We start from the raw sequence: 288,358 nt of genomic DNA on the forward strand, positions 1-288,358 counted from the left end.
TCCAACAACCACTACAGCTGCTCCAACGACTACAACAGCTGTACCTACAACTACGACAGCTGCACCTACAACCACAACAGCTACTCCAACGACTACGACAGCAGCTCCAACAACCACTACTGCTACTCCAACGACAACAACAGCTGCACCTACAACTACGAAAGCTATACCTACAACCACTACAGCTGCTCCAACAACAACAGCTGCACCTACAACTACGACAGCTGCACCTACAACTACAACAGCTGCACCTACAACCACGACAGCTGCTCCAACGACTACAACAGCTGCACCAACAACCACTACAGCTGCCCCAACAACCACAACAGCTACTCCAACGACTACAACAGCTGCACCCACAACCACTACAGCTGCTCCAACAACAACAGCTGCACCTACAACTACAACAGCTGCACCTACAACCATGACAGCTGCTCCAACGACTACAACAGCTGCACCTACAACCACTACAGCTGCTCCAACGACTACAACAGCTGCACCTACAACCACGACAGCTGACCCAACGACTACAACAGTTGCACCTACAACCACTACATTTGCTCCAACAACAACAGCTGCACCTACAACTACGACAGCTGCACCTACAACCACTACAGCTTCTCCAACAACAACAGCTGCACCTACAACTATGACAGCTGCACCTACAACTACGACAGCTGCACCTACAACCACTACAGCTGCTCTAACAACAACAGCTGCACCTACAACTACGACACCTGCACCTACAACTATGACAGCTGCACCTACAACTACGACAGCTGCACCTACAACCACGACAGCTTCCCCAACAACTACAACAGCTGCACCTACAACAACGACAGCTTCCCCAACGACTACAACAGCTGCACCTACAACCACTACAGCTGCTCCAACGACTACAACAGCTACACCTACAACCACTACAGCTGCTCCAACAACAACAGCTGCACCTACAACTACGACAACTGCACCTACAACTACGACAGCTGCACTTACAACCACGACAGCTGCTCCAACGACTACAACAGCTGCACCAACAACCACTACAGCTGCCCCAACAACCACAACAGCTACTCCAACGACTACAACAGCTGCACCCACAACCACTACAGCTGCTCCAACAACAACAGCTGCACCTACAACCACGACAGCTGCTCCAACGACTACAACAGCTGCACCTACAACCACTAAAGCTGTTCCAACGACTACAACAGTTGCACCTACGACCACGACAGCTGACCCAACGACTACAACAGTTGCACCTACAACTACTACATTTGCTCCAACAACAACTGCTGCACCTACAACTACGACAGGTGCACCTACAACCACTACAGCTTCTCCAACAACAACAGCTGCACCTACAACTACAACAGCTGCACCTACAACCACTAGAGCTGCTCCAACAACAACAGCTGCACCTACAACTATGACACCTGCACCTACAACTACGACAGCTGCACCTACAACTACGACAGCTGCACCTACAACCACAACAGCTTCCCCAACGACTACAACAGATGCACCTACAACCACTACAGCTGCTCCAACGACTACAACAGCTACACCTACAACCACTACAGCTGCTCCAACAACAGCTGCACCTACAACTACGACAGCTGCTCTAACAACAGCTGCACCTACAACTACGACAGCTGCACCTACAACCACTACAGCTGCTCCAACAACAGCTGCACCTACAACTACAACAGCTGCACCTACAACTAGTACAGCTGCTCCAACAACAACAGCTGCACCTACAACTACGACAGCTGCACCTACAACTACGACAGCTGCACCTACAACCACTACAGCTGCTCCAACAACAGCTGCACCTACAACTACGACACCTGCACCTACAACTACGACAGCTGCACCTACAACTACGACAGCTGCACCTACAACCACTACAGCTGCTCCAACGACTACAACAGCTACACCTACAACCACTACAGCTGCTCCAACAACAACAGCTGCACCTACAACTACGACAGCTGCACCTACAACCACTACTGCTGCTCCAACAACAACAGCTGCACCTACAACTACGACAGCTGCACCTACAACCACTACTGCTGCTCCAACAACAACAACAGCTGCACCTACAACTACGACAGCTGCACCTACAACCACATCAGCTACTCCAACGACTATGACAGCGGCTCCAACAACCACTACAGCTGCTCCAACGACTACAACAGCTGCACATACAACTACGACAGCTGCACCTACAACCACAACAGCTACTCCAACGACTATGACAGCAGCTCCAACAACCACTACTTCTACTCCAACGACAACAACAGCTGCACCTTCAACTACGACAGCTGCACCTACAACCACTACAGCTGCTCCAACAACAACAACTGCACCTACAACTACGACAGCTGCACCTACAACTACAAAAGCTGCACCTACAACCACGACAGCTGCTCCAACGACTACAACAGCTGCACCAACAACCACTACAGCTGCCCCAACAACAACAGCTGCACCTACAACTACAACAGCTGCACCTACAACCACGACAGCTGCTCCAACGACTACAACAGCTGCACCTACAACCACTACAGCTGCTCCAACGACTACGACAGCTCCACCTACAACCACGACAGCTGACCCAACGACTACAAAAGTTGCACCTACAACCACTACATTTGCTCCAACAACAACAGCTGCACCTACAACTACGACAGCTGCACCTACAACCACTACAGCTTCTCCAACAACACCAGCTGCACCTATAACTATGACAGCTGCACCTACAACTACGACAGCTGCACCTACAACTTTGACAGCTGCACCTACAACCACTACAGCTGCTCCAACAACAACACCTGCATCTACAACTACGACACCTGCACCTACAACTATGACAGCTGCACCTACAACTACGACAGCTGCACCTACAACCACGACAGCTTCCCCAACGACTACAACAGCTGCACCTACAACCACGACACCTTCCCCAACGACTACAACAGCTGCACCTACAACCACTACAGCTGCTCCAACAACTACAACAGCTACACCTACAACCACTACAGCTGCTCCAACAACAACAGCTGCACCTACAACTACGACAGCTGCACCTACAACTACGACAGCTGCACTTACAACCACGACAGCTGCTCCAACGACTACAACAGCTGCACCCACAACCACTACAGCTAGTCCAACAACAACAGCTGCACCTACAACCACGACAGCTGCTCCAACGACTACAACAGCTGCACCTACAACCACTACAGCTGTTCCAACGACTACAACAGCTGCACCTACGACCACGACAGCTGACCCAACGACTACAACAGTTGCACCTACAACTACTACATTTGCTCCAACAACAACTGCTGCACCTACAACTACGACAGGTGCACCTACAACCACTACAGCTTCTCCAACAACAACAGCTGCACCTACAACTACGACAGCTGCACCTACAACTACGACAGCTGCACCTACAACTACAACAGCTGCACCTACAACCACTACAGCTGCTCCAACAACAACAGCTGCACCTACAACTACGACACCTGCACCTACAACTACGACAGCTGCACCTACAACTACGACAGCTGCACCTACAACCACGACAGCTTCCCCAACGACTACAACAGATGCACCTACAACCACTACAGCTGCTCCAACGACTACAACAGCTACACCTACAACCACTACAGCTGCTCCAACAACAACAGCTGCACCTACAACTACGACAGCTGCACCTACAACCACGACAGCTGCTCAAATGACTACAACAGCTGCACCAACAACCACTACAGCTGCCCCAACAACCACAACAGCTAATCCAACGACTACAACAGCTGCACCCACAACCACTACAGCTGCTCCAACAACAACAGCTGCACCTACAACTACAACAGCTGCACCTACAACCACGACAGCTTCCCCAACGACTACAACAGATGCACCTACAACCACTACAGCTGCTCCAACGACTACAACAGCTACACCTACAACCACTACAGCTGCTCCAACAACAACAGCTGCACCTACAACTATGACAGCTGCACCTACAACCACGACAGCTGCTCCAATGACTACAACAGCTGCACCAACAACCACTACAGCTGCCCCAACAACCACAACAGCTACTCCAACGACTACAACAGCTGCACCCACAACCACTACAGCTGCTCCAACAACAACAGCTGCACCTACAACTACAACAGCTGCACCTACAACCACGACAGCTGCTCCAACGACTACAACAGCTGCACCTACAACCACTACAGCTGCTCCAACGACTACAACAGCTGCACCTACAATCACTACAGCTGCTCCAACAACAGCTGCACCTACAACTACGACAGGTGCACCTACAACCATGACAGCTGCTCCAAAGCCTACAACAGCTGCACCTACAACCACTACAGCTGCTCCAACAACTACAACAGCTGCACCTACAACCACGACAGCTGACCCAATGACTACAACAGCTGCACCTACAACCACTACAGCTGCTCCAACAACAGCTGCACCTACAACTATGACAGCTAAACCTACAACCACTACAGCTGCTCCAACAACCACTACAGCTGCTCCAACAACAACAGCTGCACCTACAACTACGACAGCTACACCTACAACCATGACAGCTGCTCCAACGACTACAACAGCTGCACCTACAACCACTACAGCTGCTCCAGCGACTACAACAGCTGCACCTACAACCACGACAGCTGCTCCAACAACAGCTGCACCTACAACTACAACAGCTGCACCTACAACCACTACAGCTGCTCCAACAACAGCTGCACCTACAACTACAACAGCTGCACCTACAACCACTACAGCTGCTCCAACGACTACAACAGCTGCACCTACAACCACTACAGCTGCTCCAACAACAACAGCTGCACCTACAACTACGACAGCTGCACCTACAACCACTACAGCTGCTCCAACAACAACAGCTGCACCTGCAACTACAACAGCTTCACCTACAACCACAATAGTTACTCCAACAACTTTGACAGTGGCTCCAACAACCACTACAGCTGCTCCAACAACAGCTGCACCTACAACTACAACAGCTGCACCTACAACTACAACAGCTGCACCTACAACTACTACAGCTGCTCCATTAACTACAACAGCTGCACCTACAACCACTACAGCTGCTCCAACAACAACAGCTGCACCTACAACTAAGACAGCTGCACCTACAACTACGACAGCTGCATCTACAACCACTACAGCTGCTCCAACAACAACAGCTGCACCTACAACTACGACAGCTGCACCTACAACTACGACAGCTGCACCTATAACCACGACAGCTGCTGCAACGACTACAACAGCTGCACCAACAACCACAACAGCTACTCCAACGACTACAACAGCTGCACCCACAACCACTACAGCTGCACCTACAACTACGACAGCTGCACCTACAACCACTACAACTGCTCCAACAACAACAGCTGCACCTACGACTATGACAGCTGCACCTACAACCACTACAGCTGCTCCAACAACAACAGCTGCACCTACAACCACTACAGCTGCTCCAATGACTACAACAGCTGCACGTACAACCACTACAGCTGCTCCAACAACATCAGCTGCACCTACAACTGCGACAGCTGCTCCAACGACTACAACAGCTGCACCTACAACCACTACAGCTGCTCCAACAACAACAGTTGCACCTACAACTACGACAGCTGCACCTACAACCACTATAGCTGCTCCAACGACAACACTAGTTGCACCTACAACTACGACCGCTGCACCTACAACCACAATAACTACTCCAACGACTACGACAGCGGCTCCAACAACCACTACAGCTGCAATGACTACAACAGCTGCACCTACAACTACGACAGCTGCACCTACAACTATGACAGCTGCACCTACAACCACGACAGCTGCTCCAACGACTACAACAGCTGCACCTACAACTATGACAGCTGCACCTACAACTACGACAGCGACTCCAACGACTACAACAGCTGCACCTACAACCACTAAAGCTGCTTCAATGACTACAACAGCTGCACCTACAACTACTAAAGCTGCTCCAACAACAACAGCTGCACCTACAACTACGACAGCTGCGCCTACAACCACTACAGCTGCTCCAACAACAATAGCTGAACCTACAACTATGACAGCTGCAGCTACAACCACTACAGCTGCTCCAACAACAACAGCTGCACCTACAACTGCGACAGCTGCACCTACAACTACGACAGCTGCACCTACAACCACTACAGCTGCACTTACAACTACGACAGCTGCACCTACAACTACGACAGCTGCAGCTACAACCACTACTGCTGCTCCAACGACAACGACAGCTGCACCTACAACTACGACAGCTGCACCTACAACTACGACACCTGCACCTACAACCACAACAGCTGCTCCAACGACTACAACACCTGCACCAACAACCACTACCGCTGCCCCAACAGCCACAACAGCTGCACCTACAACCATTACAGCTGCTCCAACAACAACAGCTGCACCTACAACTACGACAGCTGCACCTACAACCACGACAGCTGCCCCAACGACTACAACAGCTGCACCTACAACCACTACAGCTGCTCCAACGACTACAACAGCGTCTCCAACAACCACTACAGCTGCTCCAACAACAACAGCTGCACATACAACCACTACAGCTGCCCCAACGACTACAACAGCTTCATCTACAACCACTACAGCTGCTCCAACGACTACAACAGCGGCTCCAACAACCACTACAGCTGCTCCAAGAACAACAGCTGCACCTACAACTACGACAGCTGCACCTACAACCACTACAGCTGCTCCAACAATAGGTGTACCTACAACTACGACAGCTCCACCTACACCCACTACAGCTGCTCCAACAACAACAGCTGCACCTACAACTACGACAGCTGCTCCATCAACTACAACAGCTGTACCTACAACTACGACAGCTGCACCTACAACCACTACAGCTGCTCCAACAACAACAGCTGCACCTACAACTACGACAGCTGCACCTACAACCACGACAGCAGCCCCAACGACTACAACAGCTGCACCTACAACCACTAGAGCTGCTCCAACAACAACAGCTGCACCTACAACCACTACAGCTGCTCCAAAGACTACAACAGCTGCACCTACAACCACTACAGCTGCTCCAACAACAACAGCTGCACCTACAACTCCGACAGCTGCACCTACAACTACGACAGCTGCATCTACAACCACTACAGCTGCTCCAACAACAACAGCTGCACCTACAACTATGACAGCTGCTCCAACAACTACAATAGCTGCACCTACAACCACTACAGCTGCTCCAACAACAGCTGCACCTACAACCATGACAGCTGCTCCAACGACTACAACAGCTGCACCTACAACTACGACAGCTGCCTCATCAACTACAACAGCTGTACCTACAACTACGACAGCTGCACCTACAACCACTACATCTGCTCCAACAACAACAGCTGCACCTACAACTATGACAGCTGCTCCAACGACTACAACAGCTGCACCTACAACTATGATAGCTGCTCCATCAACTACAACAGCTGTACCTAAAACCACAACAGCTATTACAACGACAGCGGCTCCAACAACCACTACAGCTGCTCCAACGACTACAACAGCTGCACCTACAACCACTACAGCTGTTCCAACAACAACAGCTGCACCTACAACTACGACAGCTTCACCTACAACCATTACAGCTGCTCCAACAGCAACAGCTGCACCTACAACTATGACAGCTGCACCTACAACTACAACAGCTGCACCTACAACTACTACAGCATCTCCAACAACAACTGCTGCATCTACAACTACAACAGCTGCACCCACAACTACAACAGCTGCACGTACAACCATTACAGCTGCTCCAACGACTACAACAGCTGCACCTACAACCACTACAGCTGCTCCGACTACAACAGCTGCACCTACAACCACTACAGCTGCTCCAAGAACAGCAGCTGCACCTACAACTACGACAGCTGCACCTACAACCACGACAGCTGCTCCAACGACTACAACAGATACACCTACAACCACGACAGCTGCTCCAACGACTACAACAGCTGCACCTACAACCACTACAGCTGCTCCAACAACAACAGCTGCACCTACAACTACGACAGCTGCACCTACAACCACGACAGCTGCTCCAACAACTACAACAGCTGCACCTACAACCACTACAGCTGCTCCAACGACTACAACAGCTGCACCTACAACCACTACAGCTGCTCCAACAACAACAGCTGCACCTACAACTACGACAGCTGCACGTACAACTACGACAGCTGCACCTACAACTACTACAGCTGCTCCAACAACAACAGCTGCGCCTACAACTACGACAGCTGCACCTACAACCACTACAGCTGCTCCAACAACAGTTGCACCTACAACTACGACAGCTGCACCTACAACCACAATAGCTACTCCAACGACTACGACAGCGGCTCCAACAACCACTACAGCTGCTCCAACAACAACAGCTTCACCTTCAACTATGACAGCTGCTCCAACGACTACAACAGCTGCACCTACAACCACTACAGCTGCTCCAACAACAATACCTGCACCTACAGCCACTACAGCTGCTCCAACGACTACAACAGCTGCACCTACAACCACGACAGCTGCTCCATCAACTACAACAGCTGTACCTACAACTACGACAGCTGCACCTAAAACCACAACAGCTATTACAACGACAGCGGCTCCAACAACCACTACAGCTGCTCCAACGACTACAACAGCTGCACCTACAACCACTACAGCTGTTCCAACAACAACAGCTGCACCTACAACTACGACAGCTTCACCTACAACCATTACAGCTGCTCCAACAGCAACAGCTGCACCTACAACTATGACAGCTGCACCTACAACTACAACAGCTGCACCTACAACTACTACAGCATCTCCAACAACAACTGCTGCATCTACAACTACAACAGCTGCACCCACAACTACAACAGCTGCACGTACAACCATTACAGCTGCTCCAACGACTACAACAGCTGCACCTACAACCACTACAGCTGCTCCGACTACAACAGCTGCACCTACAACCACTACAGCTGCTCCAAGAACAACAGCTGCACCTACAACTACGACAGCTGCACCTACAACCACGACAGCTGCTCCAACGACTACAACAGATACACCTACAACCACGACAGCTGCTCCAACGACTACAACAGCTGCACCTACAACCACTACAGCTGCTCCAACAACAACAGCTGCACCTACAACTACGACAGCTGCACCTACAACCACGACAGCTGCTCCAACAACTACAACAGCTGCACCTACAACCACTACAGCTGCTCCAACGACTACAACAGCTGCACCTACAACCACTACAGCTGCTCCAACAACAACAGCTGCACCTACAACTACGACAGCTGCACGTACAACTACGACAGCTGCACCTACAACTACTACAGCTGCTCCAACAACAACAGCTGCGCCTACAACTACGACAGCTGCACCTACAACCACTACAGCTTCTCCAACAACAGTTGCACCTACAACTACGACAGCTGCACCTACAACCACAATAGCTACTCCAACGACTACGACAGCGGCTCCAACAACCACTACAGCTGCTCCAACAACAACAGCTTCACCTTCAACTATGACAGCTGCTCCAACGACTACAACAGCTGCACCTACAACCACTACAGCTGCTCCAACAACAATACCTGCACCTACAGCCACTACAGCTGCTCCAACGACTACAACAGCTGCACCTACAACCACGACAGCTGCTCCATCAACAACAGCTGAGCCTACAACTACGACAGCTGCACCTACAACCACTACAGCTGCTCCAATAACAGCTGCACCTACAGCTATGACAGCTGCACCTACAACTACAATAGCTGCACCTACAACCACTACAGCTGCTCCAACAACAACAGCTGCACCTAAAACCACTACAGCTGCTCCAACAACAACAGCTGCACCTACAACTACGACAGCTGCACCTACAACCACTACAGCTGCTCCAACAACAACAGCTGCACCTACAACTACGACAGCTGCTCCAACGACTACAACAGCTGAACCTACAACCACTACAGCTGCTCCAACAACATCTGCACCTACAACCACAACAGCTTCCCCTACAACCACAACAGCTGCTCCAACAACCACGACCGGTGCGCCTACAACCACAACAGCTGCCCCTACAACCAGTACAGCTGCCCCTACAACTACGACAGTCGCCCCTACAATCACGACAGCTGCCCCTACAACCACAACAGTTGCTCCTACAACTATAACAGCTGCCCCAACAACAACAACAACAGCTGCCCCTACAGCCACACCATCAACGTATGAAACGCAAACCACTTTGAAATTTGAACCCTATCGTGCCACTTATGCAGACAGTACCAGTGAAGATTATAAAAATCTCAAAACCAAAGTAGAGAAAAATGTAAGTACATCTGTTTTTTTTGTTTTTTTTAAATGTGGCTCCTAATTTTAACATATTGATGAAATATTTTTGTTTTAGTGCAAAGAAAAACTTGACGAAGCCTATGGAGTTCCAGGTTCTGTATGCAGTGTAAACAGATTTAGGTAAGAGCTAAGCCAATGGTTTACTTTTTACTTATTTTTAATTATGGGTGAATGTTCAAAAGCCTTTCACCATTTATCCTATTCTAAACATGGATCAATCTGCTCAATATTTACACTACATTTACACATTGGTGTTGCTCCACACATGATGTTGGCTCATAATAATTAGTTCATGTGAGTTAATATTCAATGTTTGTGTTTTATTTGATGTTTTTCAACACAGGGAATCTGCGCAACAAATTAGAGTCAGTGCCACTGATGTAGATATGACAATTAGATTTCCGTCTTCGGTGCCTGCTGCCAATCTTCCATCAAGATCCAATCTTGTTCAGGCTCTCGAGAGAGGGAATAGCACTTTTGGTAACACTCGTGTGACCGGTATGTAAAACAAAACAATGTAAAGCAACAATCTCACAAATAAATTTCTTAATTTTAATTCATGTTTTCTATTCCTGCTTTACCTGCGACCACAACAACAGCTGCTCCAGTACCCACAACAGCTGCTCCAACTACAACAGCTGCTCCAACAACAACAACAGCTGCTCCAACAACAACAACAGCTGCTCCAACAACAACAACAACAACAGCTGCTCCAACAACAACAACAACAACAACAACAGCTTTTCCAACAACAACAACAACCACAACAACTGCAGGTAATTTATTAATTATTTTATAACCGGATACATTGAAAATATTGAATAAATCTTAAAATATGAACTGTGTTGCAGCATCAAGTGGAACAACCGCAAAGATCAGCGTTGGAAATACATTTTTCATCATATTTTTTTCTTATCTACTGTCGTGTCTATAGACTCTAGCACGATCCACACATTTATCATCACACCTCACACAGCTACTGCAGTGTGTACACTAGGTATGTAGTTTCTGTAATCCATAGAACATAGTAATATTTATTTTAAACGTAGTGTTTTTGTTGTATTCCTCTTAAATATGGGTTTTTGTTTAGCTTGATGGTTGATGCAAAGATAGCACTAGTACTATTCATCTCCAACCTTTTTTCGTAACTTACGAGTTCAGGCATGAAGAACGTGGTGTAACCACAAAGCATCTCACTGACAGCAAACAGTAGCCATATTAAATTATAAATATATTTAATGTATAAATTATTATATATATTATTCTGTGGTGTTTTGACAGATTTGTGAAATTGTTTGTTATTTATATTTACATTTTGTTTAACTTTGCATGATCAGAATACAGTTATTTAAGATTATTTCTGTGTGTTTTGTGTTTTATTCATCAAGTGTGACCTGAACAACATAATAAGGTGTCTGAGTCCTCTGATCTTTTGGATATAGACCCAAGTGATAACTACAAAAATCAATAGAATATAATAAAAGGAATCTCAGATATTCTAGAAACTGCTCAAAAAATATCCAATAGGCTATGTTAATGAGTAAAAAAAAGTCAATACAAAGATATCAGTTAATAAATAGAATTATTGGATCTTGTTGTTGGACCAGAGAAGAAATAAAATAAAATGAAATAAATTGCTCATTTAGATGAGCTTATTTACGTTCATCATGACCCAGGTAAAAGATAAGATAAACAGTAAAAAGTCAAATGGTTTACTATAGTCACATGCAGTGTCACAGTTATGAAGACTGGATCAAGGAATACTAACATGAAAATGGTGATATAACCTCATTGCTTGGGTTTAGAATGACATCACAACATTCTATATGTCATTAACATGTCTTACGGATGGGGTGCAGCTAACATTTTGTATTTTTATAATGCAGTTTCCTGTTAATAATAATAATAATAATAATAATAATAATAATACATTTTATTTGTTAGGCGCCTTTCAAGGCTCTCAAGGTCGCCGTATATCAAGACACCAAAATAGTACAATACAAAATGAAACAGTGTAAAAAGAGTAAAAATACATTTAAAAAACAAGTATAGATTAAAGCAAATATAGATTAAAAGACAGTTCAGTTATGGTCAGAGAGGTCAGGGTGAGAAGGCCTTTCTAAACAGATGAGTTTTGAGTTTAGATTTGAAGTGTGGGAGTGAGTATGTGTTGCGGAGGTCATGGGGGAGGGAGTTCCAGAGCTGGGCAGACAAGATGGGCAGGAGGGACAGTGAGGTGCAGGGAAGAGGAGGAGCGGAGGGAGCGAGCAGGTGTGGAGATGTGAATGAGGTCGGACAGGTATGGAGGGGCCAGGCTGTGGAGAGCGTTGTATGTGAGGAGTATGATTTTGTAGTGTATACAGTGCGTGATGGAACCAGTGGAGCTGGTGCAGGTGTGATGTGGTGATGGGAGGGTGTGTATGTGATAGTGCGGGCGGCTGAGTTTGGACCAGTTGGAGTTTATGGAGTGATTTTTGTGTGAGTCCGAACAGAAGAGAATTGCAGTAGTCTATACGAGAAGTGACCAGGCTATGGATGAGGATGGCGGTGGTGTGTGGGGTGAGTGAGGGACGGAGGCGATGGATGCTTCTGAGGTGGAAGTAGGCAGACGGGGTGATGTTGTTGATGTGGGAGGTGAAGGAAAGTGTTGAGGATGACACCCAGACTCTTTACCTGAGGGGAGGGGGAGATAGGGGAGCCGTCAATGGATATGGAAAAAGGATTTATTTTGCTTAGGGTGGATTTAGTGCCGACGAGTAGAAGCTTTGTTTTATTGCCATCAAGTTTGAGGAACTTTGAGGTGAACCAGGTTTGTATTTCTGTGAGGCAGTCTGTCAGGGAGGAGGGTGGAAGTGTAGAGTTGGGTTTGCTGGAAATGTAGAGCTGGGTGTCGTCCGCGTAACAGTGACAGTGAATGTGGTGTTTTCTAAAGATGGAACCAAGGGGGAGAAGATAGATTAAAAAGAGCAGAGGACCGAGGACAGAACCCTGAGGAACACCTGACGTGACAGGGAAGGGGTGTGAGGTGAATGACTTAAGCTGAATAAACTGAGAGCGATCTGAGAGGTAGGAGTGGAACCAGGAGAGGGGAGTACCAGAGACACCAATGGAGGAAAGTCTGGGACAGGGACAAAGACCTTCATTTTTGGAGACATGTCCTGTGGTCTGACCAAACTAAAGTTGAAAAGTTTGGCCATAATGAGCATTGTTACATTTGAGGGGGAAACTTGCAGGCTTGAGAACACCATCGCAACTGTGAAATACGGGGGTGGCAGTATCATGTTGTCAGTTGCTGCAGGAGAGACTGGTGCACTTTACAAAATAGATGCATCATGAGGAAAGAACATCGTGTGGAAATGCTGAGGCAACATCTCAAGGCATCGCCCAGGAAGTTCAAACTTGGGGATAAATGGGTCTTTCAAATGGACAATGACCCGAAGAATACTGCCAAACTGGTTACAAAGTGGCTTAAGGATAACAAAGTCAATGTTTTGGAATGGGCTGTCACAAAGCCCTGATCTCAATCCTATAGAAAATGTATGTGCAGACATGAAAAGGCATTTGCGAGTAAGGCGGCCTATAAACTTGGCTCAGTTACACCAGTTTTATTGCCATTGTCAGGAAACAAAATTCACAAATTATGGTGCAACACTGAACAAAGAATAATATAAACTATTATTCCTGGTGCTTTCTTGGCACAAAACCTAAAAGGTCAAGTCAGTGGATTGGGAGTGTTATGTGTGTATTTATTTATCCATTATTAAAACACCTGACTTTTCCCTTGCACTTGGTTACAGATTACAAATTGTGCATTTCGGGCTGCTTAAAATTATTTTTCAGTTATTTGGATAAGAGATAAATATGAAACTCCTTAAAACATTACTCTTAACACATTAAGGCAATTTAATTTGTATGACACAATTTGTACAGAATTAAAAAGACATCACAATACAACAAATCAAAACATAAATAATCATTATAAAATTAACATTAAAAGAGGCAGAATAAAAACCTTTCAGTTATTCATTGCTTCCCAATGTTTAGTCCTGGTTTAGTCCTGGTTTAGCCCTGGTTTAGCCCTGGTTTAGTCCTGGTTTAGTCCTGGTTTAGCCCTGGTTTAGCCCTGGTCTGGTCTCTGAAGTCCTCAGAGTGTGAGATGGTTCATATGGCACTAACATGTTGGAGATGTACTTTGGTGCTGGTCCATGGAGAGACTTGTTCACAAGCAGAGCTGCTTTAAGGTCTCTGAGCCACAGGAGCCAGTGCTGTGCACTGAGCCACAGGACACATGTGTGAAGTACTTCCTGGTTCTAGTCAGGACACAAGCAGCAGTGTTCTGGGTGCACTGCAGTTGTCTTGCAGTGAGCAGGACGTTACAGTAGTCTGTATCTACTGGAGACAAATGCATGGATAAGTCTCTGCAAGTCTGGTTTATACAGTGTACCTTTGACTTTTGCAATATATTTTATTACATTATTACATTTTTACATCCTAGCTTTCTGGCCTGAATTGAAGGTTTTAGAGAGACAGACTGGAGGAGGCTGTTGACACTTTCTCTCTGTTTCTGTCAGCCAAAGACTATGACTTCAGATCCAACAGGATCAAGACTAAGACTTTGCCTGTATCAGTGTTCAAGCGGATGTTATTTGTCACTTTGATAAGAGCAGTGTCAGTGCTGTGGTGGGGTCCAAAATGGGGTCCATTCCTGCTCTGTCCTCTGTCATTCCCTTTTCTGTGCCTTGATAATCATTCATCCTCTTTATTTTTATCTTTAACCATTTAATCTTCATCTGAGCAATGGTCTCCAGAACATTCAAAAAACTCGAAGTCACAGAGTTCAAGAGATCATCAACATTAGAACATGAGGCTTGAGTGTATCACTTCCACAAACAGTGCACCTGTGTTATCATTTATGTGTCTCCTTTGAACAACTGTAGGACCTGGTTTGTGAATAACAGACATGTCAAAGAAGACACAGCAATGATCAGACAGAGCAACATCCACCACACTGACATTTTAAATATTTATTCCTTTTGTGATGAGCAGGTCCAGAGTGTGTCCTCTGTTGTGGGTGGGCTCGCTGACGTGCTGAGTCAGACCAAAGATTTCAAGGACAGAACTGAGCTCTTTAGCGTTTCTGTCAAACACATTATCCACATGGACATTAATATCACCTGTAGTGACTAAACCAAAGCCTGTGCATACAAACAGGCACTCAGATCAAGTTAAATCATTGCAAAGACAACTATTTGCTCTTTCTTGTGAGTATTATTTAATACTATATCTTACACGTGATTGAAAAAACTTAAACTTAAATAATTTTAAAAGTATGATTTTGTGTCTTTTTTAACAAAGGTTTACAATTGATATGAGAAGTAGATGAGTCACAATAGTGCTATTATTTGTATTGTATTTTGTATATGTTTAATTATGCCTTTTGTCACAGGTTCTGTTCATTGTATTTATGGACAGAATTTCTAGGTGCAGCCAGGGGTCGGAGGGGTTCTGGTTCAAGAACAACAGGATCTCATCTCTGCTGTTATGTATCTATTTTATGTGCCAACTTGTTCAAAACACAAAGATCATAATATTTGTAGAATCATGGAATTGAGAAAAACACATGATAGGGTTAGGGCTACTTCTGAATAAATCTTGCACATATGATGATTATTTATAAAGGTTTTCATACAGTGAAGTTATCTGTACGATGGCAGTTGAGTCCCCGTTGAACTGCCATCATACAGAAAACTTCAGCCACCACCACATCAGCTGCTTATACAAACACAACTGCTGCTCCAACGACTACAACTGTTTCTCCAATGACAACAACAGATGCTCCAACTACAACAGCAGCTTCTCCAACCACAACAGCTGCCTGGACCACAATAACAGCTGCTGCAACAACTACAACAATTGCCGCAATGACAGTTTCTCCTACAACCACGACATCTGCCCTGACGACAAAAACAGCTGCGCCAACATCCACAACAGCTGCTCCCACAAGTACAACTACTACAGGTAATTTATTAATTATTTTATCACTGGTTACATTGAAAATATTGAATTGTCTCATAAATGTTCTATTATTTAATACTAAATGTGTCGCAGCATCAAGTGGAACAACCCTCAAGATCAGCTTTGGCAATACATTTTTCTTCATATTTTTTTCTTATCTCCTGTTGCATCTATGGACTCTAGCACGATCCACACCTTCATCATCACACCTCCATCACATGCTAGTACAATGTGTACTCTACGTACACAACTTGTGTTTTGGGTGTGTAGAAAAGCTTGTAATCTGTAGAACAATGTAAACAAAACTAAATATAATTTGTTAACAATCTGCTGCATTTTTAATCAAATGGGGATTTTGTTGTACTGCTATGAATAGTAGTACAACTAAATGTATGTTTTTAGCTTGAAAAGATCTAACAATAATTCTGCATCAGTCTTATGTAACACTTTTCCAAACACTTGTACTTTATTCATTCCATACTCGTAAGTGGAAAGCTACTTCTATATCCACAGCTGTCCTAGGGTAGTCAAAGGGAAGCGAGGCTGCCCATCTGCACCACCTCAGACCACCACCAATCACTGACTTCTGGTCCACACTCGAAGGCAAGGACAACTGCTGCCCCAGTGTGGCACCTGGTATTCCCCATGATTTCCAATCCAAGTTCAAACCAGGCCCAACCTTGCTTCGTAGTTTACGAGATCTGACAAGATCAGGCACTGATGTATTTTGTAATGTTTTGCAGGTTTGTTAATTATAATTTTATTGCTGTTGCATTACTGTTTTTTTAAATTAGGTAGTTTTTTTGTTCTTATTTGTGTATAATGTGACTTATTTTAACAAGACTCGCATGAACAAAATTTCATACAGAAACTGTAAACAATCGCTGCTTACAGTTTCTGTGTCATTAGCTCCTCCTTCAGGCAGATATAAGGCAGAGTCCATCAGCAATCTGACCAGAACTGACGAAGCGGCTTGACGGACTCTCACCGTGGTTCGCTGGAGTCTCAAAGATTTAAAAACGCTTTGTAACCATTTCCAGACTGACACATGTCAATTGCTTTTCTTCTTATCAGCTCCTGAATTTCTTTGGATCGCGGCACAATGTCTTGGGTTCAATATGGCCTACTCCACCTCGTCAGACAGGTTCTATTTAAGTGATCTCTTGATTTAAAAGGTCTGGCAGCAATCAGACCTGGGTGTGGCTATGGAATTGAACTCAGCTTTCCACAATAATATGATTAATCACAGTTACCTCATCATTTAACGACGGGGGGGGGGGGGGGGTTAATACTTTTTCACATAGGATCATGTCGCTTTCTATAACTGGTTTGCCCAAAACCACTAGAGCAAATTTCAATTGTTTTAACTGACAGAAAGTTTGAAAATCAACAATGAAAGAAAAACAGACAAGCAAATTAATCAACAGAAAACAAGCAAATGGAGAACGGTTTCAGAACATGCCCTGCCATTGGACCCTCCTTCTCGGCAAGGAAAACCTCCACAAAACCCAGTGGGAGAGAGAGAAACCTCGAGGAGAACCGCAGTGAAGGAGAGATCCCCTCACATGGACGGACGCTGTAGATGTGTCCAGGACTAATGCACTTCCATCTGCAGACAGAGTTCAAGACTGTAGGGCTAGAGCCCACTCCACTAAGGGACAGAGGGAGGCTTATCCATGGCAGGACAGGAGCTATCCCAGCCAGGCACGGGGCCATCCAGCCAGGCGACAGAAGGGAGGGTCCAGGTCAATGGAACAGGATCAGGGGACAGTGGGGGGATCTAGGGTCCAGCCATCACCGGGCAGTCAGTGGCCAGGCGTCTCAAACTCCTCAAAAGGGAATGGGACAGGGAACATACAAAGAGCAATGATCAAACTCCAGGTGAACTGAAAAGTGAATGCTGTTGATGGGGAAATTTCTAGTTTGTAAAATTAATTTACTGACAATGGCAACAATGCTTTACTTGATTTTGATGTTCAAAATATAAAATCAAAATGTATAGCTTTTTTCACAAGTATAAAATGATCAAGCTACAAGATGTAGCTAGATTAGATGTAGTTATGGTTCTTTAATTAAAATCAGCTGAAACAAATGCCAAGTCTGGTCTCTCTCTCTCTCTGGCACTGTATGGCAGAATAGTGTTATATATACAAATTTTGATTTTTATGTTGATGTACATTGTATTATATCATTGTAATTTTAATTTCTGTACTTTAACAAAAGGTTTAAAATAATCACTTAGTTCCTCTTAAATTTTGATGTCAGAAAAAATAAATAACTGAACTGTGTGAGTAGACTTGAGAGAAGGTGTCAGATTGCAAACCCAGGTGAACACAGCCCTCGTATAGCAGCAGAGACGGTTCAGAGGGGCCCCAGAGCAGCACACAGTTCAGAAACAGAAGACTTAAAACATGAAACCACACTGAATAAATACAAATACAAATAAGGGCATGCACACAGTTAAAAGATATGCTTAAAAAATAAAATACTTAGAGGTAGAAAATATATACAACAGCAGCATCAGAACAACAGTGCAAACATGACGTATTAAAGTGACCGGTGTTATAAAGTGCCCAGTTTTGTGCAAATATTATAAAGTGTTCATAAGACAAATGGCAGAGGGGAAGAAATTGTTCTTATGACGAGAGGTTCTGGTCCTAAGCCGTAGTCTCCTGCCAGAGGGAAGTGGCTCAAATAGTCCATGTCCAGGGTGAGAAGTGTCAGCTGCTATACGGCCTGCTCCCCCCCCCCCCCCCCCCCCGAGTCCTGGAGACGTGCAGGTCCTGTAGAGATGGAAGGCTGCAGCCAATCACCTTCTCAGCAGAGGCACAATGCGCTGCAGTCTCTGTCTGTCCCTGGCAGTGGCCCCAGTGAACCACACAGTGATGGAGGAGGTGAGGATGGACTCAATGATGGAAGTGTAAAACTGCACCATCATCTGGACCAGCAGCTTGAGTTTCCTCAGCTGCCGCAGGTGAAACATCCTGTGATGGGCTTTCTTGATGAGGGAGCTGATGGTCGGCTCCCACTTGAGATCCTGGGTGATGCAGGTGCCCAGGAAGTGGAAAGAGTCCACAGTGGTGATGGGGGAGTCCGTCAGGTTGAGGGAGGCAGGGGGGCTGTGACTTTCCTGAAGCTCCAGGTTATTGCTGCTGCACCAGGACACCGGTCCACCTCCCTCCTGTAGGCAGACTCAACGCCGTGCGAGATGAGTCCGATGAGGGTGGTGTCATCCGCAAACTTGACCAGTTTGACAGATTCATGCCTGGAAGTGCAGCAGTTGGTGTACAGGGAGAAGAGGGCTCTGAGAGCAGTAGGCCCTCAGAGCAGCAGCAGAGACAGTTCAGTGGGCCCTGAGAGCAGTGGGCCCTGAGAGCAGTGGGCCCTGAGAGCAGTGGGCCCTCAGAGCAGCAGCAGAGACGAAAAGGAATGGCTTGTAATTTAAAATACAAGACATATTGTTTAGTCCATGTGATATCTTCATAATGATTACCCAATAAGGAAAATAAAAATCCACTTCTGAGCACTCCCCATGAAGATAGATGGCTTTATGCCATATTGTGGAATATAATTACCAAAGGAACAACACCTACATAGAAACAAGCAGGAGGAGGCCTCCTCCAGGCCAAATATGAAAGTTACACATTGTGGTTTCAAATAAGAGAACTCTACATCACAGCACAAATCTGTATTTTAATAATAAATTACTTGCTCTCAAATCAGTTACATTAAATGTAATTTTTTATTTAATTCAGTTAAGTTTGTGTGTGTGTGTGTGTGTGTATATATATATATATATATATATATATATACACATATATACACACACACACACACACACACACACACACACCTAAAGGCTCAGGTGGTGCAAAACATGTTTATGGACTTTTGATCTGGTGCTGTTAAGGCCAAAGTGTCGCCAGAGTTTTTTGTTTGGAGGAGCCAAGGGGGGTGATAAATTTAGTCAATGTGGGTGCTCTTTTAAAAGTTATTTTAGAGCCTTTTAATAATGGAGAGTTTCCCCATTGCCCAAACAGTTTGCGTCACTGTTTTAAACAAATTTAAATGTAGTTAGCCCCTGTAGTGATTTATAAAACCTAAAATGGAATTCTCTATTTTATTGTTGTCTTTTGAACACTCTTGTTTAAATGTCCCTGCACCGCGGACTGCATAGGTTGACCCAAGGTCGGCCGTATTCATACCACACCTGCCATGCTCAGTGGTGGTCTCGGAGCGGGCCTCCAAGTGGTCACGGAGCGGGCTCTTACTGCAGTCCAGAATGTGACTGTTGGGTTCACATTGTCCCAAGTGCAGTGCTCTCAGAGCAGTGTTAAACAGCCTTATATATAATGTTCACAGCATGATTTTGGAGGGTCTTCACTGTGGAAACTGAGCATTTGTTTACATTGTCATAGATATTCAAGAAATAATTACCTCAGAGCACAAATTCGATTAAATACAAGGAGCTCAGAATGGAACATAGTTCACTATTTGTGATCTTTGGAGAATGGAATTTAATTAAAATTTGACTGTAGTTTAAGAAAATGTAACTGATGACCACTGGCCGAGAGCTGCACTTTTATACTTTTATATGTGATTCTCTGTCTGAAGTCTGTCTCTCACTCACACCTATCAGTTCAATTCAAGTTGATTATATAGCACATTTAAAACGACTTAAGATAAACAGAGTGCTTCTAATAGGAACAACATAATAACAAGACAAGACAAATGCAACACCATACATCAGAGGAGTGGATTAAAACGCATAGAATAAAATTAAAAATACCAATATAGCTTGTCGCTAGCTAGTATTAAATGCCAGGGGGAATAGGTGTGTTTTTAGTCTAGACTAAAGCTGTGGATACAGACAGCAGGACCTTAGGGCTGTGGGTGTATAACTCTCTCAAATAAAGTGCAGGTATTTATAAAACAATCAATACTATTTTAAACTGCACCTGAACTGTAATGTTGACCAGTGCAGGTTGCACAGAGCAGGCATAATGTGCACTGCTCTCAGAATATTAGTCAGCAGACAAACTGGAGCGTTCTACATTCTCACACACTTCAGGGAACCTTAGTCCAACTCTACATACAAAGAATTACAGTCATCCAGACACAGTGTTACAAATGAATGCACTGCACTGCCACCCAATGAAGGTAGGGCTTTATTCCAATATCAATAGACACGATGCCTGTATTAATGAAAAGAATACCTGAAACAATTTAGAGGGAGTGTCATGATGACTGTAACAAGATAATGAGGTTGAAATTATTAAGGTTATAAGTGTAGCCCGCCCCCACATGCAGTGAAGATATAAAAAGGCATGCATTCTAACTTTATTTGCATTTTATAATAAACAGCGCAAAAGGGAATTTGGAATAACTTTCTCACTTGTGAGTATGATCATTTATATCTGCTATATGACTTGAAAAAAAAAACTATAATATAATAACTATAATATTTCCCAAACAGTTCCGTAAAGTTGTATTTTAATAAATATTAAAATGTATGTAGTATTGACAGAAAAAACTCATTTCATGATGATGAATAATATTTTTTGTGTCTTCCATAAAAAGGAATACAGAAAATATGGGTTTTGGAAGCGTCATGACAATACGATGGATTTTAATATGTAAGTGTTAAAAATGTGATATATATGTCATATGTGTATATGTGTATCTGTGTGTGTGTGTGTGTGTATATATATATATATATATATATATATATATATATATATATATATATATATATATATATATATATATAGTTGTTTAGCATTTAAAACTGAATGAATCATTATTGATCCAAGATTGTGACAAGTTGTACGTGCTTATACAGTGAGTAAAACATTTTTTTAAGTAAATACACAGGTGTAAGAATTCAAATTCAAATCTGAACCTCAGTGTTAAGTTTATTACTTAACACTGACCTCAGTGTTAAGTAATAAAAATCTTCACTTTATTACCTTAAGGGGAAAAAAAATAGAAAAAAAAAAGAAAAGAGTTAACCTGTATGTTTTACTAAATAATGTATCATTATGTTATGTTTCACTATGAAAGGGGTAGTAATGGCACACGGAATGGTCACTGCGCAAAACACCACGACAGTTGCTCCAACGACAACAACAGCTGCGCCAACAACCACGACAGGTGATCCAACAACCACTACAGCTGCCCCAACAACCACGACAGTTGCTCCAACGACAACAACAGCTGACCCAACGACCACGACACCTATTCCAACAACCACAACAGCTGCCTCAACAACGACAACAGCTACCCCATCAACCACAACGGCTGCTCCAACCACAACAACAGCTGACCCAACGACCACGACACCTATTCCAACAACCACGACAGTTGCTCCAACAACCACAACAGCTGCTCCAACTACAACAACAGCTGCCCCAATGACCACGACACCTGTTCCAACAACCACTACAGCTGCCCCAACAACCACGACAGTTGCTCCAACCACAACAACAGCTGACCCAACAACCACGACAGCTGCCCCAACAACAACAGCTGCGCCAACAACCACGACAGCTGTTCCAACAACCACTATAGCTGCCCCAACAACCACAACGGTTGCTCCAACGACAACAACAGCTGCCCCAACAACCACGACAGTTGCTCCAACCACAACAACAGCTGACCCAACGACCACGACACCTGTTCCAACAACCACAACAGCTGCCCCAACAACCACAACAGTTGCTCCAACCACAACAACAGCTGCCCCAACAACCACGACAGCTGCTCCAACAACCACAACAGCTGCTCCAACAACAACAGCTGCCCCAACAACCACAACAGCTGCCCCAACAACAACAACAGCTGCCCCAACAACCACAACAGCTGCCCCAACAACCACGACAGTTGCTCCAACCACAACAACAGCTGACCCAACGACCACGACACCTGTTCCAACAACCACAACAGCTGCCCCAACAACCACAACAGTTGCTCTAACCACAACAACAGCTGACCCAACAACCACAACAGCTGCTCTAACTACAACAACAGCTGCCCCAACGACCACGACACCTGTTCCAACAACCACTACAGCTGCCCCAACAACCACAACAGCTGCCCCAACAACAACAACAGCTGCCCCAACAACCACAACAACAGCTGCCTCAACAACCACGACAGCTGCTCCAACGACAACAACAGCTGCACCAATAACCACGACAGGTGTTCCAACAACCACTACAGCTGCCCCAACAACCACGACAGTTGCTCCAACCACAACAACAGCTGACCCAACAACCACGACAGCTGCCCCAACAACAACAGCTGCGCCAACAACCACGACAGCTGTTCCAACAACCACTATAGCTGCCCCAACAACCACAACGGTTGCTCCAACGACAACAACAGCTGCCCCAACAACCACGACAGTTGCTCCAACCACAACAACAGCTGACCCAACGACCACGACACCTGTTCCAACAACCACAACAGCTGCCCCAACAACCACAACAGTTGCTCAAACCACAACAACAGCTGACCCAACAACCACGACAGCTGCTCTAACTACAACAACAGCTGCCCCAACGACCACGACACCTGTTCCAACAACAACAACAGCTGCTCCAACAACAACAGCTGCCCCAACAACCACAACAGCTGCCCCAACAACAACAACAGCTGCCCCAACAACCACAACAGCTGCTCCAACTACAACAACAGCTGCCTCAACAACCACAACAGCTGCTCCAACAACCACGACAGCTGTTCCAACAACCACTACAGCTGCCCCAACAACCACGACAGTTGCTCCAACGACAACAACAGCTGCGCCAACAACCACGACAGTTGCTCCAACGACAACAACAGCTCCACCAACAACCACAACAGCTGCCCCAACAACCACAACAGTTGCCCCAACAACCACGACAGTTGCCCTAACCACAACAGCTGCTCCAACAACCACGACAGCTGTTCCAACAACCACAACAGCTGCCCCAACAACAACAGCTGCCCCAACAACCACAACAGTTGCTCCAACCACAACAACAGCTGACCCAACGACCACGACACCTGTTCCAACAACCACAACAGCTGCCCCAACAACAACAGCTGCCCCAACAACAACAACAGCTGCCCCAACAACCACAACAGTTGCTCCAACCACAACAGCTGCCCCAACAACCACGACAGTTGCTCCAACCACAACAACAGCTGATCCAACAACCACAACAGTTGCTCCAACAACCACAACAGCCGCCCCAACAACCACGACAGTTGCTCCAACCACAACAACAGCTGGGCCAACAACCACGACAGCTGTTCCAACAACCACTACAACTTCCCCAACAACCACTACAGATGCTCCAACAACCACAACAGCTCTTCCAACAACCACGACAGTTGCTCCAACGACAACAACAGCTGCCCCAACAACCACGACAGTTGCTCCAACGACAACAACAGCTGCACCAACAACCACGACAGTTGCTCCAACGACAACAACAGCTGCACCAACAACCACAACAGCTGCCCCAACAACAACAGCTGCCCCAACAACCACAACAGCTCTTCCAACAACCACGACAGTTGCTCCAACGACAACAACAGCTAAGCCAACAACCACGACAGTTGCTCCAACGACAACAACAGCTGCACCAACAACCACAACAGCTGCCCCAACAACAACAGCTGCCCCAACAACCACAACAGCTGCCCCAACAACCACAACAGCTGCTCCAACCACAACAGCTGCGCCAACACCCACGACAGCTGTTCCAACAACCACTACAGCTGCCCCAACAACCACAACGGTTGCTCCAACAACAACAGCTGCCCCAACAACCACGACAGTTGCTCCAACGACAACAACAGCTGCCCCAACAAGCATGACAGTTGCTCCAACGACAACAACAGCTGCCCCAACAACAACAGTTGCTCAAACGACAACAACAGCTGCGTCAACAACCACGACAATTGCTCCAACCACAACAACAGCTGACCCAACGACCACGACACCTGTTCCAACAACCACAACAGCTGCCCCAACAACAACAGCTGCCCCAACAACAACAACAGCTACCCCAACAACCACAACAGCTGCTCCAACCACAACAGGTGCGCCAACAACCACAACAGTTGCTCCAACGACAACAACAGCTGCCCCAACAACCACGACAGTTACTCCAATGACAACAACAGCTGCCCCAACAACAACAGCTGCCCCAACAACCACAACAGCTGCCCCAACAACCACAACAGCTGCCCCAACAACCACGACAGCTGCTCCAACAACCACGACAGTTGCTCCAACCACAACAACAGCTGATCCAACGACCACAACAGTTGCTCCAACAACCACAACAGCTGCCCCAACAACCACGACAGTTGCTCCAACCACAACAACAGCTGGGCCAACAACCACTACAACTTCCCCAACAACCACTACAGATGCTCCAACAACCACAACAGCTCTTCCAACAACCACGACAGCTGCTCCAACGACAACAACAGCTGCCCCAACAACCACGACAGGTGTTCCAACAACCACTACAGCTGCCCTAACAACCACAACAGCTGTTCCAACCACAACTGGTGCCCCAACAACCACAACAGTTGCTCCAACCACAACAACAGGTGCCTCAACAACCACAACAGTTGCTCCAATGACAACACCTTCCCCAACAACCATGACAGCTGTTCCAACAACAACAGCTGCCCCAACAACCACGACCGTTGCTCCAACCACAACAACAGCTGCTCCAACAACCACTACAGCTGTGCCAACCACCACAACAGCTGCTCCAACCACAACAACAGCTGCCCCAACAACCACGACAGCTGCCCCAACAACCACGACAGCTGTTCCAACAACCACTACAGTTTCTCCTACGACAACAGCTGCTCCAACAACCACTACAGCTGCGCCAACCACAACAACAATGGCCCCAACAACCACGACAGCTGTTCCAACAACCACTACATCTGCCCCAACAACCACAACAGCTGCTCCAACAACCACAACAGCTGCTCCAACCACAACAACAGCAGCCCCAACAACCACTACAGCTGCGCCAACCACAACAACAATGGCCCCAACAACCACGACAGGTGCCCCAACAACCACGACAGCTGTTCCAACAACCACTACATCTGCCCAAACAACCACAACAGCTGCTCCAACCACAACAACAGCAGCCCCAACAACCACGACAGCTGTTCCAACAACCACTACAGCTGCCCCAACAACCACAACAGCTGCCCCAACAACCACAACAGCTGCCCCAACCACCACAACAGCTGCTCCAACCACAACAACAGGTGCCCCAACAACCACGACAGCTGTTCCAACAACCACTACAGCTGCCCCAACAACCACAACAGCTGCTCCAACCACAACAACAGCTGCCCCAACAACCACGACAGCTGCCCCAACAACCACAACAGCTGCTCCAACAACCACGACAGCTGCCTCAACAACCACGACAGTTGTTCCAACCACAACAACAGCTGGGCCAACGACAACGACAGCTGTTCCAACCACCACTACAGCTGCCCCAACAACAACAGTTGCTCCAACAACAACAACAACAGGTGCCCCAACAACCACGACAGTTGCTCCAACCACAACAGCTGCCCCAACAACCACGACAGCTGCCCCAACAACCACAACAGCTGCTCCAACGACAACAACAGGTGCCGCAACAACCACGACAGCTGTTCAAACAACCACTACAGCAGCCCCAACAACCACAACAGCTGCTCCAACAACAACAGTTGCTCCAACAACAACAACAACAGGTGCCCCAACAACCACAACAGTTGCTCCAACCACAACAGCTGCCCCAACAACCACGACAGCTGCCCCAACAACCACAACAGCTGCTCCAACGACAACAACAGGTGCCGCAACAACCACGACAGCTGTTCAAACAACCACTACAGCTGCTCCAACAACCACTACAGCTGCGCCAACCACAACAACAATTGCCCCAACAACCACGACAGCTGTTCCAACAACCACTACAGCTGTTCCAACAACCACAACAGCTGCTCCAACAACCACAACAGCTGCTCCAACGACAACAACAGCTGCCCCAACAACCACGACAGCTGTTCCAACAACCACTACAGCTGCCTCAACAACCACAACAGTTGTTCCAACCACAACAACAGCTGCTCCAACCACAACAACAGCTGCCCCAACAACCACGACTGCTGCCCCAACAATCACGACAGCTGCCTCAACAACCACGACAGTTGTTCCAACCACAACAACAGCTGGGCCAACGACAACGACAGCTGTTCCAACCACCACTACAGCTGCCCCAACAACAACAGTTGCTCCAACAACAACAGGTGCCCCAACAACCACGACAGTTGCTCCAACCACAACAGCTGCCCCAACAACCACGACAGCTGCCCCAACAACCACAACAGCTGCTCCAACGACAACAACAGGTGCCGCAACAACCACGACAGCTGTTCAAACAACCACTACAGCAGCCCCAACAACCACAACAGCTGCTCCAACAACAACAGCTGCCCCAACAACCCCGACAGCGGTTCCAACAACCACTACAGCTGCTCCAACCACAACAACAGCTGCTCCAACCACAACAACAGCAGCCCCAACAACCACGACAGCTGTTCCAACAACCACTACAGCTGCCCCAACAACCACAACAGCTGCTCCAACCACAACAACAGCTGCCCCAACAACCACGACAGCTGCCCCAACAACCACAACAGCTGCTCCAACAACCACGACAGCTGCCTCAACAACCACGACAGTTGTTCCAACCACAACAACAGCTGGGCCAACGACAACGACAGCTGTTCCAACCACCACTACAGCTGCCCCAACAACAACAGTTGCTCCAACAACAACAACAACAGGTGCCCCAACAACCACGACAGTTGCTCCAACCACAACAGCTGCCCCAACAACCACGACAGCTGCCCCAACAACCACAACAGCTGCTCCAACGACAACAACAGGTGCCGCAACAACCACGACAGCTGTTCAAACAACCACTACAGCAGCCCCAACAACCACAACAGCTGCTCCAACAACAACAGTTGCTCCAACAACAACAACAACAGGTGCCCCAACAACCACAACAGTTGCTCCAACCACAACAGCTGCCCCAACAACCACGACAGCTGCCCCAACAACCACAACAGCTGCTCCAACGACAACAACAGGTGCCGCAACAACCACGACAGCTGTTCAAACAACCACTACAGCTGCTCCAACAACCACTACAGCTGCGCCAACCACAACAACAATTGCCCCAACAACCACGACAGCTGTTCCAACAACCACTACAGCTGTTCCAACAACCACAACAGCTGCTCCAACAACCACAACAGCTGCTCCAACGACAACAACAGCTGCCCCAACAACCACGACAGCTGTTCCAACAACCACTACAGCTGCCTCAACAACCACAACAGTTGTTCCAACCACAACAACAGCTGCTCCAACCACAACAACAGCTGCCCCAACAACCACGACTGCTGCCCCAACAATCACGACAGCTGCCTCAACAACCACGACAGTTGTTCCAACCACAACAACAGCTGGGCCAACGACAACGACAGCTGTTCCAACCACCACTACAGCTGCCCCAACAACAACAGTTGCTCCAACAACAACAGGTGCCCCAACAACCACGACAGTTGCTCCAACCACAACAGCTGCCCCAACAACCACGACAGCTGCCCCAACAACCACAACAGCTGCTCCAACGACAACAACAGGTGCCGCAACAACCACGACAGCTGTTCAAACAACCACTACAGCAGCCCCAACAACCACAACAGCTGCTCCAACAACAACAGCTGCCCCAACAACCCCGACAGCGGTTCCAACAACCACTACAGCTGCTCCAACCACAACAACAGCTGCCCTAACAACAACGACAGCGGTTCCAACAACCACTACAGCTGCCCCAACAACCACAACAGCTGCTCCAACCACAACAACAGCTGCCACAACAACCACGACAGCTGCCCCAACAACCACAACAGCTGCCCCAACAACCACAACAGCTGCCCCAACAACCACGACAGCTGTTCCAACAACCACGACAGCTGCCCCAACAACCACGACAGCTGCCCCAACAATTACAACAGCTGCTCCAATGACAACAACAGGTGCCCCAACAACCACAACAGCTGTTCCAACAACCACTACAGCTGCCCCAACAACCACGACAGCTGTTCCAACAACCACGACAGCTGCTCCAACCACAACAACAGCTGCCCTAAGAACCACGACAGCGGTTCCAACAACCACTACAGCTGCCCCAACAACCACAACAGCTGCTCCAACCACAACAACAGCTGCCACAACAACCACGACAGCTGCCCCAACAACCACAACAGCTGCCCCAACAACCACGACAGCTGTTCCAACAAACACTACAGATGTACCAACAACCACTACAGCTGCCACAACAACCACAACAGCTGCTCCAACCACAACAACAGCTGCCCCAACACCCACGACAGCTTCTCCAACAACACCTGCTCCAACGACAACAACAGGTGCCCCAACAACCACGACAGCTGCCCCAACAACTACAACAACTGCTCCAACGACAACAACAGCTGCCCCAACAACCACGACAGCTGCCCCAACAACTACAACAGCTGCTCCAACGACAACAACAGGTGCCCCAACAACCACAACAGCTGTTCCAACAACCACTACAGCTGCCCCAACAACCACGACAGCTGCCCCAACAACTACAACAGCTGCTCCAACGACAACAACAGGTGCCTCAACAACCACAACAGCTGTTCCAACAACCACTACAGCTGCCCCAACAACCACAACAGCTGCTCCAACCACAACAGCTGCCCCAACAACCACGACAGCTGCCCCAACAACCACAACAGCTGCCCCAACAACCACGACAGCTGTTCCAACAACCACGACAGCTGCTCCAACCACAACAACAGCTGCCCTAACAACCACGACAGCTGCCCCAACAACCACAACAGCTGCTCCAACCACAACAACAGCTGCCACAACAACCACGACAGCTGCCCCAACAACCACAACAGCTGCCCCAACAACCACGACAGCTGTTCCAACAACCACTACAGATGTACCAACAACCACTACAGCTGCCCCAACAACCACAACAGCTGCTCCAACCTTAACAACAGCTGCCCCAACAACTACGACAGCTGCTCCAACAACAACACCTGCTCCAACGACAACAACAGGTGCCCCAACAACTACAACAGCTGCTCCAACGACAACAACAGGTGCCCCAACAACCACGACAGCTGCCCCAACAACTACAACAGCTGCCCCAACAACCACGACAGCTGCCCCAACAACCACAACAGCTGCCCCAACAACCACGACAGCTCTTCTAACAACCACGACAGCTGCTCCAACCACAACAACAGCTGCCCTAACAACCACGACAGCGGTTCCAACAACCACTACAGCTGCCCCAACAACCACAACAGCTGCTCCAACCACAACAACAGCTGCCACAACAACCACGACAGCTGCCCCAACAACCACAACAGCTGCCCCAACAACCACAACAGCTGCTCCAACCACAACAACAGCTGCCCCAACAACCACGACAGCTGCTCCAACGACAACAACAGGTGCCTCAACAACCACAACAGCTGTTCCAACAACCACTGCAGCTGCCCCAACAACCACAACAGCTGCTCCAACCACAACAACAGCTGCCCCAACAACCACGACAGCTGCCCCAACAACTACAACAGCTGCTCCAACGACAACAACAGGTGCCCCAACAACCACAACACCTGTTCCAACAACCACTACAGCTGCCCCAACAACCACAACAGCTGCTCCAACCACAACAACAGCTGCCCCAACAACCACGACAGCTGCCCCAACAACCACTACAGCTGCCCCAACAACCACGACAGCTGCTCCAACCACAACAACAGCTGCCACAACAACCACGACAGCTGCCCCAACAACCACAACAGCTGCCCCAACAACCACGACAGCTGTTCCAACAACCACGACAGCTGTTCCAACAACCACTACAGCTGCCCCAACAACCACAACAGCTGCTCCAACCACAACAACAGCTGCCCCAACAACCACAACAGATGCCCCAACAACCACTACAGCTTCCCCAACAACCACGACAATTGCTCCAACCACAACAACAGCTGCCACAACAACCACAACAGCTGCCCCAACAACCACAACAGCTGCCCCAACAACCACGACAGCTGTTCCAACAACCACTACAGATGTACCAACAACCACTACAGCTGCCCCAACAACCACAACAGCTGCTCCAACCACAACAACAGCTGCCCCAACAACCACGACAGCTGCTCCAACAACAACACCTGCTCCAACGACAACAACAGGTGCCACAACAACTACAATAGCTGCTCCAACGACAACAACAGGTGCCTCAACAACCACAACAGCTGTTCCAACAACCACTACAGCTGCCCCAACAACCACAACAGCTGCTCCAACCACAACAACAGCTGCCCCAACAACCACGACAGCTGCCCCAACAACCACAACAGCTGCTCCAACCACAACAACAGCTGCCCCAACAACCACGACAGCTGCTCCAACGACAACAACAGGTGCCTCAACAACCATAACAGCTGTTCCAACCACAACAACAGCTGCCCCAACAACCACGACAGCTGCCCCAACAACTACAACAGCTGCTCCAACGACAACAACAGGTGCCCCAACAACCACAACAGCTGTTCCAACAACCACTACAGCTGCTCCAACCACAACAACAGCTGCCCCAACAACCACGACAGCTGCCCCAACAACCACTACAGCTGCCACAACAACCACGACAGCTGCCCCAACAACCACGACAGCTGCCCCAACAACCACAACAGCTGCCCCAACAACCACGACAGCTGTTCCAACAACCACTACAGCTGCCCCAACAACCACAACAGCTGCTCCAACCACAACAACAGCTGCCCCAACAACCACAACAGCTGCCCCAACAACCACTACAGCTGCCCCAACAACCACGACAATTGCTCCAACCACAACAACAGCTGCCACAACAACCACGACAGCTGCCCCAACAACCACAACAGCTGCCCCAACAACCACGACAGCTGTTCCAACAACCACTACAGATGTACCAACAACCACAACATCTTTTCCAACAACCACGACAGTTGCTCCAACAACCACGACAGCTGCTCCAACAACCACGACAGCTGCTCCAACAACAACACCTGCTCCAACGACAACAACAGGTGCCCCAACAACCACGACAGCTGTTCCAACAACCACGACAGCTGCTCCAACAACAACACCTGCTCCAACGACAACAACAGGTGCCCCAACAACCACGACAGCTGTTCCAACAACCACTACAGCTGCCCCAACAACCACAACAGCTACTCCAACCACAACAACAGCTGCCCCAACAACCACGACAGCTGCTCCAACAACAACAGCTGCTCCAACTACAACAATAGGTGCCCCAACAACCACGACAGCTGTTCCAACAACCACTACAGCTGCCCCAACAACCACAACAGCTGCTCCAACCACAACAACAGCTGCCCCAACAACCACGACAGCTGCCCCAACAACCACAACAGCTGCCCCAACAACCACGACAGCTGTTCCAACAACCACGACAGCTGCTCCAACCACAACAACAGCTGCCCTAACAACCACGACAGCGGTTCCAACAACCACTACAGCTGCCCCAACAACCACAACAGCTGCTCCAACCACAACAACAGCTGCCACAACAACCACGACAGCTGCCCCAACAACCACAACAGCTGCTCCAACCACAACAACAGCTGCCCCAACAACCACGACAGCTGCTCCAACGACAACAACAGGTGCCTCAACAACCACAACAGCTGTTCCAACCACAACAACAGCTGCCCCAACAACCACGACAGCTGCCCCAACAACTACAACAGCTGCTCCAACGACAACAACAGGTGCCCCAACAACCACAACAGCTGTTCCAACAACCACTACAGCTGCCCCAACAACCACAACAGCTGCTCCAACCACAACAACAGCTGCCCCAACAACCACGACAGCTGCCCCAACAACCACTACAGCTGCCACAACAACCACGACAGCTGCCCCAACAACCACAACAGCTGCTCCAACCACAACAACAGCTGCCCCAACAACCACAACAGCTGCCCCAACAACCACTACAGCTGCCCCAACAACCACGACAATTGCTCCAACCACAACAACAGCTGCCACAACAACCACGACAGCTGCCCCAACAACCACAACAGCTGCCCCAACAACCACGACAGCTGTTCCAACAACCACTACAGATGTACCAACAACCACAACATCTTTTCCAACAACCACGACAGTTGCTCCAACAACCACGACAGCTGCTCCAACAACCACGACAGCTGCTCCAACAACAACACCTGCTCCAACGACAACAACAGGTGCCCCAACAACCACGACAGCTGTTCCAACAACCACGACAGCTGCTCCAACAACAACACCTGCTCCAACGACAACAACAGGTGCCCCAACAACCACGACAGCTGTTCCAACAACCACTACAGCTGCCTCAACAACCACAACAGCTACTCCAACCACAACAACAGCTGCCCCAACAACCACGACAGCTGCTCCAACAACAACAGCTGCTCCAACTACAACAATAGGTGCCCCAACAACCACGACAGCTGTTCCAACAACCACTACAGCTGCCCCAACAACCACAACAGCTGCTCCAACCACAACAACAGCTGCCCCAATAACCACGACAGCTGCCCCAACAACTACAACAGCTGCTCCAACGACAACAACAGGTGCTCCAACAACCACAACAGCTGTTCCAACAACCACTACAGCTGCCCCAACCACAACAACAGCTGCCCCAACAACCACGACAGCTGCCCCAACAACCACGACAGCTGCCCCAACAACCACAACAGCTGCCCCAACAACCACAACAACTGCCCCAACAACCACAACAGCTGCTCCAACCACAACAACAGCTGCCCCAACAAGCATGACAGCTGCTCCAACAACAACAGCTGCTCCATCGACAACGACAGGTGCCCCAACAACCACGACAGCTGTTTCAACAACCACTACAGCTGCCCCAACAACCACAACAACAGCTGCCCCAACAACCACAACAGCTGCCCCAACAACCACGACAGCTGCGCCAACAACCACAACAGCTACTCCAACGACAACAACAGGTGTCCCAACAACCACGACAGCTGCTCCAACCACAACAACAGCTGCCCCAACAACCACGACAACTGCTCCAACAACCACAACAGCTGCTCCAACGACAACAACAGGTGCCCCAACAACCACAACAGCTGTTCCAACAACCACTACAGCTGCCCCAACAACCACAACAGCTGCTCCAACCACAACAACAGCTGCCCCAACAACCACGACAGCTGCCCCAACAACCACAACAGCTGCTCCAACAACCACAACAGCTGCTCAAACCACAACAACAGCTGCCCCAATAACCACGACAGCTGTTCCAACAACCACTACAGTTGCTCCTACGACAACAACAGCTGCTCCAACAACCACTACAGCTGCGCCAACCACAACAACAATTGCCCCAACAACCACTACAGCTGTTTCAACAACCACGACAGCTGCTCCAACAACAACAGTTGCTCCAACAACAACAGGTGCCCCAACAACCACGACAGCTGCTCAAACCACAACAACAGCTGCCCCACTAACCACGACAGTTGCTCCAACCACAACACCTGCTCCAACAACTACAACAGTTTCTCCAACCACAACTGGTGCCCCAACAACCACAACAGTTGCTCCAACCACAACAACAACTGCCCCAACAACCACGACAATTGCTGCAACCACAACAACAGCTGTTCCAACAACCACTACAGCTGCCCCAACAACCACGACAGTGTCTCCAACGACAACAACAGCTTCCCCAACAACCACAACATCTGCTCCAACGACCACAACAAGTGCCCCAACCACCACGACAATTGCTCCAACCACAACAACAGCTGCCCCAACAACCACGACAGCTGCCCTAACAACCACAACAGCTGCCCCAACAACCACTACAGCTGCCCCAACAACCACGACAGTTTCTCCAACGACAACAACAGCTGCCCCAACAACTACAACAGCTGCTCCAGCAACAACAACAGCTGTGCAAACAACCACGACAGCTGCCCCAACAACCACAACAGCTGCTCCAACAACCACAACAGCTGCTCAAACCACAACAACAGCTGCCCCAACAACCACGACAGCTGTTCCAACAACCACTACAGTTGCTCCTACGACAACAACAGCTGCTCCAACAACCACTACAGCTGCGCCAACCACAACAACAATTGCCCCAACAACCACTACAGCTGTTTCAACAACCACGACAGCTGCTACAACCACAACAACAGCTGCCCCACTAACCACGACAGTTGCTCCAACCACAACACCTGCTCCAACAACTACAACAGTTTCTCCAACCACAACTGGTGCCCCAACAACCACAACAGTTGCTCCAACCACAACAACAACTGCCCCAACAACCACGACAATTGCTGCAACCACACCAACAGCTGTTCCAACAACCACTACAGCTGCCCCAACAACCACGACAGTGTCTCCAACGACAACAACAGCTGCCCCAACAACCACAACATCTGCTCCAACGACCACAACAAGTGCCCCAACCACCACGACAATTGCTCCAACCACAACAACAGCTGCCCCAACAACCACGACAGCTGCCCTAACAACCACAACAGCTGCCCCAACAACCACTACAGCTGCCCCAACAACCACGACAGTTTCTCCAACGACAACAACAGCTGCCCCAACAACTACAACAGCTGCTCCAGCAACAACAACAGCTGTGCAAACAACCACGACAGCTGCCCCAACAACCACAACAGCTGCTCCAACGACAACAACAGGTGCCCCAACAACCACGACAATTGCTCCAACCACAAGAACAGCTGCCCCAACAACCACAACAACTTTTCCAACAACCACAACAGTTGCTCCAACGACAACAGCTGCTCCATCAACCACTACAGCTGCGCCAACCACAACAACAATTGCCCCAACAACCACGACAGTTGCTGCAACCACAACAACAGCTGCCCCACTAACCACGACAGTTGCTCCAGTGACAACAACAGCTGCTCCAACAACTACAACAGCTGCTCCAGCAACCACTACAGCTGCCCCAACAACCACGACAGCTGCTCCAGCAACAACAACAGCTGTGCAAACAACCACGACAGCTGCCCCAACAACCACAACAGCTGCTCCAACCACAACAACAGCTGCCCCAACAACCATGACAGTTGCTCCAACCACAACAACAGCTGCCCCAACAACCACAACAACTTTTCCAACAACCACAACAGTTGCTCTAACAACCACTACAACTGCGCCAACCACAACAATTGCCCCAACAACCACGACAATTGCTCCAACGACAACAACAGCTGCCCCAACAACCACAACAGTTGCTCCAACCACAACAACAGCTGCCCCAACAACCACGACAGCTGCCCCAACAACCACTACAGTTACTCCAACGACAACAACAGCTGCCCCAACAACCGCTGCGCCCCCAGCCGCAACATCAAATTATGAAGTCTCAGGAACTTTGTCTTCTGAACCCTACATAGACGATTATTCAGACTCTAACAGCGAAGCATTTAAAAATCTTAAAGGCAGAACAGAACGAAATGTAAGTAAATTGTGTATTCTGAAAATGTGACAGTTAATTTGAAGAAATTAATGAAATATTTTTGTTTTAGTGTAAAGAAAGACTCGATGAGTCCTATGGAGTTCCAGGTTCCTCATGCAGTGTAAACAGATTTAGGTAAGAGATATGCCAGCTGTTTTCTTTATTTATTTTTAATTACTGGTGTCCACAGCCATTCACCATTTGTCCTGTCCTAAACATGAGGCAATCTACTCAATATTCATGCAGTTCCTCATTTCACAGTTGATGTTGGCTCATAATTCAAATTAAATTCATTCATGTGACTTACAATTTAATGTTTTAATTGTTGTGTTTTAATTTAATTTGTTTTTTTCATACAGATCCTCTGCACAACAAGCCAGAGCCAATGCCACTGATGTAGATCTGACAATTAGATTTCCCTCTTCGGTGCCTGCTGCCCGTCTTCCATCACCAGCCAATCTTTCTCAGTCTCTCGAGAGCGGAAATACTGTTTTTAGTAATGTCGCTGTGACCGGTATGTGTAATAAAACAATGTAAAGCAACAATCTCACAAATTAATTATTTTATTTTGATTAATGTTTTCTTTTCCAGCTTTTAGACCTGCGCCAACCCAGACCCCAACATTTGCTCCAACAACAGCTGCCCCTACAAACACAACAGCTGCCCCTACAAACACAACAGCTGCCCCTACAAACACAACAGCTGCCCCTACAAACACAACAGCTGCCCCTACAAACACAACAGCTGCCCCTACAAACACAACAGTTTCCCCAGCCACAACATCAAATTATGAAGTAGAAGGAACTTTGAAGTTTGAACCCTATCGTGCTGCTTATGCAGACAGTAACAGTGAAGAATTTAAAAATCTTAAAATCCGAGTAGACAGAAATGTAAGTACATCTGTTTATTCTTAAAATGTTTCAGAATAACATATGAAATATGTTAAAATAATGCAATATTTTTGTTTTAGTGTAAAGAAAAACTCGACGAAGTCTATGGAGTTCCAGGGTCCACATGCAGTGCAAACAGATTTAAGTAAGAGTTAAGCCAACTGTTTTTATTTTTTATTTATTACTGGTGAATATTCCAAAGCCATTGACCATTTATCCGATCCTAAACATTGAGCTTAATATTTACACTACAGTTCCACATTGATGTTATTCCACACATGACGTTGGCTCATAATAATTAGTTCATGCGACTTCATATTCTAATATATTCAGTGTTTGTTTTTGTTTGATGTTTTTGAACACAGGGAATCTGCACAACAAATCAGAGTCAGTGCCACTGATGTAGAAATGACAATTACATTTCCATCTTCGGTGCCTCTTGCCAATCTTCCATCAAGAGCCAATCTTGCTCAGGCTCTCGAGAGTGGAAACAGCACTTTTGGCAGCATTGTTGTGACCTGTACGTATAACAAAACAATGTAAAGCAACAATCTCACAAATAAATGTGTTTATTTTAATTCATGTTTTTTTTTTCCAGCTTTTACACCTGCTGCAAATTTGACCACAACAGCTCCCCCAACAACAACAACAGCTCCCCCAACAACAACAACAGCTCCCCCAACAACAACAGCAGCTCCCCCGACAACAACAACAACAACAACTCCCCCAACAACAACAACAACTCCCCCGACAACAACAACAGCTCCCCCGACAACGGGTAATTTATTAATTATTTTATTTCTGGTTACAAAGAAAATATTGGACCATTGAATAAATCTTAAAATATTAAATGTGTTGCAGGATCAAGTGGAGCAACCCTCAAGATCAGCTTTTTCAATACATTTTTCATCACATTTGTCTCTTTTCTACTGTTCCGTGTATAGACTCTAGCACCATCCACACATTTATCATCACACCTCATAAAGCTGCTACCCACTCCAACTATAAACTTATTTCTGTATCATTGTTATTATTATTTAAGGTATGTGAAAAGGCCTGTTATCTCTTTGAATAATAAAGGAAAAAAATATTATTAACAACTTGTTGCAATATTTATTCATGTTTTTTTTGAGTTACTCATGGCACTGTCAGTTTTGTATGGGTTTTTGTTTAGCTTAGAAATAAATACAAGCATAAATAATAATAATAATAATAATAATAATAATAATAATAGTCATTGTTATTATTTTTATTATTATTATTATTAGGCCCAAGCTTGGGACAACGTCCCGGCGAGGGACTCATTAAAACCGCATCCGAAACCCGGAAAATGGCAAAAAACAAGTAGTAAACACGCCCCGACGTGGCAGTGAGTGGTGTCAAAAATTTGAACTCGACGAGCTCTAATTGTCACAAAAGACGCCGAGAAAAAATAACAAAAGATGACTCGGTAGCGCCACCTCAAACTTTGATTTTCATGGGGCCAATGGGAGCCCGACTCGGAAAAAAGTCAACGTAAAAATCTGAAACTCACATCAAAAAATAGAACATGTCAGGACAAGACAAAAATGATATTATGGCCCCGCCCTAAAATGTTCCCGGGTTTGATCCATATTGGATCAAACCCGGGAATGACAAAAGTGCACACCCTCGCATTCAGTTTTCATCACAAACACTTCAAATTTGGTCAAATCCCACTAAATGTGTGATTAAAAATTATCAATTACATTTTGATTATGACTTTGGGTGTGGTCAGGGTGAATTTTCAACAAAATCACAAATTTTGGAATATTTCAAAAAAATATTTTTCTTTCACACATTTTTTGTTGGGAAAACGCTAATACAGCGTTTATGTACATTTGTGAGCTGAACGCAATGGTATGCAAATCAAGGCACTCTCTCACAAAATGACTCTCTAGCGCCCTCTTCAAATTTCATTTTCAAAAATTCATAGAAGACAATCGATTTGTCGTGGACGTGTGAAAAAATTCACAGGGCCCTTATTTGTGACGGGGCACAATGTGAGAAAGTCACATGACTGTAGCTGTTATGGTTTAGGAGAAAAATAATGGGTGGAAAATGCGTTTCCATTATTATTATTATACTTACCGCTTAGAAGTCATTTTTGACCCCCTGAACGTTAACGAAAACTCAATTCCCATGTGGGATTATAGGGAGCTGTCTTGGATTTTTCTACATCATAAAATGTGGGTGTGTCCAGCCTGCAAAGAAAAAAGACTTTTTTTGAAGTTTTAAATGGCCCGTAACTCAAACATGCAGTTTCATATTTTCCGGCATTAATATACGTTTTGTTCAAAATCTTGATCTGAGTGCATAGACATGCAATTTACAAATATCAAACATTACATTGCTCCACAGCGCCCCCTTGAACCTTTTAATGGTATGCAAAAAATTACTATCACAAACATTTGAAACTTGGCATGGACATCCCTATTGACATACTGAACAAAAAAGCCAACGACACCATACCTCTATTTTCAAAGGTGTTGCCATGGCAAATCTGACATTTCTCATTGAAATACATGGGTTTTGGTTAACTGGGATGAAAAATAATTACTTGGTCATAGACCATTGAAATATGGTACACATATTCCTCTCATCATGCTGAGCAAGAAAGCCAATGAAAACATACCTCTATTTTCAACCGTGCAGGGGTGACAATGTCATAAATGGTCTAATTGGAATGAATATTGGAATCAGAGGGACCGCCCTCAAATGGTTTAAATCCTATCTATCAGATAGGTACCAGTTTGTTAGTATAAACCAGAGCACCTCTCCCTGTTCTAAAGTAGCCTGTGGTGTTCCACAAGGATCTGTGCTTGGTCCAATCCTATTTACTCTGTATATGTTGCCATTGGGTAACATTATCAGAAAACATGGCATTAATTTTCACTGCTACGCTGATGACACTCAGCTGTACTTATCAATGAAACCAAATCAGACTGATCAAATAGATAAACTCAGTGCCTGTGTGAAGGACATCAAAACCTGGATGACCTTGAATTACCTGCTCTTAAATCCTGAAAAAACAGAGGTCATTGTCGTTGGTCCCAAAGGTCAAAGAGATTCTCTGTCGGACCAGATAATCTCACTCAACAATGTGAGTATAGCTTCTAGCCCTACTGTAAAAAATCTTGGAGTCCTATTTGATCAAAATCTCTCACTCACAGCCCAGAAATATTTGACCTAAAAACGATGCTGAAAAACTCATCCATGCATTTGTTACTTCCAGACTTGATTACTGTAATTCCCTGCTCGCCGCCTGCCCCAAAAGTACTATAAAGTACTATAAAGTACTATAAAGTACTATAAGGAGCCTCCAGTTGGTCCAAAATGCAGCGGCCAGAGTCCTAACAGGAACTAAAAGAAGAGACCACATCAGTCCTGTACTAAAATATCTGCACTGGCTTCCTGTCGAGCTTAGAATCAAATTCAAAGTCCTCCTCCTGACATACAAAGCCCTAAACGGTATGGCCCCATCCTATCTGCAAGATGCTATTGTCCCGTACCAGCCAAACAGAGCACTCCACTCTCAGAATGCAGGACTATTAGTGGTTCCTAGAGTGTCCAAAAGTACAGTGGGAGGGAGAGCATTCAGTTACCAAGCTCCTGTGCTATGGAATCAACTCCCTGCTGATGTTAAACAGGCCCCCACAGTCTCTGTATTTAAGACCAGGCTTAAAACCTTCCTCTTCGGTATAGACCAGGTTACATAGTGAGGGAGTTAGGGACATTAAAACCCGGGATAAGACAGGCTGCAGTAGGAGTAACTAGCTGGGGGAAGTATGGCAACCTGAGCACTATCCTCTGCTTTGCCCTATTTTCTCATCAGCAATGCTATTCACATGTTGTCCCCTGTCCCACTCCCCCTGTGGAGTGTATCTCTTTCAGATGCCCCGATGACAGCTGGACCCTCCCCTCCTCCTTGCCTGCCTCTCCTCCTCCTTGCCTGCCTCTCCTCCTCCTCGCCTGCCTCTCCTCCTCCTCGCCTGCCTCTCCTCCTCCTCGTCTGGTCTTCCTCCTCCTCGTCTGGTCTTCCTCCTCCTCGTCTGGCCAATTTTTCTTGTTTTGTCTGATTTTTCCTGTTGTTTTGTTTTTGTGTGTATATCTCGGTGGCTGAGTGGCTCATGTCTCACAGCAGAAGGTTTGGTTGGATCCCCGGGTCGCCCAGGCCTTTCTGTGTGGAGTTTTTCATGTTTCTCCTCGTGTCTGGATGGGTTTCCTCCGGGTACTCCGGTTTCCCCCATCAACCAAAACATGAACGCCCTTCGAGACAACTGTTGTTGTGATTTTGGGCGTTACAAAAATAAATGAATTGAAAATTGATTTGAATTGAATAGAGTAGTATTACTGAGACGCTGATTTTGGGGGGAGGGGCAATGTAAGCGAGAACGAAATGCAGGAGCGTGTTCCCCGCGGTCCCAAGGGGTGGCGAGGGCCTTTATCACTGCTTGCAGTTTTAATTATGATTATTATTATTATTATTATCTGCACTTAAAGTAAATGTCACTGATGACCAAGTTTGGGCCGTTTCTCAGTCCTTTGTGTGATCATTATCATGTCTATTTTCCAAAAACGTCCCATATTCCCAGACTAATCCCGTACTCACAAACGCAAAAGTCATTTGATTACCAACTACTGATTAGGCTCCTGGCTCCTTTTGAAAGTTATTTACTTATTATTACTTTAATTTACTTTGAAAAAAGGAAACAAACAGCTCAGGAACTAACTCATAACTCATGAACTCTTCACACGAATGAAACTCTGTGAACCTCATTTCAAGCGTCGCTCAGGGCTCCATAAATCAATCAATCATTTGTGATGTTTTAGTTCAGAATCAGAGTAGTTTTTACTGCCATTGTCAGTGAATAAACTTCACAAAGTAGGAACCTGCTTTGGCAACATAAAACAAAGACTAATAATAATCTAACATCAAATAAAAATAAGCACATGCACTAAAATAAGGTAAATAAAATACACTTAAAACAAAGACGGCACACGGCTCCTGCTGATCTGCGTCCGACACCAGAGGATGACACGTCGTGATACTCGTTTATCTGCTCTACTGTTCCACGACACAGATCTGTGGATTACCCCACACATTTGGTGGTGACTAAAGGTCATTGGGACAAATAACTGTAATTTAATAATTAATACATTTTCAATATTCACTTACATTATTGTGTTACTTAAAAAGTAATCTGATTACAGTAATCCCTTACTTTGTAATATCAGCCTAGTTACACACTGCTAGTGGAGGCCACCAGGTGTTCAGTGAAGTAGGAGTATTGCACTCGGCCCTAGGCCGCCTCCTTTCAGTCTTTTCTGTGCATGTTTGTGAGGCTCAACACCTCAGACACCTCCTGTGGTCTAAGCCCTGTAGCCCTGACCCTTTGGGCGCCGTAGGGGAGATTTCTGATGGTGACCCCAGACCCCACTCATGGTAATGGTAAATAGTTGAAAAATTAGGTACTTTTGCATTAGTCCATTAATTAGGGGGCTGATTAAATTCTTAATTATAGCTCTCCAAGGTTCAGAGAGGGGCATTCGTTATGATAATGACACTTGTGGCACAGTTGGGGTTAACCTGTTTTAAGACCACACATTCTGCATGTCCCTTGTGTCAAAATCCTGTTAGTGGTCCCCAGTGGGGCCCCGGCCCCCCTCTTGCTCCCCTCTTGCCCCCCCTCTGCCCCCCTCTTCCCCCCTCTGCCCCGCGCCTGCGCACTGAGCACATGTGGTCTAGTCTCACACTGGGTCAGACTCTGGACTCACGTGTTGTGTTTTTGTTGTAAGAATTCAGCTGAAATAAAGAGAGAAACGCGTTTCCTTTTGTTATTCATGACATTATTCATGTCCATGTTTTATTCACATGTGTGTTCATCATCTGTTTGTTCAGGAGCTGATGCCACAGGCTCTGCTCTTTTCTCCACACATTAGACTCTTTGATTTGTTTTTGAAAAAATGACACTGAAATGGCTTTTATGTTAAAGGAACCGGAAAAGGAAAAAGCAGGGATTAGTGTTCAGCTCGATGGAAGTGGCTAAAGGAAGCGTCCACAGAGCAGTTTAGAAACATAAAGAACAGACTAAACAGGACAGGGCGAACACAAACTGAAACAGTCACTTCTCCTTCGTGTTGTGCTGCTGCACAGACGAAGCGGCGCATCTGCTGAAGCTGAGCTTCATCTGTGGAAGTGGGACACGGGGACAGATGGTCCCGGAGCCGCGGGGCTTAAGCGCGCGCTGCAGGTCCGTGGAGGCTGTGGAGTGTTATTTGTGTCAGGTCCGAGTGTTTTTACCTGCGTGTCTGACCATGACAAAGCGACTGTGAGGATTTAGCCTTGGAAACACAGGCTCTGTTTAGCACAATACTGAGACTCGATTCCTGCTCTCGTTCAGTCCGTTAGACGGTGGATTGATGAATCATGGTTGACAACCGCTTCGCCACGGCCCTGGTGATCGCCTGTGTGCTCAGCCTCCTGGCCTCCGTGTACCTGTGCGTGGCCCTCGGGACGCAGCACTGGTACCTGTACAGCAGCCCCGCGGCGCGCGAGGCCAACGCGTCCGACCTGCGCGCGCTCTACGAAGAGTTTATGGACGGAGAGTTTGACGAGAAAACCTACAGTGACACTCTGTTCAGGCTCAACGGGACCGTGGGCCTGTGGTGGCGCTGCGTGTCCGTCCCGTCCAGCGCGCACTGGTTCAAGGATCCAGGTGAGACTGTCACACTCCAGGCACACTCAGGGCTCTACAGTAGGCCTACAGTGAGGCTAGGCCCTACTTCAAATAGAAGTAACCTCCAAAGAAGGAAAGACATTTCTCAAACTAAACTGTAAAAGAAAAGAAAACAAACATGAACAGGCTCCTCACAGGAGACAAAAGGACAAAACACTGACTCCCCAAACCCTCCACAAAATGATAAACACTCAGAGTCAACACAAAGCCTGTCCTACCAGAGGAACAAGAACGTGTAAGTAGGACACTGTGACACTACAGGACCCTACGGACTGGGCTCATTTACAGTCGCTCATGTAAATGTAGCCTACATAGGCCTACTTGAGAAGTCTAAATATAGGTTTAACTGTAGGCTCTCCTCTGTCTGCAGTAGGCCTCTCTGTAAAATCCTGTCTACAGTAGGCCTGCTTAGGTAGGCAGAGCTGACATGGAGGCCTGAGTTAACTTTGTTTTCTTGAACATTTTTTGTGAAGTAACAAATGAACTGTTTAAAGGTTCTCCATTCAAAACAGCAAGGTTCAAACCGTAAAACTATACTTCAGATGAGTTTATGCCACATGGGGAATATTACAGCCAAAGGAACAAGCAGGAGGAAGACGAGGATGAAGTAACAGTCAGGTTTGTGGAGATGCAAGCCCACTCACAGTAAAGAGTCAAGGACTTGTGTTTATCTTCACATATTCACAATAAAAACATGATTTAGATGTGTCATTTTACGTGGGATCTTGGACTCTGCGTCGTGCGTTATAAGCTGCATAGCACTTAGCTCCTCCTTGTTTAGTGCATATATGTGTTTGACATGTGTCCTTGACGTGATCTCTTTCAGATACCAAGTTTGTCCTGGAGTGCCGAAGCTTCACTCTGCCTCAGCAGTTTATACCCAAGTACAAAGAACCGGGCAATCACAACAGTGGAGAGGACCTGCTGCGCACCTGTGCGTCTCATCAGATCATGTGCCTCTTAAAGATACAGTCAAGTGTTTAACTGAGTGGCAGACATGTAACGTCTATGTAACGTATTGTGTTTGTGCAGATCTGTGGAGGTGCCAGTTCCTTCTACCTCTGGTGTCTTTGGGTCTGATCGTTTTAGCAGCGCTCATTGGGTTCTGTGCCTGTCTGTGCCGAAGCCTCACCCCAACCTTGGCCATAGGAGTGTTTCACTTAATTGCTGGTAAGACCAAAGCATTTAGCTTTGTTTTTGTTTATGAAGCAGATATGTGAGCAAAATGTGTTTTTATTTGTGGACTACTCTGAACAAGAAATAGAAATCTGCACTAAATCGATATTCAAATTCAAATGGAAAAGCCAAATATGATGAAACCTGATTTCCATATCATTTTGTTCGGAATAAGAAATTTATTCCTGCCAATGGGATAAACACATTTTTTCCTACTGACAAACTAGAAGAAATTCAATAAAACCACTGAGAAACACTTTGAAACAAGTCAAATCTAAGTTTGAGCAGTTTGTCGTAGTTTGGGATGGAAGTCTAAGACCTTTTCTGCATCATAGTGTTTTATTTTTTCTTTCTTCCGATTTGAACATTGACCTTTTATACTAATAATTATTATGATTTCCAGTCTAATCTCATATTCTTCTTGTTCCTCAGGTCTGTGCACTTTGGCCACAGTGTGCTGCTATCTGGCCGGAATGGATCTACTTCACCGAGTATCAATGCTTCCAGATAAGGTGGATGGCTCCTTGGGCTGGTCCCTGTATTTGGCCCTGATTTCCTCCCCTCTCCACATGATGTCTGCTGCTCTGCTGGTGTGGGCCGCACGAAGCCACAGTCAAAACTACTACCGCATGACGGCGTACAGGGTGGCATAGACTCACACGGCTTCCCTTCTGTTATTTAATGCCCCGCTTTCATACCAAGATGCAGTGGAAACAACGTCACGGCAGCGGGATGTGGGTTAATCTCTGTGTTGTGCCCCTTAATGGATTAAAGTGCACGTTGAGCACTCGGAACAACTATGCCACCATAATAAGTGTACTAAAGCATACGTCTGCATCAGTAAAGCCTTAATCATTTCATTACACGTCCAGTTTAGTTCGATTCGATGCTGTAGTTTATAGGAAAAGCACACAGCAGTCAGACATAAAGGTACGGCCACTGACGAGAGCCTGGGTTACAGTGTGGTATAAAACAAACAGCTCAAAAATGAAATGTTGGCGGTAGTAAGTATTTTGAGTAAAAGTTTGACTGGCACAACATCTTCTAAACCATGTATGTTGTTCCCAGTCAATCTTTTTTGCCGTTTCAGTCCAAACAAAGTCAGTTTACAGTTTCAAACACTAAGTAAAGACATTCAGAAATGACAAAAATGGTTAAAAGCCTTTATTACCACACGGAAAATTAGGATAAAAAGGCACTAATGCTGTTGGCCCTCATCCCCAAACTGAAGAGCACCAAAAGGATCATTTTTGCACAGTCCCTACACGTCCACGTCGTGCTCCTGCTTTCTGAAGTTTAGCTTCATTTACAGCTCGTCTAAAACTGAGCGTGTCTCTACATTCAGCCCTGTGATATTTGGTTGGTCAAACCCCGCTCCTCCTAACTCTCCCCTTTAGCCCTCCTCTCCTCCTCACTCTCCCCTTTAGCCCTCCTCTCCTCCTCACTCTCCCCTTTAGCCCTCCTCTCCTCCTCACTCTCCCCTTTAGCCCTCCTTTCCTCCTCACTCTCCCCTTTAGCCCTCCTCTCCTCCTCACTCTCCCCTTTAGCCCTCCTCTCCTCCTCACTCTTCCCTTTAGCCCTCCTCTCCTCCTCACTCTCCCCTTTAGCCCTCCTCTCCTCCTCACTCTTCCCTTTAGCCCTCCTCTCCTCCCAACTCTGACCTTTAGCCCTCCTCTCCTCCCAACTCTGACCTTTAGCCCTCCTCTCCTCCCAACTCTTCCCTTTAGCCCTCCTCTCCTCCTCACTCTGACCTTTAGCCCTCCTCTCCTCCTCACTCTGACCTTTAGCCCTCCAAATACCTCTCCTCCTCACTCTCCTCTTTAGCCCTTCTCCTCCTCACTCTCCTCTTTAGCCCTTCTCCTCCTCACTCTCCTCTTTAGCCCTTCTCCTCCTCACTCTCCTCTTTAGCCCTTCTCCTCCTCACTCTCCTCTTTAGCCCTTCTCCTCCTCACTCTCCTCTTTAGCCCTTCTCCTCCTCACTCTCCTCTTTAGCCCTTCTCCTCCTCACTCTCCTCTTTAGCCCTTCTCCTCCTCACTCTCCTCTTTAGCCCTTCTCCTCCTCACTCTCCTCTTTAGCCCTTCTCCTCCTCACTCTCCTCTTTAGCCCTTCTCCTCCTCACTCTCCTCTTTAACCCTTCTCCTCCTCACTCTCCTCACTCTCCCCTTTAACCCTCCAGATTCAGCAGCTCTTTAGTGTCGTAGCTCAGACTTTATTCAAACTGTTTTTCTTGTGGTTTGCGTCTGATCCAAACTGGTCCTACAGGAGGAAGCGGTGTTGGATCGGTGCCACTTTAAACATTCGAGTGTCACTTTTCCGTCTTTAGAACATTGTATTCTACTGTGAAATATGCAAAAAAAAGGGTCAAATTCACAAACGTTGAACCTGATGTTTACTGTCGCGCGACCAAACCAAAGCCCTCGCGCTGTACCGACACTGCGGACCTATTGACGAGAGATCAGCTTCCTGTTACGCGTGACGACATTGTATCGCTATGGCAACCGTCCTAATTTATCATCGATCCGAAACCCCGCGGTGAGAATAATCCTAGAATGTGATGACGAGCGCCAGGTTTTCTTATGTCATAAAGATAACGTCGAACCTGATTGTTTCTATTTTGGAATTAACCCAAAAAACTCTCAGTATTTTAACAAAAATCTGCATTTTAGCTTTTTATTTTAGCTGTTCTCCATCTGTTTTACAAATTGTTGGCTGGTAGAATGTTGTGACACTTGAAACCCAGTAATGGAGCTGAAATGTGAGCGCTCCACCCACGGCTCCAGAACAAAACTTCTCCTTCATTTTTGTCATAGACTTACCAAGAAAAAATCTTATCAAAAGTTTAAAATCTTACTCGGAGATCGGCAGCTACGCGGTAATTAACCCTATAACTTAAAATCTGTTCTGAAACCGTTAGTATTGAGCAGAATCTTGCATTTTAAACGTCATTTTCGCGCTTAAACCCACCGCGTTATGAGTCACAGTTAGCACGTAGCCGGTTAGCCTCCGCGATATCACTGAACTCTTAATATCTGAATTATGCCAAATGGTAAAATTAATAATAAATTTGCTTCCGGAACCTGAGCAGGCGTCACTAAGGAATTGAAATCAGTAGCTGGTGCGTATCCAAGCCCAACAATGTAATGTGTGTGTCACGGTTCGACGACTGAGCAGTTCACTTTGCAAAAAAAAACCCCAACAAAACAAAAAAAAACAATAAATAAATGCCTGTGTGAATGCTCGATGGAACCTGTATCGGCCACACCCGGCGCTCGCGTTTGTTTTGACAATCTGGAAAGGCGGAGTCAGATATTTATACCCGAAAAAAGGTCGTGTTGTGTAAGACGTCTTTTGTGAGATAATGGAGCTCTCCGCGGAATCTGGGAGTGTCTGATACGTCAATGATATCTGTGCGGTGTCGCTTTGTTTGTTTTTGTTATTGTTCTGTCTTTACTTTGTTTTTTATATTTACCTTAACTTTCGTAACGTTTTATATTCATTGAGTGGGCGTATGCTGGGTTTTTTTGTTGCTTATTTCGCTTTTGTCACTGTACTCTATGGGAATTGTGTTATCGACTGACTTTATTTATTTATTTATTTATTATTTCAAAAGATCAGTGTTCATGTTTTAGCAGGATTTAAAACAAACTGTCACGAATGTACTTCCAAGGCCATACTGCGAAACGCTTCCTTTGCACTTAAATCTTTCTTGACTACACCGTTTTGAGTATTCGTGTAGTTGCCGATCGTGAATTTCTATTTTTGACCCCCAGTGAAGTATATTTATATGAATGACCTCCAAATAGTACTCCATAGAATGTTATTTTAAATACTACGAATATGTATTTGAAGCCATCGTGTGTGACAATCCAACGCTTTTTTGTGAATGCTTGTGAATATATGAAAACAACAAGGATTAAAAATTTAAAAAATGCCATGAGACTTGTTCGCTTCGTGTTTACTAAAAATTTATTGCAATCTTTGGCTTTTCACCTTTGCGTCAGGTCGGTTCTGATGTTTTTTTTTTTGTTTGTTGGCGTCCCGTCAGCGGCTCTGGTCCCGATTCGCCCGGAGACTGGGGACATTTACTCGACTCTTTCTTGACAAAGAGAAAGCAATGCCCTTTTCATAGTAGGCACATTCGTTTATGAAGAAAGGATAGAGAGACTCGCTCCCGTTGTAAGTTATAGTTTCACCTGAGAAAGTCTGGAAAACGGGGTCCCCAGGATTCAGAAGGCAGAAGTCCTTATCCTTAAAGGCAAAAGGTATAATTAGTTACGTCATAGAAAATTATAGTGTTTTATCAAGGGTATTCAGGTCAGTTATTCAGGTCAGTTAATCAGGTCAGTTCAGGTTCGTTTATGTAGGACATTTAGCATTTTTAGCTAAAATGTAAAATGCCAGGGGGAAGACAGAGAGGATCGAACAGGGAGAGGGTAAAAAAAACCCCGACAAACCAACGTAACCAAACAGAACAAATCAAATCCACTATGTAATGATTACTGCAGATGCCACATGCAAACAGGATCTACCAGTTCTCTCTGACAAATGTTTTAATACAGTATAATAAAGGCTCCAACACCAAATCTCACTCAAAAGAAGAAGCAACAAAAGACTTCACTCTCAGTTTGATGTTTGTTCTTACTTCGATAAAAAAAAAAAAAAAAGACTTAAAACCTGCACTTTTGTTTGTTTTATTTCCTCCACATCTGTATGAACATCATGGATCGGCTTCCTTGTTACACATTTCCCCGCTCAAAAGATTCACTATTTTATTATCAATCGCTATGGCAACCGTCCCAATTCGTCCTCGATCCGAAATCCGCGGTTTCGATTGTCGCCCGTGACGTCTGACGCCCAGGAATTTGCGGTTTTCAGATTGTATAATGAGATAATTTCACAGTCCCAGATGAGGGTCAAGAGGTTTACTATTGATTAATTATATTTTGCCATGAAATATCATAAAAACAAACTCACAAATGTTGAACTTGATCGTTTATATTTCCGAATTAACCCGAGGACTCGCTGCGTTACGACAAAAAACAGCATTTCAGCGCTTTTTATTTTATAGAACAGTTGAAACTTTTGATCGTTGGCGAAGTGCATCAGCCTAAACCTGCACGTTTGTGTTTTTAAATACAACACGAACTGAATCTCGTGTGATATCGAGAACAATCTGTGCAGGAGCGTGACATTTGTCGGGTCATACATGTACTGCAAACCTGTTTAATGTCTAGATAAAACGCCGCCTTTGCTTGTACGAAATGCAAAGTATATAATGTGCTGGTGTTGTTCCCTACGTCTGTGTCACACCTTTTCACGGAGAATAAAAAATAGACTTCATACCGACACAGAACGAGACCTGGCAAAACGTCAAACAAGGATAAATGTTCTCCCATCATTAAACTGATTAAACAGCCACAGCGCAGCACGGGCTCTATTGGCTTTTCAGCGAGGAACTTTTTTTTCAAATCGCTATTAATAGAATTTGACGTTTGAAGATGCTCCCGTGCTACGTCAGAAGCTCTTACCACAGCCTGAAAGTGTTTAAATCATTATGCAAGTAGTAAATAGTAAATAAATACAAGAAATTTAACCAGAAAGTAAGAAATTATCAAGCTAATATCATCTCTGGGTTTGATACTTCCTTAACTTTCAAATACAATCGTCACGCTGAATATGATTATAATTATAGTGTACGTTTGAGTTATGAAAACCCTGTTGACCCTGTTGGACTGTGGACTTACAGAGATCACAAATATTTAATAATAATAGTCCTGGAACCAGATAGAAATGTGTTATTCTATTAGATTAAAGGTATTTAAAGTTTATGTTTAAGCCGGTCCTGATAACACATCTTGAAATTTGATGTATCGCTGAAGTAAACACAGACAATATTGGAATTTAAACCATAAAAACTGTTCTAAATCTACAATATTATTAAAAAAATCATGAGTTGCGATGTGTAAACAGCAGAATGAAACACTTGAGTTGTTAGTTTGAGTCTGTAACGAGTCAGACGAGTTATTTATTCAAACTTTTACGGATTAAATTTGATCATAGAGTCAGAAAATAATCAAAAATGTCCTAGTAGTGCAAAGAAAAAGTGCACACAATAAATATTGACCCCAAAAACAGTTCTAGTTCGTACTTATGTTGCTGTTAGGATTGTAAAAAGTACTATAATAATTAAAACCGAAACATGAAGCAGAATTATTCACAAAAAAATCTTCTAAATATTGTTGCGTTGTGTAAATGAACTTTCAAGTCATTAGTTTGTGTCATTTTAACAATAATTCAAACTTCTACAGCTCAGACCTTATATTGTAGAAAAAAATAAATAAATAAAAAATATTCCTCTACAACAAAGAAAAAGTCTCCAGGATAAATACTGACCATAAAAATTTAAAAATAGCTAACAGACGGTAAGATAATTTAGTCATTATTTTGACACGCCTTGTGACAGTCTAATTTATTTTATTTATGTAGAACAAAGAAAATACAACTTAAGCTGCCTGAGAGCACACACACGCATACACGCACACACACACACACACACACACACACACACACACACACACACTCTGGTTGTCCCTGTGTTTTGTCTCCAAAACACAGGGACACCTTTACCATAATAACAACGCACCAATCTAAACCCAATCTAACCCTTATTTAAATATACTCATAATACATGTTTACGTTTCCTCGAAGTTTTTGAGAAACACCAAAATAAACACAGCGTTTACAGTAAGCGCTGTGCTCGTTTGGTGACTAACTGGAGAATAAACGTCAAAATGCTCTTGTGTTTATTTGTATTGTTGCTGTGGGTTTAAAGGATTATTTGAAATCCTTTATATGTGTGTTCCTCACCTGAAGTAGTGGATGAATGGCTGCTACTATATCATGAGTACTGCAGTCGCGCGGGTAATCCACGTGTTTTACCAGAGTGAACACATCCACAGGTCCGCCTTCAAAAACTGTTCCTGAAGCAGACAAGAAAAGAAAAAGTTAGAAGCTAGAAATTAGAATATTTATTTCAAACCTGCACATATACTTCACAAGCCCCGGGGCCTAAAAATGGCCGCCCATTGAGTTGTCCGCCGTGTGTCAATGATGCATGTCGAGAGTTTAGCCTTTAGCAGCTACGTGCCCAAGCTAACGATTAAAAAGCGTTTTTAAGACCACAGAGGGATTTCAAGCTGAGAAAAAGTTTATTATTATAAAAAAAGGTAAAAATGGACATAAAATTCAACCTTCGTGAAAGCTGTAGGTGCCCTGTCAGTCCCTGTCAGTCCCTGTCAGTCCTTTGTTTGTCCCTGTCAGTCCCTGTCAGTCCTTTGTTTGTCCCTGTCAGTCCCTGTCAGTCCCTGTCAGTCCAGTATGAGCAGTTTGTGTTTACATTGCTCTGTTGAAAATCCTTTCTGGTCAGGAGGGATTTGTCATTGTAGTACCAGTGAGTGGCCACTAGGCAGCACTAAGCAGCAGGACCCTCCAAATATGATAATAGATCCATGATAATAGATCCATGATAATAGATCCATGATAACCGTACAGACACAGACACGTGGTTTGAAAAGGTCAAAGGTCAAAGCAGGAAATCAAACTTGTATAATGTTTCTATAATGCTTTTTACTTACCGCAGTTAAACAAACGGATCCAGTGCAGCACGAGCTCAAGGGCAGTTTTCATTGTTGTGTAGACGTTGGACCTCACTACACCATGAGGCTGAGGGCCGACTTCCATCGCTGTAAAAACACATCGAGGAAAAGTCACGAAACACCAGCGAACGAAACGGAAAATGGAAAAAAAGGCACTGAAAGAGACAAATGTGGGTCCAATATGACACAAAACTGACTCTGGTGAGGTTTAAGTCAGGTTTTAATGTCATTTCCTCCTCAAAAACAGACCTGGAGTTGTGTTTTGTTTCATTCACACATGTTTGAGTCACACTTTATTATTAGTCTGTAACATCTACAAAGATCAAAATGCGACGTTCCACCTTGTGATGTCATGAAGTGGTAGTTTTCAATTTAACAGCAACTTTTACCTTTAGTTCTGCAGAAGATTAGGAATGAGAGAGATGAAATGATCCACATGAGTCTGGAGAAGAAAGAGAGGAAAGAAAGTGATTGTCACTCTTATGAGAGAGGGAGAGAGAGAGAGAGAGAAGGAAAGATAGAGAAAGAAAGAGGGAGAGAGAAAGAGAGAGAGAAAGAAAAAGTGAGGGGGATAAAGAAAGAGAGAGGGGAAAAGAGAGGGAGAGAGAGAGAAGGAAAGATAGAGAAAGAAAGAGGGAGGGAGAAAGAGAAAGTGGGAGATAAAGAAAGAGGGGAAAAAGAGAGAGGAGAGAGAGTGAGCGAAAGAGAAAGGGAGAAAGAGAGGGAGAAAAAAATGAGGGAGAAAGAGAGAGAAAGATAGAGAGAGAGGAAGAGAAAGATAGACCTTTAGTTCAGTAGAGATTGGCAATTTCCGGGGCTGAAATGATCCAAATGATTCTATAAATGAAGGTGTGTGGAGTTTAAAAACACAGTGGAGCACTTCCTGTATCACCACATGATGACATCACAAGGTGGAACAGAGTGTTTTCAGTTTGAGAGAAGAACTCAGCCTAAATCTGCAGGTTTGTGTTAAACATGTGAGAATGAAACAAAAAAACAAAACACAACTCCAGGTCTGTGTGTGACGAGGAAATGAAATTAGAACAGATCAGAGAAGAGCGTAACATGGGCCTTTAAATAATCAATACTGTAGATCAAACACACACAAAAACTCATCTTTAATATCGTCTCTGCTCCACTGCTTTTCCAGTTAATGACAAAATAAGGACTTAACAGTAATCTGCATCACAAAAAGTCAACTTTGTCTGTTTTATACTAAGTCGACCTATTGTTTTTAGGTCGTATTTTGCAGTTGTATGAAGTATTTAAAAAAAAGAAAATAAAACAACACAAACCGAAACCATGTTTGCCAACTGAATCCAGAGAGTAAGCTTCATCATGGGACAGATCGAAATGAAGGTATCGCATTGGAATATCAGGAATACACAGCTGTAACAGAGACACAAGAGACATGAGACAAAAGAGTCAAAAGAGACACAAGAGTCAAAAAAGGTCACGGTCAACTCGTCTCAACACTGAGGTCATTAATTCTCTCTACAATTTTAAACTAACTACAAAGGCAAGTGATCAGTTATTAATTATACTTGTTCTACTCTACTCAGTGATTATAAAAGTTCACGTTGCATTTTGGTATTTCAGGCATCCTGTTGATTAAAGAGGCGTCTTTTTAAACGTCTCCTCCTTAAGAGAAGACACAGTGTGTTACATGGTTTTGTTTTTTTAATGATTATATATAATATATATAATAATAATGATGGGGAGACAGTGGCTCAGTGGTTAGAGTGTTGGTCCCAACCTGAAGGTCAGAGGATCGAGTCCCGCTCGGACCAAGTTCTGTCGTTGTGTCCTTAGGCAAGACACTTCTCCCACATTGCCTAGTATGAAAGTGGTGTGTGTGTGCGAATGATAGGTGGTGGTAATAATAAAAGAAATAAATAAATAATAAAAGAAAAGAAAAGAAAAAAAAAAAGAAAAATAGAAAAAGGGGGCGGGTTCAGATAACATATTCTATACTTGCATATTCACCTGTTTGTCAAAGTTCTCCAGAAACATCCCAAGTGAAAAGTGGTTTATTGAGACAAAATGGGATGCGCAAACTCAACGAAACTACAGAACAAAGTACGGAAAACAAGGAATGTGTGGAGACAGGGACAGTGCTGCAGAGAAAGAGAAGTGGGCCTCAAAGAACATCTGAGGTGCCCGTGTAGAGTGAAAATGAGGTGAAACACTTTAGAAACCACTGAGGACAATAGAACAAGTCTGATTAAAATGTCTCATCAATTTCCTTTGTAACACATTTTGAAACTGTAGAGACTTAATGGACACCCTGTATTTCTGCTCTTTCTGCTTTAACTTACCTGTAGATGTTTAAATATGTGCAAGGAGATCCAGTCTGAGTCTGAGCATGAGATAAAACACAGCCCCATGTTGGCCGTGGTGTTGTGGAGGTCACATATAAAGTCCACAGAGTCTGCGCTGCCTTTGGGGCCGAGCACGGCGTTGATTTCCCGGGACCTGATCACTTCATACGGAGCGCTGTCGGATAACGGAGCGCTGGAGGAAAAACAACAGAGAGAGTTAGTGTTTTAGTCAGTGGTGGGTGAAGGAATCAGGATTGTTACTTAAGTAAAAGTACAGATACAGAGGTAAAAAGTCTCTCAAATATTTGGGTATCACAATGACTAAAGACCTTTCAGATCTGTTTCAAATAAATTATGAACCGCTGTCATTAGCGATCAAAGAGGATTTGTACAGATGGAGTCTCATCCCTTTTTTAAGTTTGACCTCTAGAGTGAACTCCATCAAAATGTCCGTACTCCCTAAACTGCTACACTTGTTCAGAACACTCCCAGTGGAAGTACTGGACAATTATTTCAGAGAGTGGGACAAACAGATATCATGTTTTATCTGGGAAGGTAAGAAACCTAGGGTGCGGTACAGTACAATGCAATTAAGAGAAAAAGGAGGCATGGCCCTTCCCTGCTTTAGACATTATTATTATGCGTCTCAGGTGGTTCCGCTTCTCTATTGGTGCAATGAAGATTATAAAGCAAAATGGAAGGAAATGGAGTTTAAAATGATTAAAAAAAAGGCCTTTGTAGGTGATAAAAATCTATGGTTGAACTGTTGGATGATTTTAACTTTGAAGATCTGGCAAAAGGTGGTAAATTTAACTCAAATTCAGAAAATGAAAACTCTATTTAGATGGTGTGCTTATGACACAGAGTTTCCCCCAAACAGAAGCGATTGTGTTTTTAAATCTTGGATAGACAGGGGTTTGATCACCTACTTGTCAGACACAGAGAATGACTTTTACAGATACTTACAAATCAGACATTATTTTAACTCAAACTGCAGTATAACAAACTTTACTCAATCTGAAGAAGCTTTTTTAAAAATATTGAAATCGGCATATGGGCTATCTACCCAAAAAATGATTTCTAAAGTAAACAATGCACTTTATGTGACAAGTGTAATACGTTATATGTGAAACAGAAATGGGAAAAGGAGGCAACAATTAAAATGACTGAGGAGGATTGGGACAGCATCTGGTCATTCCAGTGGACATCGACGGCATCCCTGTCCTGGTCTTAGAACTCCAGCCCAGAGGAGCAGTCAGTTGACATCCTGGAGACAGTGTGGTTCTGAAGAGGGGAATCACTACCACATATTTTGGGCTTGCTCCAAATTAAAACTGTATTGGAGTGAGATCCATGCGCGGTTAAAAGTTTTTGGAGTGAACATGCCATTCAACTTTGAAACTTTGTACTTAGGTAGGGTTGCTCTTTTGGAACGGAGAAGTGATAAAAAGCTGTTGCAAACCCTCCTGGCAGCAAGTACAAAGAACATCACTAAAAAATGGCTAAATTCTGCTCCGCCTTCAGTGGATGGATGGATTGATATAGTAAATGAAATATTTAGGATGGAAAGGCTAACGTACACAATAAACATTCAAAGGAACACATTTTATTGTATTTGGAACAAGTGGATTAAGTATATCGCTCCAATTAGAACAGACTTTTTGTGACTTCTCCATTTTGGGTGAAGATTTATATTTTATGGTATAATGTATATAAATGTTTGACTACACTTTATTTTTCCATGTAAGCTCCCGGTTCTTGTAAATAGTTTTTGGGTTTTTTCTTTTGTTTTTTTCCTTTCTACTCCTTTAATATATTAAAACAGGATGGGACTAATTGACCATGGTATTTTTATTTTTATTTTGACAAGCACTTTTCTTAGGGGCTTTGATCAATAATGTTTCATACAATACTTGTACTGGGAAAATATAATAATATGTGCTCTTCCCGAAATAAAATATTCATTAAAAAAAAAAAAGTTTCTCAAGTAAAAGAAAAAAATCAACTCAAGTACCCTTTTAAAAATGTAAAGAGTAAAAAGTAAAAGTATTTCACACAAGTTTTGTTCATTTGTTATAGAGGAAGTGTGGACATATTGATTCAAAATGACACATATTTTGTTCAACAGCAACAACACAAATCAATTTCTTCATTTTTCTTATGAATTTTGCGTATTTATTTTAGTTTTACTCAAAGCCGAAGGTACTTTTTACTTTTCAGTCTAGTTCAAAAATGTAGTGGGAGTAGAAAGTAGAAACAGATACTGCTCTCAAATGTACTCAACTAAAAGTAAAAAGTATCCACTGCAAAATGTACTTAAGTAAAGTACAGATAAATAAAACATTTACTTGAGTACAGTACTTTATAGTTGTACTTGAATTGGGTTTTTTAAATGTAAAAGGTTGTGCTTCAAAAGTTTAATAATATTCTGAGTAAACGTTTGATTTTGGCTCGTCTGTAAAACCGTCGTCTTACTTCAGGGCGTCGTGTGAGAAGCAGCGATTCAGATCCACCTCTATGTATCTGAGGCACTGCTGCGCGGCTCTGGGGTTGGACAACACCAGGATGGGCTGCTCTTCATCGTCCGCCTCCCGTCTCCTCTTCATCAGCTCTTTGATTAAATAGACCCCCGACAGTTCGTTCCCGTGGGTCCCTCCGCACACGGCCACGCGGGACAGTTTGGGTAGACACGCCCCCTCCTGAGTGTCCATCTGAGGCAGAGGGAGGCACGAGTTTAACAGTGTGTTTACATTTACAAGTGAAACTGAGCGCCTTGAAGGTCACAAAGTAATGTTGAGTTGGTTTGGTTCTGCTGAAATCTGGTCCAGCTTTAGGTCCTGCTTTAGATCAGGGTTTAGTCCTGCTTCAGATCAGGGTTTAGTCCGGCTTTAGTCCGGCTTTAGTCCGGCTTTAGTCCGGCTTTAGTCCGGCTTTAGTCCGGCTTTAGTCCGGCTTTTAGTCCGGCTTTTAGTCCGGCTTTTAGTCCGGCTTTTAGTCCGGCTTTTAGTCCGGCTTTTAGTCCGGCTTTTAGTCCGGCTTTTAGTCCGGCTTTTAGTCCGGCTTTTAGTCCGGCTTTTAGTCCGGCTTTTAGTCCGGCTTTTAGTCCGGCTTTTAGTCCGGCTTTTAGTCCGGCTTTTAGTCCGGCTTTAGGTTCTACGTTAGTCCTAGTTTAGTCCTAGTTTAGTCCTGCTTTAGGTCCCGAGTTTAGTCCCGAGTTTAGTCCCGAGTTTAGTCCCGAGTTTAGTCCCGAGTTTAGTCCCGAGTTTAGTCCCGAGTTTAGTCCCGAGTTTAGTCCCGAGTTTAGTCCCGAGTTTAGTCCCGAGTTTAGTCCCGAGTTTCATCTGGGTTTAGTCTGGGTTTAGTCTGGGTTTAGTCTGGGTTTAGTCTGGGTTTAGTCCTGGGTTTAGTCCTGGGTTTAGTCCTGGGTTTAGTCCTGGGTTTAGTCCTGGGTTTAGTCCTGGGTTTAGTCCTGGGTTTAGTCCTGGGTTTAGTCCTGGGTTTAGTCCTGGGTTTAGTCCTGGGTTTAGTCCTGGGTTTAGTCCTGAGTTTAGTCCTGAGTTTAGTCCTGAGTTTAGTCCTGAGTTTAGTCCTGAGTTTAGTCCTGAGTTTAGTCCTGAGTTTAGTCCGAGTTTAGTCCGGGTTTAGTCCGGGTTTAGTCCGGGTTTAGTCCGGGTTTAGTCCGGGTTTAGTCCGGGTTTAGTCCGAGTTTAGTCCGAGTTTAGTCCGGGTTTAGTCCGGGTTTAGTCCGAGTTTGCTCCTGGATTAATCTCAGACCTGATGTTGTTTAAACATATACGACCAATCAAAAGTTTGGACACACCCTCTTTCAATGCTTTCTTTTTTAAATTTTTTTTTAAATTTTTACTACTTTCTACATTTTTATACACACAAAAGACATCAAATATATGACGTAAGATATATGGCATAACGCAGTAAAGAAAAAAGTTAAATAAATCCATCTATAAAAAATCCATACATCTTACTTCGTATATTTGATATCTTCTGTGTGTATAAAAAATGTAGAAAGTAGTAAAAATAAAGGAAAAAAAATGACTCAGAGGGTGTGTCCAAACTTTTTCATGTTGTCTTATTGTTGTGCAGTAAAAACATCCTGTCTCCTTGTTCTTGGCGCACACTTTGAGGGCCATGTTGAGCCCAATCAGGTCAATCAGGTCTCTGAGTCGACTTAGGTGAGTTTTTTGACACCAGATGAAACAGAACCTTTACGTTTGGATGTACACGACCTGGAACAACACTCGCCTACTTACAGAAACTCATTTGTAGAAGGATGTAGCCAACACTGCAACAATAAGCGGTTTATTGATCTGAAACCTTACCTCCGGCTCTTGGCTCGCTCTGCAGGTTTTTAACGCTGTCCAGATGTTTCACTGGGAATATTAAAGCCTCTAAAAGGAAAACATACATATTTACATTTGTAGAATCACAAAATTATTAGGAAAAAATGATAAAGTTGAGCAGATTTACCTCGTCTGCTGGATTTTCTTCCCGTGGTTTTAACTTCTACCGTATCAGCACTTCTTGTCTCCACCTCGGGACCCTCCAGTCCTCCACTGCACTGCGCTACACAGTGGTTTGCAGAAGAGGAAGGGAGTGTCCCAACTTCAAAAACGGACTCCCAGGTCAATCCCCCTCCCCTTCCCCTGCCCGCCCGGCCTCATATCCATCCCTCCATCTCTCCATCTCTCCATCTCTATCCCGCCTCTCCAACGCCGCTGTGTATGGGGATGGTAGGTTCCAGCGTCGCCTTTTGAAATTTGACTAAAAATACATTTGCTGGCATGACACAGCAAGAGGGGCGCCTGTTATGTGGCAGAGAAAGAGCTCACGTGGCAGCGGGTTTAGAGCAAAGCGAGTGTAGTTTTTACTTTTTTTGTTCAATTGTGTTGGAGTTAATATAGGACTCATAATACAAATAATTAAAGCACTAATGTATAAACTACTTTGGACATTACCTTTATGATGCTAAGCTATATAATAATAATAATTTTGGTTTAAATAGATAATTACCTTGTGCTACGTGTCTGCGAACTCACCCTACTTTTTTCTTTTGTGTTTGCAAAGCTGGCGTTAAAATGACAATACTACTATTACTCAAAGCTTCAGACAACAACCGCTTTTATTATAATCAAGTTGATACTGCATGTCCCTTTGTAACTCAACGAATGACCTGAGAGTGAAAAATTGTACACGTTTCTACGCATAACCCATACATATCTAGAATGTTCTTAATATTTTTTATTTATTCTTCATTTTAAGTACACTTACAAACAAAACTCCGACACACGCACACGCACACGCTCATCCACGCCTCCTATTTGGTGTCAAAATGTACTTGCATAACTCAAAAGTTTCTGTGGTGTGACAATCGTTTTGCATGTTAGTGGACAGCAAAAATCACGCCCCCAAACTGTAAAAGCCAGAGCGATTATTTCACAAAAAGTGTAACCTCTCCCATCGGTTCATGAGTAGCATCTAAAAATTGCACTAATGTGAGTTTTTTCCTATCTTTTTCTTCACAATGTACACGTGTGATGTCAGATAAAACTGCCTTTTGTGTCAATCTCGTTGCTAAGGCAAAGAAAAGGCTTGATAAAACAAGTTATAACGTAGTAAAACACAAACGAGTGAAGGTCAACCAGCTGGAAAATAGATTTAAAAAAAACACAACCAACTCCGACGGTAAAGTTACGGAAGCTCGGATATGCTCCAAACGAACTTGTCCAACCTTCAGGTCATCAAGTTAAGACACAAAATCAAAAGATCAACATTACGGCTTTGCTAACGTCTCGAAGGCCACTGGTTGACAATTCCATGTGTTGTTATAATAGCGTCCCACGTCAACAAAGAGATTAATCTGGGGAGCTGTGTCTCGGAAACGTTGATATAAAGTGGAGAAGTTCAGTCGCTAATGGAACGTGTAGCCTTTTTGGATCCCATATTATAAAGGTTTAGCACACACACGGAAATATTTAAGTTAATTTTGTATTTAGTTTAGCCAAAATTCACCTTCCAAATAAAACATAATTAATTTGTAACTTGATTAGAACTTTAAAAACGCTTATAATTTCATTCTGTTTGCACGTTTATGTGTTGTTTTTTTTAAACAGAAATGACTTGAACCATAATCTCTTTTACTGAAGTGGGACTCTATACTCCAGATAGAATTACAATATAAATCCATTTGTCATAATTATTATCAACATAAGAACAAACAAAACGAACACGGTGAGGGTCGATACACGGACTCACAACAGCGAAGAAACACACAGTTCTGCTCTTCATCTGGGAAAAGTGAGCAAAGATCAAGAGAGAATTTGAAACCGCGTTCTCGCCATAGTTCCAGAAAAAAAAAAAAAAAAGATCAGTTTGACAGGTTCTCTGATGTGCAGCAGCAAAAAGGAGGAGGAGATAAGACACTGTGGAAGAAGTATGCAGGAGATGAGAGGCTCGCAGTTAAAACAGCCTATAGGTTTATCCCAAGATGGCCGCCCCGGGGAGCTGTATCGTAGCCTCGATGTCCAGTCTCTCGTGGGCACTTAAAGCGACTAAGGTCAAAATATATCGGGGCATCCCTCCCAGCTCCCGCGCTCCTTCGACTCCCAGTATCCTCCTTTGTAGATGTGAACCGGCTCTCCGTTAATCGGATCGTTGCATCGGTCAAACCAAAGTGCGTTGTAGTTGTCGTGAGGGGCGTCTGGAGGGAGAAGGAAGTTCGGTTACGGGACACGGTCGGAGCGGGTGATTTCGGAAAAAAACGTGAATTGATGAGTGAAAGTGAGAGATACTTGCATTTTAAAGATGAATCATTTAATAAGTCCTCATCGATAGCTTTAGGAGAGAAAGGGACCAGAGACAATTTTTTTTACCCCTTAGATTAAAATGCACCCCATGAAAGTGAAGAGCTGCACAACACTGAGGGTGGGAGTCTAACTTTGTAGATTTGGTGTGGAAGTAACACAATAACACATTCGTAAAGTAAAGGGTGTTGCTCAAGGGCACGACTAGACATGGGACAATACTGAAGTTTAGTCTCACGATTATTATGGCCAAAATAATTGCGATTAACGATTAAATCACAATAATTATTACAGTTCTGGACAGTTTTAACATGTTATAAATAAGTTCCATGTTTAAAGAACTATTATAGTGCGTTGTCATCAGTGAAAACAACTACGATCTAGCGGAGAATATTCTGGATGAGCAGGGCCGTCAATTGAAATTTGGGGGCCCGGGGCAGGAAGTCTCACATAGGCCCCCCTCTAATACAAATTAATAGGCAGAGAGTCCAATTCTGGGCCCATAAACCCCGGGACAACAACCTCTTTTATCCACAGGGAAGTCAACGGAGGGACAGTCGTTTATTTCTGCAAATTCTGGTGATAAAATGGTGATTATCAAAACAAAACTCCGACACACGCACACGCTCATCCACGCCTCCTATTTGGTGTCAAAATGTACTTGCATAACTCAAAATTTTCTGTGGTGTGACAATCGTTTTGCATGTTAGTGGACAGCAAAAATCACGCCCCCAAACTGTAAAAGCCAGAGCGATTATTTCACAAAAGGTGTAACGTCTCCCATCGGTTCATGAGTAGCGTAAAAGTAGTAAAATGGTGATTATCTTTGTTGTCGATTATCATAATTATATAAAATCTCCCACAAACGATTATTGTCGAGGCTTTTTATCTTGATAAATTATATTATTGTTTATTGTCCCATTCCTAGACACAACAGTATAGAGTCGATGCCAATTCGAACTGAACTGCTGCTCCCTCGATTCGATCCATTATTACGTTCAACAGCAAAACAATGGGTTTATATTGTGTTGTGCAGCCCTGTCAGAAAAAAGAGCAAATCTGAAGCGTCTTGACAGTACTTACGCTCCCCCTCGTCTGATTGGCTGGCTGTGCGCTGGCTCACCGCCTCCCTCTCTCTTTCACGGCGGGCGCTGCGCTGTTTTTCCTCCAGCCTCTGTTTCTCGGCGTTGGCTTCGTCCCAGCGGCCGTCCTCCATCAGGCGCTGGTCAGGGCGGCGGCGGCTGTCGGTGGGAGCCACTCCGTCCTCCATCTCGTTCAGTGTGAGCGCCAGAGAGGTGAAGTAGTACATGGTCTCTGCTCCCTCACTGCCGACAAGCCACAAGAGCAGATAAGAACACAACCGCAGGAACAAATACGATATAATTAAAATATTGTAATAATGAAGTGAAACTGGTTTATCAGGGTGATACTGGAAAAAGCCCAGTGCAAAGGGAACATGTTGGGTTTCAGTCGATATCAAAACATTGTATCTGCCAATAATATTTAATACAGACGGAAGCATCCAAAATAAATAGTTACAATGCTGATTTCTGCTGTAATCATAGACTGTTTATATAAATGGACGTAGCTAACCTGCTAGCCAAACAGGAAGTGATCATGAGCGCACTTCCTGCTCCATCGATTCTGGCTTTAGATTAAAAAACTGTGTCCTCTCTCTGTACCTGCTGCTGTCAGACTCGTCATTTTGGTCTTAAATGTTCGTATCAACCCTCTACATGACCCTGGTGTTTTTATTTTTCGTTATTATGTCCATGAATCAAGATATGAACGTTAATAACAGACAAATCAACTCGAAGCTCGATGAGGTTCATTTGACTGAACCGAACGCCGCACTGCCTTAGTCCACTTCTTTATACAGTCTATGGTTATAAAACAGGGAGTTCTTGGGTCTAGTCATTAATAGAAATGATCAGGTTCAAGGTTCTTTAATTTACTTTTCAGATATTTCACGGCAAAATAGAACGTAATCGACAGGGAAAACCAACTGCAGCCTCCTCATCTGAGAGCACGACGTCGTCACATTACACAATCTGAAAGTTTTCATATCTTTCATTGATATTTTTGTATGTACCACTTCACACTTTTATTCCTGCTCATCGTACCTTAAGTAATGAGGTTTAACTGGGATTAATTTGCATGTTTCAGCTGAAAGTTCTGATATTTCCTTCTAAAATCAGTTGTGGTTAATACTTTGCATGCTATGAACGCGGTAGGAAATGAAGAAGAACTGCAAGTAAAACAAACTAGTTCACAGCTCACACATAACTCAAAGATCATTACAATCCGGGATGTCGTTAATTTGCTTATTTATTTGATGAATCAGTCGCTTGGCATGAGAAACTTGAGCTGCCAGTTTGTTCACTAATCCCCGTCACGCTGGCATGCATTGTTCAAGGTGACTCACAGTTTTAATGAACACAATGAGATTAGATTATTAATGGTGTAAAAATAATCTTACGGCAAAGGGTTCCTCCTCCAAATTTCTCGTGCTTTCAGAGTTTGATAGACAGTTTTCTGTTTGCCCTCGGCTCCGTTCTCTCCCCCGCGGCTGCTCTGCATCACTCTGGAGAGCTCCATCTTCTCATCCCAGGTCCCGGACAGAACGTAGTGAGCCTTTCCGTCTTTGTCCATCACCACCCCTGTTACCTGAACACAATGAATGTAACGTCTTAAAAAAAATGAATAAATTATGTCCTTCTTCGATAGAAACATGACTAATTTAAGGGCAGGAATCTCGAGGATTATGTGATGCATCAATCCTGGTTTAGTACTGTCTGTGAATGAACACATCTGTGGTTGAGTAAGACAACGTTTTCTGCAAATGTGTTTGGATTTTACAGTTTGGTTTTGCAAACGGTGTAAAATGGGCTGGGTTCTGTCCTTTCTCTGGTGATGAGTAATCTGTTTTAAATCGACTATTCTTATGTGTTTTATTGCTTTTTGTTTGTATTTTTGTATTTCTGGAATGTACTTAATTAGTAGTTAGAAGTAAAATATTGAGTAAGACTGTATTTAATAGTGAGGCCAAAATGTTTGACCTGGTTAACTATGGTACAAAGTTACTCCATTGGATTTCATGCTCTGGCCAAACCTGGAATGCATTTAATTAGCAGTTAGAAGTAAAATACAGTAAGATCGTATATACCAGTGAAGCCAAAACGGTTGACCTAATTGTGACATGATGAGGGCAGTATTTCTATGATCGGGGCGATAGAGCAGTAAAAAGACAACAAGGTTAGAGAGTGAACGCAAAAACAAGAGCAAGTAAACAGCGTATTTGCAAGTAAAAGGGAAGAAGACACCGGCAAATCTAAGTAGCTCCCAGCCTTTTTCTACTGTGGCCCATGTAATTCCAAATAATAATAATAATAATAATAATAATAATAATAATGATGATAGTGATAATAAATCGGATCTGTGTAGCGCTTTTCTTTATTTATATATAATGCTTTTTTGGACACTCAGAGTATTATTCTTTCCTTACTATTCCTATTGTAGCCACAGCTGCCCTGGGACGAAGCGATCACAGACAGAAATGTATCACTCTATTAATAAAAATTAAATAAAACTTAATGACTGGCACTGTATTACACACAGTTTCATGTGATTCATAAGGAAGTTACATTAATGTTGTAAGTGATGACTGACAAAAAGGAATGCTGTGGTGTTTTCTGTGTTTATTCTTTAGTTTGGTTTTGCAAACGGTGTAAAACGGGCTGGGTACTGTCCGTCCTCCGGTGATGAGTAATCTGGCAACAAACAAAACATTTTTTCCCACACCTTTATCTATTTCTAATGTTTTAAATTGACTTGTATTCTTATGTGTTTTGTTGTTTTTTTGTTTGTATTTTTCTATATTTTGCGCGTCTTTGGGCGCCCCCCGTGTAAACAAAAATAAATGAAATTGAAATATATCTGGGTAAACGGTCAGATTTTTATAAACAAACTCAAAACGCTTTACATCAAGGAACATGCATTTATACGAATTGAAGCGCCAACCTTCAGATCAGAGGGAAAACGCTCGACTAACTGAGCTACTGATGATAAATATGAGAGAATCATTAACATCTGGAACGTCATAATAAAAAAACTGAGTTGCGAGCGGAGGGAGGCAGCTAATTGCTAATTGCTAATTGCTGTCAGTAAACCACTGACCGACTAACACTGACTCAGGATAGAAACTGTAACAATAATTGAGAGAGGAAGCCTATAATTATAACTAAAGTAGCGAGAATGCAAGTGCCAATATAACATAAGCTACGACTAAACAGCCCCGGGCACAGACATAATTGTATGACTGACGCAAATGAGATCTTTGATTAGAATTTTAGGTCATAACGCCCGGTCTAATTAAAAGCATGTTGTCTAACGAGCTTCTTTGTGATGGGAATTACGGTAAATAAATTGTAGAGGTAATTAGTAAAACAGCCTGGATCATGCATTTAAAAAAAGACACAGAGGTAAACAATGGGGCGTGCTCACCTTTCGAGCCACATCTCTGGAGAAGTAGCTGTAAGGAGCAAACTTAAGATGGCACCGGTCTCCAGTTGTGTGATTTACTACATCGATTTCTCCGGACTGTGAGAAATCATGAAAGGTTACGACAAAAGAAAACCCTCAGAGTGAATTCAGAAGGGCGTTTCGAGCTGCTGTTTACCTGGTCGATCCATAGTTTTCCTACGATAATGTTATGCACGGTCGTGGTCACTTTTTTCCACGTGTAGTGACTCTGTCCCTTTTCGAAAATGGCGTGGATGGTTCCTATAAACAGAACACGTATGTAAGAAACAACAGAACAGACTGCGCCTTTTAGTTGTTTTAGTGATGTGAGCACTTAAGCCATGGCTAAAAAAAACAGACCTAGAATAGACCTAGACTAGACCTGTCCTGATAACAAATTGTGAAGCTCTATATGTCGCTAACGATAATATTGAAACGACTTTAAGCCTTTAAGTAAGATTTATACCACGCGAGATTACCCCAGTGAACTATTTTTAGATAGTTTCATTTAAAGACATGAGCTGCAACAGATAAACAGCAAAATGTACCTGTAATTAGCCATAAAAGCGACTTATTTATCTTTCTACACGTCAAATCGTATCATATTACAACAAAAACAGCCCAATTCTCCACACTTTTGCAAAGAAAAGGTCCTCACAACTAATTGATGTCACCGACACAAAACAAGAACAGATTTAAACCACAGAAACTATTCTAAATCTACAATATTGTTAGCAGAATGAAACACTTTAGTCGTTAATTTGAGTCTGTAATGAGTCAGATAAGTTAGTAATTCAACCTTTTGCGGCTTAAATCTGATCATACAACCAAAAAAATAATCAAAAATGTCCCAGTGGTGCAAAGAAAAAGTAACACAAGAAACCCTGACCCTGTAAAAAATATTGTTCCAGCTTTTAAAAGTTGATTTAGTGATTGTCATGACAGGCCTAATTTAAACCCTCATTTATTGACACGTTCAGAACCTTTATGTCACAGGTCACAGAACTGTTGAGCTTTGGTGACGTACCTAGAGGCATAATGGACAGGTATTTGCCCCTGAACTTGCTGGCCACTGTGATCTCCTGCCTCAGTGTCCAGCCGCGGTCAGAAATGGCGTGGTGAGCGGCTGCAGGCGGGTGGTGGCTCACCTGGTTACAAAAAAAAACAAAACATAAGAGATTTAACTGTCAAAGCAGAACAATGACTCAAATCTACAGAACAGGAAAAACTCCCACTCGTTTTTTTTTACTTTGTCGTTTTGAAAAATGTTGTGCTACAATTATGGTACAACAGCAACTCAGAGCAGCAGCACTGCCCTCTATTGGTCAAAACAGGGACGACATGCTTCCCTATAGAGTTAATTTGCTGCAAAATTTGCTTTTTTAAAAATTCAGCAGTAAACAAAATAAAAGTACCACACTTCCTCAAGAGATTTTAGATTATGGCATTATAAAATTATAATATTTGAAGGATGCTCCATTAGATTACATGTTCTAGCAAAACCTGGAATGTACTTAATTAGTGGTTAGAAGTAAAATATTGAGCAAGACTGTATTTAATAGTGAGGCCAAAATGTTTGACCTGGTTAACTATGGTACAAAGTTACTCCATTGGATTTCACGCTCTGGCCAAACCTGGAATGTACTTAATTAGCAGTTAGAAGTAAAATACAGTAAGATTGTATATACCAGTGAAGCCAAAACGGTTGACCTAATTGTGAAATGATTGAGGGCAGTATTTCTATGATCGGGCCATAGAGCAATGAAAAGACAACAAGGTTAGAGAGTTTATGCAAAAACAAGAGCAAGTAAACAGCGTATTTGCAAGTAAAAGGGAAGAAGACACCGGCAAATCTAAGTAGCTCCCAGCCTTTTTCTACTGTGGCCCATGTAATTCCAAATAATAATAATAATAATAATAATAATAATAATAATGATAATAAATCGGATCTGTGTAGCGCTTTTTTGATTTATATATAATGCTTTTTTGGACACTCAGTATTATTCTTTCCTTAATATTCCTATTGTAGCCACAGCTGCCCTGGGACGAAGCGATCACAGACAGAAATGTATCACTCTATTAATAAAAATTAAATAAAACTTAACGACTGGCACCGTATTACACACAGTTTCATGTGATTCATAAGGAAGTTACATTAATGTTGTAAGTGATGACTGACAAGAAGGAATGCAGAATATGTTCTTTCATGTGGTGTTTATTGTGTGATGTGTTTTTGTTGGCTGGTTATTGTTTATTACAAAACTACACAATGGAAGATGGAAGAGGAGAAATAAGGTAAAGTCAGAGCGAGGTCAACCAGGTCAGTTTAAGTCCATAGTTTTTAGTGTAGATACTTTTGGCTGGGAGCAGGGATGGAAGAAAAGGCTTTGGAGGAGGGTTTTCCAGTGGTTGTGTGACAATGTGTGTTTTAATTTTATCTTAAATAAAAAAAATAATAATAATACAAATAAATAAAAATAAATTTAAATAATAAAAATATAAAATACGAATTAAATCAATAAAAACACAAATTAAATTAAATAAATAAATATAAAATCAAATAAAAAATGATAAATAAATAACTTTAAGAGGATTACTTTCATTTTTCAGACTAAGAACCATGTGCGTTTTTCTGATTTTGGAAATGGATGAATCAAATCACACCATCCCACTTTACACTGCAGTGACCCGACCCGATTTCAGTGGATGACTTATTCAAAAGGAGAAGTAAAACAGCAGTAAAAGTGCGGAGTCAGGCGGACTTTAGGGAGCACATCCTTCCTCCGTGTCGAGGTTGCTGGTTTCACTTCCTCTGTGTCTCGCTCTCACCTGTTCACAAAGAGAGCGATACCCGTACTCTCTCCTGCGGTCCAGCTCGTAGGTCTCTCCCAGCAGCGGGTTGAAGGGCTTTCCTGTGCGGTGAACGGTGGTCGAGTACGAGGACACGGAGAAGGCTGCGACGTAACACATCTGCTCCAAGGAACTGTGGCACTTTGCGGCTTTGTCCAGCAGTTCGTAGTACTCGAGATCCTCTGACAACCGTTGCAACATGGAAATCGGCTCGTTGAAATTGACCTGAAAAAGATGAATGATTTGAAGACGATTATGACATGAAATTAGGCTCGTCACGATAACACATTTTGAAGTTTGATACGTCACTGGCGTAAATATAAGACGATAAACTGAAATAACAATAACCCAAGAGCAGAATTAAACCACAAAATATATTCTAAATCTACAATATTGTTAAAAATCATGAGCTGCACTAAATAAACAGCAGAATCAAACACTTTAGTACTGAAGTTTGCATCTGTAATGAGTCAATGACGTTATTCAGACTTCTACGGCATAAATCTTATCATAATGCCAAAAATATTGTTCCATCAAACATATATTGATTTTATATATACTGTAACGGGACGACTTTTAATGTTTATGATGATTATTTATGTTTTGGTTTGTTTGTGTTGTGACTTTAATGTCTTTCTTATCCTGCACTTTGTGTAGCAGCTTCAAATAAACTTGCCTCGCCGGGTGCTTTTTGTTTTATTTCTCTATGTTCTCTATGTGTTGAATACTGTGTCTCAAACATTGTGTGAACTTCTCTCAGAAAGAGTGCTACACATGCTTATGTTAAGATGTCCTCCAGCCTTCTGTTACTTCTTTGACAGGAGTCTTGTCCTGTGTTTGTTCAGTTTCCTGTGCATGTGCCTCTCCGTCTTATCAACAGGTTTGTCAATCAGCAGTTTTGTGGCAGTGTTCCAGTGTAATATGGCTCACAGAATGCTGTCGGGCCAGGATCGTAGGCCCTGGCAGAGTGCGCGTCACAGGTACATAATGTCTTTATGTTTGATTTATCATGTCAAAACAATTCAAACTGGAAAACTGGATGACCTTCATCTGTATCTATAAAAAGACTTTGAGATTGCATGAAAAGGTGGGACTGCGTATTTAAATTCCATTGTGACACATGTGCGTGACGCTTACAGGCATAGGAATTTTAGAGAGTTCTTTGCCAATGCAGTTTTTCATGATGCTCCAGAGGTTGAGGGAGTAGTTTGGTTTGTCGGGGATGCGGGTCCTTCTCTTCTTCAGTGGCACCAGCTCCTGAGACGGCTCCTGGCTCATCGTTAACGGCTCCTCGTTCAGCTATAAAACACATTAAAGTCTGTTATTATTAAACCGGTTCTTTATATCATATCATATTCATTCTAATTAGGTGTTATGTTTCCGGGTCCAGAGTCCGCCGCGTGCTTGTCTTCATGGAGATTTGCGAGGAACATCCCACAGTATGACATTAACCTTTATCCATCTCCATAGAGACAAGCAGGTGACGCCCCGATGCCAAGTCAGGTCATAGGTCAGATCTGTACACAAGCTCATTCTGAGATCAAGAGTGCACGTTGGTTTAAATAAAAACCTGTAAAAACACCTGGAATTGAATAAATGCAAGACTGATAAGCTTAATGCCATACAGAGGAAAATTCTAGTCCCCCCCCTTCCCACGTAGTGCATCTTTAAAGGTCTTATATTACACTAAATTGACTTTCGTAAAATGGAATCCGTGTTATAATCCTGTTACCTCATCGAAAACACACCTGGAGTTGTGTTTTGTTTCATTCACGCATGTTTGAGTAATGTTTTATTATTAGTCCGTCCACGTCACCGAAGCTAAAAACCGCTCTTCGTGCGACGTACTCGAGTGACGTCACGTAGCCGCAGTTTTCCAGTTAACAGCTTGACCTTTTACCTTTTAGTTCACTAGAGAATGGCAATTACAGAACTGAAATTATCTAAAATTATTCTAGTGAAGGTGAAAAGAGTTTAAAAACACACTGTTCCATCTCAAGGTCTAAATCTGCAGGGTTTGTGCGTTAAACATGTGTGAAAGAAACAAAAAAAACAACAACTCCAGGTCTGTTTGCGACGAGGGAACAATAATATAACATAGATTAAAAATGATTCACTTAAAACACAGGCCCTTTAAGAACAGTCACTAACCGACTGATCGTCTCCGCACATTTCACTGTTGAAGCCGCTCGCCGTGCTGCTCGATCTTCTGAAACGATGAATACATTTAGAGAAATAAAAAGCACATTTGAAGAACAGCAAATAAGCAAACGAGATGTGGTAAATAAACACGCTCAGACGCAAAGCACTGACTTGTGGAAGTGGGGGTCGGCTGGTACTGTGATAAACTCCGGCGCTTCCTCCATGGCGTCGAAAAACTCATTATCATCATCTTCATCGCTGGCTTCACCTTTCCCCGGCCCAGGTCCAGCTGAACCTACACGCACGGAAATAGCTCTTTATTATGTCCCTGCGTTACTGTAGTGAGCTGGGGGATGTAAACGGTGTCGTACTTTTGTTGTCTGCAGTGGCGTTGGCCTGCGCTGCTCCTCTGAACGCACGCTCTAAATGATTATGTTGTTTCGCCAACGTCTCCAAGGTCTCCTCCAGTCGCACGCGCTGTTCCCGCTCGGCTTGCAGCGCCTTCTGCCACTTTTTGCTGTGAGCCTGCGCCAGTGCAAGGAAGTCTCTGCACGCCTGAAGGTCAAAGATGGAGCGTTTGAATACGTTTATAGGTTTATTGTAGAGAACTAAAATAATAATAACGTAATGTAGGTTTTTACTGAGACGTTAGAACTCACATTTATCATTGCGTTTGAGGTGATTCGGAACAACGTGGCTCTTTCTGTCACCTGCCGAATCTTGTCTCCGGCCTCTCCTGTCAAACGCAAGCTATCGAGTTCTGACAATGATCTGCAAAGTACGCAAAGGCAAGACGAGGTTATTTGTACAGCACAATCGTAAACAAAGTAAATCAAAGTGTTTTACAGAATAAGAAAAGACGATAAAATCACAATACAACAACTCAAAGCATAAATAGTCATAAAAATACACGTTCACTGGTTACGGAAAAAGGAAACATTATAGATTTGTTTGACAACTGGGCACTATTTTTTATTTTTAATCCTGATTCAAGTTAATACGCGTTCGTTGCGGCGAGGCTCAGACAGGTGTAGCACATGAAAGGCTGATAGAAAGTGCAATGCTGACCTCTGGAGGGCAGATCCGTGTTTTGAAATCAGGTCGTTGCAGGTGCTCAGATCCTCCACTTTGCTTCCCAGCGTCCTCAGAGCAGACTGGACCTCAGAGTTCTGTGACCCTCCTCCCTGTCCCGGGAGCGCTGGGTGAGAGGACGGGGGAAAGTCGTCCCCGGAGTCGTCTGCCACAAAAAGGGAAGGATAAAAGAGAAAACGTTCAGCTCATGCAGGTGTTGTGGATCATAGTGTACAGAGGTGAAGCCTGGAAAAGAATAAGAAAGCCTATAGAGAATTTAAATGTCGAAACCCTAAAGCCAAAAGTGAATTTAGTCTGTCTTATATATTTAAAGTCTGAGATAAGGAGACGACGATGACGATGAATTTCTATTTCACAGTCAAATTGTTAAGGTAGTAAAGAAAGAAATCCTACTTTTTGCATATTACCTCACAGTAGAGAGCTGTGGCTGTACGTTAACCTCCAATAATGTCTCCATTGCTGTAGTGCAGGTGCTAATATTGTGTCCTGTTTTATATATTTGTATAAAAACTGTAAAGTGATGTATTAATTTGCCACAGCTGACACATATTCCCACTAGAATTCCACTGAACAACTCTATATTTGTTTCCAAGTGGCATTTGTGCACATTAGCTTTCCTGTCACATGATTGGTCAGGTGACTACTTGGGCTCGTATAAAACAGGTGTGAAACTGAATCCTTCAAGTGTGAAAAAGGGCTTGACCACAAAATGTCACATCGTGGTGTTATTCTAATAATAAACAATAGAGAGCTTCCAAAAACTGCAGTCTGATCTGATCTTTTTTTCTGCTGTTTTGTCTTTGGACCCATCACGCAGTCGCAACTTTTTATCAGACGTGCATGTCTTTACTCCCCAGTAATAATATAAATATGACATTTAATTTACCCAAAACATAAGGTTGAGATTATTTTCTTGTTGCATTAAAATTGAAGGATTAAGTGTTTCTGAAATGTTTCTTAAGTTTTAATGAATGCACATTTCTTTCAAGGTAAAAGAAATAAAAAATATTACAGTAAATGTGTGAAAAAGATCTTAATACTAAACTTTTAAATAAAATGAAGGCTTCTAACAGTTCATTTGCAAATAGATCTTGAGATGTGTATTTAATTGCTATAAGAAGGCATATATTCATGGCTGTTACCGGGGGGAGTCGGGGAGGACAAAAGGGTCTGTTGTCCCGGGCCCTCTCTTTAATAATTTACATTAGAGGGGGGCCCATGTGAGGCTTCTTGCCCCAGGTCCCCAAATTCATACGATTCTGGCTATTACGACATACCAGACTCTTGCTGTAAATGTGCGGCCTTGGCTTTGGCCAGCTCCAGCGCCGTGATCCATCGTTGTCGCTCCACCTCGCAGCTGGCTTTGAGATGGTAAGTTTGGGCCCCGCCGTTGGAGATGACAAAGTTACAGGCGTCATCCACAGTTATTGTTGCAGTGGCCAGATTGATTGTGCCCCTACATGTGTGCCCCATCTCTGCCTGTGTCCTTTAGAAAAACAGCACAAGGTTTACTGATACTATTTTCAATTAAAGATATATTTGTATGAATTAGTTGCAATCCGGGCTGGTGCAGTTTTAATCATATCAACAAACACTGTATGTTAATTGTGGAAGGACATCTCACCTGTAGTACGACAACAAGCCATTGCTCAGGACAAACCATCGTCTCTGATAACCCTTGATGTAATTTGTCCACTTGAAAACCCATCCTTTGTACGTGTCACCAGCAGGAGTCGGAGTGGGGGCTTTGGAATCGGACATTGCAGCCCCTGAATGGAAGGAACACTTAAAATAGTGAGTAAAAAAACATGTTATTGAAGAAACATAATAATGAAGAAGAACCTGAACAACTGCAAAAACACTGCTGCAGACATGATATTGATCTTTCTGTGAACTGGAAGGATTCAAAGGTTAACTGACACATCTATAGAAATGTACTTGTGGTTTTCAGCCTGATTAAATACACAATATATTTAGTTAGGGTTATTATTAAGCAAAAATACAGTTAACTCTAATCTAATGTTTACCAAATAAAATATGGTTTAATAGAATCTAGTAGTACTTTAGTAGTACTGGAGTATTTAGAATATGACAGATGGCACTAACAGACAGACAGTTATATTTGCATTACAGGGGCATTACATTCTGCAAATTGACAAACACAGGACATAAAAAAATAAAATATGCTTTTTTTAAACCGTAAACTTAAGTAATGTTAGCTGTCAAAACACACAGCGCAGCAAATGTCAGAGTAAGAGGCTAAAGTGCAGATGACACATAATCTACGTTTTCTGCAAGTATTGTAGTCGACACCTTACGTATTGATAGAAAGCAGTGGGATTCGAGAGGTAATTGGGAGAGTTTTGCAAAAGCTAATAGCTAGCATAACATATTTACCTTGACGTGTCCAAAATGTAGAGCCAGGCAGTCAGACACCGGTGAAGTCACTGCTAACTCTGACACCCATACGCCACTGTGCAGCGCAGGAGCTAACAGCTAACGGGCTAACAGCTAACAGGCTAACAGGCTAACCGAGGTGTAGATCTGCCCGACAAGACAAACAAAACCAGGACATCGGTTAAAAGCATGCAATATTTGTAAATGAATATGACACCAACACGCCTCATGCATGCTCTGTGATAGTCCAGTGTGTGGTCTTCATTCTACAGCTGCGTACGCTTAAAGCTAACTAGCTACATGTCAGGCTAATGATGCTAACGCTGCTCGGTTACACCCGGCGCAGCGCTATTTGCTGTCGGCTGGAAACACTGAGCGAGACGTTTTCATTTCTCCTCTGACCGTGTCCATGGATTGATTAGATTGACATTTTTAACACAAGTTTCGACTAAAGTAAAGAAGGAAGCGAATTAAATGGATTATGTAAAGGAATATATCCCAGTTCCATCGGTCATCACTAATAAACATGACAAATGCGCGTTTAGATGATCAATGCTACGAAAACGTGATTTTATTTATTTATTTTTACTTTTTAGATCGAGGTCAGAAATTAAGTTGTTGTGTTTTTATATATTTTTCTTGTAAGGTAAAGAAAATGAAATATTAAATAAACACGAGTAAAACGCGACTCCGGTGGGACTCGAACCCACAACCTTTGAATTGCTATGTTTGAACCTAGAAGTCCAATGCGCTATCCATTGCGCCACGGAGCCACTTGTTGCACTATTGACAATCTTTGAAGTTGAACATTTATTCTCCACATATAAACCATATATAAACCATATATGTACAGGTATAAATATGTTTCTAAGTTAAATTATCTGGTTGCATCTATTTTATTATTTCATTATGATATGACACGTTTTACAAAGTTTGAGGTTTTTGAAACTTAAAGTGTAATTCTCATGGACTACCACAAGATGGCGCTGGTACTCCACATGTCCTCTCCACGCGCTCACTCATTTATTCAAATAGCTCCACGTCTCATTCATATCAAATTAAAACAAGTACAATAAACAAAACTGATGTGTTATTTCTCAGTGAACATATTTTAACTGTAGGAAAACTCATATGAACTGCAGTTATGTTTTATTATTTACACCATATAGAGACAATATGTGCACATTATTCTCCTGAGACCCGAGCTCTTGCAGGACTTTATTTGCAAAAAACTATTAAGGGGTTGAACACAGACATTTTGTGTAAAAAACAAAATTAGAAACAGTTGTGCCTCTAGGAACAATGTGTCTCATTTGTGCTGCTGAGAGGTGCAGGAAGACATATGCCTTTAAATAAAAATAAAATAAAATAAAATAAAATAAAATAAAATAAAATAAAATAAAACAAAACAAAACAAAACAAAATAAAATAAAATAAAATAAAATAAAATAAAATAAAATAAATAAATAAATAAATAAATAAATAAATAAATAAATAAATAAATAAATAAATAAATAAAATAAAATAAAATAAAATAAAATAAAATAAAATAAAATAAAATAAATAAATAGATAAATAAATAGATAAATAAATAAATAAATAAATAAATACAATTAAATTAAATTTTTTAAAAATACAATAAAAATATATAAAATAAATAAATAATAAAATACAATAAATAAATACAAATAAATGAATAAATAAATATTCTAAACTCTTAGAAATATTTAAAATTGAACATGTTCTTGTTGCTGTTCTTCTAAAAATTTGCACTGTGGCCTAAACAACCCACCGGGTCTCCGGAGGTTATAACCTAAAAACAGAGAGTATCCTGCGCTGGGGCGGGTGCTCACGAGCCTGGGAGTGTAATAATAGGTGGATATCCGTTATTTTAAAGCTGATGACTCTTTATTTCGGACTGTTTTCGTAGGTGCGCTGATTTCCGGTTTGCAAACAGATGGAACATTGTATCCTCTCGTTTCCTGCGTGTCTTTGATGCGTCTCGCTCCGGGGCTGGAGTGTCTGGAGCGTCTGGGACTCCCGTTATTTCCACGTCTGTTCTTACGAAGACACCGCCTGCCCGCCCGCCTGCCTCGCATCCTCCCTCCTCCATCTGCAGCTTCACCACAAACACCACAGACACTGCTCCTTCTCTCCACCTCCATCCGCAGCTCCGCGCACGGACACCGCTCCTTCCTCCGCCCCTTGGATAAAGCGCCATGGCCAGAGCGTGCGTGATCAGGTCAGTGTTCTGCTCCACGGGGCTTTTAGCGTTTAAGATCAGCGGGGGGGAGAAGAGCGGGCCGTTATTTACCACACCACACGGTTTGTCTTTGTCGCTTTCCGCCGCAGGTCCTCGTCTTCATGAACGCCCGTTTGGAAACAGAGGATTAAGTTACTGTTGTTGGCGGTGGATTATTTGATTGGCCTTCTCCTGTCACGAGCCTTTGGTGATCCCTTTTCCAATTAAGAAGGTCTGCGGTCCAAAAGAGTCGAGGTACGTGAGCCGGTCTGTGTCTCTGGTGTGTTTTTTTTCCGTTTGTGCCAATGGTTTTACGCACCAGGAGCACATCTCTTTGTTAGGGCACTGGCTGTTCTTTATAACACTGTGCAGGCCTATGGGAATGTGCATCACTCAATTCTACTATTTCTTTATTTAACCTCATTCTTCAGCCCTTAGAGTGAGTAAATACGTCCACAGCAGTGCGCATGTGTCACTGATGCACCAGCTTTTGTGGACAATATACAAATACAGTGGTTATTTTCTTACAAAGGTGCAAAATGTTCTTTCCCATCATGCAGCAGTGGTCAGATATATCAGACTAAGGGAGGATAACTATGTTAGCTATGTTCCGGTCATTTTTGTTAAAGCCACATCTAAGGAATGTGCAACACACACATACACACACATACACATACATACATACACACCCCCACACACACCCCCACTCTCTCTCTCTCTCTCTCTCTCTCTCTCTCTCTCTCTCTCTCTCTCTCTCTCTCTCTCTCTCTCTCTCTCTCTCTCTCTCTCTCTCTCTCTCTCTCTCTCTCTCTCTCTGGGGGGGTATAAAACACTCACCTTGTTCGACTTTGCTTTAAATTTCTTATCTATAAAACCACCTCTCTGCTAGAAGAATAAAAACCCTGGTACAATCTCATACTACTAGACTCTGGACTAGACTCTGGACTGGACTCTGGACTGGACTCTGGACTAGACTCTGCACTAGACTCTGAACTAGACTCTGGACTAGACTCTGGACTAGACTTTGGACTAGACTCTGCACTAGACTCTGCACTAGACTCTGAACTAGACTCTGGACTAGACTCTGCACTAGACTCTGAACTAGACTCTGGACTAGACTTTGGACTAGACTCTGCACTAGACTCTGAACTAGACTCTGGACTAGACTCTGGACTAGACTTTGGACTAGACTCTGCACTAGACTCTGGACTAGACTCTGTTTTAGACTCTGGACTAGACTCTGGACTAGACTCTGGACTAGACTCTGCACTAGACTCTGCACTAGACTCTGAACTAGACTCTGAACTAGACTCTGGACTAGACTCTGGACTAGACTCTGGACTAGACTCTGGACTAGACTCTGCACTAGACTCTGGACTAGACTCTGGACTAGACTCTGGACTAGACTCTGGACTAGACTCTGGACTAGACTCTGCACTAGACTCTGGACTAGACTCTGGACTAGACTCTGGACTAGACTCTGGACTAGACTCTGGACTAGACTCTGGACTAGACTCTGGACTAGACTCTGTTTTGGACTCGACACTAGACTCTTCTTCAAACATCACTACTCACTTGACTCTGCTTTGAATTTTTCTGGGCGCTGCCTTTAACTCGACTGTTTCGCTGTAACCGACAATAAAATCTCCAGAACGATCCTGATCCCTGTGTCACTTTCTATTTTAATCAGCTGCAGATCCGGTGAAATTCTTATGCTTTGACGAGTGGGATGCCAGATAGTTCCAAGTATTTGAGCTTTAGTCGTGCCCTGCCCCCGTCGGATCGTGCCCTTTTGTCCAGTTGAGCTCTGCTGTACTTTTCTGGAAAGGCTCTCACTATGAAAGAATTTCCCCAGTCGCCTGAAAAGCTCCCCTGGTTTAGTCTCACTGGCAACTCAAAAGATGTTGATGGCCCACCTAGTGCATTGTGGGAAAACAGGCTCCATCTGGACACACAGTTTTTTAATTTATTTTGACTACTTTCTGCATTTTATCTACACACAGAACGTCAAATATATGAAGCAAGAGATATGGAATTATTTAGTAAAGAAAAAAGTGCATTTTTCCATTTTAGATAAATATTTTTCAACAAAGCAAAACAGGGACATTTTGAGGATTTGAATCTAAAATATTTTAAAATTTAGCTGCGTTATTAAACTGTTTTTCTCTGCTACATAACTCCATATACGTTACTTCATATATTTGATGTCTTCTGTGTGTTTATAAAGTGAAGAAAGTATAAAAATGAAGAAAAAAATAGCACTGAATGAGACTTTTTTTTGTGTAAATTCCAATTACCTCAAAATAATCTGTGCCCGTTGAATCAGAATCACTATTTATTTTGAATTTGAGCTTTTAATGTATATGTTTTTATCATTATGAGTATTTTTTTAGGCCTGTCGTGATCATTTCTATATTGATTTATCATTCTATATACAAAAGCTGGAACAATATACTTTTATTTTGGAAAAGTGTGGAGATTTTGGGTGTTTTTGTTCGTAATATGATAAGATTTGAGCTGTAAATGTACGAATACATCCCTTTTAAAGCTAATTATTGGTACATTCTGCTGTTTATCTGTTCCAGCTCATGTCTTTTAATGAAAAAGTCTATTTAAACTGCTCCTCTGGGATTCCGTTGCATTATTTCAGCCTTACTCAATGGCCTAAAACAGTTTCAATATCACCATTTATCGCGATATTTCAAAACTCGTGGTGTTTTCTGCGCATTCAGCGGAAAAAAGATCCTATGATTCTTTCCCCATTTGCTTTAATTTGAATAATCATTAACTCATTTGCTTTCCAGCCATGTCCTTCCGCCGAGTTGTGAGACAGAGCAAATTCCGGCACGTCTTCGCCCAAGCGTGGAAAACGGAGCACTGCCTGGACGACGTGCGCGTGTCCCGGGTCACGTGGGACAGCCCCCTGTGTGCGGTCAACCCCAAATTCATAGCTGTTATCATCGAGGCGGCGGGAGGGGGCACGTTTCTTGTTGTTCCCATTAATAAGGTACTTTACAGCTCGAATGATGCATCACTTTGAGCTTTTGTGAATTAGGGATGAGGCGATAAGATAAAATAGAGACATCACCTTTATGTCACGAGAATGTGCTGAACAAAACTGCCTCGCCCTGATGTTTTCTTCTAGTTATAACAATAGTTTAACAAATTACAGCACAATAGAAGCCGTTTAAATACAGAACTTATTCATAATATTAAAGGGCCCATATTTCTCTGTGTTCTGATCTGTTCTAATGTCGTTTCCTCATCAAAAACAGACCTGGAGTTGTGGTTTTTTGTTTCATTCACACATGTTTAACGCACAAACAAACCTCCAGATTTAGGCTGAGTTCTTGTCTCAAACTGAAAACACTCCGTTCCACCTCGTGATGTCATCGTGTGGTGATACAGGAAGTGCCCCGCTGTGTTTTTAAACTCCACACACCTTCATTTCTAGAATAATTTTGATGATTTTAGCTGTGGAATTGTCCAATTTCTACTGAACTAAAGGTAAAAATTGGAGGAGTTAACTTGGAAAACTACCACTTGATGACATCACAAGGTGGAATAGAGTGTTGTGAGCTTTGGAGATGTTATAGACTAATAATAAATTGTTACTCAGTGAAACAAAACACAACTCCAGGTCTATTTTTGAGGAGGAAACAGCATTAGAACATGACTTAACGCTCACAAGAGTCAGTTTTACGTAATATAAGACCTTTTTAAATGTGTAACCTATTCATAATATTACAATGATAGTTTTTCATCTCCATAACATTTTTAAACTTGATATAATTGTCAATCCCAGTTATTTTGGCCATGATAATTGCAACACCAAATTTCAATATCGTCCCATGTTTAATGTTTAGTGGCTCGTTTTTTCGTTCAGTAAAAGCTTCTACTTAAACGATACACAGAACATTACCCATAGACTGTGTATAAAAACGGACAGAGCTAACCTGCTAGCTGCGGCGTTCCAAACAGGAAGTGATCATGTGCGCACTTCCAGCTCCATTGACTCTGGTTCCAGTTCACTTTCTATTGAAAAACTGTGACTCAGACTCGTCATTTTGGTCTTAAATGTTCGTATTAATTAATGTTCGTATTAACCCGCTCTACAGGGAGTTGGGAGTTATTTTGAGTTTATTTTTCCATTTAATTTTATTTTTTTTTAGAGGTGTTTTGAGGGAGGATTTTTTTTTTTTTACTAATTTTTATTTTATTTTTTAATTATTGAGTTAATTTTTAATTATTTTTTGTTTGTTTGTTATTGAGTTATTTATTTATTTTATTTATTTTGAGTTTATTTTTTGTTTTTTGTGTCTCTCTCTGGACCTGCTGCTGTCAGACTCGTCATTTTGGTCTTAAATGTTCATATTAACCCTCTACATGACCCTGGGAGTTTTGAGTTATTTTGAGTTTATTTTTTCATTTAATTTTTTTTTTTTTTTTTTTTTTTTTTTTTTTTTTTAGGGGTGTTTTGAGGGAGTTTTTGGGTTTGTTTGTTTTTTTTAACTTATTTTTTGTTATTTTGTTTTTCTTAATTATTGAGTTAATTTTTAATTCATTCTTTTTTTGTTGTTATTGAGTATTTTATTTATTTTAGTTATTTTTATACAACTATACTAAATCCCCATTGGCTCTGTTCGTGTATATTTATGTGCGGCGTTTGAACGGCGGTGTCTTGTGCTGCGTTCACATGCTGACTCTGTGGTACGGCGTGTGTTGTTTCACAGAGCGGCAGAGTTGACCAGTCCTGGCCGACCGTCTGTGGTCATCACGCTCCGGTGCTGGACGTCCAGTGGTCTCCTCATGATGACAATATCGTCGCAAGTGCCTCCGAGGACAACACGGTGAAGGTCGGTTTGGCTTTAGGTCTGTCGTGATGATTCAGTTTGATTTATGTTTGTGAAGAAGCAGAACAGATGAGCAAGGTCAGTGATTTAGCACAGAAAAGTGAGAGAATTAACGAGGAAACGTTAATCAGCAGAAAAGAAGCAAATGGAGAACTGTCCCACAGCGCCCCCTGTCCTCAGACACTCCTCCTCCGCAAGGAAAAACTAAAAAAAACAAACTATGGGAGAAAGAGAAACCTCGAGGAGAACCACAGTGAAGGAGAGACTCACATGGACTGAACCGGGACTGGACCAGGACTAAACTAGGACTAAACCAGGTCTAAACCAGGACTAAACCAGGTCTAAACCGGGACTGGACCAGGACTAAACTGGGACTGAACCAGGACTGAACCAGGACTAAACTAGGACTAAACCAGGTCTAAACCAGGACTAAACCAGGTCTAAACCGGGACTGGACCAGGACTAAACTGGGACTAAACCAGGTCTAAACCAGGACTGGACCAGGACTAAACCGGGACTGAACCAGGACTGGACCAGGACTAAACTGGGACTAAACTGGGACTGAACCAGGAATAAACTTGGACTAAACTGGGACTAAACTGGGACTGAACCAGGAATAAACTTGGACTAAACTGGGACTAAACTGGGACTAAACCAGGACTGGACCAGGAATAAATCGGGACTAAACCAGGACTGAACCAGGAATAAACTGGGACTAAACTGGGACTAAACCGGGACTAAACCAGGACTAAACCAGGACTAAACCGGGACTAAACCGGGACTAAACCGGGACTGAACCAGGATTAAACCAGGATTAAACCAGGATTAAACCGGGACTAAACTGGGACTAAACTGGGACTAAACTGGGACTAACCTGGGACTAAACTGGGACTAAACCAGGACTAAACCGGGACTAAAGTGGGATTAAATCGGGACTAAACCGTGACCGAACCAGGACTAAACCAGTTTGAGTTTTGTTCAGTTTAAACCTGATCATTCCTCCTGAAGATGTGACTCAGACCTCGACTTTGACGATGTTTAAATCCAGACTCTTCTGTTTATCTGTGACTCAAAGTGTTTTATTCCGCACTCTTCTTTTTTAATGTTCATTTTATTTCTTCATCTTCCTTCTTGTTCTGTAAAACACTTTAATGACTTTGTGTACCAGTTGTTCTGTATAAATAACCCTGCCTTGCCTGTGACACTAGTGTTTTATAAACGAGCGCGACCTCCTGATGCCTGAACTCACTGGATTAACATATCGCTTATTTGACTGTGACCGTACACAAATTTTCTGCTTTTCTGTTGTAGGTGTGGCACATCCCCGACGGAGGACTCACCAAACCCATGACCGAGGCCGTCGTGACGCTAGAAGGACACAGCAAAAGAGTCGGGATCATCGCCTGGCACCCCTCGGCTTTGAACGTCCTCCTGTCGGCAGGTAACGTCCCAGAAACAACCGTCTTATGACACACTGCCTCGCCAAAAAAACAAGTCTCGCCAAAAAAACAAGTCTCGCCAAAAAAAACAAAAAAACAAGTCTTGCCAAAAAACCCCAAGTCTCACCAAAAAAACAAGTCTCACCAAAAAAACAAGTCTTGCCAAAAAAAAACCAAGTCTCGCCAAAAAAAACCAAGTCTCGCCGTGGTTTGTAGCTTTTCTTTTGTTTACATATTGAGTCATTTGTTGTAGATCTGACGCTGCTTTTCATTGAATTCTTGTGCGTTATTTTGAAATATTGTCGGCCGTTATAAGTTTAAATTAATAATACGTTTTTACTTCAGCCTAAAATGTTACGTAACAACCTTATACGAGTTGAATAATGTTTAGTACTAGTAAAACATCACTGGTTGGTTTGCGATTCCAGCTCTGACACATGAACGCTGTTGTTGTGTCCTTGGGCAAGACACTTAACCCAGTTCGTCCCCAGTTTTCTGTGTACTCTGGTGTATAAATGTGTGAGTACTTTCTTCATTTAAAGCATTTTGTGGGACTCAAAACTCACCTGTTCAGACTGTCCTGTCTCTTGTAACAATCACACGTCTTTTATCAAGTAGTTTTTTGTCATGTTTTATTGTATTTGTATGTTTTTATTTGATTTTTGTCTTGTCTTGTGTTTTGAGGAAACGCGCTGTATAAAAATGTTCCTTTCTACCATCAGCTTCAACAAGGAAACAAAATTTACATATATTTGAATAATCGATTATGCAAGACGTACATTTGTTTTTTATGAAGTCATGAAGCGGCCGTAGAGCTCGTAGTACTCGTAGTAAGACTTGCAGTTGAATAAAAGTACATGTATTTTGAGTCTTTTCGTACTGTGATGGTGTTGAGTAACAGACACTACTGCATTATACACACAAAGGCATCGAGTGTCACCTTCACTGCAGTTTATATCATGTAAAGTGAGATTTTACAGGACGATTAGATTCACCACAAAAATAATTACTTTTTACTCAAGAGCCGTATTACGATGTTTTCTGATCTGTTCTAACGTTTCCTCGTCACAAACAGACCCGGAGTTGTGTTTTTTTGTTTCATTCACACGTTTAACGCACAAATAAACGCTGCAGATTTACACTGAGTTCTTCTCTCAAACTGAAAACACGCCGTTCCACCTTGTGATGTCATCGTGTGGCGATACAGGAAGTGCTCCGCTGTGTTTTTAAACTCCACACGCCTTCATTTCTAGAATCATTTGGATCATTTCAGCCTCTGGAACTGTTGAATCTTGACTGAACTAAAGGTAAATGTAGGAGGAGTTAACTTGAAAACTATCACTTCATGACATCACAAGGTGGAACAGAGCGTTTTGTGCTTTAGAGATGTAGACAGACTTTAAATTAAAATGCTCAAGACTTGGGTTTGAGTGTGATTTACATGTGATTTACAAGCACTCCCTGCTTCCCTCTTGTTTAACCCTTTATTTATTATTAGTCTGTTACATCTCCAAAGCTCAAAACGCTCTGTTCCACCTTGTGATGTCATGAAGTGGTAGTTTTCAAGTTAACTCCTCCTATGTTTACCTTTAGTTCAGTCGAGATAAGTGGCAATTCCAGGAGCTGAAATGATCCAAATGATTCTATAAATGAAGGTGTGTGGAGTTTTAAAACACAGCGGAGCACTTCCTGTATCACCACATGATGACATCACAAGGTGGAACGGCGTGTTTTCAATTTGAGAGTGTAAATCTGCGTGTTTGTTTGTGTGTTAAACATGTGTGAATAAAACAAAACACAACTCCAGGTCTGTTTTTGATGAGGAAACATTAGAACAGATCAGAAAACAGCGTAATATGAGCCCTTTAAGTTTTATTATTATCGTTTATCGTCTATATTTACTTTACTTTGCTGTATATCGTTCTTCCAAATGTGTCATCGTGACGTTCCTATTAATGAATCTACATATAATTGGACTTTCTCCTTTTCCAGGCTGTGATAATGTGATCTGTGTTTGGAACGTGGGCACGGGCGAGCTCGTGTACCAGCTGAGCGACGCCCACCCTGACCTCATCTACAGCGTCAGCTGGAACAAGGACGGAAGCGCCATCTGCACCGTCTGCAAGGACAAGGCCCTGCGCGTGATCGACCCGCGGAGGGGCACCGTGCTCAAGGTCAGACACTTTGAGATCTAGTTTGGACCATAGACTGTTTATGTAAATGGACGTAGCTAACCTGCTAGCCGCCGCGTTACAAATAAGAAGTGATCGTGAGCGCGCTTCCGGTATCATTGACTCTGGCTCCAATTCACTTTCTATTGAAAAACTGTCTCCTCTCTCTGTACCTGCTGCTGTCAGACTCATTTTGGTCTTAAATGTTCGTTTTAACCCGCTCTACAAGATCCTGGGAGTTTTGAGTTATTTTGAGTTTTTGTTTTGTTTTTTTTTTTTGTTATTTTAAGGGGTGTGTTGTTGTTTTTTTTATTATTTTGAGGGTTTTTTTAACTCATTTTTTGGTTATTTTGAGTTTTTTTTTTTTTGTTTGTTTTGTTTTGTTTTTTAGTTATTTTGAGTTAATGTTTGATTTTCCTTTTTTTTCTTCTTTTTTTGTCATTTTGAGTTTATTTTTTTGTTTTTTGTGCCCCCTCTCTCTGTACCTGCTGCTTCAGACTCGTCATTTTGGTCTTAAATGTTCGTATTAACCCTCTACATGATCCCAGTGTTGTTATTTCGCTATTTTTGTCCGTAAATCAAGAAGCTGAACATTAATAACAGACAAATCAGGCGCCTTTTTTCGTCTAAGTCTGGTCTGATTGACAGCGTTCCTCTTTCTTTTTCCTTTATTCTTTATTTGTCCATGTACAAATTCATTAATCTTACAAAAGAAACGATGATTTGTGCCAGATTTAGCTCGTGCTGCTTTCTATCTGCAGTGAACACACATTAAAACACACAGTCCAATAAAAATACATAATAAGACAAACAGTTCATCATTGACATTAGCAGGAAAATACAATAAATGTCTTATGTCCAGTACAGTTTGTTTCCTACAGTCCAAACACAAATAAAAAATCAATGAAGTGCAGGTTTTTACAGCGAGACAGAACATTAACATTAAATTAACTAGACATTTGATTAGCTAACATGTACTTTTTTCAAATTTCTAGTAAAATTATTCAAACGTACAGACAATTTCAGACTTGGAAATGAAAAGAGGACCGAGCGAAGGCCGAGGAGCTTTTTGGAACTGTGCGGTTTCGGTTCACTGAGACCGAATGGTTGTTTTGTTGCTGTGACACTTGCGCTCGGAATTCGCCGCTGTACCTGCTCCAGCCTCGACGAGCTTCTATAATAAATATATAATAAACTCTGAGCATCACAAACAACTCGTATCATCATGTTTATTTCCATCAGGTGAGGGAGAAGGTCCATGAAGGCACCAGGCCGATGAGAGCTGTGTTTTTAGCCAACGGGAAGATCTTGACCACTGGTTTCAGCCGAATGAGCGAGCGACAGGTGGCATTGTGGGATACGGTGAGTCTGATGTGCTAAATATGCTGCGTTTTTGAGTATAGACCTGTCACGATAATCACTACATCAACTTATCCTTCAGTACAGCACATGAAACCTCAGTCGGATCAGTGTTTATTTAACTTTGTGGCTATAAGATCAGATTTAAACCATGAAAAGGTTGGAAAAAAATAACTTGTCTGACGCATTACAGATGCAAATACACCGGTCCTTCGTTTATCGCAGGGGTTATGTTCTAAAAATAACCTGCAATGGTCGAAATCCGTGAAGTATCAGCTTTATTTTTTATATTATTCTCTCTGTTTTTGTCTGTAAAACCCCTCACCACACACTTTATACACTTTTCTCACACAGGCGTTAACATTTTCTCACATCTACAGTCCGTTAGCCAATCGGACTGTAAACCATTGTGTCCTGCGTCCTAACAGCCAATCAGGACGCACGACACAATGGTCTACAGTCCAACAGCCAATCAGGACGCAGGACACAATGGTCTACAGTCCAACAGCCAATCAGGACGCAGGACACAATGGTCTACAGTCCAACAGCCAATCAGGACGCACGACACAATGGTCTACAGTCCAACAGCCAATCAGGACGCACGACACAATGGTCTACAGTCCAACAGCCAATCAGGACGCAGGACACAATGGTCTACAGTCCAACAGCCAATCAGGACGCAGGACACAATGCACATTCATAAAAAGCATGAAAAATTGCACTAAAAAACACACAAAACAGCAAGAACTCGAAAGATGAACCGCGATATAGCGAGGGACAACTCTACAGCACTACATCCTTTCATTTTGCTGTTTATTTGTTACAGCACATGTTTTTTCTTAGCAATATTGTAGATTTAGAACAGTTTTTTCTGGTTTTGTGTCATCCGTATAAACTCGCTTCAGTTGTGTCATTTATCGTCTGTGTTTACTTCAGCTATATATCTAACAGCAAAATGTGTTATCGTGACAAGTTTATTTGATTATTACGGTGTATTAACTGCATAGTACCAGTACAAATGTGTAGTTTTCCCACTGTCTGCTATTACAACATTAATATTCGTCCACAGAAAGACCTCTCCGAGCCCATGATTGTGCAGGAGATGGACTCCAGTAACGGAGTACTTTTACCTTTTTATGACCCAGACACAAACATGGTCTACCTGTGTGGAAAGGTACCGCCTCTTTACTACATAAAACCTGCGTTACACGTGTACGAGAAGGACTTAATGTAATCTGTGTGTCGTCTTCAGGGGGACAGCACCATCCGGTATTTTGAGATCACAGACGAGTCCCCGTACGTTCACTTCCTGAGTTTGTACAGCAGCAAAGAGCCGCAGAGAGGAGCTGGTTTTCTTAGTAAAAGAGGCGTAGACGTCAACAAGTGCGAAATTGCCAGGTAAAAAAAAAATACAGCGAATTTTCTATGTTTTTTTTCTTTTTTTACAAGAGATAAACGGATATATTGATCAAAAAATACATATTTGGACTTCGATATCTGGACTTTTTAGTGCATCTGCAATCGGCCTTAACTCTCCAATAGAGGGCGATATTTAGTTTGGCCTAAAAAATCCACATAAACTTCTATTTTAACACTTTAAGACAAAGAAATAGCTGCATAAATGTGACACTGTACACAGCTCTCTTCTAGGGTTGTGGTTAAAAAATAAAAATTAAAAAAAAAAGCTTGGGGAGGAGTTTGGAGTAAATTTAAATTATCGTATTTTCCAGAAGTTGCAGTTGCACTTTTTTCATAGTTTGGGGTGCGACTTATACTCAGATGCGATTTATAGGTGAAATATATGTTATTTTCCTCATTGTTATGCAGTTTTTTTGGCCGGTGCAACTTATACTTCAGAAAATACGGCACATAATTTGGGGAAAAGGATCAAAACTAACCAAAATATTGGCCCAAAAATATCAGCATCAGCCATGAAAAAACCTGCATCAGTCAAGCTCTAATTTGTATTACTTTCTACATTTTATATACGCACAAAAAACATCAAATATATGAAGTGAGATAAATAACTCTACTAGATATTTTTTGACAAATTCTTTAAAATAAAACCCTTTTTTTTCTTTACTACATAATTATATATTGTGTGTAGAAAGTTGTAAAGATAAAAGAAAAATAAATTAAAAAATTGAATGAGAGGGCGTGTCCCAACAGTGTCTCAGTTTGTAGAGCGTTTCTCCACTAATCTGAAGGTTTCCGGTTCAAATCCCGCTCTTGACATAAACATCTTTGGTCGAGCGGTCAGATCCAGTGACCCTCAGGTTGGCGGTGCGATTCCAGCTCCCACAGACACTTAACCCACCTTGCCCTGAGTTTCTGTGTTCACTGGTGTGTGGATGTGTGTGCGTTTCCTTGATTGAGTGACGTAAAGGTGGAAATGTATAAAAAATATGACTATTTACCATTTAGGTTCTACAAATTGCATGAAAGAAAAGTGGAACCCATCTCCATGACTGTGCCACGAAAGGTAACGCATCATCTGAACGTGCTTGAAATAAACCAGTTCCTCATTTTAATTCTAATTCTGTGTTTTCCCCCTTTAGTCCGACCTGTTCCAGGGCGACTTGTACCCTGACACTGCCAGTCTGGAGCCCGCCCTGCTGGCAGAGGAGTGGATCTCTGGGCAGGACGCTTCCCCGCTCCTCGTGTCTCTGAGCGGGGGGTACAGCGCCCCTCCGTCCAAACACGGCCGGGACACGCTGAGGGGAAAACCCAAACTGCTCTCACAAGACTCCGGGACGGGGACGACCGCGCCCTCCGCCCCCAGCTCCAACGTCTCCACCACCGCTGCCAAAACTGAAGAAACCCATCACTCCAGAGCGGCGAGAGAAACGGACGGGAACAGCGAACGACCCAAGAAAGAGGTAATGAAACTAATGAGGACAGTATAGTGGAGCAGTATTGACATTTTCGATTTTAAGCTAAATATAGAGATAAACGATAATATTGAAACGACTTAGTGCCACTTAACAAACCAAGATAATCCCAATAAAACATTTTTAATATATAGTATCATTAAAAAGCCTGAGCTGCAACAAATAAATGTCCAAATGAACCTATAATAAGCCACAGAAGTGATTTATTCAACCCGCTAGAGCTCAGATATTACCACATTTCATTAAAAAATCCAATCCACTTTGCAAAGAAATTGTTCAGGCGATAAATATTGAGCCCCAAAACAATATAGTGCTGATGTAATACTCGCATATGGGGGCAACAGTCAGTTTTTTCTATTAATTACATCATTATTGTACATTATTTGCCATGAAATATTCCAAAAGTAAATGCACAAATGTTGAACTTCATCATTTCTATCAGTGACTAGACCCAAGAACTCACTGTGATACAATAAAAATCAGCGTTTTGACACGTTACGACCCGATTCAGCGAAGAAAATGAACAAAACAACATGGAAAATTGTAAAACTGAAGTTATAATTTAGTTAAAAGGAACGTTAAAGTAAAAACTAACAAAAAGAGGCTCTTGACGGGGTAGTTTTCAATGTATAACTTACAAAAACAAAAGTACAGAAATGACAAAAACTCAAAACAAAACGGTCTCAGAACTGACTCGATTGCAAAAGTCACAAGAATCACACAGACGCGGAACAAAACGGCGTGCTGTTCCTGACCGTGGTCGAGATGTGGCGGGGGGGGGCGTGTCCTTTTAATCCGCACCCAGGAGCCAATCAGGTGCCAGCTCACAAACAATACACCAATCGCAGGAGAGGTTTGTCATTTCAAAGCTTGGTACAGAAACAGGGATCAGCTGCAGTGACGCACATTTGCCTGTAGGGGGAGCTGTAGGTCTGGGGCCATAATGTGACAATATTCAAGTTTATTTCTACATCACGTTTAAAACAACTTGAGCTGAACATAAAAGTCGACAACAAACAGATATACGGATGCACAGGGAAAGAACAATAATAAAACACCTGTATTTCCTGTGTAGCTAGTGTTAAATGCCAGGGAGAAGAGGTCAGAGGTCAAAGGTCAGAGGTCAGGCTAGTCTTGAGAGGATCTGACAGGCAGAGGGCGCCGTTCCATAGTCAGAAAACGCTCCGTCACCTTTGGTCTTGACAAATGTTAACCCAAGTTATTGATTCATTACTCATTACTTCTATTTAGAACATGAGACAATGCGATAAATAATAAAATAAGGAAGTGATAATATAGAAAAATGCAGAATATAAAACAGAAAACAGAAAAGGAGCAGCGGTGGAAGGTGATGAAGTGCTGTACTTTTTAGAACGGCCTGATCTTTAAATACATCACACTGCATTTTTAGGCGTCTGTACTTTCTCTTTCACTAGATTTTTTTATCGGACTGAAAAGTAAAAGTAAAAGTGGGGGGTATTTACTCTTGAAACGGCAAAAATTTAGTTGAATAATACAGTTTAAATTATGTCTGTGTCTTTAGAGACTCATTTACAGAGAGATTCAGACACACGGCTCACTAGTTTTAGGTCACGTGACTGGGTAAAAACAGTCTAAACTCGAAAAAAAAATTGATTTCTGTCATAAATACTGATCAGATTGAAGTATTTCTGGACTAATAATAACCGTACAAGTTTGTGTCGAGCTGGATCTCGCGTAAACAGACTGGATTTTTACAATTTTTAGTCTGAAATGTGGAAATTCTCGCTCTTTTAACAGCTCGAGCTAAGGTAAACGGCTAACGCTAGCAGCAGTTTCCAGTTAAAAACCTGTCTCTGTCTCTTGTTATCGCTCAAAATCCCAAACTTTCCTAATTTAAATGCTAATCATATTTTATATTTTGAGAACAGTGTGGATAGCCAATAGAAAATCATTATCTACAGTGTCGATTACGTTTCTAAATACCATATTCTTTGTTCTAAATGGAGACACTCAAACTTTTTTTTTATCTAGGGCTACATCTCAAAACATACTCGAAGCTTAAAACACATTCATTTTAGGTCTTTGAGGTTATAGTGGTAGAAATAGTTTAATTTGTTGTTAAAAGTTCTGCTTATGATCAATTGGGCCGGTTCAGCAGGAGGCCTGAGGACCGATAAAAACTGGTCTGAGGGCCGCATTTGGACCATGGGCCATAGTTTGGACACCCCTGCTCTACCACATGCTTTCAACTTTTTATGAATGAATTAAACTGTTCTACTCCTCCATGACATTTTTTTTTGATTTTGTGTTTTTTGTGCCTTGTGTTCCTCATGTTGTTTGTTACTTGTTTGTGTGTCATGACCGAGTTTTTCTAATAATAACGTTTAATTTAAAAAGAAAACTTGCAGTGCATTGTGGTCTATATTTTTGTCTAGTGACCACGGATGTCCACTGCTTTTCAAGGTGCATTGTGGGAAATTTTGATTGCTCTACTTTTTCACCAGCTGCAGATTCAGACACCACTAAAAATGGCGTGAATCTTAAACAGTGCCCCCTGTAGGAAGAGTGTGGACACAGCCAGTATCTCCACGTGATGTTTGCCTGATTTATTTGAAGGTGTTTTTTTTGTCTTTTTTCTTACAGGAGGACCTCTTGAATGAGCTACTAGCCGAAATGAAGGCTTTACGTGCGGTCGTTCTGGCGCAAAACCAACGAATCGAGCTGTTGGAACGGCAGCTCGCTCGGATCGAAGACGGAGACGTATGAAACGCGCCGTCTTTTTCCGACAGACCATGGCCTTACTCGCATCGCTCCAGCTGCAGGTGGAGGAGTAGCGTAGGCTAGTGGCTAAAAACAGGTGAACGTGAAGAAAATAAAGGTTCAATATCTCATCGTGATTGAAATGAAATGAGTTTAGGAATATCGTAGCAGCGATGACAGTGTAACGCAGCTTAAAGGGCCGATATCACGCTGTTCTCTGATCTGTGGTCTAATGTCGTTTCCTCGTCACAAACAGACCTGGAGTTGTGTTTTTTTGTTTCATTCACACATGTTTAACACACAAAACCTGCAGATTTAGGCTGAGTTCTTCTCTCAAACGCTCAAAACGCTCTGCTCCACCTTGTGATGTCATCGAGTGGCGATACAGGAAGTGCTCCACTGTGTTTTTAAACTCCACACAGCTTCATTTCTAGAATCATTTGGATCATTTCAGCTCTGGAATTGCCACTTATCTCGACTGAACTAAAGGTAAAAGTAGGAGGAGTTAACTTGAAAACTACCACTTGATGACATCACAAGGTGGAACAGAGCGTTTTGAGCTTTGGAGATGTTACAGACTAATAATAAACATGTGTGAATAAAGCAAAACACAACTCCAGGTCTGTTTTTGAGGAGGTAACATCATTAGAACATGACTTAAAGCTACAGTTTTCCCTTAAAGAGTCAGTTTTGCGTAATATTGGACCTTTAATGCTCAATCTGTGAATTTATTTTCGAAGGAGGTTGAAGGTCGTTCGAAGGCACTGTCGCCAAACACTAATCTAATGCACTAAAACACGTATCTAAAACATTATGAGTATTTAATTAACAATTAGGGCTAACAATCAGGTAGTGAAGCTGCTGTGACGTCTTCATTGTATATCTTTTTTGTTTTTTTTTACTACAATGCCATGCAAGAGGTCAAATGTAGGATATCTTCTGTTGTGCACATAGACTGTATAGAGAAATGGACGTAGCTAACCTGCTAGCTGCCACGTTCGAAACAGGAAGTGAGCATGTGCGTGAATCCGGCTCCATCGACTCTGGCTCCAATTCACTTTCTATTGAAAAACTGTGTCCCAGACTCGTCATTTTGGACGTAAATGTTCGTATTAACCCGCTCTACATGATCCTGGGGTTCATTTTTTTGAGTTATTTTTATTTATTTATTTATGTTTAGTTTTTTGTTTAATTATTTTTAGTTTTTTGTTGTTGTTTTGAGGGGGTTTTTTTTGTTTATTTTCTTTATTTTTTCTTTATTTTTAGTTTAGTTTTGTTTTTTGTTATTTTGAGTTTTTTCAGTTATTTTTATTACAGCTTTTTTATTATTTAGAGTTGTTTTTTTTGTTTTCTTCATTTTTTTTATATTTTGAGGTGTTTTTTTTTTTTTTTTTGCTATTTTGAGTTTATTTTTCCTTTCTATTGAAAAACGGCTCCCCCTCTGTCAGACTCATTTTGGTCTTAAATGTTCGTATTAACTCGCTCTACATGATCCTGGGCTTTTTATTTTGTTATTTTTTTTCCATAAATCAAGATATGAACATTAATAACAGACAAATCGGGCGTCTTCTTTCCCTGAGGTCACTCCCGCTCGCGTTAGCAACAGGTTTGATTGACAGCGTTGCTAAGCGGCCACATCGCTGGTTTAGCAGGGAGCAGAAAGCGTCATTTCCTTCAACAGACACGCTCCTGATTGGCTCTTCGGTTGCTATGATACTCGCAATCGGACTTCCTAATATGTAACTCTGCTCCAAATCCGCCGCTATAACCGCTCTAGCCTCGATTAGCTTGATTTGACCGAACGCCGCGGGTGACGTCGCTCTCGCTTCGTCCACTTCTTTACACAGTCTGTGCTTCTGCGTCACGACAGTCGGGTCTGTGTTACGGAAGTTGAAAATGTCGTGTGTGTTGTATTTGAGTGTAGTCTTAAAAAGTAATGAAAAAAGGTAGCACTTGTGTTTTGGTACCTCACGTTTTAGAGATTGATTTTCTCTGGGACATTTTATTTTTTTTATATATAATTCTATTTAGCTTTAGCTGCGTCATCCCTCCGTTGTTTTTGATTATTCTTCCAATGACCATTTTCTGTGCTGTAGGCTGAACAATAAGCGCAATAAGTGGTGTCTAATTAGTCTCTGCAAACTGTAAAAGGAAATTTGACACAGTCTGAGGTCGTTATCCTGTTTTTTTGAAGCCGGTGGGTTAAACTATCGCAGGCCATAATGGTACATTCCTTATTAACTTACCTCTTATTGTAACTGTAAACTACCTTTTTTCCTTTTAGTTGAAGCCAGTGGCACATCAGTAAGACCACACTGTGTGAAAACAATAAAACATAATTCTCTCTTTGCAGTTTGCCTTGATTTTAATATATACAGGGACAAAAAATGCATATTCTGACATAAAGTCCACAGATCTTAAAGGGCCCGTGTTATTTAATGTCATTTCCTCGGCACAAATAGACCTGGAGTTGTGTTTTATTTGTTTCATTTGCATGTTTAACACACAAACAAACCTGCGTATTTAGGCTGAGCTCTTCTCTCAAACTGAAAACACTCTGTTCCACCTTGTGATGTCATCGTGTGGTGATACAGGAAGTGCTCCACTGTGTTTTTAAACTCCACACACCTTCATTTTCAGAATAATTTGGATAATTTCAGCTCCTGGAATTGTCATTTATCTCGACTGAACTAACGGTAAAAGGAGGAGGAGTTAGCTTGAAAACTACCACTTGATGACATCACGAGGTGGAGCAGGACTAAACCAGGAAGAAATCAGGAATAAACCAGGACTGAGCCAGAGATTTTAATCATGTTATAGTTATTTTCTTGTCCTTTAACCCCTCAAAGTTGTTTTTGGAGTGTTTTTGAGTCATCTTTAATCACTTATTTTCAATTTGTGAACACTCCGTTCCACTTTGTGATGTCATCAAGTGGCGATACAGGAAGTGCTCCACTGTGTTTGTAAACTCCACACACCTTAATTTCTAGAATCATTTGGGTAGTTTTAGTCCTGGAGTTGCCGCTTATCTCGACTGAACTAAAGGTAAAAGTAGGAGGAGTTAACTTGAAAACTACCACTTGATGACATCACAAGGTGGAACAGAGCGTTTTGAGCTTTGGAGATGTTGCAGATTAATAGTGCAGCATTAATTAAACATGCAAATGAAACAAAACACAACTCCAGGTCTGTTTTTGAGGATTATAACATGACTTAAACCTCATAAGTTTCTATTTTGTGTCATAAAAAACATTAAAAGTAAAATGCAGATCTGGTTTTGTAAACGTTGCCTGAGAAACACTGTGTCTTATTTTATGATGGCGTGAGTAGTTTTTACACGGTGTTAAAGTAAATGTGTCAAATGTGGTTGAGGATCTGTGGTTCATTTTTTTACTAAACAGGAAACAGCTCATGTTTGATTTAAGGGCAGTTTACGATAAGTCATTTTGCAGCAGCACCAGAGTTAGACTTTAGTGTTTTATTGTTTCCATGGTAATAAGACCGATTTGATCAATATTCACTTTAACCTCCTGAGACCTACGTGCACATGTGGGTTACACATTTTGGGTTGTCTAGGCTACAATGCAAGTTTTTAGAAGAAAAAGAAGAAGAACAGCAGCAACAAGAACAGCAACAATTCAAAAATGTTCAATTATAGAATATTTTTAAGAGTTTAGAATGTTCAGAATATGTTTTTTTTTATTATTGTTATCTTTTTTATTATTATTTATTTATTTATTATTATTATTATATTTTTTTTGTAAAGGCATATGTCTTGTTGCACCTCTTAGCTGCTCTTCAGATGAGCCACATTGCTCCAAGAGGCACAATTGTTGCTTAATAGTTTTTGCAAATCATTATTCAAATGTTCTATCAAAATTATTAAACAAATGGCCTCATATGTGACATCATTTCTCAAAAACGACATAATAAAAAAAATAATAATTCTTTATTTTTACACTCATCAGGTCCAATCAACCCAAATAACAGAGAAATGAATAAAGCCATGAAAGAGCTCAAGTCTCAGGAGGTCACTACACATTAAGATTAGATCATTTTTATTCTTATTCATTTCACGTTAAGTCAAATTTATTTATAAAGCACATTTAAAACAACCACAGCTGCACAAAGTTAATATAAAGTGCAAAAAAAAACTCCACTCAGCTCGTGTTCAAAGCCAATGCAAACAAGTTTTCAACAAAGATTTAAGCGTATTTAAAGATTGTGCTGTTCTAATACACAGAGTAAAACTGTTCCAGAGTCTGGGACCAGCTGCAGCAGAAACACGTCCCCTCGACTTTAACCAGGACCTTAGAACATCAAAATCACCTGGAAGATCTGAAACTGTGAACATGGACAGAAGCTCAGAGACACAGGGCGGGGCCGAGCCATGGACACACTTAAATAAACAACATAATCTCAAAATCAAGTGCGTTTTTTGTGTTTATTTACAGTGGGACAGTCCAGTGAGAGCAGTCAGACTCTGCTTTTCATGAGAGAACACAGACAAACCACATAAATACTGAACATAAGTGCATTTAAAACATTAAAAACAGGAGCGTGCGTGAGTCTAAATGATCATCTCCTCATTATTAAAGTGCATTTGTGGCACCAAAGAATCTCATTTCGCTTGTTCTTGAAGTATTTTCTATTTTAAATCATATTTTCACAGCAGTAAATGGCACCTGTTACAGATTCAGAAAAATATGTAAATTGTTGTTCCTCTTTTCGACTCCCCACCCAGTCGTGTTTGATGTTTGTGATCTGTGCGTCTCAGTTTGTTCTGACGCCTTCTTCTTCTGAGCATCGCACCATCTTTCACACGTCTCAGTGCAGTCGACGCCACGGCACAACGACACAGGACGGTCCAACGCCGCCAACGCCACTGCAACGACAACAAGTCACACTGTGGTAAGTTTAAGTGTCATTTGATCTCAGTTAAAGGTCAGTTGAATTTAGAAAGTGCTGTGTTGTAACATTTTGAAGATAAAAGTTTTTAAGAATCAGTATTTGCTTCAGATCATTTCTAATTGTGTATTAACTCATTGTAAAACTTTATTTAAACAGGTTAAAATTGCATGATTTTTTTTTTGTGTTTTTTTTTTATGTTTTTTTTAAATGTTTTTTATGTTTATTTTTTGTTTTTTATGGGGTTTTTTATGTTTTTTTATGGGTTTTTTAAAATGTTTTTTTAATGGGAGTTTTTATGTTATTTAATGGATTTTTTAAATGTTTTTTAATGGGTTTTTTAATTATTATTTTTTTATATTTTTAATCTTTTTTATGTTTTTTTTTAGTTGTTTTTTGTGGGGTTTTTTTATAAAAATTCATAAAATTTACAAATGAGACGTGAATAGATTTAAACTGTTCACTTTACAAACCATGTGTCCTATGTTTGGAACAAAAAACAAACCGAAATTGTCTTAAATGCAGTGGTGAATGAAGTACTCCAATATTGTTACTTAAGTAAAAATACAGGTACAGATACAGAGGTAAAAAGTACTCAAGTAAAAGTATCACATGAAAAAAATCTGTTTAAGCAAAAGTATTAAAGTCCCTGTTTAAAAATGTACTTTCTATTTCACTCAAGTGCCGTTAAACTGTGATATTAAATCCAAAAAATTACCAAATCAAATCAATTTTTCTCAGTTTTTCTCATGAATTTTGTGTCTTTATTTGTATTTCCTCAAAGCAGAAGCTTGAACTTGAAAACAGTTTCCACGAACCTGATAAAAATAACCCCTCAAATCATGTGAAAGGTACTTTTTACTTTCAATCCAGCTCAAAAATCAAAGTAGAAATTAAAGTACAGACACCTAAACATTCTCTTTAAGTGCAGTACTTTAGTTGTTGTACTTCTTTACCTCGTCGCTGGTTGAGTGCGTTCTGAACTCGTGTAATTAACGTGTCAGTGATGATGTTGAATATCTATAACAGGAAACCATAACTGGCTGCAAACTTCCTGTCGCTGCCCTCATCTCATGCAACAGGTTTAAGTTTTTTCCTGTGGCACTTTCGTCTAAATTAATGTAAGTAAACCCGCTTTTTTATTGCATTCAACATTTCTGACAGTAGTTGGCTGATATTTTGTGTGTTCTTTAGGCTGGACGCACGTTTTTAGTTCCTGATGCAGTGACGTCGACGGCTGGAGGCTGTGAGGCGACTGGAACAACTCTGGTGACACAGACGAACACTTCGGCTTGATTATGGAGAAAAGTAAGTAAAAAAATCAATGTTTATCAAAGTTTATCATGTACTGCATCCACAACAACTGAGTAGAAGTAAAAAAGTACTGCACTTAGGTAATAAAATAGGTATCTGTACTTTACTTCAGTGCGTTTTACAGTGGAAACTTTTTACTTTTACTCCGCTACTCTACTATTTGAGAGCAGTATCTGTACTTTCTACTCCACTACATGTTCGAACTGGAAAAGTAAAAGTATTTTTTATTATTGCGTGAGACCTGCTGAAAAGGCTGAGGGTTTATTTTTAACACGTTCATAATTAAAAAAAAACAAAAATATGCAAATAAAAACAGATTTTAAAAAAAATCAACGCAATTATTTCTGTTGAACAAAATTCAGCTAAAATCTTTATCAAAATCGCCACATTTGAAGCTTTATAAGACTCAAAATCTATGTGAAATACTTTTACTTTTTACCCTTTAAGTACATTTTTAAACAGGTACTTTAATACTTTTATGTGTGCTTTTACTTGAGTATTTTTTTTTGCTCCAGTTTCTGTACTTTTACTTAAATAATAAAACTTTTACTTAAATAACAAAATAGCAAAATTCAAAAATATATATTATTATTGTTTCTAATAACAAATAAAAAAATAACAAATTAAAAAAATAGCAAAAAACAAAATAACACGTAGTTTTATCAATTCAAAAATATAGACTGTGGCCTTATTTACGTCACTCCAACTGCACAAGTGGAGTAGTAACGTCTGCTAATGTAAATAATGTAAAAATATAAATATGGTATGATGGTGTAACATTGGAAAAAAGGGCTATCAATTTTTCTTTTTTTTTCTTTTTTTTCAGAACCCAAAATGAACGAAGACGGGGAGCTCATCAACTTAGTGACCCACACGACTATCTTAGCTCTGTTTTTCTTCCTGGTCGCTCTTCTCATCCTGCTGTTTTTCCTGTACAAATACTTAAACAGGGAAGCAAATGGAAAATACACCGTCCAACGCATTGTATTCAGGGAAGGGGGGTTGCGGGATAGGGCCAGAGATGCAACAGTGGCCGTGGCAACCCGCCTGGGAGTCCCACTGGGGCATCAAAGGGGTCCAGACTCGAGTGAAGAGGATGAGGCGTATGGGGATGAGGAGGAGGGGCGGGTGAATTCAAACGGTACCAACGGGAGAGATGAAGATGAAGATGAAGCTGAGCAGGTTGATAAACAGAAAAGTGATAGCGAAGGTGAACTTAACGACGTAAAGGGGAAGTCTGAAGACAATTCAGCAGAAAGCTCAGATGAGGAACAGCAACCTCTCGTCGAACCTGCGCCGGAGCCGAAGGCAGAGGCCGGTAAGGTGGAGGAGCCAGCGGCAGGTGAAGAAGAGGAAGACAAACTGGTGATGAGTGGACCCATAGTCATCAACCTCAACCAATTTTCAGGCAGTGTCCAGTGGTCTGAAGAAGATGGAGATAAAGGTGTAGTAGGTGATGTAACACCACTGTAAGAAATGAAATAATATAGAATAAACAAGAGACCAGGAAAAAAAAGGCTAAGTTAGAATGTATATGATCATCAAGTGCATATGTCAGGTTACACAGTACTTTTTCAGCAAAACATAGTTAACATAATAATATTTAACTTTCTTTTTTTAAGATTTTATTTTATTTTTTTAAGATTTTAAGTGTTTCATTGTTTTCGCTTTTTTAAGTTTTAATTTTTGTTTATTTTTATTTTTTATTCCGGTGACGTTTATAATTTTACTTCCTGGTTGGGCACGTGCGGCAGATATGACGTATCATACGACGTACACGTAGACGTTACCTAGCAACCCGGACGTTAGCAAGACCCGAAACTCGTCTAAACTGAACAGTAATTATGATAAATCTAATTAAAGTAAAATGCAACACCTTTATTTTTGTTAAAGCAACGTTTAAAGTGTCAGGAGAATGTGTGACTTGTGCGTAAACTGTATTTTGGCGGTAGAGTCTGTTTTAGAACTCAGAGCTACTTCCTGTATTTTTGTACTTTTTTTTTCTATTTAACTGATGTAAAACCGTGATAAACATTCACCACAGAATCCACCCAAACAAAACAAGTCATAAATAAGAAACCATGAAACCTGCCATGTGCATTTTATGTGAGTTTTTTCTTTACTTTTGAGGTAAATGTGTTTTATTCGTGTGTTTTGTTCATGTTGTACTTGAGAGTGAGTCTGGTGTGACCCACATCTGCTCCACAAACAAACTACAAACATCACAACATATCTGACATTGTATTTTACACTTTACACTGTTTCTGTGTACTATTTTATGTGTTGGCCAAATAAACTTGTGTATTGTTGCTGATGTGTTGTCTTTTTAAACGTGATACAGAGATCAGACACTTTTGACCAACTTTCTACGAAGATTAGAGGCCAGAATCAAAATATATGTTATTTAAATTAATAACGTCACACTTGAATATAAATTGACACGAGTGGGGCAAGATTTAATATCTGTGTCCTGATCTTTCATACAGTAGTGAATCTCGTGTCTCAGTTTTAAAAAGCACTAAATACATTAAAGTCTGTGCTGGGTCTGACAGTCAGTCTGGTTTTAATGAAACGCGCACATTAAACAGACCTGTGTGTGCTTATTCTTTATGTAGTTTGTTTTCTAAAGCCTCATGTACAGTGTCCTGTCCTGGTTCATAAAGCACCACGTCCCCCTTTAGTCTCCTACGGGGATGTAGCTCAGTGGTAGAGCGCATGCTTCGCATGTATGAGGCCCCGGGTTCAATCCCCGGCATCTCCACTGTTTTTTTTTTTCCTCGTTCAGAAAAACACGACAAACTAGAATCGGTACGTATTTTATTTGTACACTGAATATTTACACATATTTACTCATTACATTTTTGTCAACAGCGGGTTTGTAAAACTGAAAGTAAATTTAGATGAGCGCTACGAATACATATAAATCTCACAGACAGAAGTGTACTTGAGTTTACAGTTCGTCCTCCTCTCATGTTCCTCCTCTCATGTTCTTGCATATTCTTCCTACATTGCCACAGATTCTCCTCAGTTTGATGCTTAATCTCAGCCTAACTTGACTGTAGGGACTTGTTTCAGGAGACGTCACTCATCTGCATAGGGAGTGAAGATGCTTCCATCCAGGAGGCTGTGGTGGTCTGTGAAAGGCGCAGGACCCTCGTCTGACACACGCACAGACCGCAGCGTCTCCACCAAACTCCACGTATAAAAATGGAAGGTAAGGTTTGCAGACATCGATGCTTTTGTTTGTGCACAGAGCCCGGAGGAGGCTGGAGATGCAAACAGCCCAAGATGGATGCAGCGCCTCTGTGGAGTCTGCACGGAGCTGTGATTGATACAGACCCACTCTGAGCGTTTTTCAGCTCCCCTGTCGTCTCCTTCTTGCAGGAGTAGGATGTTACTAGCCTCCGCTGTTGTGGTATGGGAATGGCTAAACGAGCACGGACGCTGGCGGCCCTACAGCCCCGCGGTCTGTCACCACATCGAGGCAGTGATCCGGAGCGACCCGCGCGGTGCTAGTGTGCTCCTCGGACAGGTGGACTCTCGCCTCTCGCCCTACATCATCGATCTGCAGTCCATGCACCAGTTCAGACAAGACACAGGTGAGAGGGGACAGGGCCCAGGTGCAGGCCTGCTCAGCCTGATGCTACAGGCCTGTGGTTATGTGTGGAACTGTAGAACATGGACCCACACATGGGCCCTGTCAGCAGGAAGAGCCAAAAGGATGGGATCAGATTTACTGCATAGACAATTAGAGTTAAATGAAATGACTGTTGTGTGTTCTGTTGTGTGTTCTGTTGTGTGTTCTGTTGTGTGTTCTGTTGTGTGTTCTGTTGTGTGTTCTGTTGTGTGTTCTGTTGTGTGTTCTGTTGTGTGTTCTGTGTACAGTCTGTTTCTTTACACAGGTGAATCCTGTTACTGCAGGAGACAATATCCTGTTTAATCACATCATGTTTTATGGATTATTTCCAGTGTGAATGATGCAGTTTTCCAGTGTCACTTTTGTCCTGGCAGCACAGGTCAGAGGAGCAGCTCCAGTGACACACACACACACACACACACACACAGACATACACACCCCGACACACACACAGACACACACACCCACACACACACCCCACGGGGCTGTTAGTATTGTCCCACAGAAGTCTCTGCTCTGGCCTCCGTCCTGCAGGGGCTGAAGCACTGACCACGGCAAAGGTCTTTTTTATGTCAGTTATTACCTAAAAAAAGTCCTCTTTTGTTGTTATGGCTATTTTGCCTTTCCAGTTTCCATGGTTTTAAGTTTACTATATGATATTTTACAGAAGTTACAATATGTATTTTCCCAGAGTAGTCGATGAAGTTTAATACATTCATGGAAGGGTCTGGGAAAGCAAACGGCTCCAGTGTTGAGCCTGTTGAGTGCCAGCCAATCAGAATTCAGATCACCCTGTGCTGTTACCAACGGCAACCTGTTTGCCCAAACTCTCAGCAGGCGAGACATGTTGGATTTCTTTTATCTATTTTTTCAAACAACAGTAGAAATACTGACCTAAATGTTTTTGTTTATATAATTCCAGTTGTACATTCAGTATATTTGTTTGATCAGGGACCCTTCGGCCTGTACGACGCAGCTTCTACGACCCCACCTCTGCCCCGGGGCAGGGCTGGCTGTGGGAGTGGGAAAACGACGCCGGGAGTTGGACCGCGTTTGACACCGAGGTGGGCAATGCCATCCAGGCGGCTCGGGACCGACAGCAGCCCTGGCTGGACCTGGCTCCACTAGGATTCTCCTACCTCATTGACTTTGAAAACATGACCCAAATCAATGGGCAAACACAGCGCTGTCGGCGGATCCAGCGGCGCTCGGATCTGGCCTACCCCATGGTGTCTGGACCGCTGCCAAAGTCGCACCAGGCCTGGGGACCCACGTCCATGTCGGGCACCGGGGGACTGCTGGGTGTGGACGTGTCCAGTATGGGGGTGAGGATGAACAGCAGCGGAAATGGGAGCGCTTACCCCAGCGGGGCGCTCCCCGCCTCCGCCATCACCTCTCTGGGACAGCCCTGTGCCTGTCAGCAGTGCATGATGGTGCTGGGTGTAAAGACCGGAGCTTTGTCCTCTTTCTCCACCGTGTCGTCCGCTCAGACTCTGGGACGGCGTCCTGCACAGACTAAACTGCCTCTGCCGACCATCAGCCCCAAAGTTCACTCTTACTCTGTCCCAGGAGGCTCGTACTCCCTGACGCTCCCCCGCCCTCTGACACTGCAGCGCACACTGCCCTCACACAGGACGTCAGTGATGGGGGCCACGGGGGGGTACAGTGTGGGGGGGATGGGGGGTCCGAGCGTCGTGGGCGGCGGCGGCGTAGGCGGCGGATACGCTCTGGGAGGAGGTTACGGCCACTCTCTGTCTCTCCTCGGTTCAGCCACCGCAGCTCTGTCCATCTCCTCAAGTCGACCCCCTCCGCCCCCTCTGCCCCCACCAGCCCCGCCACCCCCCTCCCTCACCCCTCCGTCCACCGCCCCAAACCCCACTCACCCGTCCCTCTCCTCGGGGCTCTCAGTGTCCTGTCCCGCTCCCGCCTCTTCTTCTGGTCCCTCCCTGATCTCTACGGTCTCCTCCACCTGCGCGCCCTCTCCCTCCGCCCGAGTCCTGGGACCGGTGTCTCTGTCCGGGGCCCCCACCTGTGCCGCTCCTCTTCCCCCTCGCTCCAGTCTGGCCGGACTTAGTCGCCCGGCGCTGCAGAGGATCGCCATGGCCCAGTCCCGCGCCCTCATCGCCTCTGGGTGAGTACGGAGTTAATTTAGTGATGAAACGGCAAACAGAACAGAACAGTCGAATTAACAGACGTTTTACATCGATGATTCTTAATTTGTCAAATGTTCAAAACTTACTCAGATTTTAAACCAAACCTGTTCTGTAAAATGGACTTTTCAGATCTTTTAACCATTTTCTAGTGTTTTTTTTTTCTCACTGAGCCTTTGAAGTCGTATTTGGAGTGGTTCACGTTTGAGTAATCTTTAATCGACTATTTTCAAGACGCCATTTTGTTGATAAATCCTCGTTTTCACCTCCACTGTGACACGCCCACTGTGACACGCCCACTGTGACACGCCCACTTCCTTCTCCAGTTTTATAATCGTTTCTTAATCGTTGATACTCGTAGGATTTGGCAGCGTCGCGTCGTCATTTTGCTAAATTTTTTAAAAACCTGCTGCTCTAGTGTGACGTGCATCTGTCCATAGGGGGCGCCGACAGCCACACGGCGCTTTGTTTTGACGACTTTTACAGCGACGTCAGCTCCCATTGGACACCGCCGTTTTCTAACTTAAACTCAGCCGCCATGTTTCTTTAATTAAGTCGTTTTAGATGAATATTGTGATTTAAAATGTGTAAATTATAACAGAATGATCCACGAGTGTCAGAGATTATAACTATAGAGCGACACAAACACAATACGTCTGATTTAAATAACGTTTCAGTCACTTCTCCTGGAGCGTCCGATGGCGTCACACCGTTCACAGGTGAGAGTCTCGTGTCCAGATGGTCGCTCGGTTGAATCCCCGACGTCACTGATCTTGTTATCTCTCTACTTCCTCGCTCGTGCCAAATGCCAAAGAGCTTTTCCTCAAACGCCTGCTGTTTTTACGTCGGTGCTGTTCTCACAAAAGTTAAACTATTGTCATAACTCATAAAAAAACAACCAGATTTTATTGTTTCAAAAAAGGTTTTCATTTCAAAAGATTCAAAAGAAAGTTCTCCCCAAACCCAACACTGACTCTTGTAGCTTTAATCCATGTTCTAATGTTGTTTCCTCCTCAAAAACAGACCTGTGTGTTGTGTTTTGTTTCATTCGCACATGTCTGAGTCACACTAAATGCTCCGTTCCACCTTGTGATGTCATCAAGTGGTAGTTTTTTCAAGTTAACGCCTTCTCCTTTTACCTTTAGTTCAGTCGAGATAAGTGGCAACTTGAGGAGCTGAAATGATCCAAATGATTCTATAAATGAAGGTGTGTGGAGTTTAAAAACACAGTGGAGCACTTCCTGTATCACCACATGATGACATCACAAGGTGGAACAGAGTGTTTTCAGTTTGATTGAAAGGAAAAACTCAGAAAAAGTAGGTAGGTGGTTGGTTTAGTCCCAGTTTTAGACCCGTTTAGACCTGATTTTTGGCGTGAATTGTTCATTAGTTTAGACCTGGTTCACTTCCTGTATGACCACATGATGACATCACGAGGTGGAACAGAGCGTTTTCAGCCTAAATCTGCAGGTTTTTGTGTGTTAAACATGTGAGAATGAAACAAAACACAACTCCAGGTCTGTTTTTGATGAGGAAACAACATTAGAACAGATCAGAAAACAGCGTAAAATGGGCGTTTTAAGTAAAATTGACAAACATTTTAGTTTTAAATCGTGTTTTAGACTTGGATTGACTTGTATATTTTTAGTTTTAATTGGCCTGAAAGTACTTTAAGATATTTCAAATCCTAGTAATCGTATATGGAATCTTTTTGTCACATCAGAGACAATTAGTGTTGCGTTTCTAATCAGTGAAACGCAGCAGATGGTTTTTAAGTGAAGTCTTGAACTCTGCAGCGTCAGAGCTTAAAGTCGTGACGGGAGCAGCACCTGTACTACTTTTACATATTACTACTGTGTATTTTTACTTCACCGTCTCCAAAGTAACCTCTAGACACCTCTTCCACTCTTCAAAGATCTGTAATTTTACCGTGAACTGGTTTAAACGTGACAGTGACAGGTTTTTGGCTCACATATGTGTCACTCTTTAGTCCTCCTGTCTCCAGATGGCGCTACGCTAATGCTGTTAGCTTAACCCAGATCAGCGAAACGTGACAAACTGGCACCCTCGTCCTTGTCCTTTTCTCTCACCTCTCGTCTCCCTCTGTTTTCACTAATCTCCAAGTGTCGATCGAAGCCGAAAGTAAATAAACCGGCTGAGTTTGCAATTAAAAAAACAACAAAAAACAGAGAGAAAGTCCTTAAAGGGCCGGTATGACGCTGTTTTCTGTTTCTATTTTATGTTCTAATGTAGTTTCCTCGTCACAAACAGACCTGGAGTTGTGTTTTGTTTCATTCACATGTTTAACACACAAAAACCTGCAGATTTAGGCTGAAAACGCTCTGTTCCACCTCGTGATGTCATCATGTGGTGATACAGGAAGTGAACCAGGTCTAAACTAATGAACAATTCACGCCAAAAATCAGGTGTAAACGGGTCTAAAACTGGGACTAAACCAACCACCTACCTGCTTTTTCTGAATTTTTCCTTTCAATCAAACTGAAAACACTCTGTTCCACCTTGTGATGTCATCGTGTGGTGATACAGGAAGTGCTCCGCTGTGTTTTTAAACTCCACACACCTTCATTTCTAGAATCATTTGGATCATTTCAGCTCCTGGAATTGCCACTTATCTCGACTGAACTAAAGGTAAAAGGAGGAGGAGTTAAGTTGAAAAAAAAACTACCACTTGATGACATCACAAAGTGGAACAGAGCATTTAGTGTGACTCAAACATGTGTGAATGAAACAAAACACAACTCCAGGTCTGTTTTTGACAAGATAACGACATTATAACACGACTCAGAGCGACGAGAGTCAGTTTTGCGTAATTTTGCGACTTTTAAACAATCGTCAACCAAATTTTAAGTCAAACCTGTCCTGCGTTTAACAAAATCGATGCTTTAAACTCGTCCAACTATTGGGTAAAAATTACGTTTCCCAAGATAAACATTAACCAAAAAGCTCAATCAAAAAAAAGTAAAAATGCCACAGTGGCGCCCCCTTAAAAAATCTGATTACATTACAGTCCAAACCTTTTTAAATTGTCAAACCGTCTCGACAAAGATTTAGTCGCGTTACTTCACTTTTTTTTGTGTATATTTAAACAAGACCAGTCAAAAGTTTGGACACGCCTCTTATTCAACATTTATTTTGTTTATTTTTACGACTTTTTTACATTTTAAACACACTGAAAACATGAAATATATGAAGTAAAATATAAATAAATAAATTATGTAGTAAAGAAAAAACGTGCAAAAGGAGGACACTTTGAGGATTTGAAAATGGAACATAAAACAATATTTAGTGGATTTATTTAGCATTTTTTTCTTTACTACATAATTCCACATATGTTTCTTCATATATTTCAGTCTTCTGTGTGTGTATAAAATGTAGAAAGTTGTAAAAATAAATCTCACTTTCGACGGCTCGTGTGATTCGGCGCTGACGTCACGCGGCGCACCTGTCCGTATGCTCGGCTTTGTGACGTCGCTCCGGTCGGGTAATCCCTGCCCTACAACTGCGTTTGGTCACCAGATGGAAACAGGTGGATTAAGGCTATAAAAGAGCGACACGGAGCTCAGAGCCACAGACAGGACACGTCCGCCTCTCTCGCCGACGGAATTCTGTGGCAATATTTATCTGTGTTTTTGGGATTTTTGGAGGTTGGAAGGATGACGGTGATTAAGACAGGACGACCGTAAGTACAATGTCACACTGAGGCTGTTGTCTGTGTTAATAAAACTTTAAAAAATTCAAAACTCTAGAAATTAAACGCTAAAAATTGGAATAAAATGGTCAGATACTGTGTTCACTTTAGTGCGCAAGTGAAATGGTGATTATTATTTATTTTTTATTTTTTTATTATTATTAATTTTTTAGTAGTTTTATTTTTGTTTTATTTTATTATTTTATTTATTTTGGATTTTTACACTTTGAATTTTAACTAACACAACATTCAAAACACTGGTATTAAGTTTAGATTTTTATTTTAATTTTTTTTATTTTATTATTATTATTTTTTTGTATTTTTATTTTATTATTTTATTTTAATTAGTTTGGATTTTTGCACTTTGAATTTTAACTAACACAACACTCAAAACACTAGTATTAAATTTATATTTTTATTATTGGACACAAATTGCTCAAAAGTGACTTGTAGCTGTTTTGTTTGTGTTTTTAATATTATTTTTTTACGATTTCTCCAGTTGTACGAGTGTCATTTTCACGTATTTCAGGCAGTTTCAAGTGTTTTACGACGACATTTCCCTTTTCAAAACATAAACGCTGCTGAATCACACGTCCAGAAGTCAAAATAATCAAATATATTGACTTTAATTCTGACTTTAATCCGTCACCAACTCATTCAAACCCAACCCACCTCTTCCGCCCTGGCATTTAACATTCGCTCGACTCGCTAATATCTTCACGTTTTGGTTTTGTGTTGTGTTTTCTCTATCTGTTTTTGTGTGAAGCTTTTGGGGAAGCTAAAGTTGGATTTTAAACGTGCTATATCAATAAAATTAAATTAAAATCACTGTGAATATTGACCGTATCCCACAGCTAAAATATAATATAAAGTAGATTAATTAGCGTAAAATGTCGAACGTTTACGTGCACCAACGAGTCGACGCTGCTGCGGCTTTAAAACGGCTCTGCATTCCCAAAAATCGGCAGCTCCGTACAAAACAAAACGACCCAAACAATGACGGAATCAGGTGAACAGAAGCCAACACGTCCACCATTTTGTTTCTTCGCAGCTGCGGCAAACGCGTCTCGAGATACTTTCTTTAAAATCGTCTCACAGTTTTATAATTTAACACTGACGGCGCAAAACGTCACGAATCCCGTCGCAAATCGAGAACAGCGGAGGGCGAGGTCCGTGTAGATCGTTTGTTTCGGCAGCTCCTGGAATTGCCGCTTATCACGACTGAACTAAAGGTAAAAGGAGGAGGAGTTAAGTTGGAAAAAACTACCACTTGATGACATCACAAGGTGGAACGTCGCGTTTTGAGCTTTGGAGATGTTACAGATAATAACAATAAAGTGTGAATGAAACAAAACACAACTCCAGGTCTGTTTTCGACAAGACAACGACATTATAACACGACTAAAAGCGACAAGAGTCAGTTTCGCGTAATTTTGCGACTTTTAAACGATCGTCAACCAAATTTTTAAGTCGAGATCGGCAGCTCCGCGCGAAAAACCCCCACGACCCATAAAAAACAAAGATGGCGGCGCCCACACGTGCCTCGGCCAAAGCTAACGGGTCAGAGTTATGACTGTCATAATCCCGTTTGTTTAAAGCGGATCATAACGTGACGCTGGTGTGAGGTGGAGCTCCAGGTGGTGGGGGTGGGGTCGTCGTTGTTGTTGTTGTTGTTTTTACAGGTGACTCATCAGATTGTGAATGTGGGTCATGTCTGCCCCGGGTCACGTCGCTCACGCTTACAGACTTACGGCTCACTTATGGGATCGGTTCATTTCAAAGAGCCGTTTTAGGTTGAGTTTTATGAAAGAAGCCGACGTGGAAACTTAATTTAACTCTAAACTAATCGATAATCGCACTTTAAATGTGTTTAAACTGGGTCAAACTGAGCGTGGAGTCAGTTTACGCTTTGGAATTACGCAGAATCGGACCAAATCTTTCCACTACGACAATAATAATTAAAAAACAAACTGTTATTACGATGCTAAATATGTTTCTCTGTGTAAAAAGTTCTGCTTCTGTGATGATTCTTGTCTTGGTTCAGCGTTAATCAGAATAAAAAACAGGCAAATTTGAACAAAAAAATTCAGTTCTTTTAAAAAATAAGATCCAGTTCCACAGTTTTCCCGTTAAGGAATCGTTCAGAAGAGCCGACTCCTTCGTAAACGTCGCATCACTTCCACACGACGAGTTTAAACAGGTTTATTTACAGATGTTTTCGTCTTTTCTCAGAGTTCCCACGGTTCCAGTGAAGAACCTGAACGGGTCCAGTCCTGTGCATCCTGCTCTGGCCGGTGAGGATCGGACTTTTACTTTAATGAAACAAAACTACGACTTTCTGCAGAGACATTAAAGCAAAATATATGGAATTATGTAAAGAAAAAAAAGAAAAAATGTGAATAACTCTACTATTTTTATGTTTTATTTTCACAACAGCCGCTCTGTGCTTCACTGAAAAATATTTAGTTGAGCTACTTCACTTTTCTCTTCACGACATAATTCCATATAGATTCTTCTTCTTGTTCTTCTTCTTGTTCTTCTTATTTTTGTTCTTCTTCTGCTTCTTGTTCTTGTTCTTCTTCTTGTTCTTCTTATTTTTGTTCTTCTTCTGCTTCTTGTTCTTGTTCTTCTTCTTGTTTTTTTTCTCGTCCTTCTTTTTCTTGTTCTTCTTTTTCTTCTTGTCCTTCTTGTTCTCGTTCTTGTTCTCGTTCTTGTTCTTTTTCTTCTTCTTCTTCTTCTTCCTCTTGTTGTTCTTATTATTATTCTTCTTATTATATTTTCAAATCATCAAATCCACACTGGTCCCTCGTTTATCTCGGGGTCACGTTCTAAAAAAAACCTCAAAAGGCGAAATCCACAAAGTATCAGCTTTATTTTTTACAATTATTATTATTATTTTTTATAATTAAAGGTGAACCACGATATAGTGAGAGACAAATATAAACACAAAAACAACTGTCAGCGAACAAACTCACAGAAGTCACGTTTGTGCAGAGCAAAAAAAAAGAAAAAACTTGAGTTTCCACGAGAACTGGTCCAACATGAGAAATGGCAACAGCGAAGTAATACAGCACAGCACTAATAATAGAAAAATAACACAAAAAAATTAAGAAAAAAAACATCATTTCATATTTTTGATTTGTATGTCATCAAAAAAATTATAAAAATAACAACATAAACATTTAATGAGAGGTTGTGTTCAAACCTTTGACTGATATATTTAAAAATAATCTAAACTCCCATGTGTGAGTGTGTTTGTGGTGGTAAACGTGCTCACTCACGCCCTCTGCTGGTGACACACAGGCATCACAGGCATCCTCATGAGCGCCGCTGGACTTCCTGTTTGTCTGACCCGTCCGCCCAAGCTGGTCCTCCATCCTCCCCCCGTGAGCAAGAGCGACATCAAACCGGTCCCGGGCCTGGGCCACTGCTGCCGTAAGACCACCAAGAAACAGGCCCGCAAAGGTGGGACGTCCCGGGAGGGCATCTGTGCTAATCCTGCTCAGTGAATCATGGGAAAATGTGCTGATGTGTTGGTTTATCTCTTGTTTTTTTAAGGAAAGACACCTGAGGAAGTCGTGAAGAGATATCTCCAGAAAGTTCGCAATCCTCCTGAAGAAGTAGGTCCATGTTAAAGTTGAAGTATTTAAATATTTTGCGCAGTATTTGTGCGTTTGTGCGGCAGGTTTGTGTTGAGTTTATGCACAAACTGGTGTCGTGTCAAGAGATTTACACGAGAAGACGTTTTGACCGGGTTGAGTGACTAAAATTATGAAAAAAAAACAAAAAAACAAAAAAAAACACTTCCTTCCACAGCTTGAAATAACTTTTACAGGTGCCTCATGTAAAAAGTACAGCAGTGGAACAAGTACTTCACTTTGTTACTTAAGTAAAAGTACAAATACTGGAGTAAAAGTAAAATTATCATGTGTACTTAAAGAGTAAAAAGTAAAAGTACAGATACGTACATTTAATACTTAAACACAGTACTCCTTTTTGTGTAAATAAAGACAAAGAAAAGAAAGAAAAGTTTGTGTAAATCTATGTAACTTTCCAAACACAGCATCTCCATAGAAACAAGCGCCAGAAAAGTTACAGAGTGCACTTTAAACTTAATCATTGTTATTAGAGTTAACAGAACATAAGGTTAAAGTGAAGGTGTGTTTTATTATCCCTGTAGGTGACAATATCAAAGATTAAAGATTTAAAAAAATAAAAATAAATAAAAATAAATGTGTTAATAATAATAATAATAATAATAATATAATGTAGATATCTTATGAAAGATAAAACAATAAATTGCATAAATAAATAAAAATAATAATAATATAAAATTAGCTTTTAATGAGTTTATTATTGTTATTAGAATTAACAATATAGTGTTTATTTGTGAGATTAAGGTGAAGGTGTGTTTTATTATCCCTTTAGGTAAAAATGATGAAAGATAAAAATAAATAAATAAAATAAAAACATATATAATAATAATAATAATAGATAAAAAGTAGAAAAAAAAGTAAAATAAATACATGAATAAATACATTTTAAAAATATATAATAATAATATAATTTTATTTTTTATTTATTTATTTATTTATTTAAAAAAGGGACAATGCACATTAATCAACATTACAAAAAAAATGTAAATGTGCCCGAGTTAGCTGACTAGAGCTAATTTTCATCAGTCGTCCCCAGGCCAGAGGAAATGGTCTTATAATGAGTTTATTATTGTTATTAGAATTTACAGGACAAAATAGTGTTTATTTGTGTAAGATTAAAGTGAAGGTGTGTTTTATGATCCCTGTAGGTGAAAATACCAAAGATGAACCATGAAAGATAAAAAATAAATCATATAAAATGAGTTTATTTCTGTTATTAGAGTTAACAGATGGGTGTGGTCTTTTCAGGTTAAGGTGCAGGGACATTGTTTAATCTTTATAGTTGAATAAAGTTTTGGCCCCTCCGTGTCTCCGTAGGACTGCACCATCTGCATGGAGGCTCTGTCCGGACCCTCGGGTTATAAGGGTCCCGGGGTGGGGGGCATTTCTCGCGCTGAGTCGGTGGGACGCCTGACGCAGTGCGGGCATCAGTACCACCTCCAGTGTCTCGTCGCCATGTACAACAACGGAAACAAAGACGGCAGCCTCCAGTGTCCCACCTGCAAAACCATCTACGGCGTGAAGACCGGGAACCAGCCGCCCGGCAAAATGGAGTACCACGTCATCCCCCACTCGCTCCCGGGACACCCAGACTGCAAAGCCATCCGGATCATTTACAACATTCCCCCCGGGATCCAGGTAACGCCTCGGAACGTCAACGTATTTAACCACGGAAAAACTCCAAATTAACTCCTGTGTTTTGTTTTTTTTTGTGGAAACGCAGGGGCCAGAGCATCCCAACCCCGGAAAACCCTTCACCGCGAGAGGCTTTCCCCGACACTGCTACCTCCCCGACAGCGAGAAGGGCCGCAAGGTCAGCCATTTTGAAAAGAGACGCCGTCCACCGGTTTAAAGTTTTATAGACGAGACGTGGAAGAAGGACTCAGCTTTTTACTTAAATAAAAGTACAGTTATCAGAGTGAAAGAATACTCCAGTAAAAGTATCACATGAGTAAAAGTATTAAAGTACCTGTTTAAAAATGTACTTAAAGAGTAAAAAGTAAAAGTATTTCACACAGATTTTGAGTATTTTACAGATTCAAATGTGGTGATTTTGATAAAGATTTGAGTTGAATTTTGTTCAACAGAAACAAACGAATAATTTTTTTCTGTTTTTATTTGTTTATTTTTGCTCAAATTCTGAACGTGTTAAAATTAAACCCTCAGCCTTTTCAGCAGGTCTCACACAATCAGAAAAATACAATAATAAAAATACTTTTACTTTTCCTGTTCAAAATGTAGTGGAGTAGAAAGTACAGATACTGCTCTCAGATATACTGAAGTAAAAGTAAAGAGTATCCACTGTAATGTGTACTTAAGTAAAGGACAGATACCGACATGTTTTACTTAAGTACAGTACTTTTACTTTTACTTTGTTACATTCCACCACTGTTTATAGTAAATCCAGTATCTCTGTATTTTTGCTGCTTTATTATTAAAAAACAATGTTTAATTTTTAAGCAGTGGTGGAACATAAAGTAAAAGTAAAAGTACTGTGCTTAAGTAAACGTTTGAAGTATCTGTATTTTACTTAAGTACATTTTACACTGTGTACTTTTAATTTTACTCGAGTACATTTGAGAGCAGTATCTCTCCACTACATTTATGAACGGGACTAAAAAGTAAAAGTATTTGTGTTATACTTTGAGACCTGCTGAGAAGTTTATTTTTAACACGTTCAGAATTTAAACTAAAAATTAAAAAAATTAAATAAATAAAAAATAAAATAAATAAAAACAATTTAAAAAAAAATAAAAAAATATATATACAAATAAAAACAGATTTCAACAAAATTCAGCTCAAATCTTTATCAAAATCTCCACATTTGAAGCTTTAAAAGACTCAAAATCAGCTTGAAATACTTTTACTTTTTACTCTTTAAGTACATTTTTAAACAGGTACTTTAATACTTTTTTTTCATGTGATATTTTTACTTTTACTCTACACTTTTAGTATATATTTTTTTGCTCCATCTCTCAGTATCTGTACTTTTACTTAAATAACAAACCCACTTCTTTCACCTCTGATTTGAACAATATCATAATCAGGTTCTTTTTTGGTTTAAACATTTTCAAATCACTGGTTCATTTTAGTTTGCGTTTTGACTTTTAGGTGTTTTGTCCTTTATTTGACTCCATATTTGTGCCAAAATGTACAAAAACGTGTAAACTTTCCATCTACAAACCACTAAAAACGATTCTGAAACGCACCAGTCACAAGAACCACCTGAAAATCCACATTTGCACCTTTAAAATAAACAAACATCTAAACATTCCGTAACATTCCCTCATTTATCCAGGAGTTGAATCCCGCCTCGTTTCTCCTCAGGTCTTGCGGTTGCTCTTAGTCGCCTGGGACCGCCGCCTCATCTTCTCCGTGGGGACGTCCAGCACGACGGGCGAGTCCGACACCGTCATCTGGAACGAGGTCCACCACAAGACCGAGTTCGGCTCCAACCTGACGGGCCACGGCTACCCCGACCCCGCCCACCTGGACAACGTCCTGGAGGAGCTGAAAGCGCAGGGCATCACGGAGGACGAGTGTCTCCCCCGGGACTGAACACCGGGGGGCGCCAGACGAACGGACGCGACGGGATTCGGTGTTAGACGATCAAAACCGTGAGACTAGTTTAACGAATGTATCTGGAGACGCGTTTGCTGCTGCTGCGACGAAACTAAACGGTGGACGTGTTCGCCGGCGGTGCTGAGATTTCTCTTCACCTTGACCCGGAAGTTAACGCCAGGGCGCCGCCATCGTCATCGTTTGGGTCGTTTTATTTCGTACGGAGCTGCCGGTTTTGAGAATCGCTGCGGCGTCAAGTCGTTGTCGCACATAAACACTGAACATTTGACACGAACTAATCGACTTTATACGACGTTTTAGCGCAGAAACTTTTCCCAAATCCCAAATTTTCCACGGGAAGGAGCAGGATTTCCATTTAAACGGAAGCGCTGCTACAAAAAAAGAGGCGGTTTGAAGCGTTTGGAGCGGGATTAGGTCAATAGTTTGGACAGATTTGATCCAAACTCCACCTGTACATGTGGACATCTGAGCGTGGTATTTGCTGACCTCTAGTGGTACTTTTCCAGAACTGCATTCCTTTTTAGCTCTGAATTGTTTTGTTGTATTTTGACTCTTTGATAAGCAGTGCAGTCGTTATTTTCTATGTCATTTTTACACTTGTGTTGGACATGTGTTTTTTTTATCGTGCGGTCCATGGCGTCCTGCGTGCGGTGAGACGGAGACGTGCAAAAGCTGCTAGTACCACACCGACGTTTGCCTGGAGTTTTAAAAGTATTTCTGCCACAACTGTCCCGTATCGGAGGGTTTTTAGACGGGACATGTACGTACGAGACCTCATGAGTACTCAGTGTGGGTATTTAAGTAAAAGAAACCAGAGGAAAGAAGTACTCAAGTAAAAGTATCACATGAAAACATCTGCTTAAGTAAAAGTATTAAAGTACCTGTTTAAAAATGTACTTAAAGAGTAAAAAGTAAAAGTATTTTGTGCAGATTGTGAGTCTCATAGAGTAAAAGTACACACGTAAAAGTATACAAACAGAAGTAAAGATACAGATACTGGAGTAAAAACATACTCAAGTAAAAGTATCACATGAAAGAATCAGCTTAAGTAAAAGTATTGAAGTACCTGTTAAAAACGTACTTAAAGAGTGAAAAGTAAAAGTATTTTGAGTCTTACAAAGCGTCAAATATGATGATTTTGATCAAGATTTGAGCTGAATCTTCTTAGTTTTTTTTCTGTTTTTATTTGTATATTTTTGTTTGCTTAAAAAAAGTAAAGTAAAAGTACTTAAGTATAAATGTTAGGTATCTGTACTTCTTTACTTAAGTACATTTTAAAGTAGATCATTTTACTTTTACTTCACTACATTTGAGAGCAGTATGTGTACTTTCTACTCCACTACATTTATGAACAGGACTGAAAAGTAAAGTAAAGTAAAAGTAAAAGTACTTTTCTTATCGTGTGAGACCTGCTCATAATTTGAACAAAACAAAAATAACCAAATAAAAACAGATTTCAACAGAATTTAGCTCAAATCTTTGTCAAAATCACCACATTTGAAGCTTTAAAAGACTCAAAATCTGTGTGAAATACTTTACTTTTTCCTCTTTTAAGTAGTATCTGTACTTTTACTTGCGTACCAAAACTGCTTACTCCTTTTCAGCAGTTCTCAGAGTATAAGAAAAATACTTTAACTTTGCCGTTCTGTTCCAAAACGCAGTATAATCAAAAGTACAGACACTGCTCTCAAACGTACTCAAGTACAACTCAAAAAAATCTACTTTAACACATACTTATAGTACTTTTACTTTGTTATTTCCACTATAGACGCACAGTTTTACTCATGAGATCACTACGGTTCTTTAAAAGTCCAGACTGAACCTTGTTTTTCTTTTAAGATTTGCACAGATATTTCTCAAACTCAAACTCAAAACTTCAAATTTCTCTTCTTCTCTATATTTATTTGTTGAGGACGAGTGTAAAAGTCTGATTTCCTAACGAGACGACCCTGTTTTGACGTTCGGAGTCCGTTCTGAGTGCGTTCGGAGCGTTTCTATCACTCTATTTGCATTGTATTGTGTTTGTTTTACGTGCACAACTTTGCATTCGACATTTTTCTAAATAAATCCTAAACCTGATGATACTTTTACGATACGTTGTGTTTTACTCGAGTGTTTCTGGAGCTCGTGGCACCTGGGCTTAAAGCGGCAGCTGGAGTCACAGGAGGGAAGAGATCAGTTTATCCGCGGATTAGATTATCGGACCAGGTGACGGCGGCGGCTTTTAGTTTGAGAAAATAATTAAAACGCACCTGAACCGAGGAGTTTTTCTGCAAAACGAGGCCGATTTGTGTCGTTTTGTGTCGTCTGCGCTCGTAATCCAGGCCTTTACCTCCTTTTAGCGCTCTATTTATCATCTAATCTAGTTTTTTACGCTTATCCGAGGCTGGGTCACGAGGGCAGGAGTCTAAACGGGGACTCCAAGCTTTCCCTCAGCCCAGACGCTTCCTCCAGCTCCTCCAAACTGTTCACTTTTCACTTTATTTAGTTTTAATATTAAAGATTTCACGTCTGATTCATGCAGGACACACAGGAACAGGCTAAAGTTTGAACGTACATCTCCTTTAAAGCTGTTTTTACTTGTCAAACCTGCGGTCCCTGGGCCAAATGCGGCTCTCAGACCAATTTTTCTCGGTCCCCTAAGCTTCCACGTGAATTTACCTTAAATAAAACTTTTGAAAATCTACTTTAACAAGCTCATAGCAAATGTTTAATGTGTCGTTTTGAGGATGTAAGCGTGAGTAAAGGTCTAGTGGTTCAATTTAACTTGTAATAATAATAATAACAACAACGCAGATTTGAACTTTCATTAGTGATAAAGTGCAACATAAAAACACTGAATAAATACAAATAAGGGCGTGGGTAAAGTTACAAAAGATATGCTTAAAAGTAAAATTAAATACTTGAACAACAGTGCAAACGTGGATTATTAAGGCGACCGTTTTATAAAGTGTCTAGTTTAGTGCAGATATTGTAAAATGTTCAAGAGACAAACAGCAGAGAGGAAGACGAGGGGTGCAGCGCAGACACAAGAGCGTTTATTTTCCGGCACCAAATATATTCACAAAAACGGAAATTTAAAAGAATCAGCAGGACAGAAGCCTCCACACAGTGACACACAGGAGCAGACTGAAGTGTCTTTAACTGGTTGTTCTCTCTCTGCAGCACAGGTAAGTTTCAGCAAATCGCATAATATCTTTAAAAGTTAGAGCTAAAAAACAGTGTAAATGTTTATTCAGTTAAATATGTCGTTAAAAGTAAAGTTCTACGTTAAATTTGTCGGTTTTAACCGTGAACACAGACGAGATAAACACAAAGATAAAATATTTGGACCCCCCTCCTCCTCAGAGCAAAGTGGTCTGCCCCGGGACCTTCTGAAGGTTTTCTCTCTCTCTCTGTCTCTCTGTGTGTGTCCTCTCTGTCTCTCTCTCTGTCTCTCTCTCTCTCTCTCTCTCTCTCTCTCTCTCTCTCTCTCTCTCTCTCTCTCTCTCTCTCTCTCTCTGTCCTCTCTCTCTCTCTCTCTCTCTCTGTCCTCTCTCTCTCTGTCCTCTCTCTCTCTGTCCTCTCTCTCTCTCTCTCTCTCTCTGTCCTCTCTCTCTCTCTCTCTGTCCTCTCTCTCTCTCTCTCTCTGTGTCCTCTCTCTCTCGCTCTCTCTCTGTCCTCTCTCTCTCTGTCCTCTCTCTCTGTCCTCTCTCTCTCTGTCCTCTCTCTCTCTCTCTCTCTCTCTCTCTCTGTGTCCCCTCTCTCTCTCTCTCTCTCTCTCTCTCTCTCTCCTGGTTTGACGTTTGGTTTATTTCCATCTCATCACATTGTTCCAGAGACAGAACATCCTCCCTCTCTCTTTCTCTTCTCTCTTCCTCCCTCTCTCCCTCTCTCTTCTCTCTTCCTCCCTCTCACCCTCTCTCTTCCTCCCTCTCTCCCTCTCTCCTCTCTCCCTCTCTTCTCTCTGAGTCAAAACGTCTTTTGGATTATTAAAAGCTTTTAAACGGAGCTTTAACTGGCTGACGACGAAATTGGCCGCCGTGTTGCCGTGGAAACCCAGATCTGTGCTTCTGGACTCGTTTCTGTCTCCCTCCCTCCCTCTCTCTCTCACTCTTATTATCTCTCTCTCTAGTTCTCCCTCTCTCTCCACCTCTAATTATCCATCTCTCTTGTTCTACTTCCTCTCTCCCCTCCCTCTCTCTTCTCATTCTCTCTCCCTCTCTCCCTCATTGTCCCTCTCTCTAGTCCTCCTCTCTCTCTCCCTCTTTCTCATCCTCCCTCCCCACTTCTCTCTCTTTCTCCCTGCCTCTCTCCCCCCGTCTCTTTCTCCCTCTCTCTACTTCTCCCTCTGTCTCTCCTCTTCTCTTTCTCCCTCTTTCTCATCCTCCCTCCCTCCCTCTCCCCTCTCATTATCCCTCTTCCCCTCTGTCTCTCCTCCTCTCTTTTTCTCCCTTCTTCCTCATCCCCCCTCTCCTACTTCTCTCTCTTTCTCCCTCCCTCTCCCTCTGTCATTATCCCTCTCTCTAGTTCGTCCTCTGCCCTGTCCTCTGTTTCTCATTCTCCCTCCTCCCTCTCTCTCCTCTACCCTTTCACTTCATGATCCCCCACCTCCTCCCTCCTCCCTCCTCCCTCCTTCTTTCCTTCTCTCTCTTTCTCCTCGTCTCACGTTTCAAAACTGTCAGCAATAATCTCACACACTGCTGCCTTTCAGCTAAAAGCTTTTTGTGTGTGCGGCGGCGGAGGAGGAGGAGGAGGAAGAGGAGGAGGAAAGAGAGCAGGAAGGAGAGCAGGAGCAAGAGGAGGAGGAGGAGGAGGGGGGGATAGAGGCCGACAGGGGGCGTGTTCGGGCAGGGAGGGCGGGCGAGGGGAGGGGGGGGGGGGGGGGAGCACGGGCCCTCCCTCCCTCCCCCGTTGCCTTGGAAACTTGATGTCACGGTGACATCAGAGAGCATTAAAAGCTTTTAACCGGTTTCCTCCAGCCCTAGGCCCCATTTTGAGTGCTCTTTCAGTGAGGCTCGGGGGGTGGGAGCACGGCGAGCGCGAGGGGCTGCGCGTACGAGGCATTTATGGCACAGAATCTGACTGCAGACAGCAACGCAGCTCCCAGTGCAGTAAAAGCCTTTCAAATCCACCCGGTTAAGATTGAAGGCATGCAGCCAGCACAGCCCGCACACCAGCCAAAGATAAGCCTCGCAAACATGGCCGCCGCAGAGGACAGCTTCAGCTACTTAACGCCAGGAAGCAGTGAGAAGCACAGGAGAGCCCCCAACTGGACGGATGGGGAAATGAAGGCGCTCCTGTTCGTTTGGGAGGAATTCCACCATGAATTAAAGAGCAGCAAAAGGAACGCGAAGGTCTACGAGAAGATGTCACAGAGGTTCTTCCAGCTGACGGGAGAGCAGCGCTTCAAGGAGGAGATCAAGATGAAAATCACTAACATGTCTTTCCAGTACAGGTGAGAGCGGAGCGGAGGTAGGCCCAGGTGCACACGCAGGTAAAAGTGGAGGTAACGTGTTAAATCTATGTCCTCTTTCGTCCACAGGAGGCTAAAAGCGACGCAAGCCGACAACGGGGACGTCCCAGACTGGCCCTACTACAAAACCATAGAGAAGATCCTGAATAACCCGGTGGAAAATGGCAGAATAAACAATATGGAGTTCAACGCGGCTGTAGCGGGGCCCTCCACCTCATCCCCGGGCGACTCCTCACAAGTGCTCCACACAGAAGACGGCATTGTGGAGTTTCTGCCCGAGTACACTGGCTCCTCAGACGAGATGGAGATCAAACAGGAGCTGGACTCGCTCAGCTCCGACAGTGACCTCATACAAGCGTCCAGGTAACGGCAAAAATGGAGAAAAAAAATGGAAAAAAACAAACAAATAAATGTGGTACATCCCTGTTTAAAGGTCCTGTAGGACACAAAATGCACTCGTGTGAGGTTTAAGTCGTGTTTTAATGTCGTTTCCTCCTCAAAAACACACTGGAGTTGCGTTTTTGTTTGATTAACTCTTTATTATTAGTCCGTCTACGTCCGTTCCACCTCGTGATGTCATGAAGTGGGTGTGTTTCAAGTTGACTTTTAGCTGCTTTTACCTTTTGTTCAACAGAGATGGGAAATTCCAGCGCAGAAATGATCCAAATGATTCTAGAAATGAAGGTGTGTGGAGTTTAAAAACACAGTGGAGCACTTCCTGTATCGCCACACGATGACATCACAAGGTGGAACAGAGTGTTTTCAGTTTGGGAGAAGAACTAAAGACTAAATATGCAGGTTTGTTTGTGTTAAACATGTGAATGAAACAAAACAAAAACACAACTCCAGGTCTGTTTTTGAGGAGGAAATAACATTAGAACAGAATACAAGCTTCAAGGTAACAGCAAAAATAAAAAACAAAACAACAAAAAAAACAAAAACATGGAGAACAAAAAAACGGAAAGAAACGTACTATATATCTGCTTAAAGGTCCTGTACGACACAAAATGGACTCGTGTGAGCTTTAAGTTGTGTTTTAATGTTGTTTCCTCCTCAAAAACAGACCTGGAGATGTGTTTTTGTTTGAGTAACTCTTTATTATTAGTCCGTCTCCGTCCGTTCCACCTCGTGATGTCATAAAGTGGTTGTTTTTGCGTTAACGGCTCCTTTTACCTTTAGTTTCGTGGAAATAAGTGGCAATTCCAGGAGCTGAAATGATCCAAATGATTCGAGAAATGAAGGTATGTGGAGTTTAGCTTCCTGTATCACCACTTGATGACATCACAAGGTGGAACGGAGCGTTTTCAGTGTGAGAGAAGAAGCTCTACGTCTGTTTTTGAGGCTTTAACAGCATTAGAACATGACTTAAAGCTCACAAGAGTCAGTTTTGTGTGACACAGGACATTGTATTACCACTTGATGACATCACAAGGTGGAACGGAGCGTTTCCAGTGTGAGAGAAGAAGCGTTTGTGCGTTAAACATGTGTGAACGAAACAAAAAAACACAACTCCAGGTCTTTTTTGTGACGAGGAAACGGCATTAGGACGGCGTAAGACGAGCTCTTTAACGCTCTTCTCTGATTCCGCAGCTTACAGTCGTCGGGTAAAAAACGTCTGACGGACAAAAAGCAGCTGCAGTTGAAGCGGAAGAAGCTGCGGCTGATGCAGTGTATGCTTCAGGAGCAGAGGAGGTCCAGCCGCGCTCTGGAGGAGATGTGCAGGGAGGTGAGGAGAGCGCTGCACCAACAGAACCTGGTCCAAGTGCAGTGTCTCCAGATGCAGGAGCGGATGATGAACCTGATGGAGCGAATGATCACGCTCCCGTCCGCCTCTTCGCAGAGCCGACTCCACGACCCCAACAACCACTGAAACTCTGAATTATTATTATTTTTTTAAATCTTTGTAGCGTTTCCGTGTGTGGATGATTAGCATGTTGTCACGCAGAGGTAGAATATTCGCCGCGTAATCGACTTTTTATCAGCTCAGAGCGTTTGTGTGAATTAAAAACGATCACTGTGACCAAAGGATCCGGGTAAAGTTTTTATTTTTCTTAAATCTGCGATGTGCTCCAGCCAAGCCAAGTTACAAGACAGATCTGTGAAGAGGCGAGCGCAAGTTTTTAGGTCTTATTTTTGATCCATTTATCCATTTTCTTCCGCTTTTCCGGGTCGAGGGGTCGCCGGGTCGCCGGGTCACGTGGGCACCAGTCTAACCACGAAGACTCCCAGACTTCCCTCACCCCAGACGCTTCCTCCAGCTCCTCCCAAGGCGTTTCCATTCCAGCCGAGAGACACAGCCCCTCCAGCGTGTCCAGGGTCTTCCCCAAGGCCTCGTCTCCTCAGGACAGGCCCAGAACACCTCCGTAGAGTGTCTGTTATTTTTAATTTATGTATTTATTTTTTTAATTGTGATGTTAGAGACAAAACAAAACAATAAAAGACGTCAGACGCTTTGATTTGAGGGGAAAATGAGTGGTACAACTTGGATTTTAGGTTTTATTTTTGTAATAAAACAGAAGTTAGATGATTTTGATGTCGTACTGTGGAACATAGACCACCTTTAATATCAAATATGCTTTGTTTGTTTTATTTTTTTATGTTTTTTTAATGTACGTTGTTTATTATCGTTTTTGGTTACGTGTTTTTCTATATGTTAAGTTTTCCACAGTGTTTTAGACAAAGCTGCAGATGCAAACCGACATACCGAGAGGATTATGAGCTTATGGTTAAACACAGCCGCTGTTGAACGTTTATTAATTCAAAATTAGTTCTTCTTATACAAGTTTGTTTACATGTGTTCACCTCATTTTAAAAAGCACAGAAAAAATCTCAGTTTCAGGTGTGTCCGTGCGTCGCTCAGTCGTCCAGGTCTGATCCACGGCAAAAGAAACATTCAAATCTGTCAGTCTGAAGACGTTTTTCTGCTCGTAAAAGCCATTTCTTCAGTTCTGGTCAGATTACTGCTGGATACTGACTTATATCTGTCAGGAGGAGGCGCTAACGACACTAAAACTGAAGCGAACACACCTGTTTGTTTGCAGCTCCTGTTTGTTTGCTCAGTCTAAGTGTGAACTAAGCCTGAATCATACTTTGTGTAACAGTTCAGGCCCTTAATAGCTGCTCTCACACTTGTTAGCATCATGGTTAGCACTTTTATTTTCCTTTTTTCAATGTAGGTCTGAGGATGGAGTTATAAATAGCAGATAAATGATGTTTAAAGCTCCTATTCCCATTCGAAACGTTCGGTCCAGTCGACAAAACTACCAAATCTGCCAAAATTACACATTCAGAATACTCATTACACTTACTTTTTCATTTGGTGATACTCAGAATACAGTTACTTTCCTAAAATCAGAGGAATACATGGAGCTACCTGCACAGAATCAGTGAGAAAAACAGAAAACACAGCTTTTATAGTGAGGCAATTGTGATTTTCTGTCTCTAATTGGAAATAAATCAATGCAAAACAAACAGAGCAACAGAAACACAGCTGTTTGTGATTATATATATATCATGTTTTTACGCTACAACATAATGAAACTGTGTGTAAAAGTATTGTAAGTAATCAGAGCACAGTACTCTGATTGGTCCATCCATTTCCAAATCCATTTCCAAAGTATTCTTCTCATCACTGTGTGTCGCCTTCTAAAAGAGCTGCTTTTGAGCCCATTTTAAGAGGATTTGGAGAAAATAAGGATTAGGTCTGTTCCGTTCACATGTTAGACCAGTCGTAAAGTCACTTCCTGCTTCTACAGATAAATGTTGGCTCCTCCAGGCTGAACGTCTCATTTAATGCTATTATTAAACATCAGCGTGGTGCTAGTTGTGAGTTTGTGGGTAATAAGGTGGTTTGAGAGGCTCCATTAGCTGATCACATCCACCAGTGCATCTCTGACCCATGTGACTCTGCGGCCGTTGCAGCCCTTTGACCAGAGACACTATTTACACACAGCAGCACCAGGAAGTTTAGTATCAGTGCGGCCGAGTTGGAGAAGGAGCATGGCACTCTATGGAAGGACATTTTAAACGCTGAACGGTAAGGCTTCTGTTTGGAGATGTTTATGACGGCTATGGTTATTATTATTATTACTCTTATTATTGCCTATAACTTGTGACACACTGTAAGTTTGTACTGCAGCAGTTTAAATGTTTAATGTTATCCAGCTGCACATATACGGGATGTGCAGAATAATTTAAAAACAAGACTATATAATTTCAAAATTCAGTTGATTTCATATCTGCAAATGAAATAATAATTTTTAAAAAGTCTATATAAATATTGTCTACTCTACAACAGCTATCAACATCAGTTTGGAGATGTTTATGAGGATTATTATTATTTTTATTATTATTATTTTTTTATTATTATTATTATTATTATTATTATTGATATTATATTTTTATTGTATTATTATCATCATCATCATCATTATTATTATTTTTATTATTATTATTATTATTATTATAGTTTATAAATTGCTTATATTGTTATAGCTTATAACTTGTTACACATAGTATTTTAATTTGTTTTTTTCTGTTATCCCGTTGTACATATAATCTAAAAACAATAATACATAATTTAAAAGTTAAGTTTATTTCATATCAGCAAATGAAACCATTTTTAAAACATTTATTTAAATATTGTTTACTCCTCAGCGGCTCTCAGCCTCAGCCAATAGCGTGACTCCGTCTGTTTGAATGAGACACAAAAGGAGCGCTGTGATTGGACGAGCGCGGTGTCACGTGACGCAGAGACGTTACGCTGTCATGGAGACGGTGAAAGACGCTTTGTTCCTCGTGTAAACGCAGAGAGGCGGAGCTCGGTGCCATATGGGGCTCTAAATCACTACAAACTGCTCTTTCACTTGTTAAAGCGGAGCTGCGATGTGAAAATGTAGCTTTGGGGATTATATCGACCCGAAACGGACTCTTTATTGTTCTGAGGAGGTTTCTCTCCCTGAAAACGGTAAATAGCGTCACTTTTGCTAACTTTAAATGTGCTAACTTTAAATGTGCTAACTTTAAATGTGCTAACTTTAAATGTGCTAACTTTAAATGTGCTAACTTTAAATGTGCTAACTTTAAATGTGCTAACTTTACTGTCTCTTGTTTGTTTGAGCTGTTTTTGACTAAACTATGTGTTTTTATAAGTTATTTAAGGCGTATGTTTGGCTAAATGTGCTTAAAGTTAGTGATTAGACAAAGAAAGTGCCTTTAAAGTAAAAATCTGATACTTTAAATAAGTTTAACATGGTTGACAGGGCATCTGGCTCTGTGGGCGGAGGGGTGGAGTTTATTGGGTCAGGACAAAAAGCGCTTTGTCTTTTTGACAGATAATTGACTAATTTTGTTATTTTAATTTTGTTTGTTTTTTTTGTTACATGCTAAACATTCAAAAACCTAAATCTACTTCTATGCCATTTAAATCACCATAAAGACTCAATAAACTCTAACACAAATAACATGGAGAAAGATCCACTGTGATGTCTTTGTAATTCTTTCTTTCTGTGTTTCAGAAAGACAACAACACACACACGTGTTGGCTCATGTTCATTGAGATACAGCAGCAGCATCAACAGAAATGAGGATCCAAGGGCAGCCTGAAGGAGCGCGAAGGCGTCTGGATTTAAGTTTAGTTGGTGAGCTGAGGGGTGTGGAAGTCAGCCGCGGTCGAGCTGGATATGGCTTCACTATAGCAGGGCAGCGCCCGTGTGTAATGAGTGGGATTTTAAAAGGAAGCCCTGCTGACCTGGTGGGATTTAAACAAGGGGATCGCATAATGGCCATCGATGGGACAGACGTTTCAGCTGCCTCTCATGAGACTGTGGTTCAGCTGATTGGGAGCTCCAGGGGCCCTCTGAGGCTGGTGGTTCACACTGAAGGTCGCATAATGGAAAATCCAATTCTAGCAGATGAAAAGTTTGGTCTGAAAGGGAGGGGTTTCCAGAGAGCAGGTGTTCTCCGCACCATCTCAGACGATTCTAATAACTCCTCTTTTAATCGAGCCACCAGTTTCAGACAGAGGCCTGTGTCAGAACCGGACATGTCCCAGTGGTCACAGCATTGGAGCGCTTTAGCTCAGCGGGACAAGGACGAGCTCTGCAGGTCAGGGGACACAGACTCTGTTTTCACAGACACAGGGGACGTCAGTCCAGACTGGAGTGTGTTGAACATGACTTTGGTGGTGGGATACCTGAGCTCCACTGAGCTCATACTTAACACTTCAGACTCAGACGACTGTTTAAAAGCCATTCTGGAGCGGATCCGACAGCTGGGAACAGAGCAGGACACTCACACTCTGGTCATGATGAAGATCATGTTTGACTGTATTAGACTATGTGACGATGCAGGCGCTGTACTCGCTGCTTTTCCAGCTGAGAATATGGTTTTAGGGGCGGTGTGTGCAGAAGACTCCCGTTTCTTTTGCTTGGTGACCACAGCACACATTATCAATGGCCAGGTACCAGAGGACAGTCCCTTAAGAGCCTCCTGCCATGTTTTCTTCATTGACCCAGACCTGAGCAGCCATCAGGACCACATCGGCATCGCTGGACGTTTTGGCCTGAGCTGCACTCCAGACCCGGACTCGTCCAGTTGCCTGGAGTTCCCTCAGACGCCGTCAGACGTGCTGCACTTCGTCACAGTGTTGTACAGTGACATGGGAGAAGCAGTGGAGAGGCTCAGGGCCAAACTGGACTCTGAGGCACAGCAGCAGGTCAATGGAACCACCGAGAACCACGGCAGTGCGAGCAGCAATGGGGACAGCGGAATAGGGAATAGTTCTCCTCCTGAACAGAGAACAGACAGGGATTTTTCTACTGTGAAAACCCCCCCTGGATCCCACCTCCCCAGCTGTCCCTGGGATTATCCTGTGTCTGAAGACCTCACCTCAATAAACCTTTCTAAGAACCAGCCCAAACCTAATCTTGAGAACAGTACAGGCACGCATTCCCTTTCCGAGTCTCTTCCTGGCCCTGACGGTCTCACCAGCTTCTATGGGGGACCCCCACCCAGGCTGGAGTTCCAGTTCAAGCCTCCACCTCCTCCACTCCCACTCACTAAAAAAACAAACTTCTTGGTAGACCCTCTCCGGAGGAGCCAGAGGTGGTTTTCAAAGCCCAAGTGGTCCAGGGCTGTGAGCGATGAGAATGAGCCTCAGGTCTGGTCTAGTTTAGGGTCTGGTCTGTCCAACGTGCCGCCGTCTATGAGCGCGATCCCCTCAGACAGATACCAGTCAGCAGACGCCATGATGCTCCCACCACGAGAGGAGTGGACCAAACGCTTTATCGAGCAAAGAGACAAACAACACAAGTGCACTCACAAAAATGTAAGACACGTTTTATTTACATTATGATGCATCGATTTTGCATTTTTTGGGGAATTTTTGGGCATAATAATCATAATGAATTGACTATTTTGATGAATTGCGCAGCTGGCCCTATCATGAGAACACATTTTGAAGTTCGATATATCGCTGAAGTAAATATAGACAATAAACGATAATGTTGCAACTAATTTACACTGACACAAAAAACAAGCAGATTTAAACCACAAAAACTATTCTAAATCTAGTTTGCATCTGTAATGAGTCATACAAGTTTTTCATTCAACCTTTTACAGCTTAAATCTGATTTTACAGCCAAAAAATAACCAAAAAAGTCCACACCAAACAAATTGACCCCAAAAATATAGTTCCAGTTTCAAATACAGATGCACAAGTCGATTGTAGTGATTATTGTGATTATAGTAACTTATGCACAGCTCTAGTTGTTTTCTACTTTTCCATATTTGAAGAACAGTTTCCCTCTGTGCTTTCTGCTCTCGCTCTGATACAAACATCTGTGTTTCTACTTGTTCAACACAGGAAGTATTAAAGCGGTCACTGCGAGTCGTCCAGACACTATGGGTTTATTTGTAAGGCTTTTCAGTGGCACTTAAAATGTCCCACAAGAGCTTTTTAAAATGGTCAAAACTGGAAAAACACCTGTTTTAAGGCCGTTATAACACCAGGCAGAAGTTTGGACACACCATCTCATTCAATGTTTTTTTTTTCTATATTTTACTACTTTCTACATTTTCTATAAATACAGAAGACATCAAGTATATGAAGTAAGATATATGGAATTGTGTAGTAAAGAAAAAGTTGAATCACTAGTAAATATTTTTCAACAAAGCAAAGGGTAAATACTTTGAGAATTTGAGTATAAAATATAAAAAACATACATTACAAACAACATAATTCCATATATCTTCATACTTTTGCTGTTGTCTGTGTATATACAATGTAGAAAGTAGTAAACATAAATAAAAATAAACATTAGCTGAGATGCTGATGCCAAACGTTTGACTGGTTGTGTGTCATTGTCAAAGTTAAGTGTTGTGCTCCTGTTTGGCCACAAGGTGTCCCTGTGTACCCAGAAAGCCCACACAAAACAGCTTTGAAATCCAAAACCTTTAAATAGAGTGTCAAATTTGTCAGTGAAAAAACAGGCAGTTCTGCAGTGCATGATCAGAACTGCTCTCACTTTTGGTGGTGCCTCTTCCCAGTTTGTATCTGATCCATAGACTGTATATGTTTTTTATAGAGTCTGACGGAGCAGTGCACATTATTCTGGGATAATTGACTCATCCAGTGATTCCTATTTATTTATTTTTTCTTCATGAACCACCAAGCATCTTCAGAAAACATGGAAACGTTCATCTATGTTTTATCATTTAAAGGGCCCATATATATTACACTATTTTCTGATCTATTTTCTAATGTTTCCTCGTCATAAACAGACCTGGAGTTGTGTTTTGTTTCATTCAGACATGTTTAACACTCTGTTCCACCTTGTGATGTCATCATGTGGTAATACAGGAAGTGCTCCGCTGTGTTTTTAAACTCCACACAACTTCACTAAAATCATTTGGATCATTTCAGCCCTAGAATTGCCAATCTCTGCTGAAAAAAAGGGGCTGTTAGCGTGAAAACTACCACTTGATGACATCACAAGGTGGAACAGAGCATTTTGAGGCTTGCAGATGTTACAGACCAATAATAAAGTGTGACTCAAACATGTGTGAATGAAACAAAACACAACTCCAGGTCTGTTTTTTGAGGAGGTGACAACAGTCTAACGTTGCTTAAAATTCACAAGAATCAAATTTGCATAATGTTGACACTTTGCAGATGATGTCACCAACATTTCCTGGGGGTGTGATGCTAACTGAACATTACAGTCACAAGCTAGCTAGCATTACAGTTTTTCAGGTAGTCACTCTCACCTTTTTGCAGGGCTGGGTATCATTACAAAGTTGCTGATAAGATACGTACCTTGATCATAGGCCACGATACGATACATATCTCAATACAGTGCACTTTTGATTCGATATGATACGATATATTTCAGGTTTGATAGAATTCAGTGAAAAATAAAGGCTCCCAGGACCGTATCTTTCACAAAAAATAACCATTAACGGTGCATTTATCTTCTGTTTACTAAAGATGAATGAACATAAAGTGCAGTTTGTTTTTGTGCATGTGACTCTCTAGAAAAACACATCAAACTGTTTCACTGGTCAGAATTATTCATCCACCGTTTGTACGAGCTCCACATTTACATTTACACAGAGTCATGTGCAGTTTAATGTCTCTGAAGGATCAAACATATCGACTAAAACACAACTGTGATACTAAAAGACTTTGTTAAATGAGTATCTGTGCAAAACTAATATGAAATACACCTGTTTTAATCAACAAAACAGTGAAGCAAATGTCAAATGTTCTGCATAAATTAGTTTCTTTCCTCTAAACAAGCCACATAATTTTGTATTTTTTTGTATATTTTACCAAATTATTTTACGAAATTATTCTGTGGGGAATAATTTGGTAAAATATACAAAAAATAAACCCTCTCGACTCACAATATATTGATACAGCATCCCACGATATCGATACTGTATCATTTAATTAAACAATGAGATATACAGTATTGATATTTCGATATTTTTGCACTCCCCTACCTTTTTGTGTCTTAAACAGGACCGTGATTAAGTGCTCTTTAAATCCATTTTGTGTTTTTTTTCTTGAGTTTTCAGACAATATTAAAACTTTTTTGTGTCAGTGTTTGCCAGTGTGTGCATTTTGTCTCCATGGAAACTGCAGAACATTACGCCACGCACATACATGTCACTGCAAAGTATCAATGAGACTTTTTATTAATCTGGTTTAACCTTATTACAAATGAAACTCAAAATCCCTCCAGTCACCACCACAAAGACGTCATAAAAGACCACATTCATTTCATCTGTTTTCAGCTAATACCATCCTGAAATCTGTGGCTTTTATATTCAATTGTTTTAGTATTATTATGTTAACCTGTTTACCAGTTTGTTTTGTATAGTTTGGACCTTTTTGACCTTTTTGTAAGCCATTTTCTTGTTTTTGTCCAGGGCTCCCGGTTTTGGGGAAGGGGCGTTGTCCGAGCGTCCAAACGGCGCTCGTCAAAACGTCTCAGTCTCGCAAGATCCTTGGACGACCTTGAGGTAACGAGCGAGTTTGATCTTATCTGGAATCTTATAGAATTATGCTCCTATTATAACTCCTCTGATTTATGTAGCTTTTAAAGTTTATTTTTGCTTTAGTCATTTGTTCTGGCAGGTGGTGTGTTTGGAGTTAAAAAGAAAAAGATTCTAAGGATTAAGATTCTGTAATTTGAACGTGGTAAAGTGGTAAAGTTCTTATCATTTTCAGTATGTATGACATTAAAGATTTGGCCTGTAACATGTAGCAAAGCGTGAATATAATGTGCAGGTCTCATTGTACAAATTGTTTTCCAAATGTATTCTTTTAAAAACTCACCTTCGCAGAAAGGTTTGCTAGTTTTTGCTAATTTGAACGCTAGCAAAAAACTTGTCTTGGTACTTGACTCTTGAATCGCTGTTTGCCGGTGAAAAAAATGTTGCTGAGTCTGTAAATTAGCTGCCGACCTCTGAGCCGTAGCCGCCCGTTCCTGCGTTGACTGCTTGCTAGCGTAGTTGGCGAGCTTTGTACCAAAGTGACGGCTGATATTGTACTCTTTGAAAATCGCGACAGGTTCTTGGCATATTGGGCACACAGGCTTTGATCGAACTTCAGTGAAAAAATATTCTGTTGTCCACTCTGTATTAAACACTCGGCGGTCACTGTCCACTTTTCTTTTCTTTGATAAACTCATTTTTGCAGAAGGGCTGATAAGAGAATAAGTAAAACAAGGTTGATGTAGAGGAAGTTCATCTTTTGGGGAAATGTTGGTATTACAGGGGAATGGTAAATTGAGCAAGGAGCCTTACCTATTTTAATATAATTTGGTCACATTCGTCGGGCCGGATTAATAAGCAGAACGGGCCGTTTGTGGCCCACAGGCCGTAGTTTGCCCCCCCTCTGCTTTAGGCCCTTATTTATATCACAGTCCTTTTGAAATACAAGCAATCAGAACTCATCTTATTAGGATTGTCTCCAGACTAAAATAGACAGGATACTCGATACAGATTCAATACCACGATAATAAAAAACTCTCTTTTTTTTAGGTGATAGAATGTGATTTTCCACATTAAATGTTCATACGTTTGTATTCCCATGTGTTTTATATCTGTGTAATCCTCAGTGTCCAGGTCAGTTCCGTCGGGGTCCATGTGCGTACACTCGTCACAATAATGCTCCTACAATATCTTTTGGACCTCACACTTTGTTATACGCACAATTTCTTTGCAAAAGTGGTGAGATTTTGGGTATTTTTTGTACTAAGATAAAATTTGAGCAGTGGAGGATTGAAAAAGTGACCTGTGTGACAGTTCATTCTGTTATGTGGCATGAGCTGCAACAAATAACAAACACGACTTTATATTTAAAAATGGTTCACTGGGATTGTCTTGCATTACGGTTATTGTGTCAGTGGCATTAAGTAGTTTCAATATTGTCGTTTTTCCTGCTTTCCTGTGTTATCATGACGAGCTTATATACTAGTTTATGTGGTTAAGATCATTCTAAAGCTATTCAGGAAAGGCTCATTTCTGTCCTGTGAATGTCACGTCTTTCGTAGTGATGCTAGTTTTAGTATTGATTCCCATCTGATTTACGATACTTCTGGCAACCCTATGTCTTACTAATTCCCAAACTCGCACGCTATACAAACCGCTAAAGTTTTCCAGTCTAAAAGTATCCCTTCGCTTGGTCCACATCTCACTTTAACCTCTCATTTCCCTTACCTTGAACTGTGAGTTTGCTGTTGCACTTGTAGTAAAGGGTCCCAACAAAGTGGTCTTTGTGCCGGGGTCTGCGTGTCCCCTGTTTGTTTGGCTGCACTAATGACTCAGGCCTCACAACTCCACAAACTCTACTAATGCCCCCGTTCTTGCACTGTACAACCACACGCTCACAAAGGCGCACGTCTCCCTATTCATACATACCATAATCGCTCTGAATACGCATTTAAACACCCGGACAATGCAAACCGAAATAAGCCGGACTGTATTGTGCGTCTGTGAATGAGTCAGAACGGCAACAGGACACGCCCCAAACCTCACACTGTAAACACAGACGAGAAGGAAAAAAGTGGACTAAAGGAGCGTGACGTCGGCTCCAAGTGAAGTTCGTCGAGGCTAGAGCAGTTATAGCGGTGAATCTGGGGGCAGAGTTGCGTATTTGGAAGTATCATAGCAACCAGAGAGCCAATCAAGAGCGAGGATGTGGAAGGTAACGCCCATTCCCGCCCACTTAGCAACGCTGTCAATCAAACCTGTTGCTATAACGCTAGGGAAAGAAGGCAGTAGGGATGGGATAGTAAACAATAATATCGTTTATCGTGATAAAAAGAGCTGACAATAATCATTTGTGGGATATTTTATAAAATCAAGATAATCGCGAACAAAGATAATCGCCGTTATATCACCTGAATGTGCAGAAAAAAATCAACTTATCCACAGGGGAGTCTTCAGGCGGGACAAAGGGGCGTGTTGTCCGGGGCCCCAGGGTCTTAGGGGGCCCAGAATTGGACTCTCTTCCTATTAATTTGTATTACAGGGGGCCCATGTGAGGCTTGTTGTCCCGGGCCTCCAAATTTCAGTCGACGGCCCTGCTCATCCATAATATTCTCTGTTAAAGTTATAATTATTCATATCCATAACAACTTTAATCATGATATAATAGTTAATCGCAATTATTTTGGCCGTGATAATCGCCGTAATGTCTAGAAGGCGCCTGATTTGTCTGTTATTAATGTTCATATCTTGAGTTTACGGACACAATATGAACATTTAAGACCAAAATAACGAGTCTGACAGCAGCAGTTACAGAGAGAGAGGACACAGTTTTTCAATAGAAAGTGAATTGGAGCCAGAGTCGAAGGAGCAGGAAGTGCACACCTGATCATTTCCTGTTTGTAACGCGGCGGCTAGCAGGTTAGCTATGTCCATTTATGTATACAGTCTACGGTTGTACATCAAACACATCAGATCTGTAGCCTCGTGCACAAAAGGCTAATTGCGATGCTAGCCACAGGGGAGCTAAAGGGCTCTGTTAATGGTGAGACATTCTTTTATTGTTGCTTCTTGTCATAACAAATCCAGCGTCGTGCACGGAGCTGTCAGATGATTGGAGCTGGATGTTTGGGAGAATTTCAGCTTCCTGGCGCTGGTAATAATTTCTGTGCGCCGTGAAAACAAAGGATCGCTCCGACGTCGTCACTATTAAAAACAAGACGGCGGGTTTAAAGTGTCACGCTGAGGCGCCGCTCGATGGGAGAGACGGAGATTGTCAATTTGAAGTCTGACTATGCTCTGATAAAAAACATGTCTGCTCTTAAGAGTCGCTGTGGAACAACTATTTCTCTGTTGTTGTTTTTGGTATAATTTTATTTTTGGTTTGCACAGAAGCGATTTTATTTTCTTTGATTTGACGCAGAGCGAGGTGGTAGTGCTGCTGTTAGATGAGACTGTGTACTGTACTTAAGTAGTATTTTAAGGTATCTGTACGTTTATTTAAGTATATTTTACAGTGGATATTTCTTACTTTTACTTGAGTACATTTGAGAGCAGTATCTGTACTTTCTACTCCACTACATTTTTGAACAGGACTGAAAAGTAAAAAGTACTTAAGTTATTTTTACCATGTTCGTGGAAACATCATGACTAAAATTTTCAGGTTGAAGCTTTGACTTTGAGCAAAACAAAAATAAAAACACAAAATTCATGAGAAAAATTAAGAAATTGATTTGTTTTGTTACTGTTGAACAAAATACGTGTCATTTTGAAACAGTATCACTACATTTACACTTAAATGAACAACGCTTGAAGTGAAATACTTTTACTTTTTACTCTGAAAGTACATATTTAAACAGATACTTAAATACTTTTTTGTATTTATTTGACAGAGACAAGTACGTACCGGTACATCAGACATGTAACACACTACGACATTTACAGCCGTAGCTAATTTGCAACGTTCGGCTCTTACTTAAGTCGATTTTTTTCATGTGATACTTTTACTTTCACTTGAGTAACGTCTGTACTTTTACTTAAGTAACAAAGCTGAGTACTTCATCCATCACTTCCACCAGGACATGAATCAGAGCGGCCATTTTCTCTTCACCTAATCAATAGTAATTCTGATGTAAAAAGTGTTTATCAGTCGTTTGGCTCGTCGCCCGAACATAACGTCAGTGTGAAACTCCCCACGAGCGTCTAAACCCAGGCCTTTTATCGGCTGAAGAGGTTTGTAATGATTTGTGAACGAGTTAGCGCTAAAGCAGGGCGGCACCATCGAATCGAAATCACAGTTATGAAACGATAAAGACGACAGTTATTTAGCTAATGCTCCAGATCTTCTGCAAAAAAACAAAACTTAAACTCTTGTCTTTATATAGAAAATGTAGTTTCGACCATGCTCTGAAATACATGTAATTCTTGCATTAGTTCATGTGTTCACACTGTGTCAGAACAAAGTGTAAATGTATTAATAAGGAACGACAACAACGACAGACTGACTCAATATCTCACCTTTAATTCAACAACTTTTAGTATGAAATCTTTATAAATGTGTCTAAGAACTGGTCGCACTAGAACTGAAATGGGGGAAAAAAGCTTTTGTCCTTGAAATGTTTTCCATTTTCGAGAAGCAAAATAACCAAACAAAACTAGATGCTTCGGTTACTTACTAAGTTTTAAAGAGGGTCTGAGTGCTCTCATCGGGCTTTTTCTGTAGAAATGAGACGTTAGCGTAATATGAGCCTTTTAAAAGCACCATTCTGTTCAAAGCCATGTTTTCTGATCTGCTCTAATGTCGTTTCCTCGTCACAAACAGACCTGGAGTTGTGTTTTTTTGTTTCACTCACACATGTTTAACTCACAAACAAACCTGCAGATTTAGGCTGCGCTCTTCTCTCAACCTGGAACCACTCTGTTCCACCTTGTGATGTCATCAAGTGCTCCTCTGTGGTTTTTAAACTCCACACACCTTCATTTTTAGAACCATTTGGATCATTTCTGACTTGGAATTGCCGATTTCTGCTGAACTAAAGGTAAAAGTAGGAGGAGTTAACTTGAAAACTACCACTTGATGACATCACAAGGTGGAACAGAGCATTTAGAGCTTTGCAGATGTTACAGACTAGTAATAAAATGACTCAAACATGTGTGAATGAAACAAAACACAACTCCAGGTCTGTTTTTGATGAGCAAACAACATTAGAACACGGTTTAAACCTCACAAGAATCCATTTTGTGTAGTTCAGGACCTTTTTAAAAACACATTGTCTTACCACATGATGACATCACAAGGTGGAACCGAGTGTTTGCAGTTTGAGAAGAAGAACACATCCTAAATATGCAGCTTTGTTTGCGTGTTGTGAACTAAATTATGAACTTGTGTGTGCTGAACTAAAGGTAAAAGGAGCTGTTAACTTGGAAAAACTACCACTTGATGACATCACAAGGTGGAACGTCGCGTTTTGAGCTTTGGAGATGTTACAGACTAATAATAAAGTGTTACTCAAATGTGTGTGAACGAAACAAAACACAACTCCAGGTCTGTTTGCGATGAGGAATCACTCTAAACATCAGCTTCACGTTTATTTTTCACGTAGAAAGTGCAGTACACATGTTTTTTTCTTTACCCCCATACGAACGAGCGAGTACCTCTTGTGTATTTCACAGCGACGATCCCTGGAGCTCGCAGCCGGGGTCGAGTGTTTTTGCCCGAGCATGTATGAAATGTTACAGTTGTCAGCGGTAATAAAACATCAGCGTTGTATTTGGAGGCCGGACTCGTCTGGCTTTGAGGACAGAGATCGCCGTGTTGACTTCTGTGCTGTTATAGACCCGAGCACGTCCAATGGCATTAGCAATTATGTCCATATAAAGAGTTTCACATGGGGGAAAGCGGGAGGTTTACTTTAGCAGCACACTGTTTATTTAACACACCGGCCTCTCTAATGTGTTAAGTCTGTTTGATTCAGAAGTGGTAGGAGTGATATTTGTGTTATTGGAGGATATTTAGCAATTTAAGAAGAAGAAGAACAAATATATAGATGTACACGGTCGGTCAAATGTTTGGACACGCCCCTCATTCTGTGTTTTTTTTAAATTATTATTATTTTTACTACTTTCTACCTTTTATACACATACAAAATAGGGATGGGACGATTATTGTGACCAAAATAAGCACGATTAACGATATTATCACTATAATTCGGTGTCTAACGGTGAAGAACCATCCCGAACAAGTGCCATTGCATTGATAGACGCCCCCTTGTGGACAAACGCCAGAACTAACATCTAAACATTGTACTGAAACTGAAACATGAGGCGTGTGCGATGATCACGATTATTATAAAATGCAACGAATGATTAATTGCGGAGCTTTTTTATCGCGATTAATGATATTATTGTATATCGTCAATACAGAACACGCCAAATACATGAAGTAAGATCTATGGAATTACGTAGTAAAGGAAATAAAGTTAAATAATATAAAACGTCTTCACACGTCCAAGCCGCTTCTTCAGTTCTGATCAGATTCCTGCCTCATATCTATCTGAAAAGAGGAGTTAACTGCACTGAAACTGTCTATTTTTTATTTTTTATTTTACTATGAGTCACACCCGGACGACACAGGAATCACACAGACATTTAGTGCAATTATTTGACTTTTTTCTTTACTACATAATTCCATATATCTTACCTCCGTCTGTATCTAAAATGTGGAAAATAGTAAAAATAAAGACAAAAAAAACACTGAATGAGAGGGCGCGTCCAAACGTTTGACTCATAGTGTATATTTAAACACCAGACAAACGCTTGGACACACCCCTCGTTCAATTTTTACTACTTTCTACATTTTATTTGCACACATGAGACATCAGATATATGCAGTAAGATACAGTATGTGGAATTATGTAGTAAAGAAAAAAGTTAAATATTTTTCAACAAAGCAAAGCGTGGCCACTTTGACCATTTGAATCTAAAACTTTAAAAAAAGATAGTTGAGTTATTTACTGTTTTTCTTTACTACATAATTGCATATATCTTACATCATATATTTGACGTCTTTTAATGTTTATAAAATGTAGAAATGAGTCACAATATAGAAAAAACAACAGCTTAAGACGGGTAGAGTATATTCAAACAAAAGTTAAAGTCAAATTTTGGACACACCCTCAAATTCAGTGTTTTTTTGTCTTTATTTTTACTATTTTCTACATTTTATACACGCAAAAGACATCAAATATATACAACGCAAGATACATGGAGTTATGTAGCAAAGAAAAACATGAAATAAGCGTATTTTTTGACAAAGCAAAGAGCGGCTTTGGAGTTATTTGTGTTTTTTTCTTTACTACATAATTGCATATATCTTACATCATATATTTGACGTCTTTTAATGTTTATAAAATGTAGAAATTATTCACAGTATAGAAAAAAACAACAGCTTAAGACGGGTAGAGCGTATTTAAATGAAAGTCAAAGTCAAAATTTTGGACACACCCTCTCATTCGATGTTTTGCTCCTTTTATTTTTACTACTTTGTACATTTTATGCACGCACAGATAACATTAAATATACAAAGCAAGATATATGGAGTTATGTAGCAAAGAAAAGAGTGAAATAAGTGTATTTTTTGACAACGCAAAGAGCGGCTTTGGAGACATAATTACACATATCTTGCTTTATATATTTGATGTCTTCTGTGTGTTTATAAAATATGTTTGGTTGCTGTTTCACCACGTCAACTTTATCATCTTTTTGTAGTTTTTGACCACTTTACATTTGACGGACGGTCTCATTTTGACTTCATACAGTGAGATATTTTGTCGGTGCATTACCTAGTCCGCCTACCTCTCGTGTTAACTCCTTCTTCATGTTTTCGTTATAAAAATCTGTGTCGTCCATTGTGTTAATCTGGAGTTTTTTTTCACAAATGTTTTGGGATACACCTGTTTGCACCTCCGCTTACGTCAAACTCTCGATCAATTTGAGGCTTTCTCCCGGAGCCTGCTGCTGTGACAGATGAGCTAATGCCAGAGCAGGCTTGTTATTTTTTACCTAGGTTTGTCTACCCACGCAGAAGACGAAGCACACGGAGCTTTTGTGCGTTTCCAGCGGAGCGTACATGCAAATGGAGCTCGTTCATTTGCTGAGTGCGATCTCCTGAAGTGTATTGATCTTCCCGGGGGCTTTGTTGTTACCCCCCGCTAACAGCTATTATTTTTGTTGACAAATTAGCTTCCATCTTTGTCTTTTTTGCTAACGCTTGTCAAGCTGATGTGTAAAACCCCCACATCCCACGAGCTACGAGCTATTTCCGTTTCATCCACACGAGGCAACTGCATTTTTCTGTTTTCAAACCGACGCTGGCAGATGACTGAGCTCAGATTCACAGGGAGGACACTAACAGGCCATTACTGTTCACAACAACATGTATTTATAGAAGCTAAAGCTGCTAGCATAATGCAAATATATCCTTATAGCAACACGCCTGTACAGCAATCAGCAGTGGATGGAAATAGATCCATATATTGGGGCGATATTTGCTCTTTTTAGTCTTTGGGCTCGCGGCCTTAAATCTCCAGCAGAGGCCGATATTTATTTTGCTGCATTAAGAGTAAACACAAAACTATATTTGAACGTTTAAGAGTGAAGAGATAACTGCGTAAAACGTGACTACACAGCTCTCTTATGTGTTTGTGGTTTAAAAAAAGAGCTTTGGGGGAGTTTTTAGTCGATTTAAATGACATAATTTGGGGAAAATAATCAAAATCGGACCCGCTTATCGGCCAGTTTCTCTGTATCGGCATCAGCCATGAAAAAAACTCATATCGGTCGATCGGATATCAATCATAGTCTGTATAAAGAAGCGGAATAAGTGAGTGTGACGTCACCCATGAAGCTCATCGAGGCTAGAGCAGTTATAGCGGCGAATTTGGAGTAGAGTTTCATATTTGGAATCCCGACCGCGAGTATCATAGCAACCAGAACACCAATCAAGAGCGAGGCTGTTGAAGGTAACGCCCCTTCGAAAGACTTCGGTGAAAAAGGCGCCTGATTTGTCTGTTATTAATGTTCATATCTTGATTTACAGACACAATAGTGAAATAAAAACGCCAGGATCATGTAGAGGGTTAATACGTCTGACAGCAGCAGGTACAGAGAGAGGAGCGAGTTTTTCAATAGAAAGTGAATTGGAGCCAGAGTCACCTGCGCTCATGATCACTTGCTATTTGAACGTGGCGGCTAGCAGGTTAGCTTTCTCTATTTATATTGTTTTGTTTTGTTATCTTGTCTCTTTGTAATTATGTAACTGTATTTTTTATTTGCTGCTGCTGCTTGGCCAGGACTCCCTTGAAAAAGAGGTTTTTAATCTCAATGGGACTTTCCTGGTTAAATAAAGGTTAAATAAAAAAATACAATTATATATTCAGTCTATGAAGAGCCAAAAAGACCAGGAAAACTTCTTAATATGTGTTTTATTCTATTTATAGTTTGTTGCGTAGATTCTAGTTCTATTAAACGTGCAGTATGTATGATGTTTTGTGAAAATACTGTTGCTCTGCCTGGAATATTCCGCAGTACGGCATTAACTTATCTTTCATTTACACCGTTTCCATCTTTAAATCGAACGCGTTTAGTAAGAGCACAACGTTCTGTATCGGCCGAGCTCTTCCAGTGTCGACTCGTCGTGTTATTACATCAGTTAACGCTTCCCTTCAGATACATATAAAACCGTGTCCACCAGAGATCTGACCAGAACTGACAGAACCGCAGAACCGAAGAACGAGCCGGTTACTTTAAAATTCCTTTTCTTCACTTTCGGGCTAATACCAAACATCCCCATCCCACCGTTTCATCCCAGGTCTCTGTTTTCGAATTCTAACTTTTTCTGCCCCATGAATGCACAACGGCTCTCGTATTAGATCTGCGCTGTGGGCTGTTAACATGCAGCGGTAGAAGGCATGAATCTGTAGAGACAAGGGGGAGGTGAGGAGGGAGGAATTTCCAGGCTCGGAGAGAGAAAGAGAGAGAGAGAGAGAGAGGAACCGGAGCGCTGGTGAGAGAAGGAGGAGGGAGCGCTACCGGCAACAGCTCCGCATAGAGAGGCAGCGTTTCAACTCTCCCAGTAGCTGTCAGGATTTTGGGCTCCCCTCGGCACGCTCGCCTCTTCCTCCTCCTCCTCCTCCACCTCCTCCTCCTCCCCCTTCAGCAGAGTCGTGTGCGTCTCCTCTACCACTGCAAACAGACAGAAGAGGCACAGCACGCGGACCTCGCGAATGGACCCTTTTACGCTCCTCTCCAGGCGCTGAGGATAAGCCAAAAACAACAGCAGCTCTGCCATACATGGAGCAAAGTTTAACGCTCAAAACTGTAAGTCACGGATTGGATGATGCTCGTCTTCTGTAATGTTCTGTTACTTTTACCCTCCTTCTCCTGGCTGCTTGTAGATCCAGTTGAAACCTTTAGAGATTCATACAGTGGGTAGCTTGTGCGGTCTGTTAGAAGAATGTTTTGACTCTCTGAGCTGAAAACTTGCAGATGGCATTCACCGCTGTACACGTTTTTACATCAACTTTATAACAAATCAGCGCGTGTTTGTGTCCTCCTCGCAGATTGAGATGTTTGCAGGCTTCGGCGTTTGACATTGAAGTAAAGTGAGCCGAAGGGGAAGCCGATAAGCGCTCTGTAAACGCAAAGAGTTGTGTTTTCCAGTAGCGCCGTTTTTTCGAGCCGCAGCGAAGTTTGAACTTGAAATGACTGCCTGTGGTCGCGCCTCGCCTCTGTTGGTTTTGCGCAGACATGTTCCAGCAGAGACTCATCTGAAGATCGTTCGCGCTCGTAGCCAAAACAGCCCATTTCACGCTTGACTACCGCAGCGTGCAAAAAAAAAAAAAAAAAACACAGAACGCCGCAGCAGTCAACGCACGGATTGAGATTTAAAAAAAAACAAAAAACGGGAATAACGTACCCGTCGCCCGCGCGTATTCTCGTGTCTTGTCTGAGTTTGGGTGTAAGACGAACCAGGATACTGTGTCGTGTTCTCCCGGTTCTCCGGATAATCCCCAAAGAACAAACGCGGCACACTTTTATCTGGATGACATCACATGGCCAGCGCTGGAGTGTGGGTGGACAGTTGCGCTCGCGTAATGTGTCCTCAGGCTAGCATTATAAAGATACAATAACGCAAAGCAGCCTGACATTTTCCGAACGTCTTCCGCCACGATTCCCCGACTCTTCTGTGTTTAAACAAAGACGTCCGAGATGAGCGGCGCAGCGCTTCAAACTTGTTTAAGGGGGAGTTTTGAACTTCCTATGAACTTTTGTAATGTTATTAACCTATTGAATTTGCATGAGTTATACAGTTTTTCGATGCTAAATTGGGACCACTGCTATAATCTGTTTTGACGTGTGCGTTTATCATGTGTTTATATTCTTGCTCTGCAGAGATTTGCAGACTCAACACATTTTTTTTCCATGTTTCCAGCTTGAGGACAGCCCCAAGAAGCACGTTAGCGTTAAAGAGCCGATGTTACGCTATATTCTGATCTGTGTTGTAATGTTTTCTGATCACAAACAGACCTGGAGTTGTGTTTTGTTTCATTCGCACATGTTTAACACACAAAACCGTGCATATTTAGCCTGAGTTCTTCTCTCAAACCCTGAATTATTAGTCTGTCTACATCTTCAAAGCTCAAAACGCTCTGTTCCACCTTGTGATGTCATCATGTGGTGATACAGGAAGTGCTCCGCTGTGTTTTTAAATTCCACACACCTTCATTTCTAAAATCATTTGGATCATTTCAGCCTCTGGAATTCAGACAATCTCTACTGAACTAAAGGTAAAAAGTGGTAGGTGTTAACTTGAAAACTACCACTTGATGACATCACAAGGTGGAACAGAGCATCTTGAGGTTTGGAGATGTGACAGACTAATAATAAATGTAAGAATGAAACAAAACACAACTCCAGGTGTGTTTTTGAGGAGGTAACGGCATTAGAACATGCTCACAAGAGTCCAGGAACTTAAAATTTTAAGTTTGATTAGACGGGACCAAACCAAGTCTACATCAGGACTTAAAAGGCCTGTTCCACCTTGTGATGTCACACGGTGATACAGGAGGAGAATGGCACTTTTAAAAGGCTCATATTACACTATTTTCTGATCTGTTCTAATGTTTCCTCGTCACAAACAGACCTGGAGTTGTGTTTTGTTCCTGCAGATTTAGGCTGAGTTCTTCTCTCAAACTGAAAACACTCTGTTCCACCTTGTGATGTCATCGTGTGGTGATACAGGAAGTGCACTGTGTTTTTAAACTCCACACACCTTCATTTCTAGAATCATTTGGATCATTTCAGCTTCTGGAATTGCCACTTATCTCGACTGAACTAAAGGTAAAAGGAGGAGGAGTTAACTCGAAAACTACCACTTCATGACATCACAAGGTGGAACGGAGCATTTTGAGGTTTGCAGATGTAGACGGAGTAATAAAGTGTTACTCGAACATGTGTGAATGAAACAAAACACAGCTCCGGGTCTGTTTTAGGACCTTTAAACGACCCTCTCTGACTTGTTGCATTAATCTCAAACAGTTATAAAAACAGAACGCGCCGTATGCGGCTCGTGCGAGTTACGAGTCGGGGGTTCTCTCCTCTAAGAGTTTACATATTTGCAAACGTGATGTCACTCTCCGATGGGGAACAGAAGCGAGGATCTTTTGTTTTGATTTGTCGACGAGTGACTCCACGCCGTTTGTTTGCGAACACGATCGGAGACGGAGAGAGGGGGGAAGAAAGAGGTCACAAAGACGCGGGGTTTGGACTTGTGCAGAGGAGGAGTAATAAGCAGATTGGGAAAGGCTTAGAATGGCCTGTCGGTGAAAAAGGAGGACTTGAGGAAAGAGGATGTGAGGACAAGATGGAGGCAGATTCACTGTAGTGACACTGGCGAGGAGGGAACAGACAGACGAACAGAGACATAAGCAATCCGAAGCCACAACCTGTAATTTCACCGTTTATTTATACACGGACGATGTTTACGACGCTACTGTATTTATACGACGAGGAAGCGCCATCAGCTTTTTCATTTCCCGAGACAGATTCTGATGCTACAGCTTTAAATGTCAGCCGATTCCAACCGATACCACCGCGCAGAGACTGAAAACTAGCGGTTGACCGATATTTTTAAGGCCGATGTTGATACCAGTGGTTTAAAATCCAGAGAAACCAAAGTCCGCTAAACTCTGCAGATATTTTTAAAGATGTACACACGCAAGTACAGTGAAACTACAAAAACGCTCATTAAATCCGTTACGATTCCTTTGATCGCTCTCACGTTGCTTAGATATTACACTTATATCCGACATGTATTAGCTCCAGAGTCTCCACAGTTTTCCGACTTTGATTAGAATTGGAAATGACAAACTCTTTCACAGCTGTTTTACTCCAAAGTGGATGAGAGAGCTGCGCAGTCACGTTTGCGCTGTGTCCTCTTCACATTACAGTGTTCAAATAAAGCTTTATGTGGATTCTTTAGGCAGCTGCTGGAACAAAATGCCAGACTAAAACGCTAAATATACAGCTACATACTGCGTCTACCTGTCTATACGTGTCTGTCTCTACTGGAAACGGCATTCTATTTCCTTAAAACAGAAACAAAATGAGACAAAACTGATCCAAATTTGTTGCGTTGCTGTTACTTAACGACAGAACAGCTTTGTTTAACTAAAAATTCAAACATTATGGGACTTTCTTCGCTGTAAATAGTCTTGTTATGTCCAACGAAGACATCAACTGAACCGATATTTTGAATCCGATCCTGCAAATCTTTCCGTATCGCCGTTGTTCTCTGGTCGGATCGCCGCGTCTCTACAGTCCATACATCCGAAACAAAGCGAACGCTACATCAGGACACGTCTGGGCGAACTCTCCAGATGTTTGTGGAACCATTTTGTAAAATATGACATCTTACTCGTAGCCGATTTCCTTGTAACAAATCAGCAGATGTGGTTGTGGTTGCTGATCTTGCACGTCGGCCATGAACGTATCCACGGAAAATCCTGCTTTTCCTCCGCGTTGCCCCGAATGACATCACCTATCACCACGCGGGACCACCTCATATATTTTTAATCAGCCGCACAGTCGGTCACGTGATCCCCGTTGATTGAGTATCGGAAAAGTTGGAACCGGAACGTCTATGGATCCAATGCCTCTGGAAATGATTCATTCCCGGCGCTCTGTTTACCTTCCTTGTTGTATTATTAATCGCTTCTGCTCAAAGGAAAGTCTATTACCAGGGGTGTGGAGGTTACTCGAGAGTTTTATCACCACGGTCCCGTCTGCGCGTCTCATTTGTGCTCACGCGTCTTCACACCTGGGTTATATTTGAGGAAGGAAGTGTTCCGGTTGGTATCGTTGTGGCCTTGTGGAGTGGCCAAGGGCACGGCTCTGTGGAACGTAGAAACATTGTTAAGACCGAGACAGACCTTCGGAGAGACTTTGTGGGCTTGGCGTCCCGTGATCCTCAATGTTTTTCCATAAACTGCTTTAAACTGCATTCAAATAATCGGTTTAAGATGAACTTTTCTTGAATAGTTGTATTATTTGTGTTGAAAATGACTTTAAATTGCATAAAATAGTATAGAAGTATAGACTATCGACGTACCGATACTGATACTGGTGTTGAATATTGGCGGCGATACTGAAAAATGAGCTGGATAAAGTATCGGTTCCATGGTATCGATTCAGCGGATATCCTGGTTGGGTCTATAATCCAATGTAATACAACCATTTCCAGGCTGATTTTCCCTAGAAAGTCTCATCATGTTTGAAGTTTTATTCGTACAAACCTGTTCAGTGGTGATTTGAAGAATAAATAACAGTTACGTAACACGTTTGGATCTCTTGTGTAATAAGTGAACTGTGTTTTAAGGAAATAAGAGCCATTGTCTGTCCCTGCAGTGGGATCGATTCATATCAGGTATCAGCAGATATTTAAAGTATCGATATTGGTATCGGAACTGAACGAGCTGGATCGGTGCGTCTCCATTACAGACCTGAGTGTTTTCCTTCATATTTTATTATCGTGACCAGTGTGTTTTTTCTGCTGAATGAGCATCGATAGAACATGGCAAAGGTTTTTACATACACTCTGCTTTTTCTTTTTTCTTTTTCTTTTATCTTCTTTTTTTATTTTGCTTTTTCTTATTCTTTTTTTTTTCTTATTTTTTTCTTTTTTGTTCATTTTTCTATTTCCTTTTTCTTCCTTTTTTGTTCTTTTTCTTTTTTCTTTTTAATTGTCTCCTTTTTTAAATTTTTCCTTTTTTCTTTTTCTTCCTCTTCTTTTTTGTTCTTTTTTTCCTTTATTTTTTTCCTTAATCTTAATCCTCTTTTTCTTTTTTTTTCATCTTTTTTCAATACATTTCCTTTACAAATAAATAAAAAAGACACAAAGACATTAACCATTACACCAACACTATAAACAAAGAGTGGATTTACAGTTACAGATAAAATGAAAGGTCACGGGGTCAAACACGTTCTGGACTTTCATTTGTCCCACATTGTGTCAAACTTGTCCTTTTAAACTCTTTTATACACACTTATCCGCTCCATGACACAGACATGACCAGATTGTGCCAGTCGTCCAGGGTTTATCCAGAATATAAAAGAGTCGTCCCAGTTTAAACACCCTGCTGCAAGAGTTTTCAAACACGTTTTTATTATGCGAAAGGATTGAAAGTCGCCAACTCCGCCAGCCGCTGTGTGAACTTTGAACACATCCATCCTTTTAAGACCAGCCCTGAGGCGTGTCCTGTCCGTGTCCGCTCACCGTTACCTGCTTAAGTTACGAGTCTCTGACATTTCACACGGTGTAAAGCGTAAAAACCTGCTCAGTTCACATGATCATACTAATATATGTTCTCTGCGTAGCCTTTGCCGTGGACTCATCACTATTGTCCGCTGAAACAAAACCCCGCGGCCTGAAGGCGGGGAACCGTACCCGGACGGCGACCCCCTTCCCGCGTCGTCGTCGTCATCGTCCGGGCTCAGGTTGCTTCACAAAAAAAAAAAAAAAAAAAAGACTTAAATGTGAACAGGAAGTCGACAGTTAGCGCTTGGCGGAAAGCTATTCTGTCCGGGCGGGTTGCTGCGGCGACGAAAACGCTTCCTACGTGTATTAGAAACGCACGGCGAAGTAGATGGAGAAAGAGAAAGTCGTGCGTTGTGTTTTTTTGGGTGTTGGGTTTCAGGTTGGGTTGGGTTTGTGTCGTTTATGGAGGGGGGGGGGGGTCTGCGCGGCGAGGGTGTGGTGGCATCTTGTGCGGTTTGTGCCTCCTCCGGCCCTCGGGCTCCTTCTGCGATAATAAATTGGGAGGGAGGAGGTGCTGTGGTCTCCGGCTCCGCGTTTTCCCTCTGAACTTTGCGTCTATATTCGGGGCTTCAGCTGCGCTTTGTAAATCTGGTTTATTTTGGGGCTCTTACTTACTGCGGGTTTTCACAGCGACGTTAATGGTTTAATTTGTGACGGCTGCAGCGTGCAAAGCCACTTACTTTTTATGTGCTGTTTTCGTATTGGGACGGTGAAGTCATGTCGTCTGTGGCCACCAAACTCTCGGGACAGAAGACAAAATTTTTAAAAACTTTGTGATATTTGCGGCTTTTCTTTAAATATTAGTAACAATAATCAGGTAGATTTCATTTGTTTTGGTGTTTGACTTCACGATAAATACAAAAACATTCAAAAAACAACATTTGCAGACATGTACAAACATAAATTACAACGTTTGACTTATAGACGGAGCGATATATCAAGTCGATATTTGTGCTTTTTAGCGTATGGGTTATCGGTTTTAAATCTCCAGCACGTCGATATTTTTGTTTTGGTCGACCTGCTGCTTAAAAAATACACAAAAAGCTTTATTTAAACACTTATTTACAAAAAGATAACTGCTCAAAACATGACTACACAGCTATTTTATGTGTTTGAGGTGAAAAAAAAGGGCTGTGAGTGAGTTTTTAGTGAGTTTAAATGTCATAATATTGTGGAAAATAATAAATGTCAGCCCAAAATATCAGTAGATCTTATTGACAATCGTCTGCTCTGGATTCTAAACGATTGGTATCAGCATTGGCCATGAATAAAACCCATATTGATCGATTTATATTTGACTTTTTGAGCGTTAAAGTCTCTCCATCTGCCTCATATAGTTAGGGTCACACAGGGCTACACAAATTTGCATTAAATACAATACAATTATTCCATTTTATGATCAGGACATGAAATTATTTTGTAATTATTGATGCGTATCCATTTATTTCAGTGGAAAAAAGTTCAGTTCCCAATTTAAAACAGAATATCTTAACTAAACTTGTCAAAACGGAGCTGATAAACAGGACGCTGAAACTAATAAACAGCTTTTTAGTCTTTTTATTATTGAAAAAGTAACAGAGGTCATATGAAATCTAGTGGAAGAGTTAAATTTCAGCGCTCACTCACATCAGCAACAAGTGTCTCCTGAACACAACCTGGCCACTGTATTGTAGTAAAACCTCTTTAATCCGGGCGGGACAGAGCCGTACCCATCTGCTGCTCTAACTGTTTGGAGTGGAGGCAGATTAGCGTGATCCGGGGGAGATTAGCAGATGAGACGCAGCAGCAGTGTGTAAATGGCTTCTGTTTGAATGTAAACGACACTGCTCTGAGGGGCTAACGAGGGCAGCTCTTTGTCGTTGGAGGGATTACGCCGGTGAACCAAGTGTGGACCGTTTCCTCTCCATTATTACATTATTATTATACATTATACGACTCAGGACCACACATATTTAGAGCTGAAATCACAGTTTGAATCACTACAAGCAGGTTAGGAAGAATGTCGTCTGAAGATGTGCTGGTCCTGAGCGTTCTCGATGCTTTTAGGATCTTCTCTTAAACAGAACTTAATCCGTACAGGAAGCTCTGAGGAAGTGTCTTAAAGCGCTTTGAAAAGTCAGTTTTTCATGGACTGCAAAAGTTGTTTACGTGTTTTGTTGTTATTCCAATTATGAGGGAAAAAAGAGCACTTCAGAAATTCTTTTATATATTTGACTATTAGGTTTGCGTTTACTTATTTCATCCTTTCAAAAGCAGAAAACATTTGAGTAAGAACATGTTGTGTGGCCTCTCTACAGCTTCACTCTTTGAATAGGATGAAACGCGCTGCCGTCTGTCCTGCCTCGCTGCCGTCCGTCTTCAGACACAGCGGAGATAATGTGACCGGATCGATCTAATTATGTTTTGTTTACGTCGTTCTTCGTGAAGCGCCACACGCCGACCTCACGAGCTCTTTCCCGATCCACCGTTTCTGCTCCGTCCGGCGTCGACGAGGGGTCAGACTTTTGTCATTTTCCAAATTACGTCGGAAATGCGTGTCTTTTCCATCTTATCAGCAGCCGCGCCCCGTCCCTCAGAGGAAGCGTCTCCATGCCGAGCTGTTTCGCGATGTTATTTCCAGGGGATAGTTTGTGCTTTGCGGGAGATGTGGCTCCGTGATTGTGTTCCGTCATGACTCGAGATTGGCAGAGGACTTGACGTGCGGTTGACGAGCACTTCTTATTGACGCTGCGATGGCTGTCAAGAAATATTACGTAAATTGATAGAATCTCTTGGCCCCAGCGCGGACGATATTCTGAGCACAGCAGCGAGGGAAGCGAGCAGAAAGCAGAAAAATGTATTTGCTAAAGGCATCTCAAAGCACACCGCCGTAAACGTGCTCACCTGCAGCAACCGGGTCAAAGGTCAAGCACACACCTCCAGGGAGAGCGTGTGTGTTTGTAGGCTCAGTTTGCAGATGGATTCAACTCAAAAGTGTGCGTTAAACCTGGTTATTAAACATCACACAGCCTATAAGTAAAGCTCTGCCAATTTAAGCTTTAAGTCTTTTCGAGGAAATGCTTCTTTTTTGGAACAACGGCCGACGCATAACTCAAAACATCTGGGCTTTTTATCAGCTCTAAATGAATTGTCTTGTTTGAAAGTGGCAGTAGTTCATGATTTCGCATGGTTAATAAGTCAAAATTGCTGTAAAAAAGTATATAAAAATTAAATCCAGATAATGGGGCCATTTTGTGAAAGAGGAGAATAATGAGCAGGACCAAAGGCAAACGATGGGAGGGTTTTGCCAAGAACAGTGGCGGAGAAAAGCCAAGACTAAAATGTTCTTTTTCTGGTTCAAGTGTGAAAAGAAAACACCAGTTGTGTTTGACTGGAGGTGTGAGAGCGGCGACTTCTGGGACAACAAAAGACGAGGTTATTTACTTAGGCTCGGGGCTCGCAAACTTTATTATCATTATTTCAAGTCCATATGGTTTCAATCCAGGCACTTTTTTTTTTTCTTCAAGTAGCTGTGTGGAAGCAGAGTGGAAACAAAAGGGGAACAGTTTGGTTTGGGGGTGATTCCCTCATACCGCTGTGGCATATGCTCGATGTATTGTCCGCAGTGTTGTCATAGAAACAGCTGTGGAGTAAGGAAATCTTTCTTCCCTCTGCCCCCTCCTCTCCGTCTCGTACCTTCAGACCTCTCCCTCCTTCTTTCGCTCTGACTTGTACAGACATGGTTTGCAGAGTTTTGGGTGGGGAATATTCAGGTATGCATCAGCACACACACACACAGATTAGCCCTGTGCGCTGCGGCTGGAGCAGTCTGGGGAACAATGAGTCTCAAGAAGAGACTTTCTTTCAAAAGGATGTGGAACTTCGGCGCTGTAAGTAAACCGCGGCCTGTCAGACTCTTGTTCTCTCAGCTGTTCTTCTCATTACTCCCTCTGTGTCACTTGCCTTTTACCACTCTCAGCAGCTGTTTGGACCGGGACCTGGATAAAGCGTTTCCTGGGCCTTGGGTTGTGAGAAAGTTTGAGCCTTTCTCTCGTACCTGTGTTCAGTTCGAGTTTGTAGTGGACGCCACACGTGTAAAAACAAGCCTAAAACCCCAAAAAGACGTCGTTTTAAAGTAGGATGTGGGTGACAGACGTGAAGTTTGCGGTTTGCTGTGTTGACTTTCTGCCGTAGCGATCGTTCTTGTGGGAAGGCCTTACATTTAGAGTGATGTCAGTGTGGTCCTCAGACTGTGGCCCGGTTTACACGCTCCGGCTTGTCTTTGGAGTTCCTTTGTTTACCGTTTTTAGACAGCAGTGGTTGTTATTTTTAAGCCCCGTGTAATAGATTAAACCCAGTGTCCGTGTGGGGTAGCTCTTCCTCTGACGGGGGCTGTGTGAGGACCAGAGGTGACACTGGCCCCGGCGTAAAGCGATTGTGAGGAAGTCATTACGAGTTAGAAAACACAGCTTTGTGTGTGTGGTCCCTGCTCATGAATACTACTGTGTGTTTGAGCCAGTGCCGGACCAGGTACAGCCCCCTAATGATGTCATAACACTGCACCGGACCAATCGTGAAGGCAACAGCTGATGTATAGCACTTGTATTTCGAGGAAGTTTATTTCACACCACAGTTTAATGGTCACAATTGGTCACGTTTGGGGTTTTTTTGCCCCAATTTTTTGCTTTTTGTGTATAATATTACACATTAAAGGTCTGATATAACACAAAATTGACTCTTATAAGCTTTAAGACATGTTAGAATGTTGTTAAATCTTCAAAAACAGACCTGGAGTTGTGTTTATTATTAGTCTGTCTACATCCGTTCCACCTTGTGATGTCATGAAGTGGTACTTTTCAAGTCAACTCCTCCTCCTTTTACCTTCAGTTCACCAGAGTTTGTCAATTCCAGGTCGGAAATGATCCAAATGATTCTAGAAATGAAGGTGTGTGCAGTTTTAAAACACAGCGGAGCACTTCCTGATGACATCACAAGGTGGAACAGAGTGTTTTCAGTTTGACAGAAGTGTGTGTGTGTGTGTTGAAACATGCGTAAATGAAACAAAACACAACTCCAGGTCTGTTTATTATAACCTTTCCTCATCGCCGAGATCAGAAAATGTTGTAATATGGGCCCCTTTGACTTGTAAATTGATTCTCTTGAAAAACATCGCTGTTGTATTCGGTTACGACGCCGGGAGATTGCGTTTAATTATTGGTAGTTACACAATCGCGTATGTGTCAGCGGCGCTTCTCAGCTACTTTTACTGTCTGAACATTCCTGGATTTATTCATCATAGTGCGTTGCGTAAGGCCGGCGTTGCAAAAGTATGTCACACAACTTTATATAAACTTACGGATATACTTTCAGTCTCAATTTGGAGCGCACGTCGTACAGGAGTCTCAAACGCTCCTCTTTATCCACAACATAAAGCCGCTGTCACAGTCTGCAGCGCGCAGTCTGGCCTCTCAATATGTTTTTTGGTTAGTGGTCTGTCTGTTTTTAGATCTGAAAAGGACTGAGGTGAGGATCCAAACCAACGAGTTGTGATTATTCCGCGCGGAAAGGCCACCTCAGAGGGCACAGGGCTCGTCGGGAGTTCGCCGTGTGGGGCTCGCGGAGAGTTGCACAGAGGCTCGCAATTAGTGGTCAGCGTTTGATACGGCTTTACATGTGGCCGGTCCCAAAATGGAGCGGAGGGAGCAGGCCGCCGGAGCGCACGACTCATGGAATAGCTCCAAATATCGCCAAATCTGCATCTGCAAATGGGAAACATTAGCATAAAGTGATTACGCACAAACAGGGTCTTAAAGGGGCTAATATTATAGGTGTTTTAATGCTGTTAACTCAGAAAAACACACCTGGAGTTCAGTTTATTTCATTCACACATGTTTTTAGTAACTCCCCAAAGCTCAAAATGCCCCGTTCCACCTTGTGATGTCATGAAGTGGTAGTTTTTATGTTAACTTTGACCTTTAGTTCAGTAGAAATTGGCAATTCCGGGGCTGAAATGATGCAAATGATTCTAGAAATGAAGGTGTGTGGGGTTTAAAAACACAGTGGAGCACTTCCTGTATCGCCACACGATGACATCACAAGGTGGAACAGGGCGTTTTTAGTATGAGAGAAGAACTAAAGCCTAAATCTGCAGGTTTGTTTGTGAGTTAAACATGTGTGAATGAAACAAAACACAACTCCAGGTCTGTTTTTGATGAGTTAACGGCTACATATCTACTTAAAAGTCCTGTATTACACAAAATGGACTCGTGTGAGCTTTAAGTCGTGTTATAATGTCGTTACCTCCTCAAAAACAGACCTGGATGTGTTTTTGTTTGAGTAACACTTTATTATTAGTCCGTCTACGTCCGTTCCACCTCGTGATGTCATAAAGTGGTCGTTTTCAGGGTTAACGGCTCCTTTTACCTTTAGTTTCAGTCGAGATAAGTGACAACTCCAGGAGCTGAAATGATCCAAATGATTCTAGAAATGAAGGTGTGTGGAGTTTAAAAACACAGTGGAGCACTTCCTGTATCACCACTTGATGACATCACAAGGTGGAACGGAGTGTTTTCTCAGTCTAAATCTGCAGGGTTTGTGCGTTAAACATGTGCAAATGAAATAAAACACAACTCCAGGTCTGTTTGTGATGAGGAAACGTTAGAACAGATCATTTAAACAGAGTAACGTGGGCTATTTAAGTTTTATAAGTCGCTTTATGCTTCTTCCACGACGCTGGTTTATTCTGGCTCTTTTTTTATCCTCTTTCGTTTCATTTTTATCGTCATGTTACAGAGACAGAACAGTTCCTCATTGTCTTCATGTGTAAATCGTTCATATGGTTTGATGTAAAATGTCTGAAAAGCAGAAGAAAAAGCTCATTATTTTAAATTGGAAGGTGGGGGAGGGATTAAGTGCCTTTTCTTCTTCTTCCCTCCTTTTTGGGCAAAAGTAAAAATAGCCGTGTTACGTGCTGCTTTTTTGTTCTGTTTCTGTTTCTGTTTCAGTTGGTACGACCGCACTGATGTCAACACTGATGTCATTATGTTCCACTGTAAAAGAAAGGTTTATTTGCTCTAAATAAATAAATAAATGAATAAGGAATAAATAAATGAAATTATAAATAAAATAATAATAATACAATTTAAATTAAATAAACAGTTCCAATGGTGTACTCTTCACATAATAATAATAATAATAATAATAATAATAATAATAATAATACATGAATTAAAAAAGAAAAAATAAGAAATAAGGGAAAAATAAATAATAATAATAAATACATAAATAAGAAAAAAAGAAAGGAAAAATTAATAATAATAAATACATATATAAGAAAAAATATAATAATAATAATAATAATAATAAAATAAATAAGGGGAAAATAAATAATAATAATAATAATAAATAAGAAAAAAAGGAAAAAATATATAAATAAGGGGAAAATAATAAATAAGGGAAAAAAATAAACCAAACTAAATTAAATCTCTTGTAGACGTGCCCGTGACCCTCTGTTCAATAAATGACAAATGGGACCAAATATTTTTGGCTTTGCTTTTGTCATGTTTTTGAGCAGCAATTCATCAAAATTTGTTAACGTGGCAGCAGCCCCAAGTACACAACTAAATTATTGCTTGGGAAAATGCAAAGCTTATTTTTTTCAGTATTATTGTTCACCAAAAAAGCTAAAAATAAATAAAAATGAACTGGTCGTAACCTCGAGTTGGACTGATGTGACTTTTGATGCTCGGATCATATGTTAGCGCCACATGGGAAGTAGGAGCAGCTAAATCGTGTACAAATCATCTTTTTTTTGTAAGATTAATGGTTCCTGCTTCAGTAACTGTCATATCTGTGTAATCCCTCCGTCCAGGTCTGATCCATCGCAAAAGAAAAATAAAATCCGCCAAATGGACAAAACGTTGTAGGAGTGAAGACGTTTGGCTGCTCGTCCAAGCTGTTTTTTTGTTTTTTTTCAGTTCTGTCAGATTACTGCTGGACACTGCCTTTTATCTGTCTTAGAACAACATTTTATCCAGATTTTATTTTTCATTTGCTTCAGTAACCGTCATAACTCTGCAAACTCTCAGTAAATATTGGCTTATATGAAGGTATAATATAAACTTAACCAACAATTTCATTTGTCCAGACTTGTTCTTGGGGCCCGTAAAGGTGAATATAAACCTCCTGACACAGAACACAACAACAGAAGCACAAAAAAGTGTTGTTGTGCAGCTTTATAATATCACAGTGAGGATTTTTTTTTTTTTTTTTTTTTTTGATTCCTGTTTTGAAAAGCAAATCGAAAATAAAAGCATCATTTTAAAATAATCTCCTCGTTTCAAATAAACCCTCCAACGCAGTGATCTTCAAGAGTTTGTGAACCAATTCCATTTCATTCTATTCACTGGAAGCTTTATATCTCCCCTGATAGATATTTATTTAACTCGTCAGATCTAAAAATCGTGGCATTATCGCTCCATTAGACATGCCCGGACTAAAATTAGACCTTATTTTTTCCCTGTTTTGTGTAGATGCTGTGACGAGGGAGGGATTTTTTTGTTTGTTTTGTTTTTACAGCTCGCCCCCGACATTACCAGATGCAAGCGGCGGGATTAGCATGTCAAAGCGAACCGTTACGTACATGATGGGTTTTTCAAGTGGAGTGGGGCAAGTTCTCTGTGCTTTGAGGGTGCAGCAGCAGTAGTAGTAGGAGTAGTAGTAGTAGTAGTAGCCAGGGGGATGGGGAGTGCAGAGGTGTGAACAGCTGTGTGTGGTAAAAAGGCCAGAGGTCCCACCCATCCCAAACCAAACGAGTGAGTGACCAGTAGCGCAACACAACTGTAAGAACCAAAAAGAACGCAGGCAAACACCGGGGGGATGCCTGAGGAGACGCTGCTGAGGAGCCAGAGCCTTTTGAACGGCGGAGGTCATGAGGGCACCTTCTCACTCATGTCTCTCTTTGTTTTCTTTCAGTCGGCTGCGTCTTCAGATGGAGGTGAGTACGTTGTATTTTTATCTACGTTATCCAAACACGAGCTTATACTTAGACGTCCGATTGTTCTTTGAGTTCAGCCGATTCATTTCTGGCTTTTCCCTTTGAACGTTTTCTTCTCACTAACATGAAGGATTCTTAAAGCGTTTGGCTAACTTACTGCCAGTTTATTTTTGATTTTTGATTAGATTTTAGCCACACAAACTTGCAAAATCATTAACAAATTCCATATGGCATAAAGATGGGTTATTTCATGAGGTTTTTGTTTCTCTTTGTGCCAGTTTTACACCAGCTTCTTTATCATTTCATGCTTATATTTAAGGTCTTATATCACACAAAATTGACTCTTGTAGCTTTAAATCATGTTCTAACGCTGTTTCCTCCTCAAAAACAGACCTGGAGTTGTGTTTTGTTTCATTCACACATGTTCTCCAAACCTCAAAACGCTCTGTTCCACCTCGTGATGTCATGAAGCATTAGTTTTCAAGTTAGCCGCTACCTTTTTTTCTTTTTAGTTCAGTAGAGATCGACAATTCTATGGCTGAAATTACCCAAATGATTCTAGAAATGAAGGTGGGTGGAGTTTAAAAACACAGCGGAGCACTTCCTGATGACATCACAAGGTGGAACAGAGAAGAACTCAGCTTAAATTTACAGGTTTTGTGCGTTGAAACATGTGCGAATGAAACAAAACACAACTCCAGGTCTGTTTGTGATGAGGAAATGACATTATAACATAGAAAATCATGTAATATTTGCCTCGAAACATGAGCCGTTTTAAGGGTGTTTAGTTTATATCCATGTTTGAAATCTGGTTTAACACATTTTTAGCTTTCTATTTCCATTTTCAGAAGTCCTGATAGTGTGTCTGTGTGGAGACTATAGGCTAGTCCGTGTTAGCTTCATGCTATCTGCCGGCCTCCCCCTTTTAAGCGCCAATATTTGCTAAAAGGGTCATCACCAACACAACTCCTGCTGCAGCTTTACGAGCGCAGCCCCGACGCACACGGCTGTTTGCCTCTACAGCCATCACATAACGACATGATCCAAAGCCACGTACAACAATAAGAAAACGTTCTCCAGGCTCATCAACAGTAATACTCGGGGTTAAGGGTCACGCGGGGGTCAGGGGTGACGTCGTACACTATTTACAGAGCCGTTATTGCAGCACATCCATCTTAAGACTGTTATTACACGTCACATTTCACTGCTGCTCACTCGGCCTCGCTAACAGCAGCAGCAGCAGCCTCTTTTTGGACGTTAGCCATTAACACGAGTGACCCTTTACAAACTGGCGCGAGGCGGGACGTTCTGGTCGGACACCACTGAGATCCTTTTGTTTCTTGTTGTTTTCTGGCACTCGTGGTGTGATGGGCCACAGTCCTAAAGTGGCCATCTGCTGCAGCGATGGCAGGTACAGAGAAAGTCCACAGCAAACCAGTGTCCCCCGAGAATATAGACTGTATACAGAGATATATACGGTCTATAAAGTGTGTACAGAGATATATACGGTCTATAAAGTGTATACAGAGATATATACGGTCTATAAAGTGTGTACAGAGATATACTTTCTGTGCTTTTAACTAAGACATGTTGTAGTGATGTTTTAGAGTAGTAGACTCTTCCCCTCAAACCCCATTATCTTTTAATCTTTTAATGTTTTAATGTTTTCCTCTGCTCTCAAACACAGTTCTAGTTGTTTTCATAGTTTCATTGTTTCATCTCGTGATTAAGTCTCAGCAAATCATGTATTTTCCATTTGCCCAAATTCAGACACAAATGTAAAGGCCCCACTCTGATTATCCAGTAATGTTTGTTTTACTCATGAGCGTGTAGGCTGTTAGGTGTAGGCTTTTGTATGTAGATTGGTAGTTGTAGGCTTTTGGAAGTAGGCTGGTAGATGTAGGCTGTTAGTTGTAGACTGTAGATGCAGTTTGTAGATGCAGTCTGTTAGATGTAGACTTTTGGATGTAGGCTGTTAGTTGTAGGCTGTTTGTGTCTATTGTGCCAGAGGAGAGTGTAGATGAGAGCACAGGCTGCTCTTTTACCAAAAGAAGCATAAATATTCAGAGATGCTCTCACTGGAGGCGGTCCCCTCTGGCACAAATTACCCTTTCACTTCAAAGCTCTCTAACCTTTGGCTTTGCCCTGTTTCCTGCAGATTACGGTGGGGTCCAGTTGCAGGGATGCTGCAGCCAGAGCAGCCTGAACAGTAATGGAAGTGTCCCGGGAGCAGGAGGACACTCAGAGCGGCGCGTGGCCAGCTGGGCCACCGGCTTCGAACGCCTCCTCCAAGATCCTGTCGGCGTGCGCTACTTTTCGGTAAGACTGTGGAAACATAAACCAGAACGAGGTCGTGGAACGGATTCACTGTGGTTCTGTTTGCATTCCCTCTTGTATACACTTAACCTAAGGAGACAGGGAACAGAAATGAAAGCTTTAGGTATGTTTAAAAATGGATCTCAACTTCAGAAGATCAACAAAAAGCAGATGGTTAAAGACACACTACAGTGAACAGTGGAATATGTGTCACAGAGCTGAATATTCTGCACCTTTTCTCATTAAAGTTCTCATTGAAACAACCCAAACAGGTCAACGAGGACAAATCTAACGCATGAATCCATTTGACTCAACAAAATAATTTGGGAGACGCTGAAGTACAGTTTCAGATTTGATTACTAAGCCAAAGCGCAAATGTAAAACGTGGGCGCCTCCTACATAAAAGATGTCTTTGAATTCGTCCCTTTTGAAATCATCAGCATTAACTTCTTAAACGGCCACCTTCGTCCTCACCTACTCAAACACTGATCAGCTGAAGCCTACACTCTGCCCACGCAAACACAAATTTTGTTCACAGTACCCATCGTTTTGTTGGAGAACTGTAACATCTTAAATATTTTTTCACACTTGTATGTACTGTTTAACTCGTGTGTTTCTACAGGAATTCCTCAAGAAAGAATTCAGTGAGGAGAATATCTTGTTCTGGCAGGCCTGTGAATACTTCAGTCATGTCCCTGCAGCAGATAAAAAACAGGTGAGTTTCACGTTTGAGTCATCGGTCTCATCACCTGCTGATAGATCCACTAAAGCTTCGCTGATCCCTGTGGCTTTACCAATACAAGCTTCTTATTGTTTGGTGATCTAGTTAAAATAATGAATTAGTTTTACAGAACGGTCCCGCGCTCAGGTCTGTGCTCCGACTCCTGCGGCTCAGAGACTTTAAAGCTGCATGAACAAGTCTCTCTATGAACCAAAGAACATCTCCCACATGTTAGAGCCACATGAACTGTCTCACACTCCGAGGACGAGACCAGGACGAGACCAGGACGAGACCAGGACGAGACCAGGACGAAAGCACGACTGAACCATGACTAAACCAGGATTAAACCAGGACCAAAGAACATCTCCCACATGTTAGAGCCACATGAATCATCTCACCCTCTGAGGACTGAACCAGGACTGAACCAGGACTGAACCAGGACTAAACCAGGACTAAACCAGGACTAAAGTACATCTCCCACATCTTAGAGCCATTAGAACCATCTCACACTCTGAGGACTGGTTCAGTCCCGGTTTGGTCCTGGTTCAGTCGTAGTTTAGTTCTAGTTTAGTTCTGGTTCAGTCCTGATTGGGTTCTAGTTTAGTCCTGGTTCAGTCCCGGTTTGGTCCTGCTTTAGTTCAGATTTAGTCTCGACCTCCTGCTGTTCCCAGAGTCAGGACTAAACCAGGACTGAACCCGGACTAAACCAGGACTAAACATGTTGAATCAGTGTTTTGTTCAGATTAAATCTGGAACATTCTTCCTCAAGATGTGACACAGGCCTCGACTTTGACAATGTTTAAATCCAGACTCAGGGTTTTATTCCGCTTCTTCTCTTTTAATGTTCTTTTTACGATGATTATTTATGTTTTGATTTGTTGAATTGTGATGTTACTGTCTTTCTTAGTCTATAAAACACTTTGAATCACCAGTTGTGCTATGATAAACTTTTCTTACAGACGTAGGATCAGCACATAGTTTTCCCCCTAAAACATCTCTTCTCTTTCCTGCAGCTGTCCCAGAGAGCCGGTGAGATCTACAACAGCTTCCTGTCGAGTAAGGCCACGATGCCGGTCAACATCGACAGCCAGGCTCAGCTGGCCGACGACGTGCTGACCTCGCCGCAGCCGGACATGTTCAAAACGCAACAACTTCAGGTGATTGAGATGATTAGACACGACAGGAGCTGAATCTTGAGTTATAAGCTGCACGGTCCTGCCTCAAAGTGCAACATATTGTACTTGTATGTGCTGGGGATGCATTTGAAAACAGGAATTAGGTTTTAGTTGGTCACTTTTCTTCTTATTTTTTTATTTGTAAAGGGAAATTACATAAGAATGAACATTTAAAGACGTAAATATGTAAAGATTATGGCAAAAGTGGTTAATTTCCATGTTCGGTCCATCAAAGCATCACGGTCAATTTGTGTCTTTACCAAAACAATTATCTGACAAATCTCCTCCTCCTTTGCTGCGTCTCAAGCCCCAGTCAAATATAATCGTCCAATCAGATTTGTTAGTTTTAGTGACACATGTGAAATAAAGCAGCTCATTGGTCAGCTCTGATTAACACATAAAATCAAACTTATCTTTGTCAGTGATTCTGCAGAAATCCGCCATGTTTTTCAGCCCCGTGATATTTTTTCCCATTTTTTTTCCCGACCGTGTAGCAGACCGTGCATGTCCCTGATTGGCTAATCCACCTGTCAATCACGCCCATTTGGAGTGTTTATTCTGGATCCCGGTCGACCAAAACCCTGCATTTTCATCTGATTTTTACATTTTGAAAAATCTATAACATTAAAATCTGTGAGAATTCTGCTTTTATCGTTTATATTTCTACCAGATTTCTGACGTCTGCCCGTTACACGACTCTTCCCTGGTGGTGTTCATGTTCTGCTTCCTCCTCGTTCATCATTATAATGTTTTTGATCCGTATCAGAGCCGCAGATCAATCCAGCTTCACGTACAGTGGGGGATTCTCGCAGCAGTGGGGGGGCTCGGTTCTCATCACTCACTTAGCGCGAGCATATTGCTAGTTTTCGGGTGGCCATCTGGGTTTGTTTACGAAAGGGCTTTGAGGCTTCGGCAAAGAGATAAACACGAACTGGCACACACCCACGCGTTGCCATGTACAGACTCAAACATGCATTTAGACTTGTGTATTTTCAAAGCGAGCACGTGTTAGAATTCAAACCGGCGCGACACCTGTCATAACACCAGATGTAACCCAAATGTTTGCGCCGGATTCCCGTTCATCCCTTTTAATTCGTACCTTCCCCGCGCCTTTTTACTGTAACCACCGCGTTTTCTGTCCGCAGATTTTTAACCTGATGAAGTTCGACAGTTATTCCCGCTTCCTGAAATCGTCTTTGTATCAGGAATGCGTGCACTCAGAAATGGACGGTCTCCCTTTACCGGATCCGTACCAAATTCCCTGCAGCCCTGCGCCCTCCAAGCACAGCGCCAGCTCGGACCGCTCCACTCTTTCCACTCCCAAAAAGGTACGATAACGTTTACACAAACTTTTAGAGTGTGGAGTGATTTTTTTTTTTTTTTTTTGGAAGTCAAAAACATTTCTTTTCTCTCGCACTAAGGAGGCTAGAAAGCAGAGGTCGGGGAGGTCGCTGAACGAGGACGGCAACGAGAGCGCGGACAAAAAACGCGGCATGTTCTTCTCCTGGTCCCGGAATCGGAGTTTTGGGAAAGGTCCAAAGAAGAAAGACGTCGGAGATCTTAACCTTGGTGAGTTTTTGCGTGTTTGATTAGACACAAAAATCCCCGTTGTGATTGCGTCCTTGAACTGCAACGTTAGCGATTGCCAGACGCTCAGCAACTTTTCAGCAAAAACTTCTATGATTATTTAAGTCTTTCTTCGTTTTTGATCATGTTTCATTTCTTTCTTTTTGTTTTTTTTTTAGATCACTGGGGGAGTAATGGCAGGAGGGAGTCCCAGGGCTCGCTATCTTCTGGCACAAGCTTAGAAATGGCAACTTCCTGTTCGGCCGGCAAGACTGAGGTAAGATATCTCTAGTTGGATCGCCATGGCAACTGACTGGTGAACTTTTTTTTGTAATAAGCCAAGCGTTTCTTTCTTTATTTGTTTGTCTTTTGCGTGCCCACTCACATTTGTTTATAGCAGAGCGTACAGTTACACGGGAGACACAATTACAGCTCCAGCATTTAAAAAAAACAAAAACCCGTCACTGCCCACTCTCCCGCTCTCTCCCATCCCTCCGTCGTCGCCTTTGACCTTTTGCATTTATTACTTTGTCGTCCGCAGCTGGAGAACCGTCACTCCGTCGGCGTGTGGGAGCGCTCGCCGAAGCAGTGCGGCGTCATCCTCCCCGATGGGTCCAGCTCGTCCATCGCCCTCAGGCCCGGAGCGTCGATCAGGGACGTCCTCCAGGAGCTGTGTCAGAGCATCGGCGTCAACATCGCGGCCGTGGATCTCTTCCTGGCGGGAGGAGAGAAGGTGAGGAGACGGAGAAACGGGAGTAGTGCTGTCACAAGGGCGCGGCGACCTTCTGTCAGGGATTAAAATGCACTAGGCCTGATTTGATTTGATAGTGTTGACGCGAATGCCTTTAAAAGTATTGCATTTTTTTTTATCAGAGGACAGTAAATAGAGATAGCACGAAGCGCCGGCGGTGTTGGTGTCCAAGCGTTGGCAAGATGTGACTGCAAAAGAAGCCAGCAGCGGCAAAAAAAAGTGTAGAATATTTGAAAACACTGTAAAGGCGAGAGTGAGTGCCCACAGATCCGAAGGTTGTAGGTTCGAATCCCGCTCTTTGACGTAAACGTGTCAATGCGAAGCGCTTTGAGTGACTTGAAGATGGAAAAGCGCTGTATAAATGTGACCGTACAGTAATTTAAAATGTGTTTTCTAATCAATTTCATTTAATTAAGATTGGCGTTTTAAGGCTTAAGTTGAACACGCCATTTTACCAGAAACAGACAACAGTTAGTGCAAGTCTAGCCTACGTCTTACTGCTTTTTTTTCTCTCATTTTTCACATATTAACGTCTCTAATTTTCTCCTCCTTTCCTCCTCAGCCTCTAGTTTTAGACCAAGACTGTCTGACCCTCAGCTCCAGAGACCTGCGCCTGGAAAAACGAACATTATTTAGGTATTTTTCATCTGCCAGACGTTAAATCGCGACTCCAGTTAACCCCAGCGCCCCCTTTAATCTTCTGTTTGTTTTGTTTTCCGTGTGTCTTTGTTCTTAGGTTGGACCTCGTTCCCATAAACCGTTCCGTGGGGTTGAAAGCCAAGCCCACCAAACCAGTCACTGAGGTCCTGCGTCCCGTGGTGGCCAAATACGGTCTCCACCTCAGCGAACTGGTGGCCAAAATAGTAAGTCTTTCCCCCAGTGGATTGTAATGCCTTCATCTTGTCTGAGCGTGTGAGCGTGTGTGAGTGTGTGTGGGAGCATAGTGTGCCCTGTGTGACAGCGGCTCAGGGCGGGGTGCTTTGGTTAAAGTTTGGGAGGCGACCGCATCCTTTTCCATGTCTGCACAGTGGTTAGCACACTGACTCAGCCCAGCCTCAGAAAACACTGCAGCGGGCTATAATTATGCATGACGACACTCTTCAAACATGCCCACTTTTTTACTCCTTCCCCTAAATCCTTGCCAGATGATATTTTCGTCCTGTGGCTTTCTAGGGATTATAACTATGGTATAAACTAGTAAAGCCCGGCGAAAGATGTTTTGGGGATTAAGGTCAAAATAACTCTGTACAGTCCCACTTTATGGCACAAGAATGTCTTTTTAACTCTGTCAAATCTGTGTTTTTTTTTTAAGTCTGGGGAAACTGAGCCATTGGACCTGGGAGCACCCATTTCAAGCCTGGATGGTTTGCGTGTTGTTTTGGAGCGAGCGGATCCGGCCGCCTCAGGGAAAGGTACGAGCTGACATGCTAATAACATTCCCCAAGTCGAGTCTTTGCTCTTGTCTTATCTGTTTCTAAACCTAATTAATCTGCCTGCCGTCCTCACACAGATAAACCCAAGTCCTGTTCTCTCAAGAGCCACCCTCCCAGGAGCCTCTCTGCTACTGTAAGTGCAGTGTTTTATTTAAAGTGCGTTTTAAGTTGACGTGGGCTTTCTGTGGCTTTTCTGGTTTTCTGGGTGGTGTGTTTGTTGGTTTATGGTGTTATCCCTGTGGCTCACTCATGTTCTGTGCATTTACTCTCATAGTGACACACAGATCATTTATAGACAGATCAACTCCAGTCTCTGTTCTGTAGGGTGCATGGCAGCTCATGCACACACACAAACACACACACACACACACACACACATCCCCGTCCCTCCATCCCCTAACAGAGAGCATTGTGATTGTTGCATCTGCAGGGAGATGAGAGGTCAACACCAAAGGACTTTGGTCTGAGAGCTGGACCTGACTCCGGACTCGCAGGCGAAAAGAGAAAACAGAAAAAGATTAATATAGATGAAGCCGAAGGTAAATGGCTCTTTTCATTCTTCTTCTTTGGTGAATGTGCTTTGCTCTGAGACGTTTGTGTCTTTATAAAGGTTCATGGTTTATAATTGTCTTGCTGCATGAAAACCTGTCTTAATGCTTCCTAACAGTGCAAACACGTTTGATCTAATACAGCGCGGAGTACATCAGCAGTATAGAACAAGTATGAGGTGTGTGTTGATCCTGGTCGGAGGGATTCCCCCAGTCTGCCCCAGGGCAGCAGTGACTACAGCAGTAGTTTACTTTATCACCATAGAGTATGAAGTGAATGAATAACACTGTAAAGCGTCAAATGCAGTATATGTATTTGATTTATGTACTTGAACTACTGGCCTCAAGGATTTAAGAATAGATGAAGTCAGTCTATGTGTGTGCGTGCGTGTGTGTGTGTGTGTGTATGTGTGTGTGTGTGTATGTGTGTGTCTCTGTGCGTGTCTGTCTGTCACTGTATATTCTACATCAGACACACACATACGTTCACACAGTGTGCTCTCTCTGTATGTGTGTGTGCGTGTGTGTGTCTTTATATTGTACACACATTCACACACTGTGTTCTCTGTGTGTGTCTGTGTGTGTGTGTGTGTCTTTATATTGTACACACGTTCACACAGTGTGCTCTCTCTGTGTGTATGTGTGTGTGTGTGTGTGTGTGTGTGTCTTTATATTGTACACACGTTCACACAGTGTGTTTTCTCTGCTGCAGAGTTCTTCGAGCTGCTGAGTCGTGCACAAAGCTCTCGAGCCAACGACCAGCGCGGCCTTCTGAATAAAGACGACCTGGTGCTCCCTGACTTCCTGCGCCTGACCTCTGACCTCTCCTGCTCCACTCCAGAGTCCTTCAAACCGCACAGAGAAAACGGCGTCTCGACACGGGCGCCGCTGTCCTCGCGCTCCGAGAGCTTGGACTCCTCCCTCAGCTCCGGCGCCAACGGACACTCCCGGAGGTGCCTGCTGCCTCCGCGCCACACGTTCGGCACGCACCTGTCCCCGATCCCGCGGCCCTCGGACTTGCGCTCGGGCCTGCGCACGGTGGAAGAGGACGCGCCCGCGGACCTGACTCTGGTGGGGGAGGGGGACATCAGTAGCCCCAATAGCACCCTGCTGCCCCCCTCCCCGCCCGCCGCGCCCTCCTTCGACCGCAGTCTCCCAGAGGCCAATTTCACCCCTCCCCCGCCCTGCTCCCCGCCCAGCGCAGAGGGAAAAGCCACTTCAGGTACCACAGCGGTGTAATCAAACGTGCTCCATGCATGTACTCCTCAACACAGATGCACTTTAAAAACACAGTATCATGACTGCTTTGTTTTTGTTTTTACGTAGCATGAGTGTGATACTTTTACTTCAAATACTACTGACTTGTGAATAGCACCTGTATATTTTGTTAAGTAAAAATGTGGAATAGTTCGAGGGGCAGATAAAGACGGTTGGTTGTGTGAATAATGCAGAGTTTTGTCAGAGACGTGTTTAGTATTTGAGAAAACTAAAGATTTTTCTACCAAGTTGTGCTGTGGCTTTTTAACGTTATGGTGATAAAACTGTTTTTGAAATGAAAAAAACACAAAATAAATGTCAGATTGTTGGAAAAAAAAAACAAAAAAACGCCATAAACAGCCTCAGAACAATCGCCGTGCCGCTCTCCATCCCACCTCCTCTGGTTAAGTGCCATTCAACACTGTCACGGCCGCGGCACGTGATGTTGTTAAAGCCGCTCGCCGCCGTTTGAGCGTCAGCGGCGAAGATAATCCCCCGTTTCGGTCCAAGTGCTGCTTAGTGGGAGTGACAGTGTTGAGTTGGCCTTCATCGTTTATCTGACTCACCCTCTCTGTGGATGTTCTCGATGATCATATCTGCCAATGAACTCTGTACCTCTGACTGAGTAGATGTAATAAATGTTAGAACTTTCAAATTACTCTTGTTTGTCTTTTTCCAAACTCATGATCATGATCGAGACTCGTCATTCAGAAATCATCACCGTGTGTCTGTCTTTGATTCGGTTCCTTCTCTTTTCATCTCATTTCATTCTTGTTTTGTTTTTGTGGCTCGTGGACGTGGGACGATGCTGAAATTTTGCATCGCGATTGACAAAATTATCAGGATTAACGAGTCTAATCAGGATAATTATTAACACAAGCTCCGTGTTTAAACGACTTTTATGTAATTGTGTTTTCTTATCAGTGAAAACGGCTATGAATTTTATGAAGCAGGGCCGTCGGCAGAGATTTTGGGGGCCCTGGTCAGGAGGCCCCACAATCCTGGGCCCCCTAAAACAACAGACCTCTTTTCCCCCTGTTCTCTTATAGTTTTTTTTTCCTGCACATTCTCATGACATAACGATGATTATCTTAGTTGTAGATTATCACGATTACCATATTTTCCGGACTATATACTTCCGTACTTTCTTTTTCTTGTCATAGTTTGTCCGAGGGGGCGACCTATACTCAGACGTGACTTATGTGTGAAATATTAGTCGCGTCTGAGTGTATAATTTAACATCAACGTGACAACCACATTATTTTCTTCAATAATATGCGTTTTTTTGACTTGTCCTACGGAAAATACGGCGCATAAAATGTCCCACGAACGATTATTGTTGACATTTTTGAAGTTTAATATAACACCGACGATAAACGATAATGTTGAAACTAATTCACGCCACTGACACGATAACGAAAGCGCAGATTTAAACCACAAAAACTATTCAAAATCTACAATATTGTTCAAAATCAAATAAATGAACAGCAAAATGAGCCGCTTTAGTCGTTACTTTGAGTCAGACTAGTTATTAATTCAAACTTTTACGGCTAAAATTTGATATTTATAGTAAAAAAAACAACAAAATGTCTCAGTAAAGCAAAGAAAAAGTCCACATGAGCAATAAAGATACAAAATATAGTTCATTCTTTCATATAACAGCGATAAAGTTGATTTAATGATTACAGTGACAGGTCTGCATGTGTCCTCCTCCTCCTCCTCCTCCTCCTCTTCCTCCTCCTCCACCTCCTCCTCCTCCTCCTCCTCCTCCTCCCTCGCTCCACTCGTTTGTTCTCTTGGTCTAAGCTCTTGTTCCAGGCTGTGCTTCTGGTGTTTCTGGCTGTGGGTTTGTTTAAATGTGGTTTGCATGTTTTTAATGGGAGTTTCTCTGTGGCGTTTGTTGTGTTGTTGTGTTGTTGTTGTGTTGTTGTGTTGTTGTTGTGCGTCCCAGTGGTGCATTGTGGGATTGTCTTGGATTAGTTTGTGTGTTTTAGTTGGATTCTTCCTCTGGTCTGTGATTATCTCAGCTCCCGTTTCCTCATTTATCAATATTTGTGTAAATAGTCAAATATTTAACTATTTTTTAACAATATCTACGAGTAATGAGGTTTTTCTTTATTTTTACCACTTTCTACATTTTATTCACATCAAATACACAAAGTGAGATATATTTAATTATGTAGCAATAAAAAAAAGGAAAATAAATCTGCTAAATATTTTTCGACAAAGCAAATCGTGGAAACTTTGACAATTTTAATATTTTATTTATTTAATTATTTCGAGCAGATTAATGAACACATTTATCCAGTACTTAATGCACATTTAATTTATTTTTTCTTATTTAAGCTCAAAAAGAAGGAAGAAGAAATAAATTTATGTCGATATAAGATAAAAACATTTTTCTTTGCTGTATAATTCCATATATCTCACTTTTATGGATGGGACAATAAACAATATTATCGTTTATTGTGATAAAAAGAGTTAACTATATTCGTTTGTAGGACATTTTACAGAATCGTGATGATCAACAACAAATAAAATCGTAGTTAAATAAGCAGAATGTGCAGAAAAACACGACTTATCCACAGTGGAGTCGACAAAAAGGCTCAGAATCGGAGCCTCTTCCTGTTTAATAAAAGTTTTAGCGGGGCTCGTGTGAAACTTCTCGCTCTGCTCATCCACAATATTCTGTTAAATCGTTGGTGGTTTTCACTGAGAACAAAACTGTAAACGTGGAACTTATTAATAATAATAAAGTTAATTAAAGTGATGATTCAAATCTAGAACATTTTTAAACTGTCAGCAACTTATTTTCATATAATTATTGTGATTTAATCGTCAATCGCAGTTATTTTGGCCGTGAGAATCGTCACACGGGTGAACTGGTGATGGTGCTCGTGGTGGTGCTGGGTCTGATGGTGATGCTACTCCTGGTGGTGGTGCTGCTCGAGGTGCTGGTGCTGGTCGTGCTGCTGGTGGTGCTACTGTTACTGATGGTGGTGTTGTTGTTGTTGGTGCTGCTGGTGCTGGTGTTAGTCGTACTGGTGATGGTGCTGCTTGTGCTGGTACTGGTGGTGTTAGTGGTGCTGCAGCTGGAGGTGGTGCTGCTCGTGGTGCTGGTGTTGGTCGTACTGCTGGTGGTGCTACTGGTGGTGGTACTGTTACTGGTGGTGGTGGTGCTGGTACTGGTGGTGTTAGTAGTGCTGTTGGTGGTGTTGTTAGTGCTGCTGGTGCTGGTGTTAGTCGTACTGGTGTTGTTGGTGGTGGTGCTGCTGGTGTTGTTGGTCACGGTGGTGGTGCCTAAAGATCTAAACCTTTTTCAAACAGAATTCAGAGCAGAAGTTTGTGTTTTATTGTTTTTCTGTTTGTTCCTGAGTTGAACCTGTGACTTTAACAAACTGAAACACGACGTCGTCTTTACAGGAAACATCAGGATAAACGAAAAGATTTAAACTTTTTACATCATTAAGTCAAATTTAAACAAAGCACCAGACAAATCCCAGTGAAGCAGGATTAAATAGTTTGATTTAAAGACGTGAACTGCAGCAGATAAACATCAAAATGAAGCTGTAATTCTTCATGAAACAGATTTATTCTCCTCCACAGCTCAAATCTGATTATTTTACAACAAAAATAATCAAAATCTCCACAGTTTTGTAAAGAAAAAGTCCTCACGATGAATATTAACCCTAAAAACACAGTTTGTTTTACTGAACATGAGCTGACACAGAACAGACAGTGACGTGCCTACAGTTAGCATCTACAGCTTTAGTCTAAATCCATCTAATAAAATAATTAAATGTTAAAACATGAAAAATCAATGTGGAAATGTTTTCACAGTCAGAAAGAAAACTGAAAATCTTTATTTGTACAAAGAGAAAAAGACAAAACGAAACGAGACGAAACAAAACAAAACTGATTGAGACAAACACAGAACTAAACTAAAGCCCTACACCGGTTTATTTAAAACTTTAAAAACACAAACGTTATTATAAATTTTCATCTCTGTTTCATTAAAAAGCTGAACCAGAGTCTCCAGTTTCACAAACGCAACAAAAGAAACAAAAGAAACAAAAGAAACAAAAGAAACACGAGGTTTTTACAGTTTCAGTTTCAGAGCCACAGGTTTGACACAAACATGAGGACTGAGATTAAAGGTTATTCTCTCTCTTCCCTTCCTCCTCTCTCCTCTTCTCTTCTTTCTTTCTCTTTATCCTCCTTCCTACCTCCCTCTCTCCTCTCCTCCTCTCTTCCCGCTCTAGCTCTCTCCTCCTTCTCCTTATTTGTTCAGTTTTTATCCATAGACAATCATGAAATCTTGTATTAAAGGTTCTTCTCCAGCTCTTCTCTTCCCTCTCTGTCTCTCCCTCTCTCCTCTTTCTCACCACTCCTCTTCTCTCTCTGTCTCCTCCCTCTTTCTCTCTCCCTCTCTCCTCTTTCTCACCACTCCTCTCCTCTCTCTGTCTCTCCCTTTCTCTCTCCCTCTCTCCTCTTTCTCACCACTCCTCTCTCTGTCTCCTCCCTCTTTCTCTCTCCCTCTCTCCTCTTTCTCACACTCCTCTCCTCTCCCTGTCTCCTCCCTCTTTCTCCCTCCCTCTCTCTTCTTTCTCACACTCCTCTCCTCTCTCTGTCTCTCCCTCTTTCTCTCTCCCTCTCTCCTCTTTCTCACCACTCCTCTCCTCTCTCTGTCTCCTCCCTCTTTCTCTCTCCCTCTCTCCTTCTCTCTATTGTTCAGTTTTTAGATCTAGACAAATGTTAGATCTTGTATTAAAATTTCTTCTCTTCCTCCTCTCCTCCTTCTCTCTCCTCCTTCCTCCCTCTCCTCTTTCTCACTGTTCCTTTCCTCTCTCTGTCTCCTCTATCTCTCTCTTCATCCCTCTCTCCTTCTCTCTATTGTTCAGTTTTCAGACATGGACAATCATTAGCTCTTGTATTGTTCTTTTCCACCTCTCCTCTTCCCTTTCCTCTATCTCTCTCCTCCTCCCTGTTTCTCCTCCTCTCCATCTCTCCTTTTTCTCACCGCTCCCCATCTCTCTCTCTCTCTCTCTCCGTCTTCTCCTCCCTCTCTCCTCTTCTCTCTTCAGTTTTTAGATGAAAACAATCATTAGGGTCTTGTGTTAAAAGTTTATCTCCACCTCGTCTCTTCACCCTCTTTCCTCCTCCCTCCTCTTTTTCTGTCCTCCTCCTTCCCTCTCTCCTCTTTCTCTCCCTCCCTCTCCTCTTCTCCTCCCTCTCTCGTTCTCTCTATTGTTCAGTTTTTAGACATAGACAACCATTAGGTCTTGTATTAAAAGTTCTTCTCCACCTCTTCTCTCCCCCGTCCTCTTCTCTTCTTTCTCTCTCCTCCCTCCCCCCCTCTACTTTCTCACTTCTCCTCTCCTCCCTCTGTCTCCCTCCCTTTCTCCTCCTCTCTGTTGTTCAGTTTTTAGACGTAGACAATCATGAGATCTTATGTTTTTAATTTTTCTCCACCCCTTCTCTTCCCTCTCCACTTTCTCTCTCTTCCTCCCTCCCTCTCTCCTCCTCTTGCTCACAGTTCCTTTCCTCTCTTTGCCTCCTCTATCTCTCTCCTCCTCTCCTTTCTCCCTCTCTCCTCCTCCCTCTTGCTCAGTTTTTATCCATAGACCATCATGATTCCGTTTGTCGTCCCATAAAAACATTTAATAAAAACATTTCTACATTTTACACATTTATTTCCAGACACTGAACACGTGAATTAAACTGTATTTTGTGAGTACTACATTCTGAATACTCTGAATACTGTGAATACTGTGAATACTCTGAATACTGTGAATACTGTGAATACTCTGAATACTGTGAATACTGTGAATACTGTGAATACTGTGAATACTCTGAATACTGTGAATACTGTGAATACTCTGAATACTGTGAATACTCGTTTACTCATTTACTCGTTTACACATTTACTCGTTTACTGTTGCATAAACGACTCAGAATCTTCCGTCCTCGTTGTTCGTCTCGTTGTTCGTCTCTTGTTCGTCTCGTTGTTCGTCTCGTTGTTCGTCTCGTCGCTCGTCTCGTTGTTCGTCTCGTTGCTATGTGAGTTAAACTGATTCTTCCTCCACCGGCGCCATGGAAACCTCATCCTCACAGAGAAACTGTCACTACAGCTCCTCATCTGTCCAACTCCCTCCATCGCTCCATCCCTCCATTGCTCCATCCCTCCTCCTTTACTCCATACCTCCCTCCCTCATTCCCACGTTCCTTCTCTCCTCCTCCTCTCCTCCATCTCCTTCTCTTCTCATCCATCACTTCCTGTCTCCTTCCTTTCTCCTCCTCTCCTCCATCCTCTCCTCCCTCCTCCCTCCTGCTCTTCTCTCCTCCTCTTTCCTCCTCTCCTCCTCTCATCCCCCTCTCCTCTCTCCTTCTCCTTCCTCCTCTCCTCTCCTCTCTCTCCTCCTCTCTCCTTCTCTCTCCTCTCCTCTCCTCTCCTCTCCTTCTCCTCTCTCCTCTCCTCTCTCTCCTCTCCTCCTTTCTCTCCTCCTCCTCTCTCCTCTCCTCCTCTCCTCTCCTCCTCTCCTCCTCTCTCCTCTCTCCTCCTCTCTCCTCTCCTCCTCTCTCTCCTCTCCTCCTCCTCTCTCCTCCTCCTCTCCTCTCCTCCTCCTCTCTCTCCGTCTGTGCCTGATCTAAAATAAACCCACAGAATCAGATGATGAAATGATTCAGTTTCTCTTTATTTTTATCAGCTCCTTTTTTTTCCCGAGAACAAAAGTTTTCGACGCCTCCGAGTTTTAAATAAAGTCGTTTCCAGCAGAAAGTGGAGTTTGTTGAACGTGTGGTGTTTTTTATCTCTCCATAAATCCACCCGCTCCGTTACATTTCCACATTTGTCCTGTGTCTTCCTCTTTTTTCTCCACAAATCAGTGCATTTCTCTGCTTAACTTACGCCCCCTGCTGGGAGTAAACGTCCTCACAGCAGACGCATGTTACAAACCGGTGCAAAAATGTGTCGTTTTAATGAATCACACACAGAAAACTTAACCACACAGGTGTTTGTTTTTAATTTCACAGCTGCTTGTGTTAAATTAAGCTTCTAATTTACTCAGGATTTGGGTAATTCCTTTGTTTATCTCTGGTTTAGTGTTTCTTCTTCTTTTGCTTTTTTGTTTTTTTGGCAGATTGGGCGCAGATGAGCTCTTGATTAGACTGTGCAAATTAAAGCCAAAAGGATTTGAAGTGGAGGTGCAAAAGGAGGTGCAAAAGGAGGTGCAAAGGGGTAAATCCAGTCTGAGTTTGACCCGTTGCTGTAGTGACCGGATGAGCCACTAGAGGGAGACATTACACAGTCAAATTCTTCATTAACTGATTCAAACTTCAAATTTGTTAGTTAAATTATTGTTTTTGGCTTTCAGGCTGTTACCTGTTTGTTTATATCAGACTATTTATATTTTAACAGTTAGTAAAAGTATTAAAGTACTGTATTTAAGCATAAAAGTGCATTTTACAGTGGATACTTTTGACTTTTACTTCACTACATCTGAGAGCAGTATCTATACTTTCTACTCCACTATATTTCCGAACTGGAAAAGTAAAAGTATTTTCCATTATTGTCTGAGACCCGCTGAAAAGGCTGAGGATTTTTTTTTATATGTTTATAATTTAAAAAAAAAAATGTACAAATAAAAGCAAACCTCAGCTCAAATCTTTATCAAAATCAGCACATTTGAAGCTTTATAAGACTCAAAACCTGCACAAAATACTTTTTAGTACATTAAAACTTTTACTTAACTAGATTTTTTTTTCATTTTTGCTCCAGTATCTGTACTTTTACTTAAGTACCAAACTGTAGTACTTGTCCCAGCGCTGTGCAGCAGATATAAACGTCTTATTTCCTTTTGAATGTTTTTAATAATACAGTTAAAGTTTGATTTGATTTTGTTTCGCTCTCATTTTTAATCCAGGATGTTTTCAGACTACAGCGGTGAACTTTAGTCTGTCTGGGCCACCGTAGTTTCCTTTTTTAAACACAGAATCGTCCGTTTTGTTGCAGTCAGAGGAGATGAAAGGAGTAAATGGAGTCTTATCTTAAACTCGGCTCCGTTTCAGAGAGTTGGACGGAGTTTGGCTTCACCTGGGAGCGTTTTCCTGGGAGCGTTTTCCTGGGAGCGTTTTCCTGGGAGCACTTTACTCCAGGTTTTTGTTGTGTTTGGGTCGATCTTGAGTCTTTTCTTATCGTTCATCTGAGTTTACGCAGAGCTCTGGCACTAAACAAACTCACATCTGTCCCCGTCTCCAGTTTAATGGAGCCACGTTTGACTCTGGAAACGTCGTGTCCACGTGAGGAAGATCTGTGGAACGGTGCAGTCCACAGATAAACTGAAGTACTGTGTTGTACTGCAAATACTGTATGGACTTTTATTTTTTTTTACCTCTGTATCTGTACTTTTACTTCGAGTAGAGTAGTTTTCTGACACCCAATGATGAATAAAACTTTGAAAACGTATTTAACACCTGCATTAAATTAAACTACTACTAACATATTCAGATACAGTCAGAGTACTGCATTCTGAATACTCTGAATACTTTTATATTGAGTTTAATTTAAAATATAGAGTAAAAACACAAGAGCTGAGTTTATATTTTTACCACTGATCCCTTTGATTTTAGTAAAGTAACTGTACTTTAAATACCACTAAATGAAAAAGCAACTGCACCAGAATACACTTACTTAAAGCGAGTATTCTGAGTACATGTATCAGTTACTTTCCAACATTTCTGAGTCTGTACTTTTACTTCTACTCGAGTAACACTTAGTTTGTAGTTACAGTTCTAGTTCCTCTTGTGTTTCTGCCTCGCTCCATCACAAATGTTCAGTTTTTTACTTTTTTCTTTGAGTCATTTCTTGGATTATCGCGTTGTACTTTTAATTTAAGTCGTGTTTTTTTGGCTTCTCTACTCAAAATACTATAGTACTGCACATATATTTGACCGGTTGTGTTTATGTAACGTATATTCCGGCTGATTTTGCATTAGTTTTATTGCAAAAGACACATTTTTTGTCACGTATTCCATATAAACATGACATAAAAACACTTATATGACGTAACAATCCAGGATGAATTAAACGCTCGCTGTCAAAGTATGAACCCGTCTGTTAAAAGTGGACGTTCTGAAGTTTTCTGATGAACCTCAGACTTGTTTACGGTGACATTTTCCTCTCCGGGTCGGCGTTTCTTCTTCTTCTTTCGTTTGTGTTTACTGAACTCTGAATCACTCTGTGCAGTTTGTGACAGTGTTGAATCGTCGCCCCCTTGTGTTTAGAGTGAGCGCCGCCCGAACGTCACATGTTTACGTCTCGGGCCTTTGAGGAGAGCGTGTGTGTGTGTGTGTGTGTGTGTGTGTGTGTGTGTGTGTGTGTGTGTGTGTGTGTAATCTAAAGCACTTCGGGGGGTTTCAGCTGCTTGTTATTCACATCTCGAGGACGTTTTTCCCCTTTTTCGAAGACGTTACTTTTAGTTTTAAGTTGTTAATTACCACGGCAACAGTTCCTCTGAAACCTGCGCGTTGGTGATTTTCAGTTTCTACAACGTGACGACCGTTAAAAAAGTTAAAAACAGAAGTGTAACGTGTGTTTTAAAGCTCAAAACGAAGCTCAGAACTTGTAAAACTGGCTGGAAATCGTGTCCTGAATCATTTTAATATTCGCAGATTTGTGGGATTTTTACCCGTTTAATGTCGCGTTGAAGGTTATAACGAAAATGAAATATCTCAGGCGTCACTGCGGACATGATGATGATGATGATGATGAAGCAGCTGTGGCTCGAGCTCAAACTCTTATGTCCAAGTTCTTTCTTTATTCTTTAATTGACACGGACCTTAATCTTACAAAAGTAGAGTTGATTTGTTCCAGATTTATTTGCCGTTACTCTCCGCGTTTGGTGCAGTGACACACGGGGAGTCTTCTTCTTCTTTTTTTTTTTCCCATAATCCCGGCTGCTAGATCCAGACGCTGTGATTGGAGGACAGTTTTCCAGCCTGGTCCCGCCTTCAGCCGCCGCCCACAGTGTTTAAGACAGATTGAGGACACCTGCTCAGATGAGACACTTTGTTGACCTTTGTTACTTTGTGTATTTAACTTTACTCTTTTATTTGTCTGTGTTTTGTCCCTTTAGTTCACCCTTACATTCCTCATCACTGACATCAGCAGGAAAACACAGTGAATGTCCCGTGTCCAGCACCGTGTCCTTCAGTAAAACATTTTTAAAAATCTATTAAACGCAGGTTTTAAAGTGAAACACGACATTACAAATTTAACTGCACTGATGTGGACACGTTTGACGATCTAAAATGTACTTTTTCTAGTAAAGTTATTTAAATCTACAGTTTCTGGAGCGGATTCTCTGACGGTTTGAAGTGAAAAAGCGACTGAGATGGAGCAGATCGGGGAGTTTCGTGTTTGTTTCCAGTTCGGTTCTTGTCGTGATGATGTAAAAAAGTCGTTTAAATCATGTTGTGCGTCACTAAACACGGCACAGCTCTGGACTCTTTATAAAAAAGTGTCCAGAGGCTGTAGGTGGATCATAACGACACTTTACGGGTGCTCTTTAGGTGCTCTTTAGGTGCTCTTTTGGTGCTCTTTAGGTGCTCTTTAGGTGCTCTTAAGGTGCTCCTTTTGGTGCCCTTGACGACTGAACACTTTGCTGTACGAACGACTTTAATGTACAGTTTTATTTGCAGCTGAATCAGTCAGAAAATGAAATAATAAAGTTGATCACAAACATAAGATTCAGTCCCGGACGTGAGACTCTGATGTGACGTCGGATTCGTCTTTTTAAAACATAAACGTCACTGTTTGTTTTGTCTCTGTCCTCGTCCGTTTGTAAAAATGGACCATGAGTTTGAAATAAAGATGAACTGAACTGAACATATTACATATACAGTAATAATATTGACCTATTGACCTTTTCAGCCCCGCCCCTTTTGCCATAAACGCTCTGAATGACCACGGCGGCGTCCACGGTGACCTCCGGAATAAACCAGAACGTTGTGAAGTCACGTGACCCCCGCAGTCCGACACAAACGACGACGCCGTGTTTAGTTTTGAGTCACTTGGCGTCGTGGTTTTAATGATGTGCCTCTTGTGCGACTTTACAACTGTCCACAGGAAGTGAGTGTTGACACGGCGACGACCACGGGCGCCGCGGGTCGACGGTCGACGCACAGACAGAAGGACATGAAGTAACTCTGTCCTGAAAGTACAAGAACACAAACACTTTACGTCTTTTATTTACTTTCCGTTTACTGAGACGTGTTTGTGTCTCAAATGTGACTCTGAAACCTTTTTTTATTGTGAGAGCACAGGCTGCAGTTGTTAATCACCATGGCAACAGTTGCTACGTTTTCATCATGCCCGTGGATTATTTTTTATTGCACTTTGATTACTGCGTTTAGCCGTTTTAAACTGAATAAAATTAGCGTCTCTGTTGCCGTTAAAGTCGAGACAAACGGGTCGAACACAGAAAACGTCAATGTTAGCATTAGCATCAAACTGTGAGTCAATAACAGTATTAAAATATGAAACTACAGCTGATTAAACAAATACTCTGTGTACTGACGCTAACGACGGGACAAATACTCTGTGTACTGATGCGACGGGACAAATACTCTGTGTACTGACGCTACCGACGGGACAAATACTCTGTGTACTGATGCTAGTGACAATCTGAAAAACTCTTAAAGTACATTTTTAAACTAGTACTTTAATCGTTTTACTTAAGTATATCAGTTTTTTTGCTGTAGTATCTGTAACTTGATCGTCTCCGTCTCTCCGCAGACTCCACGTCCGACCCCGGCTCACGCTCCAAGTCGCCGATCATCACCGTGGACCCGGCGCCGTCGCCTCAGGAGGTGATGGACGTGGAGGGCGTCCACCTGGAGGAGGGCCACGCCGCGGAGTCGACGTCCCAGGGCGAGGACTCGGAGCTCAGCCTGAGTTTCCAGGGTTACGTGGCCGAGCTTCGCCAATGCCAGAGCAAAATGAGGAGCGCTCAGGTCCCGCAAAACGGACGAAACCCTCCGGACGGACAGGACTGCAAAACAGAACTGTACAAGGCCACGATCGTCTGAAGGGAACGGAAACTACTGCTGCACTTTTAAAAGCCTACGGCACTGTTCAAACACAAAGACTACGGCTGCATGCAAGAACTGAACACTCCAAAAATGAATATTATAGCGTCGCTCCACGGGCCCGACGCGTTGGTATTGCTCAAGGTGGTAAGAACGATCAGGGATTTACGAAAAGTTTCATATTTAAGCTTGAAAAAATATTATAGTTCATACAATTTGACTGGAAGTGTTGATTTTGCGTAGGTTTTATTGCAAAAGATACATTTTTTGGGTCACATAACCCATATAAATACTATTATATGACGTAACAATCCAGGATGAATGAAAGGCTAGCTTGAAAAATGCGCTTAAAACACTGCGTCATATTTTGGTTTGAGTCACGTGTCGATTGAAACCGTCGCGTTTGGTTTAATTTTAAAGAAAACGGTCGTGTCTTTCATTCAAGCGTAACTATGACTGCGTTTGACAGTTGCCGTGGTAACCGTAGCTCTTCAAACTGTCACGTGAGAACATTTTTTCACCGTTTTTGACATAACTGACGAAGATCCACCTGTCAATCTCACGCTCCGCCCTCCCCTCACTCCAGAACGAGATCCCGACAGACTTGAACTCCGCAAAAACTAATACCAACATCTAAATGTCTCTTGCAGTTTGGGATTAACAGTAAAACCTTTGGGCAGATGTTTGAAAAAAAATGGAAGGAGTAAAAGTAATGGAAGGATGGGTCAAAAGTATCGTACTCACGATAGTCTGTTTATATAAATGGCTAACCTGCTAGCGCCGCGTTACAAACAGGAAGTGGTCATGTGCGCGCGTACGGCTCCATCGACTCTGCTCTACATGATCCTGGGGGTTTTATTTTTATTTTCATTTTTATTTTATTTTTTTTTTTACTTTTTTTGTTATTTTGAGTTTATTTTTCCTTTTTTTTTAGTTACATTGAGTTATTTTTTTAAAGTTTATTTTTAAACATTTTTTGTTATTTTGAGGGGTTTTTTGTTTGTTTTTTGTTAATTTGAGTTCATTTGAGATTTTTTTGGTTATTTTGAGTTTATTTTTTCCATTTTTTTAGTTACACTGATTTTTTTTTTTTAGTTTATTTTTTAACTTTTTTTTGGTATTTTGAGGTGTTTTTGTTTTTTTGTTGTTTTTTTGTTGTTAATTTGAGTTAATTTTAGATTTTTTTTTTGTGATTTTGAGTTTATTTTTTGTTTTTTCTGTCTCCTCTCTCTGTCTCTGCTGCTTCAGACTCATTCTGGTCTTAAATGTTCGTATTAACCCTCTACATGATCCTGGGGTTTTTATTTCACTTTTGTGTCTGTAAATAAACATATGAACATTAATAACAGACACATCAGGTCACCCCTGTAGCGTTAGCAACAGGTTTGATTGACAGCGTTGCTAAGCGGACGGGAGGGGGCGTTACCTTCATCAGCCTCGCTCTGAATTGTCTCTTTTGTTGCTATGATACTCACAGTCAGAACTCCAAATATGTAACTCTGCTCCAAATTAGCCGCTATAATAACTGCTAGCGTCGATTAGCTTCATTTGGAGCCGAACGCCGACGTCACACTCACTCGGTCACTTATTTACTCACTCTACGGTCTCCACAGGTGTCCGTATAATCAAAAACCAGACTGAAGTAGTTTGGAAAGTGTAAGTCGCTTCGGGAACATGGACCAGCACCAAACACGCTCACGTTTTGTATTTGAGGTGTTTAACTTTATCGTACAGGTAAGTTTGTCGTGTGTTATTTAAAATTAAATCAAACACGGACATTTAAATCATTATCTGCGGTGGAATGTGCCTCAAAACAAAACACGGACCTGTGTCTAAAGTGCAGTTTTCAACACTCCAGAGGCTGAGAACTGACACCACAGAGACTCACAAAAGAGCATTAAACCAAAATCTAAAGCTTCGATACAGAACTTTTCAAAAATCCCTCACGGCCCTTACCACCGCGGCGTCGTCTGGCCTGCGTAGTACTTTAGATATTGTATATTTGTTACAGACTCTGGTGTAAATGTTGATTTTTAGTACTGGCTGTAATTTGGGGACTGTAATGTTTTGTTTTGATCTTGTTTAGTAATAATTTTATGAGCCAGAATAAGACGAGGACCATGAAAGAAGCTCGACATTTGTGTTTGATATTTTTGCTAAACAGATTTTAACGAGGCATACTTTATAAAGAACACTACGTAATGTCTGGGGCCCGGAGTTTTGACGCAGAATTGGCCCCTCTTCCTGTTAATTTATATTATGAGGGGCCCCGGGTGAGATTTCTTGCCCCGGGCCCCCAAATGTCTGTGGACGGGCCTGGAGTGCACTGCATTTTGGTGAAATAGTCTTCCAAGTACGTTTTTTAAATATTATTCAAAAAGCTCCACTATGTAACTTTTCTTTCGGGGTGCGAGTCTCCATGGCGATCATTTTGCGTTGCCTAGAATGTTCCACAGTACAGCATTAAACAGATTTTTCTCCCATTTATTAAAAAAAACCCCTTAAAAACATGCATTCTTATTGTGTTTGTCCAACGATCCAGAGGTTGCCGGTTCGATTCCCGCTCTTGACAGTTCTCACAGATGAGTACTGTTGTTGTGTCCTTGGGCAAGACACTTCCCCCTCGCCCTCAGTGTCTGCGCACACTGGTGTATGAATGTGTGTGTGTGTGTGTTTATAAAGTATGCCTTTGTCAAAGTGGTACTGTTTTGTTGGATTATTTTTCCTTGGACTCAGATTCAAAAATAACTTGGGTATTTAAGTATTTTCTGGATATTTTGTCGTATGAATTCCTGGTGGTTCCTTTTTGCCTGTACTTCCTGTTTCTGTGGCTGCAGGTCCTTCATTAAAAAGCTTCAGTGTCTGTGACTGAAACAAACCTCAACAAGTCTCTTTACTTTTGTCACTTGGTTCATTTAACCTGAGTTTATCTCGTTAACGCCCCACTGTGCACTCTTTGGTTCACTCTCCACTGTTCACTCTTCACTGCTCACTCTTCATATTCTCAGGACTCAGTACATTTCTGTAAATGTGTTACTGTAGTAATAATCCCTCATCTTCTCGTTCACCTCTCGTTCTGTTGCCATGATCACGAGGCCTCGGCTCCATGTTGTATTTTTAGCAGCATCTGAAGCAGATTATTACAGCTGTTGAAAATGAGAGGTTAGTTTTGGTTCTTCTTGACGCAGCTTGTCGCTGCTGGAATGTTGAAACTTTCAGCCTGGTGCTGTTCACCGGGTCTTTACCTGAACAGACGCTGCTGTTTCCTGCAGTGACCACACAGTGATTTCTGCTGAAGGTTCAGATGAGCCTCTGCACGTGTGTCTGCGCATGTGCGTCTGCGCATGTGCGTCTGCGCATGTGCGTCTGCGCATGTGCGTCTGCGCATGTGTCTGCATAACATACAACATAACACATGTACAGTCTTTGTCTTCTGCATTTGGTTTAAATAAAATCTAATTTAAAAGTGTCTCTTCTGTATCAGACACTTTGACTTTAAGGTGAAACACAAACTATAAACAGTCGTGCACCTTTAAAAGAAGCTTTAACTTTATGGATGATCAGGGCCGGTTCAGACTTTAATCAGACTGAGCAGCTGCTTTGGGCCTGAGGCCACCAGAGGGCCCCCAAGAGCCCCCACATTTATATTGAAAACAACACTGGGTTACAAAAAAAAACATTTTTGAAAGTTGTCTGTGTTTGTTCAACTGAATTAGGACCATTTAGCTCCGCTGAATCCAAAAATAATACCCATTTTTCTCAGTCAGGTCAGGTTTTTATGCTAATTTGATTTTGAAAAATCTGATCTTCTGACTAAATTGATTACAATTTTGTGACATTATCAGTTGATTTTCTTTAATATTTCTCATCCAAAAAAATGTTTTAGGACATAAAAAATAGTTTTCTAACAGAATGTATTAATTAAATGTTACGTTATGTTAATTGATAAAGGTAAGTACATGTAAATTTGAACGTTACGTTATCATTGTGCAAAATTCAGGACATGAACTTCTGTTTTTATGAACCCCTTGAATCAGCAGCAGGGATGTCTCTCTTCAGAGTCCAACAGTAATCAGCCATCATGACTGCCCCAGTGTCCCTGATACTTGGTCTCCATCTCTGTCCTGATGGAATCTCTCCACCTGCTCATCACTCAGTAATCCCAGATTCTCAGGAAACCTGAACATTTAGCTCCTTTTGGGAAAAAGGATGTGGATCATCATCATTAAAACCACACTGGAGGAATCTTTGTCACTGATGGGAACTTCTTCAAACACAGGTACTGGAATTTCATCACAGTGAGCTACAGGACGACGTGCTGATTCACGGTCAGGATACTTGAGGCTTCGGTTCTTTCTGTTGATCCCAGTCACATCAATAGCCCAGAAGTAGCTCTTGATGTCGGCTCCAAACCATGGGAATTCCAAACTTCAGACAACTCTTCTTGCCTTTAGTCACTGACGCAGACACTCGGTGCATGACTCGCCATGTGTGGCCCAAGCTTCATCTTGGTCACCAAGTTTAATCCCAAAATAATCATGGTAAGCACGCTTTATGAAACTTGTGACTTGATTCCTGTGAGGATCATTGGTGTATTCACCGCAGATGTAGCAGAATATGTCAGGCTTATTTTTGCAAGATCTTCTAGTCAAAGCCATTTCATTCACTTATAATATATATAAAAAAAAAAACCAATTATTCATAAGTTGGCACATGCAAAATCTTCAGAATCTGTTTATAGTGAGAAATATAACAGAATTTTGCAACATGTGACTTGAAAATACTCACACATGTAAACAAAATCGTCCAAAAACAAATATGTAGCTTAGTTCAGAACGTTGAGCTGATCGAGCAAAACCAATGTGATTTTTGGATTCAGCAAAATGATCCTAAATCAGCTAAAAAATCTTAGACAAAAAATGTAATGTTGACCAGTGTAATGTATGAAGTTTTATTGGACACGGGGCTTGTGTGTTCACAGCAGCATAAATATCCTCTAAAACTATGACATTTGTTTTATATTTATAGGAGGAAACTGTTCTCTGCTGTTACTAGTTTGTTTTTGAGTCTGGCAGAGCTGAGGGCAGCTCTGTGTTTAGGACCCGACACAATGTAAATGTAAAACACTGTCACACCTGGACACATTAAAATCCACCAGAAACTCTGGACCCTCCTCAGGTTTGTGTTCTGCTCTTGTTCCTGTTGTTTCCTTCTGGATGTTTTCAGTCTGATCTTCTTCACACACTGGCCCCTTAAAGCTCGAGCCCTGTCTCTGATCCACGTGAGACTCTGGGGCCAGGTCCATCTGAGTCCACAGCGCGCGTGAACAGACCCAGGACACCTGAGCTGTTGTCCCGGGACAGCCCGCACGGGGCGGGGGTTTGCTCCGGTGTCCCGCCTCTTCTCTGGGGACTCGTGTCCTGCGGCTCTGTGGAGGCTCCGGGGAGGCTGTGCCGTGGGCTCCCGTGGCGTGAAGCTCGAGCTGAAGATGCCTCCGCACAGACCAGCCTAAATGACGCAGAGTTTACACAATAGCGCTGATATTGCGCAGGATCAAACTTGCAGAGTTTCTCACGTTTCCTATGTCCACGCGCCAGGAGCGCGCGCTCACACTCACAGATATAACGTGACAGACGTGGACTCGACTCACAGACGTGGACTCGACTCACAGACGTGGACTCGACTCACAGACGTGGACTCGACTCGCGGAAGAGGCTCCAGGTCCCGGGATGTTTTACGCGGCGCTGCTCTTGTCCTGCGCCCTGAGCGCGCGCGCGGTGAGTTTAACTTCAGTTTGTTTTTTATTTGTGTCGAAATAAAAATGAAATGAGCCTGTTCTGTTTTTAGAGTTTAAGGACGTCCAGGTCAGAGCTGAGCCCCAGTGACACAGGTAAGAGAGTGTGTGTGTGTGTGTGTGTGTGTGTGTGTGTGTGTGTGTGTGGGTGGGTGGGTGGGGGTGCGTGCGGGTGGGGGTGTGTGTGTGTGTGTGTGTGTGTGTGTGTGTGTGGGGGTGTGTGTGTGTGTGTAGGGGTGTGTGTGTGTGTGTGTGTGTGTGTGTGTTATGATTATATCAGACTCATGTAACGTCATGTCAGACTCTCCTGAGTTGTACATTCAGTTTAACTGTATTTGTACTTTGTCTTGTTTAAATCCTCTATTTGTAACATCACTGACGTCATATCTGTGTGTGTCTCTGTGTCTCTGTGTGTCTGTGTGTGTGTGTGTCTGTGTGTGTGTCTCTGTGTCTCTGTGTGTGTGTGTGTCAGTGTTTACTACGACAGGGCGACAGTGTAAGTTCCCGTTTCGTCAGGGGGGACGTGTCCATCATCGCTGCATCACTGTTCTGTCCTCCAGGCCCTGGTGAGTCCTCTGCCCCGAGAGTGTGAGCTCGGCCCAGACTCACTCATGACGTGTGTGTGTGTGTATGACGTGTGTGTGTGTATGACGTGTGTGTGTGTATGATGTGTGTGTGTGTATGACGTGTGTGTGTATGACGTGTGTGTGTGTATGACGTGTGTGTGTGTATGACGTGTGTGTGTGTCCAGTAGAGTTTTGACGCTCTTTCTCTCGACATCAGTTCCTCTGTGATTATCTGGAGCTGAGACAGAAATAGCTGGTTACCATGGCGATTAATGTCAAATAATTATACAGTAACATTTTACATCTACAAGACTTAAGTTATTTTCTTGTATTGTCTTGAAATAGTGTGTGTGGGGGGTGTGTGTGGGGGGTGGGGGGGGTGTGTGTGTGTGTGTTGGATTATAATCTCTGTGCAAATAACCAAACTGAAGAAAAGCGACAGTGAGTAACATTACGCTGGTGTTTGTGTTTAACCGCACAAAGATGCTTCACACACTCCGTCTTTATGATCTGTGCCAAACCCAGACTTTTTCCAAACACGTTTTAATCCCGTTAAGATTCACTCAAAACCCCGAGACTTAAGTTTGGGAAAATAAAAAAACACTGTGACATATCGTGGGATAATTGTAGGATAAAAGTGGGTGTGTCCGGGCCATTTGGGGTAAGTAGAGAGTGAAAGAGTGAGAGTGAAAGAGTGAGCGTGAAAGAGTGAGAGTGAAAGAGTGAGAGTGAAAGAGTGAGCGTGAAAGAGTGAACGTGAAAGAGTGAGAGTGAAAGAGTGAGAGTGAAAGAGTGAGAGTGAAAGAGTGAGAGTGAAAGAGTGAGAGTGAAAGAGTGAGAGTGAAAGAGTGAGAGTGAAAGAGTGAGCGTGAAAGAGTGAGCGTGAAAGAGTGAGAGTGAAAGAGTGAGCGTGAAAGAGTGAGCGTGAAAGAGTGAGCGTGAAAGAGTGAGCGTGAAAGAGTGAGCGTGAAAGAGTGAGCGTGAAAGAGTGAGAGTGAAAGAGTGAGAGTGAAAGAGTGAGAGTGAAAGAGTGAGTGTGGAAGAGTGAGTGTGGAAGAGTGAGAGTGAAAGAGTGAGAGTGAAAGAGTGAGAGTGAAAGAGTGAGAGTGAAAGAGTGAGCGTGAAAGAGTGAGCGTGAAAGAGTGAGAGTGAAAGAGTGAGTGTGGAAGAGTGAGTGTGGAAGAGTGAGAGTGAAAGAGTGAGAGTGAAAGAGTGAGAGTGAAAGAGTGAGAGTGAAAGAGTGAGAGTGAAAGAGTGAACGTGAAAGAGTGAGCGTGAAAGAGTGAGAGTGAAAGAGTGAGCGTGAAAGAGTGGGTGTGAAAGAGTGAGCGTGAAAGAGTGGGCGTGAAAGAGTGGGCGTGAAAGAGTGGGCGTGAAAGAGTGAGAGTGAAAGAGTGAGTGAAAGAGTGAGTGTGGAAGAGTGAGAGTGAAAGAGTGAACGTGAAAGAGTGAGCGTGAAAGAGTGAGCGTGAAAGAGTGAGTGAAAGAGTGAGTGTGGAAGAGTGAGTGTGGAAGAGTGAGAGTGAAAGAGTGAGAGTGAAAGAGTGAGAGTGAAAGAGTGAGAGTGAAAGAGTGAACGTGAAAGAGTGAGCGTGAAAGAGTGAGCGTGAAAGAGTGAACGTGAAAGAGTGAGAGTGAAAGAGTGAGTGGGAGCAGCCCAGGTGTGAATGACAAAAGTGTAAAAAATCAGATACGAATCGATGCTAAAGCGAGAAACAAACCTAGATACTCAACTGAACAAGTATCGATACAGGAAAAAACAGGTTGACGGTGCAATTCCAGCTCACAGAGAAAATGAGTGCTGTTGTTGTGTCTTTGAGCAAGACACTTAACCCACCTCGCCCCAGTGTCTGTGTGCACTGGTGTGTGAATGTGTGTGCGGATCATCGATGTAAACCGGTTTAAAAGTGGAAAAGCACTGTATAAAAATGTGACCAGGGCCGGTTCAGACTTTAAGCAGATTGAGCAGCTGCTAAGGGTCCCAAGGCCAGCAGGGGGCCCCCAACACCCCACACATTTATATTGAAAATAATATATCGAGTTTTATTGGACACAGGGCTTGTGTGTTTGCAGCAGCATAAATATCTCTCTCAAATTTGTTTTATATCTTTAGTATTAAAATATCTGCTGTTACTACGTTTGTTTTTGAGTCGGGCAGACGTGAGGGCAGCTCTGTGTTTAGGACCCCACATAATGTAAATGTAAGAAACACTGTCACAACTGGAACACATTAAAATCCACCAGAAAAAAGAAGAAAAAATGTCTAGAATAAAAAAAAATCTTGAGCCCCCTTATCTGTTTGTGTTCTGTTCTTGTGACTGTGGTAGTTGTGACATTTTTCATCGTTTTTGGTCTGATGTTGGTCAAATAAACACAAATATAATTACTCAAAGTGATGAGAGCAGAGTCAGAATGTTGTTCGCTGTTGGGGGCCCAGAGACAAATTCAGCCTAGGGCCCCCTGAAAGCTCGGACTGGCCCTGGATGTGACTATTTACCGTTTCAAATCTGACCTTTTCTGAACAGTTTCATCTTGAGTTTTATCAGAACGACTGTAAAATCACGTCGTATAATAAGCAAAAACTGTTATGTCGTGTTAAAAATGACAGTTTTGTGTTTTAAAATCGACACGGAGGCTCATTTTTAGTATCAAAATCAAGTTTGAGCGACCGAGGACGCGTACTACAAAGGTTGCGTACTTCCTAAACCAAACCTAAACGACCATGATCACATTTTTTTTTCTTTTCCGTGTTCTGATCAGTGCACAAACGCTCTACCAACTGAGCCACCGTCGCCCGAGCTCATAATTTAAGATACGAAATTATGAAATCACAAAGTTTGCAGTTGCTAAAACGATAAATCCTTTTTTTTATCACTGTTTTAAACTCTGGTGACGCCGTTTAGCCCTCGACAAACCCGCTCTGAAACGCTGCGATTCGTCGTGATACTTCGAAACACGCCACAAATCAAACGCGTCAGAAAAACCCCAATTTGATTTTTTTTTTTTTCCAAAATTGTGCAGCTCTGCGACGTAAACCACAGAGTAAAACCACCAGCGCCGTCATGATCGTCAGACGCAGTTCCCCGATTGCTCAACGCCGGAGTCACACTGCGGATTTTTGATGACATCGCCGTTTTTTTTTACTGTTTCCACAACGTGTTTATTGGTTCTCAAATAAATAGTTGAGACGTTAGATACAAATGGAAGGTATTCGGGCTGCTCTCGGCGTGTTGGAGCGGGGGGCGGAGCTTTCTGCACGTGGAGAAATGTCCATGTTTTGCAGGAAAGTGTGGATGTTTTGGGAGTTTGAGGCATGAGGTCACCGAGGTGCAGGGAATACTCACAAAAACATGTACTAATAATGACATTTATGTTTTTGCAGGTGTTCTCTGACGCATAATTTTGATCGTGATCGGAAATATGGCTTCTGTGTCCAAGAAAAACAACAACCTGGAGGTAAATTTTAAATGAACTCGACTATTAAGGATCATGTTTGGTGAAGTTTAACAGGAGAGTTTGTTTTTGCTTTTTATGCTCCTCAAAAATGTCACATAAGTTTATTTCTATAGAACAACTGGTCCACAAAGTGATTCAAAGTGTTTTACAGAATAAGAAAGACATTAAAGTCACAAAACAATAAATCAAAATAGAAATAATCAGCATCAAATGAACATTAAAACAGAAGAGGCCGAATAAAACACTTTGAGTCACAGATAAACAGAAGAGTCTGGATTTAAACATCGTCAAAGTCGAGGCCTGAGTCACATGATCAGGTTTAAACTGAACAAAACTGAAACACTGATTCACCAGGTTTAGACCTGGTTTAGTCCTGGTTTAGTCCCGGTTTAGTCCCGGTTTAGTCCCGGTTTAGTCCCGTTTAGACCTGGTTTAGTCCTGGTTTAGTCCTGGTTTAGACCTGGTTTAGACCTGGTTTAGTCCTGGTTTAGACCTGGTTTAGTCCTGGTTTAGTCCTGGTTTAGTCCTGTTTTAGTCCCGGTTTAGTCCTGGTTTAGTCCTTGGTTCTTTCTGTTTTCATGTTTTTCCTCAGTCTGGCTCCGTTTTCCAGTCTGTTCCGTTCCTTTTTTTGTTTTGTTCCCTCTCTGTTTTTCTTGCCTCTCGTTTGTTCATCAGCTCAGGGTCGTCTTTATAAACGACTTCTGTTCTGTCAGTCAAGGACTGAACCAGGACTGAACCAGGACTGAACCAGGACTGAACCAGGACTGAACCAGGACTGAACCAGGACTGAACCAGGACTAAACCAGGACTAAACCAGGACTAAACCAGGACTCTCAGGAGGCTGGTCCCTGACGTCCTCAGACTGTGGTTGTTTCATGTGTGAGATGTTCTTTGTTTCATTTTTTGTTTGTTTGTTTGTTTAAATGTTTTGTCTCTTTCCTCTGAGTTTGTGACAGTAGAAGATGAAAAATAATAATAAATCGATGAAGAACGAGTGACTGACGTTTCATTTCACGTTTTGTTTCTTTTCCAGTCGTCGTCCACAGCTCCAGACGGACCGTGGACCCCTGTGCGTCCGGCCCGTGTCAGAACGGCGGCCTGTGCTCAGTGACCCACAGCCGGGCGTTCGACTGCACCTGCCCCCAGAGCCACAGCGGACGACTGTGTGAGCGGAGTGAGTATCAGAGGACTACCAGTACTACCAGTACTACCAGGACTACAGTACTACCAGGAGTACTACCAGGAGTACTACCAGTACTACCAGCAGTACTGCAATAAAACACTACTCAAATACATGTACTCAGACACATGTACGCAGATACATGTACATACAGTAGTTTTCAAACACTGGGCTTTACTTTTAATTATTGCAGTTACAGTATTTTGTATTAATTAAATGTATTACAAATATACACATAAATATAAAAAATAAATACAGTGGTACTTTTTAAAGTCCAGTTTCTGTGCAAAGTACTTTTGTTGCTTTTGTTTTGAGCTTTTGGGTTTGAACAGTAGTTTAACAGTAGTTGTCACAGTTACAAATTATAACTCACATTTTTATTGAGTTTTTCCATCTTCAAGACTCACAAAGTTCTTTAAACCACACACAGACTCTGGGGTTCAGTGTCTTGCCCAATGACACAACAACAGCATTAATTTGTGGGATTTGAACCACAAACCTTTGGATCAGACGACAAACTCACTACACAACAACAACTGAGCTACTTTTGTCCTTTTTTTGCATTATTTTGAGTTTTATCTTTACGTTCACTTCAAATTATGATCAGATTTTGCTTCACTTGTTTCTCTTGTACTTCTACTTTGTACTTCTACTTGAGTAATATTATTCTGCAGTACCGTTACTTTAAGTTGAGTACATTTTGTGGAGATTTTACCTCTTTTTCACTCGTGTATTTCAGATTTTCTTTCACAACGTCATGAAATTAAAACCATATTTAGTTTGGAAAAATACAAAAAAATGAGCCTGTTTTTAATTGTTCAAACTCCCACTGAGACTTTTTTTTTGGAGGATCTGGGACAAAAAACAAAAGACACACAGACGTTTGTCTCTGTCCTGAAAAGACAAAGTGGAGCCAAAGTGTCCGACGGTAAAAGACTCGAGGAGACGAGACGAGATGAGACAAGAGGAGACGAGACGAGAAGAGACGAGACAAGAGGAGACGAGATGATTATTCAGAAAACACCTGGAAAACAAGTGTCCACCTGTCTCCAGTGGGACAGACGACTGTAACGTCCAGAACTCAAAACTGAAGACACAGGACTAAACCAGGTCTAAAGCGGGACTAAAACGGGACCACGGTCTTTCTTATTCTGTAAAACACTCTGTATAAATCCGTGTATTAGACTTTTCTTCACACTCGTCCTCAGTTTGCAGATCTCGTCGTGTCGTTTGTGCCGACTCTTTCTTTTTCTTTCTTTCTTTCTTTCTTTACGTCTCAGGTTTCACATCTCCGTCTTTTATGTGATTTTTTTCTGCTCTTTTCAGAAAAGTGCTACGAAACTCTACACCTGAGGTTTTATGACACCGGAGAGTCTTGGGGACGAATCCACCTCCGTAACGTGGAACAGTGCACGTGTGTGTCGGGGGAGCGCCGCTGTGAGCGAGCGCACTACAGCGGTGAGGAACGTGGTTCTGTTTGGGACAGAGTCAAACGCAGGATGGACTTTTGTTTGAAGAGCAGGTTTTATAAGGTTAAACATGGAGGGAATCAGGGCCGTTAAAAACATCGAAGAAACATCAAAAATCTGATACTTTTCAATATTAAAATTTGTATCGAAACTAGATACTCATTTGAGCGGGAATCGATACTAAAAAAGTCCCATTCACAGAACAGAAATGAACCTTTACTGAAACTTTAGAACCAATGGACCAACATGGAACTAAAGAACAGAGAGTTTTTATTATAATCGTGGTATTGGAATCAGTATCGAGTATCAAATCCTTAGTATCACAATCCAGTGGTGGAACGTAACGAAGTAAAAGTCATAAAGTACTGCACTTAAGACGAGGCGAGTTTATTTGTACAGTACAACTGGAACACGGGGGAAGTTAAAGTGTTTTACAAAATAAAAAAAGACAAAACAACAAATAAAAACATAAATAATCAGAAATAATCAACATAAAATCAACATTAAAGGAGAAAAGTGCAGAATAAAAACCTTTTAGTCACAGATAAAAAGAACAGTTAAGTACATTTTAGGTATCTGTACTTCACTTAAGTACATTTTACAGTGGTACTTTTTACTTGAGTACATTTGAGAGCAGTATCTGTACTTTCTACTGCACTACATTTTTTAACTGGACTGAAAACTAAAAAGTAAAAAGTACCAAAACAAAAATATACAAATAAAAACAGACAGAAAAAAGTATTGATTTAATTTTTTCTTTAATTCACCTCAAATCTTTAACAAAATCACCATTTGAAGCTTTAAAAGACTCAAAATCTGTGTGAAATACTTTTACTTTTTACTCTTTTAAACAGGTACTTTAATACTTTACTGAAATACATTTTTCCATGTGATACTTTTACTTTTACTGTAGTATTTTTCGCTCCAGTATCTGTTCGTTTCTTCCTCTGTCAAACTCGAGCAGTTTCGTGGCGTTTCTCAGACTCTCGCTCTCCTCACGCCTCATAAACTCTAAATATCAGGCGTCGTCCCGGTAACAGCGGCGTCCAGGCCCCGCCCGTCCTTTGATCACGTCGCCGTAGTAACCAGAGTAACACACTGTGGAAGAAAAGCTCCATGAAGTGACTCACGGTGACTCAGACGAGGACACGCCCGCCGGGTCCTCGAGGTGCTGTCGACTGGTGGGACTGTTTGGCGTCATGGCAACGGGATGGAGTGGGCGTGGCCCCGTAGAAACGCCCAAACATACCACCACTCCATAGATCTTATCTCTTACATGTGCAGTCATTTGGGACGAGGTAAAAACTTTAGACACCACTGCTCAAAAGAAGAGATAAGTGTGATTTATGTAACAAGTTATTGCTGCTGAACTTTTACATTTGATGACACTTATATTATTTCCATTAGTAATATTTGTAGAACGTCTCTGTTTTTGCTGCTTAACTTTTTATATTTTACATTTGATGAACATTACACAATTGGCATTGGTAATATTTGTAGAAGGTGGTAATAAAAAACAAAAATGTAGTTCTGTTTTTGCTGCTGAACTCTTCATATTTTACATTTAAGTTTCATATCGGTTCAATCTGGGGTTGACTGAAGTTTTTATTTTTTTACTGCATTTTAATAAAAACTCAAAGGCGTCAGATCCACATTCTTAAGTGGAACCAGGTCAAAACGAGCGTTTGTTTCTTTCATGACGACTTTGACTGTGACACTTAACACAAAATGGACTTGTGTTTTCAGCGTGTCGGTCCAATCCCTGTCAGAACGAAGGTTTGTGCAGAATCATCACTTCAACAGGAGAAGAAGTGTGTTACTGTCGCCCGGGATACAGCGGCGCCGACTGCAGCCTGGGTGAGGAGCGGACGGTTTGAAATATAAAATAAAATATATATACAGAGAGTTCATCATAATATTTGTAGAAGACAGTAACAAAAATAATCATTTTTTTTGGTTTACTGCTGAACTTCTTGTATTTTACACAAACACAAGAATAAGCTGGTTCTGTTATTGCTGCTGAACTTTTCCCATTTTACATTTATATTATGATTGAACTTTACATCATTGTCTTTGGTAATATTTGTAGAAGACAGTAACAAAAAGAACAACTTTTTATGCTCTGTTTTTGCTGCTGAACTTTTCATATTTTACATTTATATAATATGAGTGTGGTTTGTGAAAGATGGAAACAAAAAGTCATTTTTTGGTTTTACTTCTGCTAAACTCTTCATATTTTACATTTATATTATGACTAACCCTTACATCACTGTCTTTGGTAATATTTATAGAAGACGGTAACAAAAGGAAACGTTTTTAAGGTGTTTTTGCTGCTGAACTTTTCATTTTTTACATTTATAATATGACTGAAAATAACCTCATTGTCATTGGTATAATTTGTATAAGACAGTAACAAAAAAAACCATTTTGAATCTCAATTTTAGCTGCTGAACTCTTTATATTTTACATTTATATTATGACTAAACCTTACACCACTGTCTTTGGTAATATTTATACAAGACAGTAACAAAAGAAAACATTTTTAATCTCTATTTTAGCTGCTGAACTCTTTATATTTTACATTTATACAATATGACTGAACAGTGTCGTTTGTGAAAGATGGAAAAAAGTCATTTTTTAGTTTTACTTCTGCTGCTAAACTCTTCATATTTTACATTTATATTATGACTAACCCCTTACATCATTGTCATTGGTATAATTTGTATAAGACAGTAACAAAAAAAACAAACATTTTGAATCTCTATTTTAGCTGCTGAACTCTTTATATTTCACATTCATACTTCCTAAAGACTCGTTGCATCACTGTGTAAATGCGCCTCAGTCCTGTGTTTGATTAACAAGTGTGTACATGAGTCTGGTGTCGGCGCTGCAGCTGTGGTCGTTAACACAAACACAAGAACAAGCTCAGACACAGAAACGCAAAAAGGAAAAGTGAATTACAAAACCACTCATCAGCGCGAGGAAACGGCGCCGCTGAACCCGGAGTGACGCTGTGATCTGTGCAGAGCCGAGGGCCGAGTGCTACAGCGGGCGAGGGGCCGGCTACAGGGGCCTGGGGGGCACCACGCTCTCCGGCGCCCCCTGTCTGCCCTGGGACTCGGACCTGCTGTACAACGAGCTGCACGTGGGGACCGTGGCCGCCTCGACGCTCAGGGGCCTGGGGAGACACGCCTACTGCAGGTGCGTGGTTACATCATGACGAGTCGCTTCACTGTTTGGGCGAGCAGGTCCGTGCCAGTGTGAGGCAGAGGAGCAGAAGTAAAAGACACAAATGTGAGAAAACAGTGTGATTTAACATTTATTTATTAGTGGTGTCAGGAACGTGATTTCGATGCTACGGAATAGACTCGATACTGATTTTGATACCAATATTATCATAAAAAACGCTGTTTCTTTAGTCGATACACTGTGATTTTCCATATTAAATCGTCGTACTTTGTTCTTTTGTACAGTTCTATCTGTGTAATCCCTCAGTGTCCAGTAGATTCATTGTTTACTCATCTATTTGTCTTATACTTGAGAAAATACAGCTCAAAATGATTCTAAAGCTTCAGGAAAGGTTCATTTCTGGGACTTTTTTCAGTATCGATTCCTGCCCCTGAGTATCTAGTTTCGTTACTAGTTTTAATATCTTGTTTCTGGCCTTTAACTTTACACTTTTACCTTCTGCTTCCACTCACAAAATCTATTTCCGAGCCTCCAGTCAGTGTTTAAGTCACTTTTTGGTTCTATTTTTGCTGCTGAACTTTTCAAATTTTGCATTTATAACATGACTGAACATTACATTATTGTCATTGTTAATATTTGTAGAAGACGGTAACAAAACTAATCATTTTTTGGCTCCTTTTGCTGCAGAACTCTTCATATTTTACTTTATTGTCATTGTTAATATTTCTAGAAGACCGTAACAAAAAGATGCTGCTGAACTCTTTGTATTTCGCATTTATATTATGAATGAAAATAACATCATTGTCATTGGTGATATTTATAGAAGACGGTAACAAAAAGAAACAAAATGTAGTTCTGTTTTTGCTGCTGAATAACATGACTGAACATTACATTATTGTCATTAGTAATATTTCAAGAAGACAGCAACAATAAGAAAACATTTTTTTAATCTGTTTTTGCTGCTGAACTCTTCATATTTCGTGTTTATATTATGAATGAAAATAACATCAGTGTCATTGTTAATATTTGTAGAAAACGGCAGCAAAAAGAAACAAAATGTAGTTCTGTTTTTGCTGCTGAACTCTTCATATTTTACATTTATATTATGACTGAACATTAGCACTTTATTCCCTCCGTGTGGGAAAATACAGCTCAAAATGATTCTAAAGGTTCTTTTTTGACACTTTTTTAGTATCGATCCTGCTCTAGTTTTAGTAGTTTCTCATTTGTGACGATTAACTTTACACTTTTACCTTCTGCTTCTTCGCACAAAATCTATTTCCGAGCCTCAGTCCGTGTTTAAGTCGCTTTAACCTTTTAAAAAAAAATACTTTTAAATGACCAGCGACACTAAAAAAAAACTGTGCGCTCAAACTTCTCTCTGTGTATTTGCTCGTTGTGCTGCTCTGCTCCTCCTGCTGTCTTCTTTTTTGCCGTTGCCATGGTGACGTTCCTCATAAAGAGCCGCGATGGCACATGTCCCACAGCCTGCCAGACGTGAAAGAGAATGAGCGTGATCAAAAAAGACGATTCTGAAACTGTTTTTTATTTGTTTTGTTTGGGTTTTTTTTTTTTGCGCAGCTTCAGTTTCGTGTCTTAAACCCGTTAGCTCGTGTTATGTAACGTAGCGGCTAAAGCCCGGGCGCCACACACAGACCTGCTCCTCTCCATCTGTGCAGGAATCCAGACGGGGATAAGATGCCGTGGTGCTACACTCTAAGCAACGGCGCCATCTCCTGGGAGTACTGCAGCGTCCCCTCCTGCCTCCAGCCCGTCTGTGAGTTCATGTTTAGACAAAGCGCCTGGTATAAACACAACATTTTTTTACTTTTTCTGAGGGAAATGTTGACGAGACCCGACTTTAAACGATCTGAGGTACATTTAGCGAGTGTTTATGTTACGAAATGTTTAGTTTGTCTTGATCTGGTGCCACATGGACAACGCTCGGGTCATAGTTCAATGAGGTTCAGCTGCTGATCATTTATTTTTGAATGATTTATTTTTTTTGTTCAAGCTCAAAGTTTAGTTTTGTTTTTATCTCTGCTCACTAGCGCCTCACAGTGGTCAGGCGATGCCGCTGTTTCGTGTCCGTTCAGCCGATTTAAACAGGTTTTGGCGCCATCTGCAGTCAGACGGTTTCAGGAGAGAGTAAAAAGGCCCCGTCGTCCCGGTTTAGAGTCTCGTGGACACGGATTGACAAAATGGCGTCTTGAAAATAAGCGATTAAAAGTTATTCAAACATAAAACAGTCCAAATACAGTGGCTCCTAATTTATCTCGGGGGTTACGTTCTAAAAATAACCCACAATAAACGAAATCCGCGAAGTATCAGCTTTATTTTTTTACATTATTCTCTGTTTTTGTCTGTAAAACCCCTCACCACACACTTTATACACTTTTCTCACACAGGCGTTAACATTTTCTCACGTTTCTCTCTCGTTTAAACTCTCTCAAAGTTCAAACCTTCGTAGGCGTCTTTGTCGGTGCAGAACGTTTCATCGACATTGTGGGTTTTGTGCGAGGGACAACTGTACAACTTCGAGAGGGTCAATGAGAAGAAACGACTAGAAAATGATTAAAAGCTTTGAAAAGTCCATTTTGCAGAATATATTTGTCCCTCACTGTATCGCGGTTCACCTTTCGTGGTCTCGCTGTTTCGCAGATTTTTTGTGTGCAATTTTTCATGCTTTTTTACAGCGTTTGCGACCATTGTGTCGTGCGTCCTGATTGGCTGTTGGACTGTAGACCATTGTGTCCTGCGTCCTGATTGGCTGTTGGACTGTAGACCATTGTGTCGTGCGTCCTGATTGGCTGTTGGACTGTAGACCATTGTCCATCAGTCTCCTCCGTGCCGTGTCTCCTGTCCAGTACAGAATGTGTTCAGACAAATTTACATAAACGTTGGATCTCAGTGTGACTCTGAAGTGCTGTACGTTTGCAATTTGTTTTCTCCCCGACAAAACCCACAATGTCGATGAAACGTTCTGCACCGACAAAGACGCCGACGAAGGTTTGAACTTTGAGAGAGTTTAAACGAGAGAGAAATGTGAGAAAATGTTAACGCCTGTGTGAGAAAAGTGTATAAAGTGTGTGGTGAGGGGTTTTACAGACAAAAACATAGAGAATAATGTAAAAAATAAAGCTGATACTTCACGAATTTCACTTATTGTGGGTTATTTTTAGAACGTAAACCAAGGACCACTGTAGATCTGATTTAAAGCCAAAGTATCGACATCGTTATCAGAAAGAAACACCTGGATCCCTTAAAAATAAACACATAATTCTGTCTGTGCCAAACTGAAAACTTCCCTCACTCTTTGTTCTGTCTCGCTGCTAAAATATTCAAGATCTTGCCCAAAACAACAACTCCACTTTTAATTATAAATCAAAATGGGTGAAAGCCAAAACTGAGACGGTTTTACTTCGCCGACTCACAGTTTTTTAGAAAGTTGGTTCAGGTTACGGTCTTTTTTTTTAAAGGAAGCGAGTGCGATGAGATCAGGGACGTAGGAGTGAGTCAGGCTGATTCAACACGTCAGGTGCAGCCAAATGTTGGTGTTCTGAGTGGGCTTTGGCGCGGACCCTCGGACGCGATGCCAGCGGTATGCTCACGGCGCTCCTCCGTCTGCCGCGTCCTCGCTAACATAGGATTTACAGCAAGACGACGCCGCTCCACCATAACCCCGTCACACTATAGATAGGCCCGCGGTAGGGCAGCGGGGCTAATCCAATAAAATCATAATCTGAACAGTTAAAATCCACTTTCATGAGCCGCTTTCCTCGTTATACCAGGAATTCCTCGTCATTTTCTAACGCAAAGTTGTGTTTTGTTTGATTTATGTTTGTTTGAATGATCCTGTGTTGTCTTGAATGTTGAGAAAATGTCTGTTTTCACCTACCCCCTATCTCCGCCCACTGCTCCGGACTTACTTGCGTATTATTATTCCAGATATTTTGACGGTTTTATCTTTTCTAATGTTGTTTCCTCAACACAAACAGACCTGGAGTTGTGTTTTTTTTGTTTAATTCACACATGTTTAACGCACAAACCTGCAGATTTACAACTGAAAACGCTCTGTTCCACCTTGTGATGTCATCGTGTGGCGATACAGGAAGTGCTCCGCTGTGTCTTTAAACTCCACACACCTTCATTTCTAGAATCATTTGGATCATTTCAGCTCTGGAATTGCTGATTTTTTTCTGAACTAAACCTAAAAGTAGGAGGAGCTAACTTGATAAAACTACCACTTGATGACATCACGAGGTGGAACAGAGCATTTTGAGCTTTGCAGATGTAGACAGAGTGATAATAAACATGTGTGAATGAAACAAAAACGCAACTCCAGGTCTGTTTTTGATGAGGAAACGGCGTTAGAACATGATTTAAATGTCACAAGAGTCAATTTTGTGTCATTTAAAACATAAATTAATGATCTTTCGATGCCGTAGCTTGTAAATTACTGGGAAAAAAATCATAAGGTTTTCTCTAAGTAACGTAATTCTCCTGCCAACAGTGACATTTCTTAAGTAAAAATGCTTTTGGACAAGCTTAAAATGTGGAAGGAATCTGAATTTTGAAACATAAACTGTCAGAATAATCACAGTTTTGACGTTTCTGAGCCGCAGCTTCTGTTTGCTCTTTCAGGGAAGAATCAGCCTGCAGCAAACTTGCAAATATCCGATAAAGGTATTTAGGAAACACAGTCGGACAGTGTTAGTCGTAGTCGCTCGTTACAGTTCACTGAAGCTGAAGCGATGTCGTTTTTCTGTCCCGCAGCTTCGTCACGCGGCATAACGACCATAATCATAAACGTGGGTAAAAGCCGCGCGTCTAAAAAGTCTCAGTGTGGAACCAAACACCGGAAGCGTCTGTGGATCCCGAGAGGTCGCATCATGGGCGGAACGTCGGCGCTGCCCGGGACACACCCCTGGATGGTCGCCATCTACATCGGACACACGGAGTTCTGCGCCGGGACCCTCGTCTCCCCCTGCTGGGTGGTGTCGGCGGCGCACTGCTTTTTCCGCAAGTACGAACAACACGATTTAAATAGAAATGTCCAAACTTATGAGATGCACAAATTGGATTTTTTTTTTTTCTTTGAGGGGTTTTTGTTTGTTATTTTTTATTATAATTTTTTTTTTTTTTTTGCTATTTTGAGGTATTTTTTTTAGTTTTTAGTTTTTTTTAAAGTTAATTTCCTTTATTTTATTATTATTTTTTGTTATTTTGAGTTGGGTTTTTTGTTATTTTTATTATAATTATTTTTTTTTTTTTTAGGGTTTTTGTTTTGTTTGTTTTTTTAGTTAATTTTCTTACATTTTTTTTGTTATTTTGAGTTGGGTTTTTGTTATTTTTATTGTATTTTTTTGTTGTTTTGAGGGTTTTTTTAAAGTTTATTTTCTTTATTTTTTAGTTATTTTAAGTTGTTTTTTTGTTGAGATTTTTTTGTTTTTTATTATATTTTTTTGTTGTTGTTTTGAGTTTATTTTATTTTGTTTCAGTTTTTGTTTCACGTGGTTGATCCCAGTATTTACAGAGACATTAACCATAAAACAGTTGAAAATATCTGTAATCTGACAGTTACACAGAAGATTCCACCATCAAACTCTGACTTTTGAAACTATAAAGAACAGAACCCAGAGAAGAAATAAAAGAGAAAAACAACAGGAATGACATCACCACATTCTACAGGACAAATCTATTTAAAACAGATGGAGCAGATGAAATAAATACACTCCAAACACACATTTTTGTTGTAATGTCGTAGATATTTCATGGCAAAGTACAGAATAATCAACAAACTGAGTCCCATCGGTCGTCTGCAGGTTTTAGATGATGTCATGCTCCCAGATGGGGAAGGGGTCAAAGGTCAGTTTATTGTTGATGTTGTACTTTTTGTTGAAATATCCAAAAGTTTAATTCACAAATGTTGAACTTGATCGTTTCTGTGTGACTGGACTCAGAGTGTTAAGACACAAATCTGCATTTTAACAATATTCAAGTTTATTTCTGTTGCACATTTAAAAAAACAAAACAGTTTCACATAAAAGTCAACAAAAGATCACACGATACAGAGGAAAAGAACAATAAAACACCTGTATGTCCTGTTTAGTGTTAAATACCAGGGAGAAGAGGTGGGTTTTCAGGCGAGTTTTAAACCGTGTAAGGATCTGACAGGCAGAGGGCGCTGTTTTATAGTATATGACCTCTGATCTCACGGCTCTGGGTGGAGTATAGAGCTGAAGGAACTCAAATAAAGAGGAGACAGAGCGCAGACGGATGAGACATAGAGCGCAGACGGAGGACACGTAGAGCGCAGACATTTAAAGAGGACCCATAAAGCGCAGACCTTACACTAAACAGTATTAATTTTACTTCCTCACACTTGTATTAAACATTTTTGTCCTGTAAATGTCGTGATGTCGTCTGAAACGCGGCGCTCGTGTGTTTTTCTCTTCGCTCGCTGCAGCTTTGGTATCGCTCACCTCACCTGGCATGTGCTTTAAAGACTTTGACCCCTTCAGCTTTATGAACGTGCTATATTTAGACAAACATCCAGTTCGAGGAAAACCTGAACACAAGCCACGCCCCCAGATGGTCTTTACATAAGAATGCATACATTTACCCTCGTCTGCTCTTTGTTTAATGTCACAGTTTTATAAAGCTGTAATCAGACATAAACATCTGTCCAAGAGCGTGGACAATGTTTTGCTCTCGATGTTTAGGTTAGTTGATAGTTACAGTTAAAAAACACTCTGGAAAATCATGTGCAAGAAGCTCAAAGTGAATCATGAACCACTAAAAACAACAATATAAACAAACAAAAACAACAATATAAATAAAAAACAGACAGATATTACACAAAATGGACTCTTCTCAGGTTTAATCCATGTTCTAATCCTGTTTCCTCCTCAAAAACAGACCTGGAGTTGTTGTTTTTTTCCATTTAAACTCTTTATTATTAGTCTGTAACATCTCCAAACTTCAAAACGCTCTGTTCCACCTTGTGATGTCATCAAGTGGTAGTTGTTTTTTTTTTCAAATTAACAGCTCATTTTACCTTTAGTTCAGTCAAGATAAGTGGCAATTCCAGGAGCTGAAATGATCCAAATGATTCTAGAAATGAAGGTGTGTGGAGTTTAAAAACACAGCGGAGCACTTCCTGTATCACATGATGACATCACAAGGTGGAACAGAGCGTTTTCAGTTTGAGAGAAGAACTCAGCCTAAATACGTAGGTTTGTTTGTGAGTTAAACATGTCAACTCCAGGTTTGTTTGTGATAAGGAAACAACATTAAAAGAGTGAAATATGTGCTCTAAGTTTCTCAAGTTCAAAGTGCATCGTGGGAGGAAATCTTACATTTAATTTGATTTTTTTTTGGGTGCAGACTTGGTTTTAGGGCTGGGCCATTTGAGAAAAACAATCATATTTCCCCCTCACTGGAAAATCTTGGTTCAGTGATTGATTTAGTGTCATTTTTTCTTTAAATATAGTGTTAAAATGTCAGTATTTATTTCGTAAACGTAAAGAAAACACACAAAAATAACCCAAGTTCTACTAAAAATGTCTCGTTTCACTTCAGATTTTTTTAAAAAGCACATCATTTATGACAAGAAACAACTCAATGGATTGAAATAAACTTTGATTGACTGAATATTTCCCAGGTTTGGTCCCGTTCCAGTCCTGGTTTAATCCTTGTTTTTGTATTTTCTCACAGCCCGTTGAAGTCGCAGATCCGGGTCGTATTTGGACAGCACTGGTTCAACGTCACGGGTCCCAACACCAAAGTCTTCGGCGTGGAGAAGTACATCTTTCCCAAACAGTTCTCCGTGTTCAACCCCACGCTCCACGACATCGGTGAGTTCCCGGACGCTCGGACACGTGCGGCAGTGACTCATATAAACTTGGAGACCTCTTGTCCGCTTTGAGAAACCACAAACTCACTCAAGACGGGGGGATTTTGTGAGCACAGCTGTGTGTCCCCAACAGCTGTGCCCACCCCCACAAACCCACACATGCATCAGCGCGCAGTCATAGAGCGCCGCGGCATTTTCACGGGCCGGAGGAGACTCGGAGTCTGGTATTTCCCTAAAAAAACCTCCAAATTAACTTTTTTTTCCACTACAAAACTGTGTATATGGTGTTTTAATAGTGTTATCTACTGTTTCTAGTCATTTATTAGCAACTTTAGTGCAGTTTTCTGGTAAAAAACACGTCTAAATCGAAGCCTTCGCTGCCTCTAGTGGCCGTTGTAGTTTAAGGTAGTTGGTGACATCACGAAACACTGTCCTCCTGTTTTTGAAATGCACTCGTGGGCGGGGTTTAGAGCTGTGTTTTTCATCCTTGTGTTTGTGTCAGTTCTGATAAAGCTGAAGAAGCAGGACGGGCGCTGCGTGAGGAAAACCCCGTTCATCCGGCCCATCTGCCTCCCGGACAAAGGGATGACGTTCCCAGATGATTCCTGCTGCACCATCAGCGGCTGGGGACACATACGCGAGAGTGAGAGACACATCCAACTGAAACACGCAGACCTCACACACACAGGGGCTCACACACAGGACCTCACACACATGAGCCTACACACGGGCGCTCACACACACACGGGCTCACACACACACACACACACACACAGACTTACACACACACACAAACTTGGGACTAAACTGGAGCTAAACCCAAAAATTAAACCCAGAGCTAATCCAGCCTGAAGTTAAACCCAGAGCTAAACCCGGAAGTAAACTCAAAAGTAAACCAAGACTAGAACCAGATCAAACCAAATCTACATTAGGACTTAAACTGAGTCCAAGCCACAGTGGGCCACAGTGTGAACCTGCTCTAAATGTTTTAAATCGTTCATCGTCTTAAACATTAATGAGTAAAAATGCGTCAAAGCAGATTATGTAAATATAATGTTTCCTCTTTAGTCTCAGTGACGTCCTGGACCATCAGTTTGTGGAATCACACGTCTCTGTTTAAACTCGTTACTGTGGAAAAAACCCCAGAGAGAAGCACATAGACCATGATCCTTTGCTCTTTCACTGCAGACGTGAGGAGGTTCTGTTTTTAAGCATTTACTTTTGATTATGACTGAACCAAAGTCTCAAGACATTTTAAAAAGAAAAAGCAGCACATTCAGACTGTAGTTGAGATGCTCAGGGTGAACATCAGACGCAGACAGTTGGACATCGTCGCGTCTCTCGCTGTCTCGCCGGCGTTTGTGTTAACGGCGGCGTTTGTTTCCAGAGGCCGAGGGATACTCCACTTTACAGGAGGCCGGGGTCAGACTCATCTCTCAAGAATCCTGCAGAAAACCTGAAGTCTACGGCAACCACGTGACGTCCGACATGCTCTGTGCCGGACTCAACGGCTGCGCAGACGCCTGCCAGGTACAACTGCGCAGACGCCAGTACATCTGTCTGTCTATGTATCTGTCTATCTGTCTGTCTATTATCTATCCATCCATCCATCTGTGTGTCTATACATCTGTCAATCCATCCATCTGTTGATCCATCCGTGCGTCTGTGTCTCTATCTAGTTATCATTTATCTGTCTCTATATATCTATCTATCCATTCATTCATCCATTCATCCGTCTATCAGTCTCTATATCTGACTGTCTTTGTCATATTTATGCCTATCCATCCATCTCTTTATCTGTCTATCCATCTCTTTCTCTATCCATCCATCGCTCTGTCCATCCATGTCCATATTTATCTGTGTCTGTCTAATATTTATATATATATTATATTATTATATATATTCATTCATGACATTATGATGGAAACAGTTGTCGGTTCAAATCCAGAAATCCTGCTCTCGACGTAAACGTCATCGAGCGTCAGATCCACTGAGCCACAGGTCGACGGTGCGATTCCAGCTTTGACAAAATGTGATGTAAAGACGGAGAGATCAAAGATACAGACTCAGAGGAAAAGTGGAGCGGAGTTTAGCACAAACAAAAACACAAGAGCTCAGTGTAGGAGCCGGTCGTAGGAAGTTCGCTGTAGGGAGTTGACCGTAGGACGCCGGCTGTAGGACGCCGGCTGTAGGACGCTGGCTGTAGGACGCTGGCTGTAGGACGCTGGCTGTAGGACGCTGGGTCGGAGGCTGAGGTGTTCAGTGGGTCCAAAAACAGAATCTAACTAACTCTAATCTAACTAAAAAAAAACAACAAAAAAACAAACTAAGTACTGTATTTTCTGGACTATGAGTCACACTTGTTTCATAGTTTGTCGGGGGTGCGACTTATATGTGAAATATGTGTTTTTTTCTTCATTATTCTGCATTTTTTTGTCTGGTGCGACTGATACTCCTGAAAATACAGAACTATGAACAGAACAGAGAAGAACTAAACCACTGACGATCTGGAAACGTGGAGCAAAGAGCCGGATCTTTGTGCTCCACAGGTTGTAGGTTTGATTGCTGATTGGCCGCAGGTGAGTAGTGGGCGGTGCCAGAGTCTCCGCCCAGCTCCAGGTACAGACGCAGAAACACAGAAAAAACCCAAACCCGGACAAAACGCAAACATGTTTCATTTGTACAGCAGTAAAAATATCACTCAAGTTTTCTCCTGACACTCAAATCCGTCCCAGCTGTCGACCCCGAGCTGCGACTAAGAAACAAACAATGAGTCTAATGGACGAAGCCCCTCGCCGCCCCCCCTCACTGAAGCGTCCCCGTCCAACGCCGCTCTGAAACCAAACGCCACAGTTTACAGTTTATCTCGAGGGAAACGCCGCGTCTTCATTAAAGTCTCGTGTTTCGTGCGACTCAGCTGTGACGCCCCGTGTCTGTTTATCTTCGCTTTTCCCCCAGGGCGACTCCGGGGGGCCCCTGGCGTGTGCGAGGGGCGGAGTCAGCTTCCTGTACGGGATCATCAGCTGGGGCGAGGGCTGCGGACGCACAAACAAACCCGGGGTCTACACCAGAGTCGTCAACTACATGGACTGGATCAACTCAGTGACCGGACGCAAAAGCAACTCTTGATGAAGTGTTTTTAAGAGACTCTAGAGTTTATTAAAGGTTTTTTGTGTTTTATAAAGTTATTCTTCTGTTTTTTATCTTAACTTATCATTTTTATACTGTGAATAAACAATGATTATTTCTATTGAACTAAAGTAAATCATGTTTTAATGTTTCACTTATTAATATCACAGACTGGAGCTTTGAGGTATCTGTACTTTACTTAAGTACATTTTACACTGTGTACTTTTACTCTAGTACATTTGAGAGCAGTGTCTGTACTTTCTACTCTACTACATTTTTGAACAGGACTGAAAAGTAAAAGTATTTTTCTGCTGTTTATTTTTAACACGTTTATAATTTGAACAAAACAGAAAAATACAAATAAAAACAAAATTCAGCTTAAATTCTTTATCAAAATCTCCACATTTGAAGCTTTAAAAGACTCAAAATATGTGTGAAATACTTTTACTTTTTACTCTAAGTACATTTTTGAATAGGTACTTGAATACTTTTACTTAAGTAGATTTTTTTCATGTGATACTTTTACTTTAGTATTTGTAGCTGGTTGTAGTACAGTTCTACTACACAAAATTCTGCAGTATTTCTTGCTCCTGTATCTGTACTTTTACTTAAAGTACTTCTTCCCCCTCTGGTTGTAGTACAGGTCTACTACACAAACTCCTGCAGTATTTTTTTCCTCTAGTATCTGTATTTTTTATTTAAGTAGTTGTAGTAGATTTTTTCATGTGATACTTTTACTTGAGTAAGTTTTGCTCCTGTATCTGTACTTTTACTTGATTTTAATACTTCTCCCCCTCTGGTTGTAGTACAGTTGTACTACACAGACTCCCTCAGTATTTCTTTATATTTTTCTTTGTTTTTCTTTGTGTATTTCCTTGTGTCTTGTCCTCTCTCTCAGGGGCAGGTGTCCCGGGACAGTCCAGGTGGGAGGGGGGGGGGCTTGTAGCGGTCAGGGGGAGGGGGGACAGTGGGACAGACAAACAAACTTCCCGTCATGCCATTTTCCATGTGCCGCTGGGGGCGAGTTTGCGCCTCCAAAGAGCGCAGCTATTTTGAAAGTGACCCTCAGTCCTCTGCGCGCGCGCAGCTGTCAGGAACCATGACTGAAGATGACGGATTCTGTGGTCGTGGAGGGATACGCCAGACTCAGGGACGGGAAAAAGGTCCTTACTCTGTAAATGCGCACTCGGACCTGTCCTCTGCGCTTTATTTAAACTTTGTGTTGTTTTTCCGCAGTGGAAATCGAGGTGGATCGTGCTGCGTAAACCGTCGCCTGTCGCAGGTAAAACTCTCATGATTCACACAAACACAGAGCAGAGGGTTTAAAGTCTGCGCCACGTGCCACACCGAGGCTTTGTGCGTAAACAAGTGCGCACGGAACTGCGTCACGACAGAGACGCACGTGTTTACTCTGATGTAACAGAAGAGTTTAAGAGGCTCCAGTGACAGGTCCGCTCTTATATTCACTTATATTCACTTTATACAAACTTATCTGCGCTGATCTGAGCTTCGAGCGCGTCCGCACAGCCCCAGAGTCAAACCGCCTCTGTCACAGTTTGTGCGGAGGTTTGTGCGGCAGTAGGGGGTTTGCGCTGTGGTGCAGAGCCTTGTGCGGCTGTAGAGCTGCACATTCCGCACAGGTTTGCCTGTGATCCGCATCTTTGATGTGCTGTTGGCTCAGCTGTTTGCGCTCAGGCCTCAGCTGTGCGCGTGAAGACTCGTGTGAAGGAGAACGGCTCTCAGAACGGCTCTCTGTGTTTGGTCAGTTGACACTTAATGTTGCAAAAAGTGCTAAAGGCCCTGATGCCCTGCCACATTTCAGTTACACTTGATCATAAACAGAATCTCAGTTCACTGCAGCTTTAGGTCCAGACTCAGAGTCCAGAGGTGCAGCTGTAGGACTCGTCTGTCATCAGTGTGTGGAGGGCGTGGAACGCTCCTTCTTCTTCTTCTTGTTCTTCTTGTTCTTCTTGTTCTTTTTGTTCTTCAGACAAAGCTCTGAGCTGAGTCCATGTTCCTCATGTCCATGATGGAGACATGTGTCCTTTTGTGTCCACAGATTGTCTTGTGCTGCTGGTTTATAAAGACAAAGCGGAGCGTTCCCAGGGGGTCAGAGAGAGGGTCAGTGTGACCCTAGAGGACATCTGCGGCGTCGAGACGGGTCAGTGCTACGAGGGCGCGGCCTTCACTCTGACCCTGCTCTGTCTGAACCAGTGCGCCCTGCTGGGCTTCGACTCCAGGGACGTCCTGCTCGGCTGGGACGCCCGGCTCAGATACAGCCTGGGAGAAGGTGAGACTGAAGGGTGAGACTGAAGAGTGAGACTGAAGGGTGAGACTGAAGAATGAGACTAAAGGGTGAGACTGAAGGGTGAGACTGAAAGGTGAGACTGAAGGGTGAGACTGAGGTGTGAGACTGAAGAGTGAGACTGAGGCGTGAGACTGAAGAGTGAGACTGAGGCGTGAGACTGAGGCGTGAGACTGAGGCGTGAGACTGAAGCTGAAGCTTCATACACACTACACACACGTTACATATACACACATGTTTTATTTATGCATTTGAACATATAAGTGAAAAACCCCAAAACACTGTCCGTTTATGGGCTGAGGTCCTTTATTCTGATACACGGGCCGATCAAAGTACTGTTTTCTGAGCACGTACTTTTACACTGCGTTTCATGATATTATAGTGTAAAAAACACGACAAACAGCTTTATTTTTGTTGCTGTTTGTTTCTCTCCATCGTTTCACTGTTAGAGCTGCGTTTCTTTTTTACTTTCTCACTGATCTGTGCAGCCCAACGATCAAATACCTCCATGAAAACTAACTGTAATCTGACTGTACCACGATACAGTTACTCATAAGTATTCAGAGTGTGTATTTGGAGTACGTGTGTTCAGTTACAGGTGGAGTCTGACTCATGGTTTACTCAAAGGGAACAGCAGCCGAAGATAAAAGATTAAACCACCTCCCTGAACTCAAGACAGATCATAGAAATACTACTGAGAAAAAGTACACGGTATTAAAGGTGATGGGCCCGCCCCTTGCTGGTCTCCATGGAGATTAAGGACACGCCGATCCAATACTAGTATCAAGTATCGGCTTTCAAATATCAGTTCATCGCTCGTCTTTTAAACTGATAAATACGACTTTTTGACCCAGAAAGTCTCATTATGTTTGGATTTTTTTTACACAAAACTGTTCTGTAGTTACACCAGAGATAAGTAACAGTTACACAACATGTTTAGATCAGTTTTGTTTCATTTTATTTTAGTTTAAAGTAAATAAATGTTGTTTTCAGTCTGTACTCTGTCCCAAAAGTGAATCAAAACTTATTTCAAAAGGAGAAACTACGATAAAGGTTCAGTGCCATTTATTACTTTTTAAAAACTTTCTGGTTCTTCTTAAATGTTTAAAGCCGTCGGAAAAAGAAACCAACAAAATAACAAACCCTGCGCCCGAAAAACAAAGTAACAAATGAAAAACGCACAAAATACACAACGAAAACAGAAAGAAAACGAGATGAAAACAGGACGTTCCAGGACAAACCACAGTCTTAAAGATGCAGTGTCGTTATCTGTTTTCAAACTGAAAAAGCTGGTGCATCCTTAGTGAAGATGCTGTTGCCGTGTTCGTAATGTTCCGCAGTATGGAACATTTATTTGTCTCCACGGCGACAAGCGGCAAAGTCTCAAGTTTAATTAATGTGAAGTTTTTTCCAGTTGCTCCAGACGGATTAAACTAAGAAAGTTTTGTGATTTAAGACGATAAACTGATTGAGCAGCGAAGTGGAGGATCTGAGGTGGAGGCAGGTTTGGTGGAGCGAGTGGAGACGTAGAGCGCACAGGTTGGAGGCAGGTCTGATGGTGCAGCGGTTGGAGACTTAAGGGCACAGGTTGGACTGAGGGTTGGTGGAGGAGCGTTTGAAGGGCACAGGTTGGAGGCAGGTTTGATGGAGCTTTTAGAGACACAGCGTACAGGTTGGAGCAGAGGCCACAGGTTGGAGGCAGTTTGGTGGTGAAGCGTTTTAAAGGGCACAGGTTGGAGGCAGGTTCGATGGTGGAGCCTTTAAGGGACACAGGTTGGGAGCAGGTTGGTGGTGCAGCGGTTGGAGACGCAGAGGTCACAGGTCAAACACACTCATTTGTCGTTGTTTCCTGTGACCTGCTCCTTGTATAAACCTCCACATATGTTTTCAGTCAGTGCCTCTGTGTGTGGCCCCTGACACTGGAGCGGGGCCAAAACATCACCTGCCAGCACGGGCCCCCTGCCAGGACGGGCCCCCTGCCAGGACGGGCCCCCTGCCAGGACGGACCCCCACCCGGTGTCCACACTCTCATTGTCGCACCAAATAAATCTGACAACAACGATTTAAAACCATGAGATTAAAATGACAAGTTTATGGAGCATTTGTGGATCAGACGTTTGGACGATTTCTTTGAAAAACAGTGAACCTCCCACAGAGAAATATAAGCCCCGCCTCCATCTGAAACTATGACATCATCAGATACTAGAACGTGAACGCAACCTTTTAACAGGAGTTTACGTTTGTGCTGTAAGATCGTACTGTGTGGACACTTCAGTCAAAAGTTTGGACACACCATCTTAAAAACGCACAGGAGACATCAGAAATATGACGTAACAAACATGGAGTTATGTCGTAAAGCAAAACGTTAAACAAATCTACAAAATATTTATGTCGACAAAACAGATCCATGATGTGGTCGTCCAAAAAACACAGTTAAAACGCAAGATTCGGTGAAAAACTTTAATAACTTCGCAGGTTATAAAGTTTCCGAAATGGGTTTGAAATAGAATTATAGGTGTTGCTCTTGTAGCTGACCAGCCCAGAGCTTTCAAACTTTTAATATATATATTTTTTGGATGGAAAATGAATGAGAAATGTGTTTCCGGAACCAGAATTTAAGCAAATATCCTTAGACTGTTTATATAAATGTAATAATTTAACAGTGGAAATGATTAACGACATCACAGTTTTAGTGGTTAATGTGTAAAAAGTAGATTCAGTCGTTATATTAGTATTTGTTTGAGGTTACGTCATCGTTTAAGGCCTTGGACGGACTACAGACCGGACTGGGGTGCTCTCGGGTCTCTTCGTGTGCTCTTGGCGCTCGTCGCTCTTCCCGTTTAGTTTCCCACAGACTTTAAGTTGAACACAAAGACGTTATTGATTTGTTCTTTGGTCCAGAGGCAGAGCAGGGTTTCCCCTCCAGCTGTACGCAGCTGTTTGGACACATCAGTGCAGTGGAGCGTTTGTAACTCTATATGTCACTCTGCATGTTCACCCTTCACACACGACTCTGCTGTTACACACTCCGGCCACAAGAGGTCACACTGTAACCCTAGACTCTTTGTACCGCCTCAAAGCCCAGAGAAAAAGAGAAAAACAGGTTAGAGAGCGTTTAAGGGAAGTCGGTAGTGCCGTGTACGTTTTTATTCATAGTTTTTCTGTCTATACTGTTTATATTTTGTATTTTAATCAATTTTAATGTAAGATCTGCCTTTTTTTTGGTCACATTTTGTTTTTAAATTACCCATATTACGCCGTTTTCTGATCTGTTCTAATGTTTCTTCATCACAAACAAACCTGGAGTTGTGTTTTTTTTTGTTTCATTCACACGTTTAACGCACAAACAAACTGCAGATTTAGGCTGAGTTCTTCTCTCAAACTGAAAACACTCTGTTCCACCTTGTGATGTCATCGTGTGGTGATACAGGAAGTGCTCCACTGTGTTTTTAAACTCCACACACCTTCATTTATAGAATCATTTGGATCATTTCAGTCCTGGAGTTGTCGCTTATCTCAACTGAACTAAAGGTAAAAGTAGGAGGAGTTAACTTGAAAACTACCACTTGATGACATCACAAGGTGGAACAGAGCATTTTGAGCTTTGTAGATGTTACAGGCTAATAATAAAGTGTGACTCAAACATGTGTGAATGGGAAAAAAACAACTCTAGGTCTGTTTTTGAGTAAGAAACATCATTAAAACATGGATTAAACCTCACAAGGGTCAATTTTGTGTAATATCGGCGCTTTAACTATTATTACTCTCGTTCTGTTTTGCACCAAATTGTCCAAACCAATTCCTAGTTTGGGAATTTTGTTCATCAAGACTAATAATAATAATAATAATGCATCGGATTTCTATCACTTTTTAGACGCTCAAAGACGCTGTTCATTCACTCCATAGTCACTATTTTAGCCACAGCTGCCGTGGGACAGACAGAAACGAGGCTGCCAATCTGTGCCATCGCCCCTCCCCTCACGTACACACTAGGCAAACTGGGTAAAGTGTCCTGCTCAACGACACAACAGCAGTTTTTGCCCCTCGCGCCTCACACTGATCCTGATTCTAACCTTTTTGCAGAAGAACGTTCAGTAAAACCCCGTGTGTTCTTCAGTCCACAGGTTCTGTGTGGTCGTTTTACCCGGGACCAAGTTGGAGACGGGACCTGCCACTCTCCACCTGTGTAACAACCTGCTGGCCCTGGCTCGGGACGTCCCGCCTGTCATCATCGGACACTGGAACCTCCCCGACCTGCGGCGCTACGGACCGGTGCCCAACGGATTCGTGTTTGAAGGAGGCACCAGATGTGGATACTGTGAGTCTGATTCTCGTTTATGCAGATGAAACGGAAACTGATTTTTGTCTTAGAATGACTCGGATTTACTTAAACATTTATGTATTGTGTCCTTGGGCAAGACACTTAACCCCCATCGCCCCCTGGTGGAAGAATGTGAGTGGTTCCTTGACGTAAAGCTTTTTGAGAGACTTAAACGTGGAAAAGCGCTGTGGAAAATTGCCCCGTTTGCCCATGAACATAACAACAGGACGCTGAAATCAAACCACCAACCTCTAGGTTTATGGGTAAACGCTTTAATCGCTTTGTACGCCCGACTGTCACAATGATAGATTCTGAATAAACTCCTCGATAAACAGTTATAGTGCCACATAACAGCCCCAAAAGCAGATGTCAAACGGTCACATTTTTATACAGCGCTTTTCCCTCTTCGTTTTGATTCACAGATTCAGATTTTTCGGCTCTGATACCGATTCTGATACCGATTCTGATACCGATTCTGATACTGTAGCGTTAAGCATCAGCCGATATCGATAGCGACTAACACCAGATTGAAAACAGCATTTATTTCCTAAAATAAGACAAAACTGACCCAAATGTTTCTGTGGCTGTTACTCATTTCTCAAATAACAACAGACCCGGTTTGTGTAAGTAAAAGTTGAAACATTTTGAGACTTTCTGGGTCAAATACGACTGTTATTACATCTATTTATATGTCCAACCCATAAACCAGAGGAGCACAAACTCTTTTCACCGAGGGCCATATCTTGAAAAAACAATCGACATGTAGAGCTACAATTAATACAGTGGATAATTCAGACGGTGCATTGAACATAGTTTTGACTTCATACTTTAAATAAGGCTTGATATATTAATATTAGACAGTGAAATGTGATGTAATTTAGGTTATATTGGTAGATTTACTCAAATTTGCCATAAAAAGTGACTGATTATGATCAATCGGGCCAGTTCAGCTGAGTCTGAGGGCCACATTTGGTCCCCGGGCCATAGTTTGAACACCCCTGTCATAGACTGTTTATATAAAAGGACATAGCTAACGTGCTAGCCGCCACGTTCCAAACAGGAAGTGAGCATGTGCACACTTACAGCTCCATCGACTGTGGCTCCAGTTCACTTTCTATTGAAAAACTGTGTCCTCTCTCTGTCTCTGCTGCTTCAGACTCATTCTGGTCTTAAATGTTCGTATTAACCCTCTACATGATCCTGGGGTTTTTATTTCACTATTGTGTCTGTAAATCAAGATCTGAACATTAATAACAGACAAATCAGGTCCTTCTTTCCCCGAGGTCGCCCCCGCTAGCCTTAGCAACAGGTTTGATTGACAGCGTTGCTAAGCGCCCGCTCCCTGCTAAACCAACGGTGCGGACGAGAAGGGGCGTTACCTTCAACAACCTCGCTCTCGATTGGCTCTTTGGTTGCTATGATACTCACGGTTGATGCTCTGCTCCAGATTAGCCCGTACAACTGTTAGCCTCAGTGACGTCACACTCACTTCATACCGTCTATAGTCCAACCAGGATATCGACTGAACCGATATTTGGAAGCCGATATCTGATCCAGCACATTTTTCAGTATCAGCTCGGTGCATCTTTAGTAACGAAACATGTCTGCACTTTTACTCAAACTCAGCGCAGACGAGTGTCCACAGTAAACCAGAGTGACGTTTGTGTCTGTTGTGTTTGTTGTTTGTTGTTTGTTGTGTTTGTTGTTTGTTGTGTTTGTTGTATTTGTATTCGCTCATCAGCGCAGCAGACGGGGGAGATGAGTTTTTGTGTCTTTCTCAAACACTTGACATAATCAAAGACGTGAGTCACGGCGGTGGCTCGATAGTGAGAGAGACTGGGAGGAGCGACTGTGGCAGAAGAGCGTGGGCAAAGTGACACGTGTGGATCGAGTCGGTTGTAGTTGGCGTCATTATGTCGTTTTGGTAGAAAGAGTCTAAACCTCGACAGTTTAAAGTATCAGATCGTGAGGTTTGAAATTCATGGACATAATCGAGAGTTAGAGGTGTCAAAAGTATCAAAAAACAGATACTAATCGATTCTAAAACTAGTATCGAAACTAGAGACTCGTTTGATACTGAAAAATTCCCATTCACAGGATAGAAATTAAACTTTCCTGAAGCTTTAGCGTGATCTCGAGCTGTATCTGAACACGTCGTCGAGGCTAGCACTTATAGCGGCTAATTTATGATAGCAACTAAAGAGCCAATCCAAAATGAGGCTGTTGAAGGTAACGCCTCCTCCCGCCGGCACCAATGGTTTAGCAGGGAGCAGTCGCTTAGCAACGCTGTCAATCAAACCTGTTGCTAACGCTAACAGGAGCGACCTCGGGGAAAGAAGGACCTGATTTGTCTGTTATTAATGTTCATATCTTGATTTACAGACACAATAGTGAAATAAAAACCCCAGGATCATGTAGAGGGTTAATACGAACATTTAAGACCAGAATGAGAAGCAGCAGAGACAGAGAGAGGACAGATTTTCAATAGAAAGTGAATTGGAGCCAGAGTCGATGAAGTAGGACGTGCACATGATCACTTCCTGTTTGGAAAGTGTTTTTTTGTTATTTTCGTGGTATCAGAATCAGTATCGAGTCTATTGCTTCGTCTTGTAATTGAGTTTGAAATTTCAGTATCGTGGGAACATTTATACTCTGTGTCACTCGTGTTAAGTTTGGTACCTGCTCGTCTCCATGGAGATGTCATTGCTTTGCTCAGAATGTTCCACCATGGAGCCAAACTTATCTTTTTTCATTCATTCAGTTTTATTCATGGGTTTTATTGCTCCAAAAATACAGTGAAAAAACGTTCTCACTGTGGACTGGGGGTCGCCTCTCCAGAGATCTGAACTGTTGCTTGGCCCAGTGTTAGCGCCTTTTCTTCTAGTCTCCCAGGAGATAGAACATTTTAATGCCATACTGTGGAAAATTCTGGGCAAAGCACTTTTAAAGAGCCCATATTATGCTTTTTAATTTTCCGATCTATTTTCTAGTGTAGTTTCTTCATCACAAACAAACCTGCAGATTTAGGCTTTTAGTTCTTCTCTCAAACTGAAAACACTCTGTTCCACCTTGTGATGTCATCATGTGGTGATACAGGAAGTGCTCCGCTGTGTTTTTAAACTCCACACCTTCGTTTCTAGAATCATTTGGATCATTTCATCGCTGGAGTTGCCACTTATCTTGACTGAACTAAAGGTAAAAGGAGCTGTTGACTTGAAAAAAACTACCACTTCATGACATCACGAGGTGGAACAGAGTGTTTTGAGGATTAGAACATGACCCAAAGCTCACAAGAGTCAGTTTTGTGTAATATGGGACCTTAGATTGCAACATAAACTGCTAAGAATATGATAATACCTCTATAATTACCTATTTAAATTATAATTACAGTGATAAATCTTGCTATAACATGAGTCAGTGGTTGGGGCATGTTTCTCGTTCGCTGGATGACGTTGAGTCTCTGTCGGTGATGTCTGCTCCTTCGTGAATAATTGTGTCTGGAGATTTATGGAGGAACAAAAACAGAGTGATTTGACAGCAGCTGTTTGGAAGCTGCATCTATTGACACTTCATTAAAAAACATTAAACTCCATTTTGAAGCCGTCCCCAGAAGTTTCCATCGTACGTTTTTCGTCATGTTTTGGACCAGTTTAAGTCACGTTCCTCCACTTTGTTTTATATCTGACATCTGGACTCTTACGTCTTCATGAAGCAGAGGGAGGTTTGTTTTAGTGTGTATTATGGGGAGCGCTCTCGTTTGCAGATGGTCTGATACGATGCAGTACCTTCGTTTGTCCTTGTGGTGGAGTCACGCGTTATAAACTTTAATGAGACGGGAGTTTTGCAGCTGTGTTTATTACTGTTCATGTTCGATTTTTGATTAGGTTTAGTGTCGATTAGGTTTAGAGCTGCAGAAGCTGTCGATAGGTCTGGGTCATGTGACAAAGATACACGTTGTAACTTTTCTAGCGAAGAATTTGCCGCCCGCTTGTCTCCATGGAGATGCTACTGCTTTGACTTTAACATGAGTCAGTGGTCGGGGCATGTTTCTCATTCGCTGGGTGATGTTACGTCTCAAAAATACAGTGAAAAATACAGGGAAAATCATCACGTTATGTTTTTCCCTGTTGTTTCCCTGTTATTATCTGAGTTATCATTTTAATTCATCCATCTACACATCAAAATCTGTTTATAATCTGATTTCTGAACCTTTAATATTATTTGAATGACATGTAATCTTCTAAATCTTCTCAAGAAGACCATGATCAGAAAAAAAATAGATGATTTGGCTTATGTTATTTAAATAATGTTATAACTCCAAAAAAATGATATTAATCACATTTTGAGTGTGCATGTAACACAGACGTATATATAAATGGATGTAGCTAACCTGCTAGCCGCCATGTTCCAAACAGCAAGTGATCATTTTGGTCTTAAATGTTCGCATTAACTCGCTCGACATGGTCCCCCTGTTTTTATTTCACTATTGTGTCTGTAAATAAAGATATGAACATTAATAACAGACAAATCAGGTCCTTCTTTCCCTGAGGTCGCTCCTGTTAGCGTTAGCAACGGGATTGATTGACAGTGTTGCTAAGCGCCCGCTACCTGTTAAACCAGTGGTGTGCGCGGGAAGAGGCGTTACCTTCAACAGCCTCACTCCTGATTGGCTCTTTGGTTGCCATGATACTCGAGGTTGGAATTTCAAATATGCAAATCGGCTCCAAACTCGCCGCTATAACTGTTAGCCTCGTTAGCTTCATTTGGAGTCGAACGCTGTGGGTGACGTCACTCATTTATTCCACTTCTTTACACAGTTGTGATCGTGACACATATTTCTTTAAAAAATCAGTGAATTGCCCATATTTATTATTATTATTTCAGAGTACTGAATTCTGAATACATTTACATTTGAGTAAAAAATAAAGAAAATAAACAAAAAAACAACAACCCTCAAAACAACTAAAAAGAATTATAATAAAAATAACAAAAAAAACCCAACTCAAAATAACAAAAAACAAAAAAAATTCAAAATAACAAAAAAACAACAACACTCAAAATAAATAAAAATCCTAACAAAAAAACTAAAAATAAATAAAAATAATAAACAAAATAAACAAAAAAAACTCAAAACTATAAAGAATAATAATAAAAATAAAAAAACCCTCAAAAACAAAAAAACAACTCAAAATAACTGAAAACACAAACAAAAAAATTCAAAAGAACAAAAAAATATATAATAAAAATACAAAAAAACAAAAAATAATAAAGAAAATAAACAAACAAAAAAACCCTCAAAACAGCTAAAAAAGTAGTACTAGTATTATTATTATTTCAGAGTACTGTATTCTGAAAACATTTACATGTGAGTAAAAACGCAGCATAGGATTAAAAACAGCTTAATGTTTTTTCACTGTTCTGTTTCCATCACTTAAACTACAACAGGAAAAATCACAGCTGCCTCACCACAAGAGCTGAGTTTTTTATTTTTTATCACAAATTCTGTTCAGTTTGAAGCTTAAACTTATCAAGAAATGTATCAGACATGTCTATATATTCCTCTGATTTTATAGAAGTAACTGTAATCTGAAATGAAAAAGTATAAAGTTACTATACGTACGTGCTTTTCGTGCATTTATTCAGTTTGTGCTGTCTTTCTTGCATAAATGTGTTGGGTGCAAAGAGTGAAGCAAAGAGTGAAGCTTGTTTCTTACACTTCCCACTCCACAGAAAGAATCAGTGGAGTTATTTTGGTTTTTCTGCTCAGACAAATGGCCTTAACTCGCCACCTGCTCCTCGTCTCTGTGGGGTTTCTGGTTCTGTTTGCTTTGGGTCGTGCACCTGAGGCTTTGACGACTGAGCCGATCCCACAAACTCTCTGCAGGTTTTCAGATAATTGCGCCAAGAGGGAGACCGTGCATCATTAGCACTCTCTCTCTGACCTTTGAACCCAGGCCGTGCGGAGGATGTGATTGGCCGCGCTGTTTTCTTTATCCTGACAGTGAGTTTACGATCACAGACGGGTCAAGAGAGCGGGACCTCTGCTCCTACGAGGTCGTTACCGGAATCAGAAGACGGATTAGGAAGAGATGTGGAACACGGAGTGCACTTCTGGCTCCATCGACTCTGGCTCCAGTTCACTTTCTATTGAAAAAGCTGTAGCTCAGACTCGTCATTTTGCTCTTAAATGTTCATATTAACCCTCTACATGATCCTGGGGTTTTTATTTCACTATTGTGTCTGTAAATCAAGATATGAACATTAAAAATAGACAAATCAGGCGCAATCTTTCCGCAAGGTCGCCCCTGCTAGCATTAGCAACAGGTTTGATTGACATTATTTTGTGTTTATGGACGTATTTTACTCGTGTGTAAACATAATTTCTTTGTCATACTGTGGCTAACGTGACCCAAACCCACTGTATTACATAAAAAGAGGCTAAAACACGATGCAGAGGAGCAGAGAAGTGAAGTAAACTCAGAAAAAGATGAAGACAGACCAGAAGCTAAGCGCCCTCTCCCTGCTAAACCAGTGGCGTTACCTTTAACATCCTCGCTCCGGATTGGCTCTTTGGTTGCTATGATACTCGCGCTCGGAATTCCAAATATGGAGCTCCAAATTAGCCGCTATAACCGCTCTAGCCCCTATGAGCTTCATTTAACTGGAGCTGAACGCTGTGGTGACGTCGCACTCACTCAGTCCACTTCTTTACACAGTCTGTGTCGTACAAACTGACGGAGGGACCAAAGATACACACTCGGGAAACAGTTCAACAGAGTTTATTTGCAGATACATGAATGTGAATGAAGGCAGACGGAGCAGACATTCGGGAGCGGTGTCGTCTTGGAGCAGGTCGTGGGTCGCAGGGGCAGAGGCTGAGGTGTTCGTACCGGTCGTGGAGAGCTGGGACGGAGACGGAGGAGCAGAGAAAACAGCACAGAACACACAAAAAAAACCCAAATCCTGACACTATAGTTGCTACTGTTTTTTGTTATTGTCCAACGATGATGCAGCCTCAAACTACAAACTATCCAAGTCTTACGGAGGGAATGGCAAAGACTATTTCATAATTGTAAATCCCAGTTTCATCGATTCCCTGTTGGATGAGGACTATAATAGAAACATTTACCGTGACTATCCAAGTTTCTCTGTTATGGTTCAGCTTCAGAGTGAGTGGGCGGGACTTATATTTCTCGCTCAAAGTTCAAACTCGGGTATTGGCCCTTTGAGCGTTTCTTACCGTTTCTTTTGTCCGTGTTTGTTTCAGGGGCTGGAGTTTTTCTTCTCGCGTCCGGAGAAAGTGAACAGATCAGTTTCCTGTTTGACTGTGTCGTCCACGGCGTCTCTCCCACCAGAGGACCGTTTGGACTCAAGCCAGTGCTGCCAGGTCTGTCACACAAACACACACACACACGAAAACACTCTGTTCCACCTTGTGATGTCATCATGTGGCGATACAGGAAGTGCTCCACTGTGTTTTTAAACTCCACACACCTTCATTTCTAGAATCATTTGGATCATTTCAGCCATTGTTTTTGGTCAATCTCTACTGAACTAAAGGTAAAAGGAACTTGAAAACTACCACTTGATGACATCACAAGGTGGAACAGAGCGTTTTGAGCTTTGGAGATGTTACAGACTAATACAGGGTCACCCAAAAGTCAATGAGAGTTGAAAAAAACTCATAACTCTTTTGTTTTACCGTCAACATTTTAATATCAGAGATGCCCCGAGCGTAAATCTGTATTATTAAAGGAAAAATAAGTGCTTTTCAAAGACGGGGGCAGTATGTGATCTCCACAGACCTGACTAGTCCTGATCTTAAAGAAAAGGTGTTTGTGAATAAACCTCAGACAGTAAACGACTTAAAACGTAATGGCGAGGATCAAATAAGAGCTGGAAATGCTTTCAAATGTTCTGCAAAGTGTCGGATTTGGCTGTTCAGGGTGAAAACGAAAATGGTGGACACTTGAACTTATCACTGTTTTTTTTAAGTGTATGTGAACAATTATAACCGTTTATATTGCCAAGAATCTCTGAAGGTTCATTTTACCTACTGTTAAAATTTGGTGAGTATAACTTAAGAATTATAGGAGCTACTGAAGATTTAAAAGTGTCAGTGACTTTTGGGTAATAAAGTGTCACTCAAACATGCGCGAAAGAAACAAAACGCATCTCCAGGTCTGTTTTTCGAGTCAGTTTTGTATAAATAGGACCTTTTAAGTACAATTTTGACTGCTGTATTGGTACTTCTGATGGAGTATTGGAGTATTTTTAGCCGTGTAACTGTACTGACGGGTTAGTAGCTTGTACCAGGGCACTTGAAATCCGCCTCCTGAGTCCTTTTGTGCGTCGCTCCCGGGCTGTCTTATTCATAATCGGACGGCTTCCTGGAATCATCCCATTTTAAGGCGAGTGAGTCAGAGGATTTGTGAGCTTTGATGTGCCCAAATTATGACTGACAGCTGTTTTATGTAATTGGTTAATCCTTCGGAGCAATTTCAGTCGGCCGCCCTCAGCCTGACTTAGGTGTAGAGCTCTTCAGAGTCTTTCAGGCCACTGTTACTACCTGCTTCTATACACTACGTGGAATTATCGTTTAAATTTAGCTCGTTTGGTGGAGCGTTTGTCCTCCGATCTGAAGGTTGGTGGAAGGATTTGGTGATCCACAGGTCGGCGGTGCGATTCCAGCCTCGTTTTTGAGGTGAAAAAGGTGGAGTTTTAGTTCAGAAGCTGGCGAACTTTTATTACTTTTGCATTTTCGACCAAACTGTTCCATGTGACTGATTTGGCTGCGTCATTTTGGTTTGTATTTGGGGCTAAATATCATTATGTCAACGTATCGTGTCAGGTTTCCTACTTTTTTATTATCCCGCATTGCAGCAAGTCGCAAAATCTCCCTCTAAAGATCATGTTTTCCTCGTTTGTTTGCTCCAGAATGACAGAGGTAAATTGTCGTCTTACCAATCAAAATAATGAGGATCCTGTCCACCATCTTTGTCCTGTTTTTGCACAAACTGACAGCGCGCGGTTGGTTTGGTGCTAAAAATAAAGATTATCAGCTGATGCGGCGTCCGTGGACATTTCAATCCAACCTTATATAATGAAGGTGCGTTTATTACAGTGAATCTGTTGGGAATTTGTTTTCCGTTTGATAATTTAGGTCGATTGTTGCTGTGAGATAATGAGGCAAGTCGCTGTCCTCGGTTTGTCCTGACAAATAAACAAAGAGCTGCATTTATAGTCTTGTTTCCAGCGGTTCAGGACAGGTCCAAGTGTCTCCGCTGTCTGAAGAGAACCGTCCCGTTGCGTTTAAGGGTTTGACCGTGAAGGGTACGAGACATGGGACGATACTGAAGTTTGGCGTTACGATTATCATGGCCAAAATAACTGCAATTAACAAATATATCATGGGAATTATTAAAGCTGGTGACAGTTTAAACATGCTCTGGATATGAATCACTATAGTTTTAATATTTATAGGTTCTATGTTCAAATAACTGTTGTCGTATTGTACTTTTTTATAAACGAAAACGACAAGGATCTGGAAGGATTCTGGTGATGTAATGAGGATTCTCTTTGTTGGAGATGCTCACGATTATATGAAATGTCCCACAAATGATTATAGTCAACCCTTTTTATCACGATAAACCACATTATTATTATTTACTGTGCGATCTCTAGAGGGCACCAGCTCCCATCGGGGTCTAGGGTCGGCACGGTTTGACTCAACGTGTGGTTAACGATCAAACGAGATGATTGGACAAGAGAGAACGCAGACGGCAAAAAGCAGATGTAAACATATAATAAATAATAATAATAAATAAATAAATCTCTCACCAGACGCTGACTTTTTGACTCCAGTGAAACATATCTGTGTAATCCCTCAGTCGTCCAAGTCTGATCCATAGAAAAGACACAAACACCGTCACAAGAGCAGCTCAGGACCACAGTCTGTCGTCCATGTCCACGTCAAAGACACTAACCACAACTTTAAAGAGAGTGAGGTTCAGATCTGAGGCGGAGAAAAGAAATGGTTTGAGCTCATTTTGTTAGACAATCCTTTCTTGAACAGGAATGGGGGCCTTCAGCAAAAGAAAGAAAACAACAGGGCTATCCAGGATGCTAACAGATGTGAAATCACTCATTAGGGGCTTGAATGACTCGGGCACAGTGCACACTTAGGGTAGCTTCACTTCAGACAGATATAAGGCAGTGTCCAGCAGGAATCTGTCCAGAACTGAAGAAACAGCCAAACGTCTTCACTCCTACAACGTTTTGTCCAGCTGATTTGATATTTTTCTTTTCCTTGTGAGAAAACGTTGTATTCCCAGTGACGTGACTTACTAAATGTGGAGCCGTTTTATTTTTGCAAACCACGAATCGCGCAGCTGTTTCGTGTTTATGGACGTACTTCAGTCGCGTATAAACATCGAAAAATGTTGTATTTCCTGGTCGTAAAGCGGTTAACATGAGGCGTACGCACTGTATTACACAAAGAGGAGCTAAAACATGACGCAGAGCAGCAGAAAAGTGAAATAAATGCAGAAAAAGACGAAGATAAACCAGAAGTACTTTTGTTTTTGTGTTAGCTTTAGCATTAGCTTTAGGTTTAGCCACGTTGCACAAAGCCACAAACAGTAAGACCTTTGACGTAACACAAATGTTTGATATGTTTCTGAGAAGGACGTGGGTTTAATGCGTCCGATTCTACTTTAAATGCACTTCATAAAATTAAAAATCTAATCAAATTCTGGAAAAACGTTAAGGCGTAATCAACACTTTCGATGGAGTTAAACAGTTGCCGTTCCTTCAGGGGCTGGAATCGAGAGCAGTTTGTATTTCATAACCTTTTGAACGTAACCAAAACTGCTTTTAATTATTCGTCGGCGCCCCCTGGTGTCTACTTAACACCATTTCCCCCCACGCTAGCACTTTTAAAGATTTTTCAGCCCCGTTCGGCGACTTAGAGCAGCGCTGTGGAGGTGGATATTCTGGTTTCCACACATCGGGTCGACCAATCACACGCTGAGCTCGCCGCACTATGACCGCAGCCTGTAGTAGAATAAATAGCAGGGAGGACGCCAGGAGGGGGCGGGGGGTCAAAGTCAGCGCCCGCTCCAGCAGAGAAGCCAAAGCGCGCTAATCGCTCCGAGCACGTCTGAAACCTCATCCCAGAATTCCAGTGCCCTCCCCCCGGGACCTGCACCAGTCCGCTCATCAAAGACTCATTTATGACTCTGTATTTTCAAATATCGCAGCGTATAAGTACATTTTACAGTGTGTAATTTTTACTTTTACTGCGCTACATTTGAGAGCAGTATCTGTACTTTCTACTCCACTACATTTTTTAACAGAACTGAAAGTAAAAAGTACTTTTCAGATGATTTGAGGGGTTTTTTACCAAAATAAATGCACAGAATTCATTAGAAAAATAGAAATTGATTTGTATTGTTGCTGTTGAACAAAATGTGTCATTTTAAATCAATATCTCTACATTTACACTTTAAACATGTACTTTAAGAGTAAAAAGTAAATGTCACACAAGTGTTACTCATTTGTTTAACATATACTTAAATACTTGTACTTAAGTAGATTTTTTTTCATGTGATACTTTTACTTGAGTAAGTTTTTACTTCTGTATCTGTACTTTTACTTAAGTAACACAACTGAGTACTGCACCTACTACTAGTTTTGGAAAAATATCATGTTGTTGCTTTAGAATGGCCTTTGATTTGAGACCGGAAAGATTTTTTAAACAGTGAAGCGCGTTTGACCGTCAGGGTTTGACCATCAGCGTTTGACCCTCAGCGTTTGACCGTCTGAACTACAGTTGTGTGTTTACATTGTTCAGAGCGTTGGACCAAATAAACGACCTGTTCATACTTTTTTGCACTTACGTTTCTCTTTAAAGCTGCACTACGTAATATTTGTGGCCACCTGTAGGTCTCCATGGAAATGTTATTGCTCAGTCTAGATGCCCCAGAATGTTCCACAGTATGGCTTTAAACACATCTTGCATTCATTTACTTACAGGTTGTAGTAACTGTTTGTAGTTGGTCCAGAAAGTCTCAGAATGTTTGAGCTTCTATTTATAGAGAGTTGTTCTGTTGTTACTTGAGAGTGAAATAACAGTTACATAACACACTTCAGTTTGGTCTCATTTACTTACTACTTTAAAGGAAATAAATGCTGTTTTTAATCTGTGTTCTGGTAACGGTGACATCGAGGATCAGCAGATACTTAAAACGACAGTATCGAAATCGGTATCGACACTAAAAAAAACAAACAAAAAAACTGAATCGGTGCATCTCTGACTGTAAAATATTCTTGGCAAATCAGTAACTTCTCCATAGAGACCAGTAGGTGGCGATCCTCCCCCAGAAAGGTCACACAGTGCAGCTTTAATGTGTATGTGTGCAGTGTGCACAGGGTCTGTTGTGTGTTTTATATAATGTTTAACTTTAAGTCGACTTGTGAAACCTCGTCCCAGACCCTCACTGTGTCTTAAATGTTGAGGTGAGGCGGGTGACACTGGTGTCATTTGTGAGGATTATGGGTAAAATGACCTTCCTGTCAGCGTGTCTTGGTTCCAGACGCCGGTGCGGCACGGCTATTTAAAACTCTGTTGTGGCGCCCAAATCCTGCAAGGTGCTCTCCTGTCTGACCCTCTCCCCCAGCGTGGCCTGAGTTGATAACAGAACAAAGCTCTTTCCCAGGCGTTTCACACAGTCATTTCACAAGTGTTAAAAAAGTTCACATACATCATACACGATCAGCATGTAGCCGTAGTGATTTCTGGAGCGTTTCTTCAGAGATAAATCAGTGTTGACCGTGTTTGTCCTCACAGATCTGAGCCTGAATGAAACGAGCTCTGAGGAGAAGCTGAACCATGAGACACAGGAGCTGGAGAAGCGTCTGAGCCTCCTGTCCCAGAGGAGCAGCACAAGTCAGTTTATGTCTCAGCTGTTTCATTTACTTTAAGATGTGATCACTGACACTGTTCTGTCCCGTAGTCTCGTCCACATACTGCCCGTCGGCTGGAGATGACCGCAGTATCTCTGGATCGTCTGACACCTCAGACACCAGTCAGTCTGACTGCAGCGTGAGCAGTCGACTGGTCATTTGGAACGACCCGCCGACCGCAGAACACTCTGTCCAGCTCGGCTCCAAATGTGCCCCTCACAGCACAGAGAGGGTGTGTGTGAGCCCTGGGGGGTCACGGCCTCCTGGGGGGTCCCGGCCCCCAGCCAAGGCCCCGCGACAGCTGCAGGACATCGGCCGCCAGAGCTCGTCCGACAGCGGCATCGCCACCGCGAGCCACTCCTCCTACACCGGCAGCTTCTCCTCCTACACGGGCAGTCTGGACATCCACTCGGACGACTGTGTGGTCACTCTGCCTCCGCATTTAACCCAGGACCTGAGCCCCTGCAGCTGCCCCGCTGCCCCGGGACACGAGTACCACACCCCCACCTCCGTCAGGTACCTCTACGACACGCCCCGAAGTCTGCTGCAGGACGGGCCCTCGAGTCAGGAGGCCTCAGAGCTGAGCCAGGACGGGACAGACACCAGCGGGCCCTCGAGTCACACTGGGCCCTCGAGTCACAGCGGGCCCTCGGGTCACACTGGGCCCTCTGAGCCTGAGACACAGACTGAGACACAGAACACAGCTGCAGAGGAGCAGACTGAGCTCACTGGGAGCCGGACAGTGACTGAACAAACAGAGCAGAGTCAGAAACACACAGTGGCGCCCTCTAGTGACAGTCTCCACCCAGACACCTGCCACATCTGCAGCTCCGTCACACCCGCCTACAAAACCATCATCACAATCTGCTCATCGTGCGGCGGGTACAAGGTGAGACACACGCTCTGTCCAAACCTCTCACTTCTGATGTGCAAATATTTGACGTGAGAAAAAGTTTATGTCCATCTGTTTGAACCGTGTTTGCTCTAAGATCCCAAACTTAAGTCGTCTCCGGGAGCAGGTTTCGTGGGTTGTGTCTCATCTGCTCGTCGTGTTTGACCTTATGTGCGGCTGAAGCGACGCTCTGTGTTTGGTGTCAAAGTGACTAGTCCACGTCCATCTGTCCATTTAAGCAGTGTCCAGATCCAAAAACATGTCCAGTGTGACGAGAGCTGGGACTTAGACCTGCCACAATAACACATTTGGACACGATAAATATGAACAGAACAATAAAACACCTGTATATCCTGTGTAGTGTTAAATACCAGGGAGAAGAGGGGGGTTTCAGTGTTAAAGCCTGAGAGGATCTGACAGGCAGAGGGCGCTGTTTCATAGTCTGGGCACTGCCACAGAAAAGGCTCTGGACCAGATCTGATCACATAAACAACATGACCACAGAGCAGGGCTGTCAAAAGTATCAATACCTCGAGACAAATCAAGACTAAAACAAAATCAAAATGAGAAAATTTGACCTTTTATGCAGGGAATGAATCTAAGAAGTGGTTTTATAATAGTTCTGATATAAAGCAACTGTTATTATTTTGTACTGGAAACTGCATTCTGTTGTCTAAAAGAGTTTCCATTGTGGTAATAAAACAGTGTGTCGCCTTTTTACCTGTTCAGACGATCCTACACCACAGTCACACGTCATCGCGTTGTGTTTTTAATGTTTTTAACTTGAGCTGTGCAGTGTTCTTGGGTGTTTTGAAAGGAACTTATAAATAAAATGTATTTGTTGTATTATTTTTTATTTTATTTCAATTTATTTATTTGTATTTTTATTTTATTTATTTTTATTTTTTATGTTATTTTATTTTATTATTACTTTTTATTTTTATTTTTTTATGTTATTTTATTTATTTTATTTATTTTTTATTTTTTATGTTATTTTATTTTATTATTACTTTTTATTTTATTTTTTAATGTTATTTTATATATTTATTTTTTTATTTTATTATCATTTTCTTATTTATTTTTTTCCATTAGTATCAAAATGGACTTGACTCCATCTTGTACCACGACACAAAACGCTGCAGATTCAGCTCTTCTCACTTGGTCGTTGTTAGACTCATTTCAGATCCAGGCCGTGCCGTCGTGGTTATGTGCCAACAGCTCCCCCTTCTGGTGGTGTACGTCATTTGGCTTGAACAAAAATCACTGGCCTTTATCCAGTTTATGTGGCCAGTCCCATAGAACAAACACACACGTCTCTTGTCCTGTTTCCGCAGGTGTCTCCGTGCATTCCTCCTGGTGGGACGTCCTCACATCCAGACCCGGGTAAGTCAGACCTTCCGTTTAAACGCATGTCCTCGTAAAGTATTTGATGCATGTTTGCAATTTTAAAACTGCAGCTGCACATCGAGTTGTAAAAGACTTAGGACAGTAATAATCGGAATTACCTGGAGACGTATTTTCAATCCAGGAGACGAGTACGTTGACAAATCCCTGTTCGGAAGGATCAGGGAAGTCGCTTTGGCGGCGAGCGCAACGACGCAGACATGTGGACTGAGCATCACCGATTCGAGGGTAAAAAACTCCCAAGATTCCCAGATGCCACCAAAGAGAGGAAGAGACAAGCTGGTCAGTCTGCTCGCGGATCTGTTCGGCTACTCCCGGAACGTCGCTAGAGTCAACTCCTACGAATCCATGAGCCCCGTTTTCGGCCTGAGACTCAAACCCAGAGGCGCTCGTGCGTTTGGCGTTTACGAAAACTGCGTCCGGTGTGAAGTCGAGCGGTGCCCCCCTGCTCCTCGACCCCGCCCACCCGTCATACGCCCAAACGGGACCGCCCCGTCGAAGCCATCTGCGGCGGCGACGAAGAAGAACCAAGAGACGGTGGGTGTTAATGAGCACCGCGGGTCGACAGAGGAGGTCATGGGGTCGACTCCGAGCTCTGAAGGTGAGGTTTACGACACAGTCCAGCCTCGGATGAGTCTCTGCGTTTCTATTTCTGAAATAAATCTGCTCTTCATTCTGTGGAGATGTTTTTCGAGGGCTTTTTCCATTCTGGCTGTGGTGTTTACTCTTCTGCTCCTCTTCCTCAGCTCTGTTTGTGTTTTATAAAAAGCATGGTCTTTCTGCATGTCGTAATTCTCTTTGATTTGTTTCCTGTCCTTTAAACTGAGCTCTGCCTTGACTATTGTTTAAAAATGTTATCCAATTCGAGTTTATTTCTACATCACATTTAAATTACACAATAAAACACCTGTATGTCCTGTTCAGTGTTAAATACCAGGGAGAAGAGGTGGGTTTTCAGGCGAGTTTTAAACCGTGTAAGGATCTGACAAGCAGAGGGCGCTGTTTCAAAGTCTGGGAGCTGGGTTTAGGCACAGCTGACCTCTGACCTCAGGGATCTGGGTGGAGTATAAGGCTGCAGGAACTCGCTCAGATAAAGAGGAGACGTAGAGCATAGACGGAGGAGACAGAGCGCAGACGGAGGACACGTAGAGCGCAGACGGAGGACACATAGAGCGCAGACATTTAAACACAAGCAATAACATTTTGAATTGACCTGATGAAATTTTAGTTTGATTTAAGATGTGACGTAAATACAAATACATGAATAAAACATAAAATAATAGAAAAAGAAAAGAACAGAGGCAAAAAAAAAAAATTAAAATCAAAGAAATAATGTAGAATGCACTTCTCTTACTACTATTACTTTATCAACAGTCAGCCATGATGTTATTATTGTTTCATTAAAGTGTTTTGGTTTGAAGTTTCACGTTGTCCATTTTTATCGTTTGACCAGAAAAGCGGTCTGTTAAAGACGAGCGGCGTCGAGCGGATTATGAGGTCATGGACATACGAGCGATGGACAAGAGCTCAGAGGTAAAGTCTCACATTTATATAATATATTTAGAAGCATGTGTAAAGTGTCTGTGGTTTCATCAGGGAGAAGAGAAAAGCAGGTACGAGTTAATGGGCAGCTGTGGCCATCAGAGGCTTTTCCAGGAGACAGAAGGTGAGTTCTGTTCTGTTTAATATTATGTTTTATATTGTACTAGTGATAAAACATTTCAAACACTTTGCTCTGACCTCGTGTGGCTTTAGTGAAGCTGTTGTACCTCGACCAGGCTCTTCAGGTTATATAAAGCTTGTTCTAAATGCACAGACCTGCTGGAGAATTACTTTGGATATTATAAAGAGAAAAATGATTTTAATCCAAAATGTGAACACAGAGGTTTACATGGAACATTGTTTTTGACTGAGAGGTTTAAGTAACTGTAAAGATTAGCTCCTGTCCCACATGAGCTGCACCGTGTTACACAGACTGGGTGTTTGGACCTCCTCACATGTGGGTACTCCTCTCATTTGGGTCCCCCTCACCCTCACCCTGCTCGGAGTCTAACCCTCGCCTCCCTGTGCAGGTCCCAGCTGCTGTCAGCACCATCAGAGTCATCACTCATGCACAGGCCTCAGAGCTTCACATCTTCAGTGTCTCACATGTTCAGTGTTCACATCGTGCCCACAGCCCCGGGACGTGCCTGTCAGAGCAGTACTACTACTGTAACTACTGTGCACGCAGCTCGGACTAGGTCAGCTTTCAACTTCACACTCAGGCTATTTATATATTTCCATGTATTTGATCCTGGTCTTACTGCAGCAGTCTGCCCTGTGCCAATCTGTCAACCCTGGGCTCCGCTGGATGATTTAACATATTTACGTGCATAAAAGAGCATTCTGTCTTTGAAAACGTGCAGACTTTTATCTGCTGCGGGTCACTGTGGACACAAAGTGCAGCCTTATTCTTAGACACAGTGTGAGACTCTGTCACAGCAGCAGTTTGTAAACGTCCACAGAGGCTCCGTGTGGCTCTGATCCGTTTGGTCCTGATCCCACAGCTCTGACCAAAGCCTCCGCTGGGACTCGTGTTTGGAGACGCTCTTTTATAGTCTGACACTGGCAATAACAAGAAATGCCTTTTTCAAATACAGCCTCACTCTCCTCACTAAAGTTTTCAAAGCACTTTTGGGCCGTGTACAGGTGCAATCTCTGACAGTTACTTCATTTATGCTGCCAGAAAAAGAAAAGGATTTGACAGGGCCAAGTTTCTTTGTCAAAGCTGCTGAGGTGGTAGTGTTTTTATGCTCTCTGTGTCGGTGACAGGTGCAGTTTTCTGTGATAAGTGACAAGTGGAGCTCTCTGTGGCAGGTCACAGGTGAAGCTGCTGTCAATACAAGTGATCGATCAGAGCTGTAAATCGATCGGGCTGCACTCAAAGACAGCCTGTAATCTGTGTTTGACAGGAAAAACCTCGGTGTGATGGAGGCTCCGGTCACACGAGTCCAACAGAAAAAAGATATAAAATGGAGGCTCATGTTGACACACGTCCAAGAGGAAAACGATATAAATTGGAGGCTCAGGTCGCACACAAGTCCAACAGGAAAAAGATATAAAATGGCAGCTCAGGTTGACAAGCATCCAACAGAAAAAAGGCACAAGATGGAGGCTCAGATTGAACACGAGTCCAAGAGAAAAAAAGATAAGAATCTTTGGCTTTGGTGAAGTACAATGTTTTTTGCCAAACACAAGCTTCATTTGTGTAGTGACTGTGTCTTTGTTCAGTTTCAACACAAGTAAAACGTGTTGTACATTTAAAACATGTAACCTGAGCATGTTCTTTGTCTTCAGGCAGCGTCTTCATCTTCCCCCCTGAAGCCGCAGTCGTCGACAGACTCCGCAGCGAAGCAGTGACGTACGTGAACATCCCCGTCAGTCCCACGTCCAAGAAGCAGCTCAACTACATGGAGCTGGAGCTGCAGGAGATGGGCCCCCGAGGGACCGGCCCACACCTGCCCACTCAGAGTGAGCCGCCACACTACAGCACACGGCTCCACGGCGGGACGGGCCGTTTCACAGAACATCAGTCAGATAGATTATGTCCTTTCCGATGCAAATTCATTAAAATATGAATGTTTCAAGGACGCTCACATCGTTACCTTCTATAAAACCCAATCCACATGAACTGTACGCGCTCCACAAATGACTTTTAATCATAAAAGTTGCAACACGCACGTTTTACACGTCCATGAAACCGCAATCAGAATATGTTAACCTTTAGAGACGAAAACCAAAAACATTTTCTACTGTTCTTTGATTAAACGGTGAGGTATTCCTAATAGATTGTGCAGCGTTACATAAGATTACATTATATTTTATCATCTGCGTTGATCACAGCGGTCCGCAGCTGCGCCCCGGTCACATGACACACACCCCGGTCACGTGACACGCCACACCGGGCTATAACTGACAGAGGAGCTGCCCGTTTGCGTCAGAGCGTTCACAGATACGGACAGAGGTTAATCAGCGATGTCAGTGAGCTCTCATTAAAGTGTCACCTGGGAGGAGGCGTGGCCAAGTCGGCAGCGCACGGGGTCAAAGGTCGCTCTCATCACAGCTGCGGAATCACTGATAGCAGCAGCTCGCGTCTTCATTTCCCTGACGACGGCACACGGAAACACGACCGGAGACATTATCTTTAAGTGATTCTCATTTACGAGTGCGGCTTTTGAGCGTGCCGAGCTTTCGTCGTATATTGTGATTTGATTTCGCACAAGTATGACATTATGGTAATAGCAGCGCGCCCGGGCCAGCGCCGAGTGCATGAGGAGAATGTTAACATCGACAATTGAATTATTTGCATATGTTTGAGCTCGCCGTCCTGCCTCTAAAGCGTTGGTTTGGCAGCGAGGGCCGGCTCCCCCTCTCCCTGACCGCCGCCGCCGTGTTCGGACGCTGACAGGACTGTGCACGGGGTCGTTCCGCTGACAGCTAAACTACACTTCCACTGGTCTCTATTGTCTAAGGTGAATTAATATTTAACAAAAGTCGACTCGCTAAATCCAGAGTCTGTGTGTGTCTCCTGTGGGTAGAAACGTTTCGTCTCCACCTCAAAAACAAAAACAGTGATTCATGGTCAGGTCGTATGGAATGTTTTGCGAGTTTCCCTCCAGACGATGTCGGAGGAGTGGAGCTGGTTCTCGCTGTAGTTGGCGCGATTCCAGCTTTGACTGATTCACTTCTTTTGGGTTTTCGGTAAGATACTGGATTCTCCCACAGCAAAAGAAAAATACAAACTGTCAGCGGGACAAAACGTTGTAGGAGTGAAGACGTTTTGCTGCTCGTCCAAACCGGTTCTTCTTCAGCTCTGGTCAGATCACTGCTGGACACTGACTTATATCTGTCTGAAGGAGGCGCTCACGACACTGAAACTGTAAACAGCTTTTGTTTACAGTTTCTCTTTGTAGGCTAAGTCTGTTGTGCTACACTGCCCTACTGAGGATAGTCATTCAAGCCCCTAATGAGTGATTTCACACCTGTTAGCATCCTGGTTTGCACTTTTGTTTTCTCCCATAGCTGTTTTTTTGTGATTCTGACTCAAAAAAATTGGCAATGTAAATATATTCATATAAAACAGCAACCAGATTCAAAATGTAATCTTTCTTTCTTTCTTCTTTCTCAAATACATTAATCTTACAAAAGCAAATATGAGTTGTACCAGACTTTGGTTAGTTCTTCTTTCCATTTGCTCTCCGGACGGGCGTAGTCTCCGGACGGGCGTAGTCTCCGGACGGGCGTAGTCTCGGGGCAGGCGTAGTCTCGGGGCGGGCGTAGTCTCTGGACAGGCGTAGTCTCCGGGCAGGCGTAGTCTCCGGGCAGGCGTAGTCTCCGGGCAGGCGTAGTCTCTGTACAGGTGAAAACACATAAAGATACACATAAGACTAACAATTCATCGTTAACATTAGCAGTAAAATACAATAAAAAGTCACCATTTCCAACACATGTTTCATACAGCCCAGACAGATATTAAAAATTTTTTCAATAGAAAGTTAATTGAAGCCAGAATTGATGGAGGTTAGCTACGTCCGTTTATATATACAGATCTACAGTTAAAATTATAAAGTCTCTCACAATATTAACCACTAAATGTTCCTCCTCTGGATTATTAACGCTCTTCTCTTCTCTTTCAGAAAAGTGCTCCACTAAATACGCTCAGATCGACATCACCGCCACAGAAACGGCGCACAAAGTGGGCACCCAGCATGCACTGGGGCGGCAGGAGGGGCTGCACACTCTGGACCTGAGACGAAAGGCTACACCTCACTGACTTTAACCATCACTCAAAACTGTGACAGCCAGAAACTTGAAACTTTTTTTTTTTAACAAAAGTCCGGAGCAGGAGCCTGAGTGAAAGAGGACAGTTCAAGGAGGATTCATCTTTTTGAATTTTGTTTCACAGCTCAATCCGCACTTTTTATTTTAGCTTGAGAGACGTCGGCGCTTCCTGCACATGTGATGAACTCCCCGAGCGGCGCTGCCTCTGAATACACTCATTTATATTCACTTACACTGTTCAAACTGAGCTAATCAGGCCCAAATGTAAAAACATGAGCACAATCAGCTCTGCATAATGACACATTCATGCAGCTCGTATGGATCAGAAATACAAACGCTCACATCTGTCTCATTTATCCTTAAAATGGATTTACAACCAACGATGTAACGCAAAATTATAGTTATAGCGGCTAATTTGGCGCCTGATTTCTCTGTTATTAATGTTCTTATCTTGATTTAGCGACAATAGCGAAATAAAAACGGCAGAATCACGTAGAGCGGGTTAATACGAACATTTAAGACCAAAATGACGAGTCTGACAGCAGCAGGTACAGAGAGAGGACACAGTTTTTTAATAGAAAGTGAATTGGAGCCAAAATCGATGGAGCCTGTTTGGAACGCGGCGGCTAGCAGGTTAGCGATGGGACGATGTTAAAATTTAGACTCACGTTTATTTTGACCAAAATAATCACGATAATTATTGAAACAAGGCAGTAAAATGTCCGCAGATCCAGGTCCGAGGAGATTATGTTTTCAGATTAATTCATGATTGTTGTAAAACCTTGCGCCGCTGCTAGCAAGCGTTGTTATCGGCTGTGCAAAATACTGTTCAGCTAGTGCTAACCTAGCGATAGCAAAGTCGACACAAACGCGTACCATTATTACTGCAAATCCAAACTAACACAAACTACATTCAATAGTTTATTTCTCACGTTGTGTTTCTTACGATGGAGATTTTCGGCTCAAGTTTGTCAAACGATGCAGATGTTTGTGTCGTAAAAGTGCGTTTAAGTCGCTCGTGTCAGTCGCTGGTGTTTGTCCTCGGAGCCGTATCTTTTTTCCTTCAGACTCTGCAGATCAGTGGCTCATCGTGTTGGTTTTGTTTTTCAAATCCATAATAATTCTCCACATCAGACTTCACCTTCTTGAGTGGAGGATATAAATGTGTGGAGTCATCTGGATCCACGAGCCCTGACGAGGACTGACGGTGGAAAACCATCCCGATTCAGGACAGACACAAAAGCTAACGGGTCTCACTGCTGTGATAGAGGGCCCCCTTGTGGACAAACACCAGAACTAACATCTTAACATTGTATTGAAACTGGAAACATGAGTCAGTCTGGAGCCGTAAAGGCGAATATAACCGTGTGCGATGATCACGATTATTAAAAAATGCAACGGGCGATTCATTGCGGACCTTTTTTTTATCAAGATTATAGACATTATCGCATATCGTCCCATTTCTATGTCCAGTCTATGTGCAGGATGTGACGTTGCTCTCCAGGCTGCCCGTCATTCATCATGTTTTATATTTACGCACATTTTAATCTCGTGTTTCACTAATATAAAGTACGCTCTGTTTTCTTATGCTCTCAGTGTTATATTTTTCTTTTTAGATTCATTTTTGTACATATATTTTCTGAAATGTACACTGACTGTCCGACGTGACATGTAAAAACACAGAAATATGAAAGCCCGTCTCCCGCGGCAACATATCTCTTTGTAAATTATTTATACTTTTCCGAGTGTGTTGAGTTTGTAAGAGTAGTAATGTGTGGGAATTTCCCCGGGGAATTTGTAAACCTCTTAAATAATAAATGGTAAACTACTGTTTGTATTGATAATGTGTCAAAAAGTGCAGCCGAGAGCGTTTTCTTTCACTTTCAAGGTTGTATTTTTTTCTGGTTTTGCTTAAATGAAAAATGGATAAACAAAACTTTTTTTAAATGTAGAAGATTAAAAATATTCAGCTGATTCATCGCTCGAAAAGTACCTGTATAAGCTTATAGTGTTAAAGCAGCACTGTGGAACTTTTCTGGTGCAGGATCTGTCTCGTACTCAGGGGGGACTCAACGCGGGGGGCAAAGGGGGCTGTAGTTTGGGGCCCCAGGGACTAAGGGGCCCAGATTGAACCCTTTTCCTATTCATTTACCGTATTTTCCGAAGTATAAGACTCACTTTTTTCATAGTTGGGGTGCGGCTTATACTCAGATACGATTTATATGTGAAATATTTGTTGTTTTTCTTCTTTATTATGTATTTTTTGGCTGGTACGACTTATACGCTGGAAAATACGGTATATTATTGGGGGCCCACATAAGCCTTCTTGCTCCAGGCCCCCAAATCTCTGTCTATGGCCCTGTCCACTTGTCTCCATGGAGATTTTATTACTTCTGTGCTGTATGTGAAGTTTTAAAGTCTGAATACAAGGTCAGATCTATGGAAGGGCAGCTGGGCTCATAGAATGTCTGTTTTTCAAATTACTATTGGGCAGTAAAAGCTAAACGCCAGATAGATTAGTTTAATGTTTTACTGTGGAACATTCCAGGCAGAGCAATAACGTGTCCGTGGAGCTAAGCAAGTGGCAAACACCCACCCAAGGAAAAGTTACACACTGCAGCTTTAAAGTAAACCAACTGTAGATTTGTCGGTCAGATATTTAGAATTATTTTCTACACAGTGTTTCTGCTCATTTTAACAACCTTGTGATGTCATGAAGTGGTAGTTTTCAGCTCTGTTTAGCTTTAGTTTAGCAAGATTAGCACTAGTCTGTGTCCAGTAGCACGCTAGCTAGCTCACTGCATCTCAAAGCTAACAGTCGCTTTACTTAAAATTGGAAAATATAAACGAAACAATCTATTCAAAATCAAATTAATTCAAATAAAAACTACCCAATTATTTAAAATGTAAAATACTTCAGTTTTTAGCTTTAATATTTATTATGCCTTAGAATTAGCATTAGCGTTAGCATTGAGACACAAACATCTTTAACATGTGACAGTGACGTCCACCTGCAGCTCTCTGTCCACTGTCTCATCTTTAAATATTTATTCATTTTAGCGTGAACTCGGCAAAAAAATTCATAGATAAATCTGGACAGGAAGTAGTGGCGCTAACAGTGAGGTTTAAAAACACAGTGGAGCACTTCCTGTATCACCACATGACATCACAAGGTGGAACAGAGAGTTTTCTGTTTGAGAGAGTCCTTTAAAGTCTGATATAAAGTCCAGCAGTGGGTCTTTGTCTTCACCTGAGACGCTGCTGCTTTTACACTGGGACTTTTGGAGTCGACGCAGGATTTTTATAGAGTCTGATGCATTTATTTTACACGACGACATTTGGAGGTAAAGTCGAGTTTAAAATGTCACAGTGAACTCATTTATTATTTTAATTTTACACAGACGAGGATGAAAAGCACGATTTGTGCTTCCATCTGTCAAATGTAAAAAGCACTGATCTGATCTAATGTTTCCTCATCACAAACAGTTCAGTCCTGGTTCAGTCCTGGTTCAGTCCTGGTTCAGTCCTGGTTTAGTCCTGTTGGTTTAGTTCTGGTTTAGTCCTGGTTTAGTCCTGTTGGTTTAATCCTGTTGGTTTAGTCCTGGTTTAGTCCTGGTTCAGTCCAGGTTCAGTCCTGGTTTAGTCCTGTTGGTTTAATCTTGTTGGTTTAGTCCTGGTTTAGTCCTGTTGGTCTCGTCCTGTTGGTTTAGTCCTGTTGGTTTAGTCCTGGTTTAGTCCTGGTTCAGTCCAGGTTCAGTCCTGGTTTAGTCCTGGTTTAAGTCCTGGTTTAGTCCTGGTTTAAGTCCTGGTTTAGTCCTGGTTTAAGTCCTGGTTTAGTCCTAGTTTAGTCCTAGTTTAGTCCAGGTTTAGTCCTGGTTTAGTCCTGGTTTAAGTCCTGGTTTAGTCCTGGTTTAGTCCTGGTTTAGTCCTGGTTTAGTCCAGGTTTAGTCCTGGTTTAGTCCTGGTTTAGTCCTGTTGGTTTAGTCCTGTTGGTTTAGTCCTGGTTTAGTCCAGGTTTAGTCCAGGTTTAATCCAGGTTTAGTCCTAGTTTAGTCCTATTGGTCTAGTCCTGTTGGTTTAGTCCTGTTGGTTTAGTCCTGTTGGTTTAGTCCAGGTTTAGTCCTGGTTTATCTGGATCTTATTCCTGTTCTATGATCGGGGCTGATGTCTCATTTTTGTATAAACTGGTGAAATAAGACGATTTTCTCTCAAAACGTCTCATAATATTTAAGTTTCACACGTTTGGATTATTTTTACCGTACGCAGTTTGTTTAAAAGAATCGGTATCAGTATCGGCTGATATCGGATATTGGGAGATATTTAAAGCAAAGTAACAGCATCGATATAGAAACAGAAAAAGCTGGATTGATGGTTATAGTTATGTTATGGGACACTGTTTGTTTAAAGGAATCGGTATCAGTATCAGTTGATATCGGGAGAACTTAAAGCCAAAGTATCAGTATCAAAACAGAATTGGTATCGGTATCGGCGTCCCTGGTCATGTCTTTTTGGTCCAGATTCACATTTCTGACTCACTGACTCCTCTTAGTCCTGTCCACTTCCTGTTTCGTTCAGGTCCACTTCCTGTTTCGTCCAGGTCCACTTCCTGTTTCGTCCAGGGCCACTTCCTGTTTCCCTTGTTTTTCCGAGCTGATCCTTAAAGTCCGCTCCTCGTTTTCTTCCTGGAGTGAATCCTCGGATGCCCCTCGTTCCGTCTCTGTCCTCGTTTGCTCGCCGTCTCGAACCTCTTACCTTTGCGCTCTCGTTAAATGTTACCCGTCCTCAAACAGTCGGAGCCCGCGGCGTCTGGCGTCTCCCAACACAACCCAATAAAACGCCGCCCTGACCTTCCCGCGCCGGTCAGGGGCCCACGCCGCTCGACCCGATTACACAACGTTATGTCCAGTCCAGACCATGTGACCTCAGGACAAAACGACGTGTTTGATAGAGGCTCAAGTGCGACTTTAAAGCCCAAAATGCTCCGCTCTGTAATCTCTGATCTCATGATGTTTCCTCGTCACAAACAGACCTGGAGCTGTGTTTTGTTTTATTTCATTCAACAGAAAACACTCTGTTCCACCTTGTGATGTCATCATGTGGTGATACAGGAAGTGCTCCACTGTGTTTTTAAACTCCACACACCTTCATTTATAGAATCATTTGGATCTTTTCAGCTCTGGAACTGTCCAATCTCGACTGAACTCAAGGTAAAAGTAGGAGATGACATCACAAGGTGGAACAGAGCGTTTTGAGCTGTGGAGATGTAAATATAATAATAAAGTTTGACTCAAACATGTGAAACAAAACACAACTCCAGGTCTGTGTTTGAGGAGGAAATGACAAGATAACACGACCTAACGCTTTGTGTCATATATGAGCTTTAACTCTCTCTCTATGTCTTTCTCTCTGTCTCTCTCTTTCTCTCTCTGTGTGTCTCTCTCCCTCTCTCTCTGTCTCTCTCTATGTCTCTGTCTCTCTCCCTTTCTCTCTCTTGGTCTTTCTGTCTCTCTCTTTCTCGTTCTGTCTCTCTCTCTCTCTCTCTCTGTCTCTCTCTTTGTCTCTCTCTCTTTGTGTCTCTCTGTCTGTTTCTCTCGCTCTCTGTCATTACATTTAGTGTTGTTTGTTTTGCTAATGAGCTAAACACTTGAGTTGTGTCTCCGTCCCTCGCCGCCGTGTCGTCCCAGCTGTGCCATCACGGTGTGTCTCTTTGTTTAGGGATGTTGTTGTTTGTTTGTTTTTTCCCATCATGCCGAGCGCCGCACACAGGGAGGTCGTGAGCTCTTCAATGACTCTGATTTTGGGAGAATGTGGTCGTTTATTCCTGGAGGAGGCGGGGCTTGGAGGAGGGCGCCGCGGTCATGTGACTCCTGTCTTTATGTGTTGACCCTGGAGAGAGTTTGTTTTCACTGTGTCCTTTTAAATCCAGAGGCTCTTCTCTCAGGACGTCCCGGCGCTTAACCTCGGGAGATAAAAGAGGTTATCGCTCGTCTGCCCAACGCCAAAGGGCGACGGCGACTCCATGTTCAAAACAGAACATTTAAATCGTTTGGATAAAGATGTTTGTGTGTTTTATGACCCGACGTTTTGACTTTGAGACGCTCTTTTGAGACGCTCTTTTGAGACGCTCTTTTGAGACGCTCTTTTGAGACGCTCTTTTGAGACGCTCTTTTGAGACGCTCTTTTGAGACGCTCTTTTGAGACGCTCTCCCTGTCTCTCTCTCTGTCTTTCTCTTAATCAGTCTCTCTGTCTTTCTCTCTCTTTGTCTCTCTGTCGCACTGTTTGTCTCTCTCTGTCTGTCTCTCTCTGTTAATCTCTCTGTCTCTCACCCTCTCTGTCTCTTTCTCTGTCTCTCCCTATGTCTCTGTCTCTCTCTCTGTATCTATCTGTCTCGCTGTTTGTCTCTTTCTCTGTGTCTCTCTGTCTTTCCCTGTCTCTCTCTCTGTCTTTCTCTCTTCATGTTTCTGTTTCTCTCTCCCTGTCTCTCTTTGTCTTCATCTCTCTCTCCGTGTCTGTCTCTCTTTGTCTGTCTTTTTGTCTCCCTCTCTTTGTCTCTGTCTCTTTTTGTCTCCCTCTCTTTGTCTCCCTCTTTTTGTCTCTGTCTCTTTTTGTCTCCCTCTCTTTGTCTCTGTCTCTTTTTGTCTCCCTCTTTTTGTCTCTGTCTCTTTTTGTCTCCCTCTCTTTGTCTCTGTCTCTTTTTGTCTCCCTCTCTTTGTCTCTCTCTCTTCATCTCCCTCTCTTTGTCTCTGACGATTTTGTGTTCAAATTATAACCTTGTCCAAAAACATATTTAAAATAATCACTGAATCATTCAAATCAGTATCGAGTCAAATCTTCAGTATCGACAGAGTCAGTATCGTCTCCACACGACTCTCAGCTCCTCAAACATCTCTCTCTTCACTTCTGTCACATGTTTATCCTCCGTTTCCCCTCTGTCCTGATCCTCTTTTTGCTTCCTCCGTGTTTTTCCTCCTCAGCTCAGAGTAGTTTATATTTCTCTCTCTGTTCGTTCTGTTGTTCGATTGTGGATCAAAAAAGAAACTCAAATCTGAATCTGTTTTATCTCCGTCTGAGGGACCTGTCCTGAGTTTATTTTCCAGCCCGTTTCACCAAAGTTGAAGAGATTTGAGTTGATATTAAATTATATTAAATAATCTAATCTTTCCTCAGTTGTTCATTTTACGTTTTTTTTACGCGGCCATGAATTCAACTTTCTTTTTGTGGTTTCATCATCACGATCAGGAGACGTCACAGCTCTTTTTCCAGTCCTGACACGATTTGCAAAACTCGTAATGATCTTTTTAAACTCAGAGTTGTGTTTTGTACGAGCGAATATGGACTTGAGGGGAAAAAGTTGTACATTTTTTTGTTAAAATAGAAGGAAAATCACGTTTGCGAAGTCCGACAAAGAGTCAAATGTTCAAATGTAAATGAGGTTTTGTCAGAGTCTCACAGAAAGTCGGTCAAAAACGCATTTTTTCTTGACCTTTTTATCGTCCTATTTGCAGGGCCGGTCCCAGCCTTCAGGGGGCCCTAAGCACAATTCACTGTTGGGGCCCCCACCACTTTTAAGACAACGCTCATGTCAAGAAAAGTACAGTAAAAGTATAAAAGTATAAAAATATGTAAGGATGTAAAGACAGTTTTTATTTTAGACATTTTTTCCTAATTTCTATTGCATTTTAATGTGTTCCAATTGACTAAAGTGGGATTATATTTAATTATTTTTCTTATAAAATGCTGAATTATATAGAGGAGCTAAAAAATGTACTTAAGCAAAGGTACAGTTACTTCAAATCATCTCTCTCTAGAAGTACAAAGTAGTGATCCAAGTCAGAGTAGCATAAGAGAAACAGTCTGGACACGTACGCAAAACATGTTCAGCAACTCGAAATAAAACACATGGAATCATTTAAGAGGGATAACTGGACTCGTATAAACATCCACGCGCTGTTTAGTTTCCAAAAATAACTTTACAATCATCATTTTCAGTATAAATGTGTGCGCTCTTGGGGGCCCCCTGTTGGCCTCGGGGCCCACAGCAGCTGCTCGGTCTGCCCATAGTCTGAACCGGCCCTGCTGATTTGAAAGGCAGCGGCTCGCGGTTTAGCCATGTCCATTTATATATAGTCTCTGAACCGCCAACCGTCGTATCAGTGGGCAAACGCTCTACCAACTGAGCCACCGTCGCGTTTTTTTTCACTTTTAAATGATCTGAAAATGCAACACGACAAACCGAAACTTTCAGATTTGGATGAAAACTCTCGTAAACCTTAAGTTTTCCGAGAAAGTGACGATCCCGTGAAGCGACGCAAAACGAGCGCTGTGACCTCTGACCTCATTTCATACGTTCTGAACCGAGCGTTTACTATTGAAAGAACAGTTACCGTGGAAACCATTCAATCTGCATTAACGCATGTAGGTGACGCCGAGGTGAGGCTCTGTTCAAATATAAGACAAGGCAGAAATCTCAACGTAAAAGTGAAATAAATGACGTTTTCGACGCAGATTAAGTCTAAGTTTAAGTTTTTATCCCACGTTGATGATGAACCTTTGGGGCGACAGCAAAATACTTAAAGATTTGACTCCGGTTTGTTACGTAAAACTCAAGGTCGATGACGTTTGCAGGAGAAAACGGAAAACAGCTCGTTTAAAAGTCTTAAAAAAGCAGAAATCCGTGAAACGAAATGACGTGACAGACGAGTTTAAAAACAGCAGAAAGTCAAAAGTAAAACATTAGAGAGAATAAACGAGGCAGGTAAAGCTGAGATTATTCATGATTTTGCGTCATTTTTGCAGCTGTGTTTGTGTGTTTTGGTTTTACTTCGGCTCATTAAAGTCCAAAGATTGTTAAATGTTAAAAATCCAACCTGACCTTCTACAAATATTGACTTTAATTTACCGAACGGTGCAGCGTCTGTGTCCTCACCGTGATGGTCGCCTCTGTTTGTCCTCCATCGGGCGGTGGATGCTCCTCCGACGCAGCAGGGGGCAGAGCGTGGAGAGGACGACAGAACACACTCCTCAAACTGTGACCTTTGAACCCGCCGTTAACCTCAGCCTGACCTCCAGCAGCCTTTGGGACAGAGACAGAAAAACATGTTTGGTTCAGGTGCATCATGGGAGATTCTGTGGGTAAAGGGATTTGTAAATAAGATACTGAATATTATAGCACTTTAAAAAAAAAAATAAAAAAAAAATTATAAAAAAACTATAATAATAATAATAATAATAATAATAATAATAATAATAAAAAGAATGAATGAATGAAAAAATAAATGAATAAATAAAATAATAAATAATAAAAAAAAATAATAATAATAAAATAAAATAAGTCTTATACAGTCTTTTCCAGAGGCTCAAAGTCACTTTACAGTTTGGTGCATTTTTCATTCACTTTCAGATACTGTTGTAGCCACAGTTGCCCTGGGGCAGACTGACGAGCGAGGCTTCCAATCTGTGCCACCCGCCTCTCTGACCTCCACCAACACTCACACACACATCACACACTCACACATCACTTTCACACCAGGCAATTGCCATGTCTCAGTTCAACAGCTGCACCTTCGAAGGGCCCGGCGACCAAGGGCCCGGCGACCAAGGGCCCGGCGACCAAGGGCCCGGCGACCAAGGGCCCGGCGACCAAGGGTGCTCCTCCGTCGACCGCAAAGACCGAAACGGGACAGACCTACGACACAGAGCGCACGTCAACCGCTGTCTGTGCGCTTACGTTATGTCCCCTGTCCATTGTGACAACTGCTGACTCCATTTTCTCCCGTAGAAGAAGTGACGCGTGGTACACGATGGGATGTAGAGGTACACAAAGTCTGCTCAGATCCACGCTTCGTTCACGGCCGATCTCCATGGAAACGCAGGGCACATTTGTCGTCCGCGTTCGTGGGGGTCATGAAACGGGACAGGCCTGACGTAAGTGTCCTTCAAATGCAGTCGACGAAGTGTGAAACCATCAAACTGAGTCACGGCAAATGTGTGAAGTGTTTTGCCTAAAGACACAACAACAGTTTTTGTCAGTGGCGCCCCCCTGTGGTCAAGTCTCAGGCGTCTCACGTCCCGGTCCTGACCAGACCCGGCCCGACTGAGCTTCAGAGTAAACCATTGTCTTCAGCTCAGTTTGACCTCGTGTTTTATTGAACATCATGACGTTTTTACAGACGGGAGCTGATTGTCCTTTGCATTTCGATTCGTTTAAAAGGTGCACTATGTAACTTTCCAGCAGAATCTGTCATGTTTATCTCTGTATCCATGGAGACAAGGTTTTGCAGACGCTCTGAGTAAAAAAAGCGTTTATTTTTTTTTGTTTTTTTAATCTCAGAACAAAACAAACACATAGAACTGAATAAACACGAGATGGAGAAGGTTAAAGTCATACTGCGGAACTTACAGACTCACAGATGGCTACGCTACCAGAAAAGTCACGTAATGCAACTTTAAATAACTGATTTTCTTACAGTTTTGCAGATGATATTTGCCTGCTGCTTATGGGTTTCCTCATTAAAATCTGGAGCCTGACGGTGAATTTTGAAGGTGAATTATTTTCTCGAGTGGAGCTTTTTTTTTTTCCACAGAAGCGTCTTTGATTTCACGTTAAAAATGTCGCCCGTTTTCTCCTAAAGCCTAAAATCGAAGTTGACAAAGTCTGATGTTTCCGAAGATAAAGCGACGCGTCCGTTTGGCAGCGGCAGACGAAGGCCAGAATGACACATCATCTTCAGAAATGATCTTTGGGACTTATCTCCGCTTCATTGCTCTTTCGTACTTACATCTGAAGCTTTTCCCCTTCGCAGCAGCACTACACTACAACAAAACGCGTCTACGGAGCGGCGAGGGACGGGAGATTTACGAGACGGCTGGAATCTGGGCTTTTTTGATATCACGGAGCAGCGGCGGTGTGTTTTTGGAGTGTTAAAAATACGGTGTGGATCAGATTTACGGGGAACACGGTCAGTTTTGATGTGGACCTGTTTCAGCTCCTTTAAAATCCACAGTGTTTTCTTTGTCCAATTATAGTCATGTTATTGTAACGCCGCCGCCTCCACCCGCAGAACATACAGCTATTAAAGGTTTACTACAGGTGTGGAGCGGCTCAGGCTGGATATATGCTCCCCGAGAGTCACGTTAGAGCTGAAATCACGCACGAAATCACGTCCGAAATCACGTTTTTCTGTTTCCTTTAAGCAGTTTTCATTCATTCTTAATCGGCGTTCTGTTCTGATCTCAGCTTCCATTGGATTTGTTTCTTTTATTTAGTGGTTTTAGATGAATATTGTGATTTAAAATGTGCAAATTATAACAGATTGATCCACAGAGATGAGAACTATAGAGACACAAGCACAATAGGACTGATTTAAAGTTCACGTGGGCCTAAACCAAAGTGTAAAACGACGTACGAGAGCTGATCGGTCAAACTGGTCAAGTCTATAAAGAATCTATATGTACTTTTGCCGTCAGTTATTGTTGGTTATGGCATCTGAAAATAACAGGCTGGATCACAAGCTAACATGCTAACAAAGCTAACATGCTAACAAAGCTAACATGCTAACAAAGCTAATGCATTATTGGCCCTTATTATTTTGGTGTGTTTTTTTTTAAGGAACAACTGTAACTGTAACTTCACTTCCACAGAGCGCAGACGGACCCATAGAGCGCAGACAGACCCATAGAGCGCAGACGGAGGAGACAGAGCGCAGACGGAGGACCCATAGAGCGCAGACGGAGGAGACAGAGCACAGACAGACCCATAGAGCGCAGACGGAGGAGACAGAGCACAGACAGACCCATAGAGCGCAGACGGAGGACCCATAGAGCGCAGACAGACCCATAGAGCGCAGACGGAGGACACAGAGCGCAGACGGAGGACCCACAGAGCGCAGACGGAGGACCCACAGAGCGCAGACGGACGACCCACAGAGCGCAGACGGAGGACCCACAGAGCGCAGACGGAGGACCCACAGAGCGCAGACGGAGGACCCATAGACCGCAGACGGAGGACCCACAGAGGCTTTAATTTAACAACGAGCCTCAACTGAACGAAGCTGGACTTTACGACCCAAGATTCCTCACTGCAGGACGACAGTAGTTTAAGGTTATTAATCATAAATAATTATTTTCCAGAACAAACATAAATACAAACGTCATGTACAAAGCCATTCACAGAGTGTATTTAGATCACTTTATTCTTTTCTTCGTCTGAATTCTCCAGTGAACGGACTGAGGAGTGGTCAGTGACATTTGAAGGTCGCTCATCTTGACATTTATCCAGCTTCTGATTGGTCGTTTTACCTCTGCCTTGTTTTCTGTCTCTTTCAATTAAGCGTCGAGCCTTAGGGTCAAACTGAAGCCGCCTCCGGGCTTCAAGTGCACTACTAAAAGACACGACTCTCCAGACGACACGAGGGACGGGGAAGTGTTTTGGAGGGTTGAGTTTTCACGATGGGGATTTGATTTGGTTTGAATTAAACTGTAAAACACAGGAGGTGGAGAAAAACACACGGAAAATCTTGGTTTCAGCGCAGAATAAATGAACTTTGGAGGATTATTTAAGCGCAGTTTAGTGTCGTTCCTGAAATGTGAGCGTCTGAACTACTTTCAAACGCCCTCGGAGCACGATTTCACATTTTGAATCATGGAGTTTTGAGCCTCATGCCAACACGCTCGGTTAATATACGCCTGAATATCTCAAAAAAACCATTACGCTGCCAAAAAGTTTAAATTTAAAACCATAAATTTTGCAGAAATGTTTTGATCAAGCAGCAAATAAATGAACAAATGACGTAAAGCAACACGTTTTTCTTCCAAAGCTTTTCTCTGGAATGTTCCGCCGTGACATTGAACTTATCTCAGGAAAAAAACGACAGGTCAGATCTGCGGAGAGGCGAGCGCACTCACAGTAAGAAGAATGCATGAGTTTCAAGATATTCTTTTAGAAACAGAATAGAAAAGACGCAGAAGTTTTATCTTTGTTTGAGGCGACACAGGCACATTTTTTCATTTTTTTCAATTTTTAGATTTTTTGGTCACTTCTGTCTCTTAGCAACAAGCTTTCATGTGGAACCAACAAAACTGTCCACTCTGCACCGAAACATGTTTTAATATGTAGTTTAGTCCACCTGCCTTCATAGAGTTATATGGGACGGTGTCGTTTCAAAGGCTGTTTTCTCAAAATGCATTTTCTCCTCATAAAGATGTAAAGATCAGCTCTTAAAGTAGCACCAACACACACCAAACTTTACAATTTTGGACTTAATAAGATTTAGACGACACGTACAGAAGGATTTTTTGATATGTTATTCCAAGTCTGATTTATTCCAGTTTTAACTCCAAAAAACGAGGCAAAATTTGAATTTTTAGACAAATTTTCAGTCAAATTTTTACTCAAATACTAAATAAGAACTAAAATCCTCTGTGTGTATGTTTTAGTGTGTAATATGTAACAAAAACAAGCAAAAAATGTAAACCTCGCTCTTATGTCACATTTAAAGCGTCCCAAAAATGGTCAATTATGTCAGTTTTTACACATAAAACGCCTTATTTTTACCTGAAAACATTAACTGACGAAAAACTTGTAATACATTTTTTTCTTTCATTTCCGTGAATAAACCACAGGAGAAGTTTCAAACTGATACCTCAAGATTTAAGATTTTTTTTCCATTCACCTGCAGCGTCTGGCCTCATCGTTATGTGGAAAAACACAGTACGTTCTGGACCCTCAGACCTCGTGCAGCTCGTTATTTTATCACTAAAAGTACCTCCAAAAGTATTTCCAAACTCTGCTGTACGTTTACTACATTTACATCATCACTTTTACTGTATTTCTTCCTGTACTCGTTCATTTCTGTCCCTGGACAAAGGTTTTTCGAGTGAAGACGTTTGGCTGCTCATCTTTAATCACCCAGAAGTCCTATTTATACGAGACGATCACGCCAACGCTCGACCCCGCCCCCTCATCGGCCGCGCTGACCTCACAGACGCTCATCGAGGTTCGCAGTGACAGGGACGATTTGGAGCAAAGTTTCGCAACATCTGATCATAATTTGAAGTTAACGTAAGGACAAAATACAAAATAATGTAAAAAAAACAGACAAAAGTAGGTCAGTTGCTGTTGTGTAGTGAGTGTTCGTCGTCTGATCCAAAGGTTGACGGTTCAAATCCCGCTCTCGACATAAAAAAAACATCAGTGTCTGTTTACACCGGTGTGTGAATGTGTGATTTAAAGCACTTTGTGAGTCTTAAAGATGGAAAAACACTATAAAGATGTGACCGTTATAATTTGTACCTGTGACAAAAAACTAAATAATGCACAAAATGGTGTTATTTTCAAACGATAGATCAGAAAAATGAGAAAAACTAAAAACTACATCATGTCTGTGGGAGCGGAGCAAGAAAAACAGCAGGAAGAGTAACTGAAACTCTAAGTACTGTAACTGCAATAATGAGTAAGGCCTGGTATCTGGAAGAAGAAGAACAAGAACAAGAACAAGAAGAAGAACAAGAACAAGAAGAACAAGGACAAGAAGAAGAACAACAAGAACAACAACAAGAAGAAGAACAACAAGAAGAAGAAGAAGAACAAGAAGAACAAGAACAAGAAGAAGAACAAGAAGAACAACAACAAGAACAACAACAAGAAGAAGAAGAACAACAAGAAGAAGAAGAAGAACAAGAACAAGAAGAACAAGAAGAAGAACAACAACAACAACAACAACAAGAAGAACAAGAACAACAACAAGAAGAAGAACAAGAACAAGAAGAACAAAAAGAACAAGAACAAGAAGAACAAGAACAAGAAGAACAAGAACAAGAACAAGAACAAGAAGAGCCAATCAGGAGCGAGGCTGTTGAAGGTAACGCCCCTTCTTGCCTGCATCACTAGTTTAGCAGAAAGCAGGTCCTTAGCAACGCTGTCAATCAAACCTGTTGCTAACGCTAGCGGAAAAAAGGCGCCTGATTTGTCTGTTATTAAAGTTCATGTCTTGATTTACAGACACAATAGTGAAATAAAAACCCCAGGATCATGTAGAGGGTTAATACGAACATTTAAGACCAAAATGATGAGTCGATGGAGCCGGAAGTGCGTCCATGATCACTTCCTGTTTGGAACGCAGCAGCTAGCGGGTTAGCTATGTCCATTTACATATACAGTTAACGTTTCTGTTTGTTAGCTGGGTCTATTCTTTATCTTCAGCTTTGGCTCATACCCGGACGTCTGAGGGATTAACCGACCTATTTGTCTCTGCTCATAAACAAACTCCTGAATGTATATCTCGCGTTTGTACCTCCGCGCGTCTCAAACTCGACAGCAGCGCTAAGCTAGTCCTCAGCCTGATGTTTAATACCACTCTCTCTAATGTGCCTCTCTCCTCGCCCTTGAATGTGTTTATTTGTGCATCAAAAGAAACAACGGGGCGATGTCAGGCCTGAGTACAGCGTGAGGTCTACGCCGCAGACCGTAAATCCGATTAAAAGTGGCTAAGCTCCGTCGGTGGGGCTGGGAGGTTGGCGGTCTTTTTGGCACGGGCCTTGGCTTCCTCTGCTTTCAGGACGTCAACATAAACGGAGATTAGCGGGACTATTTTCCAGAAGCTTCTCAGAGCGGTTCAGTGGGTAATGGAACCTGAACTTTATTAATTTCTCTTTGTTATTTAGGCTGTTTATACCTGATAAGTGTAAAGATAAACAATTCTCTTTTTCACATTATGTTGGTGCACATATGAGGACCTTCTACGTTTTAATCATTTTGATAGAACAAAATTTGAATAATGATTTGCAAAAACTATTAAGTGTCTGAACACGGCATCATTTTTCCAGAGTAAAAGCAAAAAGAGAAACAACAATTGTGCCTTTTTGAACAATGTGTCTCACCTTTCGTGGTCTCGCCGTTTCGCAGTTTGTTTTTTTGTGCGATTTTACACGCTTGAGAGAGTTTAAACAAGAGAGAAATGTGAGAACATGTTAACGCCTGTGTGAGAAAAGTGTATAAAGTGTGTGGTGAGGGGTTTTACAGACAAAAACAGAGAGAATAATGTAAAAATAATTTTCACGAGGGACGACAGACGACAGGCAGTTTGAGTTTAAATCAGGCTCTCAACATAAACATCATTGGTCAAGCGGTCAAATCCACTGACCCACAGGTTGACGATGCGATTCCAGCTCCCACAGATGAACGCTGTTGTTGTTGTGTCCTCTGGCAAGACACTTAACCCCCCTCCCCCTCGGTGTTTGTGTACTCTGATGTGTAAATGTAGAGCGCTTTGAGAGTCTTGAAAGTGGAAAAGCAGTATTTATTAGTGAGTAGTGAGTAGTTATTCATGACCAGTGGAGCTTTTACTGTCTTCCACCAGCTTGTCGCCATGGAAATGTGATTTTGATGCCCGGAATGTTCCACAGTCTGACATTTAAAGGTCCGGTATTGCACAAAACTGACTCTTGTAGGTTTAAGTCGTGTTATAAAGTTGTTACCTCATCAAAAACAGACCTGGAGTTGTGTTTTGTTTCATTCACACACGTTTGAGTCACACTTTATTATTAGTCTGTAACATCTGCAAAGCAAAAAAATGCTCTGTTCCACCTTGTGATGTCATCAAGTGGTAGTTTTCAAGTTGACTCCTCCTACTTTTACCTTTAGTTCAGTCGAGATAAGTGACAATTCCAGGACTGAAATGATCCAAATGATTGTAGAAATGAAGGTGTGTGGAGTTTAAAAACACAGTGGAGCACTTCCTGTATCACCACATGATGACATCACAAGGTGGAACGGCGTGTTTTCAGTTTGAGAGAAGAACTCAGCCTGAATCTGCAGGTTTGTTTGTGTGTTAAACATGTGAGAATGAAACAAAAAAACACAACTCCAGGTCTGTTTGTGACGAGGAAACCACATTAGAACAGATCAGATTATCTGTCTCCATGGAAACAAGCAGATGGCAAAGTCACGGGCCAGTGCTGTGGAGAGGCGACCCCGCTCCTCAGTATGAGCGCAGGTTTTTAAGGTGTTTATGATGAAAACACCCATAATGGAACAAATGCAAGGCTATACTGTGGAACTTTTCAAGCAAAGCAATAACAGCTGCACAGATACAAGTTGGTGGTGCACATCTCACCAGGAAAACTACGCAGTGGAGCTTTAACGAGTGACAAAAGAGGAGGGATTTGGGCATTTTAGGTCAGAAACGTAATGACTTTTATAAAATACATTGATCACGTGTTTTATTTTCAGCAGCAAATCGACTGTTTTTGTGTTTAATGTGTTTTTTTCCGCAACACGCAAAAAATATGAAGTGTTTTGCCCAAGGACACAACAAAAAAACATGAAGTAATAGTTGTTTAACGTTCACGCATCCCTCAGCGTTCTCTCAGACCTGCGTGAGCTGGTTTGTCGTTTTATATTTAGTTTGCAGCGCTGCCTTTTAGGAACAAGAGCCTCAGGAGATCCACACGGAGCCGATTCCTGAGCCGTGATCGTGAATCATTCATTTGATTTGCTCACATTATTTACACATATGCTTCAGAGGAGCCACATATACGGCTCGCGGCTACAGGCTCCATCCGGCTCACACGGGCCTCTGGAAGTGTCCCACGTACGACACCATGATGCAATCACCAAAAGCATGATTTCAGTTTTATTTTTAGGATTTGGTGCCCACAGATTATAATTTTTTACAGCAAATGAGACTAGAGCTGCAGTGGTGTGTTTAAATCAGAACTGTGCTTGTGTCTATATGGTTCTCATTTTAAAGGTACTTACAGGAGGGTCATTGGGGTTTACTGGGGTACGTACAAGAGGGTTATTGAGGTACTTAAAGGATGGTTATTGAGGTACTTACAGAAGAGTTATTGAGGTACTTAAAGGATGGTTATTGGGGTACTTACAGGTGGTTTATTGAGGTACTTAAAGGATGGTTATTGAGGTACTTACAGAAGAGTTATTGAGGTACTTACAGGAGGGTTATTGAAGTACTTAAAGGATGGTTATTGGGGTACTTACAGGTGGTTTATTGGGGTACTTACAGGTGGTTTATTGGGGTACTTACAGGAGGTTTATTGAGGTACTTACAGGTGGTTTATTGGGGTACTTACAGGTGGTTTATTGAGGTACTTAAAGGATGGTTATTGGGGTACTTACAGAGGAGTTATTGGGGTACTTACAGAGGAGTTATTGAGGTACTTACAGGAGGGTTATTGAGGTACTTACAGGAGGGTTATTGAGGTACTTACAGGTGGTTTATTGGGGTACTTACAGGTGTTTTTTTGGGGTACTTACAGGTGGTTTATTGAGGTACTTACAGGAGGTTTATTGGGGTACTTACAGGTGGTTTATTGAGGTACTTACAAGAGGTTTATTGGGGTACTTACAGGAGGTTTATTGGGGTACTTACGGGAGGGTTACTGAGGTACTTACAGGAAATTTATTGAGTACTTACAGGAGGATTATTGGGGCACTAACTGTAGGGTTTTTGGGGTACTTACAACACCAGAAACACATGAGAGCTCCCATTGTTTTAAACTTATACCATAAGTGTACTTCTGACAAAAACATCTGCTTAGTAACCAGCACACTTCAAATACAAAACAACTGGCCTCGTAAAGACAAACATGGTCCCTTTTTTCCGCTGAACTGGATGAGAAAGACGTGAAGAAACAGAGATAGAGAAAACGCCCAAGAAATCATGGTAAATTGATTCTTTTTAGAGTTAAACTGTGAGTTTTGAAACATTCTTTGGTAGAATCACTCCAAACCTCTTACAACTCGAGTACAACACCACTTTAACAAAATGATGGGAGCCATTTTGATAAACGTTGAGATTTTGGCTTGAAATTGTGAGCTTTTTGGACTGGTGCCACGCTCTGTTCTCTCTGTTGAACCTGCAAAATACCAGCGTGAAAAAGCCTTGAGCGGAAAAGGAAAACGGTCGGCAGTCGGTGCGTGTGGTCTTACAATTCTCTTGAGTAAATGGTTTGACTAAATAAAAGATCTACACGACAAGTAAAAAGTTCAGACGCAACCACTCAATCAGTCAATGTTTGTTTTTTTCTTTATTTTTAATACTTTCTACAATTTATATAAACACAGAAGACATCAGATATATGAAGTAACATGTGGGATTAAAGGTTAAATAACTACTAAATATTTTTTGATAAAGCAAAGAGCGGCTACTTTGAGACTTTGAACATTTAAAAAAATTCCATATATGTTACTTCATATATTTTATGTCTTCTATGTGTATATAAAAGTAGAAAGTAGTAAAAATAAAGATTGTAGTGTGTACGAAGGGTTGGAAGCGACAGGGTTCCTTACAGCAGAACTGATCATGTATAATAAACTATAGATTTCCCACAATGCAACACTTCAGTTTTAAAAGGAGCATGTTCACAACAGCGTTTCTTTGTTTAAACCATATGTGTCAAACTCAAGGCCCGTGGGCAGGATGTGGCCCGCGATAAGGTAAATTAAAAGGTCTGACTGTCTTAAAATATCAGTTTATCAGGAAATACACAATTACACAGACATTTTTTCATGTCTGTGCAAATACATGTGCAATATTTGTAACTTGAATAAGATTAGACAAGATTAAAAAGTAGTTGCATTTATTTTACATTAGATTTGGTCACATTTAGTTACATTTATACTGTTCTTTGAGAGCAGCCATTTTGTTTGTTGTTCTGTGAAAATGAGTTTGTCAGCCCTGGTTTAAACACTACCTGTAAACTGTTATGAAATACACGTACTTTAATCATAAAATACGCTGAATTCCACGACTATATGTAAACACTGAGGGTCAGGTCCAAGGGCAATAACAATGTTTATCTCAGGAGTGGGAATCGAACCGGCAACCTGTGGGCCAACTGTGAATGTCATGAGGAAAATATGAGCAGTGTCCAGTTAATTTGACACTTTCTGGTCAGTTTTGTATCTTTAAAACGCACAAAAATGCCTTTACTGATTCATATTTGTGCCTGTAACACTCCGGTTCCTCGCCGCTGAAGCTCATGTCTAAATAAAAGCATGTGACTGCACTTTGACCCCTGACCCCGTGGATAAAACGTGTGTCTGATATGATGGGTTTGCACTTAGTTAAGCTCTGATTTCACACTTGGTGGGACAACTCCGGGACTAAATCAGAAACAATACAGCAGTGAGGAGCTGGAGTCCACATGAAGCTGACGATGTAAAGTTCACGTCAGTTTCAGCTTCATGCTCCAAATGTGTCACATGCTTCATAATTCACTCTACATGTGATTCGAGGAAGTGTGTCCTCACGACCAGTTCAAGGACTAGAACAGAACTGCCTGACCCTTATACTGTGAATACTTATGTAAATGTGATTTCTTAGTTTTCTATTTTTAATAAATTCAAAAAATGTAAAAAAAAAACTTTTCCCACATTGTCATAATGGAGTATTGTGTGTAGAATTTTGAGGTAAGAGATGAATTTAATACAATTTGGAATGAGGCTGTAACATGACAAAATGTGTAAAACATGAAGTGCTGTGAGTACTTTCCGGGTGCACTGTATTTCTAGTGTTCACAGTTGTTGTATTAGCAGGGCCGTGTCTAGAGAATGGAGAGAGTACCACAGGCCACCCCTGAGGTCTGATTGGCCACGTCACCCCACAATTTACAGGCAGTAAATTGGACAGGGGAGTCGACAGAAGGGGGACAAAGGGCTCTATGTCCTGGGCCCCACGAGTTTAGGGGCCCGGGAATGGACCCTCTTTTTATTAATTTATCTACGAGTGGGGCCCATGTGAGGTTTCTTGCCCTGGACCCCCAAATTTTTGTTGACAGGCCTGAAATTTGGTATAAAAATTTAAATAGTTTGTGTTTAGTTGTAAAGACGTGGGCACCTTTGAACCTCCTCTGTGAAAAAGTCTAGACACGCCCCTGGTCATCAGGCGTCTCAAACTCTGCAGCAGCGGCCGACACCACACAGAATAAATCATCATACAATGATTTGAGACGTTTTAGTTGCAAACTTCTGGTGAAACTTTTTGGCACTGACTGAGACGCACCACACACTGAGCTGGAACAACCAGAGTTTGACAAATGTAAACGCAGATACAGGTCAGTGAACATCTGGAGAAACAGCAACAAGTCAAAAGTAGACTCCATTTTCAACACGAATCAGAAGGGACTAAACCAGGACTGAACCAGGACTGAACCAGGACTGAACCAGGACTGAACCAGGACTGAACCAGGGCTAAACCAGGGCTAAACCAGGACTAAACCAGGACTAAACCAGGACTGAACCAGGACTGAACCAGGACTGAACCAGGACTGAACATGGACTAAACCAGGGCTAAACCAGGACTAAACCAGGACTAAACCAGGACTAAACCAGGACTAAACCAGGACTGAACCAGGACTGAACATGGACTAAACCAGGACTGAACCAGGACTGAACCAGGACTGAACCAGGACTGAACATGGACTAAACCAGGACTAAACCAGGACTAAAGCAGGACTGAACCAGGACTAAAGCAGGACTGAACCAGGACTGAACCAGGACTGAACCAGGACTAAACCAGGACTGAACCAGGACTAAAGCAGGACTAAAGCAGGACTAAAGCAGGACTGAACCAGGACTGAACCAGGACTGAACCAGGACTGAACCAGGACTGAACCAGGACTAAACCAGGACTAAACCAGGACTAAACCAGGACTAAACCAGGCCTACATGAGGAGGCCGGTTCCTGAGGTCCTCAGGGTGTGCGATGGCTCATTGGGCCCCGTTCATGAAGGGGCCTCTCACAAACTCTGTAATGTTCATTTTTCATTAGAGAAGATCCAGTATAATGAGGATCTGCTGAGATGATTCAGACCCAGGGCTCAGAATTTGGTGCAACACTCCTGTTAGTTATTGATCATTTTAATCCCCCCCATGTTCAGGATAAAAAATCTATGAGTCAATACTTTGGTACGACGAGGCGGCTGCACTAAAAGAGTGAGTGCGTTTACAGATGTAACCTCTGCATCATCCCGGCTCCACGTGTGCAGCACAAAACATCACACATACAGCAAAAAGCACAATTTACAAACCCAGCGGAATACATTTTAGTCCAGTATGAATAACGCAAATGGACGCCGCGTACAGGAAGCGCTCTCATTGTGCTAGTTATAAACCCGAGCCGCCCCAGGGCCCCCCGAAGCCTCTTACTCACACTCTGACTCGCTCCTACGAAAAGGACAATTTGTATCTGTTTAACTGGATGAGGAAAGACGTGCATAATGGAGATCAGGCAACAATCGCGTACATGCAAACAGCTCTACGCTTGAGCCGCAGATCAACCGAGACGAGAGCGAACGTAAACGTCTGTTGAAAAGGCATATTGACATGTCGTTTACGCTTCAGAGATCGGAGTTTATCGCAACAAAACAAGCGCCAAAAGAACGAGATTATTTTAGGCGGACACATCTGCACAGGCCCGAATGCACACATTTTGGGGTCCTGGGGCAAGAAAACGTAAATGGGCCCCCCTGTAATATACACTATCAATGTTTGTTTTTCTTTATTTATATTACTATTTACATTTGATATACATACGGAAGACAACAAATATATGAAAAAAAAGTGAAAAATATTTGTTCATATTTTATATTCAAATCCTCAAAGTCAGGGCCCCCCTTTGATTTATCTAAAAAATATTTACTAGAGTTATTAAACTTTTCCATATTTTGGCTTCTGACCATGTGTATCATAGCAACCGAAGAGCCAATCCGGAGCGAGGCTGTTAACGGTAACGCCCCTTCCCGCTAGCACTGTTGGTTTAGCAAGGAGTGGGCGCTTAGCAATGCTGTCAATTTTGATTTACAGACAAAATAGTGAAATAAAAGCACCAAAATGATGTAGAGAGGGTTAATATGAACATTTAAGAGCAAAATGACGAGTCTGACAGCAGCAGTTACAGAGAAAGGGGGCATCGTTTTTCAATAGAAAGTGAATTGGAGCCAGAGCCGGTAGCAAACGTGGTGGCTAGCAGGTTAGCCATGTCCATTCATTTCTACAGTCTTTAGTCTAAACTATTGACTGGTCATGTAAATTAATAGGAAGAGGGTCCAACTCTGGGCCCCCTAAGACTGTGGGCCCCGGGACAACAGACCCCTTTGTCCCGCCCCTGTCGACGCCCCTGCCTCTAATTATGTGCAAATTTGTCAGCTCAGGTTTCAATAATTATGCTAATGAGGTCTAAGCAAACTCATTTATTTCAAGTGAGTCACTGAGTCACGGTGGCAAATATTGACTTTATGAGACGCTTTCAAGAGACCGCGGCGCTACAAACTCCAGAGCGAAGACGGGATGGAAAGAAAACATCGTTAAGACTGAAGTAACGAGGAATGTATGTGCCAGGCCCCTCCCCCAAATCACAAAGATCTGTCAGCGCCCGTCAACAACTGTCCAACACAATGTAATTTATGCAGTGAAGAATGTACAGCTCTGAAATGAGACGCGTTTGTGAAAAGGAGGATTTCATAACGTCTGATCCGGTCACTTTGGGGATTTGTGATTCTGTGATGATGGAAAATCTGCAGCTTTAAAGAACTGACCCCTGACCCTTGACCCCTGCGTAATGTTTTTTAAAAATGTAAAATACCTTTTCTTAATGAAAGATCAGTTCAGGGGAGGAGTGAGTACTAGTAAGAATAGATTACAGTGGCTCAGTTGGTAGAGCTTCTGCCATACTGCTTCTCTCACTCTGCTCCTGTCATTCTGCTCCTGTCACTCTTCTCTTCTCACTCTGCTCCTCTCACTCTTCTCACTCTGCTCCTCTCACTCTTCTCACTCCTCTCTTCTCACTCTTCTCTTCTCCTCTCACTCGGCTCCTGTCACTCCGCTCCTGTCACTCCGCTCCTCTCACTCCGCTCCTCTCACTCCGCTCCTCTCACTCCGCTCCTCTCACTCCGCTCTTCTCACTCCGCTCTTCTCACTCTGCTCCTCTCACTCTGCTCCTCTCACTCTGCTCCTCTCACTCTGCTCCTCTCACTCTTCTCCTCTCACTCTGTTCCTCTCACTCCGTTCCTCTCACTCCGCTCCTCTCACTCCGCTCCTCTCACTCCGCTCCTCTCACTCCGCTCCTCTCACTCCGCTCCTCTCACTCCGCTCCTCTCACTCCGCTCCTCTCACTCCGCTCCTCTCACTCCTCTCCTCTCACTCTTCTCCTCTCACTCCGCTCCTCTCACTCCACTCCTCTCACTCGGCTCCTCACTCTGCCTCACTCTCATCTCATCATTACATGTTTTAATATGACCGTTTGTCCTTTTTTTATTTGCTCTTTGTGACTTTAACATTTTGATGAGTTTGTCGAGCATGATTTTAATTAAGAACAAAATAAACTGTGAAATCCAGACTCTCCTCGGTTCAGTTGGGACTCGGCTCCATTTCGTTACTGACAAAATCAAAGCTCTTCCTCCGTCGCACCTCGCGCTCTTTAATCTTTACTTCAAAAAGAGCCGATTTGTGTTCCTCATGGAATTTCACTGGAATTTCAGAAAATCCAACTGTCACTATAGACTTTGGTTTGCTAAAATATTCTGTGTAGCTACGAGAGGAGTTTCTGGACATGGGTCATATTCAGACTGGACTAAAACAGAAAGAAAAACCCTTTAAACTTTAAACGCGAAAGTTAAATCTGTAACTGGACAAAACGTTGTAGGAGTGAAGACCTTCGCTTCTTCAGTTCTGGTCAGATTACTGCTGGACACTGCCTAATATCTGTCTGAAGGGAGGAGGAATGACCTACATTCAACCTTTAATGGCCCTACCTGCTCGCTATATTGTTCTTTGTTTCCTTTGTTTGCTTTGGGTTTGCACATGGTGTTTTATATGAGGGATAAATGGTGTCTAAGGCCCCCGTTCCTGTTCGTACTTGGGTTTATAGTTTATCAGATCCACTTAAACTAGATTAAACTTGAATGATCAGTTGTTTACAATGGAAACGATTTTAGAGATCGATCGATATGGGCTGTGTTCGTGGCTGATACCGATACCGATATTTTATAAACCAGAGCTGATTGTGGATAAGCTTTGCCAAACTCCTCCCAAGCTCTTTTTCACCATAAACCTGTTTTGTTTTTTGCCATTATCTCTTTGTATTTACATGTTAATATAAAGCTTTTTGTGTGTTTTTTACGCAGCAGATCGACCAAAACAAAACATTGCCCTCTGCTGGAGACTTAAGACCGACAGCTGATGCGCTAAAAAGATATATCGGTCCATCTCCAAACTCTGTATGACCTCCACGCCCCGGCCCACATTACCACACATCACCAGCGCTCATCAAACATGTTTATAACACAAAACGGCCCAGTGCATTAGCTTCAGATCGTATCCATGACGATGTGTGCGCTTTTATGGACCACAATGCTTCGCTCAAGGAAGTGCCTCGTAATAAGTGCGACTAATAGATCATTAACACGGACCGCACCGCAAAGGGAACAGTCCTTCTCCAAAACTCCAGTGTGTAATAGTGTCAGAGTTGTATTTAAATCAAAGGGTTTGTGAAGAGTAAGAACATTATAAAGACGGTAAAAAATATTAAACGTTAGAAGAGTAACACACGGAAACAAATGGATTTACATGATGTTATAACTGTGTTTTCTGCAGCAGTTGTGATTAAACGACGGCGGAGTGTCACGACCTCAAAGAAAGCGCCCAAAGTTTAAGCAAAATCAAATCTGGGAAACAGTTGACGTAGATGTTTGGAGAGTCACTTTGGTAGTTACTAAAAATGTCAGAAGAGTCACTTTTCTGTCTCTAAACAGGAAGTGATCATGGGCACGCTTCCAGCTCCATCGACTCTGGACTCTTACGTAAACGTTGGATCGCAGTGTGACTCTGAAGTGCTGTATATTTGCAATTTGTTTTCTCCCCGACAAAACCCACAATGTCGATGAAACGTTCTGCACCGACAAAGACGCCGACGAAGGTTTGAACTTTGAGAGAGTTTAACCCTGGAGAACCCTTTTCTTCTTTGGTATACGTTCACTGAACACTAAAATATCAACTTTTTCAATTTTAACCCTTTATTCCCCAATTTGGGATCAGGGCTAAGTCGCAAATTTATCCAAAAAGAATATAAAATGTACTTCTAGACATTCTGCAAGTTATTACTAAAAAGATTAACAAAAACAAAACAACCACTGGTTTACTGAGAAGACGATTTTGTGTAGTTTTCCAGCTCAACAAAACGGCATGTGGTCATCCATCGTGTCACTACCACTGGCTCATTTTAGTTCAATATACATCCACTAGGTGTCACTATGCAGGGGCCAGAAGTGGCACTCTGGGCTTGTGAAGTTAAATTTGACATGTTTTTTTTTGTTTGTTCATTTTGGGTAGTTAAACGAGAGAGAAATGTGAGAAAATGTTAACGCCTGCGTGAGAAAAGTGTATAAAGTGTGTGGTGAGGGGTTTTACAGACAAAAACAGAGAATAATGTAAAAAATAAAGCTGATACTTCGCAAATTTCGCCTAAAGTGCGCAGGGAGCAGATTTCAGAAAATAGACTGAATCCTGTTTTTCACGCTTGAATAAAACGACGCGGTGTTGCACATATATTTGTACTTTCCCGTTTACTTTTGAAACCCGCACAGACGGTCCACTCTAGACAGTTATTTTCACAGTAGACCTTTCGTAAACTCTCAAATTTTCGCAGCTTCCATTAAGAAACACTGAGCCAGCGCCGCACACATGTCCCGCTACGACTTCTGTGACGAGGGTGACGAGCGTCTGTCCTCACGCTGCGTCTGGACCTCGTGTTCATAAACGCTGACGGGGAGTGACTAAGCCCATATTACTTGCAGGACGAGGGCCAGGTCTAACGAAGATAATTCACATCGGCACCGCGCTGGAGTCCTGACCCGCCGCATCTGACCGTCCCGTCACTTAAGCTCCTGTGCGTCTGCGTGTGCCCGTGCGCCTCGACCGATATTAAAATGCAACCGCGGAGAACTGTAGAGCACTTAACGTGAACGATGACGACGTCCGGGGTCAGCGACTAATTAAAACTGTAAATTGTGTCCAGGTGCCACAAACGTCCCGGTCCACAGAGGGAGCCGTTTGTGCGGGCGGGGGGCGAGACGGGTTACTGCAGCGCCACAGAAGAAGACGAGGTGCGGCTTTGACCTCGAGATCTGCAATGTGTCGGGGTCAAATGTTTACAATATATGTTTAGCATTACAATAGACGAAGGTCAAAGGGCATTTAGAGCCAGACGATTAGGCCAGAGTTTAATCAAACGACTAAAGCAGCGACTTGTCCCTGTACAAAAGCGTCCTACAAACCATCAGCGCCGCTCTAAACTCGAAATACTCAAGTAAAAGTAAAAGTATCACATGAGTAAATCTACTTAAGTAAAAGTATTAACGTCCCAGTGAAGCGTCTGTTGTTTAGGCGGATCATTAAAGGCTGAGTCACACCTGAACGTTCACCAAGGTCTGGACTTAGAACTGAAGAAGTGTTTTATTATTTCTGTCCAAATTTCTGCCTCAAATCCAAACGATCGGCCTTTCCCCGTCGTCCTGACAACGAGAGCGCGGCCCGTGATCGATCGGACAAAAGTGTGATCTGCAGCAGTGATGGATAAAACACAGAAATATTTAGTTTTTGTTGTGTGGAGACTTTTGTTTTATTAAAATGCACTTTTCTGCTTAAACAGTTTGTGTAAGTTTGGTCCAGAGGAAGGAGGTGATTATTCTGACGTGATAAAGACGAGGACGACTCTGACCCCACCCACAACCCTCTGTGTCTGCCCCTCTGTGTCTGCCCCTCTGTGTTTGACCCTCTGTATTTGACCCTCTGTATTTGACCCTCTGTGTCTGACCCTCTGTATTTGACTCTCTGTATTTGACCCTCTGTGTTTGACCCTCTGTATCTGACCCTCTGTGTCTGACCCTCTGTGTCTGACCCTCTTAATCTGCCCCTCTGTATTTCACCCTGTTTCTGCCCCTCTGTATCTGCCCCTCTTAATCTGCCCCTCTGTATTTGACCCTGTTTCTGACTCTCTGTATCTGCCCCTCTGTATCTGCCCCTCCGCTTCTGACCCTCTGTATTTGACCCTCTGTGTCTGACCCTCTGTATCTGACCCTCTGTATTTGCCCCTCTGTTTCTGACCCTTCAGATTAAAAAGTAAAAGTGTTTCTCACATATTTTGAGGTTTATTTTTAAGCTTAAATTGTGGTGATTTTGATAAAGTTTTTTCTGTTTTTTGTTCAACAGAAACGACTGAATCAGTGTTATTTTTGTTGTTGTTTTTTTCTGTCTGGCCCTCAGACTTTCAGCAGGTCTCAGACAATAAACCACAGTGTGAGTCAGCACTGGTGCATGTTTGTTATTTGTTTTTTTAATAGATTTTAATGATTTTCGTGGCATATTTTGTCAGAATATTATCCAACATAAAATAAATGACAATAAACCAGTTCTGTAAATAAAACACAGCTTTGAACGGACCATATTTCTGTATTTTCTGATCTGTTCTGATGTTTTCTCATCACAAACAGACCTGGAGTTGTGTTTTGTTTCATTCAGTTCTTCTCTCAAACTGAAAACACTCTGTTCCACCTTGTGATGTCATCATGTGGTGATACAGGAAGTGCTCCACTGTGTTTTTTAACTCCACACACCTTCATTTCTAGAATCATTTGGATCATTTCAGCCACTTTTTTGCAAATCTCCAATGAACTAAAGGTAGAAGGAGGAGGAGTTAACTTGAAAACGACCACTTGATGACATTACGAGGTGGAACGGAGCATTTTGAGCAACATTAGAACATGACTTAACGCTCAAAAGAGTCAAGTTTGTGCGATACAGGAGCTTTAAAAACATAAACTACTGCTGTTTACTTTTCATATGTTTGTACAGTTCCACGGCGACACTTAAGTAAATCTGTATTCTTAAAACGAGCCGGAGCCGTATAAACCCGGTGCTAAATCCTCGCTCTGTCCGTCGATGGGAGGTGGAGATAAGAAACACACTTTTATCTCGCGGTGCTCCCCTGACAGGCCACAGAGGCGGGACACTATTTATACTGTTAGAAAACTATGATAAAAGATAAAAAGACGCTGAAACAAGCAAGGACGCCCCGAGTGCACCGGACAAAACCCGACATTGGGACAGTGTTTTTATGTCAAAATGACTTTACTTTGTGTTTTTCCTTCACTCCTCACACACACGTCGACTACAGCTGAGGTCACGTTCTAAAAATAATCCGCAATAAGTGAAATCCGTGAAGTATCCGCTTTATTTTTACATTATTCTCTATGTTTTGTCTGTAAAACCCCTCACCACACACTTTATACACTTTTCTCACACAGGCGTTAACATTTTCTCACATTTCTCTCTTGTTTAAACTCTCTCAAAGTTCAAACCTTCGTCGGCGTCTTTGTCGGTGCAGAAAGTTTCATCGACATTGTGGGTTTTGTCGGGGAGAAAACAAATTGCAAACGTACAGCACTTCAGAGTCACACTGAGATCCAACGTTTATGTGAATTTGTCTGAACACATTCTGTACTGGACAGGAGACACGGCACGGAGGAGACTGATGGACAATGGTCTACAGTCCAACAGCCAATCAGGACGCACAACACAATGCACGCTCAACTATATATAAATGGACATAGCTAACCTGCTAGCTGCTGCGTTCCAGTAGGAAGTAATTATGGGCTGCGCTCCATCGACTCTGGCTCCAATTCACTTTCTATTGAAAAACTGTGTCCTCTCTCTGAACCTTCTGCTGTCAGACTCGTCATTTTGGTCTTAAATGTTTGTTTTAACCCGCTCTTGTCATGATCCCGGTGTGCCTCATGTTTTTGTGCCTCCTCCCTTCTGTGTCAGAGCCTGGAGTTGGGCGGAGACTCGGGCTCCTCCCACTACACACCTGTAACTAATCCATAAAAAAGCTGCATCTTTCGCATTTCCTCAGTGGTTCATCTCTGCTTGGCTCAATCTCATGTTTTTTTTTTTTTTTTGCATTTGCTACTCTTTTCTAAGCTGGATATTTTTTTGCTCCTCATCAGATCCTGCTCGTCTGGACCCGCCCAGCTCCTCTGTCTCCGACCCAGCTCTCCACGACAGGTACGGACCTCACCCCGCTGCCCACGATCTACTCAAGGACTACCGCAAAAACAACCTCGCCCTCAACAATCTGATCCTTCTACCTTCATTTGCACATTCCAAGCTGTAAATAAACATTGTTGCGACAGCTCTACATGATCCTGTTTTTTTTATTTCATTATTGTGTCTGTAAATCAAGATATGAACAGTAATAACAGCCTCGCTCCTGATTGGCTTGTTGGTTGCTATGATACTTGTGGTCAGAACTCCAAATATGGACCTCTACTCCAAATTAGCTGCTATAACTGCAGTGGGTGACGTCACACTCACTTAATGCACTTTTTAAAACAGTTTAAGGGGCAGACTGACGCGGCGGCCATTTTGTGGAGTAGTTGAGGTGATGTTATGATGTAAATTCAGCCTGATATTGATTAAGGACGTTCACAGATACACGTATAATCATTCACATTTTGAAGCTTTTTGGAGTAACGTCAAACCAAAATCATTACAGATCCATTTCACGCCAAACACAAACTGAGCAGTGATCGTGAACCTGTCCGGTCACGTCGTTTCTCGGCTCGTGGGATCGTGACGAGCTGGAAACAGGCTGTCCATGGGCTGTCCGCAGACACGAGGCCGCAGAACGAGAGGACGCCGCGGGAGCTTTCACTCACTCCCACTCAGCCCCCGGTCACGGCTCACAAGTGCCTTTGTGCTCATTTACGAGAGACGCCGCCGACTTAAGACAGAGCCCGGTCATTACAGTGTCCTTTAATAAGAGCGAGGAGAAGACGGACGCCGCTTTGCAGGGATGGAAAAATGAAATGCAAATGTGAGGTCCAGAATGGAATAAGAATTTAAAAATGGATGATTCAAAAAGTACATATTCAAAGTGCTTTACCACGAGGAGCCACTCACACATTTATACATCACTGCACACACACACCGGGGCGAGGGGGGTTAAGTGTCCTGCCCAAGGACACAATGACAGTGTTCATCTGTGGGAGCTGGAATCGCACCACCAACCTGTGGGTCAGTGGATTTGACCACACGAACAATGATGTTTATGTCGAGAGGAAATTGAACGGCCAACCGTAAGATGAGTGAACAAACACGAACTGTTGCTTCTTACTACAACGTCCTGGTTTAGTCCTGGTTTAGTCCCGGTTTAGTCCCAGTTTAGTCCCAGTTTAGTCCCAGTTTAGTCCCAGTTTAGTCCCAGTTTACTCCCGTTTCAGTCCTTGTTTAGTCCTAGTTCAGTCCTGGTTTAGTCCTCCTTTAGACCTGTTTGACACCTGTTTTAGTCCTGGTTTAGTCTTGGTTTAGTCCTCTTTTGGTCCTCTTTTAGTCCTCTTTTAGTCCTCTTTTAGTCCCGGTTCAGTCCCGGTTCAGACCCGGTTTAGTCCCGGTTTAGCCCCGGTTTAGCCCCGGTTTAGTCCTGGTTTAGTCCTGGTTTAGTCCCGTTTTAGTTCTGGTTTAGTCCTCTTTCGGTCCTTGTATCTCGGGTTTAAATCAGTGACAGAATCACCAGTTTGCGTCTCGTTTCAGTCAAATGTAAATCAAACATTATCGCTCTTATTCCAGCACAGGCCTCGTGTCTAAACCACATCTGATCACAATTCTGTCTTTATCCCGTTTTCAATCCCTTCAAAGCCATTTTCGATCTTTCATCTGAGCAAAAACAATAAAAGTTGGGTGTGATCCTCCCTGACAGTCGAAGCTCTTAAGTGTAAAGCAGTAATTACAGCTGAAAGGGTCGGCTCCGTCTCTGATCGGTTTGTAAATGCTGTTTGAGAGCCGTCAGATCATCTTTTTCTCCTCGGGCGCCGCAGCTTAACCCCCGAAAGAAGCGTCTGATGAGAACCACGTCGTCCCGTTATCACTGCGTTTAAAAAAAACACTCAGGGATGCATTTTTAAGCAGCTGTCACACTTAATACAACATTTATGACCAGGCACGGACGACTTGACCCGTCTCAGCTCCATTTTTCACTCCTGAACTTTGTGGAATCTTTAATGTGAAGAATCTATTAAATATATAGGAGAAAGGTGGAAGTGCAAAGCCTACGAACGAAGGTCAGAGGTTCAATTCCCCAGACGGTCAGCTCTTGAGATGAGGTAAGGAGGTGAGTCATTCCAAACCCGCCCACAGAACCCGCCGCTGTAATTCTCCAGCTTTTTATTTGCTAATTATGAAACTGAGATCATCTTTTACAGAGAAACTGTAAAACATGAAACAATGTGGAGCAGAGAGTCGCAGTCGTCTCAAGACTCGGATCATGTCATAAAAAAAACAGCTGCGCTATTTTCAACATGTCTGTTTAAACTTACAGTGAAAGAACTTTAAGAACCAGACGAGATCTGAGACTTTAAAGCAGCTCTGCCCCAGTCCAAGACTCTAAGACAACGAAAAACATGTCCCGGTTTAGACCTGGTTTAGACCTGGTTTAGACCTGGTTTAGTCCTGGTTTAGTCCTGGTTTAGTCCTGGTTTAGTCCTGGTTTAGTCCTGGTTTAGTCCCGGTTTAGTCCCGGTTTAGTCCCGGTTTAGTCCCGGTTTAGTCCCGGTTTAGTCCCGATTCAGTCCCGGTTTAGACCCGGTTTAGACCCGGTTTAGACCCGTTTTAGTCTTGTTTTAGTCTTGTTTTAGTCTTGGTTTAGTCTTGGTTTAGTCTTGGTTTAGTCTTGGTTTAGTCTTGGTTTAGTCTTGGTTTAGTCTTGGTTTAGTCTTGGTTTAGTCTTGGTTTAGTCCTGGTTTAGTCCTGGTTTAGTCTTGGTTTAGTCTTGGTTTAGTCTTGGTTTAGTCTTGGTTTAGTCTTGGTTTAGTCTTGGTTTAGTCTTGGTTTAGTCTTGGTTTAGTCCTGGTTTAGTCCTGGTTTAGTCCTGGTTTAGTCCTGGTTTAGTCCTGTTTTAGTCTTGTTTTAGTCTTGGTTTAGTCTTGGTTTAGTCTTGGTTTAGTCTTGGTTTAGTCCTGGTTTAGTCTTGGTTTAGTCCTGGTTTAGTCCCGTTTTAGTCCTGTTTCAGTTCATCCTGGTCCTTCTGGTGTTCAGAGACTAAACCTGACGCCTGTTTCAGTTTCAGTTCAAACCTCACACACTCGTCTGCTGTGACTCTGTTCAGTCTCATAATGACGTCTTCAGTTTTATGTTTGTTCTGTGCTTTAACTGCAGCTTCTCCTTTTGTAAAACACTTTCAATTACACTGTGAGCTAATTGTGTTCTACAAATAAACCTGCCTCACGAGATCCTCACGAGGTCCTCACGAGGTCCTCACATCTGCTGAGATAGAACAGAAAAATGTCCAGGTGACCCTCCACACTGGTCACTTGACCCTCATGATGACCCTGTTGTTGTCGTGGCGTTCTGTGGTTTACCATTTATTAGCGTGGACCAAAGTTTAAACATTAATGTCGTAATCTCAAGACAAACGACAAAGCGATTGAAAAAACAGAAGGCTGCACTGCTCCATTGTAAACAATCGCTGTAATAATGAGCGATGATGTGCTTTAATCTCATATTCCAGTCCCCAGACACAGGATTGTGACAAATGCTGTTATTTAAAGGCCCCATTACATCTCTGCTCTTTCATCCATCTTTGAAAATGAAAGACAAAAGTGTTTTTAGTGTTCGCTGTGATTAATGGAGCTTTCCTCCAGGAACCCGGGTCCCACGTGAACCGGAGGACGCAGATGGGAATTACACCTCAAATCCACACGGCGTAAAATCCTCCCAGACTGCACTGCGCACATTTACACCGAGGCGTCTGGAGAGCTGCGGCTTAGCTCCTAAATCCCACACACTTTCCCTGAGTCACCCAAGAGGAAAGGAACATACACTAAAAGTCTCAGAAACATCACGTGACCCTGCGACGTGTGAGGCTTTGTTCAAAACATGCACAGATACAACACAAGTACAGAGGAATATACAGGAACATCTACATCTACAGAGGAATATACAAGAACATCTACATCTACAGAGGAATATACAGGAACATCTACATCTACAGAGGAATATACAGGAACATCTACATCTACAGAGGAATATACAGGAACATCTACAGAGGAATATACAGGAACATCTACATCTACAGAGGAATATACAGGAACATCTACATCTACAGAGGAATATACAGGAACATCTACAGAGGAATATACAGGAACATCTACAGAGGAATATACAGGAACATCTACATCTACAGAGGAATATACAGGAACATCTACAGAGGAATATACAGGAACATCTACATCTACAGAGGAATATACAGGAACATCTACAGAGGAACATACAGGAACATCTACAACTACAGAGGAATATGCAGGAACATCTACAGGAGAATATAAACTTCTCTACAGCCTCAGGCCTTTGATTATTTCACGTCATGCTCAGCGGCTCGTGCGCCTCACATTGTCACTTTGCTGAAAAAGCGGCTCTTTCTTTACCCATAATTCACAGAGTAATAATCTTATCTGAAATGTAGAGTTGAGACACTGGAGTGCAGTAATGTGGTGAGAGGCGGGGGCGGGGCCGCGCGGGGCTCGTGGATGAGATCGACACATGGAGCATCATTTGGAGCCAGAGCGCACGAGGCTGAGGCGGTGGACAGCAGCTCTGGCGCGCGCGATGCGCCGTGTGCCCGGGTTCAGCCGCTCCAACACGCGGCGCACTGCGGGACTCTGCCTCAGGTCTGGACGTGACCCGGAGCCTCCAGGATGGACTCACTGAACGGGAGCGGGATGGACGCGTTCTCCGTGGTCCAGCTGAACGGGACGTGGGGCCAGGACAGTGGATACTCCTCCGCGTCCATCGCCAGCATCGCCGGGCTCGTGAGTTTCCTCATTCTCTTTACGGTTGTTGGAAATATTCTGGTGGTGATCGCGGTGCTGACGAGCCGCGCGCTCAAAGCTCCACAGAACCTGTTTCTGGTGTCTCTGGCCACGGCGGACATCCTGGTGGCCACACTGGTCATGCCCTTCTCTCTGGCCAACGAGCTCATGGGCTACTGGTATTTCGGGAAAGTTTGGTGCGGGATTTATCTCGCTCTGGACGTGTTGTTTTGCACGTCGTCCATCGTGCACCTGTGCGCCATCAGCCTGGACCGGTACTGGTCCGTGACGCAGGCGGTGGAGTACAACCTGAAGCGGACTCCGCGGCGCGTAAAGTGCATCATCGTGATCGTGTGGCTCATCTCCGCCTTCATCTCGTCCCCGCCGCTCATTTCTATGGACGGAGACAGCGACGCGTCCCAGCCTCAGTGTGAGCTCAACGACGACACGTGGTACATCCTGTCCTCCAGCACCGCGTCCTTCTTCGCGCCCTGCCTCATCATGATCCTGGTCTATGTGCGGATCTATCAAGTGGCCAAAACCAGGACCCGGAGCCTGTCCGGGAAGAAGCCGAGGCCCGACGGGGTCACGCAGACCGAGAACGGACTGAGCAAAGGCGAGAGGGGCGAGAACGGACACTGCCACTGTCCCCCCACCCCCAGCCAGCGCACGGTGACCGCGGGGCCGCACACCGAGGACGCGGAGCTGGAGGAAAGCTCCTCGTCAGAGGGCAAAGGTCACCACGTCCCCCCGCTGGAGCCCAGCGCCATAAAGAGCGCGAGACAGAACTCTGTGTCCAAACAGTGCGCGCGCATCTCCAGGGTCAGCAACAAGTCCATGGACCTGTTCATGTCCCGCAGGAAGCGCCGCAGGAGCTCAGTGGCGCAGAAGAAAGTGCACCAGGCCCGGGAGAAGAGGTTCACGTTCGTCCTGGCCGTGGTCATGGGGGTGTTTGTGTTGTGCTGGTTTCCCTTTTTCTTTAGTTACAGTTTGTACGGGGTCTGCAGAGACTCGTGTAAAATCCCCGATCCTCTGTTTAAATTCTTCTTTTGGATTGGCTACTGTAACAGCTCCCTGAATCCTGCCATCTACACCATCTTCAACAGAGACTTCAGACACGCTTTCCACAAAATCCTCTGCAAGTCGTGCAAAAAATCGTTCTAACTGTGCCGTGGGCCGTGTGCTCCACAGGTTTGGTGTGTGTGTGACGCGGCGTCTCGTCCTTGAGTCTGTGTTTGGTGATGGAGGCTCTGATTGGCTCTGCTCCAGATTCATGAGCCGCACACTTGTTATTTCTTCCTTAATGATTCCTGTGTCGGCCCATTGATCAAACTCCGGACCACGGCCGCGTCCGTCTGCTCCGGGCCCCGGGGCCAATACCACAGGACAAGCCCCCCCTGACCCCACAGCTCTGGACACACACGTGTGTGATGTGTGTTTATATGAGCGCTCTGATCACACACAAGTGGCTCCTTCTGTGCTGTGTGTTGTTTTTCATTTGCACAGCACAAACACTCTGTCATGGAACTGTGTAACACGCCAGAAATGTGTTTTTGTATCGATACATGTGAAACATCAGGGGCAGCGACTTCAGCTTCAGCTTCAGCTTCAGCTGGATGTGAAACAGACATGAGATATTCACCAAAAAGAAAAGAACAAACTGACAAACTCCACCCACAATGCACTGAGAGAAGGCTCTGGATAAATATGACACAACTCATTTTTACTGTTTTGGCGACATCTGTTTCCAAAAATGATGCCACATTCACACAAAAGCAACACAACAACACAACACCACAACAACACAACAACACCACAACAACACAACACCACAACAACACAACACCACAACAACAACACAACAACACAACAACACAACACCACAACAACACAACACCACAACACCAACACAACACAACACCACAATAACACAACACCACAACAACACAACACCACAACACCACAACAACACACCACAACACCACAACAACACAACACCACAACAACACAACACCACAACAACACAACACCACAACACCACAACAACACACCACAACAACACAACACCACAACAACACAACACCACAACAACACACCACAACACCACAACAACACAACACCACACGTGTAGATTCATCACTGACCCCTCCTCATGACATTGACTTTTCAACCTAAAATAAACATAATAAACACTAATAAAAGCCACACACACAGACACACAGACACACACACACACACAGACACACCCCCACACACACAGACACACACACACACTAGTGCAGTTAACGTGTCCAAATAAAAGGTTTGAGCAGCTGCACCTTGAATGGTCCAGTCCATTGTGTGGGTGGAGCTGCTGTGGAGTAAACGATGGTGGAGGTTTAGATTCTGCTGATCTCATGATGTTTTTTTTGTGTGTTTTTTGGAGAAAAGTCTGGGTCTGTTCTTATGTTACACAATAGACTGACTCACCACTGCCTGTTCACTGTCTGCACCTTAAACTATGATAAAGGGCCAATGTTCCTCCAATAAACTTTTGGTTTGGAAAAAGTTCAGTAGAGGCGTTTGTTTCCAGCGTTCGTCTGTTCACACTGTGTGCACTTTGAATGAGACGCATGAACAGACCTGGAGTTGTGTTTTGTTTCATTCACACTTTATTATTAGTCTGTAACATCTCCAAAGCTCAAAATGCTCCGTTCCACCTTGTGATGTCATCAAGTGGTAGTTTTAAAGTTCCTTTTACCTTTAGTTCAGTAGAAATCTGCAATTCCAGAGCGTAAATGATCCCAATGATTCTAGAAATGAAGGTGTGTGGAGTTTAAAAAAAAACAGTGGAGCACTTCCTGTATCACCACATGATGACATCACAAGGTGGAACAGAGTGTGTTAACATGAGCCGCTGTTTAAATCCTGATGTAGACTTGGTTTGGTTCTGTTCTAGTCCTGGTTTAGTCCATAGTCTGTGTTTAGTTTGGGTTTATGTTGTGTGTATAAGAGCGCACTTTAAACCTGTGTAGATGCTTGATTTCGGGAGGGCATCTGGTGTAAAATAGTGTCTTTCTGTGAGGTGAGAGTAGTGTGTAGTGTGTGTGTTTTTGTCGTGCAGATGCTGTTGTGTTGTGGTTGTGCAGAGTGAAGCTGATGAGGTAAAACACCAGTTGTTTGGATGTGTGTGACCTTTAAACAGTGGATCTGATGTCCACCTCGTTCGCCTCATAATCTAATCGTCCTCGTGTTTCCTGTGGGCGGAGCCTCGCACAAACTCGATTCACAAAACAAAACGACTCATGTGTTTTACACTCGGGAAAAATAAACATGAGAAAAGCTCCAGGTCCAAATGATGCTCTGAGTTTAAACAAACAAGTGTCAACAAAGTGTGTGTGTGTGTGTACATGTGTGTAGGTGTGTGTACATGTGTGTGTATATATGTGTAGGGGTGTGTGTGTGTATGTGTGTGTGTGTGTAGGGGTGTGTCTATATGTGTATGTGTGTATATATGTGTGTGTGTACATGTGTGTAGGGGTGTGTGTGTATATGTGTGAGTGTGTGTATGTGTGAGTGTGTGTGTATGTCTGTATATGGGTGTATGTGTGTATGTGTGTGTGTTTTGTGTGTGTATGTGTGTGTATGTATATATATATATGTGTGTGTGTTTTGTGTGTGTATATGTGTGTATGTGTAATATATACATAATGTAATACCAGTACTTTTACGTTTACTCCATTTTGAAAGTACTAAGTCACAAGGCGGAGGACGAGTTCTTCTGTCAAACTGAAAACACTCTGTTCCACCTTGTGATGTCATCATGTGGTGATACAGGAAGTGCTCCACTGTGTTTTTAAACTCCACACACCTTCACTAGAATCATTTGGATCATTTTTTGCCAATCTTGACTGAACTAAAGGTAAAAGGAGCTGTTCACTTGACAAACTACCACTTGATGACATCACAAGGTGGAACGGAGCATTTTGAACTTTGGAGATGTTACAGACTAATAATAAAGTGTGACTCAAACATGTGTGAATGAAACAAAACACAACTCCAGGTCTGTTTTCGACGCACTAACAACATTATGACATGACTTAAACCTCACAAGAGTCTGACTGAAATGTTCCACAGTATGACAGTAAATGTATTTATCTCCATGGAGACAAGCACATGACGCCACCAGCACAAGTCACATGTCAGAGATGCATGTTTTTGAGCATCTGTAACTGAGTAAATGCAAGATAGATCAGTTTAATGGCGTATTACGGAACATTCCAGCATTTCCATGGACACCAGCAGGACACTGGCTCTCCCCGATAAGAAAAGTTACATCATACACCTTTAAAAAGCATCACTAAACGTCATTTCTCCTCCTGTTCTGGTCAAATTTTAAACTAAAACAAACTGATCTGAAGGCTGGTGGTTCGAATCCCGCTCTCAATCAGTAAGTGACACCCCGAAGCCACGTTACAGTCGCATCTGTGGAGAGGTGAGCCCAGGCAAAGCAACAGGATCACCACGGAGACAAGAAAATGAGTCGTTCCTTCATGTAAAGCGTTTTAAAGCTCAAAAGTTTTGGAAGAAGTGACCTCCAGAACACGTGAGGTTGTTTTCGAAGGACAAACTGAGCTCATGCTGCAGGTCGAGTAAGGTCACGTCTGTGGACTGGCGTTTGGCGGCAGCTGAAGCCTCGGCTCTAAACAAACACGACATTATTCAGGCTTTTCAGAATCAATAGTGGTGCGTTTGTGTTTAAAGGTGAACAGATATTACACTGTGCCCAGGCTGAGATTCGTCCAATTACGACTAATGTGGAAAAACTCTCCTGGTCTTTCACCGAGGCCCATGAGCCACTGGACGAGCGAGACGTAGACGGAAAAACCAAAGAGAAAATAAATAAAATGTATAAAAATATGAGGCAACAACAAACCAAGGACTCTGTGGATCATTATTATTATTAACCGACAAAATTAAATCAGAGCGATTCAGCAAAATGGACTTTTCAGAGTTTTTATCCATGTTCTGGTCGTTTCTTCTCGTTGAGCCTCTGAAGTTTTATTTGGACTGATTCATGTCTGAGTTTAATCTTTAATCGACTCTTTTCAAGACGCCATTTTGTCGATAAACCTCAGTTTTCACCTCCACCTGTACACGCCCACTGTGACACGCCCACTGTGACACGCCCACTGTGACATGCCCACTCTCTTGTCTCCTCATTCTCATCTCCTCTCTCGTCTCCTCCCTCGTCTTCTCTCGTCTCCTCATTCGTCTCCTCGTTCTCGTCTCCTCATTCTCGTCTCCTCATTCTCGTCTCCTCCCTCGTCTCCTCCCTCGTCTCTTTGTTCTTGTCTCCTCATTCTCGTTTCCTCTCGTCTCCTCATTCTTGTCTTCTTTCATCTCCTCTCTGATCTCCTCTCGTCTCCTCTCTCGTCTTCTTGTATGAATATTGTGATTTAAAAAGCCCAAGAACACAAGAACAGCTTTCATCGAGAGCGAGATTTGAACTGTTAACCTTCAAATCAGTGAACAAACGCTCTACCAACTGAGCCACCGTCGCCCCATAATAAAACACATGACTCACGCGCCGCACAAAGCGAGGACACTGTGGAACATTACACTGACTACATTAACACAGGCTGTAAATCCCTGTTCCTCGTAATGAAATAATCAATTAAAGCTTTACAGTGTCACTTTTCACTGCGACCTGCTGGCCTCTATGAAAAAGGTTCCACAGTACAGCATTAAACTAAACAACATCCCCACAGAGAACAGCAGGCGACACCCGCAGCCCGTGTTACAGTCATATCTGTGGAGAGGCGAGCCCGTTCACAAGTCAGAAAGTGTTTGTCAAGAACAGAACAACAAAGCACTAGGATCACCATGGAAACAAGAATATGGGCTGAAAAGTTACACAGTGTAGCTTAAACTATTTTCTATTAACATTGACTGTAAAAAATGTATTTTATTTATATTATTTATTTTATTTATGAAGCAATTTATTTTATTTAAACTGATTTATTTATTCATTTTATTTTTCTCTTTATTTATTTATTTTTGTATTTATTTACTTTTTATTTATATATTTATTTTATTTATTTTTTATTTATGAAGCAATTTATTTTATTTAAACTGATTTATTTATTCATTTTATTTATTTATTTAATTGTTTTATTTATTTATATATTTATTTCAAGCACAGGTAAAGGCAAGACACTTCACACACACAACACTCATACTTGGCAATGTGAGTGGTGTGTGTTGTGTGTGTGTGTTGGTGAGAGAGGCTGATATTGGCACATTGGCAGCCTCTCTTCTGTCAGTCTGTCCCAGGGCGTCTGTGGCTGCAGTCGTATCTGACCAGTGTCTTGAAGTGTGAATAAATCAGTGTAAATAAAGTCTCTCTGTGGCTTTAAAATGAGCTGTAAAAGTCCAATAGTTAATGGTTAAAATGTAAAAACAGTTGGAGCAGGTTCTTATACGACATGTGACACAGATTAAGACCGAAACTATTCAGATTTACAGACTGGACCTCGAATGTACAGTGATCAAATCTACCGTACTTTAATGTGTGTGACGCATGTGCCAGTCTGATGAAGTAGAGCCTGACGTATGTGCCAGTCTGATGAAGTAGAGCCTGACGTATGTACCAGTCTGTGATGAAGTAGGACCTGATTCATGTGCCAGTTTGTGATGAAGTAGAGCCTGATGAAGTAGAGCCTGATCCATGTGCCAATCTATGACGAAGCAGTACCTGACGTTTATACCAGTCTGATGAAGTAGAGCCTGACGTATGTGCCAGTCTGATGAAGTAGAGCCTGATTCATGTGCCACTTTGATGAAGTAGAGCCTGATGCATGTGCCAGTTTGTGATGAAGTAGAGCCTGATGCATGTGCCAGTCTGATGAAGTAGAGCCTGATGAAGTAGAGCCTGATGCATGTGCCAGTCTGATGAAGTAGAGCCTGATGAAGTAGAGCCCGATGCATGTGCCAATCTACGACGAAGCAGTACCTGACGTTTATACCAGTCTGATGAAGTAGAGCCTGATTCATGTGCCACTTTGATGAAGTAGAGCCTGATGCATGTGCCAGTTTGTGATGAAGTAGAGCCTGATGCATGTGCCAGTCTGATGAAGTAGAGCCTGATGCATGTGCCAATCTACGGTGAAGCAGTACCTGACGTTTGTGCCAGTCTGTGACGAATCAGCCCCTGTCATGGACCACAGTGTGAGCGTTGCCGCGGCGATGGAGCGCTCCTTCAGTAGCTCACAGCCGAGATCACAGCTCCACCGTCTCATTCTGTAGATCAACAACAAACCAGGAAGTAGAAACGATGAAACACCTTTGACCACAACCAATTTACAGCCGCGTGTGAAACAGTGAAACGGTGAAACGGTGAACGTCCTACGCACTCGCTGATGTCCACAGAAGGACCAACAGGTGGAGAGATTATTTTTATTATTATTATTATTATATTTATTATTGTTTTTTTGGCAGCAGCTCGTCTCAGACCAGAAGCTCCAGGGGCAAAGACGTGATTTATAACAGAATCTGAAGCTGCACGTTTCATAATCACAATCTGAGCCGAATCAGAGCGACTCAAATTATGTAGAGAATGAACCGTCCTCCGCAAAGAACGAAGTCTCCTGGTTTAACGGAAAATGACACGGTGACAAAACGTGTGATGAAACGCAGCAGGCGACAGCGGCTCAGTTGTGTTTGTCCACTGATTCTCCACATCATTGGTCGAATGGTCAGATCCACTGACTCAGAGGTTGGTGGTGTGATTCCAGCTCCCACACATGAACGCTGTTGTGTCCTCGGGCAAGACACTTTACCTCTCTCACCCCCAGTATCTGTGTGCACTGGTGTGTGAATGTGTGTGGGGTTCTTTCATGTAAAGCTCTTTGAGTGACTTGACATTTTAAACATATTTTGCAAATCTGTACTTGTCTTTTTTGTATTTGCAGCCCTAAGACATCATTCATTTGTGTTTATTTTATTTTTATTCATTTATTTTATTTTTATTGACATATTGATTCATTTTATATTATTTGTATTTATTTATTTTTATTTATTTATTTTTATTTATTAAGTTTTTAATTTTAATTAATTAATTAATTCATTTTATTTTTATTCATGTATTCATTTATTTTTATTTATTTTATTCATATTTTTATTTGTTTTTATGTATTAAGTTATTTATTTATTTTATTTTAATTGACATATTTATTCATTTTATATTTTTATTAATGTATTTATTTTTATTTATTTATTTTATTCATTTATTTATTTTTATTTGTTTATTTGTATTTATTAAGTTTTTAATTTTAATTTATTTATTTGTTCATTTTATTTATTTTTATTTGTTTATTTTTATTTATTAAGTTTTTAATTTTAATTTATTTATTTGTTCATTTTATTTTTTTTATTCATGTATTTATTTATTTTTATTTATTTTATTTTATTCATTATTATTTATTATATGTTTTTATTCATGTATTTATTTATTTCCAGCACAGGTGCACCTAAAGCACATCTCACAGTCTGTTTTCATACAAGCTCGAAAAGGGGGAAGAATCAAACTTCACTTCCATCCAGACCCAAATCAAACCCTGTGTTTCTGCTTCTTCTTCATTAATTTCAGATGTTTTGAATATGTTTTTACACCTGCCCGTAGCCTCTCGACGCTGTTCACGGCGCAGAATAAACCCTGCTTGGCCTTATTTACGGCAGCTCAATGAAAACAACAGGTTTCAGGTCCAATCAGGCCGACGGCTCGTGAACAGCCCTGTAACTCATTTTTATGGCTCTGTTTGGCCGGGTGAGCCGCCGCAGGCCACAGCGCTTCCAGTCGGACCTAAAACCAGTTAGCGCAGGACAAATGTACTTTTGTGTAACAGGTTTTTTACCATGGTTACAGTGTCCGGGGTAATTATGTTATAATTATAGCCCGCAGCCTCGTCACCCTGAGCTCAGTGTGAATCTGTGATAATTACTGGTGTGGGGACGAGAGGATAAAATAAAATGTGCTGATTATAACGTGATAACGGCCTGGTGAGACGGTGCACCAAAGACTTTGATGGAGCTAATGGAGCAAAGGCACCTGGAGTTTTGGAGACAGGATTAAGAAATGGAAGTGTATGAAAATAAATGTTTCAACAGCAAAAACGAATTATAGACAATTAAATATGTAAAAAATATGTTCAACCCACAGACTGTGTAAAGACGTGATCGAGTGTGACTCCAAATGAAGCTCATCGAGGCTGGAGCAGGTACAGAGGTGGATTTGGAGTTTCATATTTGGAATTATGATCGCGAGTACCATAGCAACCAAAGAGCCAATCAGGAGCGAGGCTGTTGAAGGTAACGCCCCTTCTCGCCTGCACCGCTTAGCAACGCTGTGTTTTTAAACTCCACACACCTTCACTAGAATCATTTGATCGTTTCAGTCCTTTTCTCGACTGAACTAAAGGTAAAAGGAGCTGTTCACTTGAAAAATACCACTTCATGACATCACAAGGTGGAACAGAGCGTTTTGAGCTTTGGAGATGTAACCAGACTAATAATAAAGTCCTTGGCCTGCTTTCATTATTTTTTACTTTTTACTATTTATCATATTTTTTATTATTATTTTTTATTATTTATTTTTATTTCTTTATTTCTTTATTTGTATTATTTATTATTTTTTACTTTTTACTATTTATCATATTTTTTTTTATTTTTATTATTTATTTTTATTTCTTTATTTATTATTTTTTTACTTTTTACTATTTATCATATTTTTTATTTATTTTTTATTATTTATTTTTATTTTTTATTTGTATTATTTATTATTTATCTTTTATTATTTTATACATCTATTATTTTATATTGTAATCTATGACACTCGGGGATCATTATCTCATATTTTGGGCATTTTAAATCAAAATAATGAGCTAAAATGTCATAAAAGAAAAAAGTCGACAAACTTCTGGGTTGAAACATTTCCGAGGAGCAGATTCTAGAGTTGCCTCTTTACTGGACATCGCTAAAAACGTCATGACAACAACGTACCGCCATGCTGGACCGTTTAATTTGAACCAAAATACTACGGAAGGGCTGCCAAATCTCATGAAAAATGAGATTTCAAAAAATGAAAGAACTGAGTGGGCGTGTACCGGTTCAATAGAAAGTGAATTGGAGCAGGAAGTGCGCACATGATCACTTTTGCGTTTGTAATGCGATGCTAGCACGTTAGCTATGTCCATTTATATAAACAGACTACGGCTTAACTCAACTTTTGTATAAACCTTAGTGGTACAAACACCGTTAAAGATGCACAGGACATTCTCAGGTGGAGGAGTCGCCAACCTGCTCCACGGAGGCGTCACTGCTCTGTCTGGAATGTTCCACAGTATGGCATTACACTAATTTATCCACGTTACAGGTCAGAAATGAGCCGTAAAAATACCAATAGTTGAACAAAAGTGAACAGTTTAATGCCATACTGTTGAACATTTTCGGGCAAAGCGATGGAGAAGCCGTAGCAGAGCCTCCTCCAGAAAAGGACATGTTACATAATACTCCTTTAAATACTGAAATAAATCCTAAACAACAAAATAAAGTTATGAACGCGTGCTATATATATATTTTTTTACTTTCCCAGTTCAAAAATGTAGTGGAAATTTTACTTAAGCACATTATTCTACGACTTTTGTTGCGTTCTAACACTGATTATTATGAATTATACAAAATTATTCAAAATCATTGGGTCCAGTCGTGCCGTCGTCCCGTCCGTTAGCGCGTATGCTAGCAGACGCAGGTGTGTTTTCTCCGATATTCCGCTCTGATACAGACTCTCTGACTCCGCTCGTCCTCCTGCTGTGGTGATAAACGACACATTAAAGCCCCGGCGCTTTGGGGAGATCGCGAGGAGATTCAGCCGCCCCGAAGAGGTCCTCGCTTTTTATTACAGCCGCGGAGACGAGTAAACAGCCTCCGCTTTGTCCCCGCCCTCCCTCCCCGTCCTCCTTATCAGCGGCGTTAGCTCCAGAGACCCTCGGATCAAGGTCCCACATCAAAAACTCAAGGAGGTTTTCAACAGAGACGCGGAAAGAGCGGGAGCGGCGCAGCTGATTCCCACGACTACAAACGCTCCAGGACAGCGAGGTGAAAAGATTTTAAACTCAATTCAACGCCAAGGAAAATACTCGATACCGATTCCGATACCACAACAATAATTAAAAACTTTCCTTAAAATGGTAGTACTTTTTTTAATATTCCCATGTGGCCTTATATCCCTCATCTGTCTTCTACTATTTCTACTACTACTGTTACTACTACTACTACTACCTCTACTACCACTGCTACTACTACTACATGACTGTTTATACCAGTCTGTGTCGTCTTATACTTGGGTATCTAGTTTAAATATTAGTTTTAATATCGATTAGTATCTGATTTCCGATACTTTTGACCGTCCTACTCCACAATAACAGTTTTAAAGTTGTACTGATAAAAATATAGAATGTATTAAAAGCATAAACCTTCTGTATTTATCAGTATCAGGATTGTAAAAAGTATCGAAATTCAGATGCTGACCGATACGTGAACCAGAATTGGAAGCAGATACTCAATTTAACAAGTATTGATGGTGAAAAAAATCGCATGAACGTGACAAAATGTGACTTTTCTTGAACAGTTTTAGAGTAACTTTACCAACACCAGCACAAAAGCAGGTATTTTGTTCTGAAAATGACATTCAATCGTCCAAGTGTTTGTTTTTTATTCCTTAATCTCGTATCAAATCGGTATCGAGAATCGAGTATCGAGTCTTTTACTTAGTATCTGATATAACTATACATTTGGATCAGGTTATATTTTTAAACTCGTCTTAGTATTGCACTAAAATGATTCAAAATTCAAGACCTGGAGTTGTGTTTTGTTCTTCTCTCAAACTGAAAACACGCCGCTCCACCTCGTGATGTCATGTGGTGATACAGGAAGTGCTCCGCTGTGTTTATAAACTCCACACACCTTCATTTATAGAATCATTTGGATCATTTCAGCGCTGGAATAACTGACAATTTCTACTGAGCTAAAGGTAAAAGGAGCTGTTAACTTGAAAACTACCACTTGATGACATCACAAGGTGGAACAAAGCGTTTTGAGATTTGGAGAAGGAGACAAACTAATAATAAAGGGTTACTCCAACAACTCCAGGTGTGTTTTTGAGGAGGTAAAGACCTTCTAATACGGCTTAAAGAGTCCATTTCGTGTAATACAGGACCTTTAATGGCCCTTTGAGAAAGAACAGGCTGGTTTTTATTGTATGTCCAGGTCATTATTAGAAAAAATGAAACTCCATATTAGAAACTGAAACAATATTCATGGTAATATGTGGCGCTACAAGAGTTCTTTATATTCTCACATCCTCCTCCATGTTCCAGTCCGCCCCGTTGCGCATTAACCACCCTACGGCACATTTCAGCCGATCCAACACCAAGAACATTTACAGCCCTCAGAGAATTCTCCTGCTTCCATCTTAAACGTGTAAAACATGGAATGAAACAACTGGCCAAGGATGACAGCTGAAACACGGGAGAAGTAATGTGGAAGCGGTGAAGGTTATATGAGGATTTAATGAACAATACTTTTAAGAAACAGCAGACAGGGGTTCCACAAGGGTCTATTCTAGGGCCAATTTAAAAAGACACATTATGCTTTTGTCTGTTTTTATTATTATTATTATTTTACTATTTATTATAATTTTTTTATTATTTATTACATATTTTTATTATTTATTTTTATATTTATTTATCTATTTAACTTTTCTTTTTTTTATTATTTATCTTTTATTATTTATTTTATAATCTACGACACTCAGGGATCATTATCTTATTTTTTTTTACATTTTAAATCGAAATAATGGTCTAAAATGACATAAATGAAAAAAGTCGACAAACTTCTGGCTTGAAAATTAACGGCAATACTACGGGACGCTACCAAATGTTACATATATCAACCGAGTGCGTCACAGTGGGCGTACCGTAGGTGAAAACGGGGGTCGATCAGAGCGATGGCGTCTTGAACACAGGACGGTAAATGTGCTGATAATTGGAACAGTCAGTATAAAAGACACACTATGTAACATTTGTCTCTATGCAGTTGTCGTTAGGGATGCACCGATCTGATACTGGTGTCAGATGTCAGCGCCGATACTGAAAAGCTTCCAAATATCGATTCAGCCGATATCTTGGTTGGAAATGTACAGAAAGTCTCATAATGTGATGTAATCTAATCAACATAACACATTTGTATCAGTTTTGGCTTATTTTATTTTAGTTTAAAAGGAAATAAATGCAGTTTTCAGTCCTCCTCAATCCTCCCCACTGAAATATCGGTCTATCTCAATTTTGTCGATATTTGCTCTTTTTAGCGTATGGGATATCGGTCTTAAATCTCCAGCACAGACCGATATTTCATTTTTTCAACTGATAACTGCAGAAAACATAACCACACAGCTTTATTATGGGTTTAAAAAGCTGTAGGCGAGGTTTTAGCACTTTTAAATTGCATCTTTTGGTGAAAATAATCAAAATCGGGTCCACGTATTGACCCAAAAATACCAATAAATCTCATCCCCCGTCGGTTTTTCTGGATTCTAAACAGTTTTGATATCGACATCGACCATGAAAAACCTCTTACTGCTCGATCTGTCGTTTCCAGTCTTTGCTCGGACGTTGGTTGATATCGGGTATCGGCGAATATTTAAACCCAAAGTATCGAAATCAGTATCGAAAGAAGACCAAGCCAAGTGAAAGGCTAAAGTAGAGTTACAGTTATAGTCTTGCACAGTTTTTATTTTATTAGAACAACAATATTAGGTTTAAAAATAATAAAAACTACAATCGTCACTGAATTCTCCTGTGAATACTTCCTTTTAATAAAATATAACCAATAAGCTTCTTTCTATTGTTTGGATAAATGGACTAAACCCGTCTCTCGTCTCTTTCACGGGTCAGAAGTTTGCCGGTTCAAACCTCAGGACGACTGTGGGATTAGCGCAGACTGAGGTGACCTACATAACACCGAGGTGATTTTATTAACGGCGGAAGAACAAAACGGTCTCATAAGTGCAGCCAGTCGAGTGGACGATGTTTTCAAAGAGACGGTCAGTGTCCGTATAAGGCCAAACTCTACGAACGTGTGAAGCGTGAGGCTCGGACCAGCTGACGAAGAGGAGGAGGAGGAGGAAGAGGAGCAGCGACGGCGTTTCTGTTTATGTCCAGAGGTTTGGGACGAGGGCTAAGACACTGAAACATCACGAGTTTGGAGTCTATTTTAGCATTTCCTAAACCAAAACCATGCAAATTTGTATTAACTGTCATTTAAAACCATAGACTGTTTGTATAAATGGACGTGCTAACCTGCTAGCATCCACGCTCCTGGCTCCAATTCTCTTTCTATTGAAAAACTGGCCTCGATTAGCTTCATTTTTACACAGTCTATGTTTCAAACCACAAAAATATAGTCGCATTTATTTACTCCAAAGTCAGAATTCTGCTCCGAGACACATATTTTCACCGACAAAACACCAAACTGATCGTTGACAATTACAGATGAGTGAATCTCGATTTTAGTTCAAATCAGATTAATTGCAGAGCGCCGCTTAGCTCTTAGTTTTCATGTTTATCCCAAATCCAGCTCCGTTTTCCAGCCTGTTCCGTTCTTTCTTTTGCTTCCTCTATATTTGAAATACTCAGTTTGCATTTCTGAAATTCTGAACCTGCATTTATCTCCGTTTCTGAGTTTATTCCTCCAGCCTGTTTCTCTTATTGAATCTCCAGTTTGGAAGAGATTTTCTTTGATATTAAGACATTTCTCCTCATCTGTTTCTTGCCTGATTTCCCATATTCAGAATTACCGTTTATAGGACACTTTCTGTTGTAGTTTCTAAGACGTTTGACTGTTCTGTTTGTGTTGCATTTGAGTTTCAGTTCTGACCAACGCACCGGAGTTTTGGACAATTAACGATTCACTGTTGTCGTGGAAACTGCGACGCCCTGATAATAATAATCTGTATAATTCAGTATAAATAATATGACAGTGTTACCATTTATGTGCACGGATCTACATATGCACGAAATACACACGAGGAGGCAAAGGTTTGGACACACCCTCTCGTTAAATGTGTTTTTTTATTTTTATTTTTACATGTAGATGGAATTATGTTGAGAAAGAAATGTCATAACTCTAATGAAAACAAATTAAATGAAACAAAACATAACTGCAGGTGTGTTTGCTCCTCACAGTTGTAACTATAATCATTAAAACTGTTTGCAAATAGTTCAAAAGCAGAGCCCGGACCTCATTTTCATACGTGACCGTTCCTTTTCCGAGCTAAAAGAGAAAGTAACGTTTTCAGCTTTAATATGGTTCAGTGGTTTGGGGAGTTTGAATCGTTTTTTTTCTTACAATTTGACTTTTTCACCAATTGCAGAAAATGTCGCTAGAAATGAATCTGTTCAACTCCTTTTCAACTGAACTGGTTTGAATAAAGTCAAAAGGGTAAATGGGTTTTTATGTAGCGCATTACATCAGGAGCCAGTCACTCACAGGTGGAGTAAGTGTCTTGCCCAAGGACACAACAGTATTCATTTGTGGGAGCTGGAATCGCACCGTCTCATCTAAACGAGTCAAAATCACTGAACACATTTTTGTCCAGTGTCGTTCATCGTAAACTTTAAAAAGTAGTACAAACTTTTCTTTTTTTATTATATACACAAATCCTCAAAGTAGCCATTCCTTGCTTTATCGAAAATAGCTATTTAACTTTTTTCTTTGCTATAAAACCCCGTATATCAGGCTTTATACATTTGATGTAAAATGTAGTAACTTTTGAGTGGTGTTTTTCTACTTTCTACATCAAATATATGAAGTAAAATATATGGAATTATGTGGTAAAGAAAAAAATGAATAACTCTCCAACTCAGCAAAGAATTTCTGAATTATATGTATTGTATGAATAATTAAAACTTGATTAATTATCATTCTAAAAGTATAGTTTTGATGCCGAACTTTGTGGAATAGTAAATTAATAATGGTTTATGTTTTATCGGCATCTAAAACTCGCCGTGGCACTAATATTTACGCCATTTCTTGCTCTACTGTATGTCTCTAAAATATAAAAAGTAGTAAAAATCAAGAAAAAATAAAATGTTGAATGAGCGTGTGTGTCCGAACCTTTGACCCGTGGCGTTACACATTTCAAAATCTGGACTAAATCCGCCGTTTGTCCGTTTTTACGAGCTCACCTTCAGACTCTGAGGGGCTGTGATGACGTTCTAACGCGTTCTCCCTCCTGTGGACATGGCGGCGTGCTTAATGGTCCATCTCAGAGACTCCAGACAGCTTTTCCACGCTCCACCTGCTGCTCCGGCCCGGCTCCTGTCTGACACCGGGGGGGCGGTACCACTCACCCCGCTCACCCCGCTCACCCCGCCTGATCTCTGGCTTTGTTTTGGCACCTCGGAGGGCACTTCTGCGGGGCATTTGTCGGGGCGTCGCTGCTGTTACGGAGAGTCCAGTCGGTGCCACGGCAGGACCGGGCCATCTGCTGCAAAAACGGACACAGCTCATTTACTCGTATCCAAACAAGAACAAGAGAACAGCAAATGGGCTCTGATGGAATTTGCAGAGCTCCAAACAAAGATAACAGGCTAAATAAACTGGTTCAAACAGATGCCCTTCTTCAGTCATGAGGGAACGCCAGTTTATCGGGTGATACGCCAAAAAAAACATATCCAGACAGAGGCGATATTATATTATATTATCATGGTAAATGGGAACGTTTTTATACAGAGCTTTTCCACGTTTAAGGCTCAAAGTATCAAGTATCAAGTATCACACGACACGACGACACGACGACACGACGACAGCGTTCATCTGGAATCGCCAACCTGACCACTCAACCAATGACGTTTATGTCCGAAACAGGATTCAAACCGCCAAACTCTGGATTGGATCAGTGGGCAAACATTCTACCAAATGAGCCACTGTCATGCCTTTAACGCACATGTGTCAAACTCAAGGCCCGTGGGCTAAATGCGGCCAAAGTAAATTAAAAGGTATGACCGTCTCAAAATGTCAGTTTATCAGGAGATACAGTTATGCGCAGAAACGTGCTCAATCGTCTAAGAGCCGTTTTCTCTAATAGTGTTGACAAATGAACATGTTAGGTCCAAGAGAACGATACAAATAAAGGTTTAGGGTGAAAAAACAAAGCGTTACCAGGGAAGACACTTAACCCCGCCTTGGTTCTTTGATGTAAAGAGCTTTGAGTGACTTGAACGTGAAAAAGCACTTTATAAAAAGAAAAAAACATTTACCGTTCACCATAAAGAGCCTGAGTTTGAGGACGGCACTAAAAGCTCTGAATCACTACATTAGGACTCCACTAAATTGCAAATCAAAAGGATGAGATCACAAATGAAAGCTATTCATGGTAGGACTCAAATTATTCGCTTCTTTTGTGTAGAAAATAGTAAAAAGTGCTTCGCAGAGTGCTTCCATTATCCAGTCCAGAGGGCGCTCTGTCACGTTTTACATATTCAGCGCTGTTCATTTCACCGCGGAGGAGCACAAAATACCTCAGGATCGATACGACGACGAGGACAACGGCCGCAGGACTGGGATTATGCCAAGAGGTCGGACGGCGAGGTCAAGTGGGATGGAAAAGAAAATCAGAAAGTGACAATTCAGACGAGAGGTCGGTTCATCCAGCAGCGTTTCATAATTTATAAGGCTGTTTCTGTAAAGCTGTTCTTCTGTTCGTCATAGCGCCATCTACTGTACATCCAGTTCAAAAATTCTAGTCAGGCACAAACATGAGCACGTAAAAACTAAAAGGAATCTAGAGCAAAAAGGCAAAAATAACAAAAAAAAATCAGGAATCTAAATGTTAAAAAGTCACATTTTTATATAACATTTTTGCGCCTTCATGTCCCTCAAAGCGATTTACATCAAGAAACGCATAGCTAACCTGCTAGCCGCCGCATTCCAAACAGGACGTTATCACAAACACACTTCCAATTCCATCGACTCTGGCTCCAATTCACTTTCTATTGTTAAACTGTGTCCCCTCTCTGTACCTGCCGCTGTCAGACTCGTCATTCTCGTCTTAAATGTTCGTATTAACCCTCTACATGATCCTGGGGTTTTTATTTTGTTATTTTTTCTGTAAATCAAGACATGAACATTAATAACAGACAAATCAGCTGCCTAGCGTTAGCAACGGGTTTGATTGACAGTGTTGCTAAGCACCCGCTCCCTGTTAAACCAGCGGTGTGGGCGGAAAGGGGCGTTACCTTCAACAGCCTTGCTCCTGATTGGCTCTTTGGTTGCTATGACACTCGCAGAATTCCTGATTTGCAACTCCACTCCAAATTAGCCGCTATAACTGTTCTAGCCTCGATGACGAACGCTGTGGGTGACGTCCACTTCTTTTCTACACTCTATGTTACGTAGACACTGAGGAGACGTGGCTTAAGCGTCTTGCCCAAGGACACAACGACAGCGTTTATCTGTAGACGCCGGAATCACCTTCGGATCAGTGGATAAACACTCAACTGTGGTCCCTGAAACAGTTTTTACATGTTGTAGCACACACAAACGTACAGAATCCACACACTCATATTCACACCTCGCTCAGCCGTTTGAAGAAGACTCCGAGTTCTTAAATAATCCGATTACGAGCCTTGAGAATGTACAACTGTCATAAGTATAAAGGCAACGCTCGACTGAAGACCGGACGCCTCATCCCAGTGAACGCCTCGCTCCGCCTCCTCACATTCGCTCCATTAAAGCCCTAAATAGAAGTGTATATGTGTCCTATTAGTCATATTCTCACTTATGTGTTAAAACAGATTCAGTTTGATCTATTTTGTTCTTTAATAACATCTGAAGTGGAGCGCGGCCTTTGTTTGTCTCGTTACATTATAAAGAAACGACGTTCTGACAAGTATGAACCGAACTGCAAGTGCGGAGGATATTAAAGAGGAGGTATTTACTTCTATGGGGTATTAAAGAGGAGGTATTTACTTCTATGGGGTATTAAAGAGGAGGTATTTACTTCTATGGGGTATTAAAGGGGAGGTATTTACTTCTATGGAGTATTAAAGAGGAGGTATTTACTTCTATGGGGTATTAAAGGGGAGGTATTTACTTCAATGGGGTATTAAAGGGGAGGTATTTACTTCTATGGGGTATTAAAGGGGAGGTATTTACTTCTATGTTGTATTAAAGGGGAGGTATTTACTTCTATGTTGTATTAAAGGGGAGGTATTTACTTCTATGGAGTATTAAAGGGGAGGTATTTACTTCTATGGAGTATTAAAGGGGAGGTATTTACTTCTATGGGGCATTAAAGGGGAGGTATTTACTTCTATGTTGTATTAAAGAGGAGGTATTTACTTCTATGGGGTATTAAAGGGGAGGTATTTACTTCTATGGAGTATTAAAGAGGAGGTATTTACTTCTATGGGGCATTAAAGAGGAGGTATTTACTTCTATGGGGTATTAAAGGGGAGGTATTTACTTCTATGGAGTATTAAAGAGGAGGTATTTACTTCTATGGGGTATTAAAGGGGAGGTATTTACTTCTATGGGGTATTAAAGAGGAGGTATTTACTTCTATGGGGTATTAAAGGGGAGGTATTTACTTCTATGGGGTATTAAAGGGGAGGTATTTACTTCTATGGGGTATTAAAGGGGAGGTATTTACTTCTATGGAGTATTAAAGAGGAGGTATTTACTTCTATGGCGTATTAAAGGGGAGGTATTTACTTCTATGGGGTATTAAAGTGGAGGTATTTACTTCTATGGGGTATTAAAGAGGAGGTATTTACTTCTATGGGGTATTAAAGTGGAGGTATTTACTTCTATGGGGTATTAAAGAAGAGGTATTTACTTCTATGGGGTATTAAAGGGGAGGTATTTACTTCTATGTTGTATTAAAGGGGAGGTATTTA

At 42.2% G+C, this 288,358-nt stretch overlaps 14 protein-coding genes, 1 long non-coding RNA gene and 2 other non-coding genes across 25 annotated transcripts in view; 14 read left to right on the plus strand and 3 right to left on the minus strand.

Moving 5' to 3' along the window:
- LOC117386109 (mucin-5AC-like) overlaps positions 1 to 364 on the plus strand; it is a gene marked incomplete at both ends in the record, with an annotated part of 4,545 nt that extends 4,181 nt beyond the window's left edge. The window contains one exon of the mRNA XM_033983418.2: positions 1 to 364. This exon is cut by the window's left edge and continues 116 nt beyond it. Within this exon, the coding sequence (XP_033839309.2) occupies positions 1 to 364 (364 nt within the window).
- A 5,385-nt stretch (positions 365 to 5,749) lies between these two features.
- On the plus strand, positions 5,750 to 6,619 carry LOC117385978 (mucin-2-like; the record flags this gene model as incomplete). The annotated part of the gene is made up of 1 exon (XM_033983278.1): positions 5,750 to 6,619. A coding segment is annotated over one exon (870 nt), but the record flags the coding sequence as incomplete, so codon positions are not given.
- Positions 6,620 to 19,699: 13,080 nt separating this feature from the next.
- LOC129457083 (mucin-5AC-like) lies at positions 19,700 to 33,881 on the plus strand (the record flags this gene model as incomplete). The annotated part of the gene is made up of 4 exons (XM_055228903.1): positions 19,700 to 19,853; positions 27,748 to 28,304; positions 29,271 to 29,756; positions 33,189 to 33,881. Coding segments are annotated over exons 1-4 (1,890 nt in total), but the record flags the coding sequence as incomplete, so codon positions are not given.
- Positions 33,882 to 38,049: 4,168 nt separating this feature from the next.
- On the plus strand, positions 38,050 to 38,787 carry LOC129457095 (uncharacterized). Its single transcript, XR_008649081.1, has 4 exons — positions 38,050 to 38,101; positions 38,182 to 38,246; positions 38,467 to 38,621; positions 38,700 to 38,787. It is a non-coding gene; the product is annotated as an uncharacterized LOC129457095 (long non-coding RNA).
- Positions 38,788 to 44,464: 5,677 nt separating this feature from the next.
- Positions 44,465 to 46,833, plus strand: LOC117386336 (claudin domain-containing protein 1-like). The gene is made up of 4 exons (XM_033983685.2): positions 44,465 to 44,838; positions 45,686 to 45,793; positions 45,892 to 46,029; positions 46,468 to 46,833. The coding sequence occupies exons 1-4, from the start codon at positions 44,550 to 44,552 to the stop codon at positions 46,686 to 46,688; spliced, it is 756 nt and encodes a 251-aa protein (XP_033839576.1). The 5' UTR covers positions 44,465 to 44,549; the 3' UTR covers positions 46,689 to 46,833.
- A 3,210-nt stretch (positions 46,834 to 50,043) lies between these two features.
- On the minus strand, positions 50,044 to 60,520 carry LOC117386110 (N-acyl-aromatic-L-amino acid amidohydrolase (carboxylate-forming) B-like). The gene is made up of 8 exons (XM_055228926.1): positions 60,498 to 60,520; positions 60,350 to 60,418; positions 58,488 to 58,723; positions 56,010 to 56,205; positions 54,987 to 55,080; positions 53,671 to 53,778; positions 52,904 to 53,016; positions 50,044 to 50,284 (listed from the first exon to the last, which is right to left on the minus strand). The coding sequence occupies exons 3-8, from the start codon at positions 58,721 to 58,723 to the stop codon at positions 50,078 to 50,080; spliced, it is 954 nt and encodes a 317-aa protein (XP_055084901.1). The 5' UTR covers positions 60,350 to 60,418; positions 60,498 to 60,520; the 3' UTR covers positions 50,044 to 50,077.
- A 603-nt stretch (positions 60,521 to 61,123) lies between these two features.
- LOC117386158 (oxysterol-binding protein 1-like) lies at positions 61,124 to 76,237 on the minus strand. 8 transcript variants are annotated; one of them, XM_055228929.1, is made up of 17 exons: positions 75,833 to 76,176; positions 75,060 to 75,204; positions 74,713 to 74,921; positions 73,412 to 73,580; positions 73,003 to 73,114; positions 72,715 to 72,898; positions 72,515 to 72,638; positions 72,353 to 72,407; positions 71,339 to 71,500; positions 70,181 to 70,426; positions 68,379 to 68,499; positions 67,509 to 67,612; positions 67,334 to 67,429; positions 65,310 to 65,497; positions 63,914 to 64,155; positions 62,823 to 62,861; positions 61,126 to 62,727 (listed from the first exon to the last, which is right to left on the minus strand). In XM_055228929.1, exons 2-17 carry the CDS (start codon positions 75,194 to 75,196, stop codon positions 62,585 to 62,587), a joined length of 2,331 nt encoding a protein of 776 aa, XP_055084904.1. In that variant the 5' UTR covers positions 75,197 to 75,204; positions 75,833 to 76,176; the 3' UTR covers positions 61,126 to 62,584. The 8 variants fall into 8 exon arrangements, with proteins under 8 accessions (XP_055084906.1, XP_055084905.1, XP_055084904.1 ...); XM_055228927.1 differs by having other exon boundaries at positions 61,153 to 62,727; positions 72,353 to 72,410; positions 75,833 to 76,205; XM_055228931.1 differs by lacking the exon at positions 62,823 to 62,861 and having other exon boundaries at positions 61,124 to 62,727; positions 72,353 to 72,410; positions 75,833 to 76,237.
- A 280-nt stretch (positions 76,238 to 76,517) lies between these two features.
- Positions 76,518 to 76,605, minus strand: trnar-ucu (transfer RNA arginine (anticodon UCU)). The gene is given in 2 exon segments: positions 76,518 to 76,553; positions 76,569 to 76,605. It is a non-coding gene; the product is annotated as a tRNA-Arg (tRNA).
- A 1,358-nt stretch (positions 76,606 to 77,963) lies between these two features.
- On the plus strand, positions 77,964 to 93,626 carry coro1b (coronin, actin binding protein, 1B). Its single transcript, XM_033983938.2, has 12 exons — positions 77,964 to 78,074; positions 78,185 to 78,329; positions 80,879 to 81,081; positions 82,808 to 82,930; positions 84,239 to 84,368; positions 86,359 to 86,540; positions 87,780 to 87,899; positions 88,966 to 89,070; positions 89,149 to 89,294; positions 90,321 to 90,378; positions 90,455 to 90,775; positions 93,413 to 93,626. The coding sequence occupies exons 3-12, from the start codon at positions 80,881 to 80,883 to the stop codon at positions 93,533 to 93,535; spliced, it is 1,509 nt and encodes a 502-aa protein (XP_033839829.1). The 5' UTR covers positions 77,964 to 78,074; positions 78,185 to 78,329; positions 80,879 to 80,880; the 3' UTR covers positions 93,536 to 93,626.
- A 4,683-nt stretch (positions 93,627 to 98,309) lies between these two features.
- On the plus strand, positions 98,310 to 102,061 carry si:ch211-119e14.1 (nucleolin). The gene is made up of 4 exons (XM_033983778.2): positions 98,310 to 98,440; positions 99,467 to 99,558; positions 99,632 to 99,745; positions 100,578 to 102,061. The coding sequence occupies exons 3-4, from the start codon at positions 99,736 to 99,738 to the stop codon at positions 101,222 to 101,224; spliced, it is 657 nt and encodes a 218-aa protein (XP_033839669.1). The 5' UTR covers positions 98,310 to 98,440; positions 99,467 to 99,558; positions 99,632 to 99,735; the 3' UTR covers positions 101,225 to 102,061.
- Positions 102,062 to 102,440: 379 nt separating this feature from the next.
- Positions 102,441 to 102,512, plus strand: trnaa-cgc (transfer RNA alanine (anticodon CGC)). The gene has a single exon. It is a non-coding gene; the product is annotated as a tRNA-Ala (tRNA).
- Positions 102,513 to 102,881: 369 nt separating this feature from the next.
- On the plus strand, positions 102,882 to 116,461 carry dtx4a (deltex 4, E3 ubiquitin ligase a). Of its 2 annotated transcripts, XM_033983777.2 has the most exons (9): positions 102,882 to 102,965; positions 103,136 to 103,350; positions 104,340 to 105,519; positions 111,480 to 111,541; positions 112,551 to 112,712; positions 112,806 to 112,867; positions 114,221 to 114,541; positions 114,627 to 114,716; positions 116,231 to 116,461. In XM_033983777.2, the coding sequence occupies exons 2-9, from the start codon at positions 103,143 to 103,145 to the stop codon at positions 116,459 to 116,461; spliced, it is 2,316 nt and encodes a 771-aa protein (XP_033839668.1). In that variant the 5' UTR covers positions 102,882 to 102,965; positions 103,136 to 103,142. The 2 variants fall into 2 exon arrangements, with proteins under 2 accessions (XP_033839668.1, XP_055084789.1); XM_055228814.1 differs by lacking the exon at positions 102,882 to 102,965 and having other exon boundaries at positions 103,122 to 103,350.
- A 4,930-nt stretch (positions 116,462 to 121,391) lies between these two features.
- On the plus strand, positions 121,392 to 123,810 carry msantd1 (Myb/SANT-like DNA-binding domain containing 1). Its single transcript, XM_033983420.2, has 3 exons — positions 121,392 to 121,922; positions 122,010 to 122,303; positions 123,531 to 123,810. The coding sequence occupies exons 1-3, from the start codon at positions 121,534 to 121,536 to the stop codon at positions 123,808 to 123,810; spliced, it is 963 nt and encodes a 320-aa protein (XP_033839311.1). The 5' UTR covers positions 121,392 to 121,533.
- Positions 123,811 to 126,888: 3,078 nt separating this feature from the next.
- On the plus strand, positions 126,889 to 179,145 carry rgs12a (regulator of G protein signaling 12a). Its single transcript, XM_033983707.2, has 18 exons — positions 126,889 to 126,906; positions 127,457 to 129,267; positions 132,375 to 132,467; positions 157,264 to 157,285; positions 159,444 to 159,604; positions 160,224 to 160,316; positions 161,336 to 161,479; positions 162,643 to 162,825; positions 162,919 to 163,066; positions 163,243 to 163,340; positions 163,605 to 163,796; positions 164,377 to 164,450; positions 164,551 to 164,677; positions 165,127 to 165,226; positions 165,325 to 165,380; positions 165,678 to 165,786; positions 166,508 to 167,017; positions 178,847 to 179,145. Exons 2-18 carry the CDS (start codon positions 127,522 to 127,524, stop codon positions 179,137 to 179,139), a joined length of 4,149 nt encoding a protein of 1,382 aa, XP_033839598.1. The 5' UTR covers positions 126,889 to 126,906; positions 127,457 to 127,521; the 3' UTR covers positions 179,140 to 179,145.
- A 5,424-nt stretch (positions 179,146 to 184,569) lies between these two features.
- Positions 184,570 to 205,780, plus strand: LOC117386112 (hepatocyte growth factor activator). Its single transcript, XM_055228815.1, has 15 exons — positions 184,570 to 184,916; positions 184,987 to 185,029; positions 185,406 to 185,499; positions 188,882 to 188,955; positions 189,989 to 190,129; positions 191,462 to 191,593; positions 193,351 to 193,461; positions 194,631 to 194,805; positions 196,473 to 196,570; positions 199,438 to 199,479; positions 199,570 to 199,819; positions 202,513 to 202,652; positions 203,154 to 203,294; positions 204,039 to 204,181; positions 205,610 to 205,780. The coding sequence occupies exons 1-15, from the start codon at positions 184,869 to 184,871 to the stop codon at positions 205,778 to 205,780; spliced, it is 1,803 nt and encodes a 600-aa protein (XP_055084790.1). The 5' UTR covers positions 184,570 to 184,868.
- A 1,082-nt stretch (positions 205,781 to 206,862) lies between these two features.
- Positions 206,863 to 235,318, plus strand: LOC117386113 (protein Dok-7-like). Its single transcript, XM_033983422.2, has 13 exons — positions 206,863 to 206,943; positions 207,017 to 207,062; positions 207,840 to 208,070; positions 212,203 to 212,403; positions 219,674 to 219,793; positions 225,257 to 225,355; positions 225,423 to 226,261; positions 227,599 to 227,647; positions 227,793 to 228,269; positions 229,122 to 229,201; positions 229,265 to 229,334; positions 231,005 to 231,178; positions 233,344 to 235,318. The coding sequence occupies exons 1-13, from the start codon at positions 206,890 to 206,892 to the stop codon at positions 233,478 to 233,480; spliced, it is 2,577 nt and encodes an 858-aa protein (XP_033839313.1). The 5' UTR covers positions 206,863 to 206,889; the 3' UTR covers positions 233,481 to 235,318.
- Positions 235,319 to 268,250: 32,932 nt separating this feature from the next.
- LOC117386402 (alpha-2 adrenergic receptor-like) lies at positions 268,251 to 269,528 on the plus strand. Its single transcript, XM_033983758.1, has one exon. The coding sequence runs from the start codon at positions 268,251 to 268,253 to the stop codon at positions 269,526 to 269,528; it is 1,278 nt and encodes a 425-aa protein (XP_033839649.1).
- Positions 269,529 to 288,358: the final 18,830 nt, after the last annotated feature.

The sequence above is a fragment of the Periophthalmus magnuspinnatus genome, chromosome 18 (assembly GCF_009829125.3).
Source record: "Periophthalmus magnuspinnatus isolate fPerMag1 chromosome 18, fPerMag1.2.pri, whole genome shotgun sequence".
Lineage (NCBI taxonomy): Eukaryota > Metazoa > Chordata > Actinopteri > Gobiiformes > Gobiidae > Periophthalmus > Periophthalmus magnuspinnatus.

What these genes read in the sequence shown, in the direction of transcription:
- LOC117386336 (XM_033983685.2), top strand. Translation starts at nt 44,550, where the DNA reads ATGGTTGACAACCGCTTCGCCACGGCCCTGGTGATCGCCTGTGTGCTC. An exon ending in AGAGGACCTGCTGCGCACCT is followed by an intron (nt 45,794 to 45,891) that starts GTGCGTCTCATC and finishes GTGTTTGTGCAG; the next exon opens with ATCTGTGGAGGTGCCAGTTC. An exon ending in AGTGTTTCACTTAATTGCTG is followed by an intron (nt 46,030 to 46,467) that starts GTAAGACCAAAG and finishes CTTGTTCCTCAG; the next exon opens with GTCTGTGCACTTTGGCCACA.
- LOC117386110 (XM_055228926.1), bottom strand. Translation starts at nt 58,723, where the DNA reads ATGGACACTCAGGAGGGGGCGTGTCTACCCAAACTGTCCCGCGTGGCC. An exon ending in TTCTCACACGACGCCCTGAA is followed by an intron (nt 56,206 to 58,487) that starts GTAAGACGACGG and finishes TTTTTCCTCCAG; the next exon opens with CGCTCCGTTATCCGACAGCG. An exon ending in CCATTCATCCACTACTTCAG is followed by an intron (nt 50,285 to 52,903) that starts GTGAGGAACACA and finishes TTTGCCTTTAAG; the next exon opens with GATAAGGACTTCTGCCTTCT.
- LOC117386158 (XM_033983475.2), bottom strand. Translation starts at nt 75,196, where the DNA reads ATGTCCGATTCCAAAGCCCCCACTCCGACTCCTGCTGGTGACACGTAC. An exon ending in CGCCACTGCAGACAACAAAA is followed by an intron (nt 72,639 to 72,714) that starts GTACGACACCGT and finishes CCGTGCGTGTAG; the next exon opens with GTTCAGCTGGACCTGGGCCG. An exon ending in GAAAACTATGGATCGACCAG is followed by an intron (nt 67,430 to 67,508) that starts GTAAACAGCAGC and finishes GATTTCTCACAG; the next exon opens with TCCGGAGAAATCGATGTAGT.
- coro1b (XM_033983938.2), top strand. Translation starts at nt 80,881, where the DNA reads ATGTCCTTCCGCCGAGTTGTGAGACAGAGCAAATTCCGGCACGTCTTC. An exon ending in GGAGGGGCACCGTGCTCAAG is followed by an intron (nt 86,541 to 87,779) that starts GTCAGACACTTT and finishes TATTTCCATCAG; the next exon opens with GTGAGGGAGAAGGTCCATGA. An exon ending in AACAAGTGCGAAATTGCCAG is followed by an intron (nt 89,295 to 90,320) that starts GTAAAAAAAAAA and finishes TTTACCATTTAG; the next exon opens with GTTCTACAAATTGCATGAAA.
- dtx4a (XM_033983777.2), top strand. Translation starts at nt 103,143, where the DNA reads ATGTTACTAGCCTCCGCTGTTGTGGTATGGGAATGGCTAAACGAGCAC. An exon ending in CAAGAAACAGGCCCGCAAAG is followed by an intron (nt 112,713 to 112,805) that starts GTGGGACGTCCC and finishes TGTTTTTTTAAG; the next exon opens with GAAAGACACCTGAGGAAGTC. An exon ending in ACAGCGAGAAGGGCCGCAAG is followed by an intron (nt 114,717 to 116,230) that starts GTCAGCCATTTT and finishes GTTTCTCCTCAG; the next exon opens with GTCTTGCGGTTGCTCTTAGT.
- msantd1 (XM_033983420.2), top strand. Translation starts at nt 121,534, where the DNA reads ATGGCACAGAATCTGACTGCAGACAGCAACGCAGCTCCCAGTGCAGTA. An exon ending in AACATGTCTTTCCAGTACAG is followed by an intron (nt 121,923 to 122,009) that starts GTGAGAGCGGAG and finishes TTTCGTCCACAG; the next exon opens with GAGGCTAAAAGCGACGCAAG. An exon ending in GACCTCATACAAGCGTCCAG is followed by an intron (nt 122,304 to 123,530) that starts GTAACGGCAAAA and finishes CTGATTCCGCAG; the next exon opens with CTTACAGTCGTCGGGTAAAA.
- rgs12a (XM_033983707.2), top strand. Translation starts at nt 127,522, where the DNA reads ATGAGGATCCAAGGGCAGCCTGAAGGAGCGCGAAGGCGTCTGGATTTA. An exon ending in GTTCGGCCGGCAAGACTGAG is followed by an intron (nt 163,341 to 163,604) that starts GTAAGATATCTC and finishes TGTCGTCCGCAG; the next exon opens with CTGGAGAACCGTCACTCCGT. An exon ending in GCGAACTGGTGGCCAAAATA is followed by an intron (nt 164,678 to 165,126) that starts GTAAGTCTTTCC and finishes TTTTTTTTTAAG; the next exon opens with TCTGGGGAAACTGAGCCATT.
- LOC117386112 (XM_055228815.1), top strand. Translation starts at nt 184,869, where the DNA reads ATGTTTTACGCGGCGCTGCTCTTGTCCTGCGCCCTGAGCGCGCGCGCG. An exon ending in GTTCTGTCCTCCAGGCCCTG is followed by an intron (nt 185,500 to 188,881) that starts GTGAGTCCTCTG and finishes ATGTTTTTGCAG; the next exon opens with GTGTTCTCTGACGCATAATT. An exon ending in TGAGCGAGCGCACTACAGCG is followed by an intron (nt 191,594 to 193,350) that starts GTGAGGAACGTG and finishes TTGTGTTTTCAG; the next exon opens with CGTGTCGGTCCAATCCCTGT.
- LOC117386113 (XM_033983422.2), top strand. Translation starts at nt 206,890, where the DNA reads ATGACGGATTCTGTGGTCGTGGAGGGATACGCCAGACTCAGGGACGGG. An exon ending in GTCCCAGAGGAGCAGCACAA is followed by an intron (nt 225,356 to 225,422) that starts GTCAGTTTATGT and finishes TCTGTCCCGTAG; the next exon opens with TCTCGTCCACATACTGCCCG. An exon ending in GTCCTCACATCCAGACCCGG is followed by an intron (nt 227,648 to 227,792) that starts GTAAGTCAGACC and finishes TTTTCAATCCAG; the next exon opens with GAGACGAGTACGTTGACAAA.
- LOC117386402 (XM_033983758.1), top strand. Translation starts at nt 268,251, where the DNA reads ATGGACTCACTGAACGGGAGCGGGATGGACGCGTTCTCCGTGGTCCAG.